Below are 288,358 nucleotides of genomic sequence, written 5' to 3'. Positions count from 1 at the left end.
TCTGCCTTGCTGACTCCTTCTTCCATGATGCTGTTGTTGTTGACATGCCTCCATCTCTGCTGTCTTGTCACCATTTTCACTGCTTGCATCGTGGCATCCCTCCCCGTTTCTTGCTCAAGTTCTGCTATCATTATTGACGCCGGAGTATTTTGTTTATCCACAATATTTAGATATTCCTCCGCTATTAATGTTCCCTGAGATATCTGCGGTAAGAGATGTTGTGACATGTAATCTGCTGGTGTTAGATTTGGGGGTCTCAAATTGGCACAGGTAGGTAGTTGTAACAAATAGGGACCCTCTCCTCTAGTCAGAATAAGGGGATTACACTCCTAAAATAACCCTTGCTCAACCTCTAGGTAGCGTGGTGCGAGCAGTCAAGGCTTATTTCAGAGGCGTTGTAAGTTAAGCAGTTGTGACCACATACAGTAACCCAGTGACAACACTACAAATGGACACCACATAGGTTTTATATCAAAAATACGAAGACTTTATATAGAGTTACCACAAGACCATAAACAACACAAATGCACACTATGATTACTTGAAGATGGTAGATTTAAGCATAGTTCAGTTCAGTTCTTAGATGCGACACTGCGTCAATGTACCTTAGGTTGCGTTGCGCTTCCACAACAAGCAATGTCGCAGCGATGGGAAATGCAGCAAAGTTCAGGTACAAAGATATAAAGGTGTGAAGATCTTTCAGATGCGGCACGCTTCTCGGGGATGTGAGAAGTTCTTGGTTTGATGCGTGGGCTACAGCGTCGACATCCAAGATGCGACGGCACCAGCTCCAGCGGCGACGCTATTCTTCCACGATGCGTGAAGCTTCCGCTCGATGCGAAAACTACAGCGGCAGAATGTAGAGGGAGATACCCTTTTACTTGGAAAAGGAATGGGTAACAAGCATTAAAAATAACAAATTTCCTTTTCCAAACTTTTTAGGCCGGAATCCTTAGAAGTCACTATATAATGTAGAGACAGGTGGACTAGTGTGTAATGAGTATTTGCGCAGGTTACCAAATTTACAAAACTACTTGGATGAATTTTTATATACAAAGGTTAAGTTACACACAACCCAATGTCAAAATTCAAAATATATTATTTATTATTCACTGTAGAATTGCTGATACATTTCTAGAGTCAATTAATGTGGTTAAAACACATTGTCACATTATTTATAAAAACATTTTTGCTAAAAATTCAAGAATCACAAAACTTATGTGCACAAATTATTACACTTAAAACACAAAATGTATTAATGAACAAATTGTCGACGCAGCGTATTGGTGATCTACAATATCTGCACCTTCTTCAGGACATTGATGTTCAATTTAAAAACACATCTATTGGGTCTTGAAAAGACCTCCAATAATCTGTGTGGATAAAAATCTTAGAGGCTTGCTGGTATGTCAAGCCCTAGGGAATATTTACTTCCACATGGAGTTATAATGTTCCTATGGCATATTGTTATCTTTTCTTTTTTTCTATTGCTTTCATTCAACTCTTTATGTATCTTCTTGGTTCTTTTGCCCAAACAAGCTGTATTTTTCGCTGATGGCCTTCAAGGGAATGTGGGGAGGAGGTGTTTTTCTTGTAGAAACCATAGACTTCCTCTTTTAAGTCTTACATTTATTCCACAATTTTATTAATTCTTCTCTGTGGTTCCCTTCAATTAATTGGGGAATTCCATTAGTTTGGAGTTTTATTTATTCCAAGTTGGTGGAAGAAGAATCCTGAACCGTGTCCTCCCTTCTGCCTTCCCCCTCTCCTCTAGTCAGAATAAGTCAAGTCAAGTCAAGTCAATGAATTTATATAGCGCGCTACATACCCAGAGGGTCTCAAGGCGCTTGAAGAAGGAAGGGGAGTTACTTGTCAAATAACCAAGTTTTAAGTTGCTTTCTGAATGCTAGGTGGTTCTGAGTCAGGCGAAGGTGAGTGGGAAGTGCGTTCCAGGCTTTAGCGGCAAGGTAGGAGAAGGATCTACCTCCCATGGTGGTTTTGTTGATGCGAGGTACAGTGGCAAGGGCTTGGTTGGAGAATCTTAGCTGGCGAGGGGGGGAGTAGAAGGACAGTCGTGTGTTGAGGCATTCAGGTCCGATTTCGTAGAGTGCTTTGTGTGCGTGGGTAAGGAGCCGGAAAGTAATTCTCTTATTGACGGGGAGCCAGTGGAGGTTTCTTAGGTGACCAGAGATGTGTTCTCTACGCGGGATGTCTAATACGAGCCTGGCTGAGGCGTTCTGGATGCGTTGGAGTTTTTTCTGGAGTTTTGCAGTGGTACCGGCGTAGAGGGTGTTTCCGTAGTCCAGCCGGCTCGTGACCAGTGCGTGGGTGACCGTTTTTCTAGTTTCGGTGGGGATCCAGCAAAATGTTTTTTTGAGCATGCGAAGAATGTTGAAGCAAGATGAAGAGACGGCGTTGACTTGTCTGTTCATCGAGAGTGAGGAATCCAGGATGACGCCCAGGTTCCGTGCGTGGTCCGTCGGGATGGGTGCTTTTCCCAGGGCCTCTGGCCACCAAGAGTCATCCCAGGCGGAGGGGGAGGTGCCTAGGATGAGAACTTCTGTTTTGTCCGAGTTCAGTTTCAGACGGCTGTGCTTCATCCATTCTGCTACTTCTTTCATTCCTTCATGTAAGTTGGTTTTGGCAGTGTTAGGGTCTCTGGTGAGTGATAGGATCAGTTGGGTGTCGTCGGCGTAGGAGATGATGTTGAGGTTGTGTTGGCGTGCGATGGCCGCGAGGGGGCTCATGTATACACCTAAAATAACCCTTGCTCAACCTCTAGGTAGCGTGGCGCGAGCAGTCAAGGCTTATTTCAGAGGCGTTGTAAGTTAAGCAGTTAACCGTGTCCTCCCTTCTGCCTTCTCGCTCTGCAAGAGCGAGATGGCAGAAGGAAGGACACGGTTCAGGATTCTTCTTCTACCAACTTGGAATAAATAAAACTCCAAACTAATGAAATTCCCCAATTAAATGAAGGGAACCACAGAGAAGAATTCATACAGATTATTGGAGGTCTTTTCAAGACCCAATAGATGTGTTTTTAAATTGAACATCAATGTCCTAAAGAAAGTGCAGATATTGTAGATCACCGAAACGCCTTCAGAGTTGCGACGGCAGTAGCAGCGACACGCTTCCTCTTCGGTGTGGCACGCTTCTCTCCGATGCGGTGCAGTGCGACAGTTCCAGTGGCGACACCCTCCTTCGGAGTTGCGAAGGCAGGCCCAGCGACGGTGACACGCTTCTTCTCGTTCAGTCGTGCTTCCAGCTCCTTGCGACACGCAGTTCCTCAGAAGGCCCAAAACAGCAGCAGGCACTTCCAAAAGAACTCTGGGGAGTTGGGGGTTGAAATCTGTTGACCTTGAGACTTCAGCAGGAGGCAAGCTCTTTTCCAAAACCTTGGAGATCCTTCACAAGTTGAAAGCAAAGTACACAAAGTTCCTTTCTCCTTCCTTTGGCATTAAGGCAACCACTGCAGGCCAATCCTACAAGCAGCACTTCAGCTTGGGAATAGTCTCTCCTCAGTTTCTTCCGGTTCCTCTACTCAGTAAAGGTTACCTCTTGTAGTCCAAAGTGATCTAATTTCATGGGATCAGGCTCCCAATATTTATACCCAAAAATTATTTGTTCTCTGAGGGGAGAGGGACCTTTGCCCAGTCCAAACCAGTTCTGAAGCACTCTGTTTACCAGACTTCTCCTTTCCTTTCACAGTGCAGGGCAGAGACATCAGACACCACACGGGAGGTGGAGCCATCATTGTGAAAGGCAGGCACAGCCCTATTCAGAGTTCAGATGCAACTCCTCCCACCCATCTAGATGCAGATCTCTCTATTCACCACTGGGAGACTCAGCCTGTCTCTTGGAATCCCCCAGCCCTATCACTCACAAAACCAGACAAAAGAATACACAACCTAACAGAGGCAGAGGCAGGTTTGAATGGTTAGAAAAGCAAATACCTACTTTCTAAAGTAGGTATTTGTGCAGGCCTGGTTAACTTCTTTTCTGCAAGATCGATCACAGAGAGTACAACTGGCAGACCTGGTCTCAGCATCAGCCGGTATTTCGTGTGGAGTGCCGCAGGGATTTGCACTCTCACCTCTCCTTTTTAATGTGTATCTGCAGCCATTGATCTCGGCATTAAACCAGATGGAATGCCAAATTTATAATTATGCAGATGACACTCAGATTGTCATTCAAATTGAGGACTCCCCCTGTGCACCTGCGAGACTGCAAAACATCTTGAAATACACGGTCAACTGGATGTCCGCTAATTCTTTAAAGATAAACCCTAATAAAACAGAGGTACTGCCAATTTCCATCTCTGGTAGCCCTTGGAATGATTTATTCTGGCCGAAGGAATTGGGGCCTTTTCCGGAACCGGCAGTAGCTGTGAAAAGATTGGGTATCCACATAGATGGCAAACTGACTATGATGAAACCAGTATCTTCAGTCGTCGGAACGTGTGTAAGCCTTTTGAGACAACTCCGGAAAATTTCTCAACTTCTATCTCCAGCAACTCTGAAACGCGCTGTATCAGCCATGATTTTGTCGCGCCTAGAATATGGCAACTCGCTGTATTCTGGTCTTCCCCAGCACCAGTTCACTAGGCTAAAAACAGTCATGAATGACGCAGCCACATGTGACACTTTTGTTGCGCAAGCTACACTGGCTGCCAATCAGACAAAGAGTATTTTTTAAGGGACTTTGTATCACTCATAAAGCCCTATATGGAAACGCGCCAAACTATATCAAAGCACGTTTGGTCCCATATGTCCCCAGTAGGGATCTCTGTTCAACAGCTGCCACTCTTCTGGTTCGCCCACGCTTTAGATGAGCTACCATGGACGGGCGTGCTTTCTCAAATGCAATCCCAGTGGCCTGGAACAACTTGCCAATACATCTACGCAAAGAACCAAGCCTCCTGCCTTTCAGGAAGATACTTAAAACCATGCTCTTCCGGGAGGCATGGGGCTCGTCCTAAGGTTGCTTTGGCCCGGTGGATATTCTGTGTGTACCTCTGGACAAGCGCTTAGAGACCCCTGGGTGATAAGGCGCTATATAAATCTAAATGAATACAAATAAATAAGTGGTATTTGCAAACACAGAATATTAAAATAAACTTTACTAAAAGATGTATTTTATTATTCTGAGTTCAGGCATACTAAACTCGAATTTCTACCATGTTCTCTGAGTCAGTTAGGATTATAAAAAGTAATAATCTAACAGCCCATTCTGGCCTATGGAGAACAGGTAGCCTTGCAATAGTGAAAAAACAAAATGTCTGTAATTCACTATTAGTACATGCCACACACATCAGGGCTTGTCCTACCTTATACTTACAATGCACCCTGCCCTTGGGTCTACCATTGGGGTGTCTGATATGAAGAAAAGGGAAGGTTTAGGGCCTGCAAGTGGGTGCACTTGCCCAGTCAGCATGGCAGTACCAGACTGCACACAGGCTCTGCAATGGCAGGCCTTAGACACATTTTACAAGGCTGCTTCTGTGGGTGGCACAACCAGTGCTGCAAGCCCACCAGCAGCAGTTGGATTACACGCCATGGCACACTTAGTCACTAGACTAGGGTCTGACAAGTAAACCAAAATAGCCAAACATGGAATGACTAATCCATACATCCGTTTACAATAGGGAGCACTTGCACTGTGGCACTGGACAGCAGTGGCACAGTGCCCAAAGCATCCAACACCAGCAAAAATACATGAGGCAACAGCAAAAAATGGAAGGGAGGCCCACGCCAATGGTGCCAGGTCTAACACGTGTCCCCTTCAGCTGAAAAGTGGGGAGAACTACCCTAACTCCTGGGAGTTCTCTTCACTAAGGTGGAAAAATCTGGAGAGACCATCAGCGTTGGCGTGTTCTGTACCAGGGCGGTGTTCCACCGTAAAGTCCATACCCTGTAGGGAAATAGACCACCTCAACAGCTTTGGATTCTCACCCCTCATCTGCATCAACCATCTGAGGGGTCTGTGGTCTGTCTGAACCCGGAAGTGAGTCCCAAACAGGTATGGTCTCAGCTTCTTCAGTGCCCAGACCACAGCAAATGCTTCACGTTCAATAGCACTCTACCTCTTTTCCTGTGGAAGTAACCTTCTACTGATAAAGGCTACAGGTTGATCTAGGCCCTCCTCATTCATCTGTGACAGAACAACCCCCACACCATGCTCTGAAGCATCTGTTTGGATGATAAACTCTTTGAGAAGTTGGAGGTCAGGAGCACAGGCACATGGCAGCTTTCAGGGCATCAAAAACTTTCTGACAGGTGTCAGTTCAGATCACCTTCTTGGGCTGCTTCCTGGAAGTCAGCTCTGTCAAGGGTGCAACAATGTTGTCATACACCTTGACAAGCCTCCTGTAGTACCCTGCGAGACCAAAGAAGGCTCTCACCTCTGTCTGGGTTTTGGGCGGTTCCCAAGTCAGGATGGTTTCAATCTTGGGTTGTAGGGACACCAACTGGCCGCTCCCAACTTGGTTTCTCAAGTACGACACGGAACCCTGCCCGATCTGGCACTTACTCGCCTTGATCGTGAGGCCTGCTTTCCGCAGCACCATAAACTCTTCCCAGAGGTGGCACAGATTTTCTTCCCAACTGGCACTGAACACTGCGATGTCATCCAGGTAGGAGGCACTGAACTCATCCAGTCCAACCAACACCTGGTTGACCAACCTCTGAAAGGTGGCAGGGGCATTCTTCATCCCACAGGGCATAACACGGAACTGGAAATGCCCATCTGGTGTGGAGAATGCTGACCTCTACTTTTCCCCATCGGTCAAGGCGATCTGCCAGTACCCAGACGTTAAGTCACACGTGCTGAGGTACCGTGCAGTCCCTAGCTGATCTATGAGCTCATCAGCTCTGGGGATTGGGTGCGCGTCAGTCTTTGTGACTGAATTGAGCCCTCTGTAGTCCACACAGAATCAGAGTTTGGGTGTGGCCCCCGGCGCTGCAGCCTTCGGGACCAAGACAACTGGGCTGGCCCAAGGGCTGCTAGATGACTCAATCACCCCAAGTGCAAGCATCTTTGAGACCTCCTCTTTAATACTAGCCCTTACCCTGTCAGTTACCCTGTAAGACTTGTGCTTCACAGGTAAACTGTCTCCTGTGTCCACATCATGGACGCACCAATCTATGACACCAGGAACCAGGGAGAACAGATCAGAAAACTGTCCCAGCAACTGGCGGCAGTCATTCTGTTGCTCATGGGTCAGGGTGGAAGAGAGGTTAACACCATCCACTGACCCATCGTGCTCTGAGGCTGAGAGGAGGTCAGGAAGAGGCTCAGTCTCCTCCTCCATCCCAGCATATGTTGCCAAGAGCATGCCCACTTCAGACCTCTCTACGTGGGGCTTAAGGCGGTTGACATGTAGGACCCTCAAGGGGTTCCTAGGAGACCGCAAGTCCACCAAGTAGGTAACTGGACTCTTGCGCTCCACAACCTCAAAAGGTCCGGTCCACTTATCTTGGAGTGCACAGGGCTCCACTGGGGCCATGACCCACACTTTCTGGCCAGGTTGAAGCTCTACCAGAGTGGCATTCTGGTCATACCAGCGCATCATCTCCTCCTGGCCGGCTCCCAGATTTGCCTCAGCGAGTTTCCTGAAACGCCTAGTCTGGTTCCTAAAGGCCAGCATGTAGCTATATACATCATGGGGAGGTTTCCTGGGAGATTGCTCCTAGCCTTCTTTTACCAGACTAAGAGGTCCTCTGACTGGGTGTCCATAGAGAAGCTCAAAAGGACTGAACCCTAGAGATTTCTGTGGCACCTCACAGTATGCAAGGTAAGAGGACATCCCACTTATGCCTCATGGGTTCCTCAAGACCCATAATCATGCCCTTCAGGGTCCGGTTGAACCTTTCAACCAGCCCATTTCCTTGGGGGTGGTAAAGAGTGGTGAACTTGTAAGTTACCCCATACTCCTGCCACAGGGACTTCATATACTTGGAAATTAAGTTGGTGCCCCGGTCAGACAAAACCTCTCGAGGAAATCCTTCTCGTGAGAAAATTCCCATCAGTGCTCGTCCCACCTCGGGGGCCGTCACTGTCCTCAGAGGTATGGCTTCTGGTTACATGGCTGTCTTGGGGTCCAGTAGCCCCACTATGTCAATCCCCACCCGCTCAGAGGGGGTACTGACCACAGGGAATGGCTAGAGAGGAGCCATGTGCTTCCTCCCACTCTTTCCATTTGCCAGGCAAGTCTGACAAGTCCTGCAATGCGTATCAGAACTCTTGCGCATTAGGGGCCAATGAAAATGGGTTACAAGCCTTTCAAAGGTCTTGTCCTGCCCCAAATGTCCTACTAACAGCACATCATGAGCCAGCCCCAGTAGGAAGGCTCTTAACTTTTGGGGTACCACCAGTACACAGGCTGACCCAGGTTCAGCAACCTTAGGCTCACTATACAGGAGACCATTCTCCCAGTAAGTCAAGACTGACCCTGACTGATCACCTGCTGCCTGGCTTGCAGCCTGTTGCCGCAAGCCCACAAGAGAAGGGCACTCTCTTTGCTCCTTGCAAAATTCTTCCCTGGAGGGGCCTCCTTCTTGCTGCCAATAGGTCAGCTCAGGCAGGTCCCCCAGTTCAGCTACTTGCTCCCCGGTAGGTTCCAGGGCATCCACCGCAGGGTCTGCCTCCTCCTGGGCCGTGGGAATTTCGGGGGCCGTTTTCCCGTGCACCTCACCACTTCTCTCCAAGGCAGGTTCCTGGGCCTCCCTCTCAGGCTTCAGGTCCTCTTGAGAACCCCTACTGGCTGACATTGACACTGGGTGGTCACGCACGCCCAGTCAGGCAGTCCAACCATCTTCAAGTGAGTTGTTTTTTCCACCTTGTCCCAAGGGTAGCTCTCCAAATCATTTCCCAACAAACAGTCAACTGGCATGGCGGGCCTCACAGCTACCTGAAGAGTACCAGAGACCCCCCCCCCACTCAAAGGGTAACTAAGCCATTGGACAATGACTCTCTGTGTTGTCGGCGTTAACAACTCAGCAAAATGCATGAGGGACAATCTGCTCTTGAGTCACCAGGTGACAACTGACAGCTGTCACACTGGCTCCTGTGTCTCTAAGAGCCTCTACCTTTTGGCCATTGGCGGTCACTCGCTGCCCATATTTCTTAGTGTTCCTGGGTAGCTGAGCTTCTGAGACCGTCTCACAGTCTCCTAAAGAGACAAGGATCATCTGTGGGGACCCCAACCACCTTGGACATCAATCTCCTCTCCCAAGGCTACACTAGCCATCTGCCGGGGCGGAGCACCAGTGGGTGCTTGTTTACCAAACAGGCGGCACCTGGTATCATTCGCCTTATGACCCAGGTCGCCACACTTGTGACACTTCAGGGGCCCCTGAGGAACAGGACTACCTGTCAGTCCCCTTCCTTTCTCTCAGAGGGAGGCTGGGAACCTTTCACGGAGTTCCCATGAGGACTACTTTGGGGCCCTTTGTGGAACTCTTTCTGTTTACCCTTGTCCCCCCCCACTCTTCTGCTAGGGACCCTGCCCACCTTTGGCTGAGTCTCCCATGTGACCCTTGTGCACCCAGGTGCTCACCCAGAGGTCCGCCTCCTCAGCAAGCTTCCTAGGGTTAGTTAGCCTGCTATCTATCAGATGCTGGCCAGCTCTGGAAAACAATTATCAGACAAGTGCTCCCATGCAATTAAATCAAAGAGACCTTGAAAATCATTAACCTTGCTGCCCTTTCCCCTACCATCCAGTGCTCTGCAAAAGAAAGTGACATATTCAACCGAAGTACTGTTTTCTATCTTTTTGCATTTCCTGACCCTCTGCCATTAGAGCTCAGGTGTCAAACCAGATCTAGACATCAATGCATCTTTCATGTGGCTGTATGAATTGTGGACTTCATAAGGCAATTATAACAATGTATCCCGCCCTTCACTAAGGAACCTTCCCCACAACCCCGCTCCCCAGTCTCTCTCAGGGACCCGGTGGAAAGACATGGCTACCTCATAGACTCTGAACCACAGACCAATATCATCATTTTTGTAAAACTCTTTCACAGCATCCTTGGGAATATACATTCAACTTTCTGTATGCACTGACGGTATGCTGCTTCCAGAGGGAGTAACTTCTAAACTTTTGGTTTTAAACTCCAACTCTCTCAAAACTTTTTCATGCTTAAACTGTATTTTCTTTTCCTCAAGATTTTTCCTTCTATTTTCTAATTTCAGTTGCCTAGCCACCTTGAACTTGGTCATCTCCATGTCATGCCTTCTTGATCTCTCTCTGTCCTCCAACTCCTCTAGAGACAATGCCAGTGGGCCCAGGAGGAAGGAAGGTACCTTCCCCTGCAGGTAGCATTGGTTCTAACAAGAGTCTGTCTCTAGTGTTGGTGCAGGAGATGATGTGATCCATTTTCACTGAACCCAAAGGTATGAGAACACTGCATTAGAAATAAACATTTCAAACTCGCACTTGTCCTCATTGACTCCTGGTTCTGGATTGATATGTTAGTATAACGAAAGAGTGTTCATGTGTTCCACATTACCTGAGGTGTTCTAAGTCCATGTTCTGGGTTGTCTAAAGCATTGGGGTTTTGTAAGCACCAATGAGACACTGATAGCTCGTCTGGTAGGGGATTTTGGATGCTGGGGTGAGTTTTGGCACACCCTAATTCACTGAGGTTCCAAGTCTGTATGCACAGTTCTGTATAGAGCAGAAATCCCTGCTACATGGCGTCCAATCGTTGGTGGTCTTATTACATGACACTTGAGTAGTGCTTATATCAGTCCTTAACACCCTTCGCTATTGTTTCCGGAAAACAGTGGTGTCGGACAAACCTGCCTATAATATTATAGGTCTATTCAAGCTTGATTGTTTCAAAAATGTTTCCTTGAATTACTACCCAGTTGTGTTACGTACTTTTCATTGTACCTTTTTCTTTCTGTATCACTATGGTCGCGGTGGTCATTCCGCAGCATAGTCGCATTGCGTTGCGAAATCACTTGCAGACTTATCATGTCCCCGTGGATGTCATGGCCGTGATTATGGTGGTGAGTATAGAGGTGGCTTACCCTTACGTGATTTTTTACTCGTGGGTGACCTTCCTGGCTGTGAACGCTAATACCAATGTGTTCGAAAAATACACTCCCACTGCTGTGCCGCAGGAATATGTTCCATATAGGACAGAGGAAGTTCCGATTGATGCTTGTCAGGACCAAGTTTGGTTTAATGGCGCCCTACCCCACTGCTTGACGGCGGTTAGGTCCTTTGTCCATTCCAGGCGCTACATGGCCTGTTTTGGCTGGCTTTACGCTGCATCCTCAACATGGAGCGGTTGCTGTTGCTGATTTAAGACGACTACATGTAGTCGCGATTAATGTAATTAGGTCGTTAGTACAATACTTTACCCGCATTCTCCCGGGTGGGGCCCCAGGAGGTGCGGCGCTTCCTGCTGGGCAGGGCGGATTGAAACTTAGTCCTGTAATGGTCAACGCTGTGATGGGCAAGCGCCCCCAGGATAAGGATGAATTTCCTTTCTGGCTTGCCAAGAAGTTTGACCAGCTGGAAGCAGTATTTCCTAACACGACTCCTGGTGAAAAACACAGGATTCTGACAATTAGCATGCCTAAGGACTTGACCCCAGAAATTGGTGATTGTGAGTCATGGGGGAAAATCTTTGCGGCAGTTTATGCGAGGTGCTTCGGCACTCCGTCCATGACTGTCCTTCCAACGGTCAATAAACGTGTTCAAGATGAGCACGGACCTGAGGCAGCGGTTGAATTCAGTATGCGCCTATGCGGCTCCTTTGATGTAGTTTCCGATCTCATACTTGCGAATGTCAAGGGAGATGCGGTGAGCTTTCAGGTGTCCAATGCATTGCAGGTGGTTCCCGACGCCGACAAACCCCGACAGTTACCGAGGATAATTGTGGCGGCTTATAAGACCGTGGGCCACAATAGCGTGGGAGTCAAGCCATTTTCGACTAAGGAGTAAAAGCAACCCCATGGGCCGAAGCCAGAGAATGACGAACAGCCCAAGACCAAAAAACAAAATTGGCCGAAAAAACAAAAACAGGGTAAGCAACAACAAAAGAAACCGGAGTCTCGTCCTGCATCACCTGTGCTTGCGCCTACAGAACGTATTTATGACTTGCGAGATGGCGCGACGATAAAATCACCTGATCATTTTCAGGTTTCTGAACAACGCTCTCCTCGTTCTTTTCAGGACTCATCGGCTTCATCGACCGGTGGTGGAGGAGGCGGCAGAGGTCGGGGTGGCCAGCAGGGACGCGACCAGCCCCGCACGAAAGGCGGCAAAGGCAAGCAGGACGATTCTACACCGAAGAGACCCCAGTTTCCGAAAAAGAAAGTTGTCACCTTAACAGCAAGATATGCCACAGATAGTGAGAACGCAGCTTCGGAATCAGACATGGGCTCTGACCTTGCTGGACAGCGCGGAGGAGATTACCATAGTGCGAGAGGCCCTGCGTCCGTTACTGAAGGTGACAGCGACTGATCGATATGTTGTTGTGGAGACAGCTGATACTAGAGTAGCCCCCCCTGATACACTTTATGAAATAGTCCTTTTAATTGAGGGTGACATACAACGTACAATCAAGGGGGTATTTTGGGAAAATCTTACGACTACATATGACATTTTGTTAGCGGAGGCTGACTGGCCCCCACCTATTGTGCTCGCAGCTCCGACAGGGGAGGAGGTAATCCTCCCTAGTTTCGCGCACACGGTCTCGAAAGAGCATGCGCTGAATTTTGCAGAAGAGTGGGCTAAGGCTCTTGCGCCAGCTTTGTACAGTACACAGTGTGGTTGGGATAAATTTTCTCCGCACCACGAGATTCCTTTACGGTCTATGCCACAGCCTCAACCTCAATATCCTATCGGACGTGAAGCTAAGGCTTCCGTCGCGGAAATCCTTGATCAATTGGAATATCAAGGTGTGATTAAAACGTGTGTGTCACCGATAAATAACCCTCTTTTTACTGTGACCAAGCCTGATGGTTCGTACAGTTTGGTATTGGATAACCGGCATTTGAACTCGCATTGCCAAACCTGTGCAGTACAGAATACTCACGGCTCTGCTCTGGTGGATGGTCTGGTGCGTAAACGTTTTAAAACTACACTTGACATTTCCAACAGTTTTTTTGCCTACAATTTGGACGGACTGAGTTCCCAGTGGACCAGTTTTACCTGTGGCGGCAAACAACGCCACTAAATTTGTTTACCTATGGGATATAAGAATAGTCCTGGCGTGTTTGCTGCCCGTATAGTCTCTCTTTTAGAGAGGATAGACACTGATGCATGTTCGTATGTGGATGACATATATCTCACAGACGACGAGCTATGGGCGCATCTGTGTCGAGTTGACCGCATAATTTGTAACTTTGCGGACTTCGGTTACAAATTCAACTTTGCGAAGTCACACATTGGAGAGTATACAGTGTTGTTCCTGGGCTTCGAGCCAAACAATGAAGGTAGAGGATTGGCTCCTCACTTCTTGGAGAAATGCGCACAACTGCGCGCTCCTACAACTCTGAAAAAATTACAGTCCTTGCTGGGATTTTTGAATTTCGGGCGTACTTACATTGCCGAATATGCCAAGCGTATCAAGCCTTTGTATGCTTTGATACAACCAACTTTTACCAAATCTTGCTGGCTGCCGGAACATTCAGCTATTTTGCAATCTTTGCTGGCTGATCTTCTAGAATCTAAATTCTTACTGACCCGTGATAACCACACCAACCTGGTGATAAGAATCATCCCTGGGGCGGTGGGTTTCACGTACCTTACTTTTAACGAAGGAGACACAGTACCTATTGCTTACAAGTCACACTTGTACACTTCAGCTGAAATACGGTTTTCCTCTGTGGAAAAAGTTTTGACAGCAGTGCAAATAGCGATTCTCAAGGAACGTCCACTGTCGCAGAGAAATCGCATGTTGGTTGTAACCCCGTTTCCTGCATTAGATGCAGTGACGAAAGCCAGTGTGCCTAATTCTAAAGCTTTGCACCTACGGTGGATACAATGGGCAGTATCAATGACGTCTCCGGATGTCACGTTTATTTTTGATGCCTCTTTACAGTCGCAGGAGTTTTTGCAGTATGAATTTGTTCATCCTGCCCCTTTGGCTATGCGCCCTTTGGAGGACTTCCATTACATCATATACACTGATGGTTCAGCGCAGGTTGCGCATGGGTCTAAGCACGCATACGTTTCCGCTTGCGCTATTGTGATAGGTGCCATGGTGAATGATGAGTTCAAGTCCAGAGTCGTGCACAGGCAGACTCTTGGGGACTGCACCGCACAATTGACAGAGCTTCGTGCTCTGATGCTTGCATTGGAGTACGCTGATCCTGGTGTGACAACTCTTATTGTGAGTGATTCTTACTACTGTGTCCAGTCTTACAATGAAATCCTGTTCTTTTGGATTCAGAATGATTTTCGTGATTCCAAAGGTAGCACAATAAAACATAAAATTATCTGGGTCCGAGTGGCTGGGCTTAAAGAGCAATTGCCACTTGTGTTTGTAATTCATACTCTCGGTCATCAGCACGTGGGAGTCCACGCTGTTGGCAATTTGCTTGCCGATGAGGCAGCAAAATCAGCGGTATCGACATATTTGGTTGCACCAGTTACACGTTCCAAAAGTAAGATTGATGATGATATCTTGGCAGCTGTTGCTGCAACTGAGAAGGGAGGTAAATATCCAAAAGTATTCCCTTCGAAGTATTCATACCAATTAAGTCCTGAAAAAGTTCCTTATGTGAAAATTCCTTACGTTGGAGAGAGGTTACTTCCCAACGCGGACCACAGGCCTACACTGATTACCGCAGCCCATGAAGGTGATGCGTCTGCACATGCCGGCGTTTCGGCTACTGTCGCTCAGTTACAACAATGTTTCTGGTGGCGGGGACTGTACAAACAGATGCGTGATTATGTCCTTCAATGTGACATTTGCCAGCAGATTAAGCCTTCAACTGTCGCGCGTCCGCCCCAGACACAGTTGTACATTTCTAATAAACCAATTGGTTGTGTTTACTTAGATCACTGCGGTCCTTCCTCTTCTGATACTGCATACTAAGTACATCTTAGTTGCAGTTGACTATTCTTCTTAGTATGACACGGGCAGTCTCATGTCCTTCGATTTTGAGAAATTCTGTTTTGGCCCCGGTTTCCAATCCTGTGCCTGATGTTGCTCTCGAGTTGCCTGCAATTTCCAGTCCTTTATTGAGTATATTGCCTGGGACTCAACATGATGAAACTGACTATACCTACCCAACTGACGTATCGATGCCTGATTTGAAAACTCGCTTGGCTACAGAATCCAGATTTTCATTGGACAATGTTTCCCACACATCTAAAAAGCCCTTGAAGATTTCTGTTTTGGCAAGACTGTTTAAAAAACATTTTTTGGTTCCCCCTTGGACTTATATTTGGATGGTGCTTTTTTCGATTCACCTTTTTATGACAATTGGTTTTGTGTTTTATTTTTTCTGTCTCATCAATGGACACTATGTCGAGGAGAGAACTAGCATTCGACATATCAATGGAACTTTGGCTCCCCATTCCTCATCGCCCAGAGGGTAGAGAGACTTTTGTTAACATCACAGCTTGGCCTATCTTAGATGGGATTGTATGGGATGCAGTTCGATTTCAAATTCTTGGGCCCACTGAGGTTATAAATGTCCCTAATGTCCTTATACATTCTGATGATTGGGATGTTCAGGCCGTTGAATCGTTGTTTTCTGATTTGAAATATTATGCTGCCTTTGATGCTGAAGATTTATACTAATTACGGTGATTTGTATTGTTATCAACATTTTGGCAATCACTACCTGCATAAAGCTAATACCAGGAGACTCACTGTAAATTACACCCAGTGGGAACACTGTCCCGCTCCTATACAAGGCAGTTCTGCTACCTTTTTGAAAAGGTTCACTTACTTTACAGATATTAATCAATCTAATCCAAATGCCTTTTATTTTAAAATGGCTGAAAAGTCGATTTCCAAAAGTTAGACTTACCGATACTAAATTATTGTATTCGAAGTCCTTTCTAGACCAGTTGGCCGTTGGGGGCTACAAGTTGTGGAAGGATACCATTGACCTTAAATCAGTTTGGGGTACAAAAAGCTTGCAAGTGTAAGGCACTGAGGCTTTGCACTGTGCATGCCTCATCCCAAAACATATGTTGTTTTTGAATTCTACAATTTCACAGACAACATGCTTTGGATGGGCTACTCCTAAAAGATTAAATATTCCTTCTTTTCCTGATTTAGAGGAATATTCCGGTTGGGGTAATTTTACTACAATTTCCATGAGAGCGTTACAAACTCTACTATTGAATTCCTCCTTTAACATATCCAGTTTGGATCCCGAAGGCTGGTTGCTCTGGCACAGAAGTGCTGATTCATGCCAGCATCGTTTTCTGGGTTTGGCTAAAGGCTTTACACAGGTCAGGGTAGATCCCCGTTTTGAAAGTGGCCATTCTGTGACTACCTATTCTGTAGGCAAATGGTGTCAGAACTGGCTCAAACATTCTACCTTGGCATCAGTTAAACTGCATTTGTCTAAACTGACTGATGATGTTGATTTGAATGATTTTATTAAAGGCCTGGCTAAAGGTAGATCCAAAAGATGGATATATGCTGATTATAACAAAATCTGGATAGCTTCCCAGGTTGAGGCGGCTACTCGCCTTAGGGCTATAGATCAAGCCAATTTAGAAAAAGTGCTAGCATTTGTAATAATAATAATAATAATAATAATAATAATAAAGGGGTTTATAAAGCGCATGGTGATGCCCTCCCGGCGTGTCCCCGCGCTGTGGAGAGAAAGTCAGAGCAAAATGAAAGGAGATTATAGAGAAAGCAGGTGAGTTTTCAGACGTTTTCTAAAGTTAGTCTCCGTGTCCGCTAGTCTGATGCTCACAGGGAGAGAGTTCCATTCATTGGCAGCCAACACACGAAAGGAGCGTCCTCCCATTCTGGCTTTTTTGATGCGGGGAATTTTGAGCAATCCTGTTCCTCTAGAGCGAAGACTTCTGTTAGGCTCATAGGGGATAGCCAGATCTGTCATATAAGGGGGGGCTTTATGCGAGACGATCCTATAGCACATGAGAAGTGCTTTAAATAGGACTCTCTTTTTAATAGGTAGCCAATGAAGAGTGGCCAGGGCCGGTTTAGAGGCTGCTCTTTTAGGAAGTCTAAGGACTAGGCGTGCTGCCGTGTTTTGGAGTACTTGTAGTCTCCTGATGTTCTTTTGCGTTGTTCCGAGGAGTAGCACATTGCCATAGTCTATTCGAGAGGTCACTAGGGCTTGGGTCATGGTTCGTCTGGCTTCAAGAGGGAGGAGGTCTAGAGTGCGGTTTAGGGTCTTCATAATCCCGAAGCATTTCCCTACAACTTTGTGGACATGGCTGTCATAGGAAAGTCTGGGATCAACCCAGATCCCCAGGTTCTTAGCTTCTTTACAGGGAGTGGGTAGAGGCCCCAGACAGGATGGCTACCATTCCTTGGTCCAGCTAGCATCCTTGCCTCCTATTACCAAAACCTCAGTTTTTGATCCATTTAGCTTCAGGCAGTGTTGGGTCATCCAACCTGCAAGAGCCTGCATACAGGTTTTAAAGTTGTCAGCAGCTATGGAGGGGGCTTGGGACAGGGAGATAAGCAGTTGGGTATCGTCGGCATATGAAACTAATTCAATGCCGAACGATTGAACCACTTCTGCCAGCGGGGCCATATAGAGGTTGAACAGGGTGGGACTCAGGGCAGAGCCCTGAGGTACCCCCTGTTCTAAGGCTATGCTGTCAGAGAGGTACATGCCTCTCTGAACCTGGAAGCAGCGGTCGGTAAGAAAAGCTTTCAACCAGCCCAATGCCGCCTTGGTGACCCCGGCTTTGTTCAGACACTGCAGCAAGATGGAATGTGCTACAGTGTCGAACGCGGCACTGAGGTCAAGCATAATCAGTGCCATGGTATGGCCCTCGTCAGCACCTGCCCGTAAGGTTTCGGTCGCTCTCAGAAGGGCGGTCTCAGTGGAGTAGCCCGACCTAAACCCTGATTGCGAGCTGTGAAAGGCATTGTTGGACTCCAGATGAGCCACGAGTTGACTATTGGCTATTTTTTCGGCCACCTTCGCCAGATAGGGCAGCAACGAGATGGGACGCAAGTTTTCTAAGATGTCCTGACTCACGTTGGGTTTCTTTTTTATAGGAAGTACAATGGCTTTCTTCCACTCTGCAGGGAGGGTAGCCGTGGCAAAGGAAAATTGGAGTACATTTCTAAAATGAGGTTCTAAGACTTTTAGACTAGCTGCTAATATCTTGGGGGGAGCAGGATCCCGAGGGGAGCCTGATTTGATGCCTTTACAGATGCTTGTTAGTATTATAGGTGGGGGGACTAAAAAGCATCTTAGGCATGACTGTAGATAACAGCATTAACATACTGTCAGAACCCCTAGAACTCACAGAGCGCAAGTGGCGTCAGTCACCGACGGTAGATCAAGTGAAAGATCGGGAAGGCGCTCATGGTCTGAACTAATGTGAATTCGGCATTCTAAGATGGCCGCCGGGTTCACGCTCGGGTCAGCAGTCTAGTCATGAAGTGAGGTCATCGTCGGAATCCAGGTGACGCTGCGCACTTCACCGAGGATCCTGATCTGAGAAGAAGCGTCGTTGGAGTTCAGAGTAAATTCAGTCATAGTTTAGTCAAGAGAACATTTACAGAGAAAGTGACAGTATTAATAACGTTAGTTGAGTAGCTGATATCAGTGTGCAGAATTAGTCTACAGAGTTCGTTTCTCGTCAGCAGACGTCATTCAGCAAGTAGCCGGTTCGTGTATCTGTGAAGAGATAACGACAACGGACATGAGCTAAGTCATAATCTGGGAATTAAATACTTGCTAGAGAATATTCCTTTACAGAAGAAATACATTTAAAAACTTACCTTGTATTAGGAGTTGAACTTGTAAGTAGCGCATGATAGAAGTCGATGCAATATCGTTGGTGAAGATATCCTAGAAAAGAAGTGATAAATCCACTGTAAAAGACAAGCACTGATAGCGATAAATAGCAATAGGATAATTCATCGGGAAATAAAAACAAGAAAGAAGAAGAAGTTAACATCCAGTCAGATAAAACAAAATAGTGAGTTAAACAATAATAAGAAAATAGTTTAATTGTCAAAGGGGGTATCGAAGGAGTGTAAAATAATGTTACTTGCATGTGCAGAGTTATCCGACTAGAAGGAAGAGAGAGCCATTAGAGAACGACGTTGGCCACACAATATCTCCACTGTGAACATACTACAGCGGGTTACGAGTGGTTAGAACAGATTCTAATGCGACAGTAGAAGAGAAGTAAGTCCTTGAAAGTAATAGGTGGGTTACTAGAGAATCAAATAAAAAATATAGAAGAGAAAGAGAGAGTTAAGGAGGAACAGAGTAGGAGGTCTGAGATGAATGTGCTTGTTCCTTTCAGGGTTCCCGTTCAGAAGGTCTACAGGACAGACTAGAAGAAAAGAACCAAACAAGACTGCCTCTTCTCTTCTCTCTCTGTTTGTTGTTTTATCCAATATCCCTCTTCCCCCCAAAAAACAATAATTTGGAGACTCGTTGCTATCGAGTTCTGGGTTGTTGTTCTGGGTGGATTCGGGACTGAGCATCTCTGTTCCTGTGCTGCTAGAGATAATCGAAGTTTCTTCAGTTCTGACAGAGTGAAGTGCCCACGTTGCATTTCACACCCGAACAGAGATGGCTGAGGAAATCGATGTCCAGAGTTTAGGAGTGATCTTAGATTCCATTCAAAAAGAGTTAAGTGCAGTTAGGGAAGAAAACCAGAACGTTAAGGCGGAGATAGTAAGTTCTAGGAAAGAAACCACAGAATTGGCACAGAGGCTTAGACAAACTCCTAGTTCTGGACCAGACGTTTCAGGCTCTGTAGCTGAGGGTTCAAATAGGTTGACCACTCAAGTAATCCACTCACTGTGCCCAGTTATTCCTCTAGCCGCCCCAGAACGATTTAGCAGAGACCCCAGAGGGTGCAAATATTTATCACTCAGTGTTCACTACATTTCTTGTGCCGCCCTTCAATTTTTCCTGATGCGCAGTCGAGAGTCGCCTTTGCGTTGTCGTATCTAAGTGGAGACGCGGCGTCTTGGTCCTTACCTTTAATCACTAAGAATGATCCTACCTTACGGAATTACGAGGGATTCAAACAAGAGTTTCTTCGAATGTTTGACAGAAGAAAGATATCCCAAGCGGTGGACAATGAATTACTAGACCTAAAACAAGGGAATCGAGATTTGGTATCTTATCTGGCTCAGTTCAATAAACTAGTGGTAGAGACTAATTGGCCAGCAAGTAAGAGAGCGGCAGTCTTCTACCGTGGCTTGAAGGATGAGTTGAAGGATGTATTAGCAGGAATACCAAATACACCAACAGAGATCTCAGCATTAGTGGATCTAGTGCTTGAAATTGATTTCCGACAAGGAGAAAGGAAAGGCAAGAAAAGAAAAGACTTCAGATCAACCGTTCCTAGGTTCGACAGAGCTCGGTCAGAGAGTAATTGAAGTCATGATGGAAAATCGGGTCCTGAACCCATGCAAATTGGAACCATACGTGGCCCTTTGACCGAGGAGGAAAAAGTGAAAAGAAGATTGGGCAACCTGTGCATGTATTGTGGATCTGGAGGCCATTTTGTTAGAAATTGTCCAAAGAAGCCAAAGTCGATCTTCAAGCCGAAGGAAAACTAGTTGCACCACCTGTTGGAGGAGTTGAACAGGTGGGTGCGATTCAAGATAAAACTCCCGAAGAGCATAGAGTAGCAAACACTTTGCAATCGGCAGCACCTCATCTAATTTTGTCAATGGAAATTAGATTTAGAGATCAGACCTTGACAGACGTTTCAGTAATGATTGATTCAGGTGCTACAGGAAACTTCTGTGACTTGAAATTTGCCAGGAAGACAGGAATTCAATCAATCAAGAAGTCCAAGAGTGAACCAGTCAGAGCTGTAGATGGAACCAATTTATCTTCAGGCCCAATTGTGAGCCATACAGAAGTAATTCACCTTATTTCCAGTGATGGTCATGAAGAAAGAATTCAACTTGATTGATGCCCCTCAGTTTGAGTTGATACTTGGACTTCCCTGGCTTACTGAACATAACCCTAAGATAGTCTGGTGTGCAAGAACCATACAGATGAATTCAAATTATTGTTTGGAAAATTGCTTTAGATATCACGCAAGAACTCAGGAGATAAATCCGGCACATTCGCTGTGTCAAAACGGAGAGACAATATGTGTCATTGACGTAAAAGAGATACCGGAGGAGTATAAGGAATTCGAAGAAGTATTTAATGAGGTAGAGGCAGAACAACTCCCTCCTCATCGAATTTACGATTGCAAAATTTAAATTGAGCCGGGTTCAAATCTGCCTTATTGTCGGGTGTACGCTCTGACGGAGAAGGAACACCAGCACCTGAAGGAGTATTTGGATAAGTATCTAGCCAACGGTTTTATCCGGCCGTCACAATCTCCAGTCTCTTCCCCTTATTTTTCGTGCCGAAGAAGGAAGGGAATTTGAGAACATGCATTGATTACAGAGTTATAAATAAAATCACCAAAAGGAATCGATATCCCCTGCCTCTTATTTTGGTGTTGTTGGATCAGGTTAAGGGAGCTCAGATATTTACTAAGCTCGATCTGAGGGGCGCCTACCCTCTGGTTAGAATGCGTGAAGGCGACGAATGGAAGACAGCCTTCAGGACAAAATTCAGACTGTTCGAATACCAGGTCATGCCTTATGGACTCTGCAACGCACCGGCTGCCTTCCAACATTTCATCAATGATGTCTTAAAGGAATACCTGGATCAATGTGTGATTGTATACATTGATGACATCTTAATATATTCCACGGATACGGAGAAGCACCGAGATCAGGTCAAGGGGGTTCTTCAAATATTAAAGGACAATCGGTTATTTGTGAAGCTGGAAAAATGCGCGTTCAATGTCTCTAAAGTAGAGTTTCTGGGGTTCGTCATCTCTCCAAATGGAATCTTAATGGACAAACAAAAGATAGAGGCAGTGGTAGGTTGGAAATCTCTAGCAAGTGTCAAGGAAGTTCAGAGCTTTATCGGGTTCGCGAATTTCTATCGAAGATTCATTCATGAATTTTCACAAAAGATACTACCGCTCACCAAGCTGTTGAAGAAAGGAATTCGGTTTGAATGGTCGGAGGAAGCTGAAGAAGCTTTTGAAGCCTTGAAGCAGGATTTTACTTCTGCGCCAATTTTACAGCATCCAGATCCTTCTGAACCTTTCTATGTAGAGACTGATGCCTCGGAGCAAGCGGTGGGAGGTGTCCTATCTCAGCGGAACAAGACAACAGGACAACTGCATCCGGTCGCCTATAGATCCAGGAAATTGACTCCTGCAGAAATTAACTATACCATCACAGAAAAAGAATTATTGGCAATAAAGGATGCATTTAAGGATTGGCGACACTATCTCATGGGGGCTCAGCATCAGGTAACAGTGTTTACGGATCACCGCAATCTGACATTTTTTAAAACAGCAAGAACACTTACTCCTAGACAATTAAGATGGTCATTGTATTTTGCGGATTACGATTTTGTAATCACCTACAGACCTGGGGTCCAAAGTGGAAAAGCGGATGCACTATCCCGGATAGGTACGGAAAATTCAAATGCACCCGTGGACAACCTATCTATTATCCCGAGAGACAAGATTGTTGGAGCCACTACCTCAGTGAATCTGGAGAAGAGTATCTCTGAGGAGATGGATACAGAAGCCATGGTTCGTTGGGTCACAGAAGGGGAAGGTAGAAGTATCGTTCATCAACTGCCTTATGTTCGGGACGCCTTGTTCATACCCACTAGAGAGCTGCAGCAACAAGTTATTCAAGAGTGTCATGATGACAAACTGGCAGGACATAAAGGAGAGGCAAAGACAAAGGGACTAATTAAAAGACATTATTGGTGGCCAGAGATGTCTAAGGACAGAGAGAACTATGTGAAGACTTGTGAGATATGTGCTCAGGGAAAATCTGAACGGCAGGCTCCGAAAGGGCTTCTTCAACCATTGCCCATTCCACCTTACCCCTGGCACACAGTAACCTTAGACCTTACCACAGACATACCAATTAGTCAGGGTCATGACACAATTTTAGTGGTAGTTGATTCTCTCACCAAAATGGCTCATTTCACCGCCTTAAAGGGGGTCCCAAACGCCAGACAGTTAGCCAATCACTTTAGTACCGAAATAGTGGAGATACATGGCACCCCCAAGATCATAATTTCAGATAGGGGTACCCAATTCCTTTCCCATTTTTGGAAGTCATTCATGGAGGGTTAGGGAACAGAGGTGAAATATGTCACTTTGACCATCCAACAGGGCCCAATACTGCAGAGGCGATGCTGATCCCTATCCCCTACCCTCGCCCTAGCAGAGTGCACTGATGTAATACACAGAGCACTAACTACCAGAACGCTGGAAGAGGGAGGGGGGAAGAAAAAACAAGGGAGCCTTTGGACTCTCGGAGAGCCTGATCCCGTCAGACTAATGCACGCACCTGTAGCAGGGAACAAAAAAGAAAGCAGCTTAATAGGGACACATCAAGGGGTATATAACCCAACGAGTAATCATTCTATGGCCAAGTACAGTGATAGATACCCCTAGGCAAAAAGCCCCTCTTACCGAAGATCCCTCTCCGGATGCAGTATAGGAATGGGTGTGGTTAGCTTCCCTACACGCCTCGAATCCAAGGAAACAACAACGTAGGATTTGAAAGAAGGGGAAAAAGTCAACAGACATAAAAAAAAACTTAAAATGTTCAGCAAATGTTCATGAAATAAGCACGAAGTCCAGAGTTGTAGACCTCCCCCTCACCTAGACTAACTAACTAAGGAAAAACGCTATTTCCATGACCAGATTTCCAAAATGTTCGTGAAAGGAACCAAAAAAGGACAAAACGAAAGAAACAGGCTGCAACAAACCCCGGAAGACTCCGCACAATGGTCCGTACACAGCCGCGTACAGCAATGAAGTCCGGGCAAAATGCTGAAGGAGTCCCAAGGGCTAGCGAAGTCACCGAGGTCGGGGAAAAGTCACAGGTAACCTTCGCTAAAAGAGCAAAAATAGGACACAAGTTCCTGAAAGGGCGGGGACTAACAAACACAAACCGGCAGCCGCCGGCCGGCGTGGCAAGGCTTCTCAATATCCCCACGGAAGGCAGAGCTTGATCCGAAGAGCCGATCCAATCCAAGCAGAGCGGGTCCAAAACGACAAGAACACAAAACCAAGCAATGAGACATGAGTAGGAAGTCCTTATATACAGAAGCCCCTCCCGCTCGGTAGCAGGTGATCTACCTGTACATGGCCAAAGAAAGAGGACTGGATCCTAACAGTACCCCCCCCCCCCAAGGATATTCCTACAAGTCGGGGTTTTGTAGGGTGTCGCACATGGAATTGGCGCACCAATCGGGGGCATGAACATTACCTGCCGATACCCAAGTCCTGTCCTCAGCTTTATATCCCTTCCAATCTACTAGATAATACAGCCTACCCCTTCTGCGATGTGCATCCAGAATAGACTGTACCTCAAACTCTTCATGGCCATCAATAACCACAGGTGGAGGAGGAGGAAGGGTTTGTGTAGTTGGAATATAGGGCTTCATAAGGGATGTGTGGAAAACAGGATGAACCCCAAACTCATCCAGTAATTCTAGCTTCATAGCCACCGGATTGATCAGATGGAAAAAGGGCCCACATAACGGGGTAACAATTTCCGTGGTCCCCTAATGCGCAGGTTTTTTGCAGCCAACCACACCTTATCCCCCACTGCATACAAGGGGGCTGGATTCCTATGTTTGTCAGCCTGCTCTTTCATTGTCTCCTTAGCTCTGTGTAAATGGATTTGTGCTTCCCCCCCATATATGCCGCAAGTTTCGGCCCAGTTCGGTTACAGCAGGCACAGAACCAGAAGGCTGCATCGGCAATGTCCTGGGGTGATATCCCATAGAACAATAAAAAGAGGACATACCTGAGGCAGAATGCACACTATTGTTATAAGCGAATTCCGCCAAGGGAACGGCCTCCACCCAATCACAAGACAAAGAAGACATCAAACATCGAAGGTATTGTTCCATAGTTTGATTAGTGCGTTCCGTCTGTTCATCCGTCTGCGGATGATATGCAGAGGACAGACGGATCTCCATGCGCAAAAGTGAACACACCTCTGTCCAAAAATGCGACACAAACTGAGCCCCTCTGTCTGAGACTATGGCCGTTGGCAACCCATGAAGCCTCACTACTGCAGTCATAAAAGACTTGGCCATTTCCTTGCTGTTGGTATCTTGGGCAGAGGGACAAAGTGTGCCATTTTAGTAAACAAGTCTACTACCACCATAATGGCAGTACACCCTGATATTAAAGGGAGGTCAGTCACAAAGTCCATGCTGATGGTATGCCAAGGTGTAGGGGGTACTGGCAAAGGCATTAACTTTCCTGAGGGACTTAAATGCGAGGACTTGCTAATGGCACAAACTGGACAAGAAGCCACAAACACCTGCACATCTTGAGCCAATGTATCCCACCAAAACCACCGTGAACACAACTCCTTCGTTTTAGGAACACCTGGATGGGCAACCAAGGCAGTAGAGTGACACCAATGTAACACGGAGTCTCGCAGCACAGGAGGGATAAACAAACGCTTCTCATGATACAATAGCCCATCACACACCTTATACGATGATTGCGACAACCATGGAACAAGATCTACATTTTTTATCTTTTCCCTTACAGAATACATAAAGTCCTCCACTGAGACACTCCCTATGATTCTATCTACAGCCATCATGGGTCTCTCTTCTCTTTCTGGATCAACATTCCTCTGACCCACATGAATGCTGAATAATTTTTGTCCACCATAAGCGTGGAAGGGTATACTCAGATGTGAGTCCCTAGCTCATTGCACCATCAGGATTCAAGCAAGCCGGGCCGAAGACGGCTGAAATGCCAGAAACCGGTCCCCGGTAGCTTGTTTCCTTCCCAGTATAAGAATTGGCTTGGTAGTATGGTCTGCCCTGTTCCCATGATGCACTGGGCCAGGGTCAGACTAATTTGCATATAGCCAATTTCTGAGCTGGGATGGTGCAGTGAGCTGAAAAACGGTGATGGATCAAGCCCTGATCTTTGGACTGGGTAAGAGTGGTCTGCTTAATTCAGACACTCTGTTCATCACCACCCCCCTTTTCTGAATAATTTTTGTCCACCATAAGCGTGGAAGGGTATACTCAGATGTGAGTCCCTAGCTCATTGCACCATCAGGATTCAAGCAAGCCGGGCCGAAGACGGCTGAAATGCCAGAAACCGGTCCCCGGTAGCTTGTTTCCTTCCCAGTATAAGAATTGGCTTGGTAGTTTGGTCTGCCCTGTTCCCATGATACACTGGGCCAGGGTCAGACTAATTTGCATATAGCCAATTTCTGAGCTGGGATGGTGCAGTGAGCTGAAAAACGGTGATGGATCAAGCCCTGATCTTTGGACTGGGTAAGAGTGGTCTGCTTAATTCAGACACTCTGTTCATCACCACCCCCCTTTTCTGAATAATTTTTGTCCACCATAAGCGTGGAAGGGTATACTCAGATGTGAGTCCCTAGCTCATTGCACCATCAGGATTCAAGCAAGCCGGGCCGAAGACGGCTGAAATGCCAGAAACCGGTCCCCGGTAGCTTGTTTCCTTCCCAGTATAAGAATTGGCTTGGTAGTTTGGTCTGCCCTGTTCCCATGATGCACTGGGCCAGGGTCAGACTAATTTGCATATAGCCAATTTCTGAGCTGGGATGGTGCAGTGAGCTGAAAAACGGTGATGGATCAAGCCCTGATCTTTGGACTGGGTAAGAGTGGTCTGCTTAATTCAGACACTCTGTTCATCACCACCCCCCTTTTCTGAATAATTTTTGTCCACCATAAGCGTGGAAGGGTATACTCAGATGTGAGTCCCTAGCTCATTGCACCATCAGGATTCAAGCAAGCCGGGCCGAAGACGGCTGAAATGCCAGAAACCGGTCCCCGGTAGCTTGTTTCCTTCCCAGTATAAGAATTGGCTTGGTAGTTTGGTCTGCCCTGTTCCCATGATGCACTGGGCCAGGGTCAGACTAATTTGCATATAGCCAATTTCTGAGCTGGGATGGTGCAGTGAGCTGAAAAACGGTGATGGATCAAGCCCTGATCTTTGGACTGGGTAAGAGTGGTCTGCTTAATTCAGACACTCTGTTCATCACCACCCCCCTTTTCTGAATAATTTTTGTCCACCATAAGCGTGGAAGGGTATACTCAGATGTGAGTCCCTAGCTCATTGCACCATCAGGATTCAAGCAAGCCGGGCCGAAGACGGCTGAAATGCCAGAAACCGGTCCCCGGTAGCTTGTTTCCTTCCCAGTATAAGAATTGGCTTGGTAGTTTGGTCTGCCCTGTTCCCATGATGCACTGGGCCAGGGTCAGACTAATTTGCATATAGCCAATTTCTGAGCTGGGATGGTGCAGTGAGCTGAAAAACGGTGATGGATCAAGCCCTGATCTTTGGACTGGGTAAGAATGGTCTGCTTAATTCAGACACTCTGTTCATCACCACCCCCCTTTTCTGAATAATTTTTGTCCACCATAAGCGTGGAAGGGTATACTCAGATGTGAGTCCCTAGCTCATTGCACCATCAGGATTCAAGCAAGCCGGGCCGAAGACGGCTGAAATGCCAGAAACCGGTCCCCGGTAGCTTGTTTCCTTCCCAGTATAAGAATTGGCTTGGTAGTTTGGTCTGCCCTGTTCCCATGATGCACTGGGCCAGGGTCAGACTAATTTGCATATAGCCAATTTCTGAGCTGGGATGGTGCAGTGAGCTGAAAAACGGTGATGGATCAAGCCCTGATCTTTGGACTGGGTAAGAGTGGTCTGCTTAATTCAGACACTCTGTTCATCACCACCCCCCTTTTCTGAATAATTTTTGTCCACCATAAGCGTGGAAGGGTATACTCAGATGTGAGTCCCTAGCTCATTGCACCATCAGGATTCAAGCAAGCCGGGCCGAAGACGGCTGAAATGCCAGAAACCGGTCCCCGGTAGCTTGTTTCCTTCCCAGTATAAGAATTGGCTTGGTAGTTTGGTCTGCCCTGTTCCCATGATGCACTGGGCCAGGGTCAGACTAATTTGCATATAGCCAATTTCTGAGCTGGGATGGTGCAGTGAGCTGAAAAACGGTGATGGATCAAGCCCTGATCTTTGGACTGGGTAAGAGTGGTCTGCTTAATTCAGACACTCTGTTCATCACCACCCCCCTTTTCTGAATAATTTTTGTCCACCATAAGCGTGGAAGGGTATACTCAGATGTGAGTCCCTAGCTCATTGCACCATCAGGATTCAAGCAAGCCGGGCCGAAGACGGCTGAAATGCCAGAAACCGGTCCCCGGTAGCTTGTTTCCTTCCCAGTATAAGAATTGGTTTGGTAGTTTGGTCTGCCCTGTTCCCATGATGCACTGGGCCAGGGTCAGACTAATTTGCATATAGCCAATTTCTGAGCTGGGATGGTGCAGTGAGCTGAAAAACGGTGATGGATCAAGCCCTGATCTTTGGACTGGGTAAGAGTGGTCTGCTTAATTCAGACACTCTGTTCATCACCACCCCCCTTTTCTGAATAATTTTTGTCCACCATAAGCGTGGAAGGGTATACTCAGATGTGAGTCCCTAGCTCATTGCACCATCAGGATTCAAGCAAGCCGGGCCGAAGACGGCTGAAATGCCAGAAACCGGTCCCCGGTAGCTTGTTTCCTTCCCAGTATAAGAATTGGCTTGGTAGTTTGGTCTGCCCTGTTCCCATGATGCACTGGGCCAGGGTCAGACTAATTTGCATATAGCCAATTTCTGAGCTGGGATGGTGCAGTGAGCTGAAAAACGGTGATGGATCAAGCCCTGATCTTTGGACTGGGTAAGAGTGGTCTGCTTAATTCAGACACTCTGTTCATCACCACCCCCCTTTTCTGAATAACAATGCATCAGATTTTATTTGTTGGGCTGCAGGACGATATGTGATAACAAAGTCATATTCGTTGAAAAACAACACCCAACGCATCTGTCGGGGTGTCAATGCTCTAGCGGATCTGTAGAATTCCAAATTCTTATGACCTGTATATATAGTGAATGGATGACGTGCACCCCATTAGTAATGCCTTCATTCCTCGAATGACAATTTTATGGCGAGTAATTCTCTCTCAGCCACTGTATAATTACGTTCTGCTGGTAACAGAGTTTTAGAAAAGAAGGCAATTGGATGCATACCTCCTGTATCAGGATCTCTTTGCGACAGCACACCACCAACCGCACATAAAGAGGCATCAGTCTCTACATAAAAGGGCAAGGAGGGATCAGGATGCACAAGCACCAGAGCAGATGTAAACCTGTCAATCAATTTACTGAAAGCAGCCTGTGTCTCCGAAGACCATGCAAACAACACCCCTTTCTTTAGTAAAGCTGTCAAGGGCGCTACCAAATCAGAAAAATGGGATGTAAAACGCTGATAGAAATTGGCGTACCCCAACAGTATTTGAACTTCTTTTACACAGGTTGGCCTAGGCCAGGTGACAATGGCCTTGATCATACGTGGATCCATCCGAATACTATCCCCTGAGATGATAAACCCAGAAATTCCACACTACACACATGAAACTGACACTTCTCCAGTTTTACGCACAACTGATGCTCCATCAACTTCTGTAACACCTTGCTCACATGCGCCTCGTGCTCAGTCATAGACGCAGAAAAAATCAAAATGTCATCGAGATACACGATGACACTCAAATCCAAAAACTCCCTCAAACACTTAATTAATGAAAAACTGAAAAGGTGCCGGAGCATTACATAAACCAAAAGGCATAACTAAATACTCAAACAAACCAAACTTAGTCCTAAAAGCAGTTTTCCATTCGTCACCCGGCCGGACGCGAATGAGGTGATAGGCTCCACTTAAATCCAATTTAGTGAACACCACAGCATGTTTCAACTGGTCCAACAATACCGGAATCAAGAGGAGAAGATATTTATTCTTCACAGTAACCTTGTTCAGGGCTCTATAATCTACACAAGCGCGCAGACTGCCTTCCTTCTTCGGAATGAAAAAGATGGCCGATGACGCCGGAGACGTGGCTGCCGTATAAAACCTTTTGCCAACATGTCATCTATATATTCCTTGAGATGTCGTTCCTCAGGTTCAGACAGAGCATATATGCAGCTACACGGCAACACAGCCCCAGGCACCAGATCTATACAACAGTCAAAAAACCGGTGAGGAGGGAGACTGTGTGCCTGACCTTTACCGAACGATTCCCGAAACCGATGATAAGGTGATGGTATAGATACAGTCTCTAGTACCTGACCCACAGTTGAACATACCAATGGTGATACCTTTTCAGTGGCCACTTGATAACAACTCCGCAAACAGTGATCCGAATCCAAGGTTACTGTGCGTCTTACCCAGTCTATCCGAGGGTTATGCAGTTGCAACCATGGCACTCCAAGAACTAAAGCAAACGAAGGGGCGTCTATCAGATCAAAACAAACATACTCGGAGTGCCCATTGTCGCAAATCAAACACAAAGGCTCAGTTTGTCGTGTGATAGATCCAGACGAAAATGCAGTTCCGTCAATAGCCCTTACGGGTTCGGGTTGTTCCTTGTATACACATGGAACTCTTAACTTTTCTTTCAATCTTATATCGATGAAATTTCCAGTTGCTTATGAATCAATTAAAACGGAAACTACTGCAAGGTTGTCTTCTGCAACCACCAAACAAGCCGAAACGGTAAGTGCCGTGGTGCCCTCTGTACTGCCCCTGCCACCTCGTATGACCTATTATACTCTTCCGGCACTGCCACACATGCCACGGTCTTTTTAGGTGTTACGGCAGAAGGTTTAGTTGGGCATTCGCGTGCATAATGACCAGCACGGCCACAGTAAAGGCACAAATTCAAATCTCGCCTTCTCTTTTTCTCATCAAAGGTGAGCGGGCCTCTGATACCACCTATTTCCACAGGTTCAACCTCCGGTTTCGGGTCAAGTGGCGATTTACTCTCACTCTTTACCCATACTGCACGGGATGACTGAAAACGACTCCGCTCCCCACGTCGTTCCAGCATTCTATGGTTCAGTTTCACAACCAGATCGATAAAAGCTGCACATTCTAATGGAGGATCTACCACCTGGGACACAATGTCTTTCACTTCTTCCGCCAGTCCCTGATAAAACAAAGAGGTTCTCTTCTCAGCTGGCCAATGGGTTTCAGACACCAACCGGTTGAATGTAGCAATATAAGTTATGAAATCCTGTTTGCCTTGGCGTAGCTTTATCAACTCCACATCGCTCGCCTGCATAAAGGCATGTTTAGCGAACAAGCTTCTCATTAGCTCCTTAAAGGCCTGATAATCATACAACACCTTATCATCACTGTCTACCAAAGGTACAGCCCATTGCGCCGCCGTTCCAACCAAATATGAAACGATAAATGCCACCTTAGCAGAATCGTCCAGAAAGGCGTTAGGCCGACACATAAAATGCAGATGGCATTGGTTCATAAACTTGCTGTATTTGCTGGAGTCCCCTGAGAATCGTTCGGGACATGCTAACGGAACTGGTACGGGAGTAGTAACTGAAACAGCCAAAGGGGCCCCTCCCGCACCTCCTAGCCCCGCACCCCTATCAAAATGGAAGGTTATTATTATTTGTTGGTCTTATAAAGCGCACTATCACCTAGCAGGCATCCTGGTGCTGATAACTCAAGAGAGGGAAGAAGAGTGTTGGAAAAAGGTCGGTCAGTCTAAGTTACTTAGGATACAGCCAGGTTTTAACTTTTCTCTGAAAAGGAAGAAGCTCCCGCGGTGTGCCTGATCTCGTGTGGGAGCAGATTCCATAATTTGGCCGCTGCTACCTCACAGGATCTGCCTCCCGACCGGACCTTCTTAAACTGAGGCACGTTCACCAGTCTAGCCGATGAAGAACGAAGCAGTCTGTTTGGGGCATGCCAGGCAAACTTGGATTGCAGGGACAAAGGGCCCAGTCCATGAAGAGCTGTAAACACCAGACATAACGCCTTGAACTGTACCCTTTGTCTCAAAGGGAGCCAATGAAGTTCTGCCAAGGCTGCCAGCGCATAAGCTCTTCTGGGAAGCCCCAACGCCAACCTCGCAGCTGCTGATTGTATTCTCTGGAGCCTGTCCAACAAGAAGCCAGGAGATTCCAATAGTAAGGCATTACAAAAGTCAAGCCTACTAAGGATCGTACACCTGACCATTTGAGCGCGCGCTTGGAATGGAAGTGGGGCAATATCTTCCGCAGAGACCGCAAAATAGCAAAGACACAAGAGGTCGTCTTCGCTACATGAGTCTCCATGCTGAGTTTATGATCAAACATAACTCCTAAGTTGCGGACTGCCTCCACGGGTCGCACTTTGGTCATGGTATCAGGAGGCCAAAAATTCTCAGGAAAAGGACAGGAGATCTTATTCCCAGCGCAAAAAAGCACCTCCGTCTTTCCAGCGTTAAACTGAAGGGAATTACTCCTCAGCCAACGCGACGTGTCCAGTAGGCAGTTATGGAAAACCTCCACCGAAATCGATTCTTCTCCCTCAAAGGAGAGAATCAGCTGCGTGTCATCCGCATAATTTATAACCTTAATGTTATAAGATTTGATGAGCGTAATCAGTGGTCTTAAATGATTGAAGAGGATCGGGCTGAAATCCGAGCCCTGAGGCACCCCATGTGGAACAGGAGAGAACCAAGACTGGAAAGGAGGCAACAAAACCGCCTGCTGCCTCTCCAGCAGAAATGACCAAAACCACGACAGAGCGATGTCTCTTACCCCAGCTTCACTTAAACGGCCCAGCAAGATCTCATGCTTAATGTTAATATCTGAAAGAAACACGTTAGTATTAGATTCCTTACCTTAGAATATCCCCAGGCGTCAGTCTGGATCCGGAAACTTTTGCGTAGCAGTACCCCTGCGCGTCGGTAAGCGTCGTCTGCAGGCGTCCCCTGCGGCTCCGCGCCCGTCGTCGGCGTCGTGCGCCGTGATGACGTCGCTGGAGTATATAGACGCCGCCTCTGCGCGCTGACGTCAGTTCTTCTTTTTTCCGTGCCAGTTAGCGCAGATCCGAAGAGCAGTACTCCGGTCTTTGACCAAGTTTGTTAACTTTCTATATCTCTTTTGGTGCCTGGTAGGATGCCCGGTTTCAAGAATTGTGACGGTTGTGACCGCACGATGTCGGTCACGGACCATCACCGACTCTGCCTCCGGTGCCTGGGCCCCGACCACGACGTGGACGCCTGCGTCGATTGCCGGGCTCTGACTAATAAGGCTAGGCGGGAGCGGTCCCGCAAGCTACTCGAGCTCCGGGTGTCGGGCCCGCGTCGAGAGCGGTCCCGGTCCGGCCGGAGGTCCAGGGAGCGTTCGAGGGAGTGGTCACGGAGCCGCGCCGGGCGCTCCGGAAGTCGTCACCATTCGTCGGGCTCTTCAGGTAAGAAACACAAGAAGTCGGGGCGTCGTCATCGTACCCCCGACTCCCCCCGACGCTCGCACGACGCGGCCGGGGGTTCGGGTGACCCCAACCCCGCGGCTCCGCGAGAGTCGCCGGCGCGGCCTGCCCCATACCCTCCGGTCCCTGGGCAAGGTGCGACGCCTGAGGAGATTGAGGCGTTCCTCATGGCCATGAGGGCGCTCACTTCTCCGACGGGGCCTACGGCGCCTTCGGGCCCAGTGCTACCGTCTGAGGGCCCTAGCGGATCGGGTGTCCCTGGCTCGACGCCATCGGGTGCTCCGGCCCCGGTGCCGCCAACGGCTCTGACCCCGGCGCCGCAAGGGCCTTCGGGGTCGACGCCGGCTGGTCTGCCGACCGCTCCGGCGCCGATTCCATCGGGGTTACCCCCGACGCCATCCCCGCGCGGCGCCGGTTCTCCTGTGCTGGCTTCGGCCGGCGCCGGCTCCGGGCGGCGCCGTCCCCATACCCTCCCCGAATCCGGACGCAGAGTCGGACCGACGTCGCTCGGCGCCGGGCTCGACGCCAATGGGGCCTGTGAACCCCGAGGAGCCGGTCTACATTGTTGACTCCGAATATGGAGATGATGTAGAGCACGGAGAGGGTTGGGAGGGGTCTGAGGACCCTCTGTCACGCGAGTGTCAGTACGACGTGGACTGGACAGGTGATTTGGGGGATGCCAGTGGTCTGGACGACTCTCCTAACCCTGGCTTTGTCTCTCCTCCTTCTGTGGCATCGGAGGAGGGAGCTGCTTATTCAGTGGTGTTGATGAGGGCTGCCAAGGCCTTACACCTTAAGCTCCCTGTCGCGGCCGTGAGGCCTAACATCCTCACTGAGGTCTTCAAACCGCAGTCATGCCCACAGGAGCCACTGCTGCCGTTTAACGAAGCCTTGTCAGACGTTCTGTTGGGCACGTGGTCCAGGCCCTCTTCAGGTTCGCCTGTTGATCGGAACGTGGCCAGACGCCACCGTCCTTGTCCGGACGACCCCAAGTTCCTGCCCACCCATCCCACCCCTGAGAGTCTGGTGATCCAGGCCTCGACCTCCCAGACCGCATTCCCGTCGGCCCCGCCGACCGGGAATCTAAGAGGTATGACCAGTATGGCAAGAAGGTCTTCTCGTCCCTGAGTTTGGGACTGCGGTCTTGCAACACCGCTTGCCTCTTGGGCCGCTACACCCACTCTGTGTGGGATACGGTCGCGGAACTGCTGCCAGAATGCCCCATGGAGGTGCGGGCGAAACTCGGCAAGGCTGTGGCTGAGGGCCGAGATGCAGCAAAATATTCCATACGGTGTGGTCTTGATACGACCGACTCGCTAGGCAGAGAGATGTCCACGACGGTGGCGATTTGTCGCCACGCCTGGCTGAGATCCGCCAACTTTTCGGCAGATGTCCAGAATGCCTTGATGGACATGCCGTTCGATGGCTGTCGCCTGTTTGGTGACAAGGCGGACAACGCGCTGGAACGCTTCAAGGACTCCAGGGTCACGGCCAAGTCCTTGGGTCTCTCGACCCAGCGCCAGCAAACGGGTTCGTTTCGCTCCTTTCGTGGCCAAGGAAGGGGCGTCCCCACACGTGCTGCCAGCCACGCGCCGCAACAATCTTTTCAACGCGGTGGCGGCCGTGGAAACCGCCGTGGAGGCGGTCGGGGTCAACGGCGGGGTCAGGCCACACCTCCTCCCGCAGCATCTGCCTCCAAATCCTCCTAGTCCGTGCTTTCAGGCCCATGTGACGCCAGTGGGTGGCAGTGTTCGCCATCACCACCACCGCTGGCGCACAATCACATCGGACAGGTGGGTGCTGCAACTCGTCCGAAGGGGCTACTCCCTCCCCTTCGAGACCACTCCTCCAGCCATGCCACCGCAGAACCACCGTGTGTCGGGGGACCACTTGACACTTCTGCAGGAGGAAGTTACGGCCCTCTTGGCCAAGGGGGCCATCGAGCGCGTTCCTGGGCCAGAAGTAGGGCGTGGTTGCTATTCCCACTACTTTCTGGTGCCCAAGAAGGACAAAGGGGGCCTACGTCCTATCTTGGATCTACGGAACGTCAACGGCTTCCTCCGGAAGGAGAAGTTCAAGATGTTGACATTAGCTCAGGTCTTGGCTGCTCTAGACCCGCAAGACTGGATGGTAGCGTTGGACTTGCAGGATGCGTATTTTCACATCCCCGTCCTGTCGGCCCACCGGCGTTACCTGCGGTTCACGGTAGGCCAGGAGCTTTGATTCCCATCTTTCAGCCGCTATCCCGGGTTTCGGTCAGGTTGACGCTGCGGCTGCTGGGGCTGATGGCTTCCTGCATCCTTCTGGTGCATCACGCCCGGTGGCGGATGCGGGCTCTGCAGTGGGACCTGAAGTTTCAGTGGGCCCAGCATCAGGGCAACTTGTCCGACCACGTCTTGATCTCGGAGAGCACTGCGAGACAACTGCAGTGGTGGCTTACGGACCGCGATTGGGTCAGAGGCAGATCCCTCTCCCTTCCCCAACCGGAGCACGTTGTCGTGACGGACGTGTCCCTCCAGGGCTGGGGTGGCCACTTGGGAGAGGCAGAGATCAGAGGCATCTGGTCTCCGGCGGAGTCCCGGCTCCATATCAACCTGTTGGAGCTACGGGCGATTCGTCTAGCACTGAAGGCATTCCTCCCCTTTGTCAACGGGAGTGTAGTGCAGGTGTTCACAGACAACACCACCGCCATGTGGTACTGCAACAAACAGGGCGGGGTGGGGTTGTGGACCCTTTGCCAGGAGGCTCTGCGCCTCTGGCAGTGGCTGGAACGTCAGGGCGTGACTTTGACGGTTCAACACCTGGCAGGTTCTCTGAACGCCAGGGCGGACGAACTCAGCCGTCGGTGCTCGATGGATCACGAATGGCGTCTGAACTCGGACGTGGCGCAAGGCCTCTTTCTGCAATGGGGAGAGCCTTGGTTAGATCTATTCGCCACAGAAGAGAACGCGCAATGTCATCAGTTCTGCGCGTTGGAGTTTCCAAGACGGCATTCGCACGGCGACGCCTTTCGGCGCGAGTGGAGTTGCGGTCTGTTATACGCCTTTCCGCCTATACCACTTCTGCCCAGAGTGCTGAAGAAGATCAGGCGCGACCGGGCCCAAGTTATCCTTGTGGCTCCGGACTGGGCTCGAAGGTACTGGTATCCCGAGCTACTCAGCATGTCAGTCGGTCCCCCGATCCGCCTGCCCCTTCAGGAGGACCTTCTGTCGCAGCAGCAGGGGACGGTCCTCCACCCGAACCTGTCCAGTCTCCACCTCCATGCTTGGAGATTGAGCGGCGGCAGTTGAGGCCATTTGACTTGCCTCCTGAAGTCTGTGATGTAATTCTGGCAGCCAGGCGTCCCTCCACAAAGTCGATATACGCCTGTCGGTGGAACAGATTTGTGGCATGGTGCACAGCAAAGGCTGTGGATCCTCTTTCTGCCCCTCTTTCCGAGGTTCTTCTGTTTCTTCTCTCTCTTGCCCAGCAGGGCTCTGCTCTGGGCACTATCAAGGGCTACCTTTCGGCCCTTTCAGCCTTTCTAAGGCTTCCTGATCAGCCTTCTTTGTTCAAGTCCCCAATTGTAACAAGATTCTTGAAGGGCATCACACACATGTATCCACCTGTTCCGTTTGTGATGCCTCAGTGGGACTTGAACCTGGTTCTAACCTTTTTGATGTGTGCTCCCTTTGAGCCCCTTCATTCTTGTCCTCTCCGTCTCCTGACTTTAAAGACGGCTTTCCTGGTTGCCATCACCTCTGCCAGGAGAGTGAGTGAGCTCCAGGCTCTTTCTGTCCAACCTCCTTTCTTGTCCATTCATCCTGACAAGGTGGTTCTCAGGACTAGACCTTCTTTCCTGCCCAAAGTAGTTTCTGCTTTTCACATCGGGCAGTCCATCACCCTCCCCTCCTTCTTCCCGCCTCCGCATCCTTCAAAGGATGAAGAGCGGCTCCATCGTCTGGACCCAAAACGTGCGCTTTCATTTTATGTGGATCGCACACGCCAGTTCCGGGTGGATGACCAACTGTTTGTTGGCTACGTGGGTGCGAAGAAGGGACGGGCGGTACATAAACGGACCATCTCTCGGTGGGTCGTTCTGTGCATCAAAGCGTGCTACTCTTTGGCTCGGAAGGAGCCTCCTGTTGGGCTGAGGGCCCATTCCACTCGGGCCACGGCGGCTACTACTGCCCTGGGCCGGGGAGTCCCCTTGCAGGACATTTGCCAGGCGGCTACGTGGGCCTCGCTGCACACCTTTGCGAGGCACTACTGCCTGGACAGTCAAGTCCGGAGGGATGGGTTCTTTGGCCGTTCTGTCCTCCAGGACTTTCTGGTGTAGGATGTATTGGTTCGCAGACCCACCACCGGGGTTGGTATTGCTGGGGTATCTATTCTAAGGTAAGGAATCTAATACTAACGTGTTTCTTTCAGATGAACAAGTTACTTACCTTCGGTAACGATATATCTGTAAGAAACATTAGTTAGTATTAGATTCCTTACCGAACCCACCCATCCTCCCCGTTCTGCGAACTGATACCTAGGGTTAAGGACATCCCTTTCAGGGCCCTAGTTTCAAATGGCACCAGTGTTGGTTCTCACATGGCTCTGCGTGTTCTGGCGCGGAAAAGCTGTGTGCAAAGAACTGACGTCAGCGCGCGGAGGCGGCGTCTATATACTCCAGCGACGTCATCACGGCGCACGACGCCGACGACGGACGCGGAGCTGCAGACGACGCCTACCGAAGCGCAGGGGTACTGCTACGCAAAAGTTTCCGGATCCAGACTGACGCCTGGGGATATTCTAAGGTAAGGATTCTAATACTAACTAATGTTTCTTCAGATATATCGTTACCGAAGGTAAGTAACTTGTTCGTTAATGTTAATATTAATTTATTAAGCGCTCGTACGCCCTGGGGCTTCATGGCGCTATAGGAAGGAACACAGTGCACCTGTTAAAGATAGAGATGAAGCAGCTCAGCAGTAAGCCTGGGAGAATAGCCAGGTTTTGAGGGAGTGTCTGAAACTCAGAATGTTATCGCTCAGTTTCAATTGAAGAGGAAGGGAGTTCCAGAAGGAGGCTGCAAGATGGTCAAAGCAGCAACCTCCGAGACGCTTCCTCTTATAAGAGGGGACGATCAGAAGGGATTTGTGAGTGGACCGGAGATTGCGGGAAGGGTCATATCTGATGAATAGATCTCTGATAGACTGAGGGCCAGTCATGTAGGGACTTAAATAAAATGCACCCCGTTTTAAAAGCTCCTCGCTGCTCGACAGGCAGCCAGTGTAGCTGTTTCAACCCTGATCTGACAGACTGCCTTTTAGAGAAGTTCAGAATAAGTCTAGCAGCCTGGTTTTGAACCAGCTGGAGGTGTTTTAACTCTCCAATTTGGAGCCCGAGGTAAAGGCTGTTGGAGAAGTCTAGTCTAGACAGGACCAAGGCAATGACGATCTGAGTAAGGGCAGCCGGAGAAAAAAAACAGGCAATTTTCTTAATTTTCTTCAGTTGAAAGAAGCTGGATGACACCACTGCGCCAACCTGTCTTTTCAGGGACAGATCCTCGCTGATAAAAACTCCCAAGCTCTTAACTGAAGATGACTTGGAGGGAGGGGCCCCCATGCTAGATGGCCAGAAGCTAGGGTTCCAACTATGTGCACTCTGCCCAGGCAAGACCAATTCAGTCTTGCCTGGGTTGAGTTTCAAATGATTGCAGCTCATCCAACTCTGGATATGAGACATGGTATTTTGAAATTCCTCCACTGAGTCCTTGGTGTTTAAAGGAAAGATGAGCTGCAAATCATCTGCATAGTTGAAGATGGTAACTTTCGCTTTCCTAAGAGAGTACAGTAGGGGGCGTAGGTATAATTTAAAAAGTAAAGGTGACAATGATGAGCCCTGAGGTACTCCACAGGTGGTAGGTATAGTGGGAGCTGTGAGAGAGCCCAATCTAACAGATTGAGTGCGGCCGGTAATGAATGAGCGGATCCAGCTCAGCGCAGGGCCCCTGAGACCTGCTTGTTCGACACGATTGACCAAGATGGTATAGTCAACCGTGTCGAACGCAGCCGAAAGGTCCAGTAGCACCAGGGCCTGGTGGATCCCCTCATCCGCATTCCGCCTCAAGGTATTTTGTACCGAAAGGATAACTGCCTCAGTTGAATGACTGAGGCGGCAGACATATCAAGCAGAATAAGCACCGCTGCCTGTCCCTTGTCTGCACGCCTCTGAAGCTTGTCCACGGCAGTAACCAAGGCCGATTAAGTCCCGTGAGCCGGGCGGAAGCCAAATTGCTCATCCTTAAGTAGGTGGTGTTGTTCCAGATGATTAGAAAGAGCCAAGCTGCTGAGCGCTCAACAACTTTTGCAGGAAAAGGCAGCAAGGAAATCAGCCTGTAGCTCTTGGAACATTCCGGGTCCAAGGAAGGCTTCTTCAGTAATGGAGATATCAAAGGTTGCAGGTTGTATAACTGGATGTTGGCCCTTGGTTTGATCCCTGCTTCTTATTGCACAGAGTTCCTGTCAGAACCCCAAGTTGTCTTGCCTTAAATCGTGCACCTGAGATTGCAGGGTAGTAATCGCCCCCATAAGGTCCTGAAGAGTTATACCACCCTCCTCAGCCATCTCCCGACTAGTCCCATGCAACATCGCCCGGGCAGTATATCAATTCTTTGGGCTTGGTTTTCTGTCACTTTGACCATCCAGCAGGGCCCAATACTGCAGAGGCGATGCTGATCCCTATCCCCTACTCTCGCCCTAGCAGAGTGCACTGATGTAATACACAGAGCACAAACTACCAGAACGCTGGAAGAGGAAGGGGGGAAGAAAAAACAAGGGAGCCTTTGGACTCTCAGAGAGGCTGATCCCGTCAGACTAATACACGCACCTGTAGCAGGGAACAAAAAAGAAAACAGCTTAATAGGGACACATCAAGGGGTATATAACCCAACGAGTAATCATTCTATGGCCAAGTACAGTAATAGATACCCTTTGGCAAAAAGCCCCTCTTACCGAAGATCCCTCTCCGGATGCAGTATAGGAATGGGTGTGGTTAGCTTCCCTACACGCCTCGAATCCAAGGAAACAACAACGTAGGATTTGAAAGAAGGGGAAAAAGTCAACGGACATAAAAAAACCCTTAAAATGTTCAGCAAATGTTCATGAAATAAGCACGAAGTCCAGAGTTGCAGACCTCCCCCTCACCTAGACTAACTAACTAAGGAGAAACGCTTCTTCCATGACCAGATTACCAAAATGTTCGTGAAAGGAACCAAAAAAGGACAAAACGAAAGAGACAGGCTGCAACAAACCTCCGGAAGACTCCGCACAATGGTCTGTACGCAGCCGCGTACAGCAATGAAGTCCGGGCACAATGCTGAAGGAGTCCCAATGGCTAGCGAAGTCACCGAGGTCGGGGAAAAGTCACAGGTAACCTTTGCTAAAAGAGCAAAAATAGGACACAAGTTCCTGAAAGGGCAGGGACTAACAAACACAAACCGGCAGCCGCCGGCCAGCGTGGCAAGGCTTCTCAATTTCCCCACGGAAGGCAGAGCTTGATCCGAAGAGCCGATCCAATCCAAGCAGAGCGGGTCCAAAACTACAGGAACACAAAACCAAGCAATGAGACATGAGTAGGAAGTCCTTATATACAGAAGCCCCTCCCGCTCGGTAGCAGGTGATCTACCTGTACATGGCCAAAGAAAGAGGACTGGATCCTAACAAGATACTCCACTAGTTATCATCCCGAGACAGATGGCCAAACAGAGAGAGTAAACCAGGAACTAGAACAGTATCTAAGATTGTTTCTTTTGAAGCAAGAAGGGAACTGGTCCGATTACTTGTGGGCTGCGGAGTTTGCCCACAATAATGCCAAAAATGTATCTACAGGGTTTTCACCGTTTGATATGAATTATGGCCGACACCCAAACTCAACTATCAAACAAACTGATATAACAGTTCCAGCTGTTGAAGAAATGGTGTCCCATTTAAATCAGGTTCATCAGAGTGCTAAAGAAAACCTAGAGCAGGCAAAGAAAAAATATAAAGCCTATGCAGGCAGGAAGAGAAGAGTTGGTCCTTTAATTGAAAAAGGGAATCAGGTCTGGTTAAGTACTAAGAATCTGAGATTAAAAGGGAATCGGAAATTCAAGCCCAGGTTTATAGGCCCTTATCCAGTGGAAGAAAAGATAAATCAGGTGACTTACCGAATTACCTTGCCATCTAAACTAAAAAATTCATCCAGTCTTCCATGTTTCCTTGTTGAAGAAAACCCCAGAAAATTTACAAAAAAAGTTGCCCCCAAAAACAGAAGTCCTTATCCTAGGTACCTCTCCCTCCGCCTGGGACGACTCTTGGTGGCCAGAGGCCCTTGGAAAAGCACCCATCCCAACGGACCACACACGGAACCTAGGCGTCATCCTGGACTCCTCTCTCTCGATGAACAGACAAGTCAACGCCGTTTCATCATCTTGCTTCAACATTGTTCGCATGCTCAAAAAAACATTTCGCTGGATCCCCACCGAAACCAGAAAAACGGTCACCCACGCACTGGTCACGAGTCGCCTAGACTACGGAAACACCCTATACGCCGGCACCACCGCAAAACTTCAGAAAAAACTCCAACGCATCCAGAACGCATCAGCCAGACTCATACTAGACATCCCACGTAACAACCACATATCTGGTCACCTGAAAGACCTCCACTGGCTCCCCGTCAATAAGAGGATAACATTCCGCCTCCTAACCCACGCACACAAAGCACTTTACGAACTTGGACCCGAATGCCTCAACAATCCTTCTACACCCCCCCCCGCCAGCTACGCTCCTCCAACCAAGCTCTTGCCACTGTACCTCGCATCAACAAGACTAATATGGGAGGAAGATCCTTCTCCTACCTGGCAGCTAAAACCTGGAACTCACTTCCCACTCACCTTCGCCTCACTCAGAACCATCTAGCATTCAGAAAGCAACTTAAAACCTGGATATTCGACAAGTAATTCCCCACCCCATCAAGCGCCTTGAGACCCTCTGGGTATGTAGTGCGCTATATAAATTATTTGACTTGACTTGACTTGACTTGAATTAGAAACCGGGGTAGAGTTTGAGGTGAAAGAAATTTTGGACTCAAAGTGGTTTAAGGGACAATTATATTATCTGGTGGACTGGAAGGGATACGGGCTAGAGGAGCGATCTTGGGAAAAAGACGAAAATGTTCATGCCTCCAGGCTTCTACGGCAATTTCAGCAAAGATTTCCCACAAAGCTGAGACGGAAGGGGTCTACCTTGTTGGGGGGTACTGTCAGAACCCCTAGAACTCACAGAGCGCAAGTGGCGTCAGTCACTCACGGTAGATCAAGTGAAAGATCGGCAAGGAGCTCATGGTCTGAGCTAATGCGAATTCGGCATTCTAAGATGGCTGCCGGGTTCACGCTCGGGTCAGCAGTCTAGTCATGAAGTGAGGTCATCGTCGGAATCCAGGTGAGGCACGCGCTAGATTGAAGCTGCGCACTTCACCGAGGATCCTGATCTGAGAAGAAGCGTCGTTGGAGTTCGGAGTAAATTCAGTCATAGTTTACTCAAGAGAAGATTTACAGAGAAAGTGACAGTATTAATAACGTTAGTTGAGTAGCTGATATCAGTGTGCAGAATTAGTCCACAGAGTTCGTTTCTCGTCAGCAGACGTAATTCAGCAAGTAGCCGGTTTGTGTATCTGTGAAGAGATAACGACAACGGTCATGAGCTAAGTCATAATCTGGTAATTAAATACTTGCTAGAGAATATTCCTTTACAGAAGAAATACATTTAAAAACTTACCTTGTATTAGGAGTTGAACTTGTAAGTAGCGCATGATAGAAGTCGATGCAATATCGTTGGTGAAGATATCCTAGAAAAGAAGTGATAAACCCACTGTAAAAGACAAGCACTGATAGCGATAAATAGCAATAGGATAATTCATCAGGAAATAAAAACAAGAAAGAAGAAGTTAACACCCAGTCAGATAAAACAAAATAGTGAGTAAAACAATAATAAGAAAATAGTTTATTTGTCAAAGGGGGTATCAAAGGAGTGTAAAATAATGTTACTTGCATGTGCAGAGTTATCCGACTAGAAGGAAGAGAGAGCCATTAGAGAACGACGTTGGCCACACAATATCTCCACTGTGAACATACTACAGCGGGTTACGAGTGGTTAGAACAGATTCTAATGCGACAGTAGAAGACAAGCAAGTCCTTGGACGTAATAGGTGGGTTACTAGAGAATTAAATAAAAAATATAGGAGAGAAAGAGAGAGTTAAGGAGTAACAGAGTAGGAGGTCTCAGATGAATGTGCTTGTTCCTTTCAGGGTTCCCGTTCAGAAGGTCTGCAGGACAGACTAGAAGAAAAGAACCAACCAAGACTGCCTCTTCTCTTCTCTCTCTGTTTGTTATTTTATCCAATATCACCCTTCCCCCCCCCCCAAAAAAAATGTGGAGACTCGTTGCTATCGAGCTCTGGGTTGTTGTTCTGGGTGGATTCGGGACTGAGCATCTCTGTTCCTGTGCTGCTAGAGATAATCGAAGTTTCTTCAGTTCTGACACATGCTCTCTTCTCGCATTTACACATTAGATAATATTGTGTCATCTGTTGTAGATATTGTGCAGATATGAGCCTCTAGGAAGTTCTTATCTCCATGAAGCCTGGTCGCTTCCTATTACATATAGATGTCTTAGGGAGGGAAGAGAAGTTTATTTGAATGGTGAAGAATGCACTGAAACACCAGATCATTCCTTAATGTGTCGACATATCCAATTACATGGCTCTTGCAACCAAGACGAGCCTAATTTAGCCTGTGTTTTGAAAGGTACACCCCTGCCTGCAATAGTTCCCACATTCACGGTGCTGGTTAACGGGAGTTATTTACTTTTGAACAATGAGGATTGTTGTAGGTTAATAAAAGGGATTGCTTATGTCGTTACAGTCAGTGAACATGTAGTTTGTTGCAAGAATGTAATGTATCCACCCCCGCATGGGAAACTTAATGTTTCCATCTGGCCTAAGATTCCGACCTTGAAAGCAGAGTTCAAAAGGTTGAGTCGCATAAGAGCTCTATTGTCCCAGAAAGAAGTTGCCCTCACATCTGCTCGTGAAACATTTGTCCTTCACGTGGCAAACACCCGCACAGAAGTGCATGCCTTGTTAAATACTGATTTGCCCTTGCACTTTGGTGAATTAATTCATACTATCTTCAATGCGACCTCCACATTGGGTTTGGCTCACTTTTTTAAAGTTGTAAGCAGTGGCTTAGTGACTTCCTTCCAAAATATTTTCAGAGTCATTCCAGCTTTCTTCCATTCTATTTTCTCCAGCCTGTTTGGTAGATTTCCCTTGCTACTGGCTCTTGCTGCTGGCGTCCTATTGCTCTTCTGTCTATTTTAAAATGGATGCACATCCTGTGTTGCAAGACGGGCTGTCTCGGCTAGGGCTCCTTCGCAGCTGGATGCTTGAGTACTATGGTGCGCTGCCTCTTGCTACACTGAGTGCGGCTCATGGATTATCATTTCGATTTTCCTTCTTTACATGCGTTCAGTCTGTTTTCCATTGCCTGAGTTGCGACTTCGAATGGGCCCTGGATTTGTGTCTCTGCAATATGGTGTCTCCCAATGCGGATTATAATCAACTTATGAGTCCCTTAGTTACTCATGAATTGCTTTGTTCTGATGGAGGGATTATGGCCTTTGCAGCGATGCATGGTATATTGGTTGTTGGAATGTGTTCGCAGCGGCGCAAGATTTCTTGGGTTGCAGTTTCCTCGAGATCCCACCGAGTTGTCCTCTGATGGTGCAAGAGGATCCGGTCATCGAAGAGCATTTATGTTCTTTCCCTTTGTTAAATTGGATGGCTGATCTATTTTCGGATCATAATAGTGACTTCCTGTTGGAGGCTGTTGCTGTATATTTTGCAAATTAATTGTTGGGATGAATTATGTTTGCAGTCTAGGTTTCTTAACCTAAAACACCTCGTTGGATTGCATATTTTTTTGGGGGGGACTCTCAGACTGTTTTTGAAAGGCTTGCCTATTGACTTTGTCAAAGTCCAATGCTGTGTTTTTTCACGACTATTACATTTTTTTCTCCTCTTATATTTTTTGAGTGCCAAATTAGAGACTTGTGTTTGAACTATCAAACTTGAACTCTGCGTTCCTAAATGTGTCCCTTCATTCTTGTCCTATCAGTGCTCGGATCAAAGGGAGGGTGTCTTGTGTATTGGTTTCACCTTGCACTGTCTTAAGTTAGCATGGGCTGGTTAGAAGTTAAACGCCATTTTTCCTTTCCTGCTGCCTCTGCACACGACACATTTTGTTATTAATGATTTTCGCCTAGTTAGGTATTTTGCTTTACACGAGAATAACATGTTTGCTTATAATATCAGTCTTGCTTGGTAAACTATGTCTGTACGGTGAGTGCCGAGGCCTTCAAGGTTATTTCAACACAGCGCTTATTTTTTTGGATTGATCAGCGCACAGAGTAGACATAATATGGATGCAGCTGTGGCCAAATTTGGTTTTAGGAACAAATAATAATGCACTGCACAGAGCAGGGCAGGCACTTGCTGAATATCCGTATGCGGAGTGTTGGTGCAGGAGATGATGTGATCCATTTCCACTGAACTCAAAGGTATGGGCCTGTCCTTCTAAACCCAAAGAGACCTTCTGTAGATATAATATAATATACTAGCTAGGGAGGGTAAACCGAGGTTCTATTTAGACCTGTTTCCTTTAGCATTTGAACATGCTTTCACCCTTTGTTTTTTATGGAATAGTAACTATGCTGTTAACCCTGATCTTTATAATATTTTTGCTTGTATTAGCTAAGATACTGCGTTTGAGAACACTGCATTAGAAATAAACATTTCAAACTCGAACGTGTCCTCATTGACTCCTGGTTCTGGATTGATATGTTAGTATAACGAAAGAGTGTTCATGTGTTCCACATTACCTGAGGTGGTCTAAGTCCATGTTCTGGGTTGTCTAAATCATTGGGGTTTTGTAAGCACCAATGAGACACTGATAGCGAGTCTGGTAGGGGATTTTGGATGCTGAGGTGAGTTTTGGCACACCCTAATTCACTGAGGTTCCAAGTCTCTATGCACAGTTCTGTATATGAGCAGAAATCCCTGCTACATGTTGTTTATGGTGAAAGAGGAGAATACTTTGAAGTCAGGATTTGTAGGTGGGTTTATGTTTTTCACCAGTACTGTGGTGGTCGGATTCATCAGGCATGCCTGCAATGCCACCCTTGATTTCGACATCATCAGGGTCAGGGGAGTGTCAAGGACAAGGACAGAGCACTTCCTAGTGATGGCCATTTCATTTTGTTGCCTTTCAGTATTGTTAATGCATATATCGGTATTTTATTTATGTAGCAGGAACCAAGCAGTGAAGCAAAAGCATGCTGTAAATTAATTAGTGAGGTAACTGACGATACAAGATTGTGTATATCAAAAAGCGTTGTACAAATGTAAATTACACATGCGTTACGTAATTTAAGCCAAAGGCCTCATCCATGAGTTGCCATTTCTGGATTGATGAGGCTGGAACAGTTGAAAGTCCAGATATTTGTTGGAGCTGCATGGGGGACTTTATGTTAACATCATTTCTAGTTGTGATGCCCAGGGCTGAATGTGGATTACTTCCAAGTATGGGTGATTCATGGATTGAATACTCAGCAAATATCTTGCTGTAAGCCAGGTGTTGTCCAGGCTGGAATTATCATGTGGGAGACAGCGAACCCCCTACCCCCAAGTAAGCTGAGGACAAGGGGATTGCCTGCTATCCTGCGTGACAAATAGCCATAAGAGAATGCACACAGTTTCCTTGTAGACTCGTATACAACTTCTTTCCTCAAATCCTCTTTTAGACTGTCAGACTCCTCATTTACTATACTCAGTACACCAGTGGCTCGTATGAACACATTTTTCAGTGACCACTGAGTGTGGTCCCTCGTTGCCCACCTAGAGTGACTGAAGCTCCCAGCCTTTGATTCATGTGGCGTTCAGCTTGCAATGATGGTGCGTGCTACCTGGCCACTGTTCCTGGGATATTTTGGGATGGCTCTTAAGGACCGCCTGGAGGTGTAGTCATTTATGCGCCTGCTTCTTTAGTGTGCTTGGGATCCTCGTGAATGAGGTTTTGTTTACCTATGCCAGAGATGTTCATCTCTGCTCTTTAGTGCCGTTAGTGTATCTGGCTGCCTGATAGTATTGCATTCCTTGGGCACCACTGGGTCTGTGGTTTTAATACACTTGTGGACCTAGGCTTCGAGGCGCATTCAGGGCTAATGAAGTCTGCAGCATCAAGGGGGTGTAGAGCTTTTGTGTGTAGACATCAATGACAGGTGATTTCAGAAGCAAATGAGTATTGGGTTGACGCTGCAGTATATTATTCACCGCTGCTGCAATGAGCCAGCGGAAGAATAGCAGGATGATTAGGCCGTGTCTCGTCCTCATTGCGCGACACACCCACACATGGCAGCCGACACAGTAACGTGTCGCGACACAGAGTTTGGAAAGCTCTGATCTAGGGGGTCAATAACACTGTAAACATTATTTACCATCTTGCAAATGAGCAATAAAGTGACTACACCACTCCACTCCACTCTATGCCAATTCATTCTATGACACTCCACTCTACTCCGACACTCTACTTCACTCTGCTACGCTGTACTCCACGCCGCTCCATTATACGACACTCCACGCCACTCCTCTCAACACTGTGCCACCCCACTCAATCCCACACCACTCATCTCCGCACTCTATGCCAGTCCACACCACTTTCCCCCACTCTATGGCACCCCACTCGACTCTAACACTTTACTGTCTCCAACAACTTGGTCATTGTTTTTATTTTTTTTATTACATTTTTAAGTGCCTTTTTTTAACTGAGCCATGTGAGCTTGGCAAATACCCAGAAAAAAAACACGCCTATGTCATGTTATAAGCAAATGTGTACGTTTGAATGCATGTGCAGACCTATGCAGCAGTCATGTCATTACCTTTTTTTAAAAAAATGTTCATAACAGCCACACTGCGTTCAGCCGAGAGGCTTCACAGCATGGCTAAAAAAGATTGGCAAAGTCAATAGGTCTAATCAGTGCTTGAAATGGAAAAATCGAAGTGCAGGTGCTGTGTAGCAGAGTACCTGATTGTTTCTGAGAAGTGCCAGTGCTCTCCAATTGATAGTATAGCATTTCTCTTTTTCGCTTGAGAAGTGCCGGTACTCTCCCTCCCAAAATAAAAAAGTGCCGGTATTCCGTACCGGACAGTACCGGCCCATTTGAAGCACTAGGTCTAAAGGGCGACACATAGTGGCTTAGCCAGTGCTTGTTGTTTATTGGTGCATTTTGATAACCTGTTGGGTTTCATGTGCTTCTCAAGGCAGTGGCCTAGCTTGGATGCTATGGGCCCCAAGGGAAGCAAGAAAAATGTCCCCTGGCCCCCACCCCTGCTGAATCGGTAATACAAAATACAGCGCTATATGGGGTGCAGAGGGTTCCTCGCTCCATTGACTCCAGAGGCACTGCACCTGCTGCACTAATGATAGCTCCGACCCTGCTAACATGTCTCAAAGTTCTTTAATCAGCATGTCTGTCTTCTCTTCTCCCTCTCTCCACTCATCTCCTTCCAATCTTTTACTCCCTCCTCCGTCCTCCCCATCCCCTTCATCGCTTGCTGCTTTCTCACTGATCCATGTCTCCTTTCTCCCTCACATCCTTTTTCTGGCCCCTTTCACTGCCTCTTTGCTCATCCTTATCATCTTTTCTCTGCCATCATAATTCACTTCTCTCATTCTGACCACTTTCTCTAGCCTCCCCATTCTATCTTTCACCCTCTCATTTCATCCCTTTTATCCTTTAGACCTTCTCCCCCATGCTCCACCCAAACTCCACAAAACCTAAACACAGAGCCAGGCTCAAGGCAGGCTTTGTGTTTAAAAACACGTGAGCGAGCGGACTCCTAAGTCACTGCAAACAGGGCAGAACTGAGTCCCTTCAAACCCCTGGGCCACGGTGCAACTGCACCGGCTGCACCTCCGACAGCTACGTCACTGCCTCGAGGCGAAATCAGGAAGCAGCAATCGGGAGATAAATATGCAAATCCAACCACATAACTCCAATCTTATTCCATTTACACGAATAGTTACATAGTGAAAGCAGACAGCCCTTTTGAACCGTGTTGCCAAATTTTGCAGTTTAAAACCTCGAAACTGCAGACCTGACAGGCACTGGACTCTGTTGAGGACAAACGGCTAACAGAGCGGCTCTCACCGTAACAGAGCATTAATTGTTCGGTGACACCATTTGATGCCGAATTTAGTACATCTGGTCTTGAAATGTGTCTTATGTTATTTTGTGTTGCACAGAATGTTGCTGCAGAAGTGAAAAGTCTGTCCTACTGCTCTTAAGACACATGTCATAGGTAGATGCGTATTACCTTTTTTTCCTTCTATGAAATGGCCGCATGCATTAACCTTGAAGAATTGCTGTCCGTGAGTTTGGATTAGGATAAAAGCCACCGGGAGTGGTGATTGTAGGTTTGAATGTTCCCCTGTAGTCCACCGCGGGTCCTGCCTCTCTCTCTCTCCCCTCTGCGCCCCGTTTCAATAACAATGTGTTTTACACATCAATGACAGGTGATTTCAGAAGCGAATGAGTATTGGGTTGACGCCGCAGTATATTATTCACCGCTGCTGCAATGAGCCAGCGGAAGAATGGCAGGATGATTAGGCCGCGTCTCGTCCTCATTGCGCGACACACCCACACATGGCAGCCGACACATTAACGTGTCGCGACACAGAGGTTGGAAAGATCTGCTCTAGGTAGCGTGGTGCGAGCAGTCAAGGCTTATTTCAGAGGCGTTGTAAGTTAAGCAGTTGTGACTTCATACAGTAACCTAGTGACAACACTACAAATGGACACCACACAGGTTTTATATAAAAAATAAGTAGACTTTATATAGAGTTACCACAGACCATAAACAACGAAAATACACACTATGATTACTTGAAGATGGTAGATTTAAGCTTAGTTCAGTTCAGTTCTAGGATGCGACACTCTGCGTCAATGTACCTTAGGTTGCGTTGCGCTTCCAAGACAAGCAATGTCGCAGCGATGGGAAATGCGGCAAAGTTCAGGTACATAGAAATAAAGACGTGAAGATCTTCCAGATGCGGCACGCTTCTCGGGGATGCGAGAAGTTCTCGGTTCGATGAGTGGGCTACAGAGGCTACATTCAAGATGCGACGGCAGCAGCTTCAGCGGAGTCGCGCTTCTCCTACGATGCGTGAAGCTTCCGCTAAATGCGACAACTACAGCGGCGACATACAAGATGCGACGGCAGCAGTTCCAAAGGCGGCGTGCTTCTCAGGGATGCGAGGTGCTATTGATCGATGCAGTGCAGTGTAACTGTTCGAGTGGCGACACCCTCTTTCGGAGTTGCGACGGCAGGCACAGCAACGGCGACACGCTCCGACCTCGTTGCGAGATTTTTCTCCTGATGCGGTGCAGTGCAACAGCTCCAGCGGCGACACCCTACTTCGGAGTTGCGGGGGCGGCACGCTTCCTCTTCGTTGCGGCACGCTTCTCTCCGATGCAGTGCAGTGTGACAGTTCCACCGGCGACACCCTCCTTCAGAGTTGCGACGGCAGGCCCAGCGACGGCGACACGCTTCTTCTCGTAGAGTCGCCCTTCCAGCTCCTTGCGACACGCAGTTAAACAGCAGCAGGCACTTCCAAAAGAACTCTAGGGGTTGACGTCTTTTGCCCCTGAGACTTCAGCAGGAGGCAAGCTCTTTTCCAAGCCCTTGGAGATCCTTCACAAGTTGAAAGCAAAGTACACAAAGTTCCTCTCTCCTGCCTTTGGCAGTAAGGCAACCACTGCAAGCCAATCCCCCAAGCAGCACTTCAGCTTGGGAATAGTCTCTTCTCGGTTTCTTCAGGTTCCTCTCCTCAGTAAAGGTTTCTTCTTGTAGTCCAAAGTAATATTCTTTCGGCCCTTTGTGAGTTGCTGTGTTGTGTACTCTTTTCCAGTTCTCTTTGCCAAAGCGCCGGGACACTCCTCGGAGTAGCCGTGCGCTATAAAAGCGACCATATAACATAAAATAACATAACAATTTAATGGGATCAGGCTCCCAATATTTATACCCCCAAATCCTTTGTTCTCTGAGGGGAGAGGGGCCTTTGCCCACTCCAAACCAGTTCTGAAGCACTCTGTTTACCAGACTTCTCCTTTCCTTTCACAGTGCAGGGCAGAAACATCAGACGCCCCACAGGAGGTGGAACCAGCATTGTGGAAGGCAATTACAGTCCTGGAGCACTTTGTTTACAGGACTTCTTCTCTTCTTTCAGAGTGCAGGGCAGAGACATCAGACGCCCCACCGGAGGTGGAGCCAGCATTGTGGAAGGCAGGCACAGCCCTATTCAGAGTTCAGGTGCAACTCCTCCCTCCCATCTAGATGCAGATCTCTCTATTCACCACTGGGTGACTCAGCCTGTCTTTTGGAATCCCCCAGCCCTGTCACTCACAAAACCAGACAAAGGCATACACAACCTAGCAGAGGCAGGTTTGAATGGTTAGACGAGCAAATGCCTACTTTCTAAAAGTAGTATTTGCAAACACAGAATATTCAAATAAAATTTACTAAAAGATGTATTTTATTATTCTGAGTTCAGGCATACTAAACTTGAATTCCTACCATGTTCTCTGAGTCAGTTAGGATTATAAAAGGTAATAATCTAACAGCCCATTCTGACCTATGGAGAACAGGGATCCTTGCAATAGTGCAAAACGAAAATGGGTGTAATTCACTATTAGGACATGCCACACACATCAGGGCTTGTCCTACCTTATACTTACAATGCACCCAGATCTTGGGCCTATCATAGGGGTGTCTGATATGAAGAAAATGGAAGGTTTAGGGACTGGCAAGTGGGTACACTTTCCCAGTCAGCATGACAGTACCAGACTGCACACAGGCTCTGGAATGGCAGGCCTTAGACACATTTTACTAGGCTACTTCTGTGGGTGGCACAACCAGTGCTGCAGGCCCACCAGCAGCAGTTGGAGTACACGCTCTGGCACACTTAGTGCACTAGACTAAGGTCTGACAAGTAAACCAAAATAGCCAAACATGGAATCACTAATCCATACATCAGTTTACAATAGGGAACACTTGCACTGTGGCACTGGACAGCAGTGGCACAGTGCCCAAAGCATCTAACACCAGCAAAAATACATGAGGCAACAGCAAAAAATGGAAGGGAGACCCACGCCAATAGTGCCAGGTCTAACAGCCGGGTTATGTTCCTTTCCCGGTTTGTGCACGATCTTGAAATCATACTCCATCAGTCGTATGCCCCCTCCCTCAATGCGGGGCAGTCTTTTGGCATATGGATGGTATGTGACAATGGTGAATGGTTTTCCATAGATGAACATGTGATTGTGTTCACACGCCCACTCTACTGCTAGGCTTTATTTTTCTGGCTACGAGTATGCCCTCTCAATGTCAGACAGGCTTTTGCTTGTGTAGGAAGGTGGATACCTGACTATGTTTGCCCCCAACTTTTTGCCTGGTGTTTGGCTGGTTTTACGACTTGGTTGACCTGGGACCCTGCTATTCAGGGCCCCAGGCCCACCGCTCTCTCTCTAAAATGGATTCCATGTACCTTAGGTGCATTTACCAATTGGTACTGGGCCACCTTATCAGACCCTGTAACTCAGGCCGTAGGTGTACCCAGGGCCTACCAGGGGCTGCAGCATGTATTATGCCACCCCTGGCTGGCCATCTAAATCTGACACAACTGGCTGCACGAAAGCTGGGGCAAGGTGGTGTAATCACCCTTTGCTTTAGATATAGTATACCTATATCTAACCCTAAAATGGACACACAGATTCCTATCAGTCACTCCTATGGCAGGCCTTGACAATCCTGAAGGCAGAGTGCTTGGAATCGTGTGAGATGGTGCTCTGGCATGAGCTGAGCCCGTTTGCAGCTTGCGGACCCAAGTCCTAATAGCTGTTCCATGATAACGCGTACCATATACTCTTAAGTGCATTATAATCCTCGCGGTTAAATGCTATCTTTGGTATCGCTTTATCAAAACATGTTGAGTAAGGTGTCATACGAATTGGAATACTAACCCCTCGCCAATTCTGGCGACGGGGTTAGCATTCCACCCTTCTAGAGGGACACGACATGTATGTAACTGTGAACCCCGGTTAAAGTTAACTCAAGCCTCAGCATCACAAAATGGATGCTGCCACCACAGACACAAGTCTGACCCCCTGCAGCTGGGAGTCCTTCCAGCGAGGGGAGCTTGGACAAAGGGTTTCCTGTCAGGGGCGGTGCTAGCACCATCCCAGACAGGGTTTTGTGTATCCTGGGTAGGCAGGGCTTTACAGGAAGGTGACTGCAAGTGGCACCCCGGTGCTCACTACGCATCTACCGGCTAGAACCAGTTCCAGGGGCACACCAGCCCCTGAGCTGGGGAAAGTCCGGCATGGGAGAGGGGTGTAACCACCCCCCTTCCTGGTCCCACCCCTAGGGCAGGACCTAGTCGCGTACCCACCCCTGAGGTAATATAAATTTTATGGTCAAGTTGTGTTCCCTAGCGAGTACCCCACCGACTCCATGTACGAGTTAAAGTGCATGTAACTTCCCTCCTGTACCAGCTATGAAGACGCAAATACATTTGCGTCCAACGTTAACTTGTCCTCTTTCAGACCCACCATGAATGGGTTGGATGGTCCGTTCCTAAGTATGCTATGCCAACGTCTTTTTGTAGTGTACTCCTACGTTTTTCTGCCCTGGCTGAAGTAGGCCCTGAATCTCTGCCACCGAGCCTCTTTTCTGGCTTCTGACTCCGAGAAATCTCTGCCCAGGCAGCCCCCGTATCCGTGAACTCTGACTTACTTCTAGCGCGGCCCTCCGTGCTCAGCTCAGCCTGCTGCCTGCCAAGATTGACTATAACCTTCGAGTTATCTGTTTCCCTCCCCGAAAATACATTCCAGCCTGCTAGCTTCAGTAAACATCCTTCCTCAGCTACAGGGCTAAAGGGCCGACCTGTCTCTATGCAAGTAATTCATAGCCTCTGTTGCCATGCTTCCATGGAAGGCCCCATGCCCCCACGCTTCTCATACAGACACTCAGGCGCTTATACACGCACTCACAGCAAGTATAGAATAGCTTCTGCTCTAGAGACCTTTCTGCCCAGATAGCTTAGTTCCTAAACATCAGATATCAGATATGATAGAAGCACAAGTTGATCTGACATGCCAGACTTCTGTCTCTTTCCGTCAGTGTAAATGTCAAGTCCCCTGCACCCCTCCAGTTACACGTCATGCAGCTGCGCGCGCATTCAAGCTTCCGATTTCTGCTGACATTGCCACATTTTCTGTTAGTGCCACTCCTCTGTGACACCTATCAGTGACATTTCCAGAACACACCTCTAGTTCACGCCTCTTGATTACGCACATGTACCACGTGTAATATTGTTATCTTGTCTTCTCTCAGCTGTTACGCCTCTTGCACTATCACTTATGGAATGAAATAAGTATATAAGCTATGTACTGTTAATAAAATGTAGCGCGCTCATCTATCCCTTCTGACACCCTGTGTGGTGGTCAGAACATGATATCCTGATTCCTTTATGAGGAATAAAACCCTTAGAAACTCTTACACCACGGACTCTGTTTTCCTTCATTCTGATTGAGTTATTATTGATTAAGTACTTACCTGCATAGAAATTAAGAGAGTAAATTAATTATTTACGTCATTTTGGCGCCCGAACAGGGACCCCTCCCCCACCTCACGCGCCGGTTGGCGCGTTGCATACTGTGTCCCCTGCCATCAGTTAGATGGAACACACGTGTACTGGCAGGATTTCCTGCATCTCCCTCTGACCCACGGAGGTGACAAAGACTGCAATCAGTGCCCAGACGAGGCGGTGAGGAGTGCGGAGGATCCCGACCAGAGCCCAGCCGAAAGAAGCAAGGTCCGAGGTGTGAAGAGGCCCACCAGTTTTCCGAAGTTTCTCCGAAGTTTTCCGAAGTTCCGAGTCGAGTCCAGTCGAGTTTTCCGAGGCCTTCTGTTTTCCGTGCTTCCCGGTGAGTACCATTGCTGGGTCGTATCTAGACGGGTTTGGGTACGCAAGTCCGGTCTGCACTGTTTTTAGGCAGTGTATCTGTACTGTTTAGCAGTTTATCTAGTATTCCGAATTTCTGAAATTCTGCACTGTTACAACAGTGTATCTGTACTGTTGAGCAGTACATCTAGTATAGAGGGGTAGCCATCTATGTTTTAAATGTTTTTGTAATTAATGTCGTGGTATGAATGTGATTGTTTTTGTGCATTATTGTGTTTTCTTGTTTAAATAGTTACAGTCGAAATTAAGTATCAAGGATCGAGCATTTCAGTATCAAGTAGGCACAATGCCGTTTTTTAACAAGTTAAAGCAGATAGGAACTAGGAAAGGGATGTTAGAGGAAGAGATTCCAATCCCCCCTAGGGACACTCCAGGTAATTTCATGTATAATAAGCATGGCATAGACGCCATCCTGTATCTAGAATTATGGACCGATTATACCAAGCACTTAGAGGAAAGATACCGATGGCCAGTTAACGGAACATGGGATGCCGAGTGCATCATAAAGGTAGAAGAGGTATTACGGAAAAAGAAAGCCAGACAATCTCAGAAAGACGCCATAGAATTTTGGCGTAAGGAATCACGTAAGCGTGCTGAAAGAGCACTCCGTAGAGAAGACAGACTTAAAGAATCAGAAAAGGCCCAAGAAAACGAACTAGTTACTGAAGGAATTCGAGTAAAATCAGAACAAATAGATCGCATCCGAAATAGCCAAGTGAACAACATGTATCTTTTGGCCGAAGGTACCCCTAACGCCATTTCAGAAATACCGAAAAATTTGCCGTCACCATTAGTTCCAACTAAAGTAATGCATAAGACTACTAAGGACATATTCCTAAATTCATATCTAGACGATGTAGCACCAGCTTACACCAATCTGCCTGTTCGTGCCCTGCCTACAGACAGGGACGGGGGTGGTATTCCACCCCCAGGTCACGTTCCGCCGGTACCGCAACAGACTTCCCCTGTTCCGCCAGCCCCGCCACTTCCCGTACTCAAAACTGACCTACCGAAACCACGTTTGCCTGATCCACCTAAACGACAAGTTCATGTTCAGATACAGACTCCGCAGGGAGATAACGCACAAGCTTCTGTTTTAGGAGGTGCGACTGCGGGTCCTCAGACCCCGCCACCAACTCACAGATTCAATACCAGAGGTATGCAGAGTCCTCTTACGTACAGATCCCCCCACTCCTCTAATTCATCCCGCCTTGACGCATTAAAAGAAAACATGTCAGTTTGCAGATATGATCCAGTACCCGGAAAGGACGATTTAATGATATTGGCATCGTTACGGTTAAGATCTGCTACTGATAACTTGTTGTGCTATGTAGGAATGAAGGAGCGTCTAGATAGAATATATGAGTTTGTTCAGACAGGGAAAGACCCTGACAGTATTAAGGATGCCATGGAGAAACAGAAAGTTGACATGCAAGCGCTGATACTACGATTTTTCATAAATTGTCTAATAAGAGAACGAGACAGGCCCGGAACAGATCAGAGTGAATTAGATGCATTGAACAAATGGGGTCAAAATATAGCTGAAGGAAAACATGACAGACAGAATTGCATAGCCTCTATGTACAAGAAGATCAGGAAAGCAGTGATAGCAGCACACCAGAAAGAGAAAGAAAAGGTTTCCTCTGAGGAGGAAGAAGAACAGGAAGAATCCGAAAGAGATATAGGCACCATAGCATATGTAGGTAAGGGAACTTACCTTAGGAAGGGTATCCGTCCAGAGAGCAAGAGAGTTTTCTTCTCTGCCTTGACAAATCCGAATTCTGCTGAGCATCAGTTCCAGGAAACTGATAAACGGCTTCGAGATCGAGTTGGGTACCATGTACTCAATTCTATGGATGAACAAGAACTAGCCCGATCAGCTGTATCATAGGCCTCACCTCGTACTGCAGACAATGGATTCCCCAGTATGCATTTCTAGTCAAGCCACTCATCCAGTTAACGACACAGGAGGCAGCGACTTCGACTGCCCTCCCTTGGACTCAGGAACACACACAAGCTTTTGAAGACTTAAAGAAAGCCTTATGTCAAGCACCAGTTTTAGCGACACCATGTTACAACAAACCGTTTACACTTTTTGTTACAGAACGTGATGGTACAGCGTTGTCTGTCCTCACTCAAGATCAAGCAGGTTCACATAAGCCTTGTGCTTATTTTTCTAGTACATTGGATTCAGTAGCCCAAGCACTCCCTGCGTGCTTAAAGTCAGTAGCAGCAACAGCGTTAGCAATCAGACAGAGTGATTCAATTGTTCTAGGTCATCAGTTAACAGTACAAGTTCCACATTCTGTAGAGGTTTTGCTAAACAGAACCCAGACTCAACACTTGACTATAGCACGATTGACAGGTTATGAATTAACACTATTCCAGCCACACATAGAAATCAGACGCTGCAGTATCTTAAACCCAGCAACACTGTTACCCACAAGTATGACAGATCCAGCCTCACATGATTGTATAGAAATAATTAATGCAGTAACAAAGCCTAGACGAGACTTAACAGATGTTCCGTTGACAAATCCAGACCTGACACTTTATGTGGACGGTTCATGCATGAGAACAAGTACAGGAGAATTAGTGGCCGCGTATGCCGTGACCACTGAAACTGAAGTTAAAGAAACACATCGTATTGACACACTGTCTGCTCAAGCAGCAGAGCTCATCGCTCTGACCCGAGCTTGTATTCTAGCCAAGAACAGAAATGTTAACATATATACTGATTCCCGTTATGCCTTCGGAGTTGTACACGACTTCGGAGTCCTCTGGCAAGAACGAGGTTTTCTGACTTCCCATGGGGCCAAGATCCAACATGGTCCCCTCATTCAAGCACTGTTAGAAGCAATACATTTGCCCTCGGGCATATCAGTCATGAAGTGTAAGGCACATACTAAAGTCACAGATTCTGTTTCCCAGGGTAACGACCTGGCAGACCAGACAGCAAAACATACAGCACTGACTCACATCCAGATTACTGATGTGACAAAGACAATAGTACCAACGAAGAGTATGGCAGTTAGAGATCCCGCCCTAGACGTAATTGATATCCAGACACATGCTACTCCAGAGGAGATAAAGAAATGGACTGAACTAGGAGGGATTCAGACAGATCAAGGTTGGGTGACGAAGGGAAAATCTATATGGTTTCTCCCTGACTCAATGGTTCAGGTCATGATAAATACAGCACATAGCCCGGCACATCTAGGAGAGAAGGCGATGTTAGACAGTTTACAGAATCTCTGGTACAACAAACACTTACGAGCAGCAGCAAAACAGAAAGTGCGTACTTGCATGATCTGTTGTCAGTTCAATCCAGGTAAAAGCGTCCCTGTAGAGCAAGGAGGATTTCATCCTCCCGATCACCCTTTTGAAGTCCTCCAGATGGATTATATCCAGATGAATAGCTGTCGAGGCTTTAAATATGTCCTCGTAATTGTTTGTGCTCTGTCCCGTTGGACCGAAGCATACCCAGTCCCAGACTACACTGCTCCGACCACTGCCAGACAGTTGGTTCGTGAATTCTTCCCACGGTACGGTTTGCCCCGTGTCGTGTATTCAGATAACGGACAGCCGTTCTCGTCCGAGTTGATGAGACAAGTTTCCCTTTTGTTAGGATATCAGTGGAGGTTCCACTGTGTCCGACATCCCGAAGCAGCAGGCCTTGTAGAAAGGCATAATCAGACACTAAAAATCCGCCTTGCCAAGATCTGTCAGGAAAAAGGGGTCGACTGGATAGTCGCCCTGCCCGTGGCACTATTCTACATGAGAATGGTCGCCCATTCTAGATCAGGGCTATCCCCGTACGAAGTAGTCTTTGGCAGACCACCGAATATGTGGGGGACGCCCATTCCGAAAAAGATCACTGATATTGATTGTAACATGTTGACAGATTACCTTGCCTCCTTGATGTCTGCACTCCAATCATGTCGTTCACAGGTTGCCGCAGCCTTCCCTGACAACACCGACGTGAAGGCGCATGAGGTCCGTCCTGGGGACCTGGTTCTCGTCGGAATTTCGACCGGAAAAGTCCGCTGGAGCCCCGTTGGAAATCCCGGAAGACCGTTCTGCTTACCACCAGGACCGCTGTGAAAATCGAGGGGAGAAAGGGGTGGGTCCATACGAGTCACATCAAACTTTGCAATGAACTAAAGAACGGACTGAAACAGGACTCTGACTCGTCCACCCCCACCAAAGACTGTGTTGAGACGAAGGATTTTACCGTTGCCGAACGAGAAAAGACTCCCCAAGAACTATATTGAATGAAGCTCCGATCTAGCAAGTCAGACAGTTTAATTGTTTAAGTCCTCCCCTAGGTGAATCGGTTAAATAGTTTCTGACATGTATCCCCTAGATCGAGATAGAGAGAGAGAGAGAGAAGCAAAGAAACGTACATACTGCAAATCACCGCGTAGTCACTGTATAGTGACGTTGTTAATAATGTTTTTTCTAAGTATTTTAATTATTATTGCCAGCATTCTGCTACCTATATATTGGCCTATTTTCAGGCGTGAACAATCTGCTTACAATGTCTCTGCTGAACACACTTTTAGTGAACTTCCTGCACATGAACTCTCTTACAGACTTGCGCTGCGCAACAATACATTCATTAGTATGTTACACCATTCCCATCAGACAAATAATGCTACAGACTGTTGGATATGTGGCCGACTCCCTCCCTACCAGAATTACAAGGGAGCTCTGCCCCTCTTTCCGTACCCGTTCACTCACAATGGCTCCTGTGGAGCCTGGTTTAAAATAATTAATTCCTTAGATCCCGATATTGCTGTTTTTGATGGGGGCTGGGTTTGGGGAAACTTGAACGTAGTCCTGCTCAACGTCTGTTACCCTGATAAAGAGGGGCTTCCCACTCGAATAGGAACTGATCTAGAAAACGAAGTATATGGATTAGGTAATTACACAATTAGCCTTATGATCCTTACTGTTGAATCCGAAGCTGCTCCAGTTCTGCCCCATATGTTAGTATTACCAGTCACAGGTGAATTATGTGTTAGCAAGAAAGGTTCAGTACACGTAGGTCATAGTAAATGCACTACTGTGGTCGAGTTCAGTGACCATGGTAAATCGTCCTTTAAAGCTACCAGTCATTCCTACTTTGTTTGTGGTCATACCGCATACATACGTTTGCCTCCAGATTGGGATGGTACCTGTTACATTGCATTCCTTCTGCCACCTGTTTTTCTAGCTCCCCCTGATTACCATAGAAATACGAATTTAGCACCGAATAGACCCAAAAGAGATATTCCCCTTGTCGACTACACAGAAACGGCATGGGAACAGTACACTGATTTCAATAAAGGATTCTTTTTCTTCCTAGGACCTGTCCAAAACAGTAAATTGATACGCAGATTAACCAGAACACTTGAAGCAGTAGTACATGAAACTGCCTCCGCCTTAGGTAACTTAACAGAGGAGCAATCTGCTATGCGGGTTGTTGTCCTTCAAAATCGTCTTGTAATTGACGTCATCTTGGCAGATAGAGGTGGAGCCTGTAAGGTCATCGGGTCAAGTTGCTGTGTTTTCATTCCACAAAATGCACCATCTGTCTATCAAGCTATTACCCGTCTACATAAAATTGCAAATCAGATACATCAGAATCCAGGCACCTGGACTTGGTCCGGTTGGTTCTGGACTACGTTAACAGCTTGGGGATGGAAGATCTTATCCTTCCTAGGCATTGGCCTTGTTATAGTATTCAGCTGCTGCCTGTGCTTGCAGTGTGGGCCAGCGATTTGTGGACTGTGTGCCACATCCTGCATTGAGCATTCCAGTTGTCTCTCAAACAGTCAAAGAAAGAAAGACGAACATATAATGTTACAAGAACAAACCGATCGATTTATGAGGATCGATATATCATGAAGGGTCCGTAGGGAACAAGGAGGGAATGAGGTAATATAAATTTTATGGTCAAGTTGTGTTCCCTAGCGAGTACCCCACCGACTCCATGTACGAGTTAAAGTGCATGTAACTTCCCTCCTGTACCAGCTATGAAGACGCAAATACATTTGCGTCCAACGTTAACTTGTCCTCTTTCAGACCCACCATGAATGGGTTGGATGGTCCGTTCCTAAGTATGCTATGCCAACGTCTTTTTGTAGTGTACTCCTACGTTTTTCTGCCCTGGCTGAAGTAGGCCCTGAATCTCTGCCACCGAGCCTCTTTTCTGGCTTCTGACTCCGAGAAATCTCTGCCCAGGCAGCCCCCGTATCCGTGAACTCTGACTTACTTCTAGCGCGGCCCTCCGTGCTCAGCTCAGCCTGCTGCCTGCCAAGATTGACTATAACCTTCGAGTTATCTGTTTCCCTCCCCGAAAATACATTCCAGCCTGCTAGCTTCAGTAAACATCCTTCCTCAGCTACAGGGCTAAAGGGCCGACCTGTCTCTATGCAAGTAATTCATAGCCTCTGTTGCCATGCTTCCATGGAAGGCCCCATGCCCCCACGCTTCTCATACAGACACTCAGGCGCTTATACACGCACTCACAGCAAGTATAGAATAGCTTCTGCTCTAGAGACCTTTCTGCCCAGATAGCTTAGTTCCTAAACATCAGATATCAGATATGATAGAAGCACAAGTTGATCTGACATGCCAGACTTCTGTCTCTTTCCGTCAGTGTAAATGTCAAGTCCCCTGCACCCCTCCAGTTACACGTCATGCAGCTGCGCGCGCATTCAAGCTTCCGATTTCTGCTGACATTGCCACATTTTCTGTTAGTGCCACTCCTCTGTGACACCTATCAGTGACATTTCCAGAACACACCTCTAGTTCACGCCTCTTGATTACGCACATGTACCACGTGTAATATTGTTATCTTGTCTTCTCTCAGCTGTTACGCCTCTTGCACTATCACTTATGGAATGAAATAAGTATATAAGCTATGTACTGTTAATAAAATGTAGCGCGCTCATCTATCCCTTCTGACACCCTGTGTGGTGGTCAGAACATGATATCCTGATTCCTTTATGAGGAATAAAACCCTTAGAAACTCTTACACCACGGACTCTGTTTTCCTTCATTCTGATTGAGTTATTATTGATTAAGTACTTACCTGCATAGAAATTAAGAGAGTAAATTAATTATTTACGTCAGGGACACGACATGTATGTAACTGTGAACCCCGGTTAAAGTTAACTCAAGCCTCAGCATCACAAAATGGATGCTGCCACCACAGACACAAGTCTGACCCCCTGCAGCTGGGAGTCCTTCCAGCGAGGGGAGCTTGGACAAAGGGTTTCCTGTCAGGGGCGGTGCTAGCACCATCCCAGACAGGGTTTTGTGTATCCTGGGTAGGCAGGGCTTTACAGGAAGGTGACTGCAAGTGGCACCCCGGTGCTCACTACGCATCTACCGGCTAGAACCAGTTCCAGGGGCACACCAGCCCCTGAGCTGGGGAAAGTCCGGCATGGGAGAGGGGTGTAACCACCCCCCTTCCTGGTCCCACCCCTAGGGCAGGACCTAGTCGCGTACCCACCCCTTTCTTTAGGATAAAGGCAGGAGCGGGGACCCTTCCAAATTAGATCATCTTTGAATCAAGAAACTACTTTCCACGAAAGGAACTCTCGACTCTTCTCAAGATTTCTCCCTTGTGACTAAGGAGTAGTCACCCTGCATCCGCAGGCACCATCTAAAGAACACTGCGGTTTGCTGCACGTCCTTCCTCCGGAATCCGACTGACCAGCTCGACGAGACCCGGCTTCCCTGGCACCTTTGACCTCTACCTACCTCTACAGCTAAGCTGAGAACCATAGGTGCGACGAGACCTCGAGGGACCGGCCATCATCAGAACTGCACGACTTCTATCCAGCACGACCGCCGAGGGATCCTCTGGTGAGTCCTTTGGGGTCCGAGAGGCCCCGACCCTGAGCAGCTCCAGCACCGAAGACCAGCCCCCCCAGCATCCACGAGATCTGCGTGGGGCCCTTCTGCTTTTTGGCTGCTCACCTCGTTGTCTGGCTACTAGCCCGCTGGCTTGTGGCCTTCCCGACGACGACCGACGACATCACCACTGCTAGTCTGGTTGCTCCAGACTCGCCCTTGCTCCCTTCCAAAAGAGGAGCACACCGGACCTTCCTGGTCCACTCCTGACGCCATGTTAGGTCCACCGCGTGGGCTTGAATTTGCCAACCATCGTGGGACAGCTCGCACCTCCATCCTGGTCGCCGACAACGCCTCCTGGTCCGTGAGACTGCAGAGCCCAGCGTCGCCCACTCACCTGGTCGAGGTGACTCCATCTGGTGCCATCCTGGTGCCCATCTGATCACTGGCTAGTGATTCAGGACTTGGTCCCTTCTGCTTACAGGTGTCTTCCATCTTCGATCCAGGCTTGGATCCATCGAAGAATCTTCACTGGTCGCCTGCCAGCAACTCCTTCTTTCAGGCTCCTGGTTCGTCAACGAGGGTTCCCGACGACACTTGAACCCTATGCAGCCGCAGCCCCTGGGCTAGGTAACTTCGGCATTTCGGTGCCCCAGCATAGCCTCACTATCCAAGGGTCCAGAACCACTTTCGTTTTCAGCCTACCTTATCGGGTTCGCCCGAGAACACTAACTTTGCTTTTACTATCCTCCATAGACTTTGTCCCGCATCCCGCGTGAGAGTGCACACTCTGCACCCGAGTCCCTTAGGCCTCCTACTAGTAATCTGAAGGTTCAGTAACTTAGTCCTAGCGATTCCAAAGCCTATTAGTCCACTACTTACCTGCTAGTAATTTCGCATTCCACTTCCATAGTATATGGTTTTTCGTGCCCCTCGGGCATTTGTGTAAATTGTGCAACTTAAAGTATTTTCGTAAGAGTTTTGTTGTGTGCTTAGTACCCTGTCCTCATAAAGAGTACAGGGCTGTTGTGATCTAAATAAATACACTGTTTATTTTCATAACACTTGTGTGGTGTCCTTTCACTTGGTGTTCAAGGGGTATATGTGATGGTATAACAGCTGGCTTAACACGCCCTCTAGAGTTTAGCCCGAAGACTGCTCTTGTCCATGCTACTAGGATAGCTGGTCTATCGGTTGACTTACAACCAATCACCATAAGGGTCGTTTGGAATGATACACAGTGATCACTAGAATAGTGAGCACTACATATCAGGCCAACTTCTCACAGCTTGCATATGCTATGATTTTCCTTGGAGAATCTTTGCCTGGCTAAGATTGCTCCTAGTCCTACCGATCTGGCGTCCACCGTCAGTTCAGTGCATAGCAGTGGATCAAAATAGGCAAGATGGTCCAACGCTATCACAGCCTGTCAGATGGCCTCAAACGCCTTGTTACATTCTTGCGTCCAGCTGAATTTTTGACCCTGGTTCGTTAGTTCCCTGAGCGGTGTGCTCACTGTGGCAAAGTCTTATGTGTATCGTGCACAGTAGCTGGCAAGCCCAAGAAAGGACCTCACCCCTGCAACGTCTGTCGGAGGACTCGCTTTTTCCATTGTCTCCACCTTGCTGTGGTCCGGGCTCATTCCTTTTCTGGGGAAGATGGGCCCGAAAAATACCAGTTAATTTCTCCCTATTTCGCACTTGTCTTCATTTAGTGTTAGGCCTGCTTATCCCAGATGCAAAGCTGTCATGCTCTTTATCTGTTCGACCAAGCACCAGAATGTCGCCATTGTAATTTAGGCTGTTCTTTACTGGCCTTATGACCTGCCACATTGTTTCCTGAAATATCTCGGCTGCTGATGAAATGCCAAAACTCAGTCGTTTGTAGCGAAACAGACCCATGTGTGTGGAAAATGTGGTAATGTACCATGATTGCGGGTCAAGCTCCAGGTGAGGGTACCCTTTACACAGGTCCAGCTTTGAAAACCGGCAGGCACCAGTGAGGCAGCTGATCATATCATTTAGGTGCGGTCCAGGGTGTCTTTCCCTTTCAATTGCTGTGTTCGGTATCCTCATGTCTACACATATGCAAATCTTTGATCTGGTCTTCTTTGGAACCGCCACTATTAGTGACACCCATGGGGTCGGCCCATCCGCAGGCTCTACAATGTCCTGGTTCAACAGGCTTTGTATTTCCTCTTCTACCTGTGGCTGCAGGTGTATCAGCACTCGTCGGTGATGCTGAGCTACGGGTTTTACTGCTTCACTGATGTGCAGTGTTATTTGTCGTCCTTTTAGTTTTCCTAGTCCTTTTAGTATTGCTGGATATTCTTACAAGATGTGCTATTTTTCTGACAAGTGGTATGTCACTGCGAGTAGATCCATCACCTGCGCCGTGACGTTGCTCAGCATACATGGTGCTGGAATGTCGCCCTGCAGTACATGTATTTCATCTTTGCTTGATCGATCTTTGTATATCATTGTCTCTGTAAACTTTCCCAAGTTGATCACTGGTTTCTTCGAGCCCCAAGTGAATATATCAACAGTTGATGGTGATAACGTTTGCTTGATTTTCATCTTCTCGTATTCTGATACACACATTATGTTGCATGTGGCACCGCTGCCCAGCACAAATCGTGTGCTGTGTCATCCCACATCAATGTCCATGGTCGCCGTTTTCTTTACTTGGTGCTTTTCCATTAGATGGATGCGCTCTCTGTCTTTTGCAGGGGCATCGGACATCAGGTACAGTCGCTCCACGTCTTCCTGTACTGCCACTGAGACTCAGCGGAAGAGCTGCGATTTGCCATCTCCATGTGTCTGGCATATCTGTTTGTTGCTGTTCATGGTCGTCCGAGTCGTCTTCTCTCATTTTTGAATTGCGCGCCCATGCAGGCACTGGTGAAATGGTTGTTCCTGTTACATATTCTGCACCTCTGACCCATTGCTGAGCAGGTACCAACGTGTGGAAACTCGAGTCCGCACTTGTAGCATGTTCTTTCATGCAGTTTTCTTTATGGGTGCTCAGTGTTTTCTTTCTTCTGGTTGCTTCCAGTCATGCGGCTACTTCCGGCCATGCGATTAGCTTGTTCTGTTCTTCTTTCTTTTCCTAGTTCCATCTGCTTTACGTGTTTGTTTGCTCTTGCTTCTGCCTGGGCCATGGTCAGAATTTTCTCCAACGAGGTCGGTTCTTTCAGAATTCGTGTGCGGAATTCCACGGACTGACAGCCTTCAATGATGCGTAGTCTAATTGCTTGTTCGTTGTTAAACTTATCAAATTCGCAGTGGGTGACTAGCTTCCGCAGTCAAGTTGCAAAGTCATCGAGAGACTCCTCTGGTTGTTGGCATGCGATGGTGAAGGTGTATCTTTTGAAATCAATATTCTTTGCGGGTCAAACTTGTCTGTAAGGCACTTGATCTGCCCCTGTATGTATGTTGCCAATAAGTCTTCCACTTCATCCCCAACAAGGTTTAAAAATAGATCTATGTGCTTGGACTCTGCGACTTGTGTGGCACGCATGTATCTTTCCAACTTGTGAATCCATCGTTCCCATCTGATACCTATCTGTGGCTCAGATAAATTGAATCTTGTCATTTGTATCGTCAGCCATTATTTGGCGTGCAGCACTGGTCCAATTCTCTCGTTATGACGTGCTTCTTATCTTGGTACCACCGTGCTGGTGTATATTCGTACACTCTTGATCTATTTGTCACTTTCCTTTTCTTTATCTTCTTTCTTTACTCATATTTACTTTTATTTTGCTTTATTTGCTATCTTTGGTGTGGTTTTACACCTTTTTGTTAATTCATTCTGTTTTAGTCCCTTCATTTGATGCTCTTTTGAGGTTTTCTTCGATATGCCTGACCTAAAAATGGCCGCCGGGCCTCCCTCAATGCTTATTGGCTGTATCTGCCTGATTCTAAGATGCCCGCCAAGTCTCACGAGATCTCGGGTCTTCTGGTGATTTCGCTTGACCCAAAGATGGCCGCCGGATCTTTCGGGATGCTGAATGGTTGTTCCCGCCTGGCCCCAAAATGGCCACCGTCTTCTCGCAATACTTCTTTCATTTCGCGCTCTGTGGCAGGCGGCTTGAATTAGATGCCCCACGCTTGCATTGATGCATCAGATGCAGCGCGCTGACTTTTGATGTGGCAGGCTGCTTTAATTGAAAACTGGATGCACCTCTTTGCTTCCCTCACGCGCAAACGCCTATGCACTTAGATGGGTGTACCTCTCAGAGGTCGGGCCTCTTACTGCTTGTCTGCTGTCGCTGGGGTGGGCTCACGCGTCGTTTCTTCTTGCAATCGCCTGCGGACCAGGGAGGGCTCCTGGCTCCATTTCCTTCTTCCAACGTATGGCGGCGATTTTCTTCCTGCAATCGCCAGCGGATCAGGGTGGGCTCCTGGCTCGGTTTCTTTAACATGAGGGACTGGGGGCACACGAGTTTTCTTCGTAATCCCATACTCGTCGCCAGTTGTCATGTTGTTGACAAGAGATACACCGGAGTCAGGTATGCATATATATATTTGCTTTATTTGTTGTTTGCTGATCACTGCTTCAGTGGCCCACATCTGGTCTCATCCCTTGACCCTCGCAGTATGAGTCCCTCCCCACTCCCCTGACCGGAAGTGGTGTCCGGTTCTCATCCCCTCCCCACCAGTCGGGTAAAGGGTCCCAGTGCCCTTGTACCCAGGTCACTACACTAGGGAAGTGAGGAGCTTGTTGAGTTCCTGGAAGACCGACCGCATGATTGGAGAGAGCATGTTTTCGAGCACGTATAGGCATCTAAGGAGCAGGGCCATCTTTGTGAGCGGTACCAGCCCCATTATGGAGAGGGAGTGTGTTCCAGAAGGCTATGGAAGATCTAAGTTCCTGAAATATCTACTCCTTGTTGAGCTAGTGGTATTGTGCCTCTACGTCTGTCAACCATATATCGAGGTACTGGAATGTGCCTTCCTCCCCTTGGATCTCAATGTCAGGCAACCCTTCACTAGGGATGTCTGTCAGCACCGAGCATGTGTATAGCACCGTCTTCTGTCTGTTTACTCAGAGTCCAGAGGTCTTCTCGAAGTCCTCATTCCATCCCTGTTCAATGGCAGATGAGCTCATATAGAGGTTCACCAGGTATGTCGATAGGCCGGCTACTTCTGGGATCAAATCTATCTGTGAGGGGACTCCCATTTGAGTACCCTGGCGACTTGCCCCCCTCTGTGTGTAGTCTATGCCTATAATCAAATAGAGTGTGCTTATTGAGAGTATCCCATAATCAGCAATCTTGCGGCTCAGCACCAGGAGAGGTGCTGACATGGCTTTGTCAGGCCCACTGTGGTACTGCAGTTCTACCTGTCTTGCCTCCTTCTGCTTTAGTTCACGCTTCATATGTGCTTGTTGATGGCATAGGTTTTGGACATACACTCTCACCTCACCAATGTCTTTAATGCCTCCCACTTGTTTGCCCACATCTGCGTCAGTCCTCAGTTTTGCCTCAGGTAGTCCTCTAAGGCCATTCGGAAGGGCTGATCCATCAGCGCCTCAGAGGCCTGTCTCCAGGAGGGGGGCCCCAATTCCCTACCACGGCCCATATATGTTACCTGTAACGGTCCATGGTGTTAACGGAACCTATTTAAGTAATGTACCATTTGCACCCAGGGGCGTAGTGTGTGGGTCGGCAATGTACGGTTCAGCCTTCTGTGTGTGTTGTAGGTGCAGAGTAAAAGGAGTAGTGCATTTGGGTGGGATATAATGTGCGCCATATGACTTACAGCCCAGTCTGGCCATTACTTCAGTCAGTGCCATCTTCATCCCTGGTTTGGTGTCTTGTTTAAGGGGGGCTTCTGTCCAGAGTGCCGTTGAGTATGCAGTTATAGTCCCCCCCGCAGATGAGTGGGCCGTCTATTTACGGGAGCATCTCCAACAGGTCCCAGTAGAACATCGAGTTCAGGAAGCATCCTTCCTCCCCATCCAACAGGCTGTAAAGTAGCACATATCAGCCCTCCACGTCTGTGTGTACATACCGCCGATGAAAGGTACACTTGGGGCCAGCTATTTTAGAATTCCTCTGGCATTGGAGGAGTACATCTGACCCCTCTATTTTTTCTTCAGTTTACACTCCTCCTCCTCAGTCAGGTGCATCTCCTGTAGCAGGGCAATGCGTATGCCATGCCTGTGGAGATACATCTGTGCCCTATAGCATTTTGTATAAGCATTGAGGCCCCTGACATTCCAAGTCGCTATTTGTAGCGCATTCGTTCTGTGATTATCCAGTGCTTGGTGGTACCTGGTGCTTCTTCTGTCCTCCTCCGCCCTGTCTGGCATCATATGGAAATCCAATCAAACCTGTGTATTTCAGTGGTACCCCGGTGCCCATAGGCGAGTTCCCTGTAGTGTGCTGTCATCTCCTTCCCTCCCCATCCCCACCCAAACTTGGAGATATTGTAACATGTTAAGTGGCAAAGATTGTGCCACCCAACGGGGTCCGCTAAATTAACTAACTCTAGAATAGCAGGTTGCTTTGTGACCTCAGAGTCGGTCAGAAGAGGACAACCAACCGCAGAGGCCTGGAACCCCCTACTTCCCTAACATCTAAGACCCAGCAAGGCATGGCCACCCACCTCCCAGGCTCAGCAGTATCCCGCTGCATATGGCCCCAGCTGGTCGCCCCAGCTCAATCCGTTTTGAGTGTTTGCTGCCCCCCATGATCAGCTGACATATGCCAGGTGTTCAACCTCACCTACCACTGCAGTGGTGCACATTGAGTCATGCAGCATAGGTCATGTTCAGACGCCCACCCCTATGTCCAGTGGGTATCTGCGTCATGTGACTTGTATTAACTCATCTGTTCAGCCAGGACCGCCCCCAGTTCAGCAAGAACATGCTGGCTCTCCAGTTGTGTGACCTCTGTTCAGATCTCCAGGATGTCCTCCTCAGTCAGGCCCATTCTTGCCGCGGTGTCCTCACCGTGGTCGGTGCGCCTGTATGCCACCCGGTTGCACCTCCATGTACTGCACCGGTCGCTCGGCCGTCATGCCTCATCTGCGCCTCTCCTCCAGCCCGCACGAGCATCACTTGCTTCCCGGATCTCTCTCATGACTTGCTCCCCTCTCCGTTCCATCACAGCAAGCACTGCATTCAAGCCCGTCCATCACCTCTTCTGCCATTCGAAGTGCGCTCTGCCTTTGTGTACTACTCGCAACTTCTCGGAGAAGAGCAGCATATAGCTGATATTTAGCTGCCTCATTTTCTGTTTGACTGGCAAGCTTTATGGCTCTTAGGTTGGGTGACTGGCAATTTTTAAAGGATTTACCTTCCTGGCGTCGAACGTCAGAGGATCTATTGTGCAGAGGATGTGGTAAGATGGTTGAAACCTTGGAGCAGGTAGTATGTCTTTGCCCTGCTCTACTGCCACAGCGCAGACTTAAGCTGAAAACTGAGTGGAATAGGCTGAGAATCCCCCCATGCAATCAAACTATATACACAATTAAGGCACGGTTGCCTGCCAATTGGGACATTGACCTGCAAATGGACAGGCCAAGAGGAGGGAATCTGCCCTGTCTGCAACAATAGTAAAGAAGACATTGCCCATGTTCTGTTCTTTTGCCCTGCTTATAGCTCAATTCGGAGAGCTTGGCTGATACCACTCTGTAGAAATCTGGGATTAAAACATTGTGCTCAAGCCGTTAGAATTTTAAAACATGATACATCCCCCCTCATTGTATTTTCAGTTTCCCGTTTTTTGTACGGCATGTGGCGCAGAAGGTCCACTTTGATTAATTGTGACTAATTATAATGATGGCCATTCCTCGTTTGATAACTGATTGTTTAATTATGTTTTAACTGCTTGTTCTTAATTATTTATGTATTTTATTGTATGTACATATTTTATCTGTGCTTTTATGGTCGTTGACCGAAATAAAGTTATCAAAGTGAATTATTGATATCCTGTCAAGTTTGAACTTGAAAAGAAATATAATCTATTTGTTTCAGCGCAGCAAAATTGATCATGCAACTTTTATGTGTGTTTCCTATAAGTAATGTGCACTGTGACCTATTTATTTCTGCAAAACCCACAGTTAACTTTATCAGCACCTCCATGTATTGGCCTAGGCTGGTTCACTACTGACATAGGTTTGAAACTATTCTTCACCTGAAATGTGTGCATTGGAGTTTGGGATCTTATACTTGTGTGCATGTGTCTATAAAATATATTCCTAATATTTCCCTACCTCAGAGGGGACAATGTTCTCCATAGTCACATATTCGTCAAGAGGATCATCGTGTGGATATGCCTACACAAGACCTAGTCCCTCGCAGACCAAGAAGCTGCTATCCCTTAAAATTAGAGTTACTATATCTAAGGTAGGATTCTCCTGGGTATCCTGGTTTTATTGGCCTGTGCATTTGGTGATTAGGCAATACAAATTAGGGATCCCTTAGCCTTGAAGAATGCCCCAGATCTGCATAGGCTAAACATTAGGGCAATAACATGTTGGCTTAGGGATACGGTTTGAATCATTGTCCTCAAATACCATCTCATTCTTATTTTTAGATATACCTGAGGTACCCATTATTAAAGTTGCTATATGTGGAACCACATGGTATTGTTAGGTTATCTAGATCCCACCATTTATCCAATAGATCATTATCTAAAACTCCTTTCTTTGCTCAAGTCCACCAGGAGGTTGAGTTCACCCTGATGGCAGTGTCCTACCAGGGTAGGGAGAGGTTGTTGATGATGAAGCATGACACAAACTGTGTGTGAGCCTTTCTCTTCCAAAAGAATGGGCACTCTGACAGTATTTTTGTGATGTCCAAAACTTGGGCCCAGATTTGAATTCCCAAATATGGAAACAATCAGTGTATCTATTGTTGGAGCTACGGTATCGTTTGGGATGAAGTATTTACCACGCTGACCTTTAGCATTGTTCGTCTTCTGTGTTCACGCCATCTCCAATCCTCCAACTCAGAGTCGCTGTGTCTAATAGCCTACAGTGATTCGGTTGTATTTTGTTATTTCACCTGATGTAAATTACTTTACGTCATTTATTATAAAGTGTTTGCTTACAGCACTTTTGTATGAATTTGCATGAGCAGCTTACATTCCTTGCTGCCCCCTTGTTCTGCCAGCCTTGTGCAGATCTTTAAATCCGTTCTAGAATTGTTATGTTTCTGTTCCTCCGGCAGTTGGATACTGGTTAGTTTGTTGAGTGGACATTTACCTCCACTGCTGGGGACTTTATCCTACCCTTAAAGTCTATTTTCCTTCAATCTGCTGTCTGCCTATATTACTTCATTTTAGTGATGAGTATCTTGTCCCCAGCTGTGCCTGTTACCACGGAGCATGGCCTGTAATATTTTCCTGAATCTGTTCTTCATTGTTGTTCTGCTGTTCTGTTGACTGAATCTCTGCCAAAGTTGACCTACTGTGCTGTAGTGCGTTTATACTGCTGCACTATGCTTCGGTTATCTCTGAGGTTCTTTACATCAAAAGGGGCAACCCAGTAATCCAGGGACCTAGGCTGGCCAGTAAATATCAAAAGGATGGCCCCACGGGGGAAGTGTAGCACTCGACTTCCACTGCAATAGTGTCAAAACAGAGATAGAAGAAAAACCTCTCACAAGAGTAGGTTACAGTCATACATTTAGTGCATTTATTTTGATGGATCTCTCAATCATGAATATATAAATCCATTCTTAGCAGTTATTAGGCATTACTTAGATCTAGAAAGCTAAGGTGCCAAAAGCTGATGGCGCAGTGATAGTGGTCAATAGTGAGAGAAGTGCATATGTGCTATGTACAGAAATATATCCATGTGGCTGATAGGGATATTAGAATATTTGAAGTCAACACTCGTCAGTTTAACCCACCATCAAATTCTTAAAAACACAGTCCAAATTTGTTGTTTTGTTGGTGTTTCGACCCCTGGGCACAAGTTGTTTAGAGCAGGGTCATCATCAGGACGTAAAATATATAGGAAGCACAAAAAGCAGTGGCAGGAAAACACACTGCCAAATGGAAATTCCAACTCTTATAAGTGAAAGAACTTCAAGATGGGTATTTTACCACAAAAACCAGTAGAAAAACGGGTGCAATACTGGCTGCCTACAACAACCAAAATTAAGCTCCTTCTTTAGATTAATTTAGCACATTATGCTTAAATAGGCAGCTTCCATTATACTCCTGAACAGCAAAGCCACTGTTTGACTTTCCGAATATCCAGAAGAATGGCTTCCAGCATTGCACCAGGGTTTGCTTCAAGAACTCTTGCTCTAAAGCTAGATATTCCACTATTGAAAGGGAGGGTTTGGCCTGTGCACGGGCTGCAAAACATTTCAACCGCTCAAAAGAAGGGGGGCCCTGAATTAGATAAAGGTAGAGACAAGCAGGGGAAGTACACAATTTACTCAAAAAATAAATATCCAAACACATTCCACAGAAAATTCACTCAAACCTCAGACATACCTTCCCATATAGTTGCATTCTCACACGCCTAACAATGTCAGACATTCACTCAAATATACTTAAAATGTACATAATTAGAAACCCCCCAAAGAGATCCAAGAGAACTGACAGAGAAATACACACGTGCCTCATGAAAAAATGAACAAACAAATCAAAATAAATTAATCAAAAACAATGAATGACGCAATGAAGTAACACATTTTCAAAAATTATGAAACATTCATAAGAAACCTCAGTGGGGCGGGGGGGGGGGGGGGTTATTTCAGTTACAGTATATTACAACAGGTGGAAATCCAGTGCCGACACACGTTTCATGTTGACCCCAATGTGGGCATCACCTTCCTCAGGGCGAAAGAATCAACAAACAAAGGCAGTGGAATGTGCCTAGAACAAAAACTGATTTTACTAGACATATATGGATACAAAGGCACATATTCGCTAGGTTCATTTAAAGAATATCGACAAAATGAATAAATGTGGTTCACAAAGCACTGGAAAAATCAATTGGATAAAGTTAATAGTAAGAAGAACTTGTGCACAGACAACAAAACGCACCAATGAAAAAACATATTTAAACATAGACTGCAATAGTGATCCCACAATCAAAGTGACAGATGAAGACTGACATGAGGAATAAAAATTAACACAAGGAAAGAAATGACAAAAAAGACAAATACTGACTACGAATGTTTAGTGGATATTAAACAGCAATAAACTGAGCATTAATGGGAAAGGGAAAAAGACAAATTAAGGTCCAGCAAGCAAGACTTAATTCTGCTCTTACGTATTACCTTGACCGGAAGAACAAGTGCTAGGTGGATGGAGGTTAAGTGCAGGTCGAAATGTAGAGACATTAAGTCTGTAGAAGTGCAAAAAATGAAAAGAACATGGAAACCAAATAAGGCCAAGAACCATCATCAAAGGTGGTGGGTGTAGAGTCACAAAATCCTGGCTATTTACCTTCGCCGCGGAAGCGCACTATATGCGTGGTGGAGAAATGCTGGTCAGGATTATCAAACGTTGGGCCTGTGGGGGTGCAACAGATAAAAAGACCATGCATAGATCAAAGCAAAAGACCGTCCAGGGGGAGCGATTAGTTAGAGAGTCAAGCTGCCCACCTTCAACCGTGAGCCACCCTGGATCTCTGGTTCATCCAGATAGAAAGCTCCAGAGATCAGACTTCCACAACTTTGACTGGGAGCTTGTTGCAAGGCAAGCCGGCACACCCTCACCGAATCCGTATAGGCTGACAGCTTTGAGGGACCCTGGGAAGAAACGCTCCTGAAAAGATTCTAAGTAGGAAGGTAAAAACTTTGACTGAGACCTACCGCAAAGGGCTCCATTGCAGACGGCCTAAAACATTGACTTTCTTCCGGGCTAGCGCAACCAGATGTCCTAATGGGAGGTATAGGTTTCTATATGCTATTTAGTGCTAAATCTTTAACATTTCATTTCTCCGGTTCCCTACATTGGATATTTTTCTTTTTGGTGTCATTTTTAAAGACACAAATATTTCCTTTTTCAATATATTGGTGTTGGATTTTTATTATGTATGGTGTCTTAATTATTTACTGATTTGATGTTTATAAATGCTTTACATACCTGTCATTGAAGTTAAGCCTGTCTGCTCGCAGCGAAGCTACCAAGAGTTGTATATGGGAATAATTTTCTGAGACCTATTCTGAGCTCTATATTGTGTTAGTGGCCTTATTGCCAGTGGTACATGCATACCACTACTAATAATCCACTTTACAAAAATGTGGGGTTCAGCAGTGTGGATGAGGAATTGTTTTTAAAAAGTACACCTTTCAGTAAAGTGAATTAAGATTTTAAAAATCCTCCAAATTGCCTTACAACAAAACATTTGAGTCTGAGTTTTGTAATTTGGACTAAACTGTTTTAAATCCATTGTTTTTATTTTTCCAAAGAAGTTCTAAGTAGGTGTGATAGTTGTTGTGACCCAAAACTAGGGAACCATGGAGCTAGACCTGGCTAAACTGTCTAAATTCAGGTTGGCTGATCTTAGGGTACAGTGTAGGTTTAGGGGTCTGCCTGCTTCCAACAAGATTAGGAAGGCAGGGTTGCTTAAGTCCCTTAGGGCCTGGGCTGTGGTAGGAGAGGCGATTCAAGGGGGGATGGGGGTGTTCCCCCCAACCTCACCCACAAGGAGGAGGAGAATGGTGCCTCTTCCACTTTCTCAGTGTTAGCCATATGATTCCAGATGGTGGGGGGGGGGGGGGGTCCCCTACTCAGGAACCACTACTGTCTCATGCAGAGAGACAGCTTGAGGCCCAATTTGCTTTGATCGCTGTGGAGCTGAGGAAACTGGAATTGGCTGAGAAGAAGTGGGAGAGGGAGGAGGGATAAAAATAAATGATGGCAGTGAAAATGCTGAAGAGTTTAAGATGTCCATGAGTGGTGGATTTGAGCACAAACTTCACAAGGGTATAGAACCCAAGTACACAGATGGGGATGATATTGATAAATGGCAAGCAGCCTTTGAGAAGGCCCTTAGGAAGAGTGGGGTCCACTCATAGTACTGGGTTGCACTACTGTGGGAGTTGAATCCAGTAGATGGGAAGGATAGGCTCCTGGCCCTGTGGGGGGAGGATGTTGAATCATATCAGCAGATAAAAACATGCTTAGTTGAGAAATATGGTTTAAACCCAGGGCAGTACAGTTCACAGGCCCCCAGAAAGTGAATACAAATTCCTGGGTAGACTTTTTGGACATCTCACAGAAGGCACTGGTAGGCTGGATTGTTGGTACCAATGTTGACATATATTAGGGATTGTATCATTTGTTTTTGAGAGAACACATTTTGACTCATTGTGCTGAAGAGAGGTTACACGAGTATCTAGTGGACTCAAAGCAGTCTAGTCCAAGAGACCTAGTCACTGCAGCTGATGAGTGGGTGAGAAACTTTGTTTCCACACAGCACCATGGGAGTTATCAGAAGAAAGGAGGGAAGGTCCCTCTCCAGGGGAAAGTCCAGGGAAAAGAAGGTCAATAATAAAAGGAGTCCTCCAAAGACCCACACAAAGCTGAACAAGGAGGGGGGTTCCGAGCCAACCCAAATTCAAAGGGCGGGGGTATCAGGGAAATAATAGTAGGTTCTTTGATCCCTCAAAGGTTGGTAAGTGCTATGACTGTAACCAGCCAGGGCACAAAAAGGGAGATACTGTTTGCACCAAGAAGCTCCCCCATAAGGCTAAGGGGACATCCCCAGGGACTGCCAGTGTTAGTATGGGGGTGCCAGTGTTAGTATGGGGGTAGAGAGTGGTGCCCCAGAGAGGGGCAGTCAAGTGGTAGAAACAACGTTAATGTCCCTGGGTGGGGTGAATATTACAACGTTTCCTGGCTTACCTTCAAACATGGGTAAGTACAGGCAGTGGCCTCAAGTTAATAGGGCTGAGATAGAGGCTATCAGAGACACAGGGGCTAGTGTAACTATGGTTCTGGACAAGCTGGTGCCTCAAGAGAGGTTGCTACCTGGTGAGTTTTACCAGGTTACCTATGTTAGCAGCACTTCCAAACTCCATCCTATAACGGATTTGGAGTAGGGAGGTGTGACAGGCTCTATGAAGGTAGCTGCATCTCCTTTGCTCCCAGTCCAGTGTTCACTGGGCAATGACCTTGAAGCATCTAGGTGGTCAGATGTGGAGGGGGGTATCAAAATGAAAATATTGGAGAGAACTAAGTCACAGATTATCCAGAAGGGAAAGGCTGAACTCTTAGACTCTGGACTAAAGAGGCTAGCCTCCAAGTACAAATGCACTGGGCCTGGTGGACCAGCACAATGAACTGCAGAGGTGCAGGAAGAATCTAACCCTGATGGGGACGATCTGGCCTCTGAGGGAGGGACTCCAACCCCGACAGAGGTGTTAGATTTGGCAGAACTGACAGGAGCAGGTGGACCCTCCAGAAAAGAGTTCAGTAAGGACTGTCCCACCCTTGAGAGCTTGAGGCAGATTGCCACTAAGCAAGAGGAAGGGGATGACAGTCGGTTTCACAGAATATACTAGGAAGATGAACAGCTTTATACAGAGGCCAGAAACCTCAAAAGGGGGGCCAATAGGAAGTTGGTGGTGCCCCAGAAGTACAGATAGTTCATCCTGACCTTGGGTCATGACATCCCCTTGGCAGGACATTTGGGACAGACCAAGACATGGAACCGGTTGGTGAACCATTTCTACTGGCCCCACATATCTGAAAAGGTAAAGGAGTTTTGCAGCTCCTGTGTCACCTATAAAGACAAAGGCTCCCCTAATACCACTGCCAGTGGTTGGGGGTACCTTTTGAAAGGGTGGGGGTAGATATTGTTGGTCCCCTGGACCCACCTTCTGCCTCAGGGAATAGGTACATCTTGGTGGTAGTGGACCATGCCACTAGGTACCCTGAAGCAATAGATGCTTAAAGCCATAGATGCTCCTGCAGTGGCTAGAGCACTGCTTGGTGTGTTCACCAGAGTGGCTTTTCTGAAAGAGGTGGTGTCAGATACGGGCACAAACTTTCTGTCCAACTATTTGACTGCTAAGTGGTATGGGTGTGGTGTCAACTACAAGTTCACCACCCCCTATCACCCACAAACAAATATTCTTGTGGAGAGGTTTAACAAGACCCTGAAGGGCATGATCAATAGATTGTCTGAGAAACTCAGAGATGGGATGTTCTCTTCCCTTGCCTACTGTTTGCCTACAGGGAGGTTCCACAGAAAGGGGTTGTTTTCAGTCCCTTTGAATTGTTGTTTGGACAGGCGGTGAGGGGCCATTGTGCCTGCTGAGAGAGTCTTTGGAGAAGCCTTTCAAAGAAGCAAATGACAATGTGCTTCATTATGTGCTAGGCCTGAGATCAGGAATGGCAGAGTACATGTATAAGGCAGGCAGAAGACTGGAGATTAGCCAGGAGCTCATGAAGCACAGGTGTGATCAAAAGGCTACTATGCTTGAGTATACTCCAGGACAGTTGGTGTGGGTGGTGGAGCCTCTGGCTCTCAGGGCCCTCCATGACAAATGGAGTGAGTCCTATCCAATCTAAGAAAAGAAGGGTGAGGTTACCTATCTGGTGAACTAGGTACCCCCAGGAACCCTCATAGGGTCCTTCATGTGAACAGAGTGAAACCCCACCATGACAGGGCAGATATGCCCATGTTCTGGTCACTGGTGAGGGATTGGAGGAGAAAACTGAATCAGTGCCTGACCATCTCTCCAATAATGTGCAAGATGCGTCAGTGGAGGGAGTGGTACTCTCTCCCAAATTGACAGACCAGCAGCACAGAGGATTGCAGGCAGGTGCTGGAGCAGTTTGCTGACCTGTTCTCTTGACCCCAATCATTACTGAGTCGTGTGTGCACCACATTGGCACTGGTGACAGCCTATCGGTCAAACAAAAACTGTAAAGGTTGTCTTACCAGGTTGAAGCCAGCGTTACGGCTGAGGTAGCTAAGATACTACTGTTGAGGTTAATTGAACAGTCTGAAAGTCCATGAGCTAGTCCAGTGTTGCTGTTGCCCAACCCTCATGGGGGAATAAAAAAGTTAAGGTTCTGTGTGCACCACAAAGGACTGAATGCAGTCACAAACACTGATGCTCACCTGTCGCGGGGCAAAGAAAAAGGATAAGGCAGGGGCCGGCACTAAACACTTTTATTTCTGTTTATTTGTAACAGTTTATACAATAACTGAAAGTCTCCGTTCTTTGGGTCTCAGGACGAAAGGGGGAATAGCTGTCTTCTTTAGCAGCCGGTATGCTCCACCATGGAATCCGGAGTGATGTAGGATCCAGTTATGCCTCATAAGAAAAATAGAAAGAAAACATAGGCATCAGACCTCTGGTCGCGTTACCTCGCAGTCGTAGGGGAGGGAGTGAGGGGGAGACATACACCCGTCATGCGTGTTGGTGTAGAAATAACCGTAAGTAAGCGGATAGTTCAAGGAGACCTAGGTAGGTCTCGTGGGGTAGTAGTTAGAGGACTACCCCGTTGCAAGGACCTCGTCCTTTCTCCTACTCCCCTCCCGCCTATGAAACAGAGAACGCACCTGGATGAGCCACGCTCCTCCGGGAACGCGGCTGGACAGCTCGTGGGGTCGTTGTCCTCCAGGTACTCTCGTCTGGTCCTCTGGGTGGGTCTTCTCCTCTGGTACCCCGTCTCAGTTGTCGTTTTCAGCACCGGTGGATTCCGTGGCTTTTCTGGTCCTCCGACTGCCTTCTATGGTTCTCCACGACAATGCCGAACCAGTCTCTGCTTCATCCGTGGTGCTTTTAATTCCCGGCTTCTGAGTCTCCCCCCACCAGAGGGTTGGCCTGGTTCCCTCAGGTTCGCTTAGCCTCCATATCATAAATGGCCCGTAGGGATTTTCCTGCGGGTCTTCAACAGCATACATGATGGGGGTAGCAGGGTTCGAGGGCTATAAGGCAAGCAAAGGTATGGGCCAATAAGGTATTCCTGCTTCGCCACCTGTATTGTCAGGGTTAAGGAACCCTGGAACCTGATATCACCCTATACCTAGAGCTAATGATATCATTGACAGGTATGGAGCTGCTAAGTATCTGAGTACTTTTGATTTGACTTCAGGCGACTGGCAGATTGCCCTCACAGGTGGAGCATAGGAGAGGTCAGCATTCGCCACACCTGAGGGACATTATCAGTTCAAGGTAATGCCCTTTGGCTTAAAGAATGCACCTACCGCCTTCTAAAGGTTGGTGAACAGGGTCTCGTTTGGTTTAGAACAGTTCAGTGCAGCTCATCTGGATGATATAGCTGTAGATATTTCTACCTAGGGGGGGTCACCTAAGCCTGTTTTAGGTCGTGAAGCAGGCAGGCCTGACTATTAAGGTAAGTATGTGCCAGATAGGACAGAGTTCTGTGGTGTACCTGAGCCACCTGGTAGGTGGAGACCATGTACAGCCACTCTGGCCAGGTTTCAAACTGTTGTAGATTGGACAGCTCCTGTCACCCAGATTCAGGTCAGGGCATTCCTTGGACGGACTGAGGACTATAGAAGGTTTGTTCCCTATCATGAGAACATTATGGGGCCCCTAACAGAACTGACTTCTGTGAGGAGGCCCAAAGGTGGATTGGACAACAGAGTGCCTGAATGTTTTTGACACTCTGAAAGTTGCTATGGGTTCAGCACCAATGCTGCTGGCCCCTGACAACACAAAATACGTTTTGGTTCAGACAGATGCTTCAGAGCAAGGGATTGGGGCAGAAATGTTACAGTATTGTTAAATAACGAAGTGCTTGAACAGCCAGTTGCCTTTATTAGCAGGCACCTTCTTCCCAGAGAGCAGAGTTAGATTTCCATTAAGAGAGAGGCTTTTGTTGTGGTGTGGTCCCTGAAAAAGCTGATTTGTTTGGCACTCACTTTCGTGTTCAAACTGACCACAGGCTTCACAGATGGCTCATGCAGATGAGTGGGGAGAATTCCAAGCTGTAAAGGCGGTGCATTTTGCTACAGGGAATGGACTTTACAGCCGAACACAGACCAGTGGTTGCCCATGCAAATGCTGATAGACTTTCCAGGTTTCTCCACTTAGCTGATGAGGACTACCAGGGTGTAGGTAAGTAACCCATCACCTTTCGTTGTAGGGGGGCTATGTTGCAAAGTCTGTCAGGATTAGGCTCCACAGGATCCGGTTGTTGCTCATAGGGGTCCACCTCCAAATGTTACCAACTCCCTGACCTTAAAATACAGGGAGTTCGAACCATTAGGCGAGGGATAAAAGGGAAGGGGAAGGAACTGCTGGGACAATAGGCTCTGAAATGACATAAACATAAAAGACACTGTTATGTAATGCATACAATTTAACTGCTACTCTCATATATTCTCGCTATGAGGAGATATACCTGAAGGATTATAAACACACATCCAACAGAAGAACCAGCACCAAGACAGCAGTTCAGGAACTATAACAAAATAGACAAGCCCAGTTCTCAACTCCTGAAATAAAGAAAAACTCTGTTTTCAATATTGGTTGAGGCTTTTCCAGCAATCCATTGAATGATAGAGATTGGCATGAACACAGATCATCTCTATAAACACTCTGATTAAAAGTTTTGGTTCCAGGAATATTGTACCATCATAATCCTGCAAGTTCAATGTACGTAGTATTCAACACATGTAGTCCTGTTACACACGGTAGAACGTAGTGGCCACCACAGTCCTCCGCTGTACAAGCACTAAATAAATCTTCAAGAAAACACGGCAGCAAGTGGTCACCAAACACACCTTGCTCCTCAAAAATCGTAGAAAGAAAATATCCATAAAAGGCAACGCGTGGCAAACGTACACACAGCGCTCCGCTAATCATTTAAGAAAACAATCCGATGTCACGGCAGCATGTAGCCCTCACCACAATGCTCCGCAACCTAATCAAAAAGGCCAAATGTATTCTGAACGGTAACGCTTGGTCAGCTGACTCACAGCGTTCCGTTCTAAGCCACAAGCGCAGCAGCGCAGGAAAGACTCACTGATCCAGGGTACTGCAGGACACCGGCGTTCTGAACGGTAACGCGTGGTCAGCCGACTCACAGAGTTCCGTTCTATGCAGAAGGCACAGCCGCGCAGGATTAACTCACCAACCTCGGAGTCCAATCCGGAACAAGGAAAAGGATTGCTTCATCAGACCCGAGAGCTCAAAGGGAAACGAGAGGCCAGCTCTCCGATACGCGAGAACAGGAAACAGGAAACAACAGAATAACGCGTATCCGCTTTAGCGCGTGTCGTCAATATGTACTTCCCACTACAAGAGGCTCATGGGAGTTGTAGTCTTAGACATTGGGTAGGCGCCAAGGAAACGCGATCCTGACAAAGTCATCCTTGTGTCCTTGGCACACCACATTTTCTGCCGACAGGTACTGGTGGTAAAGGACTCCGACTGTCCCTGGGCTCTGCTTAACGAGGCCCAGTGCTATGCTAAAAAGACACTTAGAATACAGTGAAAACACCTACATACACTCAGGTACACTATGGGTTAAGGCGCCCTTATGATTGGCATGACCACCTGTATAAGGCCATAGTACAAGATAGGGCAGAGGGATCAAAACTACCTTTAAGTCCCTAGTATATAATAGGGCATGGCAGTTGAAAGGACAGTAGCCCTTTCAACACTTGTATGTGTCCACTGCTGGACAGTAGCCCTCTGTTGCAGGACTAAATTAATATACTATGTTGTGGCCTATTAGGTACCCCCAGGGTCTCAATAGGTGTGCCAGTGGTGGTGGGGTTCAGGTATTTGTAAGGTGGGCCATTATAAAATACGTTTTATATACCTTGGACTTGAAATTGAACATTTCGCTCCCCACCTTGTAGTAAAGTGCTTCCCAAAATGGACTTTTTTGCTAGAAGCCCTGTTAAGTGAGGATCTGCAATATTTAGACATAGTAAGAACCCCTAAAATCTCCTCTAATTGTTTCAGGGGTGTGGGGTCCTGTAGATATAGGCAGGGTCCTTATAAATAGGTTTTATAAGCCCTGATGTTGGACAAATTGCCCAAGTCATTTTCCCCATTGTAAATCCCCAGCCACCAAGGTTAACATGGCAACAAGTTATTAAATAATAACTAACGTGAAGAATGTCGTAAATATATCATTCTAGGGCATCCTAAAATGGTACTGATAAATCCAACAATATGCTATTGTTGAACTTATCCTAAAGTATACGGACAAAAAGTTATAAAACTTTATTGTCTGTAAGCCACAATTCAGCCTCCAATGGTCTGTCCTGATTGGTCAGAGTTGGGTGGATTAGCCAGGCTGCTTTGATGAGGTGATAAGTAGCCTCTGGTGTTAGAGAGCCATTCTGGGAAGGCACAGTTCTGCTACATAGGAATGCTAGAGCAGGGGGAGGGGGTATAAACAATAATCTTCAATAGAAGGAGGAGACAGGCAGGAGAAGACAGTTTAATTTACACCCCTACTCTTTGAACCCAGCCAGATGGCAGGATTAAGGAATGAATGAGCAGGAGCAAGGGGGAGGGACAATATGGAGATGAACCATCCTGAAGGTTGGTTTAGCCAGCTCTTGTCTCGCTGCTGAAAAATCAGCCATGTTAAATTTTGGGGAAAAGGTGCTCTCTGGGAGACTAAAGTGCCACACTATGGAGGATATGGTCATACCCTGGAGTGCTGTCCAGCACCTCAACCAGGCCCTGCACTCTGACTGACTGCGCCTGCTGCACAATCTGGAACTACAGCCCTATGGATCAAACCTGCTTCAAAAAGACTAAAGAGTGGACTCCCTGCAAGCTATAGATTAACATAGCACACTTGGACTATCACCATCAAGAATGCCCAGCCTGGATTACTACCAGAGGATTTGTAAGGGTTTTGTCCAAGTGGATTGTGGGAATTGAAGTCCCAAACTTTCAAGGACCAGCTTGGAGCCCCCAGATCCATGAACTAAGTTGTGGACACTTTGGAACCTTGAGCAGAATGAAGTTCCAGAAGTTTGAAAACTTTCGAAAGAAGCTCCATAAGTGGACCGACTCAACTTGGCTAGCCAAGCCAGCGACCCTAAACTGCAAGCTGGCCTGCCTTCCAGGTTCATTCCTCTGAAAAGCTCGGGAGGTCCGACTTCCAGAGTTTGACCGGGAGTTGGTGGAAACCCACACCAGCAAACCCTCACCGAATCCAGCCTGTTGAAGAGCATTGAGGGACACCGCAAGAAAAAGCTCTGTAAATGTTTATAAGTCTAAACGTATAAAAGGTGACCGGGACCAACCGTGAGAGTCAAGCCGCCCACTTTTAACCGCAAGCCAGCCTGGACCTCTGGCTCGGCCCGCTGGAAATCTCAGGAGGTCGGACCTCCACAAGTTTTTTTTTTTTTGAAAGATTTTTATTTAGGCACAAAACGGAATCCACATATACAAATTAGTATTCATCCTTGTCTGCAATCACATACAGATCAGGGAACAGCAATTTAATATAACGTGTCAAGACATCCCTAACTCTGACCCGCACCCACCACCCATCCCTCCCGTCGTTTGCTATATAAGGGGTTTATTGCAAGGCAAAAATATCTGAATTAAGTTCTGGTGGTTCGCAAATGTCTCCTCTGAACTTGTTCCTGGCCCCCCAAACTTTTTCCCACTTTTGCGGGCAGCCACAGTGTATAAAGACCGCCTTCTCTGCCACCATTGCCTCGTCCATATCCTTGCACCACTTGCGGAGCGTAGATAACGTTCCCGATCCCCACAACATAGCAATATTCTATTTCACCATCATCATGCCAAGCATAGCCCAATCCTGTTACTGATGGTTAAGGTCATTCACTTCCCACACATTCAAAAGGCAGCGTCTCGGCTCCGGGAGGACCGAGATTTCCAGTGCTTGGGATATGGTGCGCATTACTTTAACCCAGTAGGCCGCAATGCGGGGGCAGTCTCAAATAGTGTGGTAAAATGTACCCTCATCTCCACAGCAGCGTAGACAGTATTTATGTTCCGCTGCCCCCATGACGTGAAGAGTTGTCCTGGTGTAGTATGTGCGGTGTAGCACCTTGAGTTGGACCAATCGGAGCCTGGACGGGATCGCCATCTCACAGGGCGAGGATATGGCTTCCTGCCACTCTGAATCATTAAAGTCACCCACCTCCCGGGACCAGGTCTGTCTCAATCTGGATGTAGGGTCCGGCAAATTATTGACCAGTTTGCGGTACGTTAAGGAGGTCGCTTTTTCTGTCATATGCTCCGTTAGGAGCCTATCCTCTAATGGATTAAACTCCTGTAGTGTAGTGCCCGGTGGTATGGCTGTCTGTAGCGCGTGACGGATTTGCAAATACCGGAATTTTTCAGTGTGCGCCGAACCTCCACAAGTTTGACCGGAAGCTTTTTGCAAGGCAAGCTGCCTACCGCTCACTGAATCCGGACTGACTGAGAGCTTCGGTAGACCCCGAGAAGAGAGGATCCCGAAAAATCAGAAGGTAATAACTTTGACTCAGACTTACCGTGAGGGGTAGCCGTGCACTGCTCCATCACGGTCAGCATGAAACTTTGACTTTGTCCCGGTCAAGCACGACCAGATGTCCCAATAGGCGCTATGTGCTATATAAAGCTGAATCTTTAAAAACTGATATCTCAGGTTCCCTACGTTGGATTTTTTTCATTTTGGTGTCATTTTAAAGATGACAAATATATTTCATATTTTTATAAAATGATGATGGATTTTAATTATGTGCGGTGTCTTAATGATTTACTGAATTGGTGTTTATAAATGCTTTACATACCTGTCTTTGAAGTTAAGCCTATCTCCTCGAAGGCACACTATCAAGGATAGAGCATGGGAATGATTTTCTAAGACCTATTCTGAGCCCTATATTGTGTTAGCAGACTTATTGCCAGTGTAGATGCATAGTTGCCAATACTAATATTTCACTTTCCAACAGCGGGATTTACCCATCTTAGAGCTTAAGGAAATATATTGTATAGCTGAAGATAATGTTGGTGTTAGTATGAGATCTAAGACAGTGATAAGCAAAAATGACAGTTCGAGGGAAACTAAATCCAGATTAAATGTAGGGGATTGTATCAAAATTAAACTACCTTATCATTTCAAAAAAGACGAGTCTAGTATTTCGAGAACTTTCAGAAATTTTAGGGTGAGGAAATCCTCTGTCAAAGTTAACAATAGCTTTTGGTGTAGCATGAACAGACTTGCCAAAGTTGACAAATGCTTACTGGATAAAGAGTTTAATAACAATGTTGATATAAAAGTAGGTGAGAGATTTTTTGATTCCTATTCCGGGATATGTTTAATCCTTCCCTTTAAAATTCCAATTTCAAATTGTTCCTTGAAAGCTTGCCTTCTAATGCATGTGAGTTATTTCAAGCTTAGAGTGATGAAGGAAATATATTGGAGGTGTAATTCTAACAATAAAATAGAGGAAGGTAAAGCTTTTTAATAAAGTAAAGGTTAAATATAAAGTAGAGGTTGAATCTACTACTTTGTCAGTTCCAAGAAATAATACACCAAAAATTAAGGAGTCAACAAATGGACTGCTGTCCCAAAAGATAAATAGTTATACCCAAAAAATGATCAGATTTTATTATAGACTACATTTTCTTATTTAGTATTGTCTTTTTGCATTGTTTTATGTTATGTCTATTTCCTAACTTAGATTAACGTTGTGAAGAGAGGAGATGTGTTGTATTTTGTTATTTCAATAATTGTAAATAACTTTGTTATATCAATTATTATTAAGTGTTTGCTTACAGTGCTTCTGTACGTATTCGCATGAGTGGCTTGCATTCCTAGCTGCCGCCTGGTGCAAATCTTTATACTCTGTTCTAGAATTGTTATTTTTCTATCCCCCTGGAAGTTGGATGCTGGTCGGTTTGCTGAGTGGTCACTTGCCGCTACTGCAGGTGATGATTTTATGCTACAAATAAAGTCCATTTTCCTTTGATCAGCTCTCCGACTATTTTATATCAGATTCCCTCTCGTGCTCTAGTACCCCGTGTCTCCATTTGTATTGAGAGCGCCACCTTCTTCTCTTCACTAAAGTTCCAAGTTTCAGATCTGATTCACATCTGGCCCCAGTGTCTCTGTCAAGCGATCGAAAATCTAGATTCTGGTCTGCCAAAATACTGGTTAATTTGTTCATCTTTCCTAGAATTTCCAGGATCTTACACCACCTCTTCCAGGCTAATATTGGGGTTGTTGGGGCAGCAAAGCCTCAGCTCACAGGGATGCGTCTACCATCCTGGCAGGTAAATCACGACCCCTTCAATGATTTTAACGGTAGCTATTCTCTCCTCTGCCTCTTGACATAGTTGTACTCACTCACAATTATTATGCTTGCCAACCACACTTTCTTGCAATTGCTAGGATCATCCACCATACTGGCAGTTTTTAGGCTGCTTGTTCTCAGGCAGAGCCTTTGGTCTCACTTGAGAATTGTCTTTCTATGCTGATATGCTTTTTTTTTAGCTTTAACTTGCATGCTAAAAACGTTATATATTACACAACGTGTATAGGTCAGTGATGAAGAAATTATGGTAACCAATCAGTACACAATCAATTCTACCTGCAATATCTACAAGAACCACCAATTATATATGTGGTATAGGGTGACTGCCTTTTACTCAAGCAAGCATCAAGAAAATATTAAATGTTTCACCTTACTATTATTTTACCCTATGCCATATTTCTTAACAAAAAAACCCTCTTTACAACTAGCTTGTTTTTTTATTATTTCTAACATTTTTCTTAATTAGCTTATCACCCATTTAGTGAACAAATATATGAACACCCAGCACTTTAAGAACAAGTAATTGCAATGCAATAGGTCATTTGCACGAGTTTAAGCAATTGGCATTGTAAATGACAATGCCTTTTATTTCTCTGTTTTGCTAAGCAACACATAATATAAGGCATTGTCATTGACAATGCCAAAAGCTCAAACGCTTGTAAATGAGAGACATATTCAATGAAGCTGCCGCCATTGTCTCTGGCTGCTCGGAAAATGAAGGTGCGCATGACGCGCTGAATGTTGCAGGAAAGCATGTCACGCCTGCAGTTGGAGAAAGTCATTAAAGAAAGTAGTGCTTACAGATTCAAAAAGCCATGTCGTGTAACAACTCTTGAAAAAAGTGCCAGTCCTCATGAGAGGTTACAAATGAAGGCAATGCAGTACTAAGGAGGGACTAACAAGTCTATGAACCAATCAGAAGCCAGCATTTACGAAGGACAAGGACACAAACCAATGACAAATATGGGTAGAGAGTGGAAGGGGCTTATATTCCATACTCTAATTCAGCATGCCACAGCGCATGCGTTGCCTGGGCTCGTACTAAAAATCAAGAGACATGTTACTACCTAAAATGATATGGCTTATAGTTAAATTATAAATTACCAGAGATCCAAGATACAAATGTCCACAGTGATGATGCTTACGAGTGTAGATCAAAAGATAATGTGGAAAGATGATGTAATCCGTGGACTAGAGATGGTTAAACCACGGATTACATCATCTTTCCTCATTTTTTAAAAACTGCTATTGCAGTAAATATAACTAAAAATGATAAGAGTACATTAGTTATCATCAACCATCATCAAATAACTGTTATCCTCGAATATATAATATAGGTATAAAAGAAGTCTATTGGTTATGAATATGACTAGCGAACCGATTAAGACCTGTTGCCTTTTATGTCTAATTCACTTGACCCCATCCCATAAGAACATAGGTGAACAAGAATGAGCAATGAAATTAGGCCCTTTTGAACGCAATGAAATATTAGTTTTTGAGTATTATTGAGTGACAACAGGGGAGACATGTTGTAATGTGCAGAATCAGAATCAGTGCTTCTAGAGACCTTTCTAGGGACTTGTCTTATCTAATGGTTGTTTTTAACGAATAAAATGTCAAAAACTGTTGCTTATGTTATTTTTAAAATTCTTTTGTTATCAGATTATTCGTGGCTACTCCAGAAGAAGGCGCTGGTCGCCAAAACGCGCGTCAAGAAGCATTTTATGCCACTTTTCTGCTCTCTCCTGATAAAATTCTTTTTTTATATAAAGAAACTGTAATTTTTAATGTTATTGCGATGTTATGTAATGTTGATTTTCTTATGTGATTATTTATATTTGAGAACCAATTTTTAATCATTGTTTTTTATCTTTTCATGAGAATAAACCGAAAGTCATTTAATTTTCTGTCTAGTTATGCTTTCTTCCTATTAAGCATTAAGTATTGAATTGCCTAGGTTGTTACATATTTTGTGTTGTTTATCCCTGACCTTGGAATTATCATATCCAATTACTCAGGGGGTCCTTGTTACCTACGAATAATCTTAGGAAGAACACTTCCAGTTTAGGTAGAGGGTTCCCAATTTCGTTCCCTAGAAAGTATATTATTTTTGCTTTCTCGCCTTAAAACTTCCTAAATATAGCAAATATGGTGTCCCATTTTTCCCTCTGATCTCACTTATAGCCAATTTTGACATGAATGCTGGTTCTAGATCGCATTCTTCTATCGCCGTCCTTAAAGGGGTAATTGTCTAATGAAAGGCTCTGCTGAATAATCAGTTTAGAGTTCAGAAACGTCAACAGACCAGATTTCAAAGACGTCCTTGAAAGTGTTCATCTGTTATTTTGTAACTCTCAATACACATCACGTTGTTAAATAAATTGCATGAAATAAGATGAATAATTGCCTCTTTCTACATAAAACGAGTAACAACTCTCGAAAAGTTCTCACCTAACCTAGTTTACTTCGTCACCTCCTTTGAACAGAGAGCCCACCCTGCTATTTGTTTTGTAAGTTCGCTCTCGTAAACATGTTTTCTGCTCAGGGTAGCTGGCAGGTGGTTACCCCCACCGCGTACACAGCCCTAAGCTTGAACAATACTTTACTGGCCCGTGTTTTGGGGATTCACCTTTGATTGGATGAGATGTTACTAGGCTGTGTACCAGCCTAAGGTGCCCGGCCATTCAGAGCACAGAAACAAAAAAAGGACGAGCGTGGGAGCAAGCGCTCTTACATCACCTGTAAGCAAACAAAGAGGACATCTTCAAATGTTTTAGATATAATTAAAGCAGCCCAGAAAAGTTTCAGCTTCTCAGCAATAAAAGGACTCAGCAGCTCAAAACCACGTTTGGCACGAAGAATAGAGCTCGGAAGAGTACGTCCTGGCCTAATTAAGAAACAAAAAGAAGAAAACACTATTCAGGCAAAAACAAGTATTTATAGTGCAAAATACTGCTTACTATAATGTGTTGAAAAATATACAAGTGATAATGGAAATCTTTGCTTTAATTTAGACATTATAATCATTAAAAGAGCACAGTGTTAGATTTACACAATTCCAAGGTGGCGGGAAACGGATTGCGTAATGAAAGGCCCGTTCAAAAAAATATGTTGCTCTTAAATATACGGTGGCTCGTAAGGGGAGGACTCGACAAGAAAACGAGCTCCCCCTACTGGATCTCCATCATTCCACGGGCGCCTCGGATGGCTCCTGTGCGCGGCACGGGCTCCCCCTGGTGGCTGGCTGAGGCTATGCAGTCAGGCTGGACCCGGCCCCCTGTACACAGAGAGATGCTCCCGCAGCCGCAGCTCCCGCGGCCCCCCGAGCCTGGGCCGCCCCCCGGGGGCAGCCTGGGAACCCTGAGCAACACCCAGCTCCGGGAACTGCTGGGAGACGAGCGGAGGTTGCAGAGAATCGTGCGGCTTAGCGGGCAGGTGAGGGGGAGGGGCGCAGGGGAGGCGGGCAGCTAAGAGGGGGCAGCAGGGGTAAGCTAGGATGGGGCATAGAAGAAGGGCAAGAGAGGGGCCTGGAGAGAGCTTGTGGGGCCAAAGGGAGAAGATAGTTCATGGCAGTAGGGGGCAGATGCAAGAAGAGAAGAGGGCCATATCATATGAGATGGGCAAAAGAGGGAACCAGGGGCAGGGGGGACGGGAATGTGATGCAGGCAGGTGGAGCTTGGGGCACAGGTGGGGTAGGAGAAGGGCAACCAGGGGGAGAGGTGGACAGAACGCCGTGAGTGGGTCAACGGGAGAGGTTGCTAAGAGAGGGCAAGAGATGATCCTTAGTGGGAAGCATAGGATGATCAACAGAAGGGCCTACTTGCTGAGGACCGTGAGTGGGGCAAGAGAATGCACATGAGCAACAGGCTTCATGGGCGCAGTAGGGGGCAGGGGATGAGCCTTAGCCAGAGGAAGTAGTAGGGGCAACATGGGGGCCTAGAATGGGGAAAGATACGATGTTGAACAAGTGGATTTAGAGAAAAGGAAAGACATGGAAGGGGTCAGCCTGGCCATACGAGAGAGAAATAAATGGGGTTTTGAGAGGACACGTGGAGAGCATATGAGGGAAGCCCAGGACTAGGGCAAGCTAGGGCAACAGGTGGTAGGTAGCATGTAAGGAGAGGGCACAGGACAGGGGAGATAATGAGTTGGGATTTTATAAACGGGAGGGAATTTGTGATATGACGTTGTATGGGGGCAATGACACAATTTTTGTTCGGATGTAAATGTATACATATTTCTTACAGGCAACATCTGTCCTAACGTTTGAATGCAAACCTATTTCAGCACAGCTATAGAGCTTATATCATGTTGTGTGAATATGGCTTCATTAAAACACAGCCTGGGTTCTTGAATCGGGGTGTGTTTGAATATACATACTGTACAACTCCGAGGGGACCTCGTGTATTATAGGAAGGTGAATGTTACCAGCTGCACCCATTCCGATGGGTGTATATAACCATCTTTCAGCACAGGCAGAATGCATCTGGCTGAGAATGCAACTGTTTTACAACACAACCAGGCAGCTTGCATCCAGTTGTTTTTGCATATTGCTCGTTCAATTGTGCAAGCAGGTAACATTAATCAATGTGTGTGTATAACTATATTACAGTATAATACTGTAAAATTAATCATCGTGTGTGTAACTGTATTACAGTACATACTGTAAAAATCAGTATGTGAATGTAAGTATTACAGCATTGGTAGCATTCAACATAATGTGTGGAAATATAATTGCATTACAGGGCAGGCTTTCTGGTGTGTATCTGTTAATGTATTACAGTACAAGCAGGCAACTTGCATCCTGGATATATTAATTCTGAAACGTTGCAGGCTGGCCATACTATTCTGGTATATGAACATGACAAAAGTATCGAAAAGTCATGTAGCATCTGTAGTAGCATGAGAATTTATGCCTTTTATTACAGCACTGGCATGCAAACTTCCATTCAGTTTTCATGAACATGTTTATGTAGCAGAACAGTTGATAGCATCTGTCTTAGCGGGTATCACTGTAACTTTGTTGTAACACAGGAAGCAACTATCCTGCTATGGGAATAAAACTGTATTCTGGGCCATCAGCATTTCTCAAGGTGTATTTAAAAGTCTGGCTGCCCTATTGGTGGAGTATGGATATTGCTAAACAGAACATGTATTTCCCAGTGAGCAGAAATATAACTACAATACAGCAGAGATGCATTGTATTAATCTAAGGTATATGTTCGAATATAAGGACACTACAGCATTGACGTGTCAATTTAGATGTGCGTTTATGTATTAATATATAATTATTCACAGTTTTTGTAATACTGAATGGTACTTTTTGAATGCCTCGGAACACTCCAGGTGGATCATAGCGAGAGTAATATTGACAAAAAGTAGCCAAGACTGCATAAGTTCAGTCAGGGATTATGATGTTTGGGAGGCCTGACTGCTATGACTACTGGAAGTCCTCTTTTTATATCACAGATGTATTTTGGGAGATTTGGTCAACAAACAAAGTTCATTGATGGCCTTGCCCTTTCTTCTTTTAGTGTGCAAGTTGCTAGGGAAGGTCTTAAGTGACTCATTGCCATATGAGTCGGGTTGTTAATTAAGTACGATGTAGAGGTGTGTGCCTTAGATTAATTTCAGATGGGCCCATAGACAAGATGTACTAAGGGAATCTTCAACACTGTGTACTAAGGGAATCTTCATCACTGTGAAATCTGAGGATTTCCATTTGACCTTTTAGGTATTGTGGGAAAATAACCTAGAGTCTCAAGTGACTGTCCCACAAAACTCTTGTATTTGGTTGTGCAGATGTAAAGGACGAGCACAGCAAGTGACGTTAGACGACCTGCAAGACTGAAAGCCCTTGGTTAGGTAACTCAGGAGTAGAAAAAGTGATGAACTATCTGCACCTTTTAACTGTGCTCTTTTTCAGTTTGGAAGTAAGTGGAAGTTCTTCTGTATGTAATACTGTCCGGTTGACAAAGAGAAAAGCCTCTTTTTTTAGAGTGCCTTAACTGGGGGCCCCATGTAGATGCATTAGTGCAAGTGGGACATTGAGTTAATGAGGTTGAAGTAAGTTTACAGAGTTGTTTATAGAAGCCTGAAGACCCTTTCCATCAGTCTAAGAAGCTAAAACACATTTTATGTTTAGTTTTTGACTTGTAATGTGAACAGATGTCACTGTTGAACAACATCAGTTTGCAAAGGTTTTATACAGCCACTTGAAGGGGTCCCATTACGACCAGTCAGTTAAGGGAACTCTGTGTTGGGTCAACTGGGCCAACAAACAGATTTCTGTCTTTGCACCACTGCTGCGTTTTAATGCATGTAGGGTTGGTAGTGCTTTAGGGTCCCAGTGTGCAGTGTGGCTCCCAGATCGCTATTCTAGGCAGAAACTGAACTGGGTCTCACTATCACTCACATAATAGGCAATGATGTAGGCTTTAATGTTGTGAACCAGTGTGGACATTTATCAGTTAAAGAGGGTTGATGAGAGGAGCCCTGAGGCCTGGCATAATTGGTACTGCTAATTTTGTGGAGGATTCCATTTAAGGATGGCGGGTGTGTTTCACAAAAAAAGTTCTTAGTTGGGCCTGTCTCTTTAAGTGCGATGGCTTTTACTAAACATCCTTCAGAATGCACTATTGAATATTTCAAAGGTCACTTGGAGATCAAGTAATGGGCAACCAAGTGTGGCCCTATCATAGTCCGTCATGAGATCTTCTCTATAATACAGGAAGGCGGCATTCATTCTAGTGTATTACTAGGTCTGTTTTACCCCACTGACAGGCAGCATCCTTCCAGATTTGTGAGAGTAGTACTACATTAAAGGAAAGACTGACAGCAACAATTTTTGGTTTGTTGTTATATATTACAAAACCGAAAAGCATTACTTTTCTGTGAACACCTCTTTAACATCACAGATGGGAAGCATCTATCCTGTTGTGCAAATAGAGTGATATTACATCAAACACAAAAATTGATGGGAGAAATGCTTGCAATGAGTCTAACCTCTGGCAATCACTCGTGGTACCGTTCCAATCCATCATTTTTGGAATGTTAGGAGTTTTGTAAAGTGGCTGGGTACTCCATTCAGTGTCCCTTCGCAGGATTCCAAATAAAGAGGCCTCAAGAAACCTACCCAATACTATCAGATTTGCCAGAAAAAACAGGTCTTACGTGTTTTCTGAAACAGGAGTTCAGATGGCTCCATTCTCAGGTCGAGAGGAAGTTAATTCATAGCTTAGCGGCCAGGAAGCTAACTTCCCATTCGTGCTCTGTTTAATTATTAGGCTCACAGTCGTTGCAGTCCCTGAGGATCTAAGACACCTATTAGAGTGATAGGGTTTAGTCAAAGAGAGTAGGGAACTGGGACCTCTCTGATTCAGGATTTTATGGCAGAAACAGAGTGCTTTGAAAGATCCTCTTTCCTTAATCAGAAGCCAATTGAGCTTTAAAAGAGCTGTGCCAGTGGAAGAGTATCTAGGAACGAATTTGTTGACATGACTGGAGAGTGAGAGATCACTTTTCATATAGACTCATAGATTCCGAACGGAAGTTGTGGTAAGCGGAACTGAATTATACTCAGGCAGTCCGAAGTTAAGACAACAGGCAAAGGTGTCTCTGATAAACCGCTCATGACCTCAGTTTTTTTCTCCATTGAATTTGAGAGTTGGCCCTCAGCCAGTGGGAGATGCCACACGTCCATTCATGAAATGAAGATATTGGAGATTGTGAAGTGTAACTCAGTTTGAGAATTAGTTGTGTATTATCTGCATAATTTACAAACTTTATTCCATCCGATCTATTTAACTTGGCCAAAGGTTTTAAATACATGTTTACTAAGCTAGGGCTAAGGGAAGAACTCTAAGAGACTCTCTGCTCTATTACTCTCAAGTAGGAGCAAAATGGAGGAAGGTGAATTGCTTGCAACCTTCTTTCTCTCCAAGAAGGATGCCAGCCATCACAGAACTCTTCCTCGAAGTCCTATCTCTGGCAGTCTTGAGACTGAGAGGTCATTATTGACTCTGTTGGAGGCAGTTGACAGGTCTAGTAGTACTAAGGCTACCTGATGACTCTTGTCCAGCTGCCATTCGCAGATCAACCAGTGTGTGTGCTAGGCTGCTTCAATGACATAAAAAGAACAGTACCCAAATTGGGCCTCATCATTTAGGGAGTGCTCCTCCAGAATTCTGGAGAGTCTCTTATCTACATAGCTTGGCAAGATTTTACTGGGGAAGGGCAAAAGGGGGATGAGTTTATAATAACCGAGCACAGACGGATCAGCAGTAGTCTTCTTTAAGAAGGGGAGTTTTATAGTTTCCAATCTGGGGGCACCTTGACCGCCTCCAGAGAATAACTGCAAGTAGCTGCTAGAGATGAAACCAGGTAATCAGATAGCAATTTCCATAATCTAGGAGGTAACGGTTTCAGCGGAGAGCCAGATGAGATGGATTTTGCAATATTAAGAAGATTTCTTACTGATAGCTGACCTATATCATCCAGAAGTGCCTGGGAGGAGTATGCCGTTAAGGGGATCAAACCAGCTTCTGATGCTAGTGAAGGAGTAATCATTGAATGTTGCGAGCTTGGTTGGAAGTGAGACCTGAGAATATCTTTAATCTTATTCTCAAAGAAAGAGAAGAGAAGTTAGCAACTAAGAATATGCACCATCATGCTCAGTTTTTGAACTTCATATTTGTTTTCAACTATGGCAATGGAGACTTTGCCACTGACCGGTTCTTCCAAATGACATTTTCAGAGGTCTGGGGGCATCGTGAGCGTTAGACTACTAAAATGACAGACCACTGAAATGGGTGGTCAGTTGAGTGAAAGAGCACACTTTTTTGTTTATATTAGACATTGTTGTGATTGGCAGCTTTGATATTTTGCTTGAATGTACGTTGTTACAACACATGCCTTTACAACGCAGGTTTTTCAACGCAAGTCGTTACAACGACTTGCGTTGGGGGGTGCTGGATAGTGAATAGTTTAATTTACTATTCCAACTCCAGTCCCCGTGGATAGTAGGGAAGGTGTTGGATAGTAAATTAAACTATTACCTATCTTAGAACGGCCCCCCCGCGCAAGTCGTTGTAATGACTTGCGTTGAAAAACCTGCGTTGTAAAGGTACTGCGTGGTAAAAGTTGCGTCGTAAAGGATGTTTCCCATTTTGCTTACTTGCCTGAAATCTAATTAGTTGGGTGGATGATTGGGCTCTTCATATGTGTATGGGAAATGTTATGGTGAGCTACGTGCTCCTAAGGTCTATCCCTGTTTCTTTGGACGTACCGAATGTCATTCTCTTAACAAGAGGGAACTGAAGCTCTTCTGTAAAGTGTAAAGAATTATTTAAAATTTTAAAGCTGAACTGAAAGGTTACCAAGACACTGGCATTGTCTCTCTGTTTTTAGTGTGAACATGCAACACACAGTTGGAGTAATGACACACTTGTAACGATCTTCCCAGGTTCCATAGTATCCCTCTTGATTGTCTTTAAATGTGTGTTTGATATCATAGATATCCCGGGGTAGGGGAGTTAACAGGTTTGTGGCTTGAATGGGGACACCATTTTTGTATATATGGACTTTCTTGAAAGAGCCCTAAAAAGTAGTGCAACTGATCTGTTTCCCTGTAAGGAATTTGATGGAGGGGTTTTTAATGGGAAGGGAGACCCTTCTTCTGGTTTATAATACAAAAGGCCTTAAAATCTACAATTTAAACAAAGCCACACGTGGAGCATTCTTTCTCTTCTCCTGTTCATTACACAGCCACATTTATCTTTTTGATATTTATTTACTTATTTAGCAGATTTCTATAGCACACACCCAAGGTACTGATGCGCTTTACAGGTTAACAATGAACACAACTGAATATCTTGTATAGAACTCATTTGTTGATTTAACTCATTACTAGTAAGAATATCAACAAGAATAGGTTGTGGAAAGAAGAGTGAAGTCAGGGGAAGACTTAATGGGGAGAGGTGTTAACGGAAAGCAGGGGTTAGTTGAAGCATAGTAGGTAAGGAGAGAAAGGTGGTGATGAGAACAGGGTAGAGGATGGTGGATGGTCTACACAGATTTCAACTGTTCAGATAGTTAGGAGAGGTTGTAGTTAATACAGCAAGAAATGTGGGAATTACTGTGTCAGATATAGCTTGAACAGTTTTTAGCAGGCTTCAGAATGTGAGTAGGGTTGTCCCAGTTCTGATATCCATAGGTAGGAAATGTCAGAAGGAAAAGGCTCCATCTGAGAAGGAATGCTGTTGAGCATTAGGTTCAGAAGAGGGGTGTTTTCAGGAAAATTTTTCTCCGCTTCTCAAGATCGTCAAACCACCAGATGTCTTGAAGAAAATATATAAAATAGGATGGTTTATTTTTCAAGGATTGCTTTAAATGCTAGGCATCCCAGTTTAAATTTAATTCTTGCCCCTCTAGGGGGCCTGTGCAGATCCACAAGTATTGGAGAGATGTTGTTGAATTTCTTAACTGAAATGTGTAATCTGGCAGCATATAAGACCGCTTTTAGTGGAGCACAAGACAGATTGTGATGCTCCTTCTACAACAACATTGCCAAAGTCAAATCTGGATAGTAAAAGAGCATGGCCGACTGTTTTTAGGCGGTCCGGTTGTAGAATTTGTTTTAGTTTCTTTATCTTATGAAGTTAGAAATTTGCTGTTTTCAGCACTTTTTCTAATAATGAGTTGGACCATGGTACATGAGGAGTCTAGTGTTATTTCCAGTGAGTAGACCAATGATGCCAGAGTAGGGGTTAAGTCAGACAGATCGATTTGCTGTAGAAGTCCCAAGTTGACACTTTTCATTTGCTTTGAGAGAGAATAGATTGATTTCTTATTTTATTTTTTATTTTTGGGTTGAGAGTACGAAAAATAATTACCATCCGAGTTTGGATAATGAGTAAGATTTTTCTTAAGGTGAGGATCTTGTTTTTAAATAAATGTGGGTGTCGTCTGGATATTGGTGAATAGCGATGTTTGCAGATTTTGGTAAGTGGTTCTACATAGAGATTGAAGAGCGTTGGGGTGATGGATCTTTGAGGCATTCCATATATGGTAGGGGCTCAATCAGTTACTTTTGTTGGTATTTACAATATGAGAGTGCTTGGAGAGGAAGGAAGCAATTAATTTGCAGATTATTTCTCTGAATCTGAAGCAATATTAGAGTAGGTTTAGTAGCCTAGAGTGATCGATTGTGTCGAAAGCTGCTGTTAGGTCCAGTAAAAAAAAGAGGCAAGATTTACTTTCCTCGAGTACATGGTTGATGTCGTCCAGTATTTTCAAAGAAGCCATTTCAATTCTGTGACTAACTCAGAATCCAGATTGGTGGACTACTACTAGTCTTTCATTGCTGATGAATTTGACGAGTTGAAGGGAGACTTATTTCTCAGTTATTCCCTAAGTCATGGAAGGTGTAACCCTATTGTTGTAATTGTTGTTTAGTGATTCATTCCAACTGTTGCCTCAGAGCAGGGGTGTGGAATTTAATAAAATATCTACTTGTCCATGGGGTAGGTTGCTTCATAAATCTACTTGTCCTGTAACAAAATCCACTTGCCCACTTGGTGCCATGTACTGCAGCGACAAATTATGGCCGCAATCTCATTATATGAGAGTTCTGATCTAGCCTCCTTGATTATGCCAGGGCTCATACCATAGTAGTGTTTCAATACTTGTAATCCCCTTATGTTGCCACATTTCCGCAGATCTACATACTGGGGCTGAAGGTAGTGGTAAGCAATAGTTCCAGGGTCATATTGCCCTTTTGAGTCGGTGCAAACCTACTAACTCACATGTTTTAAGGGTATCAAAAACTCTTTTCTAATATATTTCCATACATAGAAATGTGGAAATTTACTCCTGATAATGTTAGACGTAAACCTTCTTCCAGGGTTAGGAAAAAAGTGGTTGGAGGGAAAGTGAACTTGCAAACACTCAGATTTTCGCATGAGCAAATCTACACATGCATATTTGCCCATAGAAAAATGCAGTTCACAAATATTTTCTAGGAGTACTTTTTATTGTCCTACTTCTGTAAATTCTTGGGAATTCACAAAAGCTGCATAACTACCCTTAATGCAAGGACATGTACTTGGGTGCACTTTTAAGATTTTATTTAATAATTGGGCCCCTAATATGGTCTGGCGTTGACGTGACCGTTTGTGTTTCTTAAAGTTCTGTTTCGGCTGGCTTCACTGTGAGTTGACAGCATTCTGTTCTTTCACAAGGAGCATATCGGCACACAAAGTATTTTTGTTCATTGCCAGTAACTACTGTGGCAGTGTGTGCTTTTTGAGACCAAAAAACAATTTTTCCTTTTGTCAATGTTTGTTATAATGGTGAGGGCCTAGCAGCTCGCACCCCAATAAGGTTTTACAAAAAACATGCATAAACAAGTCACCACATTGACATAACTAAAAAGCTGGCCACTAATTTCAGACCCACTGGCTTTGCCAATGCTTGTTTATTTTTGTTTCCCCTAATCATATTGAAACTGGTTACACGGATTTTCCATTATGAATATTTTTGGGAAACACTAGCATGCATCAACATATGTTACAAAATGATAATGCAAAGAAAGGGCACCTGAAACTTTACAGTAGTTTAGCAAAAACATTTTTTTTTCCTGCTTTCATTTTTTTTATGAACATTTTATTTTGAAAGCAAAGAATCATCAATCTTGATTTTAGGCTTTTGCAAATATTTGCATCAAATCGGAGAGCATTCCGGGAGCATTATACATAGCTTCGTTTTGCTAAACTTTGAAAACGTATACAAACATTTTTATACTGGCACCAATGTCAGCAGTGTAGTCGCCGCTTACAAAATGTAATTAGAGTGGTCACCCTAATAATAAAGGCTTTCAATTAATGTACCATAAATACAAGTTTGAACAGCAGTAACATATGGGCAAAATATTACCTTAACTGCAGATAGTCTCCTTTCCTGATCCAAAATGTCGTACTGCAAACTGGTAGCCAAAGGGCTTGTGCTGCAGGGGGTTGGGCCTACTTGTCCCAAGGACAAAATAAACTTAAAAACTTGTTGCCCTTGACCCCAAGTAACATGTCCTGGGCGTCTGGCCATAGGAATTTCACATCCCTGTGGATCTTTTGTTTTTTCAGCAGGTTCTGTGTGAACTTTTGTTTTAGATGCCTATGAGGTAACCTCCGGCACTGAGGACGACTCCTGCATTGTTTCATATGGATCCAAACTTTGAAATAATCAAAGTGGATTGTTTCAGAATTAGACAATATAGATATTTTGTAGACATCCTGCATACATAAGAAAAATTCTTAACACTTGTAATGTCAAACTAGCCTGATGACTTTTTGACGTTTTATTGAGCTGACCGTTTTACTGCCCAAATAGAGACCCATGCATAATACCGAAACTGCTCTCATAGCGGTCACGGACTATGTCTGATGCTCTCAGGATGATAATCGGCCCTCACTGTTAGTGCTGCCTGATGTTTTTGGCAGCTTTCAACATGGTATCTCATCTTAGATTGCTCCTGAGACCAGAGGAGATAGATATTTGTGGCACAGCTCTGCAACGGTTCATGGGCTTCCTATCACAGAGAACCTTGACCATCAAACTAGGTCCGTTTAGATTTCGCACCTTAGAGCTCAACAAAGGAGTGCCTCAAGACTCATTTCTTAGCATCACATTATTTAACATCCTTATAGCCTCCTTTGCTAAAATCATCAGAGCTTATGGATTCACACCTCTCTCGTATGCAGACAACACTCAATTTTTAATCTATTTTGATAAAGACTCCCACAATATGAAAAAAGACCCGTTTTGTAAATGAGATGACCGTTGTCTCGGCTTCGATGACAGAGAACTTTCTTCAACAAAATTCTAGCAAAGCATCGGTCATGCTCTTTGGCAGAGCCCTAAAGCTCTGGTTTCCGGATAGGTGGCCAAATGATTTAGGCGTAGTTACTGCCCCCAAATCTCCAGTAAAAAATCTGGTTGTACGCTTGCACCAGACCCTGACTATGAAAGATCAGATACTGGCACCTGCTTTTATATGATGAGTCTATTGCACAGAGGTTTTCCTCTACTTCCACTCTCGGTGTGCAAAACATTAGTGCAGGCACTAGTGATCACTCGCTTGGACTATTGCAACACCCTCCTAGCCACCACAAATGAGTCTCTACTTGCCAGACTTCAAGTAGTGCAAAATACAGCTGTCCGCCTTATTCAAAATATGCTGGACAGATCAGTCTCTTCCGCCCTCCACCCCACCACCTTTTACATTTGCCTCATTGGCTATCTATGCGCATTAGAATAATTTGCAAAATTTGCTGTATAGTTCAGAAAAACTGAATGGCAAAGGTCCCAGTTACCTGGCTGAGAAGCTTATTCCTTACCAGCCGGCCAGACCTTTAAGATCTATGGTCAAAGCTTTTCTTACTATTCTCTGAATTAGGAAAACACACTCCAGTGATAGAGCTTTCTCTTACTTGGTCGCCTACTACTGGAATAAACAACTCATTCACTTACGGAAATGCACGTGCCACCTGCATTTCAGAAAGCTTCTCAAGACCGAGCTATTCAAAATAAGCGAGTAGGAACCTGAATGGTAGCAACAAGCACATGGTCATTAGCTTTCTTAATGGAAAGGTGCTGTTGAAACAGAAGGGCTCTTCAGCTTCTTGCTAAAGGTTGGATAATCTATGTGTTCAGTGGAGGTAGACAGGCAGACTATACAAAAGAACAGCCATTCTTCTGCCACCGTTCTTGGATTTTGTGATGGTTTCCTGAGTAAATTTAGGGAAGCAGGCTAAGCAATACTCCTGAAAATGTCAGCTGAGATAGATTGTAGCTTATGTATCCCATTATTAACCAGTGGGTGAGGCAGAGAGTCTTAAATTTAGTGTGTGCTGATATCAAAAGCTACTGAAGACTTGCAATTGCTGACAGAATGTTCTCATAAGTTTTTAAGAATCTGTGTATGTATGTTTGATCTTAGAGGCCTAATTTCTGCTGGGCAGAAAATTGGGGATGTGTAGGTCTTAAGAACGTGGCTGATGTAGCATAGATAAATACAGAAATCTTCAGCAGAGTAGAAAGCAGACAGCCTGGAGATTGCAAAACAATGATTTTCTTTTTCCTGGTTCCACTTTGAAGGTAAACCATCTGAACTTCATATGGGCAGATGTGAATAGAATCTCTAGACTGAAATTTAATAAACTGTTGATATCTATCTTCTAGACTGTCAGGGTGTCAACTGCATAATCTGGAAGTAAAGTGATAATGTTGGCTATTTCCGGCAAGCATGCCTTTTTCAACCGCATCGCTGCGGCGGCTTTTCCCGCTGTGTGCGGCATGTTTGAAATTACCGCGTTACGTGACTAGCTCAGCTCGTCATCCGCACACGGCAGGTAAGCCTGATGACGAGATGAGCTCGTCATCAGCATCGAAGTAGTTCACAGGGGTCTCTTCACAGTGTGCATCATGCTGCAGTATGTATAAAACCATGTCTCCAGGCAAGCAATCCAGTAAATTACCTCTGGCTTTAACTGGAAAGTTAACATCTTCATTAAAATCAACATAGATGTTTTCAATCTTCTCTTGCGAAATAGACTTTCTCATAACTCTGCAGAAGGGGCTTATATGGCGTGTACATGCTTTGGTTGCAAGAAAAGACCGAACTATTTTTGAGATCTCTTTAGGAGTTTTAGAAACTGAAGGGGTCTGGTCAGCAAAATTATTAACTTGTACTTAATGTATAGTACCATGATGGACCTTCAGAGCCAATTTATATACCTCTTTATCTGTTGATTAAAAAAATTTCATCCGATGCTTGGGTTTTTTTACTTCTGTTTTTTCCAGCCACTAAGCTGATCATAAATCAATAAGCAGAAAGGCGAGATCTAACCGAGGCTTTACATGTAATTGGAGCAATAGAGTTCACCGCTGCAGAAAGCCAGTTATTTATTAAAATTGCTACTTGTTCATGACCCCCTTTGAATGGTGGGGTATTCTTCAAGAGCATATTGGCCAGATTGGCCTCATCCACTTTGTGTCACAGCCACAAGTTGTAAGAGCATAACGTGCAGGGCGGAGTCCTAGAAGGGAAGGAGAAAGGTAGCTGGATCAGGTAATGGTCCGTCCATCGTATTGGAACTCCAGTCTGTAAATCTGGAAGATCGGTAAAGCCCATATGCAAAGTGTAGCAGGCTACATGTGTAGGCTAAGGCATCAATGATCTGAAAGGCATCAGGCACAGCTGCTAATTCGGCATTAATATTAAAACCTACCAAGATGGAAAAATAAGCAAACAGTGTATCTAGGAGGCCTGTACATTGAGGCACCAAAGAAGGCAAAAAGAGCTGAATGTTTGAGAAGATAATAAAAACTCTCTATCACGGTAGAATTGTTCGCCCTAAACTTTTCAGGCATATTCAGAGTGGCAAATCATCGCCAACCCGCCCCCTTTTCTGTTCTAATGATCAGTGTAATCGAAATTTGGAGGTGGTGGGGAGGTGACTGTGTGCTCTGTATGTAATTATCAGATAGTTTAAAGTGTACAGCCTGGACGTGGAATGTCTGAAACACAATGCTAATGCAATCTATAGGATTACACAATGTATGACACCTACTGTACATGTTATGGAGTACACTGATCAAAAACATGTTAAGTGTCCACCCAAGGCTTGATCCTGGTGGCGGTTAGTAGGCTTTGCAAATACCAGCCATTAAAACTATTTCCAAGGCAATGGTAGCGTTTAAAAGGATTTGCATTGTAGTTGAGTACACCAAACAATTAATTGGTAGACAGTGAAGATCCTTTCTCTCTGATAAACTAGTAAAGTTCAATACAGTGCTGAATAACACCATATTTTTCATGGCCCTCGCTCAACATTGCACCCGAACAATTCATTCCTGAATTCGACTGATCTAATATAAAAGTTGATGTGAAGAGGTTAAGAGGAGTAATCGTTCTAGTCCATGAAAAATGGCCTCGGAGATTAGTTTAAAAGGAAGTTGATAATGTGAACACCTCAGTAGTTGATCAGCAAAATGCATACATATATAATAGATGCAACGATCCTGGTGTGTGCATACCAGCAATGATTGATATAGGCTCTGGTAGCTGTCTACATATGCATTGTGTATTACAGCACAAGCTGTGGAGAGTATTCCTAGAGCTGTGTGTGTATCCTTCCTATAATGTGAAACTACCTGACCGACATCTCATGATGGCCGTTTCCTACTGCCATGTGGGCCTTAGTGGTTACTGACATTTTCTAGTGAATGAATGTTAAAACTGGTATCCAGTTCCTTGAGTACTTTTTGCACTGCTCACTGGATCCCAGGTATTGCAATTTGTTTGTCTCCCCTCAAAATACTAGAGTGATCGAGCAGCCAGTGCTCACTTTTGAAGGGGATATGGGTTTGAGAGTCAACTACTGTAATACCTATACATCTAATGACAGTTTGTCACAGTTTTTTCAGAGCTCTGGCTTTAAAATATATGAAGGCTCTGTAGCAGCAAAATGTTGAACAGAACAAAAGAAAGTATAATACAAATAAAAACGAAGTTTTTAGCTTAGTCTGTAATTGGGTTACTACCTCAAAGAGGTGTATTGTACTTTGACATGGTTCCATTCACCCAGTGGCACAGTGGTATCCTTTGTGTGAGGATGATTGTAAGCTCTTGACTCTCCTTGGAGAGCGTTGGTCTCAGTACTTCGGATTCTGCTTTGTTTACAGTCCTGTGCCAACCCTCCCAACATAAAGGTGCCAGACAGATTGCTAAAATCTGTGATCTATCTCACCTTTGCTTTAGTTTCTCAACCGCCTTGGATCTACAGCAGGGAAGGCTTAAAGGGTTTGAGCTAAGACGGCTAGGAGTTTGTTACAAATATCAACGGGCATTGACAAATCAAATAGGTCTCGTGTTTTGGGTTTGCCAGTATAGATGTATTGGCTCTGCCAGTGCTTTTTGCTGATTCTGTTCAGCATCAGTATAAATGTAAAACCATGGTTATTTCCAGTGCTAAGCACTATAGCAGTGGTGCCCAAACGTTTTAGAGCTATGACACACTTTTTAGAAAGAGAAGTTTGCGACCTACCTTTTTAATGGACATGAAGGGTGATATTTGAATGTAACCAAAGCATCCCGTGGTAGCCCACTGTCATTTACTGATGGCAAGCTTGAAGAATGGGGGTAATCCAGAAACTTTTAGTAATGTGAAAGGGCAAACATTTGGGAGCGAGCAAGAAAACACATACACTCCTATTGAGTGCTGAAAGAAAAAGGAAGAAGTAGTTCCTACTATGGAAGGATAAAAATCATCCAGCCAAAAAGATAGTGAAGAAGCTGCTCTCCAGGGCTGTGGCACACACAAGAAGAAAAAGTGCCAGGGGACCGATGACGATGAACTAACTACAGTGCCATACTCTCCTAAGGAGACACCAGTTGACGTACTGTCCCTTCGCATACAGGCATGGAATTGGCCCTTTAAACAACACCTCGATTGCCAGCAGGAGGAGCCACGAGGGGAGTGGCCTGTAACGCTTCCTTCAACGGGCCTATCGCAAGCTGAGCCGGCCCAAAGAAGAGCCCTGGTTGCTGTGATGATCGCGTAAGTCAGTGGGAGGAGAGCCGGAGAGACGAGGGAGATGGGAGAAACGCCGAACCTCACCTATTCCTGGGTGGAGAAGAGGAACGCCTGCGGAGATGCCAACCTTGACGAAAAGGCGACGCCAAGAGGCCAACAGGACCACGCGCCGCCTAACCACTCTCCAGGAGGCGGGTGGCTAAGCAAGGGACGGACCAGGATCAGCGGGTTTGCTGGGCAGGGGACGGGGACTTTTTAACAGGAGGTCACTCTGTAAAACACGTGGTGTAGGTATCCGGGTGAATCTCCCCTCGCACTCCCTTCCCTAAAACCAGGAATCGTTGTCTTTCCCACGTCTTACATTGTTTTTCTTTTGTTTTTGTTTCCGAGCCAATCAAGAGGAATACGAGGCTCAGGACGAACCCTGAGGAACCAGGAGACCCCACAAGAGTGGAAGACTTGTGTTAGTTACTTTATTTGTTTTCTCAAACAGATATGAGGTCAATAACTTATCTACCTAGCGTTATTCCCCCTTCTTGTGTATTATCACGTTGAGCAGTCCGACAGAAAGCCATTGAATAAAATACGAGCAATGAAACTGACCAGAAAGCTGGCCAGTGGTAAGCAGTGGATTGGCCCAAAGCTCCACTGCAACTATTGGTATGGTTCACTATGTCTTTGACAACAGACCACTAAAAGCTGTATGTAGGTGAGACCCAAAAGTGAACTGTGATTCACACCCACTGGAAAAAAGTAACTTTTTAGGCCCAAAAACGTGGCTGCATAAAAAGGTAAATTTTCCAGGTAACTGGAGTACTGTGGATCCTGTGGTTGATGACAGTGACAATGGGCACTAGTCACGAGGAGACTGGTAGCTACTCAAACGGATCTCTAAAGGAAAAGTCCAAACAGGAAATCTTCTGTGGCGTCCGGCTTAAAGACCTTTTTCTCCAGAACAGTTGAGGACAGTTGTCATATTCAATTGGCAGGGGCACCCTCTGGACGTGTGGCACCCTTTTGATTCCTCTGGTTTCCATCATACTTTTTTATTTTACAGTCTTGAACTTCTTGCTCGCAGCACCTATCATAATAGGTATTTCTGTAATGCCAGTTGACCAAGAGGCCTTTAATAGCTGCGAAGGATACTGTCTGTGACTAGTTTTAACAGATACGTTTTTAACATCTTTTGGAAAAGATGTAAATTGGGGCAGAGGTGGGTTATTTCTGGCAGATCATTCAACAGGTCAGCTGTTCTATGCAGGTACGTTCTGTTTCCCAGGCCTAGAGTTATGAATGCATTTTTGCTTTAATGGGTTTTTGCATTAAGATCTTGATTTACTTTCCAGCTGGAAAATTTAAATTATGTTAAAATTGCATAGGCAAGTGCAGATCTCGCATGACCAGAGAGAATGCTTCGTAGAGACTTAATTAACAACAGTTTGGATGCTGATGGGGATCCAGCAGGGGATGTGGGTCTCCCCTGCAGCCCCCAGCATAAAAAAATAGTCTGGGTGCTCAGGGTGGGCACCTAAAGTAAGAATATTACCCTACCAACTGGGCTAATTTTAGACCGATTTGAATGGGGCCCATCCTTTCCACAGTATTAGAGAAGCATGTGAACTTGCAGCTCGCCGCCTTTGTGGAAGCTCAAAACATTCTCCACTCTGAGCATTCGGGCTTTAAGGCTCGACACAGCGCCAAATCCACCCTCCTAGGAGTCACAGAACACCTGAGACGACTCCTAAACGAGGGCAGCACAGCTGCGCTGATCTTCAGTGCGGTCTTCGACACTGTGTCCCATTCCATCCTTCTAGAAATGCGGATGACACTGGGTTTCCAGGGAACAGCTTAAGCCTAGATGACCTAGTTCCTGGAAGACCGCTTATTCCAGGTTTTCTCAGCCGGTGACAGATCAGAGCCGCGTGCCCTCATGTCTGGTGTTCCCAGGGCCAAGCCCAATGCTTTTCAACATATATCTACGCCCGCCAACCCCCAAAGATGTGGTAGAAAGCTGCAAACTAACCCTGTTCTTGTATGCAGATAACAAGCAAATTATCTTCTCCCTGTCGTCGGCACAGGGATACAGCACCGTAGCTATGCACTTGTGCTTGAGCAGGATCTCTACCTGGATGAGTAACCATGCTCTCAAGCTCAACGGCCAGAGAACCAAGTTTATGTTCCTGGGCAAGCACCCTCCTTTATGGGGCCCCCAGCACGGGCCGTAAGCTCTCGGGACCCTTCCGGAACGGACTCCCAAGGAAAAGAACTTTGGCCTCTGATTGGACAAGAGTCTTATCAATGAAGCCGTAGGTAGACAAGGTAGCTTCCGCATACTTTGCAGTGCTAAAGTATGTAAAAAAAATCATATCCGTGATTCCACTGTCAGCCCAAAAACCAGTGATCCAAGCCTTGGTTCTTTCAAGAACTGACTACAGGAACAGCTTGTATCTGGGAGCAGAAAAGGCAGCTTTCTGTGCCGAATCTTCTCTGCGAGCTCCACTGACTAGCTATGGATAAGCGTAAACAGTTTACAGCCTTATCATACATGCACAAGGCCAGATTCGGCACAGGCCCACATTACATTCGAGATCTGGTGGTGCCTTACCAGCCTGCTCTCACGTTTGGATCACTCAACTAGTCTCTGCAAAGTGCCTAGAATTCACCTGGCGCTCATGGGAGGTCTGTCCTTTGCGTGCTTGGGCCAGAAGCTGTGGAATTCCCTCCCAAAATATCTGCAAAGCTGCATTGTTCCGTAAGAACTTGAAGACCTGGTTGTTCTAATATGTGGGCTCGATCCACCCTACCTTTGTCCAGCGCCAAGAAAACCTTTGGGGTAGCTGAGCAATCTACAAGACGCAATAAAAATATTTAAAAAAGGAATAATAAATGAGCGTCAGTAGCCGCTAATCATTTACTACTCCAGAGAAGGAGCGTCCCTAATCCCCTGCAAATTCTTTTTACTTATATTTTTTTGGGAACCTGGTGGGGCCCCCAGAAGGAGCAGGGGCACCACCAAACATTTGTTTAACCACATGGCTGCTGCGGGGATTTTTGCGCTGTGCTGGAAATTGCTCTTTTGCTGCAGATATGACGAGCTCAGCTCGTCATCAGCACACGACACCCGTGGGTGATGACGAGCTGAGCTCGTCATCAGCATCGAAAGGGTTAATGATGTGGTGTGCGGCAGACAGTGCAGCAGAGCTCTAGCAACATTATAAAGATTTAAAAAAAGCTGTAAATCTCCTGTGTCATTTAACCCATGATGCCGGGAGAGTTTACCATATATTTTTAAAGCACTCTGAGCTTGAGCTGCTTACTCTTCTGCTGGATTTCTGGGACACCTTGTGGTTGGTTCTATGAACGCACTCTGTGGCCGAACATCTGTTAAGGGAAAGACCCAAAGATGTGTGTGTGTTTTTTTTTTTTAAACCGCTTTATTAAAAATAATTAAGACCATCACTTTTGATAAACATTTCAGTGCGTGATCTATGAAATATTTAACTGATTACACTTCTTGGTGACTGTGATAAATAATAGGTCTACTTTATATATTTATTCATGTACTGACTCCTTGATAAAACCAATATCTCCAATTTGTTTTTTTTTGTTCTGACCCTTTAACAATATCAGTAGGTCTGCCTCACAAAAAATTGCACCCTTTTATATTGTTTTTTTTCCCCTCCTCGTGCAATGTTAACGAACGGGGTGTGTCTGAGGCGCCCTGACCTGTCCTATTGGGTCCGGTTTATGTTTCTCCTTTGTATTCATAATTTGGGTCTGGGGTTGAAAAGAGGAGTTTCGGCCCTTCCCCTTGGGGGTGGGGGGGGGGGGGAGGGAGGTAGGGGTGAGGGGCTTGTTTCCCAACCATAACTTGGCACCGACTGGGGGGGAGCTAGTCCTTATGACTACCCGCCATTGCTTTAATCATTGGACTTGTACATCAAAAAGCCTTATTCAGGTAGGGTTATAAAAATTTTCCCGAAAAACCCAAAGTTATTTTATGTCTCTTGCTTACTTTCCCGCTCTTGTCTAAGTTATATACTCTTAGTATTGAGGATCACCATTCTCTAAGATTTCAATCCTGGCTAATAGTATTAGTAAAAAAAAAAGTAAATGTACCCACTCTTTGTCAAAATTCGGATAGCTTGTGCTGTTATGGCCTATCCCAAAAATAACAAGTTCTGTGCTTACCACTACTGGTTGTTCCAGAAGACTAGAGAGAAGCTTACCCACATCTTTCTAAAACTGCTCGAGTTGGGGGCACTACTGAAACACATGGAGGTCGTCCGCTTTTTCCTCCCCAGACTTAGGACAGTATCTCACCATTTGCTTGTTGATCTTCGATGGCTTTCTCGGTGACCAGTATGCTCTGGGTAGTAAACAGTTTTTTTCTTTCTTAAAGGAGCAGATTTAACTATGTGCCAGCATGTAGCCATAGATACTTGCCATATGTGTGGTATATCCAGCTTCGGCAGTTCTTTCCCCCATATCTAGTTTAGAATTAAAAATTATGTTTCCCCAGCTTGAATGAGAGCCTAGTACCAGCAAGAAACTTCTTTTTCAGGAGTCTTATTTTCCTGAAATAGCTTTTCGATTTCCCTGGTGCCAGTTTCCTCTTCCCTTTGACACAATTCTGTAACTGATAGTTTTTAAATCTAGCGATGGAACCTTTGTTTTTGATTACAAGGGCTTCCCAGCTCATGATTGAATTCTGCTCAATATTTTCGCACCATTTGTTTATTCCTCCCTCTTTTAGGGGAATCGCTAGTCTGTCTTTAAGACACTCTGGGTACCAGGTGAATCCCAAATTGGAGCGAAGTCACTTTAATAGGGGATTTTCAGTGTACTCCTTATCCGGAACCATACTTTTGCGGCTGACTATAGAGTCTTCAGTCTTATCTTTTTGAAGAATTTGGGGTGCCCATATTTATACAAAAAGTGATCATCATGTTTCTTGATTAGCACTTGCATGTATGCAGGTTAGGCCTCGTAGCTGTACAGTAATGTTCTTAAATATTTAAATTGAAATGCATTGCAGTATTCCCACAGATCGGGACTTGCTATTCCTCCTTGTTCGTTTTTTTTTTTCCTTCTCAATTTTCTTCAGGCTATTCTCGCCCCCTTCACGGCCCATATTTAACTCCCATTGTAGCTTTTTCAGCTATTCTTTTTTGTACTCAAGTGGTATAGCACTAAAGATGTAAGTAAACTTTGGCACGACTGACATCTTGATTATGTTGGATTTCCCCATAAAGGTTAGCGGAAGCCCACCCCAAACTTTGAGGAGTATCCATCAGGGATGTGGAATTTCTACAGCCCGACGCCCAGGAGATATTGTTTGGGGTCAAGGGCAATAACATTTCATGTGTGTTTTGTCTTAGGGACAAGTAGGCCCAACCGCCTACAGCACAAACCCTTTGGCTCTTACAGTACACACCCTTTGGCCATTACAGCACCAAATCATCGTTCAGGGAAGGGTAATGTCTGCAATTAAGGTAATATTTCTGTCCATGTGTTACTGCTGTTCAAACTTGTATTTATGGCTCATTAATGCAAAGCCTGTATTATTAGGGTGCACACTCTTACTTTAAGTAAATGTAAGCTCGGACTGCACTACTGGCAGTTGTTCCAGTATAAAAATGTGTACAGACATTTTCAAAATTTAGCTTTATGAAGCTTTGTATAATGTTCCCAGAATGCTTTCTGATTAGTTGTAAATATTTCTAGAAGCTTGAAAGCAAGATTGAGGATTCTTTGCTTTCAAAATAAATCTTCACCAAAAAATGCAAGTAGGATAAAGAATTTGCTAAACGAGTGTAAAATTTTAAATACCATTTCTTTGCAGCATCATTTTGTAAAATGTGTTGATGTATGCTAGTATTTTCCAAAAATATTCGTAATGGAAAATCATTGTAACCAGTTTCAATAAGGTTATGAGAAACAAATAAACCAGCATTGGCAAAGCCAGTAGGTCAGAAATTGGTGGTCAGCCTTTTTGGTTTTGTCAATGTGTGACTTGTTTTGGCATGTTTTTTGTAAAATCTTATTGGTGTGGGAACTGCCAGGCCCTCACCGTTATAACAAACATTGGCAAATGCAAAAATATTGTTTGGTCTCAAAAGCACACATTGCCACAGTAGTTCTTGGCACTGTATAAAACTACTTTGTGCACCAATATACTCCATGTGAAAGAGCAGAATGCTGTCACTCACAGTGAAGCCAGCCGATGGACAGAGAGAGAAATAATGTTAATTAACACAAAAGGTCTTGGTTAACGCCAGACCTAATTCGGGGGCCAATTAAAAAAGAAAGTCTCAAAAATGCACCATGGTATATGTCCTTGCACTAAGTGTAGATATATATGGCTTTTATGAATTCACAAGAACCCTGGAACTATTGCTTACCACTAACTACAGTCCCAGTATGTAGATATGCAGAAACGTGACAGCATAAGGGAATTTTCAGTATTCAACCCTAACTATGGTTTGACCCCTGTCATAATCAGAGAGGCTATATCAGAGCTCTTATATAATGAGATTGCTGCCATAATTAGTCGCCGCATTACATGTCACACAAGAGACAAGTGGATTTTGTTAAAGGACGTGTAGATTTATGTAACAACTTGCCCCATGGACAAGTAGATATTTGATTAAATTCCTGACTTCCCTAAAAATTCAGTGAAAATTCACATTGGTTAGGGTTTGTAAGTCTTTTACCAGCTCTGTACCGAGATGCTTTATTTTTTCCTTTGCCAGTGGGTTATTTGAGATGTAATTCCATTCCATGATCTCGGATTTTGAATGATTTATCATATATCTAGAGACTTTTCCGAACTGAGCCATAACCTCCTCGATTGTTGGGAAAGATGTTACTAAGTTACTGGTGAATAGAATCAGGTCGTCGGCTTACAGTGCCACTTTTTTCTCCCAACCTTGGTGAGTAAACGGAATAATCTCCTGGTTTCCTCTCAGCAGGCAGGCTAACAACTCTATGTAAAGGTTAAACAAATGGGGAGACGGGTGACAACCCAGCCTTGTGCCTCTCTTAATTGTTATTTTATCAGTGAGGCTACCATTGACCAAAATTCTTGCTGAGGGGTTGTTATATATTAGTTTGATGGCTTTTTGGAAGGTTTTCCCAGATTACATTTCTCCAACGCTTCGTTCAGAAATGCCCAGCTGACCCTATCAAATGCTTTGGCTGTGTCAAAGGGGATGATTCACAGTGGAGTCTTATATTAAGTGGCTATGTCTATTGCACCAATTAGTTCTTGGGTTAGTTCCTGTATTTGTCTTACCTTAATAAAACCTTTCTGATTTGGATGAATTAGCAAACCAGCAACCTTGCCAAGCCTTTTAGCCAGTATCTGTGTATAGATTTTATAGTCTGTGTTTAAAAAAGAGATCGGCCTATATGACTCGCACTTGGTCGGATCTTTCCCTGGTTTTAATAAGATGGTTATAATAGCCTCATTCCATGAGTCAGGGATGTCTCCTTGATTTAAGAAGATTTTATTCAGGAGCTCTATCATGGGGTAACTAAGGCTTCTAATATATTAACATACAGATCATTGGGCATTGCGTCTGGATCTGCCGCTTTCCCCTTTTTCAGGCCTCGGATCACCGCTGCCACTTCTTCTTATGTAATTTCCTGGTTAAGCTTTTCCTTCTGTTCTTGATTCAGGTTTGGGAGTGTTATGTTTTCCAGGGTGGCAGAAGACTTGCAGTACAAATTTTCAAAAAGAGCTAGAGCTACAGAAACCATAATCTAGGGCTCCTCTTTTGTCTAAAACCACCTTGTTAATTGAACCCTATCTGATAACTGTGACTAAACCTCTTCATTGTTGGCACTTGACTAGGTTCCGTTTTAACTTGATCCACTTCTCGCTGGGTGATTTCCCGGGGTGGTGTAAGCCAGAGGATGCGGAACCCTGACATTGTGATGATTTATCCGTCCAGAGCACTTTACATTTTATGTTGTTTTGTGATTATTACAACTATATTAGGAGGAAGTTTATAATTCCTTTATTGAGTGGCAAGGGTTTTGTACATGTTAGACCGGCTTTAATTTATCTGCATGACGGATGGGGGCCGTCTTCAGCATGCAAGGGGTTAAAAAAAATCGAATAAAATGGATTGATGATGATGACTTGCAGTACAAATGTTCGAAAAAATGTACGAAGGCCTCTTTGATCTTTGAATCCTCCGAGCTATATGATGGTTGATTATCAGTTTGAATGCTTGTTACCCAATTTCGTGTTCGATCTGTTTTAGCTTCCATGCTAAGATTTTGCTACAACCTTCCCTATATTCATACTGTGAGAGTTTGCTTACTTTCATTTTATTCCTTAATATTGTTTCCAGAATATCAGAGAGAGCCTCCTTCTTTGATTTTTTTTTTTTTCTTCTATTTTTGCTACTTCATTAGGGTTTTGCTCTAGAACTTTTATTTCATTTTCTGCTTGGCTTATAAGAGACTTGATACTCCTGTATTTGTGTGTTGCAAGATTTTCGATTTTACCCCTAATGATTGCTTTGTACGTGTCCCACGCGATTTGTTTAGAGGTTCTGCCCTCATTCATTTGGAAAAACAGGGCTGTTTCATTAGCTAGAGTTTCAGTAATCAAGGGATCTACAAAAATACTACGATCTACCGTCCACCTTGAAGGGGGCTGGGGGAAGGTAATAGGCGATAGCTGCAGTAGAACTGCTGAGTGGTCCGAGAGATGAGCCGGTAGATGGTCCACTTTCTGTGTGATACTAGTCAGACTACTATCAATAAGAAAAAAGATTATTCTTTAGGCATGTTTAGGTTTTTTATTCTGAAAAGTAAAACGTCTTTTTATATCCCCCCCCCTTCTCTTTCCCGATGTCTGTAATCCCCAGGTCTTTAATGCATACTCCCACCCATTCTCTCATTTTTGGTAGGTTTATTCTACTTGTAGCTGGGAGACAGTCCACCTCTGGGTTTAAAATTATGTTCAAGTCGCCTCCCATTATGGTGGGGTACTGAGTATTCAGTAACTGAGAGTACAATTTCTGCAATGGAGTTGGGTCATCTATATTTGGCCCGTAATAGCCCACTATTGTTTATGTGCTTTTCTAGGCAATTTGCTACCCTTTCGGAGCTCCTGAACCTCCTACAGCTTAATTAACTTTAAGTATTCATTTTTTTTTTTTTTTTTTTTTTCCCACGTGTTAATTTTTCTAGTGTGAACTTTTGGTGTGTTTTTATCTGGTCTATCAGGCACTTCTTTGGGATCCACTTCTTTGGGATCTCTAAAATTGTGCATTTTGTTTCCCCACATGATCCGCAGTGACGCCCGGAATCGCATCTGGACTGAAGCCCCTAAGGTTCTTAGTTGTTGCATTAACTGGCCAAACTCCCACTGCCTGTCCTGCGTCACTTTGGCGATATCAGATCCAATTCGGAATGACCCACCATTTTTGTTCAAAGAGCCTGCTTTTAGAGCTTCACTAAGGATTCTGTCATTTAGGACATATGTCTTAAACTGTATTAGTATCTTTCTTGGGTTCTTTCTCAATTTTCCTCTGCCGAAGGGGTCCCGATGCACTCTTTGGAAATCCTCTGCTAGGTTGCATGCCTTTGCCCAAGGGAATGTCTTTTCAAGCAGCGTGACTGTGGATTTTCTGATATCTTCCCCTTCCGAGCCCTCCGGTATATTAAGCACCCTTAGATTATTCCTTCTAGCTTGGTTTTCTGGGGGTCCCATTTTGTCTCTGATATCAGAATCTGATGCCTTTAGGTCTTTTAATTCTTTCTGGTTTACTTCCACTTCTTTACTTAAGACGTCTACAGACGCTTCTACCAGAGACACTCTCTAGGTCATTGATCTTGTGGTCCAATGCCTCACATGTTTCCTGTATTTTGATTTGTTCTGATATTGCAAAATTGGACCTCATTTCCCCCAACATGGCTTCCATCACTCTCACGGTAGTGTTTTGTGGAGGTTGACTAACGCTTCCCTTGCTGTGGATCCGCGGAGGCTAGGGGTTGTGGTTATGTGGCTATCTCCGTATGATCAGGCATTTCCAGCACTTTGAACCTGTTGCTCTCCATATCTCCTATTGTTATTTTTGGACCTGTCACTCCTACTGTCCCTGCCTCTGCGCCTCCCTGTTTTTACTGAACTTTAAAGTAAGCTCTCAGGGATGGAGTGATTTTCAAGGAGGCTCCTGCTCCTGGACCTGAGCCCCTAGTTTTTTTCCTGCTTGCCCTGGATAGGGGGGCACGTGGTTGACCTGAGGCGTGTGCCATGTCTTTCTTTTTGGTACTTTTGAGTTCTATGGCGGTGCATTCTTTTGCGGTATCCTGGGAGGCCAGACTAACCCTCCTATCCTTCTAAGGCTTTAAGTCTTTACCAGTACTACATCTTTATCTGAGGTCTTAGTTTTGTTCTCTGGACTAGGAGGGACAGGTTTGACTTTCTCTCCTTCTCAACATTAATGCCCCCGTACATTCAGAATGTTGCAATTTCCTTTGTCCATCTTTCACCCTGCCCACACCGCAGCTGACTCTGCTAAATCCGCTCAACCGCTCAACACTCTTCTTCCTCTTTTCCCCTTGCTTGAGGTGCAGGTATGGGTGCCGGTTCTGGTGAAACCTCACTCCTTTCGGCGCTCCTGCTGCCTCTGGAAGTTGCTGCCTGACTCACAGTTCTCCCTCTAAGAGGGACTCTTGCGGCAGCTGTCCTGGTGCTGCGGCACGCCGCAACTGCTTCCACTCACACACCTCCCGGCCAGAGCGTGCGGCTCGTCGCCACCTCTTTCCTTCCTGGCTCCTCTGCGTCCGTGTATGTAATCGGAGCTGTGAATGCTGCCCTTGCCGCCTACAGTATCTAATTTTTCCTGACGTTTGTGTTTTTTTCTTTTTTTTTTATCAATTGGATTGCGATAGTGATAATGCCCTTCTCGTGCTAGTTCACACACGCCAGTATGCAAACATATTGAGCTCGGAGATTGAGGAGCTCCCAACTGGATTGTTCAGCCGGCTGCCATCTTCTCCAAACGCCCACCCTTTATATTGTTACATCACACAGCCAGCTGTGCATGCCTGCGTGGTGTACACTAGCAGGTACAGGAGTAAACCCTATTCACACCTGCTCGCATTCAGAATAAGGCCACCTACAATTATGAGGAATATCAAATAACCCATACTGCCAACTGCAAACAGCAACCTATGCAAGCCACATAGGCAGTAAGCCATAGAAATGTCAGCATGCTAATGCAATAATGGCAATTGATGCATAATCTCCTAACCTAATTAACCCTTTGACTGTGCACCACACAGGTTCACAATCATAGTCTCCTCATCCCGTTTTGCTAATCCAATGTCCCCACCTAAGAGGCCCCGGCCAAAACTTCCAACTGATCGTCAAGACAACGTTGGGTAATCATCTCTGTCTTGCTTTCTCCTCTTCACTCAATTTCTTTTCCACTACCTTGGCCTATCATTTCCTACTCACTTATTTACTTTTATTTTTTTAATTCCTTTCCCACCTCACAGTTGTGCAACAAAGGTTTTCTCTCTAAACTGAGATCCCGACAATTGCTCACTGTTGTTTGTTCTCGCCAAGATTACTTCTGTGTGACATCGTTTTCTGTAAAGACTATATGCACCTCATGATTGCATGCCAACCGTTTGTTTCTCTGCCTTTTATTTACATTTTTCAATAAAAACTTTTGAAATCAAAAACTCACCAAAATCACTGAAATTTGCCAGTTATACTTATGTTAAGTAAGTATCATTCATGCCGCTAAATAACTACAGCTTAGACCCTGGTCATACACTGCTAATTACCTCCAGTATTACATCACTCATGACCTATTCATTGACCCCATTGATAACCTCCATACAAGATCTGAAATTACTTTATTGAATGCAACACTGCATGACTCGTGCCCCTACCTTGAAACAAAATTTTATATATACATATATGTGTGTGTGTGTGTGTGTGTGTGTGTGTGTATATGTGTGTATATGTAAAACATATATATATATATATATATATATATTTTACATACACACACATACACACACATATATGTATGTATGTGTATATATATATATATATATATATATATATATATATATAGTAAAGCTACTGCTCACCAGGGAAGTCTGCTGCTGGTATTCAAAGTGCATGTTTCAGTCTGCATGTCAGAATTTGTTTAATGAAATAGAACAGGATTTGAGAAGTCAAAATGTTCCCTAATTTTCTTTCTTCAGCACTAATCATCATTTCTATGGCAAAATGAACCCCCTCATTTTGTTCCTTCGCAAATTCAATGTTTTAAGTGTTACCACTTTATTCCAATCAAGATGACTTCAGGTGTGCCATACTTTTGTCATAAGTAAGACGGTTAACGCTCTAGTTGTTCTTTAGAACACTCTGGGACATTCTGTCATCGGGCTATACTTGGGCTACATCTGGGGGATATTTGGGCTCTTTTGTCTCTGGTGGCCATCTTGGAAGACTTATTTGTTATGAAGTTTCCTAATTTCCTCATTTACTACAGTCTCCTCAGTAGGAAATACTTTCAGTTTTCTACTTTGATTCCATCAAGAAGGCATTCAGATGTGACACACATTTGCCATAAATTCAGAATGTTAGCACGCTAGTTGCTTATTAGATCACTGTAGTAAAGCTACTGCTCACCAGGGAAGTCTGCTGCTAGTATTGAAATGCATGTTTCAGTCTGCATGTCAGAATTTTTTTATGAAATAGAAGAGGATTTGAGAAGTCACTCAAAATGTGCCCCAATTTTTCTTTCTGAAGCACTAATCATACTTTCTATGGCAAAATGAACCCCCTCATTTTGTTCCTTTTTAAATTAAATGTTTTCAGACTTACCACTTCATTCCAATCAAGATGGCTTCTGGTGTGCCATACTTTTTGTCATAAGTAAGACTGTTAGCGCTCTAGTTGTTCTTTAGAACACTCTGGTACATTCTGTCATTGGGCTATTCTTGGGCTACATCTGGGAGATATTTGGGCTACATTTGGGCTCTTTTGTCTCTGGTGGCCATCTTGGGAGACTGCATGTCAGAATTTTTTAATGAAATAAAAGAGGATTTGAGAAGTCACTCAAAATGTGCCTTAATTTTTCTTTCTGCAGCACTAATCCTACTTTCTATGGCAAAATATACCGCCTCATTTTGTTCCTTTTTAAATTAAATATTTTAAGATTTACCACTTTATTCCAATCAAGATGGCTTCAGGTGTGCCATACCTTTGTAATAAGTAGGACTGTTGGCGCTCTAGTTGTTCTTTAGAACACTCTGGCAAGCTGCAGTAGAACACAAAGGAATCAACTGACCGTCTCTGTCCTTGTTGGATGTACATGTTTTACTGAGAATGTCAGACTTCATTCTCACATGACTGAGAAAGATAATGTGAATTTACAGAAAATATGCTTTCAGTTTAGCTTATAGATCCCCTTCCAAACTACTGTGGGAAAAGCATGAGATGATAGTTTTCTTTAAACATGATTCATGATATCCCAGCAGAAGGCTTTTTCACATGGTAAAATCACCTTAGAACACACCACAATTCCTAAATGAGTATGGTACCAACAACAACTGATTTATAATGTAAATAAAGTCTTAAAACCTTCTATTAACTGCAATGCTTCTTAATGAGGTGCCATCATGTATATTGGTCCCAAGATGGCTGCCAACACTTCTTGGATGAAGTGCTGACAGCCAATCAGATCTCACGATGAGATGTGTGGTTAGGCTCCGCCCAGATATATATTTTTTTTCTTTTGAATTTCCCAAGATCTACTGGAGGGATTTACACCATTTAACCAAAAGCGTGGTCTGCGTACCAGACCCTACCATTTTCCCAAATTTGGTGTAATTCCGTTCAGCGGTTCGGGCTGTAGCCGTGTCTAATCATCCTATCGAAATTAACATGGGGAAAACACGTTTTGGGACCCCCCTTTTTAATTGGGCCCCGCTTGACTAATCTTCCTGAGACTTTCAGGGAAGGAGCGGAGCGGGCCATCTTCTTTGAGAAATTTGTGAAGATTCAACAACCGGCACCAAAGTTATTCCCAATAGAATGTTGCGGATTTCCTATGGTAACTAGGTCCTAACTATAACTACCTACTGGCGACCGCCAGTAGGATATATATAAATAAATATATGTATATTATATATATATATATATTTCAGTCATTGTTTGCACAATCGTGATGTTTACATTAGCAAATTTATTGCACATTTTTTTAATGTGTTATTCAATTTTGATACTTTTATACTATTTATTGATTTTTTTAATCTATAGAGTATTATCAATTGCGTATATTTGCACAGTCGAAATGTTTACATCTGCGATATATTGCACGCTTCTTAATGTTTACATCTGCATTATTTTGCACAAATACAGTTCGGACTACCTTATGAATAACCTGCATTTAAGCAGGGATAATTTCTATTTGTAATTTTCAGTAGGGATTATTCTCTTTTGTTAATTTCTGAATTTATTCAGTTTATGATTTATTTCATGGGTTGGCAATATAATTTTTATGACCTTCTATTAGGAATCTGTTACCATAGATCTGAAAAGTAGTATGTTTTCTATGTTAATTGTCACATGGTGTTCACTACTGCATTTAAAACGAGCATTTGCAATGCAATAGGTCTCGCAGCATTTAAGTTTGAGTTACTGGCATTGTAAATGACAATGCTTTGCATAATTTTTGTTTTTTGGTGTCCGTGTGTGCATGGCAGTGGTGGTGTCTGTGTGTGCATGGCAGTGGTGGTGTCCGTGTGTGTATGGGAGGGGTGGTGTCCGTGTGTGTATGGGAGGGGTGGTGTCTGTGTGTACATGGCAAAGGTGGTGTCCGTGTGTGTGTATGGCAATGGTGGTGTCCGTGCATGCATGGCAGTGGTGGTTTCCCTGTGTGTATGGCAGTGGTGGTGTTCGTGTGTGCATGTTAGTGGTGGTGTCTGTGTGTGTATGGCAGTGGTGGTGTCTGTGTGTGTATGGCAGTGGTGGTGTCTGTGTGTGTATGGCAGTGGTGGTGTCTGTGTGTGTATGGCAGTGGTGGTTTCCCTGTGTGTATGGCAGTGGTGGTGTCCCTGTGTGCATGGCAGTGATGGTGTCCCTGTGTGCATGGCAGTGATGGTGTCCGTGTGTGTATGGCAGTGGTGCTACGTATATAAGTGTGCTTGGCCTGTGGCCATAGATTAGAGTAAGGGTGTGATCAGAGTGTGTGAGTGTTTTGTTTGAGGGGGCAAGTGTGCGTTTCTGTGAGTAGAAAGTGAAGTACGCAGTGTTGTGAATAGGCATGAACATTCGTTCATTTGAAAATACATTTTAAGCCTTGCAGGCATGATTCATCAGCCATGAGCTAAATAAGGCAATCAGTAATGAAGTGCCTTTTCAGCCATTTTATCAAATTGGCAAAATCGGATATTTGAGATCAATAACTTTAATTGAACTCTGATGGCCCATTTTTTATGGATTTGGTGGTTTCTCTGTGAAAGTGAGCACCACTACCATGAAACTGTGTGTGTGTGTGCGCGTGCATGTGTGTGCACACGCATGTGTGTGTGCCCATGTGTGTGTGTGTGTGTGGGGGTCTGTGTGTACATGTGCGTGAGAATGGGTGCACACAAAAGTACTGGTAAAAAGATCACTTTATTGTTAATGGGCTATGAAGGGGGGGCAGCGTGGTGCCGTGGGGTATTGTGGCTTGATGAATAAGCTTGTGCCGCACAGACGTTTGCGGGTTTTTTATGTGTGCAGCAGTACCACCCACGCCTCACCTTTGAGGCCAATCCATACAAAGCTTATGGGTGATGTGCATGCTGCTGGTGGGAGGTGGGGGAATTCTGGTGCCCCTGAGTTAAGGAATGGTGCAGGAAGATTGAATGGCGAGACTGGGGGAGAAACGAGTGGTAGCATCTTCCGGCAGAAAGAAGGGACTATTCATCCAAACTTTTCATTGGTCTTAATGCGGTTGTTATTTCAACTCTGATTACCACTCTGAAAGACTTGTCCTCAAATGCAAAAACCGAAGTACATTGCCGGTCGCTTTAAAGCTATGTCGGCACACGGAAACGACAGGACACGTAAACAAGAAAAACAGAAGACGGAAAGAATCCACGGACGGAATACACGGAGGACAGAGAAATCAGCAGCAGCATCCTAAATGCCCCCGGAAGTCCGCCGCGGCCACCCCGGAAGTCAGGCACGGTCGCCTGTGACGGGGGCGGGGCCACGTCCAGACCGGAAGAGGAGGCAGGCGGAGTCGATGCGTCTCGCGGCCCGGGGCTCCTGTGAGCGGTGTGGAGACCCGGGGCCGCGCTAGCAGGAGGTTGGGCGCCGCGTGCTGAGAGAAGAGTCCCCGACATTGCCCAGGTAAGTTTCAAAAGGCTGGGGGGGGCTTGGTGCACTTGTGTGTGTGTGTGTGCGTGTATGCTCGTGTGTGTATGCGACGGTGACGGCAGGGGAGGGGGGGCCTCGGTGCACGTGTGTGTGTGTGTGTGTGTGCGCGCGTGTGTGTGTATGTGTCAGGGGGTGTCTCTGTATGTATGTATGTATGTGCGTGCATGGGCGCTTGTGTGTGTGTATGCGCATGCGTGTGTGGTGCTTGCGCTTCCCAGGAGACCGCGCCTGGCCACAGCGCGCGTTCCCGTTTCAAATCCACTCCAAGGATGCGCGTGGCCGAAACTGTCTCCTGGGAAGCACACTCGCTAACAAAAGATCTCTAGCGGAGACACAGCGCTGACGCGCTGTGTTCGCTACGAGACCTAAAAATGGCACACACAAGCTAGACTATCTGTGATCAAGGGCATCCGCCATAAACACGTCAGACCGTTGTGCTGTGTAATTTGGTGAAATAAACATCACTTTGCCTGAAAACTTGGGATTCGCCGTGGTTTCTGTTCGCCAGACATCAGCTGGAGGTGCAGGGTTATTATTTCTCTCTCTCTCTATATATATATATATATATATTCCACACAGTCCAGGACCCAACATTGGACATGCCACACGGAAGCTGTTTACCAAACACCATCTTTATTGCATCTTGCTCGTGTAGCTGGAACAGGGAGACACTTTCAGTCTAATTAACTGCCAAACGCGTTTCGAGAGTTCTCTGACTCTCTTCTTCAGTGGCTGTGTAAGTAAAAATGAAGTAGCAGCATGTTGCGTGATTTAATAATTTGCACCTGCCCTCCTGTGGGCGTGGCCACAACAGCGCCTTCTGGGCGCTGTAGTTTTCAAAGTTACATAGTCCCAGTGTATGCGCCCTTCATACCATGTCCAATGTTGGGTCCTGGACTGTGTGGAATTTTAGCGGCCTCCCAGGTCGCGGACAGTGCCCTTTGAGAAATAATTTCAACCTTGCTGTTCCCTGTGATGGCTACAGCAACCAAAAGGCGGAAGGGGTAACGCACGCTATCCAGGCATGCAGGCGAGCCCGCACCTTGTTGTATCAAGAAAGCAGCGTGAAGCAAGGTCAGGATTTTCACCTTCACCCACTTGGGAGATTATAATGTACAATGGTATGAAGGGCGCATACACTGGGACTATGTAACTTTGAAAACTACAGCGCCCAGAAGGCGCTGTTGTGGCCACGCCCACAGGAGGGCAGGTGCAAATTATTAAATCACGCAACATGCTGCTACTTCATTTTTACTTACACAGCCACTGAAGAAGAGAGTCAGAGAACTCTCGAAACGCGTTTGGCAGTTAATTAGACTGAAAGTGTCTCCCTGTTCCAGCTACACGAGCAAGATGCAATAAAGATGGTGTTTGGTAAACAGCTTCCGTGTGGCATGTCCAATGTTGGGTCCTGGACTGTGTGGAATTTTAGCGGCCTCCCAGGTCGCGGACAGTGCCCTTTGAGAAATAATTTCAACCTTGCTGTTCCCTGTGATGGCTACAGCAACCAAAAGGCGGAAGGGGTAACGCACGCTATCCAGGCATGCAGGCGAGCCCGCACCTTGTTGTATCAAGAAAGCAGCGTGAAGCAAGGTCAGGATTTTCACCTTCACCCACTTGGGAGATTATAATGTACAATGGTATGAAGGGCGCATACACTGGGACTATGTAACTTTGAAAACTACAGCGCCCAGAAGGCGCTGTTGTGGCCACGCCCACAGGAGGGCAGGTGCAAATTATTAAATCACGCAACATGCTGCTACTTCATTTTTACTTACACAGCCACTGAAGAAGAGAGTCAGAGAACTCTCGAAACGCGTTTGGCAGTTAATTAGACTGAAAGTGTCTCCCTGTTCCAGCTACACGAGCAAGATGCAATAAAGATGGTGTTTGGTAAACAGCTTCCGTGTGGCATGTCCAATGTTGGGTCCTGGACTGTGTGGAATTTTAGCGGCCTCCCAGGTCGCGGACAGTGCCCTTTGAGAAATAATTTCAACCTTGCTGTTCCCTGTGATGGCTACAGCAACCAAAAGGCGGAAGGGGTAACGCACGCTATCCAGGCATGCAGGCGAGCCCGCACCTTGTTGTATCAAGAAAGCAGCGTGAAGCAAGGTCAGGATTTTCACCTTCACCCACTTGGGAGATTATAATGTACAATGGTATGAAGGGCGCATACACTGGGACTATGTAACTTTGAAAACTACAGCGCCCAGAAGGCGCTGTTGTGGCCACGCCCACAGGAGGGCAGGTGCAAATTATTAAATCACGCAACATGCTGCTACTTCATTTTTACTTACACAGCCACTGAAGAAGAGAGTCAGAGAACTCTCGAAACGCGTTTGGCAGTTAATTAGACTGAAAGTGTCTCCCTGTTCCAGCTACACGAGCAAGATGCAATAAAGATGGTGTTTGGTAAACAGCTTCCGTGTGGCATGTCCAATGTTGGGTCCTGGACTGTGTGGAATTTTAGCGGCCTCCCAGGTCGCGGACAGTGCCCTTTGAGAAATAATTTCAACCTTGCTGTTCCCTGTGATGGCTACAGCAACCAAAAGGCGGAAGGGGTAACGCACGCTATCCAGGCATGCAGGCGAGCCCGCACCTTGTTGTATCAAGAAAGCAGCGTGAAGCAAGGTCAGGATTTTCACCTTCACCCACTTGGGAGATTATAATGTACAATGGTATGAAGGGCGCATACACTGGGACTATGTAACTTTGAAAACTACAGCGCCCAGAAGGCGCTGTTGTGGCCACGCCCACAGGAGGGCAGGTGCAAATTATTAAATCACGCAACATGCTGCTACTTCATTTTTACTTACACAGCCACTGAAGAAGAGAGTCAGAGAACTCTCGAAACGCGTTTGGCAGTTAATTAGACTGAAAGTGTCTCCCTGTTCCAGCTACACGAGCAAGATGCAATAAAGATGGTGTTTGGTAAACAGCTTCCGTGTGGCATGTCCAATGTTGGGTCCTGGACTGTGTGGAATATATATATATATATATATATATATATATATGTCATTAGTTAGCTAACTTCGCTGCATACAAAAGTATTCCCTTTAGTTCAAATGACAACGCGTTACTTTTGGTACTGAATACCATTTTTGCATTTTCCGGTCCAACCAGCTCCTCCAACAGGAACTTTTTACATGAGCATTGATGAACCAATACAAGCATTGACAAAGCCAAAAAGCTTACTGTCAATACTAGACCTACTGGCTTTGCTGATGCCTGATATAAGGTTGATCCACTTCTTCTATAATATCACTAACCGTTCACAATTGTGGTACTCTCTACCCAAGGAATGAATTTGGTTAATACATTTTGCTTTATACATTTCAGTAACATCTTCTATTTCTGGGATATCACAATGAAATTCAACAAACCAAATAGCCCATGGTACTTTGTGTCACTCAGCAAATGTCTAAGACTAATTATGAAACCAGAACCCAGACTAAATAATGCCAAAGTCTTCAACAAGCCTTTCTTAGCACCAGGTGAACTCGGGAAGTGATCATAGCCATATATGACTCCATATTTTTAATGCTGTCCTATCCGACCACCATCCTCAGTACCTGATATGGAAGGTATGCCCTACATAAAAAAAAAATTTAAATCCTTGACCAAACACTGAAACATTTCTAAGTCGTGAACAGCTCTTTGTGGGCAGTAAGTAAAAAAACAAGCATTTGCAATGCAATGGTCTCGGCATCATTAAAGGTAGAGCTATTGGCATTGCTCATGACATTTTTTTTTTCTTTAAATCAAAAATAAATGGCATTGTCATTAACATTGCCAATACACAGCACTCTGCACTCAACAGCACACAATGCTCTGCACACTCACTCTGCACTCACTGCTCTGCACACTCACTCTGCACTCACTGCTCTGCACACTCACTCTGCACTCACTGCTCTGCACACTCACTCTGCACTCACTGCTCTGCACACTCACTCTGCACTCACTACTCTGCACACTCACTACTCACTACTCTGCACTCACTACTCACTACTCTGCACTCACTACTCACTACTCTGCACTCACTACTCTGCACTCACTACTCACTACTCTGCTCACTACTCACTACTCTGCACTCACTACTCACTACTCTGCACTCACTACTCACTACTCTGCACTCACTACTCACTACTCTGCACTCACTACTCTGCACACTCTCTCTGCACTCACTACTCTGCACACTCACTACTCTGCACACTCACTACTCACTACTCTGCATTACCACTCTGCACTCACTACTCTGCATTACCACTCTGCACTCACTATGCACTCACTACTCTGCACTCACTACTCTGCACACTCTCTCTGCACTCACTACTCTGCACACTCACTACTCACTACTCTGCACTCACTACTCTGCACTCACTACTCACTACTCTGCACTCACTACTCACTACTCTGCACTCACTACTCTGCACTCACTACTCACTACTCTGCACTCACTACTCTGCACACTCTCTCTGCACTCACTACTCTGCACACTCACTACTCACTACTCTGCACTCACTACTCACTACTCTGCACTCACTACTCGGCACTCACTACTCACTACTCTGCACTCACTACTCACTACTCTGCACTCACTACTCACTACTCTGCACTCACTACTCACTACTCTGCACTCACTACTCTGCACACTCTCTCTGCACTCACTACTCTGCACACTCTCTCTGCACTCACTACTCTGCACACTCACTACTCTGCACACTCAATACTCTGCACTCACTACTCTGCACTCACTACTCACTACTTTGCACTCAGCACTCACTACTCACTACTCACTACTCGGCACTCACTACTCGGCACTCACTACTCGGCACTCACTACTCACTACTTTGCACTCACTACTTTGCACTCACTACTTTGCACTCACTACTCTGCACTCACTACTCTGCACTCACTACTCTGCACTCACTACTCTGCACTCACTACTCTGCACTCACTACTCTGCACTCACTACTCTGCACTCACTACTCTGCACTCACTACTCACTACTCTGCACTCACTACTCTGCACTCACTACTCTGCACTCACTACTCTGCACTCACTACTCACTACTCTGCACTCACTCACTACTCTGCACTCACTACTCTGCACTCACTACTCTGCACTCACTACTCTGCACTCACTACTCTGCACTCACTACTCTGCACTCACTACTCTGCACTCAATACTCTGCACTCACTACTCACTACTCTGCATTACCACTCTGCACTCACTACTCTACACTCACTACTCTGCACTCACTACTCTGCACTCACTACTCTGCACTCACTACTCTGCACTCACTACAATCAATCAATTAATCAGTGACACTTATAGAGCGCGCTACATACCCGTAGGGTCTCAAGGCGCTGGGGGGGGGGGGGGGGGGCGGCGAGGGCGTGGTTGGCTGATCGGAGGTGGCGTTTGGGAGCGTAGAAGTTGACTCGGCTGTTGAGGTAGCTCGGGCCTTGGTCGTGTAGGGCTTTGTGTGCGTGGGTGAGGAGGCGGAAGGTGATTCTCTTGTTGACGGGGAGCCAGTGAAGGTCTCTCAGATGTCCGGAGATGTGGCTGGTTCGTGGGATGTCGAGGATGAGTCTGGCTGAGGCGTTTTGGATCCGCTGGAGTCTCTTCTGGAGCTTGGCGGTGGTACCGGCGTAGAGGGCGTTGCCGTAGTCCAGTCGGCTGGTGACGAGGGCCTGGGTGACGGTCTTCCTGGTCTCTGTGGGGATCCACCGGAAGATCTTCCGTAGCATGCGTAGGATGTTGAAGCACGCCGAGGAGACGTTGTTGACTTGCCTGGTCATGGAGAGGGAGGAGTCCAGGATGAAGCCCAGGTTTCGTGCATGGTCTGTCGGTTTGGGTGCGGTGCCCAGGGCGGGAGGCCACCAGGAGTCGTCCCAGGCGGAGGGTGAGGAGCCCAGGATGAGGGCCTCCGTCTTGTCCGAGTTCAGTTTCAGGCGGCTGGTCGTCATCCACTCGGCTACCTCTTTCATCCCTTCGTGCAGGTTGGCTCTGGCGGCGGCGGGGTTGTTGGTCAGGGAGAGGATCAGCTGGGTGTCGTCGGCGTAGGAGATTATGCTGAGGTTGTGTTTGCGTACGATGGCCGCGAGGGGGCTCATGTAGACGTTGAAGAGGGTGGGGCTCAGAGATGATCCTTGGGGGACGCCGCAGATGACTTCGGAGGCCTCTGACTTGTACGGTGGTAGGCGGACTCTCTGTGTTCTTCCGTCGAGGAAGGAGATGATCCATTCCAGCGCCTTGTCCTGGATTCCGATGTTGCTGAGGCGCCGTACTAGGGTGCGGTGGCAGACCGTGTCGAATGCCGCGGAGAGGTCTAGGAGGATGAGGGCCGCTGTTTCTCCATTGTCCATCAGGGCTCGGATGTCATCGGTGGCGGCGATGAGGGCGGTCTCGGTGCTGTGTTTGGCTCGGAAGCCGGACTGTGAGGGGTCGAGGGATCCGTTCGTCTCGAGGAAGGCGGCCATCTGCTTGTTGACGGTCTTCTCGATGACTTTGGCTGGAAACGGGAGAAGCGAGATGGGGCGGTAATTCTTGAGGTCGGTGGGGTCCGCTGTTGGTTTCTTGAGTAGAGCGCTGAGTTCGGCGTGTTTCCAGCTCTCAGGGAAGATGGTGGTGTCGAAGGATGTGTTGATGATGTCTCGCAGGTGGGGTGCGATGACAGCGTCGGCCTTGTTGAAGACGTGGTGAGGGCAGGGGTCGGTCGGTGATCCGGAGTGGATGGAGTTCATCGTGCGGATGGTGTCTTCGGTGCTGATCGGGGTCCAGGCGTGGAGGGTGGTGGTGGGGGGTGGTTGTTCGGTCGTGGTGTGCGTTTGTTGGTTGTTGAAGCTGCTGTGTATGTCCGTGATCTTGTTGTGGAAGTATGAAGCGAGGGAGTTGCAGAGGTCTTGCGATGGGGTGACGTCGTTGTTTCCTGCGCTGGGGTTGGAAAGCTCTTTCACGATGTTGAAGAGTTCCTTGCAGTTGTGTGCGTTGTTGTCCAACCGGTCCTTGAATGCTGTTTTCTTGGCGGCGCGGATCAGCTGGTGGTGTTTCCGGGTGGCAAGTTTGAAGGAGGTCCTGTTGTCCGGTGTCGGTTCCCTTTTCCAGACTTTCTCGAGGGCTCGGCAGTTCTTCTTGGAGCTCTTGAGTTCGTCGGTTAACCATGGGGCCTTCTTGCTGCCGGGTCTGCTAGGCGGGGTCCTCAGCGGGGCGAGTTCGTTAGCGCAGTTGCTGATCCACTTCGTGAGGTTGTCGGCGGCCTGGGTGGGGTTCGCTGAGCTGGCAGGAGGGTGCTGGCTCAGGGAGGTGGCGAGCTGGTCTGCTGTGATCTTGTTCCAGCTTCTGCGGGCGGCCTGTTGCTGGTGATGGTGGGTCGTCGTTCTCTTGAAGGTGAAGTGGACGCAGCTGTGGTCCGTCCATTGAAGCTCTGTGGCGTGGCTCAAGTGGATGTCTGTGCTGGATGAGAAGACGGCGTCGAGTGTGTGTCCGGCGAGGTGGGTGGGGGTGGACACCAGTTGCTTGAGTCCCAGGTTGGCGAGGTTGTCGAGCAGGGTGCTGGTGTTGCGGTCGTTGTTGTTCTCCAGATGGAAGTTGAGGTCTCCCAGGAGGATGTAGTCAGCGGAGGGGAGGGCATGCGGGCTGACGAAGTCGGCGATGTCCTCGCTGAATTGCGTGCGTGGTCCAGGGGGTCGGTAGATCAGGGTGCCTCTGAGGGTGGTGTTCGGGTTGGTGTGGATCTGGAAATGCAGGTGTTCGGCGCTGGTCAGGGTGTTGTCGGTGCTGGTCGTGAGACGGATGGTGTTCCTGTGGATGATGGCGATGCCTCCTCCCATCTGGTTGGCGTTTCGGTCCCTCTGGACGATCTTGTAGCCCTCTGGGATAGCGATGGCGATGTCGGGAGCCGAAGAGGCGTTCATCCAGGTCTCCGTGAGGAAGGCAACGTCAGGGGCTGTGGCGTCTAGGAGGTTCCAGAGTTCGATGGCGTGTCTGTGGACGGAGCGGAGCGGAGCTACTCAGCACTCACTACTCTGCACTCACTACACTGCACTCTGCACTCACTACACTGCACTCTGCACTCACTACTCTGCACTCACTACTCTGCACTCACTACACTGCACTCACTACACTGCACTCACTACACTGCACTCACTACACTGCACTCACTACACTGCACTCACTACACTGCACTCTGCACTCACTACTCTGCACTCACTACTCTGCACTCACTACTCTGCAGTCACTACTCTGCACTCACTACTCTGCACTCACTACTCTGCACTCACTTCTCTGCACTCACTACTCTGCACTCACTTCTCTGCACTCACTACACTGCACTCACTACACTGCACTCACTACACTGCACTCACTACACTGCACTCACTACACTGCACTCTGCACTCACTACTCTGCACTCACTACTCTGCACTCACTACTCTGCACTCACTACTCTGCACTCACTACTCTGCACTCACTACTCTGCACTCACTTCTCTGCACTCACTACTCTGCATTACCACTCTGCACTCACTACTCTGCATTACCACTCTGCACTCACTACTCTGCATTACCACTCTGCACTCACTACTCTGCACTCACTCTGCACTCACTACTCTGCATTACCACTCTGCACTCACTACTCTGCATTACCACTCTGCACTCACTACTCTGCATTACCACTCTGCACTCACTACTCTGCATTACCACTCTGCACTCACTACTCTGCACTCACTACTCTGCACTCACTACTCTGCACTCACTACTCTGCACTCACTACTCTGCACTCACTACTCTGCACTCACTACACTGCACTCACTACTCTGCACTCACTACTCTGCACTCACTACTCTGCACTCACTACTCTGCACTCACTACTCTGCACTCACTACTCTGCACTCACTACTCTGCACTCACTACTCTGCACTCACTACTCTGCACTCACTACTCTGCACTCACTACACTGCACTCACTACACTGCACTCACTACACTGCACTGACTACACTGCACTGACTACTCTGCACTCACTACTCTGCACTCACTACTCTGCATTACCACTCTGCACTCAGCACTCTGCACTCACTACACTGCACTCACTACACTGCACTCACTACACTGCACTGACTACTCTGCACTCACTACTCTGCATTACCACTCTGCACTCACTACTCTGCACTCACTACTCTGCACTCACTACTCTGCACTCACTACTCTGCACTCACTACTCTGCACTCACTACTCTGCACTCACTACTCTGCATTACAACTCTGCACTCACTATGCACTCATTTAATAGGTCTCACCGTTTTCTGCATACTTTTGTGAGAGACTGTTCTATTTCCTTGTCACTATTTCGTTCCATACTTGTAAAATTCGGGTACATTTCCTGTTTGTCTCCAATGCCGTCGTTTTGTTTAGTCTGCAAATTCTTCTTTTAAAGAGATCTTTTAAAAGTTTACATCATAAAAACGTCTCGCAAAACATAATTTCAGGCCGCCTGTCACATTACACAGTAGGAGGCACTTTAAATATAGAATTGAGTATGCCCCCGGAATGCCGCCGCGGCCGCCCCGGAAGTTAGGCACGGTCGCCTGTGACGGGGGCGGGGCCACGTTCAGACCGGAAGAGGAGGCAGGCGGAGTCGTTGCGTCTCGCGGCCCGGGGCTCCTGTGAGCGGTGTGGAGCCCCGGGGCCGCGCCAGCAGGAGGTTGGGCGCCGCGTGCTGAGCAGAGTCCCCGACATTGGCCAGGTAAGTTCAAAAAAAGGCTGGGGGGGGCTTGGTGCACTTGTGTGTGTGTGTGCGTGTATGCTCGTGTGTGTATGTATGCGTGCGACGGTGACGGGGAGGGAGGGAGGGGGGGGCCTCGGTGCACGTGTGTGTGTGTGTGTGTGTGTGCGTGCGTGCGCGCGCGTGTGTGTATGTGTCGGGGGGGTGTCTCTGTATGTATGTATGTATGTGCGTGCGTGCATGGGCGCTTGTGTGTGTGTATGCGCATGCGTGTGGGGTGCTTGCGCTTCCCAGGAGACAGCGCCTGGCCACAGCGCGCGTTCCAGTTACAAATCGCCTGGAAGGATGCGCGTGGCCAGGACTGTCTCCTGGGAATGATAGTCGCTGACAAAAGATCTCGGCGGAGACGCGCTTCCGCGCGTTGACGCCGAGACCTAAAAAGGCTCTTTACGCACAAAATGAAATAAACACATCCAACCAGCTTCATGGATACCATTGCCTTTCTCCATCTCTATCACTTTAGATGCTTCAGAAGCATTACAAATACCATCACTGCTATGCTAGGTAACTTATTTTTTTAATTAAATGTTTTTATTAAATGTTTCCATATAACAATAAACCAATATCCAGCATTACTTATAGTCATTACTCATCCTGGAAACCATCACCCCATTCAAGAGTCACACTGTTCTCCGTCGTCGTGATCTCCAGGTTACGAAACCTACACTCTAAAGGCCGTCCCCCGCTAATCCTACCTCGGTACTTTGCGACTAATATACAGGAGCCCATCCCTTGTTGACTATCAGGAGTTCCAGTTCCATGTTAACTGTCTTACATAACACAATATGCTGTCAACGCACCCTCCTACCAACCATCCCACCCTCTGCCACTGGTGTGTTCCCACTACTGACCGTCTATACGGTCTAGTCTATTAAGTCCCCCAGCAGAGTGTATCATAGTGTCAATATTATAGGACACCTAATTCTCTAATCCAGCCTGTATCATGGCTGCGCCACATGGCTGCACGAGGGGAACACCTGCCACACTAACATTTCAGGGTGATCCTGTCCGTGCAGTCAGGGCTGACTCAATATCCGAATCCACCTCTGGCGCTTGCAATAATACAACCAATGCCTCCCATGCCCTTGCAGTCTCTAGCGCCTTCTCATTCTTGGTTCGCTGTGCATGTTGAAGCTGAACTGTACTCTCACTCACCGCCTATTTAATTAGTTCTGCTTTCCACCTTTCAAAGCTAGGCCCTCGCCTGGACTTCCAATGCTCCGTGATATCACTCTTGGCCAACAGCAATCTCCGGTCCAGAAACTTACTCGTCACTTTCGTTTTAGAGGTGTGCGGGAACCAATGTAACCGACAAGTACCCATGTCGGTATCAATTCTCCATTCCGTGACTTCACAGAGCAGGTCCACCACCTCCTCCCAATATGTACCCAGTTGCGGACAGCTCCACATTATGTGGCAGAACTCTGCCCCTTCTGATGTACAGCTGGGACATTGAGCGGTATCTATTTTAAAATACTTAATAATCTTAGCAGGAGTGAGATATGCCCTATGTAAGAAAAAAAAAGTAAACCAGCAGAAATCTGGTGTTCCTGGTACTCTTCCACGCTCCCTTGACTATTTGGGCCCATGTTTTCCTGGGAATCTCCTTGCCCAAGTCTGCTTCCCATTTCCGTTGCAATTCCCTCATAGGTTCCATTCCCTTTCCTACCATGCGCCTGTATAAACAAGTAACTGCTTTGAAGGTCCCCGCTGCCATCACTATATACTGACAAGCCATGGACGTCCGTGGCTCAGAAAGTCCTTCCCTCCAATGTCGCTGTACCGCAGAACCAGGGCAGAGTGTAATAATCCCAGCGTGGAAGATCATACCTATCCTGCAAGGTCTGATAGGGCAATAGAGCTCCGTCCTTGTACAAATCCCCCAATAGTGGCACGCCCAGTGCCTCCCATTCAGCTAACGCGCCAAGTACTTCTTGTGGTCAAAGCATGCAACCTCTCTAGCTGTGCAGCCACTGCCTCCCTAGCATCTGAAACTTTCCCTGCGCCTCCTGGTTCTCAGGGCGGGCCCTCTCAGCCGTTCGTAAGCGTTGCTCTGCCAACTCTATATCCCACAATAGCGTCTTCCTAACTCCCACCATTTTAGTGATGCATATCCCCCGCACTATTGCCTTAAAAGCGTCCCATTCCATTGCCGTCGTCGACGCTGTGCCCACGTTCTTGAGGAAATATTGCGTGATTCCAGTCCCGACCTCTTCGCGGAAGACCGGGTCTTCCAACGCCTCAGGTCGTAACCTCCAAACTGGTATCGCTGGCCTCTCCTGGGCACATGTAATCCTCAGCAATAGCGGATTATGATCTGAGAGTGTTCTCATCAGATATTCACTGTGGCCCACAGTAGAGCGTATATCCGGGGAGCATAATATCTCATCCAGCCGCAAATGTAATTTGTGCAGTGAAGAAAAGAAAGAATAGTCCCGCTCCCCTGGATGCTGCGCACGCCACGTATCGATTCCCCCCCACCTATCCTGCCAGTCTAGTCTAATTTTGGAAAGTCTATGGATGGGAGCTTCCGGCCATGGTGGGTTAGATCTGTGCAAGTTGGTGTCCGTTATAGAGTTAAAATCGCCCGCCAGTATTATTGACCCAGTCAAGAATGTAATCTAATGTAATCTATGTGTCTTGTAAAGAGCACTGCTGCCCTGAGGCGTCGTGGCGCTGTAGACCGCTGGGGAACCCGTCCTGGCTATCCCTGGCTATCCCTGTGAGATGGTCCCTGCTGGGTATCTCCAAGGTGAAACCAGGCATCCCCGGCGAATGTGGGGGGCCGTTGTAGAGATGAGGCAAGCTAATGCCCAGAGTTGCCGAGTGTGATCCCTGGTTAGAGTAGGCTCCGAGGCGAGAATTGTCAAGTCCGCTGACCCTGCGCGTCGGGAATTGAACCCTGGTCCAGGGCCGTTCTCTGCTTCCGGGTCTGCCGCCTCTAACCAGTGAGCCACACCAGCCATCCTCCCCGACAGGTGGGTAAAAAAGGCCGCCTGATCCACATTGGGGGCATACAAACTACACAACGTCGCATCCTTCCCATTAAGGCGCCCGCCACTGCCACAAACCTTCCCTCTGGGTCCACCAGGTGTTGCGTCGACTGAAAGGGGAGCCATGCCCTAACCCATATCATCGCCCCCCTGGCAAAAGCTGAATATTTTTTATAAAGAAGTTGCCACCTCCATCTGCGCTGCAGCGCCAATCCTTCAGAGCGATTAATATGTGTTTCCTGGAGAACACCTATCTGGGCTCCCCTGCACACCAAATAAGAGTGCACCTTATGACGTCTCAACATTGTATGTAACCCTCGTACATTCCATGTAATACTTTTCACTTCAGGTAACCTCCCCATATTGCATTTTGAAATCTCATGCAGGACTGCTGACTCTCATCAAACACACCGGTGGCCCAGTTTCCCAACAAACCCCCCCTCCCCCCCCCCCCCCCCCCCCCCCCCCCCAACATCCTCGCCCTATAACTCCCCAGACCCCCTCACCCAGAACAGGTGCGAATACTCTAGTTCTCCAGTATTAGGGTGTCTTTCATAGATTCACATGCTTGAATATTCCCCGTCGTCGAAGTGGGAGTCCCACGGTAAATAAAATAGCAATAATGCTAAATATATATAAAATATATATAATAAATATATGTATAATACATGGAAAAATAGTAATAATAATAATAATCTCAAAAAACCATTCTTACATAGGAATGCATGATAAAGAGAAAAGAAAAACTACTGTAACACATTGGCTGTAATTTGGACTAACATAATGACACTAATCAGGCGTCAGCACCCTCTAGACCCTTCTCCTCAGAAGCTCAAGCCCTCATATTTTCTACCGCACGCCGTGTGAAGGGAGTCTCCCTGAGCTCTGCTCAGTTTTTCAACTCTACTCATCTATTTCCAGTGTTTTTCACAACATGTCAAGTAAGAAGTCTTTATTTAGACCTTGTTCCTCTTGTGGGAAGCTGCGCCTTTTTGAAAAGGACCCCCATCAGAAGTGTATATATTGTTTGTACCCTGATCATGAGGCCAGCAGCTGCAAGTTCTGTAGAACTTTTTCTACTAAGACTCTGAAGGACAGGAAAGGCTTCAGCCCTGACAGACGCAGAAAGTTTTCATTCTGGACTTTCTTCAGCAGCTTCTAAACGTGGTAGTTTACAGGATGTTCCATCTCCTTTCCTTAAAAAGATGAAGTTAGCCTTGCCTCTAGCTTCTGTGGCGTCGTCAACCACTCCTACCACTGTTACGCCCACGAGATCTGGCTCTCAGGTGTCTTCTGCTGCCTCTCGAGGTGTTTTCACGCCACTGAAAGTTCCGCCGTCGACGGGAGCGTCGACGAGCGCTCAGACGACGAGAACAGCTTTGGCTACATCCTCGACGACGACGCTGACTACCACATCAGCTTTTTCTTCATCGACTACGATCTCGTCGACAGCTTCCACGTCGACGAGGGTTGCCTTGCCTTCCATACCAGTTCCGTCGACGAATCCCATTACCTCGTCGACGAAGAAGAAAGAATCCACGTCTACCAAAGTTTTCAAGAAGTCCTCGTCGACGACGACGACTCCGACTAAGAACTCGTCGATGAAGATACCGTCGACCAAGGACTCGTCGACTAAGACCACGTCGAGCAAAGCCTCGTCGACAAAGACGCCGTCTACTGAAGCTACACGGGCGTCGACGACCGTTCCGTCTACGATTGCTTTGTCGACGGCCTCGTCTACAGCTGCTCGACCGTCGACAGTGGCCCCGACGACGACTCCGTCGACAACCGTACCGTCGCCGATGATTTCCTCAAAACCGTCTTCGGCGATGGCCAAGCCAGTATCGTCGGCATTATCGATGACGGCACCGTCAACGGCGGCACCGACTACTTTTGCCTCGTTGCCGTTAGTACCATTGAAGGCTTCAGAATCTTCTCATCCTCGCGACAAGATTCCGTGTCACCAGCTCTCTGATCCTGAGACGCAACCTCCTTCTCCAATGTTTGCCACCACATCTGAGCCTGACTCTGACTCAGAACAAGAAGGGGATACTTTTGGAGCAGGCTCAAACTCCATCTGATTTCATTATTAAGTGCCAAGACACGGATTCAGATGAGGCTGATGGTGATCAGCAATCTCAGTCTGAGGAACAGCTGGTTCAAGTTCCTATGGCCACCATTCCTTTAACTTTGATCTCTAATCTCCAACACATGCTGGATGATTATAACCGCCGTTTCCCAGCTACGCCGCAGTCTACACCGGCTACAGTGGCACTGCCTCCACCTTCTCGACCACCTGTGTTTCCTCCTGCAACTTCGTCACAGGTCCAAACTTCTGTTAGGATCCATACCACAGTCTATCCACAGGAAGTGGATGATGAGGCGATCCCGGAACGTGAGGACGGAGAAGTCCCCAACAATTCGGATGAGGCAGGTGACCCGGATATGGCGGACTGGGATGATTATCGGGCACAGACGCCCTCCCCACAGCCAGGGAATTCTGAGGATTCACCTCCTGTGGATATCGCTAGTTTCCATATTTTAATGGACAAAGCAGCTCTACGCTTTAAGCTACCAAGATAACAACGTGAGGAGGATAGTTTTCTTTATGATTTTAAAGACAAACCTTATAAACAGACCCACACGATTCTCATCATCGATTTTGTCTGGAAGGAGGGAATTAAGCTCATGACTGCTCCAAACTTCTTGCCTGCACAAATTCCGCGCCTTGAGAAAAAGTACAAGGCCCTGATTGGGTCTCCGGCTTGCCTGCTTTCTCACCCCAAACCAGACTCGGTAGTGACTCAGGCTGCACAGCGTCAGGCCCGAAACTCAGCGGCCCCTATCACAGCCCCTCCAGATGGAGAGGGTCGACGTCTGGATGCTATTGGCCGCAAGTTCTCGACGATGGCTTCTAAGTCTGTCTGAGCAGCCAATGCCTTAGCCATCTTGGGACGCTATGACAGACAAATGTGGTCAGACATTTCAAATCTCATAGAACTCATACCTGATGCTTCCAAGGCTGACGCTTTACAGATCCTTCGAGATGGACAGAGGACGTCAGAAGAGATGATCGACTATGCCGTCGATGTAGCTAGTACAGGATTCCGTCTGCTTGCAAGTGCGGCTGCACTACGAAGACAAGGCTGGCTGAAATCCACGTCCTTCAGGCAGGAGGTCCAATCTAGAATACTGGACATGCCCTATGATGGGGAGTCACTATTTGGTTCTCATATTGATGAGGCCCTGGAGTCCATTAAAAAGGACACTGACACGGCAAAGTCTTTGGGTGCTTTGCAATTTCGGAAGCAGTCCTTTCGAGGGGCCCGCGGACGCAGCACTCCTTCCAACGTTCGAGGTGAGCAGCACTACCGCTCTTACAATCAAAGTGGCAAACGCTACACGCCCACTCAGCAGTCTCGCCAGCAATCCTCCAGACCTTACAGAGAAAAATCCTCTTACCAAGGATCCAACTCTAAACGCCAATGACTCTTCCCATCAGAATGTTGGAGGTCGAATCTCTCTGTTTTACTCTCAGTGGTCCTCGATCACCTCGGACCGCTGGGTGTTGGACATTTTACGACAAGGTCATTACACTAGAGTTCGTAGAGATTCCTCCATGCACATCCCCTCATGGCCCGCCTCCTCCGCACCTCGAGGAGCTTTACTATCAGGTCCGTCTTCTTGTGTTAAAAGGTGCAGTCGAAGTGGTTCCCAAACATCAGAAAGGAGAGGGGTTTTACCCTCATTTCTTCTTCATACTCAAGAAGACCGGAGATTGGCGACCCATTCTGGATCTGACCTGTTCCTAAAGTCCCAATCGTTCCGCATGCTGACGTTGCAGGAAGTCCTTCGTCTACTATCCAACGAAGATTACATGACCACCATAGACCTTCGGGACGCATACTTTCATGTCCCTATTATTCAACAACATCGCCAATACCTGCGTTTCAAGGTGGGACCAATGCACTTTCAATTCAAGGTACTACCCTTCGGGCTCCGTTCAGCTCCTCGGGTGTTCACGAAGGTACTTGCTCCTGTGGTGGCTCACCTGCGTCTCCAAGGCATGCAAATCTTTCCATATCTGGACGATTGGCTCCTGATGTCTCAATCCCACCATCAGCTTCATCAGGACTCTCGCCTTTGCCAGCAGGTGTTTCAGTCCCTGGGGTTAACCATCAACGTCAAAGTCGCAGTTTACACCTCTGCAAACCAGATCCTTCCTGGGAGCGATCCTCGATACGAAGCTCTCCAAAGCGTTCGTCTCCCACGAACAACGTCTCAAAATCCTTCGTCTGGTCACCCTCATTCGAAGAAAATAGTCCATTTCTGTTCGGACGTTAAAATCATTTTTGGGAATGGCTTCATTGTGCATCGCACTGATCCCAAATTGCAGGTTGTGCACCCGTCCCATTCAGGAAGAACTGGACTTACAATGGCGTCAGGTCTCCGGCTCCTTCAACGACCTTGTCGCAGTGACACCCCGCATGCGAAAGAGCTTGCTTTGGTGGGCGCAACTTTCAAATCTGGAAATGGGAACGTCCTTTCTCGTTCACGCACCAGATCTCATGCTGATGACATACGCCTCCCTGGAGGGGTGGGGCGCTCATCTCCAGGGCCTATCCATCAAGGGCAAGTGGACTCCGCCCCAGCACAAGTGGCATATCAACAGACTGGAGTTACTGGCAATCTTCCTTGCGCTCAAATCATTCCTTCCGATAGTTTGCGGGGAGTCAGTGCTAATCCAAACGGACAATACCACCAGTATGCACTACGTGAACAAACAAGGGGGAACCAAGTCACCTCATCTGTCTCACTTGGCTCAGTCAATCTGGGATTGGGCTCTCCGCCACCAGATCACCCTGACAGCCGTCCACCTTCCAGGTGTCTCCAACATTTTGGGGGACTCTCTGAGCAGGTCCACCTCCTCCGCACGAATGGGAACTACACCAGCCGACTCTGGATCATGTTTTTCTCCAGTGGGGTCACCCAGATCTAGACCTCTTTGCAACACCGGAGAATCGGAAATGCCCGTCTTATGCAAGTTGGCACCCCCATCCCGGGTCGTGCAGGAATGCCCTTTTGATCGACTGGTGCGATCTATTTGCATACGCTTTTCCGCCGATTCAGCTAATACCGCAAGTGCTGTGGAAAATGCGGAGACAACCTTGCCACATCCTGCTGATTGCACCTCGTTGGCCGAGACAGGCATGGTTCTCAGAACTGCTTCTGTTGTCCCAATGCGAGGCCATTCCTCTGGGTCCTCGTCCAGACCCTCTATCGATGGACAGGGGTCTAGTGTGCCATCCGGACCCCTCCACACTGCAATTGTGGGCATGGAACCTGAGTACCTTGAATTCGCAGATTTGAACTTATCTCAGGAATGCAGAGACATTCTGGCTCAAGCTAGGGCTCCGTCTACCATCAAGACTTATAAACTCAAGTGGAAGAGATTCTGCCATTGGTGTGTCTCAGCAAATGTCCATCCCATTCATTCCACTCCAGAGCAGCTTCTTCCTTTCTTCTTAAGCCTTGCTCAGTCAGGACTCTCTCATTCTACCCTGAGAGTCTTCTTAGCTGCTATATCTCGCTTCAGGCATGATGGATCTTCTTCCCTCTGCTCGTCCAGAATCATCTGACAATTCTTCAAAGGACTTTTCCGCAAGCTCCCACCTGTTCGGCGCCCTCCTCCATCGTGGCACCTCAATGTTGTGCTATCCCAACTTATGAAGTCACCATTTGAGCCTATCCATAAATCGGATATCAAATTCCTCACTTGGAAGGTTGCGCTTCTTTTGGCCTTGACCTCATCTCGCCGCGTGAGCGACCCGCACGCTTTCACTATCAAGCCGCCCTACCTTCAGTTCAGGCCTAACGGAGTGGCGCTCCGCACCAACCCCTCTTTCCTACCTAAAGTACCAACAGACTTTCATTTGAATGAGCCCGTGTTCCTTAAAACTTTCTTTCCGGACCCAAAGTCTCCGGCGGAACAGCGCTTGCATTCTTTGGACATCAAATGATGCCTTAAATTTTATATTGCCAGAACTGCCTCTTTCTGCAAGTCTGACCAGCTGTTCATCGCCTACGGACGTTTCCGTAAGGGACATCCTGTTTCTAAACCTACTATTGCTCGATGGCTATCCTCAGCCATTGCCTTCTGCCATCAACGAGCTGGTAAACCACTGCAGTCTTCAGTGAGGGCTCATTCTACGAGGGCGATGTCTTCATCCATCGCCTTGTTTGCTGGTGTGCCTCTTCATCAGATTTGCCGGGCAGCGACATGGTCCATCAGGCACACTTTCACCAAGTATTATTGTTTGGCCGCCATCAATGATGCGGATACCGCTGTGGGACAGGCATCTGTTTCAATAAGGTGAGCCTCTGTTCCCCCCTCCTTTATGTGTTACTGTGATTGCTATGATATTACGTGACTGTATTATTCTGATACTGTCTTGGTTCTTCCTTTTATTTGCCTTGCAATCTCAGTTCTCGGAGGTTACTGCTTTCTATTCTATTCAAGCATGTGAATCTATGAAAGACACCCCTAATACTGGAGAAGAACAATTGTTACTTACCTGTAAACAGGTGGTTCTCCAGTATTGGTGTCTTTCATAGATTCACATGCGACCCACCCTCCTCCCCTCAGAGGCTCTTTTCTCCTCATGCGATCTTTATTACTTGTGCTACGAAAATCTGAGGGCTTGAGCTTCTGAGGAGAAGGTTCTAGAGGGTGCTGACGCCTGATTGGCTGTAATTTGGACTAACATAATGACACTAATGTGTTACAGTAGTTTTCTCTTTATCATGCATTCCTATGTAAGAATGTTTTTTTGAGATTCCCATTATGTTTTACTATTTTTCCATGTATTATACATATAATTATTATATATATTTTATATATATTTAGCATTATTGCTATTTTATTTACCGTGGGACTCCCACTTCGACGACGGGGAATATTCAAGCATGTGAATCTATGAAAGACACCAATACTGGAGAACCACCTGTTTACAGGTAAGTAACAATTGTTCTTCCCTTCCAAACCCAGAAACCCAACCTAAGTCCTCCAGTATCTAACGAGGAAAACAATTCAAACAACAGGGGAAGCGACCAGGGGCCTAGCAGACCTGACTTACTAGAACACCCCCGCCCAATGCCCTACTCCTCATACTTATGCAGTCCAGAGTCCACTGAGGACCTGCTTTCCTGTGAGAGCCGCCACATTACCCAACTAGCATCCTCAGGGTCTGCCAGCCTCCAATGTCCCCAGGGGAGGGTCAGGGCGCAGGGGAGTGATGCTTTTTCTTTTTTTGGGGAAAGGAGGTGTGCATGGCCCCCCTCCGTTGACCATTTTCAGCCCCCACGGACCCCATCCCTTGGGGACCAACTTATCTTTTTAAGTGGGTGGGGTCCATGCTGCACCCTCACTGAACTTCTAAAGACACTTGGGCTGCTAAACTTTGTAAAACGGATGGGGGCATGTGGCCCCCCCCCTTCCTACGCCTTCTATGGACCCGGGGACCACATCCCCCAGGGCCGGCTCACATGCTGTGTCCTGGAGAGCCCACCCCTAGCAGTTTCACTTACCACACCGGTGCAGGCAGGGTAACCTGTGTTTGCTTCCCCCTGGCGGGAGCATTTTTAATACTACACCATGCAGGAGTAAGCACAAAGTCGGCTCCAAGCCGGCGGGAGCTTTGAAAATGCTCCTGCCAGCTGGGAGCAGACTTTTGAACTGCTTAGTTGTCCACACTGAAACTGGTAGGAAAATATCAAAGTATTTCTCCCGCCCGGAGGGAGCTGCATAAATAGCTGCTGCCTGTGTGGAGCCAGATGGGCCCGCAGAGGCTATCAGATCCCTCCGAAACCCCCAATGACTATATGGTGAGTGCCCTGGGTGGGCCACGTGGACCCCCTCGCCTTTAATTAAAGTAAACTGAAACTGCCCTGGAGATGGAGCCCCCAGGGCTCAATAATGCTTTGGGAGGAGGCCACGTGGCTTCCTCCCTTTAAAAATAAATAAGGCTCGGGATGGGGTTTCCAGTGCCATATTAGGCTCGAGGTAGGGGCCAATGTGGTCCCCAGGGCGACAGCTAATTACTCACATATTGTATCCCTCATTTACATCTTCTAATGACATAATTGATAATATCACTGCAACATTTGCAGTCAAATAATTAATGATGAGAAGCTGTACATGGCAGGTGCGCAAGTTGTAGTTAGCTTAGGGCAAGTTGTAGTTAGCTTAGGGCAGTTATGGTTGCTGGAGATAATTATAACTGGTGAATTTCAGTGGTTAATAGAGTCAAAAAGATTATGTTACTAAACATTTCACATAACTGTTACTTTTAAATATCTTCACAAAAAATAAAAATTACAAAGGTTACACGGACGTTATAGTTAGGTTCAGAATTTACATATAAAAGCATAGAAATTCAGCAGTTATATTTAGAGTTACCTCAAGAAACTATAACTCATGCTCTAAGCTAACTACAACTCGTGCCCCAGCCTGCACAGTTTTCTTATCAATAATGTTACTGCAAATGTTGAGGTAATATTCTATGAATGGCTGGAGCACAAACCACATGTCAGTAAATCCCAAACAAAACCTAATTTTATGGCAAGAAAGACTGATTTAATAACATTATCTTGATTGTAAGACATAACAGATATGTTTCTTTAGCAAACATGTAATACAAAGGCATCCAATAGGACAAACTAATGTCTGGTAGTATGGAAGTTTTATAGACTGGCTTGCCTCCACATTCATCATCTACATCATTTCACTGGACACTCCTACCTTTTGTCTAACTCTAGAGAATATCATTCTATGCATCTGTTTGCCTTGAGGAAGTCTTATCCGAAGATGAAACACATGTTTGCTGTATTGGTCATATCTGGACAATTGTATTTGTGACTACATGCTGATGCCATTACCATGTATTCGGGAAAGATCCAATGTACGTTGTCTGCTGGATCATTATACATATTCTATACATGTGTTTGTCCTGTTGGCTACCTTTCTACTACATGTTTGCTATTAAAACCTTATCTGTTATTTCTTACAATCATAATAATGATGTTAATAAATCAGCATTTCTTGCTATCAAATTAGGTTTTGATTGGATTTGCTGTAATTTAGTTTATACGCCAGACATTCATTGAATATTGTATAGGTCCTTGCTTTAGCAGTGTACCTCTTTGCAGTTGGGGTGCTGTCTGTGGTAGCACACTCTACTTATAGTTATTATTACATACCGCACTTGTGGGAAGGTTATTGTGCTGCCCATTTTGTCCCACTGCTGCTTCGTTTGCAGTAAATGTTGCAGTAATATTATCTTCCTCTTTTGTTGGAGGCTGTAAGGAGAGCCCCACAGCCCCAGTCAGCTCCCTGCCTCAAGTGGGATACAACATTGCAGGGTGCAACTAAAAATACTGCTCCCGCCTGTAGGGATCAGCTAAAAAGCTGCTCCCGTTATGCAGGAACACTTTTTTCATCTATTTCTTTGTCTGGTTAACAGCGGCAGGGAAACCAATAAAGTCTGCTTCCAGTATGTGGGAGCAGTTTTCATGCTTCTGCCCACTGGGAGTGTACTTAGTGTTTGGTTTCACTTGGCGGAAGCTTTGAAATAGCTCCCGCCCAGTGAGAGAGAAGAGGTTTCGTTGCCCATGCCAGACCCTCCAGGATTTCGCGATTTCGCGGTTTGCCACGAAATCGGCACTTTTTGTAAAAATGCAGCTATTTTTACATAAGTGCTGCGAAATCGGCACATTTGTAAAAATTCCCCAATTTTTTTCAAATATGCCCGCAAAATAGGTATGTCCTGGGGGGTCTGATTAATAAGGTCAGACACAAATTGAGACTAGTTCGGACTGGAAGCCATAACCTAGATAGTGGCCTCCAAGGACAAACCGAGCACTTGGTCTGTGATCCTTGTTTCAATATAATTTAACATATTTTTAAAAGGCAGAATGTTTGTATTAAAGGCAACTGATTTGTGTTTAAAAAAAAGTTTTCTTTATTTTTGAAGTTTGAAAGATGGCTTCTCTCCTCACCCCTTTTTTACATTCACAATAAATGTGAATGGGCTACTACTCCAGGTTGGCAACTTTTGAGTGCTTTGCTATGGAATTCTATTGCAAAGCATTCATTACCTTGCATGAAGGCTCGATATTTGGAAGGGAAGCCTATAATAACATGCCCCTTACACATACCACATCGGTATGGGGTCAAGTCTACTGATTTGTAAAATGGAATTAGTTCATTAAAAAAAAAAAAACATTTTATGGTCGCATTTCCAAATTAGATTTTTTTTTTTTAAGCTTAATTTTTCAGTTGTATAGAACAATACAGCAAGGTAGAAGACAAAGTGCACATAGTTCAATTATAGCATTACAGCATACATTTCCCAGTACATTGAGCACACAGTACCCCACAGGACACAGTCACGCTCACACTGCATGAATGCTACTTACTACCTATGAAGGAATTCGTAGTATACCAGCTTAAAGCAGGCATTACACAAGAATGAGTACGTTAGTCTGCTTACCTGTGCCCAGTACCCTTCATCCAACAGGGTTAAGTCCCATGCTATGCAGGCCCTGGACTGTGTCCGAGCCGAATCCGCATGTATGGCCTAGCATAGCAATGCTATTAGGTGGCATCCTGAACCGCAGATTAGTAGGACCCCTAGCGTTTGTGAGGAGGTGGGTGCTGCAGGGTAAGTTGTCCAGGTAACCTTGGCTATTTCAGTCAGGCCAGCATGGTGCAAGAAATGACATGGGTTGAGTGTGAATTCTTGGTGAACCTCCTCAAAGGAGATTAATATCTCTCCAGAGTGTAAGTACCCAAGGTGAGCTCACCCACCCTCCTGCCACACCTGGGAGGACATGCTGTTCATTAACTGCCTAATCCATTTCAACATCATACCCCAAATTTTCTGTGAAATAGGGGCCGTTGCAGAAGAGTTTAAGAAAATTGGGTTAGGGCGGTTTGCCGGACTATATAAAGAAGTTTCTTTGAGGTCCCTGCACACTCCACCAATGAGTCTGGTAGCTGTTCTGCTGCAACTCTACCTGTTAATAGCAGTTTCTCCCAGTTCGCTCCAGGGTCCAGCCATCTGGCAGCATGTTGAAGGTGTATGGTGTGATTATACAGGTCAAGGAGTGCAACTTCAAGTACCCATCTTCAAATCTTTTAGTCAGCATCATCATGGTAACTCTAATGCATCGGCCCGCCCATAGGAGTGAGATAAGAATGAAATCAAACTGCTTAAACATCGAGGTTGGGAGAGGGTAAGGCTGGTTCTGCAGCATATACAAACATCTTGGTAGCAGTACCATTTTGGCTATTAAAGAGAGCAGCAGCGTGTTTCAAAAGGCGACTGGGGACCTCAATACCTCTAAGACCCTGCCCACGTTGAGACGATTTTGTAGTGATCTTACTTGTGCTACTTGATTCCTTAAATGCCTAAATTGCATCACTTCCCAGCGCATGCCCATAACAGATAGCTGATCCACCCTCGTGCCCACCAGTGAGGTGAGAGAGAATACCAAGGGCTTATGGCAATTCAGGTGAAGACCCAAGATTTTGACAAACTCATCTAGCAGTTGCAATAGCCATGGCAAAGGTTCCCTGGGTGAGGAGAGCTAAAACAAAGCATCTTTTGGCATATAGCAAAATGACATTCTGGACTTCTCCAATTTGCATGCCTCAGTCTCGAATTTCTCCACATGCCCATATGGCCAATGGCTTTATTGCAAGTGCAAACAAAAGCAGAGATAATGAGCCTCCCTGCCCTGTTCCCCGACCCAGCGCCCCTGCCCCTGAGCGGCATTCCTCCACCCACACTCTTGCTCTCAGTTCCTTTTACCTCACTTCTTCCAATACAACTTTCCACCTCTCTCTATCCACTTCTCTCTCATAACATCACCTAATGGACTAGACCGTAACAAAAACCAGCCCTACAGTGCAACAGGCTGTGACTAAACTAGACCAATGGGGGCATGGATGTGTCATGCTAGTCAGTCCTGCTCTGAAAGAAGTCTTCTGGCCTGCAGACCACTGCGAAAATGCCACAGCAGCAGAATGCTCATTCATGCTCAGTTCACCTCTCTCTACCTGCGAGTATTTGGGTGTACTATATCATAGGGCTGTGGGGCCTTATCGTGCAGTACACTCACAAATACCATCTTGAGTCCACTCAGGGTCGTTTACCTCAAGCTCACCCCTGGGTAACTATGCCTGTGAGCCATAAGGCTTAGCAAAAGAAATATGTATAAAGTATTTAACAGCACCAAACAATGAAATAAGAAAGTCACAAAACAAAAGGAAGAGGACACCAATTTATAAACATAGATTATATTTTAATGAATTTTGTTTATACCAAGATGAGCAAAATCTACCAAAGGGTTCGGGAGATACAGATTTTAGACAATAATATTACTTTTAAATACAACCGCAAACAAACATTGGTCAATAAAAACTTTTGAAAAGTTTGAAACAGTTTGGCAACTCCGGCTTGGGTTGGGAGACCAATTCCGACAGGACAGAGGTCTAGGGGACCAGAAAGGATACTTTGGACAGTTACCTCGCAGCAAGGTAGCAGAAGGATCTTCCTCCAGCTGTGGTCTCGTGGACCTGTGGGGTGGGGGCCAGGGCCAGTTGGGCAGAGCGGAAATGCCTGGTGGGTGTGTGGAAGGGGAGGCGGTTGTTAAGGAGCCTTCACCTGTGGACTGCTTCCTCTGTTCCTTATCCCGGTTGCCTATTCAAAGTGGAATACTCTGCTAAAACTGCTTCCATTGATTAAAGGCTGAAAATGAATGACTATGAGTAAAATAAAGGGCTGCAAAAATGCTGCTAAATTTCCATGTTTGTGCCGCTAAATTTCCATATTTGTGCTGCTAAATTTGCTAATCCATGCCGCTATTTCCTGGGGGTTCTGCCATGCCAGTATGGCCAGGAAAACCGCTAAATCCCGGTTGTGGGCACCATGGGACATAATTAAAGCTGTTCCACGGGTCCCCAAGGTCATTAATGGCTCTAGTAGGAGAGTGCCATGTGGCCCCCTCCGCCTTAATTGTTATAGCCGGACTGTGGAAGTTGGCAGTCCCTGGGACCGAAATCGACCCTGGCGGGGGGCTGTTTAAGAGACGCCCAGGCCCTGTGGGGTGGCAGTCCCCCGAGCTGAAAGGGTCCTCAGAGGGGGGGGCCTTGTACTCCTCCAGCCCCAAATTTATAGTAAAAATGCCCCCTCTGAGACTTGGTCCACACAGAGGGCTGATTTAAAAAAGAAAAAAACAGCGCAGGAGACAGCAATTACGAACGAAAATGTTTTTAAAAAATGCTGAGGATTTGGATCTTCTGCAAATTTGAAGCAAAAACGGGGGGAAAAAAGGTTTTTGGACCCCAGCAGGGTATATATGTGTATGTAACACTTTTCTGGGTGGTAGGACTCTTGCCCGGCGCTTAGTATTTCAGTTACTGGTCCCCACCAGTTCAGTATTTTTTTATCATAACAACAACAAACACTGAGATTCCAACTCACAATGATATCTTCTCTCTTTGTTGCTTTTACAATTCTTTTTATTCCTTCTTAATTGAAGCTTCATATAGTGCAGCACACAGATTTCAGTACTGCAAACAGCCAACACGTGTTTCGCGCCTCGTTGTGCTTCTTTAGGGCTTTCGCATATGTATCCTATTGTCTTCCAGCTCATTTAAGTACCTATACAGGGGTCGAAAAATCCACTCGCCCGCTCGCATTTGCAAGCCTCATTCAATTAGGGCGAGCTATTTTTGGGTCCTACTCGCCCTTTCTGGCGAGTAGGAAAAACTGACTTTTGACTTCTTGCTCCGAAAGCAGAGGAAATGTGACAAGATAGCAAGATTTAAAGGCATCTTTATTGCTCACAAAGTGAAAGCGCAATAAAAATGTCTTTAGATCTTGTTAACTTGTCACATTTGCTCCTTCCAGAAACTGAGGTCAAGTGCATTTCAGTTAGGTCGAATACATTTTTTAGGTTACTAGACCTGCAGGTCTAGTAAAAATTAAATGATTTTTCGAGTCCTGCTACAATAGGACTATTCTTGGTTCATGAGTATTGATCACTCTTATTGAATCATTGGTTTTGGCCTGTCAAAAGGGTTTAGGAGGTGTTGGCCTGTCAAAAGAGTTTATTTGACAGACCTATTTGCAGTTCTTATGCTACTACAGCCAGGCTAAAATGGTAATTTTGAAGCCATGTTTGTACGGCCAGCACACTGGTCGCTGCCGTCCACTAGTGACATTTAACTTCCAGGCCCTGAGTGCACTTTGTACTGTACACTAGGGGCTAATAGGCAAGTTAATTATGCCAATTAGGAGTATGCCAGTTCAACCATGTGTAAAGGGGTAGCATATACAATTTACTACTAGTTAGCAGGGGTAAAGTCCTAAAGCCAGCAACAAAAATAGGGTCCAGCAAAAGCCAACAAATCCAGCGTGACCATGCAGAAAAGGCAGATTTCCTATAGTGTTTCACCCAACATGATACTTGACTTATTATGAGGCTGAAGAAGGCACAAAGAATCATATTCATTAATCAACCTTTTCTTACTGAGGATTATACTACCTCTTGTGCCAAGGCTATGGCTCTGGAGCTGACAGTTCTTCATCTTTGTTTCAGGTATATTATTCAGGAATGTTTCCTGATCTCTGGGGTCGTTCAACATGACCCTGTATATTGATGTACCCACAAATACAGGGACTCCATGCAGGCAGGTCGCCCCCACACTACCACTCGTCACTGGCTCTGCTGCCGCCTCCTGGTCCCTGGGCTTCCCTCGCCCTGCGCACCAGTTTCTTTTTCCCCACTGCCCCCTTCACAGCCTTCCCGCCGCGGCCTCCCTGCGGCCCTTCCCCCCAGCACACCCGCCCCCCAGCACACCCATTGGCCTCCCAGCTGCTCCTCCCTCCCAGGCCTCCTCATATGCAGGCTGAGAAGCGGCCGGCAGCGGGCGCACCGCTGGCGCGCCAGAGGCAAGTCTGTTTTCGCCTGGACCGCGCCCAGCGACAGAACCCCTGGACCCCGCCACGACGCCAGACTCCGGTTAGACGCTAACACCCTCCACGCTCTTGACACCTGCCGAGACCACCGCTGCTTCCGGGCCGCCCCAAAACGCACCCATGGACCCTTCTTTTGCCACACATGCAACTTCACCTGCGACAGAACCACCAAGCCTCCAAGGACCGGTCCCAACCACCTCCGTTGCATACTCCTCAAAACCCGCTCCGCATGCAAACACGCCGTCGAGCTCTGGGACCTACTAGACACCTCCGCCCCAGACGTGGCCTTCCTGACCGAGACCTGGTGGAACGACTCCTCAGCACCTGACATGCCATAGCCATCCCAGACAGCTACAAGATCTCCCGCAGAGACCGCGCCAATGGAATTGGAGCAGGAATAGTCATCGTCCACCCTCCAGGTCCACACCCTCGCAGAAGACTCCCTCAACTCCGCCGAACACCTTCACTTCCGGATCCAAACGGACCCCAACACCACCCTCAGAGAAACACTCATCTACAGACCTCCCGATCCCCTGGCCCTCTACAGCGACTCCATCGCCGACCTCGCCAGCACCCATGCACTCGCCTCCACAGACTTACATCCTCCTCGGGGACCTGAACTTCCATCTCGAGAACAACAACGACGCCAACTCCGCCACCCTGATCGCCAATCTCGGCCTCCGACAACTCGTCACCGAACCCACCCACGCCGCCGGCCACATGCTCGACCCAGTCTTCTCCTCAAGCACTCGCATTGCCTTCTACCACACCACCGAACTCCACTGGACTGACCACCGCTGCATCCACTTCACCTTCAAGAAACCAACCACGCACCACCGCAACCTACTGCTGCCTCGCTGCTGCTGCAGCAAAGTCACCGAAGACCAGCTGACCCCCACCGACACGAACGCCGCCGCCCGTAACTTCGGACAGTGGATCGACGACTGCACCAACACTCTGGCCAGTGGATCGACGACTGCACCAACACTCTGGCCGTGTTCAAGAAACCCTCCAACCACCCCAGCAAGAACGCCGCCTGGTTCACCAAAGAACTCCAGACCTCCAAACGTGCATGCCGAAAGCTGGAGAAGAAATGGCTCTACGACCACATACCAGACAGCCACGCAGCCCATAAGGACGCCATCTGCAGACATCACCACCTCATCAGAACAGCCAAGAGATCTTCCTTCAAAGCCCGCCTGGACAACAACGCACATGACAATAAAGAGCTTTTCAACATTGTGAAAGAACTCTCGAACCCCAGTGCCAACACCAACGACATCCCGCCTTTGCAAGATCTGTGCGACTCACTGGCCACCTTTTTCCATCGCAAGATCGCTGACATCCACGACCGCTTCAACACCTCGTCCACGCCGACCGCAACAGACCCCACCACGAACAACACATTGACCTTCCAGCTTGCCTCCTGGTCCTACGTCAACGATGACGAAACCCTCAAGGTCATGAACTCCATCGACTCAGGATCCCCGACAGACCCCTGCCCACACCACGTCTTCAACAAAGCTGACGCAACCATCACACCCCAACTACGGAAGGTCATCAACGTCTCCTTCAACACATCGACTTTCCCGGAAAGCTGGAAGCACGCCAAAATCCACACCCTCCTCAAGAAGCCCAAGGCGGACCCCAATGACCTCAAGAACTTCCGGCCCATCTTTCTGCTCCCTTTACCGGGTGAAGGGCATCGAGAAAATTGCCAACATGCAGCTGACCCGCCACCTCGAGGACAACCACATCCTAGACCCATCCCAGTCAGGAAACAGACGAAGCCACAGCACCGAGACAGCCCTCATCGCGGCCACAGACTACATTAGGCTACAACTAGACAACGGCGAAACGTCAGACCTCATCCTCCTGGACCGGTCAGCCGCCTTCGACATGGTATGCCACTGCACACTAAGAACACGCCTCCAAGAAGCCAGAATCCAGAAGGCAGCCCTGGACTGGACTTATGTCCTCCCTCTCCGGCAGAACCCAGAGAGTCCGCCTCCCACCCTTCCGATCCAAAGCCACTGACATCATCTGCGGCGTACCTCAGGGCTCATCCCTCAGCCCGACCCTGTTCAACGTCTACATGGCCCACTCGCACAAGTGGCCCTCCAGCACAACTTGAACATCATCTCCTACGCCGACGACTCCCAGCTCATCCTCTCCCTCACCAAGGACCCACACTCCGCCAAAACCAACCTCCACGAGGGAATGAAGGCCGTCGCCGAGTGGATGAGGAGCAGCCACCTGAAGCTGAACTCGGACAAAACGGAAGTCCTCATCCTCAGCCCCACCCCCTCCGCCTGGGACGACTCCTGGTGGCCGACCACACTGGGGACAGCTCCAACACCTACGGACCACGTACACAACCCAGGATTCATACTCGACTCCTCACTCTCCATGTCGAAGCAGGTCAACACCATCTCCTCCTCCTGCTACAACACCCTCCGCATGCTTTGCAGGATCTACAAGTGGATCCTGACCGAAACCAGAAGAACGGTGACCCAAGCCCTGGTCAGCAGCAGGCTGGACTACAGCAATGCACTCTACGCAGGAATCCCGGCCAAACACCTGCGACGATTACAACCCATCCAGAACGCCTCCGCCCGACTGATCCTCAACGTCCCCCGCCGCAGCCACATCCCCTCCCACCTAAGAGACCTGCACTGGCTCCCCGTCAACAAGAGGATCACCTTCAAACTCCTCACCCATGCACACAAAGCACTCCACAACACCGGACCAGACTACCTGAACAACAGACTCAACTTCTCACCCCCGCCCGCCAGCTCTGCTCCGCCAGTCTCTCCCTCGCCCTGCACATCCAACGAACAACCTCCGGCAGCAGATCCTTCTCCTTCCTCGCCGCCAAGACTTGGAACACCCTCCTCACCCATCTGCGGCAGATCCAAGACCTGCTCACCTTTAGAAAGCTCCTCAAGACCTGGCTCTACGAGCAGTAGCAGCACCCCCTCACCTCAGCGCCTTGAGACCCTCACGGGTAAGTAGTGCACTTTACAAGTTGATTGATTGAACATCCTACTAGACATTCTAAGGGAAATGTGGTACATATATTGCCTTCATGACATCCGTCCATATGTTTAAATCCTATCCACAGAACCGTAAGATCTTCAGCCATTTATACATATTTGATTGCTTTAAACCAATTGAGGAGGCATAGGTAGTCTTATCTCCCTGGCGATGCCGAGATGACTTGCCTAGTTTGGCCAGAGTGTCTGCCATTACGCGGGCAGCGCGTACACGTGGACGAGCCCCTGTTATTTAACGGCGGGTGTTTTAGTGCTCTCGTTCCCTTGACCGAGACGGACACACTTTGAAGTTTGCAGGTGAGCAAGAGCATAGATCGCTCTTGGTTTGCTGACCGAGTTTCCCTTTTTCAGCCACACCTCACGGACGTGATGGTTAATTTTACTAAGAGCCGCTTTCTCCCTCTGTTTTTAGATTTGTAAGCACCCGGTGGGCTTCATGGAAGTTGGGCTGTGCTCTGCATATTTAGGTAAACATTCCATTTCAGCACAGTGGGCATTCAGTTCAGTGGAGTAAGTTTAGGGTTTAGGTGGTTGACAAGTGGTCCTTTCTCTTTTTATTTCCTTTTGATACACATACAGAGGGAATGAGATCTTGAAGTTCATTTGGGCCCACGTAAAATTATTTACTATTTTTATGGATGATCGTCAGGGACAGATGCCCTATTAACCCTACTTAAGTAAGTCTTGTTGATCACGTCTTTCAGCTGATTTGTCACCACTCACCCCTACGGGATATTTTCTGATGGCCCTCACCTTGTCTTCCCGGTGTCAGCAATCCACTCTCCGCTATATGGAGCCTACAGGCCCAACTAAAACGCTCCCACCATCCAGTTGAGGGTAGGGTCATAGTTAAATTACATCTTAGATTTATTTCATCCGTTTCTTTAAGCGGTTAATACACTAGATACTAAGGACATCCTTTTTTAGGTCTCGCCTAGCGCAGCGCGCATGCACTGCTCTAGGACATGACCTTTTGGAATGACTCCAGCTTTAGAACAAACTTGTGCGTGTGGCTTTTTTTTGTTGTTGCACACATTGTATTGGCCGTTGTGTGTGTATTTTCAAAAATGAAAGCACCCAATCGGCCAAAGGCGGGTGCATGTCCCAAATTTCCCAGTAAATGTTTCTTCCCACGGCCTACAGCTGTTCTGGGTCATATTACAAAGGTCGCTTGTTCTGTTTCTATTACTACCTGTCCTCGACGCAGTGGCCTTTGCACGCGCTGCTTCTCTGTGCGCGCAGCAGTCTGGCGCTTACCACTTGGGCTGTTTTCCCTGCTCACTGTTGCCCACGCTCACTAGGGCGCACAAGGGTTTGGCTGTGCCTGTAATGGCGGTATTCAACGTGTGTCAAATCTCAATGCTTTCACAGACGCGCCGGCCTGTATCCTCGCTTACCTTAACCCGGACCTGAAATGCAGCGGTCAGTTTATAGGAGGCATGCAGCCACTCAGCATCAGAGAAAGCTGAAATTGGTTAGAAAGAGAAAGCTGTGTCCAGGAAGTGCAACACAGTCGCTGAGGAATTGCCCTTAGTTTAACCGGCCGCTGCTAATTCTTCCCTGTGCAAATTTTAATGCGCAGTCTCAGAGTAACAAAGTTAAATTTGCGTGCGGCAGGTACATCGCTTCTGGGTTTGCTTGGGGTGTTATTTCTAAAACTGCTGGTGGTGGCTGAACTTTGCAGCTTCAGTTTACAGGAAGAGACCAGTCTCATCGCCGCCTTGCTGCTGTTTGCGAAGGGAGTGATCTGACAGACCAGCCCCGGGGAGATCCAGTTTTCTTCGGGACCATTCGGTGCGGGTAATTAGCCTGAAGCTATGTTGCGTTAGACAGCACACAGTAGGGGCTTCTGGCGTAAGATGACACAATAACAGGGTGAGGTCAGTGTGAACTGCTTGTGAAGGGAGCGGACATGCACGGAGTGTGGAAGAAGCCATCACCAGGCTAGTTTGAACATGCCTATGGTGTGGCAGCAAGGAAAGAGGAGCCTCGCGTGAGCTGATGCATTTGTTTCTGTATTTACATTGGAGTCAGATCCAGGAAGTGACTGGTAAAATCTGGGAGTTGTTTTGATTTGGGTGGCGTGTGTGTAGCGCCCCTATGTGGAGCGAGGGGTTGGCCTGTTGATAAGTCATATAATTAAGCTGTTTGCATCATATATCGTGCAGAAGCATGTTATGTACAGCAAAGTGCTGTCCTGTTAACAAAAATAATAAAACACAGAAGAATAGGAAGAATACCATAGGATATAAATCTAATGTCATTCATAGGTTGTTTATTTAAATTCGATATTACCATGTTTTCCCAAGAGTCACAAGTCTTAGCGGTAACAGGACGTGCTCGTCTCTCGTTGGTTCAAAAAAAACTTGACGTGCGGCAAACCATAGCTTGATACGATGTAATGTTTTTTTTGTTTTGGCAGGAAATGGTATCGGTTCCACCAGAATCGTTTCAATACATGAGGAAATTAAGCGCTTACTTTGTCGGCAAGGCAGATATTTTACTATTGGTGGTAACATTACAATGCAAGTGGTTTACAGTTAGCTGTATAAAGCTGTGGGAATGGCAAGACACGGATCTAGAAACAAAATAACAATAAATATAACTTTATTTTTTCCCTAAATGTGATCTTTGCACTGTCCCAAAATGCTTTGAAACTATTGTTTGCGAAGCATATAGTGTAAACCGTTTGATACTGGTAAAAATAAAAAGGTTCCTCTCCCTCCACTCCCACCCTCCACCTCTACCCCCTCCACCTCCACCTCCACTCCCCTTTCCCTTCCCTCCACTCCACCTCTCCACCTCTACTCCCACCACCACCTCCACTTCCCCGTCCCTCCCTTCACCTCTACTCCGACCTCCACTGCTTCTTCCCTCCCTGCACTGCTTCTTCCCTCCCTGCACTGCCTCTCTCCCTACCTCCACTCCCCTTTCCCTTCCCTCTACCTCCACTCCCACTCCACCTCCACTCACACCACAACCTCCCTGCACCTTTACTCCCAACTCCACTCCCTCCTCCCTCCCTGCACCTCCTCTACCCCTCCCTCCACTTCCGCTCCCACCTCCACTCCCCCCTTCCCCCCCCCACACTAAATGTATCTGCATTCCTGCAGGATGTTTTCTAGGTTATATACAAGGTAACTGTTAGACCTGGCACCTTGGCGTGAGTTTCCCTTCCACTTTTTGCTGATGTGCCTCCGATGTTTTGCTGGTTTTCCGATACTCAGGGCACTGCGCCACGGCTGACACGTGCCGCAGTGCAAGTGCTCCCTACTGTAAATTGTACATGCGATTGGTATCCATGATTGGTTCATTGGATTTACTGTTAGTCCCTAGTAAAGTGCACTAGGAGTGCCGGGGCTTGTAGATGCCAATACTGCTGGTGGGCCTGCAGCGCTGGTTGCGCCACCCACCGAAGCAGCCGTAAAGATGTGTCTGGGAACTGCGACCGCAGAACCCGCGTGCGGTCTCGTACTGTCACGCTAGCTGGACAAGTGCACCCACTTGCCAGCCCCCGAACCTTCCCTTGACTACATATTAGTCACCCCTATGGTAGGCCTGCGGGCAGGGTGCGTTGTAGGTGTAAGGTAGGACAAGCCCTGATGTGTGTGGCATGTCCTAGTAGTGACTTACAACCAAAACCGTATTTCACTATTGAAGGCTACCTGCTCCATTAGGCCAGACTGAGCTGCTGGAATTATTACACCCTATAATCCCAGCAGGCTTAAGGAGCATGGTAGCGAGTCGTGTTTAGTATGCCTGAACTCAGGATGATAAAATATTTCTTGTAGTCAAGTTTATTTTAGTGTCCTGGGTTTGCAAATGCTACTTTTAGAAAGTTAGCATTTGCTTGCCTAACCATTTCAGCCCGCCTCTGCTGGTATGTGTATCTGACTGTCTGGGATGTGTGAGTGACAGGGCTGGGGGGATGACAGGTGGTGAATGATCAGATTACGCCTTAGTGGGAGGTAGGAGTGGCTCTTGACTCTGGATCTTGCTGTGCTCTGCCACCACAATGCTGGCTCCACCCTCCTGGGGAGCGACTGATGACTCAGCCGACACCTGGCCCAGGAAGGGCGAAGCCCCCATCAACAAGGTACTCTGGCTATCCGTGTCCGCACAATGCTGGCTCCACCTCCTGTGGGGTGTCTGATGCGCCTGCCCCTCACACTGAAAGCAGAAGCCGGATTACACCCGCCGGAGTACTCGAGGACTGAAAGTGGCTATGCAAAGGCCCCCCTGGCCTGCGAGAACAAAAGAAATGCCATATAAAACGAGGAGCCCTGCTCCTTGAAAGTTAGATCCAGTTTGGGCTACAGAAGGAACTCTGCCCGACGAGAAGGACCGTGAAGGACAAGGAAGGGTGCTGTCTCTTGCCTGTGTCTGGTGCCTTGCTGCCGAAGGAGAGGAAAAAGGAAAGACTACGAGAAGACTTTTGCTTTACAAGACTTTGTGCCAAACTCTGCTGAAACGATCTCCAAGGGCTTGCTGTGAACTTGCCCCCTGACCAGCGCCCCAGGACCAGTGGGCGCTACATCCTGAAGAAAGCGACTGTGTGTGCTGCTTATCGCTGCAGTACCGACGGAGGAATCTCCTCCAAGGCAACGACATCCACCTGACCACCGTGACCGGGGCCCAAAGCAACAGCGAAAGCAAAGTGAGGTCCAGCCGCTGCTGGCCCGAACACCGTGACCGCAACTGCATCGGGAGCCCGAGAGCAAAGCGAAGGAGGACCCGTCCGGTCCGAGCTCTCGAGTTGACTGCGCCACGAGCAGCCAATCCACTTGGAAAGACGGACAGTTGCCCTGTGAGAATCCACTGGGTCGGTATCTTGCCCGACAGCTCAGCTGTGAGCGCACAGCTGCACCGGCACTTGGCTGGGTACGTCCTGCACTTGGGGACCGTACTGCCACTTGCCGCCACCACACGGCCGCCGCCTCCAGGGTCGGAGCGAACGACGAGGAAAGGACCCTGCCGCCACAGAACACCGCTGCCCCGGAGGACCCGTGACCTGCTCGGCTGAGAGCCGCAACGAACAGCGATCCCGGGAAGGCAACGCGACGTGGGACAGCTCCCCTGGAAGCCGCCCGCTCTACAAGAACTTTGTCGAACTGGCCAGAAGGCCCTAAAGAACGCTTATTGCTAGAAAGAACTGTGGCAACCTGAACTAAGTAACTTGGAACCGCTATTTGAAAGTTCGTTAACTGTATTCACAAGCCTGCTTAAAATCTATATAAAGATATATATTTTTACAGAATACAGTCTGGTCTCATTGTGTGGTGGGTTGGTTGTGACGGTGTAATATTGCAAGTGTTTAACCCTATGTGCCCCAAAGATTAGCCTACGACTGCTTAAGCCACACTACCTAGAGGGTAAGCAGAGGTTGTCTGGAAGGTAACCCTCAGCCCTGACGAGGAAGAGAGAGTCCCTGCTTGTCGCTAGTGTTGCACTGCGCCAACTAGAGCCTCCCCCTTCCTACAGTAACAAATGGTGTTAACACTTTTTTATTATAACTTGTAACTTTTACATATGCTGCACAACATTCACAATGCTCTGCAACACATATTAAAAACTTTAACAAAGCCAATAGCTCTCTCTAAACACTTATAAAGCCCCAAAGGCAAGACCTATTGGCTCTGCCAATGCTTGTTTTAAATTACCAGGTGCCCCATTTCTCAGTCCTGGGGAAGACCCCTTTGTAAGGGTTCAAGCAACCCACCCAGTTCTTTGGGGGTCAAAACTTCGACTGTATTATTGTCTATGCCAGTTTTGATCAACAGTGCTTTCTCACTGTGATAATGTACTCTTAAAAAAGGGGGCACTGTTCCAGTTTGAGGGGTGCAAATCGTCGCCCACTCAATGCAACAAGGGGAGCAGAGAAAAAAGAGAGAAGGGAGAAGTAAGTAGTCCTAGGTTTTATTGAGACCCACTAGTTAGAGGGAAGAGCACGTCTTGTCTCTTGATGCCCTCGCACACCCCGAAGGATGTTGTGCTTAATCATCGGGCATTTTGCTCCTAGTCGGGCCGGCGCTGCAATGCCCCACGGGTCCCCAGAAGGGTTGCTTTAGCGGAGATCTTTTGAGACAAAACTCCATAAGGTGCATGCAGGTGTGTGGAGTGGGTCCTCTTAGAGGGTGGTGTGGTGCGTGCAGCGTAAGTTAAGACTATCTAAGGGTTACCAAATTTTGGTTTTTAATGAAAGGGTACCCTTGACAGAGTAAAAAAACCCGAAGGTTGGGGGTTACCTTGTCAGCTTAATGAGCCCTTGGTAACTACAATGTAGAGGAGGTCGACATGTTTCGTGCCTATCTGGTCTCAAACATCTGTGGCGCTTCTTCAGGACCGAAAACAAAAACTGGTAAAGTGCTGTGCATGTGAAGTGTATCAAGGTTAATACCCTGAGAAGGTATCAGGGTATTAACTTATTCAGTTACGGCCGCTCCTGTACGTCACCTCTAAATATCGGGAGAGTTGCTCCATAGGCTAGGAAAGTAGGACGCCCGCACCTTACCGGGCAGGAGTACGGATGGGGTAGGTGCGAGAGAGCCAGCACCCGAGCAAAACTCCAGGTAAGTTGCAGGCGTCCTACTTTTCACCTTACTCTTCTAGATAGGATTCGTAAGGCCAGCGCTAGGACACTGGCCTTACGAATCCTATCTAGAAGAGTAAGGTGATCAACGGTGTCAAAGGCTGAGCAAAGGTCAAGATGTATAACAGCAACTGTGGCCCCTTGATCCAATCTTTTTCCCATCCTCCACCACTGTTAAAAAAGCAGTTTCGGTATTGTGCTTCGGCGGAAAACCTGTTTGCGTGTGGTGCAGGAGGAAGTTGGCCCCAAGGAAATTTGAAAGATGTTCGTTGACATATTTTCTAGGTTCCGCCTGGCGTCCACTGCGCAGCAGTGTTCGCGCAGGCAAAATCTTTTGAGTTTCAGTATGGGGCTTTAACCCGCCGCTCTGTTCCATTGGCTAGCTCCATAAATGGAGGCTAGCCATTGGAACAGAGATGCGTCAGTCATTGTCTGAGCAGATTCGTGGGCATTCCGGCGATTTTTTTCGCTCTCCTCCCCTTTGTGAACGTCATTGCGGCGGTGGGCGGTGGTTTATTTTTACATTTTTTTTTTTAAGGTTTGTTTTGGTCAATTCTCCGAAGATGGCGGTTGGGCAGTAGCTTACTTGAGAAGCTCCACAGTGCCGTCTTGAACCAGCGGACGTGGCCGCTCCGGGATGCCGGTTTAAAAATTTTGAGTTCCTACGCCGTGGGCTTCTGTCAGGTTTGATAGAACATGCCCAGGTGGTATTCTGGACTGACCCAGCTGTTTCAGGCGTGTGGTATTGCTAACATCGAGCATAGCTTCAGTCTGCGATGCCCGCTGTCCGTGTGCCCATTCCCAGCTCATTACATGCCTCTTGTGTTTAAAATAGGTTCTGCTGCGCTTTCCTCATTTGCTCCGAGAAATGTCCTTAAATACACCTCGGAATTCATCTCCGGAACCCGGAGTGCTCGTGTTTGCTAATCATAAGTCACAGTGTCTCACGTGGATGCCTCTCAGAGAGCGGCTCTTGTGGGGCGGCCCGACATCGCCACTTTAAGGAAATTGAGCTCTCATTCAATGCTGCACGTGAGCAACATGCCCTGGATTGAGGAGAGCCCGCCCCAATTTTTGCAGACACATAAAATGGGAGTGGGTGTGTTTGGTGGGGAGAGGGCTGTGCCAGAATAAATCAAAACATTGCCTGATAATGTGGACTCTTATGAGCACGCTGCTTCTGTGGTCATGTGCCCAGGCATCACAGTGAACATATGTGGACTGCAATCGGATTACTTCACCCATCCGACGTTGTGTAACAGGACCTATTGGCGTTTCATTTGTTATGTGATTAAACAAATAACATGATCAATGTCGAAGCCATTTCAAAAGCCACCATATGTCTTTATAAGGGAATGGCAATACAAAGTATATGGATTTCACCGGTATTCGATACATCTCGTTTCGACTGACGAGACGTATTCAGAGCGCTGCAGCAAGCTAAACTGCCTCTATGCGCTTGCTGCAGTGCCCAGTGGCACGTAATCCTGGCGTTCACCCTCTTTGCAAGTACTCCCAAATGATGGTACCAATTGGAAAATAAATGAAGAGAGACAACGTAATTTGCCCAAGATCACACAATTTGATCTGGTGGTTAAACTGGGAATAGAATTCACATTTCCTGGTTCCTATAGCTACTGGACAGCATTTCTTCTTGTGTGAGGAAGTGATGTAATGCATTTGCAGTATCTGGGTCTGGGCAATGCCCTGGTTAATTGCTGTGGAAAAAAGAATTAGGCGTGAGGCCCAGGGGCCTCTTCCCTGGGTAAAGGACAAGTGGGGTTAGTGAGTTTGTTTTTCACACCTTACGTAGTGTATGCACAAAATAGAAGACACGTTCCCAACCCCGACCCCCCCCCCACCCCCGTCCTTGTGTAATAGGCACATAGAAATGTAATTAAACCTCACCAAACTTCTACTCCTTAATGCATGCCATCCCATTAAACATTTTGAAAGCATACTTCCCTGCCCCACTCCTGCTGTCCGTGTGCTCGTTCCCGCCCCCCTCCCGCTGTCCATGTGCCAGTTCTCGCCCCCCCTCCCGCTGTCCGTTTGCCCGTTCCCGCCCCCATCCCGCTGTCCGTGTGCCCGTTCCCTCCCCCCTCCCGCTGTCCGCCCCCCCTCCCATATTCGATACATCGCATTTCGAGTGAGGAGACTTATTCAGAGCGCTGCAGCAAGCTAAACTGCCTCTATGCGCTTGAAGCAGTGCCCAGTGTTACGTAATCCTGGCGTTCACCCTCTTTGCAAGTACTCCCAAATGTTGGTACCAATTGGAAACTAAATGAAGAGAGAAAACGTAATTTGCCCAAGATCACACAATTTGGTCTGGTGGTTAAACTGGGAATAGAATTCATATTTCCTGGTTCCTATAGCTACTGGACAGCATTTCTTCTTGTGCGAGGAAGTGATGTAATGCATTTGCAGTATCTGGGTCTGGGCAATGCCCTGGTTAATTGCTGTGGAAAAAAGAATTAGGCGTGAGGTCCAGGGGCCTCTTCCCTGAGTAAAGGACAAGTGGGGTTAGTCCGTTAGTTTTTCACACCTTACGTAGTGTATGGACAAAATAGAAGACACGTTCCCAAACCTGACCCCCTGTCCTTGTGTAATAGGCACATAGAAATGTAATTAAACCTCACCAAACTTCTACTCCTTAATGCATGCCATCCCATTAAACGTTTTGAAAGCATACTTTCCCGCCCCCCTCCCGCTGTCCGTGTGCCAGTTCCCGCCCCCCCCTCACGCTGTCCGTGTGCCCGTTCCCGCCCCCCCTCCCGCTGTCCGTGTGCCTGTTCCCGCCCCCCTCCCGCTGTCCGTGTGCCCGTTCCCGCCCCCCCTCCCGCTGTCCGTGCCTCCTGGATGTGCAGTGGATTGCTGTTTACAGCACTTGCCTGGCCCAGTGTACTGTAGTGATGACTGTGTATGGTGGGTGACAGCTGGCTGTGTAATTGGACTATAGGTGACAGCTGTACTGTGGACGGCGGGTAAGTGTAATGTAATGTAAAAAGAATTTCTATAGCGCAACTAATACCGAACGGTTTCTTGGCGCTCGAGCACAAAGGGGGGACTAGTCCGCAGAGCACAGGTGTTAGTGATAAACATTACAGAAAAAATAAGTTTTAAGAAGGGACCTAAAATAATTATAGGAGGAAGCAAGTCTAATACCTAAGGGAAGTGAGTTCCAAAGGGAGGGGGCAAGAAAAGAAAATCTCAAACTGTGCTGCTTATGACGATTGATTGTGCACTGTAGGAAGCTGGTTGGGAACAGTTACTGTAGGCAACTCCTAGTCGTACATTTTACAGTTGACAGCTGGCTGTGCGGTGTACTAGGAGTGACAGCTGATTGTGCACCATTAGTGACATCTGTCTGCACAGTGGTTGTCATCCAGCTGTGCATACTATGATATGGGTGACAAATGGATGTACATAAAGTAAAGTAACAACTGCTTGCATTGTACAGTGCATAGCAGGTTCCTGGGCAAAAATAGTAACCACTGGTTGTGCACCGCGTAGAAAAGTTAGCAAGAGCCGGCTGTAGTTTTCTGTAAGTCACACCTTGATTTGCGTGTATCATGTACGACAATTGGATTTGGTCAGTTTGCGACAGATAGCGAGCAGTTTACTGTATGTGATTGCATTCTGTTTTGTACTCTAGGTTGATGTGCGTAATGCCCCGTGGCTGTAAGCTGAGTGCTCAGTATGACACAGATGTCAGCGTGCTCAGAAAAGTATTGTGGTTGGCAGCTAGGTTTTTGTTTTCCAGCTGGTGGAGCTGATTTTGCACTGTGTATCATGGGTGACGGGCCTGGGCGTGCAGTATGTTTTGGTATAAAGCTTCATGTGTAGGGTATGGTCGTTGAACTGCACATCATAGGCTACATAGGTGGGTGCTTGCAGTGTATTTTGGTGACGTAGGTCTGCTCAGTATAGGTGACATAGCAGAGGGCTTACAATATGTGAACGAGCTAGGTTGAATATATATGTACAAAATAAGCATGCATTCTTTACAGTGTGCAGCTGCCTGCAAATGTGTACTCATTACAGAGCGTTGGTGCACAGTCCTCAACGTATTTTATGTACAGTGTGTGTTGGGGCTCTGTGTGTGTTGGGGCTCTGTCTGTGTTGGGGCTCTGTCTGTGTTGGGGCTCTGTCTGTGTGGCTAGCTTTTTTTGTAGGTGGCTCTGTGTGGGTGGCTCTGTGTGTGGGTGGCTGTGTGTGTGTGTGGGTGGCTCTCTGTGTGTGTGTGTGTGTGCGCGCGTGTGGGTGCAAATGCAATAGGTCTCGCATTTGCGAGAGATTGAGCTATTGGCATTGTAAATGACAATGCCATTTATTTATCTGTTTTCAAAACCAACACATAAATAAAAAATGTGTCATTTACAATGCCAATAGCTCTAACTTTTACAAAGGCGAAACTGTTGCATTGTAAATGCTTGTTCTACTACGTTACTTCTGCATGGAAGCAGGGAAATTGTACGAAAAAAATTCCCAGGGCTTTTTGGATCGAAGTTCGGCTTTTTTAGGATGGCTTTAACCATGGCGTGTTTCCATGGCTAAGGCACCAGACCCTTCTCTAGGGAAAGGTTGACCATCTTCAGCAGTGTGCGGAAGATTATGTCTGCTCCAAAAGCAAGGATTCTTGGTGGTGTGGGGTCCGGTGGGGATCCATATTTAATTTTCCTGAAAAGGGCAGCAAATGTATCAAGGTTGAGTGGGGGAAAATCCGACAGAAGGGCTGTGGTAGTCTCTTTAGAGTCGCTAGGGAGGTTGGGGTTATAACTTCCCTCCAGCTCTTTGAAAGGAGAGGTTGATCTGATTTATTTTTTTTGGAGCCCGTTGGAATTAAGTTCCAGCAAAACTTGAAATTCTTTCCCTGCAAGTGTCTGCCTAGCTCCTATCCTCCTTACTGTTAGGAAAAAGTTTAACACATTCCTGTTGCCTTCTTACTATAAGAACTAAAATTCTCTCATCATTCAGTATTCCCATTTAAGGACTCAGTTTTAAGCTGCAAGCAGAAATGTTCAGTTTCTCTCTATGGAAAAATCCTTTTTTCATAGCATTGGAACCCCCCCCCCCCCCCCCCCCCCCCCCCCCCCCCCTAGCTGGTCTTTCTCTGACGCCCTGTATTCCAGTAATGGAATAATTTGGAAGAAAAAAGGCTGCAGTGTATTTGTAGCTTTCTCTTACAAAGCGAGCCATCATAATTTCATTCTGTGCTCTATATTCAAAGTGCCCAATGAACGGTCACCACTATCTGCTTCAGTTAATCAGGCATACTGGTTGGTCATCCACTTCCAGAAGCCATGCCTCAGTCAGTCAGGCACACTGCATTCCGATGTCCGTTCTCCCAACAGTTGCAATCATAAAGCAGCCATGTTTAATTCACTTTTAATCAATCAAGCATGGCTGGCGCTGCCCATCTCCATTAGCCTTGATTCAGAAAGTCAGGCGCTCTGGGTGGACCTCCAATTTCAGAGGCTATTCTTCACACACCTTCACTTTGACCCGCCCTACCATATGGCTATCCCACTCCTTATCCATACACGTCCTTCCAACTGAACATTAACTGCTGTAATTGATTCCTCCATCCATCATTTTCAGGTTTTCCCCATGGCTGTTGTTCTGACCTATTGCATGGTCGTGTTTCCCTGGGAGACTCTACCACCTGAGCTGTCGGTGTAGCAGCCTTAAAACACCTGGGGAAGAATCGGTGTATCATGCTGGTACTTTTGTGGAAGTTAGTCTCCCTTCATGGATGCATAGCTAAAATCCTGGCCCTTTGATGTCTCCTTCGGGGACGAGCCAGGAGCATTGCACTGGTTCACTCTGTAATAGGTTCCCATCACATGTGATAACCTATTTTAATGTTATTAAATCTATGGTCAGGGATGAGTGCTGAGTGATGATTCCTTTCAAAGGAACACCTGCAGGTAGCTCTATTGGTGTTGATATACATGTGCTAATAATATTGAGGTTGATGCTAGAGTTGTTTTGATAGCTACATTTTAATCACAGGAGGTCGCTTTTTGTTTGCTTTGTGTTTTAAGTAAGATTGGCTTACATTCCAGTTAGATTTTGTGTGAACTCTCTCTTTAGTTTCACAAAGATTGTTTATATTCTGGTGAGTAATGTTATTAAAAAGTCTGACTGTTAAGTTGTAATAGCACTGTGGTGCTCTCGTTTGTCGAGGGATGACTTTCCAAATTGTTGTGAGGTTTCTATTGCAGGCCAGAGTCGGATTCAGCTTTTCCACCTCTGCTGTAGGTGAGGAGTAGAAATGTACGTCTGTTAGGTGAATATGTCAACTTTCAGGATTTGTGGGTGGAAGTACTTGGTCTGCATGGCTTAGACCAAGTGACTGTATCAAATGGTTGACAGCATCATCTCTGTTAGTGCGCATGTAATTCCATATTTGAGCCTTGTTGCATGTTTATTGAATTGTTTCTCTTACTGTGTTGTGTTGCAGGGTAAGTGTGGTGTGTCTTTGTGCAAAGTGATGTAAGAGCAGTGGTACCTAAATATCGGACACTTTCTGACTCCCACAGGAATCCCAAAATGGGCACCAAGACAAGTTTGCATTTGAATTGAGTTGCAAGATTTGCAAACCTACCGCACTTAAGACAAGCTTTTGCGATGCACATTTTAAAAGGAAGAATCATTTTACATTTGTTAGGAAAAAAAGGTTAGCAAAAGTTAAAACACCATTCAGGTGTGCAAAGCCTGATACCACGTGTTAGACCTCATTCCAACTACCCCAACTTGTAATGAATTGGTAATGGCGGGCCCTTTAATGTTGGTAGTTCATTATGCCGCACTGAGGTATCACTTTTACTGTGGAACTCGTAATGAAAGACTGAATTGCAGTTTCAAAAGCCTCCTTTGTGCACGTTACATGTACTGGACACAGATTTGGTGGTTATGGTGGACTCTGGCTCACTATATACCTTAATCGCAATGGAAATATTCACAATGAAATATGTACATAACGTTGGGACATTGGCTTGGCCGGACATAGAGCTGTAGCCTTTGATCGGAAGTTAATTGAATTCAATGGCTACTTTTATGCCAGTGCCCAATTTAAGGGCAGGTATGCTCAAATAAAAATCTATTCAACTCTCAAGGGTGTTTGTGGTCTTGGAGGGAAGGACCAAAGATTGTTCCAAATTGTATTGACCCAAAATTCATCAGGTCCCGCCTTAGCTATCCAGGAGTATGATTAGAGCTGTATCTTTACTCCGGAAGTTCCCAAAAACATTCAGTGAAAAGTTCAGAAAATTGAATGGTTTCAGACACCGCATTAAGTTAAAGGAGGGACATGTTCCCATTAGGCATAAGTTAGGAGGAGTGCCTTTGTGCAGAAGAAAGGAATTGCAAGATTTTTGTGTGGTCATCTTGCACAAGAAATAACGGAGACAACTAAATCAATTGAGTGGGTGTCCCTGGTCGTCCTGACACAAAAAAAATGTGAGCCTACGATTGTGTGCTGACTTAAGAGCACTCCATGCTAACATCATCATTGACAGACATCTCTTGCCACAGGTGAGCAAGCTCATTTGAATTATTAATGGAGCCACAATATTTTTATCATTGGACTTGCGACAAGCATGCCATCAGGTTGAATTGACAGAGGATTCGAAAACACAAACTGTATTCATCACTCAGTTTGAGCTATTTCAGTGCAGGCGTATGCCTTTTGGTCTAGCCTCTGCCTCATCTATCTTCCAGGAAGTCATGTATCACATTTTTAAAGTCTTGGAAGGCGAGGTGAGGTGCTTCCAGAATGACATTCAAGTTTTCTTGAAGGCTACACAGGAACATCTGGAGATTTTACATTTTGTTTGCTGAAGATTAGAAGCACATGGCTTGACACCTTCACCTGACAAATGCAAGTTATTTAAAAAGAAAATTGAGTATCTGGGACACAAGTTAACAGCAGATGATGCAGTGCCCAAGGAGTCCCTAGTGTCTGCCATCAATGACCTCCACACTATATGACTAAGGCTCAATTGTTTTCCTTTAGTGGGCTGTGCGAATACTATTCAAGGTTGATTACGAAATTCGCTATGGTCATGGACCCTCTGAGACTATTACTACGGAAAGATCAGGAATACGTGCAGGGAAAAACCCCAAGTACAGGCTTTCAACATGATAAAACAGTATATAACCAATGCACCCACATTATGACTGTTCACCATAGGGAAGGAATATGCAATATTTGTAGTCTCCAATGCTTATGGTTTAACAGCTGTTCTAGCTCAACAACAAGATCATGATGAATGGGTGGTTGGGTGTGCTTCTAGAACTCTAAGTACAACAGAGAGACGCTATGCTGGTATTGAGCGGGAACTGTTGACCTGTGTTTGGGCTGTAAACCATTTCAGGCATTTTATTTGCGGTACAAAATTTAAATTGCAAACTGACCACAAACCTCTTGTACACACATTCTTTCTGCAGGGAGGTCTGAATTCCATCACACATGTTGCGAGACTTAAGTTTGAAGTTGCAATAGTATTGTGTTACATGTTCCGGCCAGAAGTAACAAATTTACTGATTTTTTTGTCCCGATCACCTAGCCCAGATTCTGATTGTGGTGCGAGTGAGGAAGATTAACTTGATGTGGTGGCAAGTTTTAATGAAATTTGTACAGTGCAAAATCTACCATTGACTGAAGAGATGTGGTTTTGTGAAGATGTTAAGGATGAGACTTTGCACAGGGTGAAGGAACACACACCGTCAGGTTGGCCATCTATTAAACATCTGTGAGAAGAGCTACAATATTTTGCTCAAATTGCTGATAAATTAAGTATAATCAATAACATGCTATTTAGGTATGACAAACATGTTCAACCAGAAAGTGTGAGAGGAACTATATTGAAAGCCTGCCACCAAGGACACAGGGGTATCTCAGCCTTGAAGAAAACATTGAAAGCACTATTCTGGAGGCCTGCTATGGACAAGAAGCTGGCCGTTATCTAAGGATTTGTGTAGAACGTTTCATTTGTGACAAGAATATGAAGTGTGTGACTCCCTCCCATGCACATTGCACCCTGGGCAAAATACCTGTGCCAAAGATTAGCTTTTGACAGTGCAGGTTTGTATGCTTAATTACCAAACCGTATGCAGTATGCCTTTGTAATGGTGGACTATTTTTCCAAATAGCCTGAGATCATGTTTGTAGAAAAGCTGTCTATTGAATTAGTTGTGAATTTCATGAAAGAAATTTTCAGTACGAAAGGTTTCCCAGAAATCATTGTTACCGGCAATGACATACAGTTTACTTCCTGGGATATGACAAATTTCCTTATTTTGCACAATATCAAACGCACCTTTACTTCAGTATATGACCTGCAATCGAATGAATTGGTTGAAAGGTGTAACTGTTATCTTAAGGATAGCATACAAACAGCCTTGCAAAACAAGGCACCCATCCAGAGTCTCATCAAAGAGAAATTGTAGGCTTATCGCATCAACCTGCATTTCAGTATTAAAATTAGTCCTTTCCGGTTGTTAAGAGAGACTTCCTTCATCTGATGTATGTCCGTGGTTGTTTGCTTAAGAATTGTTCCACCAAGCAAGGCTTGAGTAGTAGTCTGAATTACGAAAATTACAGAGAAAATGTAGGGAGAAGACCATCTTCAGCGAAACAATGTTGCTGATAGGGTCAAACCAGATAACTTTTCTTTGTGTTTTGTGGTGCTCTTCAAGCTGCCTGTGAGAGTGGAGAAAGGTAAATCAATCTTTTCTAAACCTATGAAAGTAGTGAAGTTCAACAAAGGAAGTGTAATTAAACTTGACTGAAGGTGTTGGAGTGTCAGGAGAATTGCCAAACATGTAAATGAATGTGATCTTCCCATTGGAGAGCATGATAATGAAAGTGATGATGGGGATTCCTAACATGATTTTGATTTACCTGTGCCACCCACGCATGTTACCAAGCTGTCTGATAACAGTGACCTAGTCATCCATTCACAGCCCTTTAGAACGGAGGATGACGTTGTTCTTCCTATTCCAACACAAACTGGAAAGGAACAAGGAACTATTGCTGATAGGGAAAACGTGTTAATAACTCCTTCTTGGAGGATTCTACAGGTATGATCTTTCGTTTTTTTTGGTGTTTTGAGAGGACGGATGTGTTGGTATTCTTTAACTTTGCCAGATGTTTTGTCGATCCTTTATTTTGTTTAACCGCAATGCTGTTGTTCTCCTATGGACATCATGTACCCTCCTGCTCATGTTGGGAGAATGGTAGGTTCCTTGGAACCCTGGGAGAGGCAGGTAGGCGGCTGGACTGATGGACTGGCATTTGCGGTATGGCGCAGAGGATATAGTGGGAATAAAGTTGTTGTGCTCCTACGTCAGTCTATCGCGTTATTACATTATGTCGTATGTACCGATGAGCATGCACCCCCGTTAGGCTAAAAGGACTTCAGCCCCCTGTTGTGTGTCTCAGCCCGGGCTGCCGCACCTTCCAGGACCGATACAGGTTTTCACCTTCAGTGTGCTGGACTGTGCTGGCAATGGAACCTCAATAAAAGCCTGATATAAAGTAATAATAATAATCTTTATTCGGTTTTTTAGCATTTGCAAAACCATAAAAGATGACATTCAAACATTCACAGTAAAAATGTACAGTTAAATATACATTTAAAAGAAGAGAAAGTGCCTAGAATTTACGTGACATATAGAATTATCTTTTTAGTTTAAAGATTGTTTCTGTGTCTCATAATGCACTTTAAAAAGTTCAACAAATGACACACAGTGGTTTCAGAGTCCAGAGATTGAAGTGCTAGCATAGCTGGACGACATTGTCTATACTCCCATTTTTTTAGTAAGGGGATAAGCCATATTTTTCGGTGGGTGTGGAAGAACTTGCAAAACAATATTGTATGCATGGTGGACTGTTGAGAAAGATCATCGCAAGGACACAGGTCCAGCTGAGTTTTCCAGTTATTTTTTTCCGGAAATGTCACAAGTCTGAAGAAGAGGTTCATTCTGAACCTTGTTAAAAGCATTTTTTCGTATGCGGTGATCTCTAAAGTCAAATAGAGCTGGATTTTTGGAAACTGCTGTGTTAAAATCGCATGCGTGGTAGATTTCTTTGAGATCAATGAAGACAGTCTCAAAGATTCCAAATGGCTCAATGCAGTCTGTTTCAGTTCTTTTTTGGATATGTCTTTTAGGTCTTCTGGTTTATGATAATATTGTTGTAGACCCATGTCGGAAAAGAAGTGTCTTACATAGGAGAGCCAAGCTATTTTGTGGGCGTGGTCCAACTCCATAATGTCCTGTACGATGTTTTTGGTCAGAGTATTCTTTTCCGACAGCCAGACTCGCCTCCAAAGTAAAAGAGGTTGGATTTTAATTAAATCCTCAATGTATGATATTCCCAGTTCTATGTGTGAGGCATAGGTGGAGGTGCCTCGTGGTGTTGATAGAAGGAATCTTATGAAAATGTTTTCCTCTTTTTGAATAGAGCCAGTAGGAGTATGACCCCAGATCCCTGCGCCATATAATGCGATGGATTGGCATTTCGCAGCATAGATCTGTAGTAGTTCTACCTGGGGTTTTTTCCCAAGTTTGTTTGAGAATTTCATTAATGCCATAATTGCACGTTTAAATAAATGTCTCCTAGCCTCAACCGCCGCTTTCCAATTTAGGGCGTCATCAATCATAACCCCTAGATAGGGATATTGTGAGGTCTTTTCTATTTTTTGTTTTTTCAAGTAAATGGATTTAGGAGCTTTTCTTGGTCCACCGACCACCATGACGAAAGTTTTTTTGATGTTGATGTGCAAGTCCAGAGCACCCATGAAATCTGCATATTTAGATAAGGACTTCTGCAGTTCAATGGGGGTACGCGCTAGTATGACAGCGTCGTCCGCGTATAATAGGGCGGGGATCAGGCGGTCTTTTGCTCTAGGGAGGTCCCTTCCTCCTCTCAACATGGTCTCTTCTAATCCGTTGGTGTACAAGGAGAAGAGGAAGGGGGCCAAAACACAGCCTTGCCTCACTCCCCGCTCTATTTTGAATGGCCTCGTTAGTTCGCCTTTTGTCCCAAACCTCACTTTCGCAGTGGCTTCACTGTACAGCTCTCTTAAAAAGTCCAGAAGAGGGGGATCTACCCCCATTTCGCTCAGCAGTGACCAAAGCTTAGCATGCGAGACACAGTCGAATGCGGAGGACAAATCTACATAAACCATATAGATGGCACCAGGTTTGGCGTGGGTGTACTTTGATGTTAACAAGCTTAGATTTAAGGCCTGTTCGATGGTTCCAAAACCCTCTCTGAACCCGAACTGCAGGTCCGAGAGGATCTTTTTATCTTCTGCCCAGTCTTGTAGTTTTTCAAGGAGGACTCGGCCCACAACTTTGCCCAAAGAGTCAAGAAGCGATATTGGTCGATAGCATTTAGGATCTTGTCGGTCCCCCTTCTTAAAAATTGGTACCATGGTAGAGGAGGACCATGAATCTAACAGACCAAGTTTGGTTGTTGCCATGCAAACTCTTGTAATAATTGGTACCCAGAGGTCAGGAAGATGTTTGAATAGATCGACTGGGACCCCATCAGGGCCGGGGGCTTTCTTGGTCTTGCTTAGGGATAGCGCCTGTTCAAAGTCCTGCAAATCCACTTCCAGTGGTATAGGATAGGTTACTACAGTGGTGGTATACTGGGATTCTTCAGTGCTAGATGTCAAGTTGAAGATTTTCGAGAAATAATTCACCCACGTGTCCTCATCAATAGCCACGTCGATTTTTGGGCCGTTGTAATCGGTTAGGAATGGGGTTTTAACTATTTTCCAGAATGCCTGGCTGTCTTTCGTGAGTGCACTCCGGTGCAAAGCATTCCACAAGGATTGTTTAAGCTCTTTTTTCCTTGTTTTTCTGACGGAGTTATACTCCCGTCGAAGTGATTGGATATTTAACTTGTCTCTGTTTGGTTTTCCGAGAGCTTTCCTCAGATTAGTATGCGCTTTGGTACAGTCTCGGTTAAACCATCCTGCGGAACTATTTCGGTTAGATGTTTTAGTTAAAAAGTTTTTAATTTGTTCTATTATAATGTTGAAGTTTTCCAATATTTGTTTTGGTTCCGCACAGGGATCGAGACAGATCATTATGTTATCATATGCAGATGTTATTAATTGCTTTGTCAAGATGTTAGGGTCCACTTTTTCCCATCTTATGGTAAATCCGTTCCTTTTGCCCAATTCAAGCCGATTCTGGGTTAGTGCGGATGCCATGGTTGTCATCAGTGTTATTGGTTGGTTTATTTCTAGGTTTAGGCTTATGGCGGAATGGTCGCTGAGGTTGTTTTCCAACATTTTGAAATTGTTAGTTTGGGCTTTCAAAGCTTCTGTGCCTATTACATAGTCCACGGTAGTCTTATGGCCCCTTCCTCTGTACGTTGGTTCCAGTGTGTTATTTGGTTGATGGATAGGATTTAAAATTTGCAAATCCAAATCAGACGGTATTTTATTCATGGCTGTCCCTGCTCCTGAGTGGATAAAGTGGACTAAGGGGTTGTCGTGCTCGTCCACCATACCACAGGTATCGTTGTTGGGGCAAGGATGTAGGTTAAAATCTCCTCCCCATAATATGTGGGCATTTTCATTTTCTGTTTAGAGTGACAGTGTTCGGTTATTTTTTCCTGAATTATAGAAAGAATACGCAAAAAAAATTCGTCCTCCAAATTATTGTATATGTTGATTATAGAAATAGAGAGTTTTTTCCCCAGCATGACAGTGAGGATCTGGAAGTTCGATAGTAAGTCTACCTTGAGAATCTTCATATCTGGGATTGTATTTGCCAGGTAGATTACCAGACCCCCTTTTGGTCTGCCTGAAATGCTGGGAAGGGCGGGGGATGTAAAAGTCCTGTACCCTACAAGGTGGAGGGACGCCGTTGCCCAGGTTTCTTGTAGGCAAATGATTTGAGTGTCCTTTAGGAAGCCAGCAGCCGTACCATCCTCGATCTTGTTTCGGAGGCCGGCCACGTTCCAGAAGATCACAGAAAGCCGGGTGGACATATTTTCTGAAGCTGTGTTTTCCATTTGTGGGGGGACTGTGATAAGGACGGGGGAGGTCACAGTTGTTTGTAGGGGCTCCGGGGGTATAATTGTTGGTCAATCGACCATTTCCAGGCCGCTAAACCTGTTCGAGGTTGGTATGCCCATCCAATTTTGTCCATAGATGTTATCTCTGTAACTGGGTCTATAAGGTTGGTGGGGTGGTCTCTCCCATTGTTCCCAGTTTCTGAATCTATTTTGTGGGCCAATAAGCTGCCATGGGGCATCTCTCTGCTGATGGTTCTGATTTACTGGCCACCAGGAGTTATTCGGGTCATTAAGTTGTGGTAGTTTGGGACCAGTAAAGTCTAGCTCCCATGGCTGTGGGATTGGTTTCCGCCAGATGTTATCATTATCACGTAGGTAGTTGTTATTGTTAAACCTTTTTGGATAGAAATACGACAGAGATCTTGTTGCAATCCCTCCTGAGGAGTTATTGTATTCCCAGGAGCAGATATAATCGGCTATGCTGGGGTCCTCAATCGTGATAACTATGCAATCCCCCCGGATGGTTTTTTTCCTGTGACCTACCCACGAGGTACGGGATACTGATGCTATTTTGCTTTTCCAGGGTGGCGGGACGGGGCGATTTGTATTCAACCAATACTGGACTTTGTTCTTTAACGACCAGTTAGGTTCTGTCCCCTCACCTGTAAGTTTGGGGACCCCCGTCATAACTACCACAAATGGGGATGCCTCAGGGGGCAAGTTTAAAATAGGTCTGTGGTCAGTAATCCCCCCCTGTTGACCTTTTGTTTTTGGAGCATTTGCATTTGTTGTAGCGGGAGTTTTAGGAACAGTTGTATTTATTGTTGGGGTATTTACTGTTGGTGTTGGGTGGGAATTGGTTTGTGAGGGAATGGTCAGAGGCTTTGGGATTGTTTTTTGTACAGTGGGAGGGTTTGTTACTGTGGGAACTTTTACTGCAATTTGTTTTTTGGTCTGTGGTGGAGGGAAAGTTGCGGGTTTCTTATGTACGGGAAGTGTGGTCGTGGGATTTGGAGCTGGTTTAGGCTGGGGTTGGGGGAGTATAGGTTTGAGGGAGCCAGAGATTTTTATTAATTGGCTCTCAATATTGCTGAGTCTGGTTTCTAAAGGGCAAATGTAGGAATTTAGGAGGGAGGCTATCTCCTTAATTAGCCTCGCTGATTCCCTATCTCTGCCTGATTGGTGTGGTATAAGAGGTTCTGGTATTAAGGAGTCATGAAAATCTTGTGGTACATGATGGATTGTTACAATATTATTGTTTGGGGGAACCGTGGGGTGGGATAAATTTGCCGGATTTGTGTCACCGACCAAAACTAGGTGTTCGGACGGTTTGAGATTTTCAGTGTGCTCTGGAGTTTTCCTAGTTTTCCTTTTCTTTATGGCGCCCTCCCGCTTCCCTCTCTTTTGCCTTATTTCTTCTGGGGTTGGGTCAGGGAAGATGTCAGGGGTTTTCTCTAGGTCGCTCTCTGTAAAAGTTATGGATAGTTGAGAAGCTGAAAGGTTTACATTATTTGGAAGGCTGAGTCTATTTGCAGTCGCCGAGGTTTGGTTTGGCGCTGACTGTAGTTCTGGGGTTCTTGCGGTTGCTAGTAGCCCCATTGAGGAGCAGCGTGCTATTGCAAGTTCGGATGAAACTCTTCCCTCCATTAGACTTATGCTTTGGTCTATGAAGGAATTTGCTTTAGCTAGAAAGTCATCCATTGGACCTAACAGTTTTTCTCCTATCCCGTTCTTTTTAGATTTTTTCTGCTTGCTAGATCTCGTATTCATTTTTCCGTGATGTGTTGCTAGGAGATCTTTCTAAGCTGTTTGACAGGGTTATTGCAGAGGTCAAAGAGATGATGGTTATCTGTGTCTGGGTGTCCAGTGTGTAGTGCTTAGGGATATGGGCCGGACCGGACTCTCACGATCTCGAACGGCCTCAAACGGCCCGCTCTTTGCCCGGTCTTCGCCCCGGCCTGCGTCCCGCGTGCGTCCCGCGTTGCGGGATGGGCCCCTCTTCCTTTACGCTAGAAGGCTGGGGGCGTGGCCGCCGGGGGAAGAGGCAGCAGCTGTGGTGAGCTAAGGCTGCTGGTACTCGCAGTCCCCCGGTAGGCTTGCCGCTCTCTTGACCTCCGCTGTACTCAACCTGGGAGCGAAGATGGCTTACCACCGACTGTGGGCGCTCACACCAGGGAGAACGGAGGCAGGCAGGTGATGAGCGGCACCCGCGAAGCGGTTGTCGCGAAAGGTAAGCGTTGTATGCAGGCAGCAGGTTGTCCTTGCAATGGGAGTCAGATTATGGCCAGGAACACACCACTCTGTGTGCGCAGCTCAGAGCTTCAAGAGGCCGAAGGCTGGGGGCGTGGCCGCCGGGGGAAGAGGCAGCAGCTGTGGTGAGCTAAGGCTGCTGGTACTCGCAGTCCCCCGGTAGGCTTGCCGCTCTCTTGACCTCCGCTGTACTCAACCTGGGAGCGAAGATGGCTTACCACCGACTGTGGGCGCTCACACCAGGGAGAACGGAGGCAGGCAGGTGATGAGCGGCACCCGCGAAGCGGGTGTCGCGAAAGGTCAGCGTTGTATGCAGGCAGCAGGTTGTCCTTGCAATGGGAGTCAGATTATGGCCAGGAACACACTTCACATGTCATCAAGAAGGTGAAGTGCATAAATAAAGTAAAGCAACTGCTATACTGAGTACAGTGGGTCCGGGAACCAAGAGGTGACTGAAAAAGAACTGCAACTCGAAGAGGTGGCCTACAATCGGAGCTGTTGGGTTTAGAATTATAATTGATGGTCTTTCGCTTAGATAAATACATATTAAATAGAATACATGTAAAGCAATCCGTTGAGAATGCATTATTTAATGTTAAGACATTTCAGTTGGTTAATAAGCTTACTGAGGATGCCTCTTTAGGTAAACGGACAGTCGCAGAACTCCATCCTAGTTCCTGCACTGGGAAATAGTGTCCGGTATTTATAGTGCTATAAGGTCTCAGCCTGTGACAGAAAGCACTGTGAACAAGCAAGTCATTATTTTATAATTGTATTGCACACAGAATAAGAAAGGCTGCTGCAACTTCTGCAGAGATTTAGAGGTAGATTTGATGGAAAACAGAAACCAAAGTTGCTGCGTTGCATGAAATGGAGAGCGCAAAACGGCACCATATCTACAAAGTTATGGCACTCTGGCTCTCTTCCTGAGCAGTCGTGCACAACCTGGCTGCATAGCACCACATGCACATCTCTGCACCGTAGTATAAACGTGGGTGTGTGCTATCTAGCAAAGGTTACCCTTCCAGCATGAAATACTATGTTGAGGTGTTCTTTAAAACTTTTCTCGTGTGTAGTGTTCAGTGCAGCACACATGCAATGTGGGAAAAGTTTGGAGATTTTTTTTTCTCCTTTTTAATGCCTGCCTCGAGATGGCGTAACTTTTTGGGCACGAGGCCCTGACTACCATTGTTCGTAGATGGGGAATTGCATCAAAAACCATGTGTATTTGCATGGCAAAGTCCATTTACCATTCATGGGATGCCACCTTGACGCAGAGCAGCACAAACACTACTCTGCATAACTCTAGGGCTACTTCCCAGTGGAGATAAAGCTTTGTGCTGGAAAGTAAATCCAGCGCAAAGCTTTATCTACAACTTTGCACTGCACAATGTTTTAGTAAATCTGCCCCATTTAGCGTTTGGATAAAACAAGTGTAATAAAAATGTAAATATATATTTTTTTGTAATCTGCAGTCAGACTCTACCTAGTTCAAACCTTTATTTAACGCTCCCAATAGAAGGGGAACTTACAAAACTCCGTTGAGAACACCCTTGGATTACTTTTCAAAAGGAATGAATCATTGTCACCATAAAGCCTCAAATTACCCCATCAATGAAAGACCTATACAGACTCTGAAGTAGCCTTCTAAAGTTGCTGTCTGACCAATTGAAAAGCATTATGCTTTGTGCACAAACCCTAATATGAAACGGACCCTATGCTGCTTATGTGCTTTCTTCCAACTCTAAGCCATCCCGTCATTTTGTCTCTTCCCTCCTATCAGTCCCCCGAGTGGAGTGGGGATGTTGACTGGGACTTTTTGTTCTATTGTTGCTTAATATATTTGGACCCGACTCCATTGTGGCCCCGAGCAAAATGGAGGACAACTGGAAAACCCTCTACTTTATTAATGATTTCGATCTTTTTTATGATATACTTAGTTCAGCACCAAGATACCCTTAGGAATGGTTTTTAACTTTATAAGTGACAACTCAATTTACATCCTAGATGTATAGGTTTTCAGTCTTTTTAATGGCTGCACCCAGACATGCAGAGCCTGGGTTAAGTTTAGAACAAATTGAGCAGATCTATTGGATTGTGGGTCTTTTCCTTTGGTAATGGAGCATTGTCACCTGAGGGAGAGGTCAGGTGCTCGTAGCCTTACCCCATTGGTAGACTGGCTCAGCTGTCTGAAGCCTGAACATATAATAAATAAAATAAAACCAGAGCCATACTTCTGCCGCCTAAAACAAATGCCTCAGTGATCAATTTCTCCACTGTAAGACAAATGCAGAATTTGCTTTAACGTATATGCCTTGTTTAGTTTTCCTCCAGGATGGCGTCTGTGCAAAGGCAGTACACCTGCACTTCCCTTAGGACGGCATTGCACCGCTGTGTTGCTAAATAATGTAGTTTGACAAAAAAAGGCTTGTGAAATCTTATTCTCCTGTCAAACTAAGCCTAGAGTGATAAAAGCAGCATAACTCTGATATTGTGTATTATAGGTTACCAATGCGAAATCAATGCACAACGAAAGCACTACTGTGTGCACTAGTTATTCCAGTGTTACTATGGCAAACCATGTTGTCGGCGTGGTGCCTCTCTTGTTCCCCATTCTGGGTTAACCCTTTCTCTATCCAAGCCAGACTAATTCCTATAGTTAAGGAACAACCATTATACAGAATATGATCAATCTTCTCACAAGAATTTTGGAGATATTCATAAGAAATGTTGGATTTTAGAATGCACATTGCGACTCCCGGGTTTAAAAATTCCTCTCGTATACAATGTCACTCGCACGGTTCTACGATCGAGCCGCGTTCATCACAGCAGCTCCCTCACTAAACACACTGTTACCACGTACTTTTTGCCGCATCAGCCTGTTAAGGGCACTACATACAGGAAGCCCCCCGGTCTAAAGAACTGGCAAATAAGGTAGTTGCCTTGAAATACCTTTGCGATGAACTGTGTTCTACCATGCAAAGGGTGCAGGTGTTCCTTCAAGATTCAGTACAGTAAGCACGTGATGGGTATTATCCTGCAAAGCGGTCAGTAAACACAAAGAAAAATAGAGCATCTCCATAGCATATCTGATTACAACAACAAGCGGGCACATAAAGTGTGAAATCTGCTAAAGTTATCTCGTTTTCCATTTCAAGCCCTGGGTGTTCTGCTTTACGCTTGTGCGTGCTCTTGTGAACAGGCTGATGCGACCAAAAGTACGTGACGACAGTGTGTTTAGGGAGTGAGCTGCCTCTGATGAACGCGGCTCGATAGTAGAACCGTGCGAGTGACATGTACGCAAGAGGAACTTTTACATTAAAAAAAAACGCCTTGCATAGCTCTTATAAGATAAAACTCAAACATCCAGAACTTGGGAGAAAAATATAATCCAACATATTGGACCAGGTTGGCCCAACACATGTTCCTAGGAGAAGTGTTAGTCTTTGGTGAAGACTCGGGGTGCCGGCTCTGCCTGTCGGATCACCCATCCATCACATGTTCTGAGGAGTAGTGTTTGTGTTGTAGCAGGGTGTCGGGTGTTTGTCGGACATGATATATCAGGCTCTGCTGTCTGCCTTATCAGTCAGTGTGATACTCCACACCCACTGAGGAGGCCGCATCTGATGGTTCAGCAAGACGTGAGGCATCGGACACCCTGCCACTCTGCCAAACGTGCGTAATATCAGACACCGAGCGAGGAGGCAGTGTCCGGCTGCTCTTTCCAGGATATGAGATAGAGGGCACGAAGTTGCTCAGCCTGCTTTGCCTCACTGGATAATGGACACGCACTCGGGAAGCCGTGTCCGCATGTATGTCCTTCGACGTGAGTGTCGCTCACATGCTGAGGACTCGGCCTTTTCTGGCCTCAGTAGGTCATGTCGTCCCATAGGCACTGTCTCGGGAGGCCTGGCCGCCTGGGGATATCACGCAGTGGCTTCAAGAGGGGCTACCTGCCCTCATCAGGCGGTGAGACACTGGATTCACACGGTGAGGATTCTGAGCCCGTCTGTCAGTCCGACTTCAGTACACCATAGGCTGACAAACCCTTCAATCTCTGCATTCCGGGCAGTGCTGACTATTGATGGTTTTGTTTACCCCAGGTGCCAGTGGCTCCACCCACCCTCCCCCCCCCCCCTTCCCCATACCCTAATGGTGCCAAGATGGACATTTTAGGTTCCAGTCTCCATACCAAGTGTTGCTCCGGAGGAGCTGGCGGTGAGGCTGCTGCCTAGCAACAAGGGAGGGGAGGGCGGGGGCATTGTCACCACGATAGGGACATTTCCCACAGCCCATCGCTTCGGCGTCCCCACATCTACGTTTAGCTGTATATAATATGAGGCCTGGGCGGGATCTGTCCGGCACGAGGGCCTGTGAGCGGGAGACCCTTCCGGTGAGGCACCGGGGCTGAGGAGCAGTGGAGCGTGGCTGCAGCCTGCGCCCCTCAGACTGAGGAGACCGTCTGAGCCGCGCTACGCGCTAGTACTGAAGGTGTATTTCACTACCCGGTTCCTTACAGGGAAGAAATAGGGTCGGGTAGGGGTTCTAACATCCCTCAAAGTAGGAGGCCAGTCGCTGCAGGAGGCGCACAGTAGGGATTACAGTCGCGGGTAGATGTCCAGGTCTGTGGTATTCTTGCAGCAGTGAACTCGGCCTACAAGCGAGCGCCGGGGTCACAAAGGTTAGGGGTTCAATATTGGAAGATGCTCAAACAAATGCTTCCGTAGTACAAAGAGAGGGGGCGTCCATTGTGGTGGGACGCCTGGCGTGCTGCTCTCCGTGCAGGGTCTCGAGTAGGGTGACCAACTGGCATTGGTGCAAATTCAGGACGGTGAGTGTAAAAATTCAGGACAAAGGGTCAAAATTCAGGACACAAATTCAGGACAGGAGGTCAAAATTCAGGACAAAACTTCAGGACAATTGGATAAGTTTTACAGACACATCAGAGGTCGCGCAATTGTATATAAGTAAGCCCAGCCATATCCAAACATATTCAACCATTTGCAAACCTATCCATCATGTATCCTTCCATCTTTCATTTCACTCATCCATCCCTTCATCCATCCTTTCACTCATCCATCCATTATCCATCCGTCCGCCCTTTCACCCTATCCATCTGTACACTCAGCCATTCACTCTTCTACCCATCCATCCATTCACTCATCCATCCAGCGATTTACCCTTTCACCTTTCCAGCCATCCTTTCACCTACTCATCCTCCCACCCAGTCACTGATCCTTCCACCCATCCACCCTTTCAGTCATCCATCATCCTCCCTTTCTCTCTCCATCGACTCTTTCACTTAGCAATGCTTCCTTCCATCCATCCATCCACCCACCCTTCCTTTCATCCATCCATCCATCCATCCTTCCTTCCATCCATCCATCCATCCACCCACCCACCCATCCATCCATCTACTTATCCGCTCATGAATCCATCCCATAACCCTATCACTCATTCATCCTTTCTCTCATCCATTTATCCTTTTACTCCTTCACTGGTCTATTCATCATTTTGTCCATCTACCTTCCCTTTCACTCACTCATCCATCCTTACATCCACCCTTTCACTCATCCGTCCATCCATTCGCCCTTGCACTTATCAATTCATCAATCCATCCATCATTTCACTCATCCATCCACCCACTCATCATCCACCTTTTCACTCATCCATCCTTTCACTCATCCATCCACCCTTTTACCCATCCAGCTACCCTTCCACCCATACATCCAGCTATTTCCGTTTTCTCTCTTCCATCCTTCCACTCACTCATCAATCCATCCATCCCCTCCCATTATCCATCTATTCAATCTTTCATTCATCCATTCCCCCTTTCACTAATTCATCCAGCCATCCCTTTACTTACTCACTCGCCCACCTTTTCATATTAATTTTGAGCTGAGCCTTTTTGAGAAGAGGCCCATCAAGAACTTCACCCTTGCTGCAGGAGACATTCCAGGACTGTGACAGAAGCCACCCAGGGCGGAGACAGATCCACCACAGGGGGGGACAAGAGCCATCACAGGCGGGGGAACAGGATCCACCAGGGTGGACGCAGGGGTGGGTATGCAGTATTCTAGTATCATCTTGGTGTCTTCCAGGGTGGGGGAGGGCTCCTTACCCCCTCCTGGATAAGACAACGAGAAGACAGGCTCTGTTTCCAAAATGTTAGTTTTGCCCCCCTACCCCCACACTGATGTACAGTACTGAAAGGATATACTCCAAGAGAACTGATTAAACTGATTGTCCTCCATACTTTGTTAATCAGTGTGAGTGCGATTGTGCCATTTCTCTATTTTATTACAATATAGACTGCATGTTTGAAGAATTGAGGTTTGTTTACAATTTAGTGACAGTAATTAAGCTCTGTGAAGTGAGCCACGTGCTGCCTCTGTGTAATCAGGGCCGGTTCTAGGATGTTTGGGGCCCTGGGCAGAAAGGGAATGTCTCACACCAATTGAGAAATACAAGATGCATTCAGTGCTGTTTGCATCTGAATAGATGCCCCTGCTCCGAAGCTGCCGCCCCTCCCTTTGTCACCTTCAAGCACCTCTTAGCAGCTCATCAATTGCTGAAGGTGTGAGGGTTGCCATCCCGCTGTGCCTCGCCAATGCTGATGGGTATCTGAGCCTTTGTACTGCCTCGGAGTCTGTTACACCCGACCCCAGCAGCATCGCAGTCAAGAAGGGAGGTGGGGGCCAGCTGTGTCGGTTGTGTGACCAGTTAAAATTACGGACAAATGGCGTCCGTTAAACAATCCTTCACGGACAACGGACAGACGGCCGAAATTACGGACTGTCCGTGAAATTTACGGACGGTTGGTCACCCTAGTCTCGAGAGGTAGATGCACAACCCCTGGAGCATTGTAGGGCCTCTCGATGTATGTGCCTCTCGATGTATGTGCCTCGCCCCGAGTAGGTTACAAGTGTCCCTCGGAGTTGTGGACGCCTTGAGTTGTAAACCATCGAGCCCGCCACACGCCCAGCGTCTCAGAGGCCTTGATCTTTTTCAGGTGTCAGCAGAGACACAGGGGTGTAGGTGAATGCCCCACGGGCCTTGTTTCACAGGGGTGTTTAAGTGGTGGGCATAACTGAGAGATGCATTAACTACAGCCCTAAAACCCATCACGACTAAGTTCATCGCGACACTTCATGGCCGACAAGCAGACTGTATAGGCTGATTGACACTCACAATGCCCTTTGCACATGGGGGCTTTATGATACCAGACTTTAATTTATATTACCTAATAGCACAAATCATGACACTTATTTTTGGTACCACCCGGATGCACGGCTACAGTATTTACAGTATTTAAAACCTGAATGGTCACACGCTCGCCCCTGCCTCCTCCCTACCATTCTCCCTTTTTCTTGGACCTACCAGGTCACATACTGAGATACAAACGTTGCATACTACGTATTGGGTATGGGAAAGGCTCTGTCGATATCTGTAGGCCGACCACCTTTACTCCCCACATTTACCTCTACTGAACAGTTTTGGAAAAGGGGGTGGTGATGGACAGTTTCTGAATGATGCAGAATACTCCTACCCAGTCAAGAGATCAGGGCTTGATCCATCACCGTTTTTTAGCTCACTGCACCATCACAGCTCAGAACCTGGCTACATGCAAATTAGTCTGTTCCTGTCCCAGTGCATGATGGGAACAGGGCAAACCAAACTACCAAGCCAATTCTTATACTGGGAAGGAAACAAGCTTCCGGGGACCGGTTTCTGGCATTTCAGCCGTCGTCGGCCCGGCTTGCTTGAATCCTGATGGTGCAATGAGCAAGGGACTCGCGTCTGAGTATACCCTCCCACACATAGTGTGGACAAAATCGATTTTGGAAAAGGGGGTGGTGATGGACAGAGTTTCTGAATGATGCAGAATACTCCTACCCAGTCAAGAGATCAGGGCTTGATCCATCACCGTTTTTAGCTCACTGCACCATCCCAGCTCAGAACCTGGCTACATGCAAATTAGTCTGTTCCTGTCCCAGTGCATGATGGGAACAGGGCAAACCGAACTACCAAGCCAATTCTTATACTGGGAAGGAAACAAGCTTCCGGGGACCGGTTTCTGGCATTTCAGCCATCGTCGGCCTGGCTTGCTTGAATCCTGATGGTGCAATGAGCAAGGGACTCACGTCTGAGTATACCCTCCCACACATAGTGTGGACAAAATCGATTTAGGACTCTACTGAACAATCCCTGGCTATCCCTGACTACTGAAATCTTGACAAAACAAGCTCTGTCCCGATGTGATCTCCACTCTGTAGGGGACGTATTTCAAGAGTCTCAGACAGTTGTGATCTGTATCTGACTTGACTGTGGGACAGGACGTGTCTCCCTTGGACAGATTTCTCCTGCATAGGGCTCAGGCTTCCGTAGTTGCTGTTCTGCAGTCCTCCACAATAAAACTGAAAGAATTCCTGCTGCTTTTCATAAGTCATTATCCCACCGGACAATACCCATCTTGTTTCCCGTTTATACCATTTGGCCCTAACGCTGCGACCAGAGATGGGGGTAAGACCAGAGTGGCGTGGGAAAGAGATTTGGGCCAACCCCTGTTGGACAAAACATGGGCTTTCTGCTGTGAATAGACTCATTACACATCAAACAACTACCTCCACAAACTCCTTCATTTTAAATACTTCAACAGAGCGTGTGTCACCCATAAACTTCTTGCTAGAATGGATCCCGCAGATCCCAGAATTGCCCCAAATGCGCAGCTGACCACGCTGAATTTCTCCATATAGCGTGGAACTGTCCCCCGATCTTGTCTTTCTGAAGGACAGTTTTCCGCCACCTAGAACTAACGATTGAATCTGAGCTGACTCTCACCATTATCACTGAATAACTTGCTGATTTTATAAGCACTTACTCACCTAGGCTTCACGGGACTCGGTCCTAAAAGCACACCGCACAGCTGCCCTGCGCTGTCAGCGGACTCACGAAAACTACCACGGCGCCATTGCCGGCGTGCTGACAGGCCACGCCCCCTTGGAGGCCACGCCCCCTTCCGAGCAGGTATATAACGCTGATCCATAGCGCTCACCTGCCAGAACCTTCGAACCTCCTGAGGCGAAAAGCCGGGAGTTAGACGCTAATTTGATTTTAAAAATTTTGTGTCACTGAATAACTTGCTGATTTTATAAGCACTTACTCACCTAGGCTTCACGGGACTCGGTCCTAAAAGCACACCGCACAGCTGCCCTGCGCTGTCAGCGGACTCACGAAAACTACCACGGCGCCATTGCCGGCGTGCTGACAGGCCACGCCCCCTTGGAGGCCACGCCCCCTTCCTCCCTTCCCATAAGGGATGTGTCAGTATCGTACGTGCAGCGGACGGGCGCAGCGGGCGCGCCTAAGGCAAGCCCGTCTTCGCCCGTCCTCGCCAAGTCATCTCCTCTCGCCAGTCCCCCTGGCCTTACTCCGTCACCACCCCTCCACTACGATAAAGAGCAATTACTTGCCTGGAACCCTGGACGGTCCTGCGCTAACATTACAGGTAGGCCTGGTCTCACTTGCCTACAATGTCAAACCTGCGATTTTACTACCGCTAACCCCCATTCCATTCGACAGCTACTAGAACCTGATAACACCACCTCCATCACGATCCTTCACCTCAACGTGAGGTCGCTAGCCAAACACCACCTTGAGGTTAATACCCTCATTCTGGACGAAAACCCTGACATCCTCTTCCTCTGTGAAACATGGTTACGGGATGACACCTTTACCAATCCCAACCTTACGCTACCAGACGACTACCTTATGTCGACCATTAATAGAGATGGAAGAGGAGGCGGTATCGCTATAATCTACAAGAAAATGTTTTCTTGCTCATTCGCCAAGGAAGAAATGCCAGACTGTGAAAGTGCCCACTTTAAAATCACCATAAATCCCAATTTCACGGTGTCGGGTCTCTACATCTATCGGCCGCCTGGCCCCGCTTCAAAATTTACTGAGGCTCTCCTTGAGACTACAACCTCTTTAATCACTAAAAATTCAAACTTTACGATTCTAGGAGATCTCAATCTTCACTTTGACCTGCTCAACGACGCTAAGATCAAAAATCTCCTCGCGGATCTCTCCGCACTGCAACTTAACTCTTTTATTTCCACTCCAACGCACCTAGCTGGCCACATCCTAGACCCAGTTTTCTCAAACTTAGAGAAACTTACTTCAGAGACACCCTTACCGATGGGATGGACTGATCATTTCCTTGGCCATACTGGTCAATAAAAGCAGGCACAATACCGCATCCACCCGTCGTCTAAAAAGACCATGGCACAAATTATCTCGCAATGACCTCCACACCACCCTAGGGGAATTCCACCATGACACTAATTCTGACATCAACGCCAACTATAGTGCGTTTCATGAGTGGATCACGGGAGGACTAGATATCCTCATTCCAGCAAAATGGGCAAAAGGACGTAACTCTCCATCCAACCCCTGGTACAACGATACCCTCAAAACCTTACGCAAAGAGCGCAAAAGGGCGGAGCGCCTTTGGCGAAGGGAATATAACAAGGAAGAAAAATCAAACTATTTACTTCTACAAAAAACGTACCACAAAGCCATCCGTGCTGCGCGGACTGCTTTTTATGCTGACAAAATCGAATCTAGTCCCACCCCTGCTAAAGAAGTCTTTAAACTCGTGCAAGAACTTCAGAGCAGCAAATCTCCCCTCCCTAGTATATCCTCCGCGCAACAATGCGAAGATCTTGCTAGGTTCTTTGTCGACAAGGTACAGAAAATCTATACTTCTTTTCCTCAGCACTCCCCTAGCCCTACCAGCAGCCCTTCTCCTCCCCCCAACTACTCTACCTTGACTTACATCCCGGAAATCTCTGGTGATAACCTCATCAAACTATGTAAAAAAGTCAAATCTGGTTCCCCGGCTGACCCCATGCGCCCGGCTCAATTCTTAGAGTCACTCAACTTCTTCTTACCGGCACTTACCTCTATTTTGAACCTCTCCTTCACTTCAGCGTGTGTACCATCTGCCTGGAAGCAAGCGTGGGTTTCACCCATCATCAAGAAACCCACCCTAGACCCATCAAAACCGGAGAATTTTCGACCAATCTCCCTGCTCCCATGGCTGTCCAAACTCGCTGAAGCGCATGTGAACAGTACTCTATCCAAGCACATGGTCAAAAACATCATTCTGGACCCATCTCAAAACGGGTTCAGACCAGGCCATAGTACTGAGTCTGCTCTCCTGGCCACCACAGAGCACCTCCGAACGATTTTAGACGCCGGTCAAAGTGCTGCGCTGATTCTTTTGGACCTCAGCGTGGCCTTTGACACGGTATCCCATGACATCCTTCTCAATCGTTTGGAGACATTTGGAGTATCTGGCCATGCTTTGGATTGGTTCTGATCATTCCTCGAAAACGGATCCTTTCGAGTCTCTGCCCCTCCCTTCTTATCCAAACCCCATCCCATTGCACAGGGAGTTCCGCAGGGCTCTGCGTTGAGCCCATCCCTTTTTAATCTCTACGTCCAGCCTCTGGCGGCAGTGGCGAAAGAGTGGGGCCTGACATTAGTATCGTACGCCGACGATACACAGCTGGCCATCGCTCTTTCAGAAGGTCCTTCCAACTCATCCTCTAGCTTCAAAAACGGCCTCTCCGCGGTTGCCCAATGGATGACAATGAATTGTCTGCAACTCAATGCTGGTAAAACAGAGGTGCTACTCCTTGGCAAAAACACCAGCCTCTGGAATGAGCACTGGTGGCCGTCCTCCCGAGGCACCATCCCCTCTCCCAAATCCCTAGTGAAAAACCTGGGCGTTTGGATGAATGCCTCACTCAACTTTCAGGCCCACACCAAAAAAGTTGCTGGCACCTGTATTGGCCTGCTGAGGAGCCTCAGCCACATACTAGGCTTTTTCGACGCCAAAACTCGCCAACTTATTATCCAAGCCACCATCCTCTCGCGTCTTGACTACGCCAATGTACTCCTTCTTGGCGCCAACAAAAGTGAGGTAGCACGACTCCAACGCGTGCAGAACTCTGCGGCCAGAACTCTGGTCGGCCTCCCCCGCAGATGCTCTGCCTGAGCGACCATCAAAAAACTACACTGGCTGCCCGTTGATTCCAGAATCAAATTCAAAACCCTCATCATGACCTTCAAAATCCTCAAACTCGATTACCCCCCCTCTGCTTCGACCACTTCTCACTCCCTATGCGCCGTCACGGAACCTAAGATCTTCTAACCAAAACCTTCTATGCGTCCCGCGCATAAAACTTTGCCGCATGGGCGGCCGCTCCTTCAGGTTCCTTGGAGCCAAGCTTTGGAATGATCTGCCGCAACACATTCGCTCCATAGAAAGCCTACCGGCATTCCGGAAAGCAGTAAAATCGTATCTATTACCTCTCCCGTAATTCCCTTTCATCCTTTTTTCCGCTCAGGCCAGGGTCTGGGTTCTTAGCGCCGGGACGCCTCATTGCTGGGACAGCTGTTTGCGCTCTACCAAAACTATAGAATAGAATAGAATTATTAGCGCTGCTAGGCTATGTTGAGTCGCCGAGCCCTGGGATTCGGCATGTCACTGCCATCACTCTGTTGCTGGCTAAGAGACCTATCTTTATACATTGGGGTGGCACTAATGCACCAAAAATTAAGGCATGGATGAGAGATCTTGTATATACTGTGATACCACCAACGATGTATATGCAACACTGCTGCCCCCCTCGTCCAGGTGTAAAAATATCTGGCAACCTCTTCGCTCTTACCTACTGCTCCACCCTGAGGTGACAGATTGAAGATACAATACCACTCTAATCCAGGCTGCACTGGTGTCAAAATACCTCACCTCTGTCCAGAACCTAGTTCATTAACCTCACCCGTGCTACCCACCCACGTGACATTGTATCCTCCGACGTGCAAATGCTTCACATGCACCAATACAATTGCGATCAATGATGTACTTGCCGCTGACCATGATGTATATTTCACTATCTTCTTGCTTTGTTTAATGTGATTACTGTCATATCGTCTGTTATTATTTCTTGCGCCACGAGATGCAGACTGTGGATATGATGGCGGTTGTTTATGAAAAATATAATAAAAACCATAAAAAATAGAACCCCCCCCCCCCCAAAAAAACAGCTTTGAGAAAAATGACATCACTCCACCCCCCGGAAATTTGCAAATTGCACTCATTGGTAAGCAGAACTTATTGGGTTGCTGTGCTTCGCTCCAGGTAGCTATAGTATATTAGACTGGACAACTACTACACACTTTTGCAATTATACGTTTGACTTACCATAAATATTATGTCATGCACATTAACCTGCTCTTTCCTGTGAATTGGTTCCACCTCGCCCTCCCGTCCCCCACAAACAAGTGTTTTGTTCACGAGAGAGTTTTACGTACTATTGAAGCGCTACAAGAGTGAACCATTTGCTTTATTACTGTTTTTTGCAGTTGAAACACATGCAATATAGAACTGTCGGCTCAGTCGTGGAGTACATTATATGTATGGGGAGCTGCGATTCCATGTATTTACACATTTAAACTGTATTGTTCTTGGCACTAACTGTTTAAAGTAATAATAAAATCAGAGGCACTGAGCACATATTCTGTGAATCAGTGATGAAGTTAAATCCTTGTGTTTCAAGTGCTCACGTGCAGCAATTACTCACCATTGGATGGTCTTACAGTCACTCTTACTCATAGCACAATTCCTAAGAAAAGTGTAGGAGGACTAATTAGAACATGTAAATTACAATGTCACAGAAAGTTATATCAAAATAAGTAATGTCATGCCCTTCAAATATTCCTCAGTGATAATGTGGAATGGGCCTATGTTACAAAAATCAAAAAATACAATCCTGCAACAATTTGAAAATAATACTTTTCGGTTTGCTTTATTTCTTATAAATAAACCGTTTGTTTTCCACACTTCAGTGTATAATTTATCTCAGAAAGGGCTAAAAGGGACACTTTTAAAACAACCTGTGGAACTCGAGGATTACATTATAAACTGTTTGGAGAGATGAACCAAACGTTCTTGTTGTATGTTTTTTAAACCGATAAATGGATGATCCCTGTGGAAAGAAGGGCTTAAAATCACCCCACGGCCAGGGTTCACACATACAGTGTTTGGAAATCCCAACAGGTTTTAGTACTGGGGTACAAGTTGACACCTCTCAGCCTCCTTCAGCCTCAGTAAGTGGAACGGAGTCCCCTCACCCCAAAAAGTAAGGGGACTCCATCCACCCCAGCCTGCGCCCTGCCTGCTTCTATTTGCTTGCTTTTTAGGTCTCGCCTGTCGATGCGCATGCGCATCGAGCAAGCGAGACTATGGGGGCTTATCCACTCTTTATCCAACTTGCAAGGAATCGTGGCGATTCCTTGCAGTGCCCGTGACTTTTAAGCTCAATGCGCATGCGCATTGAGCTTAAAAGCGCGTGCACATCAGTTCCCTCAGCCGCACTCCAGGCCCCTGCTGCTTTCACACCTCCCCGCTCCGCCCCCTCCCCTGCCCGCCGTGTCGCATTTCCCCTCCCCCCTCCCCTTATCTGCCTTCCCTCCGTCTGTTCCCTCTCCCCGCTCCGCCCCCTCCCCTGACCCCTCCCCTTCTCTCTCTTCCCTCCGTCTTGCTTCTCCAGCACACCCGGCCTCACTTCTCCTCCCCCTAATTACACTTCTTTCACTGCCGCCAGGCTGCTGTCACTTTAATCTCCCCACTGCCCCACCCCCATTAGTGTCCTAACTACACTTCCAAGTCTCGCTACCTCGCCGCCTCCTCTCTATCCCTCTCTCTCCGTTCTTTTCCCATCTCTCCGTCCTCCCCTCTCCTTTTCTCAATATCCTTCTTTTCATACTTGTTTTTGCAGTAATCTGGTACATCTTTTGATTTTCGGCACTATCTCGACTCGTGTAGCTCGTGTTCCTCTGCCCATTTGTGCTTCCAGTATATTCCGTCATAGCCTACTCTCCTGTTCGAGCTTGCTTTAGGAAATTCCTGTCGCTTCCACACGGATCACAAGATGTTTTATCCAGGTTAGAGCTGTGCTGGAGACCTTCGCTCACAGCAGATTGCGGTTACCAGACCCTCGCCTCGACTGCAAGATGTCTATGCAGAAGAGAAATGCAACTGAGAACACGAGTCTGTCTGTTGCAGACAGTCCTGCAAGATACCGCCAGGCTGGATTACTTGCCATCATAGTCCATTCCTAGGGACACAGTTACTCTGTTTACTAACTTCTCCATTTTATTCCGCGATGTAAAGCTTTGAAACTCTCCATAGTTTTCTTCAATAGATAACTGTACACACAACTGTGGAAGCTATGGGTGTCGTCAGCTCTCAGTGCTCGCCAGAGTATCTCATTCCGGTATTTTTAGATAACAGAGCTTCCCCGTCGCTGGGCAGTCTGAGCAAGAAGCTCTCTGCGGTTCAGCCATGCAGATGTATATTGCCACATACATTGAGGTCCGATGCTGCCATGTTCCTTCTAGGTGTCTCTGGTACAGGATCCGCTCCTGACTGCGGGGATGCTTTTCAGTGCCTCGAAGTATACTTTGAACAGTGGCCTTCATGCAGGTTATTGTGCTCCGACTCCCCCTGGCTCCTATCCAGGCAGAGAAGCAGACAGGCCCACCTTCAGCCAATTCTACTACTTGGTGATAGCACGCACAGTGGCCTGCTGGCTGTTGTTGCCCCTTATCTTGAAGTGTCCCTGTTGTCTTTGTACTGTTGCAGCAAAGAGTACACGCAACCAGAAGATGCAGTCTAACCCGCCCCCATAATCTCTGTCTCCTACTGCGAAAACTCTCTAAGTAAGAGTTTTTTTTCATTACCTTTTGCTTACATAAAAGCCTGTTTGGCTCAGACACTTCGTGCAGTTAATTACATCATCAGCACCGATGTCAATGTGTTCTGTCGGGATTCCTAAATTAAAAAAAGTTGAAATGACGCATCGTCTTTCCTCAAAATTAATTTGGAGCTAGCACTTGCAGGTGGGGGTAAAATGTTAGCACTCCGCAGCTTACAATAAACAGTGCGTCCTGCTTCTCCGCTAAACTCCCTCACCCTCACTCACCCTCAACCCCTCACCCTCACTCACCCTCAACCCCTCACCCTCACTCACCCTCAACCCCTCACCCTCACTCACACTCACCCTCACTCACCCTCACTCACCCTCACCCACCCTCAACCCCTCATCCTCACTCACCCTCACCCTCACTCACCCTCAACCCCACTCACCCTCAACCCCTCACCCTCACTCACCCTCAACCCCTCACCCTCACTCACCCTCAACCCCTCACCCTCAATCCCTCACCCTCACTCACCCTCACCCTCACTCACCCTCAACCCCTCACCCTCACTCACCCTCAACCCCTCACCCTCAATCCCTCACCCTCACTCACCCTCACCCTCACTCACCCTCTCACCCTCACTCACCCTCACTCACCCTCACCCTCACTCACCCTCACCCTCACTCACCCTCACCCACCCTCACCCACCCTCACCCACCCTCACCCGCCCTCACCCGCCCTCACTCGCCCTCACTCGCCCTCACTCGCCCTCACTCGCCCTCACTCGCCCTCACTCGCCCTCACTCGCCCTCACTCGCCCTCACTCGCCCTCACTCGCCCTCACTCGCCCTCACTCGCCCTCACTCGCCCTCACTCGCCCTCACTCGCCCTCACTCGCCCTCACTCGCCCTCACTCGCCCTCACTCGCCCTCACTCACCCTCACTCACCCTCACTCACCCTCAACCCCTCACCCTCACTCACCCTCAACCCCTCACCCTCACTCACCCTCAACCCCTCACCCTCCCTCAACCCCTCACCCTCACTCACCCTCAACCCCTCACCCTCACTCACCCTCAACCCCTCACCCTCAACCCCTCGCTCACCCTCAACCCCTCGCTCACCCTCACCCTCAACCCCTCGCTCACCCTCACTCACCCTCACTCACCCTCACTCACCCTCACTCACCCTCACTCACCCTCACTCACCCTCACCCTCACTCACCCTCACCCTCACTCACCCTCACTCACCCTCACCCTCACCCTCACTCACCCTCACTCACCTCACCCTCACTCACCCTCACTCACCCTCACCCTCACTCACCCTCACCCACTCACCCTCACTCACCCTCACTCACCCTCAACCCCTCACCCTCACCCTCACTCACCCTCAACCCCTCACCCTCACCCTCACTCCCCCTCACCCTCAATCACTCACCCTCACCCTCACTCCCCCTCACCCTCACTCCCCCTCACCCTCAATCACTCACCCTCACTCACCCTCACTCACCCTCACTCACCCTCACTCACCCTCACTCACCCTCACTCACCCTCACTCACCCTCACTCACCCTCACTCACCCTCACTCACCCTCACTCACCCTCACTCACCCTCACTCACCCTCACTCACCCTCACTCACCCTCACTCACCCTCACTCACCCTCACTCACCCTCACTCACCCTCACTCACCCTCACTCACCCTCACTCACCCTCACTCACCCTCACTCACCCTCACTCACCCTCACTCACCCTCACTCACCCTCACTCACCCTCACTCACCCTCACTCACCCTCACTCACCCTCACTCACCCTCACTCACCCTCACTCACCCTCACTCACCCTCACTCACCCTCACTCACCCTCACCCTCACTCACCCTCACCCTCACTCACCCTCACTCACCCTCACCCTCACCCTCACTCACCCTCACTCACCCTCACCCTCACTCACCCTCACTCACCCTCACCCTCACTCACCCTCACTCACCCTCACCCTCACTCACCCTCACCCACTCACCCTCACTCACCCTCACTCACCCTCAACCCCTCACCCTCACCCTCACTCACCCTCAACCCCTCACCCTCACCCTCACTCCCCCTCACCCTCAATCACTCACCCTCACCCTCACTCCCCCTCACCCTCACTCCCCCTCACCCTCAATCACTCACCCTCACTCACCCTCACTCACCCTCACTCACCCTCACTCACCCTCACTCACCCTCACTCACCCTCACTCACCCTCACTCACCCTCACTCACCCTCACTCACCCTCACTCACCCTCACTCACCCTCACTCACCCTCACTCACCCTCACTCACCCTCACTCACCCTCACTCACCCTCACTCACCCTCACTCACCCTCACTCAGCGCAACCACAGCATCTTCACTAAATATATTTAATAAACTTTAAGCTATTGGCAATATAAAATAAAATCCATTTTATTTACGTATTAATTATTAATTGTTTTTTAAAGCCATTGATTTATTTTTTATATCAATACATATAAGTCACATATAAGTCCCGTTAATACAAAACATGTTGCTTTACAAATGCTAGAGGTGTCACATTTACAAAAATTATAACTATTGGCTTTGTAAAGAAGAAAGCTATTAATTTAGCTATTTAGAAAAAACAACACATAAATAAAAAACAAAAAAATAAATAACACCTATAGCTCAAACTTTACTACTGCGAGACCTATTGCATTTCCAATGCTTGTTATTATATGACTTTCCTTGTTTAAGCCTGTCCATTTTATGTTTCTCCCTTGCATGGAGCGTAGCCTGTTTACCATCACTTTAATTGTCTGGCTTCTATGCTTCCACTGCTTGCTTTTAGGAAACAACTTTCCATATTTTTGTTTAAGGACTCCAAGAGGGTGCTTATATTTGCTAAGCAAAAACAAGGAGATTATGGACTGAGCACTGAAACTTTTCAGACACTCACCCCCAGTTTCAAATCTGGGTTGAATCTATCATAGTTCTTTAGCTCACTTCACCACCCCAGTTCATAACCAGCTATATGCAAATCAGTCTGACCCTGTGCCTCATGGTAACAGTCCAACCTGAACTGCCAAGCCGGGTCTTCCCTGGACCATAAACAAGCATCCTGGGACTGGTTTTGGTGTAACACCCCTCATCAGCCAGGCTAGCTTGAATCCAGTGGCAAAGTGAGCAAGAGACCCATATCTGGTCAGACCCTGCCTATCTGAAAAGTTTCAGCGCTCCGTCCATCTCCTTGTGTTTGCTTTATTTGCCCTAAGTTTGCAGGGTATGCCCAGACGTGGCTCCCTTGCTCACTTTGCCAATGGATTCAAGCTAGCCTGGCTGCTGAGAGGTTTTACCCCGAAACCGGTCTCTGGATGCTAGTTTCTGGTCCAGGGAAGATCTGGCTTGGCAGTTTGAGCTGGACTGTTCCCATGAGGAACAGGGTCAAGACTGAATTGCATATAGCTGGGTCTGAACTGGAGTGGCGAAGTGAGCTAGAGAAAGATGATGGATTCAACCCTGATTTGTGACTGGGGGTGAGTGTCTGAAAAGTTTCAGCTCTCCGTCCATCACCTCCTTGTGTTTGTTTTACATATGTTTGCTTACAGTCTCCATCGTGTGTTTTTCCCTCCTCCACTCTCTCAAATTGCTCTCTCTCGCCCATATGCTTCTCTCCCCCACACTGCACATTGCTTTTACCTGTGTGTTTCTCCCTTTGTCCAATGTTCTCTCCCTCGTGTTGTTTCTCCCCCCTCCGTTGTGCTGTTCCCACTGCCTTCCCAGCCCTCTCATCCGTTTAAAATAAAAAGTTCAAAGCACTTTTGTGCTAGATAAAAAAAAAAAGGGGATTTTAGAGCTACTTTTGTATTTTTTTTTTTTTATTTATGTTAAATTACAGATTCTTGTGTGATAAATACATAAAAAGTAAAAAGCCTGTTTCTTCTGTAGGAGTTTGCATGTGTGTTGAATACATGTGTGCGTCTACAGAATGACATGACCGTGACATCATTGTGCTTTTAATACAGAGCAGCAGTGAATGCTGTACACCGTGATTAAAACATTGGTAATGTCAGTAGGTCTCAAGGGCTAGACTTATTGCCTATACCATGTACTGTTAAGCACTGCTGTACATGGTTGAAATATTCCGTTTCAATATGTTAGAACTGTCATGTGGTTCTTGTAGAGATTCACCAAACTATACTAAAGTTTCAGAATGATGTCTTTGGAACACTTGGGAATATTCTGGGATTCTTTTTGAGTTCTTCTAGGAGTGTTGTACTGTTCTTGGTCCATGTAGATGTTCTCTGGACTTTCCCTAGGTATTCACAAATATACGTACTTGAACTCATTTGCTGACTTCATTAGACCAAAGAATTGAATTATTTGTTTGTGGGGTTCTCCAAGCGCTGCCCCGAAAAACCTTTAGCAGTGTTTTAAAGTTATTAAACCGAGGCCTTGCCTCACTTGAATTGAATCTTCACACCCTCTTCTAAGGCATTGATTTTGTTTGTCACTCTTAATTTAGAGCACTATCTTCAATCTTGAGCACCGAGAATTTAAGCTACACATGAGATAGTCATGATGGCCAAAGTAGCAATGATGTCAGTGGTCTTGAATTAAATGGGCATGCCTGGACGGAATTTTAGTTAGCATTGCAAAACCCCCAAGTTTAACTCCTCATGCTGCCCATCCTGCCAAAGTAAAAGCTATACCAACATCTGGGTAAAGGATTTGGTGTTTCACCGATGACTGGGGTAATTTAAGTTGTGTGTCCCAGTACTGAGTTTGTGCAGTGGTCCAGTGGTGCTTGGGATTGGGGATGAATGCCTGCTAGTGCAGGTGAGAGAAATTAAGTGGTATAGGAGATCCATTTCTATGCCCGATTCTGTGCTGGTGAATGTCAATATGTGTAGAGAAGAGAATATTGAGGAGAGATTGCAGGCAGTGTCTGGCGATTTGATGTAGACGGATGCTTTAATACAGTGTGGCAGCATACTTTGTGTGAATTTGGCTAGTGGAGGAATGTTGGTGGAATATATGTTGCAGACTGGTAGTCCTGAATGGAAGTAAGTGGGCTAGTATATGGTGGAAGTCTGGCAGTATGTCTGATGTGTTTTACATAGGTGGCAAGTCTGTGGGTGGCTGTTTGCTGGTAGATTGTCATAGTTGGTCAATATCTCCTCTGAAAGGAAATGCCCGACTACACTGTGCTTGTCCGTGATGAGAGATGGACGTCCATGTATAGTACAATGGTGGTGGTTAGAGGTCTACAAAACAACAAAGTAAGCACAACTGACCAGAGGTGATATGAAATACAGAAGGAGTTGCAAATTACTAACAGAACCAACCTTATGTACTAAACCTTACACAACAGAACTTTGAGTTAAAGGACACTGAGCTCTAGTCCTACAAGACAACAAGCTTCATAATCCTGCCTGATCCTCACCCCAAACTCCTTGCTTTTAGTGGTGCTGTGATAGTTGTTGAGCTCTTTTCTGAATGGTGGTGTGGAGGAGAGAATAACTCTTTTGATAAGCCACCTGGTTTGTGTCTTGTACACTAAATGTGCCATTTCATTTAAAATGTTATGCTGCAATGTGCCCCGAATGTTAAAATTGCCTATGGTAGACTGTAGGTGGTTTTCATATTGCAAAAAACGGGGGAAGAGAAGAGGAAGAACTACAAAGGGGCCAATCCTCCTACAAGTTGATTTGCAAAAATGAAAATGAAAGACCCGTCTGTTCTGAGTGAAATAACCATTCACAGACTAGTGTGAAAAAAACCTTTGATTTTCTTATAAAACCCTCACTCACCAGGGTTGCAAAGTTTATGCTGTTCTTTGTGTGTAAAGCGGTACAAAAGGGGGTGGTGATGGACCGAGCATCTGAACCAATCAAACACTCACACACAGTCAACAGATCTGGGTTTAATCCATCACCGTTCTTTAACCCACTCTGCCACCCCAGTTCAGACATGGCCATATGCAAATCAGTCTGACCATGTGCCTCATGGGAACAGTCTAGCCCGAACTGCCAAGCCATGTCTTCCCTGGACCGGAAACAAGCTTCCGAGGACCGGTTTCTGGTATTTCAGCCGTCTTCAGCCCGGCTTGCTTGAATCCAGTGGCAAAGTGAGCAAGGGACTCGCGTTTGAGCATACCCTGCCGATTTATGGCGAACAAAGCGGTACAAAAGGGGGTTGTGATGGACCGAGCATCTGAACCAATCAAACACTCACACACAATCAACAGATCTGGGTTTAATCCATCACCGTTCTTTAGCCCACTCTAGTAGTGTGTAAGCACTACTTTTGCACTGGAATTGGGGCGTTAGATCCTTGGTCCTGACGAAAAGCCATTGGGATTGGCTTGACATATGTAGACCATTCGAAAGGCAGGTAAGTTATCACCTAATTCTACTTTCTTTCTGTTTTTAATCACACTGCCGGGAGTACAGATTAATTTACTTACCTACCAGGCATGTATTTTTGACCTTTTACATAATGCCCCCCTCTTCTATTTAGTTCCATCATTACTGTACACCACTCAGTATTCCAACATATCTCGCAGTTTGAAGCATGGCCCGTTCCGCAGTTGAATGGGAAACACCCAATGATGAAGCATGCCACCAAGTGGCAACCCTGGTGGGGAGGGTTTTATTAAAAAACAAAGGTTTTCTCCCTAGTCAGTGTAGGGTTATTTCACTGAGAACGAACAGGCTTCCTATGTGTTTTTTGGGAAATAAAGGTGTTTATTGTTTCACGAGTTGGCACTAGGAGACAATAACACCTTTCCTTTGTAAATTTGTAGATATCATTTAGGGTGGCAGCTTGCAGACTGTGTGAAACTAGTAAACTTCCTCTCACTCATACTTGTGAATATATGGTGGTTAAAGGTCTCCTGGCAGAAACAGATGCTTAACTGCTGTTTGGCAATATATTGTCAAGTATGTGTGGGAAGAGGTCCGTAGTTTTATTGGGTGGATACTTTGTGAAAGAATACGAAGCTTAACTATGGTGAGAGTGGAAGTGGATGATGGTGGGTGTCTGTTTTTTGAGTGAAGGACTTAGCTTGACAGTTCAAAGGAGGGGAGTTCAGTTTTTGTGAGATTTGTAAATTAATGTAGGTTAGTGGTAATGATTGGTAGGTTTTTGATATATCAATCAATCAATCAATCATAGCATTTATATAGCGCACTACTCACCCGGAGGGTCTCAAGGCGCTAGGGGAGGGGGGGTCCGCTACTGCTCGAACAGCCAGGTCTTGAGCTGCTTCCTGAAGGCGAGGTGGTCCTGGGTCAGGCGGAGGTGGGTCTGGAGGGAGTTCCAAGTCTTGGCGGCCAGGTAGGAGAAGGACCTTCCCCCTCTGGTGGCTCTTCGGAAGCGGGGGACGGCGGCGAGGGCGTGGCCGGTCGATCGAAGCTGGCGTGTGGGAGCGTAGAAGTTGAGGCGGCTGTTGAGATATCCTGGGCCTTGGTTGTGTAGGGCTTTGTGTGCGTGGGTGAGGATATAGGAGTGCGGTCACCTGCAATGTTTGTCTGTTTGGAGTTACATGATTGAAATCTGTGATTGTGGAGGTCAGGTTTTTGTAGATGCTTCTATACAGTGAGATTATTATTTTTTTAAAGACAGGCCAGTATGTGGGTGAAATGTGAGGCCGTGGATGAAGATCTCCACATAGTAGAGTATGTTTAGCAGCAGCTGTGTTCTTTGTATGAGTTTAGGTTGAGGGAGTAATTCTGGTTGTCATCGATTCTGGTGGGTGGAGGTTTTGTAATAGGAGACGCATCTTGGCTACAAGCAAGCATATGAATTTGATTGGGTCATGCAATTGAATATCAAATGGAAGCAAAAATGTGGTTGCAAAATATGGGTGTTCTGAGGTGTTCAGTAGAAAAATGAATCCAATCCAGAATCTGTGTTTAAACCTGCAGTCTGAGTTTTGAATTCTGATGGGTCCTCTCAGTCTTAATTCCTGCCAAAGTTAGTAAAATGAGTACCTTTGAGATTAGTGACAAACATTTTGTATCTTTCAACAGTGCTAAGAGACCTCCATGAGGCCGCATGCTCCCGGTACACACACATCTATTATGTTCTGTTACTTGTATAAATTCGGTGGGTATTTGGTGATGGGTAAGGATAGATTCTGGATGTATTACGTTGTCATTAAAGATGGATCCTTTTGTGGAATGACATTCTGGACAGCTGCTACTAGATGTGCTGATAAGTTTGTGGGTGCGTGTTCGACCCGGAGTGGTGGCTATTGGGCTTCAGTGCTTGTGTTACTTTTTAAAACAAGGACATTCCTCCCAATAAAAAGAGTAATGTTTCCTCCAGTAAACCTCCATAAAACCGTCCCAGAGTATAGGTATACAGATTGACACCCCATGGTTGGTTTGTCCTACATAGCTTTGCTGCTTAACTCCATTGTTACCACAAGGAGTAGATCAGCATCCTAGAGTACATACCAAAAATGTGTTGTTTAGTTTATGTGACGGGTACATGCCTAAACTGAATCAACTCGAGCTTGTGAAGGAAGCGTTTTCTAAAAGTCACCCACGGACGTTTGAAAAAGCCCCTTTGAAAAAGACGTCAGTCCCTCACTTCCAGAGAGTCTGCACAGGACTCTACAAAGGAGTGGCCCACATAGAATGTAGTTACTCAGAGCATCTTTCACAGGGTTAAATAAGCCCTCTGCTTGGTGACTACAATTCAGCTTTCAGGTGGCTTTACAGGATAGTCTGCAAGGGGCTTAGCTCCATTAAACACGTATTTGCAATGCAATAGGTCTCACATTTACGAGAGTTTTAGCTATTGGCATTGCAAATAACTGCCTTTTATTTAGGTCTTGTTTTTAAAACCGATAAATTAAAGGCATTGTGATTTACAATGCTAATAGGTTAAACTCTCGCAAATGCGAGACCTATTGCTTTGCAAATGCGTTCGGTGCCCGTACTATACATGTTTTAAAAAAGAGTTTGGACAGAGTGTGTCCTGCCAGCAACAGGCAGCAGTACAAAGCAATTTGAGAAAATAATGCTGGAAGGCTGTAATTAAAGCCTACCGAGTAACCACACACATAACAGGGGGTGTCCCCATGGTAGGTTACCAAATGAGACCAGGCGGTCCACACACATAACAGGGGGTGTCCCCATGGTAGGTTACCAAATGAGACCAGGCGGTCCACACACATAACAGGGGGTGTCACCATGGGAGGTTATAAATGATACAAGGCGGTCCTGAGAATGGACTACTAAGCCTTTTGACCAATGAACAGCCACAGTTTACAGTGTACAATGAAACAAGCCAATGAAAAATATGGGTGGAGAGTGGGCGGAGCTTCGATTCCCTACCTGAATACAGCCTACCTCGCAACGCATGCGCTGCCCAGGTTCGACCTAAAAACATGTTTCCCTCCATTCGCTGGACTATATAATCTAGAGTTATTCCTGATGGGCAAAAAAAAACTGTTCCATTATTGATCCAGTATTGCCTACAATTTTTGTATTTTCACGTAGATTTCATGCGTATTTTTGCAACTGTTCATAGTGATGTAATGTGAGAATTTTTAAGGTTAAAATGTGCATGGTCGCTATACTATATAACTGCTATATAATACGAACAATACTAGCTACATGAACAGTATGGACTTCAGGAAAAATATCTGCTTTGAAATTAATGTATGGCTTTACTCCCCTAATAACCTCGCCAGGAGTAAGAATATTTTTTTATCATCTAAAAAAAGATTTTTACACCGAAAATTCAGAAATATAGGTCGTAAAATATTTTCAATTCAAAATATAATTTAGATTCCTAATATAGTGCTATTTGGGTGTCTAAAGTTAAGAGTGGTGGTTCAACCGTCCTCCGGTGTAATGAGACCCACGTCTACAGTGAGGCCGTGTCTGTATATGGAAGATGTGGCTGATGATGGCATCCTTGTGGTCCTACCATAACAAAATCTGGTGGTCAAATAAAAGTAGAGAGCAAAGAGACGCCACTATTACCACGACTAGAGTATAAAGAACATGAAGAGGCGACCTCAATAAGGAAAAGTCGGATTTCCATCAACTGCCAAGAGAGGCCAGTGTCATCGTTTGGATATCCTACCACGACCTCTTTTGATGATCGCAAAAGGAAAGAGGTGTAGAAATAGTTACAACAAAAATTACCCATGTAGTCATTAGATATAACAGATAGGATATGTGTATGGTTCGATGATGGAAAATATTTGTGCATTGCAAAGTGAGTGAACATTACAAAGAATTTGGAGGAAAAAACTATTTTATCCTGACATCTCTTCCAATCCTATTAAAAACGTGCCAGAGAGCAGCTTTTAACAAATAGGCCGCTTATCGGGTGATGGTCAACTAGTTTCAGCCTCTCGGGTCACTCGCCCAGGCTTTCTTCAGGACCTAATTGTAAATTAGCTACTGCATAATTTTTATTTGTGCAAGTGTGTATACACTTATTCATATACAAAAATACCTCCATACCAGCAGGGTGATCTTCACACCTATAGGAGAGAATAACATAAATACAAGTTGGGAGATATTCGTCTCCTTGCTGTCTAATATACGCCATCTCTGTCTCAAGTTGGCTATATTAAAACAAAACAGTTGCACTCACCTGCTTTGTATGAGGTCTAGGCCTCACTTCACCTGGTAACTACTCAGGAGTTAGAGACCCCGCCCTGTAATAAAAACGAAGTCACTAGTCACAGGGGGATCTACTATATTTCAAATATAAATATTCAGAATACAAATCTGTATGTTCTATCTTCTTCCAAACAACGCATATATAGACCAATAATACTACTTATTGCTATTAACTATTCAGTCACTGAGGTTGTATAGTTTATCTTTTATTTTTTTTTAAATCTTTATTTTTCAGTTTTATACATTCATGGTCAAAATGTAAAACACAGCGGTACACAGTGCAGGCGCATACGTAAACAAATGCAATGTAGTATACATTATATGTTACAACCCATGGCAACAATAGACAATGGAATAGGGGGATAAGTTAAGTCACAACACCAATTAACCCGCAGGGCCCTCATAGCATCCAGAATGGTCCACCCTCCCCAACAGACCTCGGCTCAAACAGAATTGATAAACTAGTATTGCACAGAAGGACAATCGGAACATGGGGGCTCACTGCTACCCCATGCTCCTAGCCGGCCCTTTCAGGAACAATACCATTAGCAATCAGAGTGTCTGCCTCATTACGTTTGTTAGTGTGGTATGCTTTGTACGATCCCCAAATGTCCACAGGGCGTGAGGAGCTGGGATCTAATGTTGTGTATTCCTCGCAATTTACATTGCAAAAAGCTAAACTGCGAAGCCATGACTGCAGGGAAGGGACCCTTCTGCTACCCCACAATAATGCCACCTTCCATTTGGCCAACAGAAAAAACCAAGTGCAGGCAATTTTCTGACCTTCTTGTGGAAATTAACCATATATCCCAACAGTGCAATCTCAGGAGTGGGGATCAATGTCATGGAAATTATGTCCCCCAGCGTGGCGTGCACCTGAACCCTGTAATGCTGTATCTTTGTACAGGTCCAGGAGAAATGTGCAGAGTCAGCAAATGGAGCTGAACATTTCTGGCTTTGGTGGGGTCTAGCGGGGTCTATCTTGTGGGACCATGCTGGGGTGTGGTACATTCTGCGGAGAAACTTGAAGTGGAGTAGCTTATGCCTACTATTTAGGGACACCTCCCTCGTTACCCTGCAGCACTGTTCCCATTGGTCATCTGTGATAGACCTACCCAAATCAATCTTCCATGCTGTGCGAGTTTTAGCGTCAGAACAGCCGGGACATCACACATTGTTTGTACAATTTGGAGATCAAATGTGCACCTGTTGGACACTCTATAATTAATGTCAATGGTGGGGCTGGTTCAGGAGCAACCGGAAAAGAAGGGAAGGTGGCACGCAACATGGAATACATATGTTTCATTACAAAAGCATCCATAAAGGAGCATTCACTAAACCGAGCTTCCTCTGAAATCGAGAAAACCTGATCGCCCGGGAACAGGCCACCAATCGTGTGGATCTGAAATTTCTCCAATGTGCGCTGAACCAAAGCCTTGCCCGTTATGGGGAGCAGTGAAGGGTTTGATAGAGGCAACGCCAACTGGACTAGGCCCAACAGCCTCCGCAGTTTGTCCCATGCCCAGCAAGTGGTAGATACAGTCTGAATGTCCCGAGGGTCTCTTGGGATACCTTTGGGTAAAATGGCGGACAATTTCTGCGGGAGTACTAAATCAGCTTTCTGCTTCAAATAGGGGACACGTGCATCTGGGTGATACCAGGCATTCGAATAACAACATTGTGCAGCCAAGTAATATAAATACTTGTCCGGAACCCCAAAGTCTCCTCGCTTATACAGTAGGTTCAAGGTCTGCCAGTTCACACGCGACCTCTTGTCTCTCCAAACTAGTCGTAAAAGGAGTTGTCGCAGCTGTGGAAAAAAGCCCTGGGTAAGAGGAATGGGAATATTGTTAAAGAAGTACAGAAACCGTGGAAGGATTACTATTTTAATAATGGCCACTCTACCAGCCATCGACTTAGTCAGCCGCAACCATCTCTCAACCTGCGATTTCAGTGAACTAATTGCCCGGCCATAGTTTAGCCTGATAATAGTGGCAGTGTCTAGATGTATGTAATCTCTGAGATACTTGATTGCATCTTGGCACCACTCAAGCGGGAATTCGCATTCCCATGAAGTTGTGCTGGCAGTCAACGGGAAAATAACAGATTTGTGCCAATTAACACTGAGACCGGAGAACCTGCCAAATTGAATAATTTCCCGGATAAGGGGCTCGAGGTTAAGCTGGGGTAATCTGACATATAAGATTGTATCATCGGCATACAGGGACACCAAAAGAGTGCCCGTACAAAACTGTAAGCCTCGATGTAAGTGTTTCTTTTGAATATGCCGGAATAGTGGGTCCATTGCAAAAATGAACAGTAACAGGGGGCAGCCCTGCCGCGTGCTACGGGATAGACGAAAAGGCTTGGAGATAGTACCATTCAGGCGTAATCGAGCTGTGGGTTCGGTGTACAATAGAGCAACCGCAGAGACAAAACACTGGGGCATACCCATACGACGCATTACAGACAGAAAAAAAAGGGACACTCAAGAGAACCGAACGCCTTCTCAGCGTCAAGAAGCACCGCAGCGGCCGGTGTGTTAGGATCAATTCTATGCAACACAGTAAACCAGGTCCGCAAGTTGAGTGAGGTGGACCTGCGAGGGACGAAACCAGACTGGGCTGGAGAAATGATGGATTCCATTAATAAAGACAACCAGATTGCGATCACCTTCGCCAGTATCTGATAATCGAGATTTAGCAGGGACAAAGGCCGGTATGAGCCACAGATCTTGGGGTCTTTACCCGCAATGCATCTATTGCCTCAATAACGCTCTCCTGGGATATGGAGATGGCTAGGAAATCTTGCATATGCTGCTCGAGGAATACCAGCGTGATTTCCGCAAGGTACTCCCCTTGTTCGCGAAGGTCCCCGGTGACTCTGGAGGTGTATAAAGTTTTTAAATAGGAAAGGAACGTGTTGCATATGTCCGGGGTGATGTGTAACATCTTGTCATCCGGGCCTATGAGTTCAGTGACGTAGGCTTTGTCATGTGGGGGGTGGAGTGTGTGTGCCAGAATCTTACCGGGCCATTCCCGCCCTCCCCTCTTCGTATCGCCTTGCAACATGCTGTTTGTTAAGATATAACAATTCTCGCTCAGCGTCCTCCCTAAACTCCAGCATCGAAGCTAAGCTACAAGCCTCCCCAGTCTCTAACTCATTCTCCAACAGTTCCCGATCTAGAGCAGCGATTTCTGTCTCAATGTGGCTCAGAGTGGAACGTAGTGCTTTCAAGACCTCTGCATTTTTGGCTGTACAAACACCTCTGATATAGACCTTAAATCCTTCCAAAAGCACAGCCCAGGTGTCCACCGACCCGGTGTTAATCTCAAAGTACTCCTCAATAACCTCCCTTACTTATTCAAGAAACACCTGATCGTGAAGAGCCCTCCCAGGTGTAGAAGAGTAGGGTCTTCTTCCTATGGTCACCCACACTTTTTGCTGTGATTCTCTGGTTTTTCGACTTTAATGTGGCTGTGGGCCTACTAATTAGACGCACAGCCCAGATGTTCTCTCTCTAAATTGATACCATGCACTTTAGGTGCATACCAGATTGGTTACTGGGTCACTCTTGTGAGCCCCTGTATATTGTACCATAGGTACCCAGGGCATAGGTGCACCGTAGGCCTACCAGGGGCTGCAGTATGTATTGTGCCACCCCTGGTTTGCCATCCAAACTGACACCACAGGTCTGTTCACACAGCCTGGGTATGGTGGTGTAATCACCCCTTACTTAGATATAGTATACCTATATCTACCTTTACATATAGACACATATACACTTATAAGGCTCTCCTATGGTAGGCCTCAACAATCCTGGAGGCAGAGTGCTTGGTTTTATGTGAGGGGGTTCTCTGCCATGAGCTAAGCCCCTCTGCAGCTTTCGAAACTATCTCCTTATAGCTGTTCTATGATACCATATACTCTTAAGTGCATTATAATCCTCGCGGTTAATGTAACTTTGGTTTGGCTTTATCAAAACATGTTGTGTGTAAGGTGTCAAACACTTTGGAATACTACCCCCCCACGCCCCGCCAATTCTGGTGGCGGGAGTAGCATTCCAGAAGTTAATTCCCTTTGGGCGAATTAGCATCAATGCAAGAGTACTTAAAGACAAACAAAAAACTCACTAATACATAAATGTAACAAGGAAGCAATGATAAAAATGAGAAATTCAAAACACGTGACAACACTATATTAAAATTAAATCTCAGTACAATTTATTAACATACATTATGTTGATTAAAAATTGGGAAACCTACACAGGACGGAACAATAATGAATAAAAAACATTCAAAATAAAAAAGGAGCTACAGGAAAAAGGACTAAACTCAAATATGACAGTTATTTTGAATTTTCCTCAATTTCTTAATCCAAATTCACTCCTTGAGCATCGACGCGTTTTGGCGGTTTGAACAAAATATGACCACCGTCTTCAGGATATATGTATCACTGTTTCCCAATATTTCTGTGAATTTAAATAAAATTGGTCTAAGTTATAATTGATAGACACAAATCTTATTCAAAGCATATTCATAAACATAATGCAGGTATCCTACTCTATCTTTGAACACACAAAATAACATTGCTTCCAAATTTACAAAATTACAAGACATTAATTTACAAAACATAAAACATCTACAAATGATGTGAATCTCAAACAGGTCTACATGATCAGCAGTACCTTTCAATTCATAACAATGGTCTATCATATACATACGTACTATTTCTTAAAAGATCTACCCACAAGTGCTAGGAACATATAGATGGGACCAAAAAAATGTCATTAAAAAATTTAAACAAGTGTCTGACCCTTAAGACTGAGGTGGTAACAATAATGAACACGCTACATCACCTACCTCGGGCATAAAATTAATTTTTCAGTGCGTCATAAGGAAATCGAGGACAGGGTCACTTCAGTCGAGGGAGACAACAACATCACAATCAGGGACATCCCCAGCAGAATTACAACCAGGGACCGCCTCAGCAGAATTACAATCAGGGACCTCTCCAGCAGGATTATCTGAGTACCCGGAGCAAGAGATACTGGAAACCAATAAATTACCAGTAATTAACCTATCCAGTAAAACCCTTAGTGATATAGAGATAGGGATCCTCAGCAGAGGCTTTAGCTTCGTTCCATCCACTCACTTAGATAAATTTCAGTTAGAAAAGGATCTGCGTTCCTTTTTTAGAAAGATAAGACTTAAAAGATTTTTTGAAAACAGGGAGAGCAGAGACCGAGTTAATATCTCTGGGTTTAAACCAAAATCAAAATTCACACCCACTCTAAGTATGGTTAATAAGAACATAGAGGCCTTTGAAACTGCTGTGGAGAGTGGTGTCTATAAGCTGCTTGATAAGGACAAGCGATACCACAATCATAACATCTCAGGTAGAGAAAGAGAGGCACTTAATGGACTCCGAGGTGATGGATCCCTTACCATTAAGCCAGCAGACAAGGGGGGGCGGGGTGGTGGTCTTCGACACAAGTGATTATGAGCAAAGGATGCTCAGACTACTTAATGTCGGTGAACACTACGCTCGCACCACTGAAGCAAGTCTGAAACAAGTGGCAAGAGATTGCTTATCAATGCTCACAGAGGCCAGAGAGTCTGGCTATATCTGTGAAGATGAATTTTGCTTTCTTAACAACTTAGAACCTAAAACACCAGCCATTTACGGCTTACCCAAAATGCATAAGGATAGATTGAACCCGCCTATGCGACCCATAGTGAGCAGCATAGACTCACTATTAGAACCTGTCAGCAAATATGTGGACCATTTTCTACGACCTCTTGTTTGCAACCTTAAATCATATGTGCGAGACTCAGCACACATTATTTCTTTGGTGGAGGGCATCCCTTTCTGTGAGGAGACTCAATGTCTGGTTACACTAGACATTGAGTCTCTATACACCAATATCCCCCAAATGGACACTGTAGAGGTGATAGATGAACTGCTTTCTGATCAGGACCTGGGCGGTGCCAATAAGGAGTTTATTGTAGACTGTGTCAGACTTATCCTCACTAACAATGTGTTCCTTTTTAAGAATGAATATTTTAGACCGCTTAAGGGGACCAGCATGGGGGCTACATGTGCCCCCAGTCTGGCCTGCCTGTATGTTGGTAAGTTTGAGGCCAGACACATTGATAATGAGCTAGCCCCTTTTTTCGAAAATGTAGCGGGCTGGTACCGCTACATTGACGATATTTTCTTTATTTGGGAGGGATCTATTGAACTCCTTGAAGAATTCCTTCTTTGGATCAACTTAGGGGATCCCAACCTTAGATTTACATCCACATACAGTACCTCCAAAGTTGAATTTCTTGATATATGTATTAAAAATTGTAATGGAGCATTGGCAGTTGAATTGTTTACGAAACCTATGGCAAAAAATACATTGTTACACTTTTCTAGCTTCCACCCGAAATCACAAAGGGAGAGTATCCCGTTTAGCCAGTTTCTCCGCCTCCGGAGGAACTGTTCTGATGTAAAAGATTATTACAAACATGCTGAAAATTTGAGTACAAAATTGAAGGATAGGGGATATCCGAAAAAGCTTCTCTCACATTCAATGAAAAGAGCACGGTTTTACGACCGTGATGCTCTGGTTCACAGTAAACCCAAAGTTAAGGAACCTCTAAACAAAGTGGTCTTTGTTAGCAAATTCTCTAATATAAGCAACCAGATAAAAAATGTTGTCAACAGGCATTGGCACATCTTAAATCACGAGGAAGAGATAGAATTAGAGAAACCCCTCTTTGCATTTAAAAAGAATAAAAATCTACGTGACTTGCTTGTTCATACTTATAAAGAAGAATCTGTTGACAGTCAAAGAACGATTGATGGCACTAGAGTCACCGGTACCACGAAATGTGGCATGTGCAACATTTGTTCTCAATGTATTGTGGGGTCAGAAATCATGTGTAACACCAAGACAGTAGTATGTAAGACGCATAACAACTGTAAAAGTAAAAATGTTGTATATTTACTTAGATGTCATTGCGGCCTTTGCTATGTAGGAGAGACTGGCAGAGAGGTACGCACGCGGCTACAGGAACATAGGTCAGCTGTAAGGACCAAAAAAATCACTGCCCCTATTGTTGCCCATTTCTTAGAAAGGGGACACAAAGAATCTGAATTTGGCTGGTTCATTTTGGAAAAGATCAGGATAGGCAAAAGAGGTGGCAATATGGTCTCCAGAAGGAAGGAGAGGGAACAGTGGTACATTTCCTACCTCGATACAGTTAAAAAGGGCCTTAATTCAAGAGAAGAATGGGAACGTATTATTGGAGCAGTATAATATTAGTAGTTCTTCCAGAATCTTGTTGGCCAGAATCTTTGTTGGCAATATTTTCTTGGTATAACCCTTTACTAACACAGTTCCCCCATCTGAAGATCTATTCTATATGGGATATGAATGTCATATTTCTTCAGATATCATTCTACATATACAAGCCCATCAGAAATCTAGGCTATTTTCTATATTTCTTGTATACATGAATACATTTAATATGAATATGCACCCTTTGCTGCACTAAGTACCTTTGCACAGAAAAATTCTTTTTATCAGTGTAGGTGCAGGAAGTTTTGTCATATCTATAAACATCCTTTATAAGAGGGCTTATATCCCGCTCCACATTTATATGGAAGAATTGTACTGACGAATAGAAGATCTTTATTATTATAAGAAAGCTATCGCATTCTAATTCTGTCTTCTAATATTTCGAATTATAACCAACTATATTCTTTGCTTGTTGGAATTAATATGATACATACCTGCTTTTGAACTGCAATATGTTAAGGCATCTTTTTCGCGATGGGAATATACTCACATTTATTTGCCATCCGGTTAGAACTAGTAGTGTTTCTATGGATACATTAGAATATTTACTTTCTAGAATCGATAAACATAGCAATGAAAGTCCGTCCTTTCTTTCATTGGATATTTTGGGCAACTAAGGTGAAAGTCCGTTATCTACTGCGTGTTTAGCCATACTGACTACCACAGATATCTAGGAGAGTCCGCTCTTTGTTTTTATACTTTCCACTTCCGCGTTCGTCATTTACATCATGGCGAACGCGTAGTCTTTTAAGCAGTATATAAGCGGCAACAAATATTTTAGATGTTGTTGGACGCCAGATAGATCAGACGGTGTACGCGGGACGTTTCGTATTCAACAGAGGAGGTAAGAACCGGTGCCCCCCCTCCCCCCCCGGTCGTTAGGACTGGAAAACTGTAGCCATAGTGTTTTACTTGCCTCCTGACAGGGCTCTGCTCTTGTCTGTTTACGTTACAGGACGGACAAGGAGAAAATAGACTTTAGGTTTATGGTTGTAACCCGTCAACCAGAACCAGACAAAGATTCATGGCTTGTACCTTCCCTGAAATATGTTTCTCAGCGCAATAGATTTTGTGCGCACTACCGCGTACTGGGTCCATTAAATTTAAAACTCTATGTAAGTATACCCATTAATTTAAACTTTGAAGTAGTTACTTACAATCGTGGTTTATGTAGCAACTCACACTTCTGCTTTGCTTACCTATAGCTTACAGCTATATGGCTGGTGGTACTATTGAATGTGGAATTGAGACCATGCTTCTACTATTCTTTTAATTAGTAAGTAGTACGCTGAATGTATTTATTGCTATTGATAGTCCTTGGCACAATATCATAGATGTGACCATGGTCCCGATAGTATTGATTAATATATAAATGTATATGTGAGCTGATTTAGTTCGATTAACATAGGCGATTACCCTTTGTTCCACGCAAATTTTTGTGGGATCTACTGTGCACATAACTAATACCTTTTCTTAGATCACTGTTCGCTCAACGATACACTAGGTGCAATATGAGCATTTTCCTTATCTGCTGCCAAGGGAAATTTGTTACATTTGTTATATTTGCAAAGCAAAGTATATATTTGATAAATTACACAGGCAGACGATCTTGTCAATTAGGTGCCCTAACAATTTTTATAAATAGGCGGGCCTTGCTTCCGGCTAGTGATAGTATCGTGTATAGCCATATTGTGGTCAACCGTAGCTACAATCTCTTCGTCATATAAGCTATCTGCCAGAAATTCTTATTGAATAGGATAACTGGTCTGTGTAACCATTTAATTAGACATTTATCCATGTTATATCCAGGAATACTATATACTCTAAGAGGATAATTCGCTGGACGAATATCTGATAGAAAGGATAAGGAGGAAGTATACCCCTTATGACGCACTGAAAAATTAATTTTATGCCCGAGGTAGGTGATGTACCGTGTTCATTATTGTTACCACCTCAGTCTTAAGGGTCAGACACTTGTTTAAAAAATTTTTAATGACATTTTTTTGGTCCCATCTGTATGTTCCTAGCCCTTGTGGGTAGATCTTTTAAGAAATAGTACGTATGTATATGATAGACCATTGTTATGAATTGAAAGGTACTGCTGATCATGTAGACCTGTTTGAGATTCACATCATTTGTAGATGTTTTATGTTTTGTAAATTAATGTCTTGTAATTTTGTAAATTTGGAAGCAATGTTATTTTGTGTGTTCAAAGATAGAGTAGGATACCTGCATTATGTTTATGAATATGCTTTGAATAAGATTTGTGTCTATCAATTATAACTTAGACCAATTTTATTTAAATTCACAGAAATATTGGGAAACAGTGATACATATATCCTGAAGAAGGTGGTCATATTTTGTTCAAACCGCCGAAACGCGTCGATGCTCAAGGAGTGAATTTGGATTAAGAAATTGAGGAAAATTCAAAATAACTGTCATATTTGAGTTTAGTCCTTTTTCCTGTAGCTCCTTTTTTATTTTGAATGTTTTTTATTCATTATTGTTCCGTCCTGTGTATGTTTCCCAATTTTTAATCAACATAATGTATGTTAATAAATTGTACTGAGATTTAATTTTAATATAGTGTTTTCACGTGTTTTGAATTTCTCATTTTTATCATTACTTCCTTGTTACATTTATGTATTAGTGAGTTTTTTGTTTGTCTTTAAGTACTCTTGTATTGATGCTAATTCGCCCAAAGGGAATTAACTTCTTGACTTGTGTCAATTGTGGAACCCTATCCCTTTGGTCTTGGGGTCCCTCTCTCTTTTATTAGGGAGTAGCATTCCACCCTTCTAGAGGGAAAATACATGTAAGTTACTGCTTTACCCGGTTAAAGTTAAACGGAGATCCAGCATCATAAAATGGATGCTGCAAACACGGGACACGAGTCTGGCCTCCTGTTGCTGGGGGAAACTCCGTCGGGAGGCCTGGACAAAAGGTTTCCTGTCCAGGGAGGTGCCGGCACCTCCCCAGACAGGGGTTGTGTGTATTGGGGCAGGGAGGGCTGCATTCAGTGAATGCTTCTAGACATTGCATGGAGCACACAAGGTGCTCCATGCATAGCCCGGTTCAACCCAGTTGCTGGGGCACTTCAGCCCCAGCTCTGGCGCAAAACTGGACAAAGGGAAAGGGGTGTAACCACCCCCTTGTCAGGTCCACCCATAGGAGGGACCTAGTCAGGTAATCCAGCCCCTTTTCTTAGTATAAGTATAGGAGCTGTGTCCCTGGGACTTTAGATTATACTGGACGAATCTTTGTAAGATATATCTTGGACCTTCGATATTACATTCTGACTGGAAGACGGAAGACATCTCCCTTGTGGTTAAGGAGTGACCATCATGTGCAAACGGGCACCTACAGCAACTTTGCCGGTCTGCAGTTTCAAGGCTCATGTCGGAACCCGAAGGCTCTGCGACTCAAGAACTGGACTTCCAGATTTCTCTGACACCGACCCACATCCACATCAAAGCGGAGACCAGTGTCGGACACGAGAGATGTGGGATCGGATATCTTGGACAGCCTGCATTTTGCTACCTGCACTCCTTTCCTGAAGCCTCATTAAGTTGTGCATTGGGGTACGAGAAGCCTCAGCCCAGAGCACCATTTGCACCGAAGCTCAGGCCCCCACATTCTGTGAGTGTCCCGTTTGCCCCGCCATTGCATTTGAGCTCAACGCGTCTTCCCGGTTCCTTACCCGTTGGCTAGTGCGCAACCTGAAGACGCCATCTTGAATCTAACTTTCTATCCTGGTTGCTCCAGGCTTGCTCCATCTTCCCTGAAAAGGAGAAGCGCCACAGACCTTGCTGGTCTGCAACAGAGCCAATCTCGACATCCTGCGTGGGTTGCGGTTGCCAAGGCTTGTTGGGTCCAATCCGGATACCGACACCTCAGTCAGCTAGGTCCATCGTGGGACAGCTCGAATCCAGCGCCTGGTCATCGTCGATGCCTCCTGGACCTCGTGGTTGAAGAGACAAACTCACCTTCTTCACCTTTTTAAAGCACCCAACATCGCCTGGTTCCTTCCTGGTTCTTTCCTGGTCACTGGCTAGTGACCCAGACTCTGTCCCCTCTGCTTTCAGGTTCTTCACATCTCCGATCTACCCGGACACTTTTCCTCTGGTTGCCTGCAGCACTTCTTTGCAACTCTCCATAGAAAACGACGACGAAACCCGACATGAAAAGACACATATGCACCCGGCTTCCCTGGGTGAATGTAACACCAGTACTCCGGTGCTCCCGTGGGTCTTGACTCTCGAAGTGTCCTAGTTTAAAAGGGTTCCATCCTAGTCCATCTGGAAGTGTCCTTAAATTGTAACTTTGTATCTTTTACGATCTCCATAGAAAGTCAATGGGAACCCGTGCCTGTGTTTAGACACTTCACGTGGCTCCCGTGGGTCTCCTACTTCCTAACCATTGGTTGTTTAGTGTAGCCCCGGCGATTCCACAGGCCCCAGGCCTGCTTTTGAACTCTCACGTCGTACTTATACCACTTTCTTAGTGTATGGTTTGTGAGGCCCCTAGGGAATAACGTATACTGTGCAACTTATCGTATATTAACTGTGTGACTTGTATTGTATTTTTACCTCTGACCTCATAAAGAGTGCAGAGGGATTGTGTTTAGATTAAATACATATAGATTTGATATATACCTTGTGTGGTGTCCTTTCATTTGGTATTCAAGGGATTATATATGGTAAAACAACTTGCTTAACTCGCCTACTGAAGTCTTGCTGGTTCATGCTACCACTAGGATAGCTTTCTATAAGGTTGACTTTACAAACACCATCAATAAGGGTCGATTAGACCGGTGCAAGGTGCCCACTAGAACTAGTGGATATCATATTCCAGGCTAACTTCTCACACCCGGAAAACGCCACTGCATCTTATAGCCCCCAGCCCTGGGAATGTTGAGCCTAAGCATGACCGGAGAGTGGTCTGAAAACGTGCATGGTAATGTATCCAACCCGCCAAACAATCCAGCGGCCCCAGGGGAAACCAACCAATAGTCTATTCTAGTCCAGGTGTTGTGAAATCCAGAATAATACGTGTAGACTGCGAGGTACGGATGATGTTTGTGTTCAATATCTATCAAGGAGAAGTGCCTACAGATGTCCTGAAGCGCTTGGCGTGAGCGGAGTTTAGAGTCGGGTGAGGAGGAGGTGCTATCCCTAGCAGGATCTAGCAATAAATTAAAATCTCCCCCGTTATCAATAAGCAAGGGTCCAAAGCCAGTGAGTGCACTTGTAACTCATGATAAGTCAGGCGAGTTTGTTAGGACCATAAACACAGACCAGCGAAACATTATGTCCCATCAACAAGCCAGCCACAATCAACGCACGGCCCTCCCCGTCCATCACCACCTTGTGCAGAGAGAAAGGAACTCTTTTATGTATAAATAATGCCGCCCCTCTTGCATAGCTACTGTAGTTGGAAAAATATCTATGGGAACCCCAGCTCGCCGCCATAGGAGGCACATCTGATTTGGACAAGTAGTCTACATGCAGGAGACCCATGTCAATATTATGCCTTGCAATGTAATTAAGGACCTGCCGTCGCTTTCGGGTATTGTTCAGCCCCCTGACATTCCAGAACATCAGAGAAAGCCCAGAAGGACCGGGCTGCCAGCCTAACTGTGCCATTGAAAAGCTATTACAACAATCATACAGCCACTCAAATCAACTGAGGTTGTATAGTTATCGCCATCATCCACAGGGACACCATCCGCATCACGACCAACACCGACGACACCCTGACCACCGCCAAACACCTGCACTTCCAGATCCACACCGACCCAAAGACCACCCTCAGAGGCACCCTGATCTACCGACCCCCGGGTCCACGCACACAATTCAGCGAGGACATCGCCGACTTCATCAGCCCGCACGCCCTCCCCTCCGCCGACTACATCCTCCTGGGGGACCTCAACTTCCACCTGGAGAACAACAGCGACCGCAACACCATCACCCTGCTCGACAACCTCGCCAACCTCGGACTCAAGCAGCTGGTGTCCACCCCCACACACCTCGCTGGACACACACTCGACCCAGTCTTCTCATCCAGCAAAGACATCACCTTCAGCCACGCCACAGGACTCCACTGGACGGACCACAGCTGCGTCCACTTCACCTTCAGAAGAACGACGATCCACCACCACCAGCAACAGGTTGCCCGAAGAAGCTGGAACAAGATCACAGCCGACCAGCTCGCCGCTTCCCTGAGCCAGCACCCTCCGGCCAGCTCAGCGAACCCCAGCCAGGCCGCTGACAACCTCACGAAGTGGATCAGCAACTGCGCGGACGAACTCTCCCCTCTGAGGACCCCGCCCAGCAGACCCGGCAGCAAGAAAGCCCCATGGTTCACCGACGAACTCAAGAGCTCCAAAAAGAACTGCCGAGCCCTCGAAAGTCTGGAGAAGGGAACCAACACCGGACAACATGACCACCCTCAAGCTTGCCACCCGGAAGCACCACCAACTGATCCGCGCCACCAAGAAAACTGCATTCAAGGACCGGCTGGACAACAACGCACACAACTGCAAGGAACTCTTCAACATCGTGAAAGAGCTCTCCAACCCCAACGCCGGAAACAACAACATCACCCCATCGCAAGACCTCTGCAACTCCCTCGCCTCCTACTTCCACAACAAGATCGCGGACATACACAACAGCTTCAGCATTCAACCGATGCACGCCACGACCGCAGCAACGCCGCCCACCACCAGCCTCCGCGCCTGGACTCCGATCAGCACCGAAGACACCGTCCGCATGATGAACTCCATCCACTCCGGATCTCCGACCGACCCCTGCCCTCACCACGTCTTCAACAAGGCCGACGCTGTCATCGCACCCCACCTGCGGGACATCATCAACACCTCCTTCAACACCGCCACCTTCCCGGAGAGCTGGAAACACGCCGAACTCAGCGCTCTACTCAAGAAACCTACAACGGACCCCACCGAACTCAAGAATTACCGCCCCATCTCGCTCCTCCCGTTTCCAGCCAAAGTCATCGAGAAGACCGTCAACAAACAGCTGGCCGCCTTCCTCGAGACGAATGGATCCCTCGACCCCTCAGTCTGGCTTCCGAGCCAACCACAGCACCGAGACCGCCCTCATCGCTGACACCGACGACATCCGAGCCCTGATGGACAACGGAGAAACAGCGGCCCTCATCCTCCTAGACCTCTCCGCGGCATTCGACACTGTCTGCCACCGCACCCTAGTGCAGCGCCTCAGCAACGTCGGAATCCAGGAGAAGGCACTGGAATGGATCACCTCCTTCCTCGACGGAAGAACACAGAGAGTCCGCCTACCACCGTACAAGTCAGAGGCCACCGAAGTCATCTGCGGCGTCCCTCAAGGATCCTCGCTGAGCCCCACCCTCTTCAACGTCTACATGAGCCCCCTCGCGGCCATCGCACGCCAACACAACCTCAACATCCTCTCCTACGCCGACGACACCCAGCTGATCCTCTCCCTGACCAACGACCCCGCCGCCGCCAGAGCCAATCTGCACGAAGGGATGAAAGATGTAGCCGAGTGGATGACGACCAGCCGCCTGAAACTGAACTCAGACAAGACGGAGGTCCTCATCCTGGGCTCCTCGCCCTCCGCCTGGGACGACTCCTGGTGGCCCCCCGCCCTGGGCACCGCACCCAAACCGACGGACCACGCACGCAACCTGGGCTTCATCCTGGACTCCTCCCTCTCCATGACCAGACAAGTCAACGCCGTCTCCTCGTCGTGCTTCAACATCCTGCGCATGCTACGGAAGATCTTCTGGTGGATCCCCACCGAGACCAGGAAGACTGTCACCCAGGCCCTCGTCACCAGCCGACTGGACTACGGCAACGCCCTCTACGCCGGAACCACCGCCAAGCTCCAGAAGAGACTCCAGCGGATCCAGAACGCCTCAGCCAGACTCATCCTCGACATCCCACGAAACAGCCACATCTCCGGACATCTGAGAGACCTGCATTGGCTCCCCGTCAACAAAAGAATCACCTTCCGTCTCCTCACCCACGCACACAAAGCCCTACACGATCAAGGCCCGAGCTACCTCAACAACCGAATCAACTTCTACGCTCCCAAACGCCACCTCCGATCAGCCAGCCACGCCCTCGCCGCCGTCCCCCGCATCCGAAGAGCGACGACAGGAGGAAGGTCCTTCTCCTACCTGGCCGCCAAGACCTGGAACTCCCTCCCTCCCGACCTGCGCCTGACCCAAGACCACCTCTCCTTCAGGAAGAAGCTCAAGACCTGGCTGTTCGAGCAGTAACGGCACCCCCCCCCAAGCGCCTTGAGACCCTACGGGCAAGTAGTGCGCTCTATAAATGTCTGTGATTGATTGATTGGTTGATGTAAGTGCAAATAAGTAAATCTCTCTCTATGGTACCATAAAACATCACTATTGAGGGAACCTAGAAGGATTATATCGACAGCACTGCCTGCTGTCTGCAGACGCTTATCTTCAATATTCGCCACTTGAAGCTGTTCAAATCCCTCATGATAAACCGGTACATATGTAGCCCATATGTACAGGGCTTTACCTATGTGTATGTTGCCTCGAGATTAAAAGTAGTTTTTTTTAATCAAAAACAGCCTCCTAGAAGTGGAGTGTTTATTGTGCCCAAAATCAGTTCTTATTCTTATTGTTTCTTTTTCCTAATCTAAGCCCATTGGCGCTTGTCAAAGAGACCACTTTTCTGCTTTTGAAACAGACCACTGTTTATGCTACATAAGCATGTCATCGTCCGCCTACAGCAGGAGTTTAAATAATATCAATTGTCACCCGAGTGTTTATCCAGGCTCTCCTTGGAGCATTTATATTAAGAAATACACACATTAACAAACACACCTTTTCGTTTGGAAAGCTAGCGTAAAATGCTGCAACTGTGCTGCGCATATTCCTGAGGGCTTCGAACGGCTTCAAAATTAAGCATAAATAAATAAATACATTATGTTGTCATGCCACGCGGCACCCGACCGGCCCCAGACATGCACCTCCTCAAACCATCCCATAAAGAGACAGGCAAAAGACGGCGCAAATCTGGAGACCATCGCTGTACCACATGTCTGCTGGTACCAATCAGATTTGAACAGAAAAACGTTGTGTTCCAATATGGCTATGTCCACCAACATGTTAGAATGATCAAGTAGCTCAACAGGTCTCTTGAACAGGAAATGATGTAGTGATTCAAGGCCCTGTTCATGGGATATATTAGTATAAAGGGAAAGGAACTTACAGGCAATTCAATGAGACTCATGAATTTACTTATTGAAAATTCGGACAGAAAGGCTACACAGGCTTCTGAGCAGGCAGATGTTGTTGAAAAGGAAATTGAGGACTTAAAACTTGCAGAAGCTACAAAAAAAATAATGCAATCCTCGAGGGGATCTTAATAAAATATGAAGATGAGATCAAAGACAAAAAAGCTCACAAATTGAAGCGAGACGAAAATGATTACCGTAATGGGAGAGACTTTACGTTTGCTAAAACATTTGATACTCTAGTTAGACAAGACCTACAACATAGCATTAGTAAGAGCTCTTAAATGAGTGGTGTGAGTACGGCCTCATCAAGTAATGTTTCTGTGGTGGTTGAGGACGGAAATGCTGAATCAGCAGCTAGTACCCCTTTGGGGAATAATTTTTTACGCGAGGTTCAGAGAATCCACATAGGAAACAAGGAAAGCAATTCGAAACCAAGAGAGGACCAGATAGGAAAACAAAGAGAGGATGTAGGGGGAGAGGCAAATCTCGCCGCCAGAGACTTGGTGAATATGCGCTCTTGGAGCAAAAACAAACAGTAAATAGTGTAATAATGAGATTCAAGTTGTCAATTTGTCTTGTTTTCCCTTATCTAAAGATATGATCTCTATGTTAAGTAAGGGAATAAGTTTCTGTCCGACAGCTTTGTGTGACTTAACTACTGTTAAAATTGATCTTTACAGATTTATCAGGAACCTTAAGCTCAAAATTCTTTTTGCTTTTGATAATACTGTGAATAAAGATTCAGCACCAGAAATTATTGTTGGTGATGTATGTATCCAAGCTATTCGTGATACTGCTTTGTTGTTATCCATTACGGAGAGTGAAGAAGATCCTGTTACTGTGCACAAAGTGCTTCATGATCTGGAGTATAGTATTGATCACAGTGTTGATAGTGGTCTTAAATCTAGATCCAAATGGACACCTCAACTCTCAAGTGGCAATAACATTGATGTATTCTATAAAATGATCAACAATGACTTGGATAGATGTGAAAGTCGGATAAATGATTATAGACTTATGTCACATGCAGATAACTTGACAACTTTGGAATGTGCTGCACTTAAGCAACTGACATCTAATAGGGATATCATTATAAAGCGGGCCGACAAGGGTGGGAACATTGTCATTCTTGAAAGGGAGTACTATGATAGCGAAATTTTGGGTCAGTTAACTAATGAGGTTTTTTATAAAAAAGTATCTTGCAATCCTATCTTTAAAATTACTAAATTAATTAATGACCGGCTCAAATTATGGTTCTCCTCTGGTCTGTTGAATTTAAATACTTGACAGTAGATAGACCACATTACCCTTGTTTGTACTGCCTACCTAAGATTCACAAGAATACCACTGGACCACCCGATAGACCAATAGTGTCTGGTATAGGTGGACCTACTGAAAAAATCTCGTAATTTGTGGACACCTTTCTGCAGCCTTATGTGGCTAACCTTCCGTCCACCATATGTGACACTAATCACATTCTTAATATTATCATGGATATCCCATGGGATGAATCAATGATCCTGGTGACTCTTGGCGTTGTTTCCCTTTATACTAAAATATCCCATGAACAGGGCCTTGAATCACTACGTCATTTGCTGTACAAGAGACCTGTTAAGCTATCATTCTGACATGTAGGTGGACATGGCCCGAATGATATTGGAACACGTTTTTCTGTTCATATCTGATTGGTACCAGCAGACATGTGGTACCGCTATTGGCTCCAGATTTGCGCCGTCTTTTGCCTGTCTCTTTATGGGATGGTTTGAGGCGGTGCATGTCTGGGGCCGGTCGGATGCCGCATGGCATGACTACATAATGTATTTTGGGAGATACATAGATGATTGTTTACTGATATGGACTGGTGGTGTCCTGGAATTGCACATTTTTTAAAAACATTTTTTAACAATAGCTTCAATATGAAATTTACTATGAATTATAGTACTGAATCTATTGTGTTCCTTGATGTTGAATTATTTGTGGAAAGAGAGAAGATCAATTGCAGTATGCATAGAAAAGAAACGTCATATAACTCACTGCTACATGTTGGCAGTGCTCACTCTAGGACTCAGATAAATTCTATTCCCTACGGAGAATTTTATAGGGCCCGTAGGAATTGTTCAGAGGATGAAGGCTTTAAAAACCTCACAGAAGATATGGAAAATAGATTTTTATCTAGAGGATAGGACATGAGATTTGTTGCTAAAGCTAAGAGACGCTCCTATGTATTTGCTAGGACTGATACTTTGAAGCAACGTACTCCAAACCAAGCAAAGTTAACTCCTTTCAGATTAGTGACTGATTTTCATCCATGGTCCTACAAAGTGTTTAATATTCTGAAACGTCATTGGCATTTGTTAACAGCAGTTTTGCTACTACAGAAATATGTATCAAAATACCCTAGTGTGACTTATCGAAAAGGTCACACAATAGCCAATATGATCAGCCCCAGCTATTCTAAATGTGATGGACCAAACCAGACATGGCTGCATAGATACAATCTGGGCTCTTTTAAATGTACAAACTGTAGCATGTGAAGATTTGCTTTTAAAGAAAAGAGGGAGTTTCAATATAACTGCTCGAAGATCTACTCCATTAGACAACACATAGACTGCACTTCCAAATATGTAGTCCATGTCATTGTATGTAATTGTTTTAAAATCTACGTGGGGAGTACAATTAGGAGTATGAAAGACAGCATCTCTGAGCACTTTAGGGCCTTTAAGAATATGGATTGTAGATACACAATTGGTGTACATGCTGCCCCCCAAAATTAAAACAACCTGCCTTTATGTTTCATGGACTTGAAAGTGTCCCCATTAATGCTAGGGGTGGAAACCGTGAGCTTACCCTTAGGCAGGCAGAGGTACGCTGGATAATTAGACTTCACGCGGTTGAGATGGGCATTAATATTGATAGTGAAATGCAATATGTTTTGGGTAAATAACTGGATAACTTTATATGATGCCAGCCAGATATTGGAGTCACATGTTGGGTGTAAGAACATTTTTATTTCCAGCTTGAGCTTTACACCTATCTATGTTATGAATTATTTCTGCTCAAAAGACTACTGATGTAATCCACTTTGTTATGGGCTGCCTTCTTGGTGCTAAATGTCTAACTGTATGTTGTAGACACTAATGTCATTTATGCCGTATTTAAGGAAATTCTTGTATGTAATTCGCCTGATACGCAATTTTTAAAGTGCAACAAAATACAGCTATTGTATCATTTGGAATTGTACCGTTGAACCCTCTTTTCTTAAAGTTTCTTAGACTGCCATATAAAATATACCAATGGTTGATATAGTGAGATATTGAGTGTGACTATGCTATCTTTTCTCCTTTACCTTTTGTCTTTTTCTTCGCACTGGCTCCCTGACCATTTTCACATTTTGTTGTTTTTTAAGATTTGATATGTGATACAGTATGGAAACTGGTTCCTCTACTTACCTGATTAGGGTGATTATTTTAGCGTTAGGATTGGCTTATATTAATACTTTTCGGGAGTGGCATTTTATTACTTCATTTATGCCAATTAATAATGGCTTTGTGGACATTTGTTCTTATTAATTAGTTACCGACTGGTGGTACATATTATGATATAGTTTCGTGATTTTAATAATTTATTTCGGCTTAGGGCTGCTGGGATATGTATTTCACTTAAAGCCTTAGCTTTACTTTTTATGCGGCTTAAAAATTAATTTATTTAATTTTGCGTCTTGATCTTTATGTATTTAGATATTGTGACCATTATAATTATATATGCTATTTCAGCTTTTTTATATGTGAATAATAATTTTTGGACTTATTGCTTTACATGCTGACTTTGTTATATTGATAAAATGTTTTTCGATGAGAGCTTGTTTATAATTTATGGCATTTATCCACGTCAAGATGGCGCTACCTGTTAGACGTAAGTCGTTCTTTGTCGCCATGTAAGGTGAACGTATAAATTCTCCCCTCAAGATGGCGCCTATGCTAGACGCCGTAAGAAAACATGCGCTTTAGATTGATACTGTGATTCTGCTTGCGGGTAAGATATCGTTGTCGTAGATGAGAACGAGGGGTTAGACCTAATATAGTTTACATGCTTTTAGTATGCACTCCAATTAAGCTTGTCATAAAGTGGGGAGCGCTCCGCCTAATATCTGCGCTAATTATTGCAAGATTATGGTGGTCAGGCTTGTTTGATAGATGATGAAGAGTCCCCATACTTTTGATTTACTGCTTTATGGTTTTACACCTTAGGTTCGAGCTCATGAGATTTATCGAGCTTCGAGACCCACTTATCTGCTCAACTTGACGACATACAACACTCTCCTATATCGAGGTATTCTTCCTATAGCTTTACATCTAGTAAGGTGGCTGGATTCTTTATTTCGAAAATGTAATAAGACTATAGTTTTATTGTTTCTGTAATAATATGCCCTAGGTTCGAGCTTATGATATCAATTGAGTTCATGGACATATTTACTTGCCCGTAGCTGAGGATAAACAACATTCATCACTATTGAGGTATTACCTATACTCGGATATATTCCTCTTAATAACTAATTTCGAAAGTATGAGCCAATGTGTTAAGTGCCAGCGGAAGGTTTTCTCTTGTGCCTTTTAACTATTAAAGTCCAATAGATATAATTATTATTTCAAGTGCCCAATTCTGATATACGCATTTTGCAATTATCGTAATTACAGAGTATGCACTTATGCTATGCTAATAGGGTGGCCCCCTTCCTCCCTTCTTCTTCTTTTTGCTTAAATATTGAACGCGTATCTTTTCTAGCTAATTAAACCTTTATGAGGAAATTACATTTGTCCCTTTTTTGTTAAAATTTGCAGCTCCTGGTCTGTGAGGCTCAATTATTTGTTAATAATATGCTTTGTGTCATTTCCTTTGACTGACACGTAGCTGAGTGAGTTTCTTTAATTCTGATACACCTTTCCCACTTGATTGAAAGGGAAAGGGCCCTGTTCAATTGCTGTGTAGCCGTTTTATTTTACTTTGTAGACGTTTAACTTGGAAATAAATTCAGATAGAGTTTTAAATATTTAGAAAAAAACCGAACTGTATGGCTGACAAGGGTCCATAGCACCACACCTCCGAGACGTCATCAACTGCTCCCTCAACTCCGCCACCTTCCCGGAAGACTGGAAACACGCTGAACTCACCGCCCTCCTGAAAAAACCAACAGCAGACCCCACCGAACTCAAAAATTACCGCCCCATCTCGCTTCTTCCATTCCCGGCCAAAGTCATCGAAAAGGCTGTCAACAACCAGCTCGCCGCCTTCCTCGAAGCCAACAAATCCCTCGACCCCTCACAATCTGGCTTCCGAGCAAAACACAGCACTGAGACCGCCCTCATCGCAGCAACAGACGACATTCGAACTCTACTGGACAATGGAGACACAGTCGCCCTCATCCTCCTTGACCTCTCTGCAGCATTCGACACAGTCTGCCACAGCACCCTTTTACAACGCCTCAATAACATCGGAATCCAAGGAAAAGCACTTGAATGGATCACCTCGTTCCTCACCGGAAGAACACAGAGAGTCCGCCTTCCTCCATTCAAGTCCGAGGCCTCTGAAGTCATCTGCGGCGTACCACAAGGATCCTCACTCAGTCCCACCCTCTTCAACGTATACATGAGCCCCCTCGCGGCCATCGCACGCCAACACAACCTCAACATCATCTCTTACGCGGACGACACTCAACTGATCCTCTCCCTCACCAATGACCCCAGCACCGCCAAAACTAACCTACACGAAGGAATGAAAGAAGTTGCCGAATGGATGAAACAAAGCCGTCTGAAACTGAACTCGGACAAAACAGAAGTCCTCATCTTAGGTACATCCCCCTCTGCTTGGGACGACTCCTGGTGGCCAGAAGCCCTCGGAAAAGCACCCATCCCGACAGACCACGCACGAAACCTAGGCGTCATCCTGGATTCTTCACTCTCAATGAACAGACAAGTCAGCGCCGTTTCCTCTTCTTGCTTCAACATTCTTCGCATGCTCAGGAAAACATTTTGCTGGATCCCCTCCGAAACGAGGAAAACAGTCACCCACGCTCTGGTCACGAGCCGACTAGACTACGGAAACACCCTCTACGCAGGTACTACCGCCAAACTACAGAAGAAGCTCCAACGAATCCAAAACGCCTCAGCCAGGCTCATATTAGACATCCCACGCAACGAACACATCTCCGGTCACCTTAAAGACCTCCACTGGCTACCCGTCAATAAGAGGATCACTTTCCGTCTGCTTACCCACGCACACAAATCACTCTACGACATCGGACCAGATTGCCTCAACTCACGACTGTCCTTCTACACCCCCCCCCCGCCAACTACGTTCTTCCAGCCAAGCCCTCGCCACTGTACCTCGCATCAACAAGACCACCATGGGAGGCAGATCCTTTTCTTACCTGGCTGCCAAAACGTGGAACTCACTCCCCGCGTACCTTCGCCTTACCCAGAACCACCTAGCATTCAGAAAGCAACTTAAAACATGGATATTTGACAAGTAACCCTCCTCTCCTTCCTAAGCGCCTTGAAACCCTCCGGGTATGTAGTGCGCTATACAAATTCCATGACTTGACTTGAGTGTAAATCAAATTGTCTTTTGTTTTAGTGCACAATCATGTCTCGAGCTTGCCACACCAAAGCTCCACTGTGAAGACAGATACAGAAACTTTTTCAAAAGGGAACCGGTGCACTATAAATCAGTCCAAAACGCTTCAATTGTCAAAAATAGTCCTTTTATTGTATTTCAGAGATCTTAAAAGGCCTCAGCCAACGCGTTTTGTTCCAGATTGGAACTTCTTCAGGGCTCAATCGGTGGTAGATAAGCAAGAAATTATGTAGATGTAGAAGGATCTTGAGAAAAGTGCGTGTCCACCCTTGGTATTACACAACACGGCGTTTGCTCTTCGTAGAGCAATCTTTGAGAGAGTATGTTTGATATGCGGAGTCTACATGTGAAGCTAAAGCAGCACAGGGTGAATCCGCTGTGAAAATTAAAACTACCACGGGCATGGGTGCCGGAGTTAAAGCCACAGCTAATACCGCGCTTACTAAACAAACAATTTGCCCGGCTATGCTTAACACAAGTGCTAGCAATGATATTGATTTACCGGGTAACAACGATATAACTTTAAATCATTCAAATTTGTTATCTCCAGATAAATCAGAGGAAACCGGAGTTAACGATTTAGCTGCTGTCGCTTTAAAAGAAGGAAACATAGCCTCTTCAATAGTAGCTGATAAAGCTAGAGGAATTGACAAAGACACAAACAAGGCTGACAAGGTTGATAACGCTGAACCCTGTGTCAAAGATAAATCAGTTCAAAAAGACTAACTTACAAGGGACAATGAAATGATCAATGGAAACGACATGATAGATTTAGAAGAAACCGAAGTGCATGCAGACATAAACGCTCATCTAAATACTGTATCGGCTGCATCAAGTGTTGTTACAAACATTAGCGCTGTACCGTCTGGTTATACTGAAACAACATAGATAACTCAGAAGGAAGTAGATGTAGTTGCTGTTCGATTTGTATTAGAGAAACAACTTGGTGAAAGCCTTTCAGGGGGAAAAAACACTGAGCTTACTCACCGATGCAACTGAGTCAGTCAAAGAGAATTATAATCCTGAATATGAAGAGATGTTTGATGAAGGAAAAACTGATAGACACCTCATGTAACAGATCTAATGCTAGCAAATTGACCGGTCTAAGAAAAGCAAAAGTTAAAACTAAATCAAAGACTACAGTTCGCAAACCACAGAGTAAAGACCCTATTGGAACTAAGAAAGGGCTATAGTTGATGATAGTCCGCTGAGAAAATGGATCGAGGCCAAAGGGGGAGTAAAGAACATGGCCTTAAGGCTCTCTGGAGCTAGTCCTGAGGAAGAATTGCGTTCAAGAGACAAAGATATACTTCCCAGAACGGAGACTACAAAAAAAACACTACCATCAACGAAGCCGGTTATAACAGCCTAGCCAACTTTACCGATCAATAACGAACTCAGAGACACTGATTCTCCTATGGCTAAACAGCTTAACACTTTAGGTCAAACTTTATCTGCAAACTCGATAAACAATTCAGCAGCTAATACCCTCACTAGCCCACAAATAGATCCAACAAACTCAAAGCTAAACTCAATTCCGTTCGAAATAAGATCTGATAACTGCTTATTGGAACCATCAAATACTGAAAAAGAAAAGATATATGCGGACCCTAGCTCTCCTCTTGCCAACAAGTTGCCACTAACTTCCGATCATAGTAATGCATTGAACCAATTGCGGGTACAACTAGAGACACGAGAAAACTGTAGATCACTTAAATTCTGCCTCCACTGATTTAATTATGCAGACTCTTTTGGCAAAAAGGCAGGAAAGCCAACAACACTTCTTACAGTTAAGGGAGGATAATACCAAACTGCAGACATTTATGAGTGAAGTCTGTCAAAAGCTGGGAGGGGTCACACAGGAGATAGAAGACTTAAAACAACGGGGTGGAGGTGGAAGAAGGCGCAACCCGATCGGAGTCATTAACAAGATCTCATTCAATACGTGTAACTAAGCTAGAAGCCAAAGTGGAGGACATGGAGAATAGGGCGCGCAGACACAACCTCAGACTTTTTGGAATTCCCGAGGGCACGGAAGGGGCCGACCCCAGATCATTTGTTGTGAAATTATTTCAAAAAGCCTTCAGTGATCTATCGGATTGGGACTGGGATTCTCAACTGCAACGGGTGCATAGGCTGCCTCTATTTCAAAGGAACAAAAGCAACAAATTTACTAGACCATTTTTGATATACTTTGTTGAGACAGGCAGTATCTCTTAAAGCTAAATCTACTAGCCCGGTCACTATTGATAACATTACCTTTTTGGTGCGCTCGGACCTGAGTAAAGGCACTATGGATCGACGCTGGGAGCTTCGCAAAATGATTGATTCCTTTAAGGCCATAGGCTGTACAGTATATTTACAAGAACCTGCTCGCCTCCAGGTGATCAGAAACGGCCAGCCATTCTTTTTTTCCGAACCTGAAGAAGCAGTCCAGGCCCTAGAAAAATTTACAACGGAAAGAGACAAGTGAAATAGCTTCAATAGGACATATTTCTGATTAGCTGATTTTTCGGGTAGTACTCAATTTCCAATGTTAAACGAAGCAGGCTTAAGATAGAAAGAGATAATTGAAATAATTTCATAGGATACATCCTCAGACGAGCTGATTATCCGAGAAATACTCGATTTTGTAGTGCTAAATGAAGCACATCTAGGGAAGAACTTCTTTCACATTTTTTCATCTTCTTCTATTTTCCTCTTTATTCCATTTCTTTCTTTCCTTTCTTTCCCTTTCTGGTTCTCTCTTTTGTCTGTCTCTTTCTTTTCTTTGCTTTTTTCTCTTTGATAAATTGAAGACTTTTATGTTGGAAGCAGGTGGGGTAGTCTCCATGCTTAACACTTCACTACGCTGCCCCTACAGCGGCAGCAAGGGATAGAGGGGTGCTCCCCCCTCAGAGACGTGAGGGTGAAGTGGTGGGGTTGGGCAGTGGGCAAGGGTGGGTCCAAAAAGGGGGGAAACATTTGTATTGCAAGAAAGAAATATGCATTAGACAAAAGCAAGTCATGTTTGTTCAATAAAGACTATGTACAGAGGAGAATTAAAGCTATCAATATAAGAAATGCTTAAGTTAAGACTATTAATTTGGAATGTTGCAGGCCTCAATCGCAAGCAAAAGAGAAGATTAGTACAAGAGGAGATTGATGTGTATAAACCCCATTTTGTGCTCTTGTCAGAAACACATATTCGTTACCAGGACAGAAAATGTTTATCTCAATTGGGTTACGAGTTGGTGGTATGCTCAACTTTGGGAGCCTCAATCCGGGGGGTGGCCATTCTTAAACAAAAACGAATGGTGGCTGAAATTCTTAAGACCGCTTCAGATGCACGGGGAAGGTGGGCGATTGCTCAAGTAAAATACAAATGCAAACAATTTGTTCTATGTTTGGAATATGGGCCTAATATAGATGACCCTAAACTGTACAAACAGCTAAGTATAGAGTTATTAGAATGGGAGGGGGAGGTCTTGGTCATGGGTGATTTTAACTGTTATTAACTACAAAATAGATTCTACTGGGCAGGGCTCCCTAGTTAGAATGCGCAAAGTTAGATCTGCGATTTTGGAACTGGGTAGATTGCATAACTTGAAGGATATATTGCGCTCTAAATACCCTCTTATAGTGGGACATACTTACTACTCGGCGCCCCATAGATCTTGCTCCCGAATAGATATGGTCTGGGCAACGGACCAAATAATCGGTCATTGCAACATTGAATTATGTCCAAGGATCACATCTGACCATAATCCGATATTATTTGAAATCGAAGTTAGAGATCAGAGGCGGGAGACACAACATTTTACTTTTCCAAGATACTTACTCGTAGAATCTCGCTTTGTTACATTATTAAAAGAGCACATTAAAGAATTTATAGAGCTGAATATTAATTCAGCTAATATAAACACAGTGTGGGACACTTGTAAATGCAGTATTAGGGGATTCGTTCAGCAATATATTTTGCGGTCAAATGCTGAGAAACGCCGAGCCACTAAGATAATTACTTCTAATATATTGCAAACAGAACTGCAACTTGCCGAAGCTACTACACAAGCAACATCCAAGATTGATGAATTAAGAATAGAGCTGTGTAAATTACAATCCTCTATTAAAACGACTCTTAGAGAGAGATACTGTACCAAGATCCATAAGTATAAAATGGCTCAATATGAAGGTGGAGATAAAATCGGCAAAATGCTGGCATATAAGGTAGCAGACAAAAAAGCAAAAACAAGAATTAAAACTATCAAAGGTCCCGATCAACTTGAGTATGAACAACCAGATCAGATCTTAGATCAGTTTGTTAGATACTATCGACAAATATACACCCCAGATAATACTCCCACCAAGGCTATAATATTGCAATATCTCAATGAACATTTATCAACACAAAGAGATATTGATATAGAAACTCTTCAACAACTTAGCTCAAAAATAACATTAGCTGAAATAAACTTAGCTATCTCTGCCCTACATCTGGGAAAAGCTACTGGAGAGGATTGTCTACCCCTGGAACTGTATAAAATCTGTGCACAAGAACTACTGCATCTTCTAGAATCCGTAATTAACTCGATAGCTACATCTGGAAAGCTCCTACATCTTGGAAAATAGCTAAAATAATATTTTTTCTCAAAAAGAATAAACCCCCTGAGGAATGTGGCTCTTAACGGCCAATATCTCTGCTCAATTCAGATGTAAAAATATTTTCTAAGATTTTGGCAAACCGCTTAGCTTCCATCATGCCGGATTTGGTCAATTTGCAGCAACATGGGTTCGTGATGGGAAGAGACACCACGGCCCATGTAAATACTGCAATTACAGCTTTTGACGTAGCCTCAACTACTCTCATCCCACTCGGAATGGTTATGCTAGATGCGGAAAAGGCATTTGACCGAGTGGGGTGGGAATACTTGTGGGAAGTGTTAAAGGAGATGGGCATTCAGGGCCAATATCTCGATTGGGTATCCTCACTCTACGACAACCCATTGGCCAAGATTAGTTATGGGGGAAAGGAGTCAGCTAACTTTCAGATAGGGAGGGGAACATGGCAAGGATGCCCTCTGTCCCCTCTGCTCTTCGCTCTATCTTTAGAACCATTTTTAAATGCACTGTTAGTACAAGCTAATATTATTCCAACTTACCATGGCGGGAAGAGTCTGAAAATAACTGCTTTCGCAGATGACATTGCAGTATATACCTCAGACTTAGTTAGAGCCATACCTGAAATATTCGAAGAAGCTGCACAGTTTGGTATTGTCAGGATACAAATTAAATGTAAGCAAGACACAAGTCATTGCTAATTGTAAACCGGCAGAGTCTATTCCTGGCATATGTCAAAGTGCGACTTACTTAGGAATCAAGCTAGCAGCGAATATAGATAAGATAATAACTATGAACTATGACTCCTTATTAAAAGAAATTGCCTTAATTTTTAAAAAATGGCATAAGATTCCGTTTAGTTTAGTGGGGCGCATCAATCTTGTAAAAATGAAAAATCTACTGAAATTACTATACTTATTTAGGGCCATACCCCTAAAACCTAGTAGACATTTTTTTTAAAAACTAGAAGGTATCTGTAGCAGCTTCCTATGGGGATACAAAAAAGCACTTAGGGCTATAAAAGTTTTAGAACTACCAATAGAAAAAGGGGGACTATCTTTCCCCGACTTTAAGATATATTTTCTTGCGACTTTTTTTCGTCGTAAAGAAGTTTGTTGAAAGATGATAGTTCATTATTTTACCATCAATACATGCTGGGACCCGATAGCAACCAGTTTCTATTTAGTTTACATGATCCTAATTACTTTAAACGAGTTAAGTTTAAGACCGCTAATCATATCAAAAAAATTTGGGACCAAATCATCATTGATAAGATATCTTTCTTCAATGCGGAACTCAGACTATGGGGCAACCCAGGCCTACCGGATATTTTCTCAGACGGGGCAGGAAATATTTGGGCTAGACATGGCGTTTATACATTGGGGGATTTATATGGCCCAAATGGTCTTATGGACTTCGACACATTAAAACTAGTATTTGATCTAAATGATGAAATGTATTTTTAAATATATCCAAATAAGAGACTACCTGCACCGAAAGATGAAAATATTCAAAGTGGCCCAATCAGACCTATTAGCATGTTTATACTCTGACAAAATAAAATCACTTATTAGTCTGGGCTATGGACACTTAATTAGGGGTAAAACGGTTGATCGCATTAACATTGCGTCTAAATGGACTTGTAGATTGGGTATGAAAATCAATCCCATACAGATTGTAGCTTCATTATGCCATATAAACTCAATAGTCCATTCATCTAATTTAGGATTACAATCGTATAGAACCATTATGCAATTATATTATACGCCGCAAAGAATATCAAGCTGGGCACAGGGGAATCAAGTAAATGACTGAACAAAATGTCAGAAATGCGACTTGGATGCAGCTGGCATAGAACATATGCTCTTCTCTTGTCCAGGGTTACTTACATTCTGGAAGGGGATAATAGATGTCATAAATAATAAACAAATTATTACCCCACCTCTCTTGGTGCTATTGGACATTCAAGGCGATAACTGTCAGCATAAAGACTTGATAACTATAATATTCGCCTGTGCCAGGTTAGTAATAGCAAGATCATGGATTTCAAAAGAACCTCCAAACACACTTGAATGGTTTACCTCGATAAATGAAATAAGAACAATGGAACTTTCATTAGCAGGACATAGAGGTCCACAGGCAATAAAAAAGAAGGAAAAAATCTGGAAAAATTTCTTTGAACTTTGAAATGTTAACTTTATGGCAATCAAGTCTGAAGAGGCTAAGTCTAAGGAGATCTTTACTTTTTTATGGTTGTTAAAACTACATTTGCTTTTGTTAAATTGTATTAGTTCACTCCTCTGTTCTTCTGATTGCTTTTGTGATGATAATTTAATGTTTATCTATTCTTTTATTGCTACTATCATGACATGTAATTATAAGCCGTTTTTTCTTGCAATAATAAAAACATTTAAAAATAAAAAAAAAGATATGTGTAGTCACAACCAATACAATGGAAACCCTCCTAAAGTCGATATGTGCCAAAAAAGCAAAACCCCTTCCACAAACACCAGTATAGATTTTTGTGTGAAATGTGGAGTGGAAAAAAGGGGGTATGGGTCACCCAGGGTAGAGGATCATCCAGTTAACTTGAACAATAATAAGGGCATGTATAACTCCAGAAAGATGTAAACAGCAACACCTCCTTTCCTTATACAATGGAAGAGGCTTCCAGGAGTTGTGCGGGTGAGTGAGTTCTTTGATTCTGATACACCTTTCCGACTTGACTGAAAGGGAAAGGGAAAGGGCTCTGTTCAATTGCTGTGTAGCCTTTTTATTTTACTTTGCAGACGTTTAACTTGGAAATAAATTCAGATAGAGTTTTAAATATTGACGCAATACATTTCATTTAATTTCATAAGGCTTTATTCGGAACAAAAGACATGTCCATAAAAGCACACATATAATAAATGCAAAACATACAACATTTACAATACAATTACTTTTTCAGTTCAACGCTCGAAATAAAAAAAAATAAAAAAAACATATTATACAGGCAGGGACTAAATAAATAGTTAAACTCATGCTTTTCCTAACACTAATTGCTTTAAGGAGGAAGGTAGCAGTATAAAAGCATACATCGGGATGGTGCAAATTAAAAAGCAATTTCATAGAATCTTGAACTGTTCTAAAACCAAACTTGATAAAAATATGTTTTAAAAAAGTTTTACGAAAATTCCCATACAATTGACACAGCAGGAGAAAGTGTGTGGTGCTTTGTGAAGAAGTATTGTCACATGGACAAGGGCCAACAGGATGCAGGTTCAGCGAAGGGAATACAACTAGATTATGCACAATCCCCATCCTCAACCTTGTTAAGACAAACTGATGGGAAACTCTTGTCACTAGGGTCAAAACGCAATACATTTAATTTTGCCTCAATTGAGAATATTTATGACGATGTTGAATGATGGTTAATATATTGTGAATTTTCTCCCTTCTTAGGTTTTTGAATTTATTTGGTCGTTTGACTATTGGACTCTTTTCATTTCATTTGCGTTGCCATTTCTGTAATATAATTTATTGGTAAGTTGATTAAGGCACAATGTAAGTGCAGAACACTTTGCAACCTTTTAGGGGCAATTCCTATCCTTTATATATCTTCACCTTCACGTATGGGTTGGCTAATGTGTCCCGGCACTTTTGGCACAAGAGGTGTTGGTTTTCTTTTTACGCTTCTTATTTTCTTTCTTTTTAATCTAGCTTTAACTTTGTGATAGTGTTTGCATTTTTTCACTTGGGAGGTGATCTCTATTTAGCACTCTTTCTGTAAGTTCTTCTTTCCTAGTTTTCTTATAACTATCCATGTGATTTTCTCATGGTCTATGAAAGTCTATATCAATATGAATCTAAGGTTAATTACTGTTTGTTTTCAGCCCTGACGAAGTCGTTGGCATATGTGCCAGATGAAACACGTGTTGGCAAGATCTGTTGGCTTTTTCAATTGCTGAAGAACTCCTTATGATTTGTACCCTGTGGTTGGACTGAACAATGAAATGATGCATTATGAAAAAAACATGAACTTGGAACAATAAAGAAGAAACATAAACTTTACAATTTGGAAAAGGGTGTTATTGATATGGACATTTACAATTGCTAGCGTTGCTCAGGTTGGAAATTGTGTTTGTAACATGTAATTTTATTTACTGATAGTGTAATCCATCATCATGAATCGATTATAATAACAAAAATGGTGCCTGCCTCATTCTGTTTTGCATATGTCATCGTGCATGCACACGCCTGTAGTTATTACTAAATAGTATTTTAAGGCAGTAGTCCTTAATATGGCATCTGCGCCCTTTTCTATAGTATGTATTTGCAGCAAGTGTTTGGTTTGTTCACGCTCAGTTAATTTTATAGTCTGGCTGAGTTGGGGGTATGTTTATAGTTGTAATTTAATGAGCACTTTTGTTACCTGTTGTGTATTATGTCTTGGTAGAATAGATAATGCTAACGAGAGCTCGTCGATACCCACTCACGTGGCATGTGTGCTGTTTTTCATGGTAAAGCCAGAATGGGTGGATTTTGAACTTTTGGTTTAGATAGGTGCTTGGCTGATGTGTCACACAAAGGGCAGCGCTACTTGGAGAGCAGAAGGGTGTGGTGGGTTTGTGATACTGACACCTGGTTTCTGCTGTAGTGTTACATTACATCCTTTGTATCTCAGCGCAGGGAATGGCATTCATTTCAGCTTGTTAATTAGTTCCTGGCAAACAATGTATTACCTTTTGTGTCTCGTTTACATTCCAGGATCACTCAAGTTGACTGCATTTTCTGAAAAGCTTGTCTTGTACTCCCTCAACTTCCAGCCTTACTTAGGCTAGAGACTATGCACGTAGCCTGCCCCTTATGTCCCTGCCACCCCCTGGCCATTTTCTGTTGTATATGGATCTTTGGATCTGACCTTTGCTGATTTCCTTGGAATCAATTCTCAAAAGCTGGAGGTTGGACATGTAATTGAAGTGCTTTTCTGCTTTAAATGGAATTAGTGACCATGTCTCTGTCCTCAAAGAGGACTCCTCCGCAATAAATATATCCACACCATATTTCATATCCTGGCTACCTCTATATCCTTACTTAACTCTCGTTTCTCCTCTTTCAGTTCCAGAGCTTGAAGACCGAGCGGAATATGCATTTGTCAGTAAACTACAGCTTGGCCAGGCAAAATCTGGCCCTGCGGCCACGTCTGGAGAATGGCAAAGCCAACCTAGCTATCAAGTACCAGCAGCTAGCCGAGGTGGTGAACACGTGCCGGGACAGACAACGACAGCTTGGTGAGTTCCTTGGAGAAGGACACTTATGATGATGCTTTGACGCCATACCATCCTGCAGCCATAGATTGACCATGGCTGTGTGCTTTATCTATAAAAAATCCTAAATTCATTTGCTTTGTGGAATTGCTTGGCACAGAGCTCTAACTTTGCCTTTTGGTGGGTGGGAACTTTCGTAGACGGTGCCTATGGTTATTTCTCCATCCAACTTTATTATTTTTACCTCATGCAGTAAAATCTTTAACAGGACAATAATATACTACCCTATCCATGTATCCATGGGTAATGAAGCATTGTATACATGAAAATATAATACAATGCAATCTCAGTTCTTCAGTTTAATAAAGATGTGGGACACTTGCTGTGCCATTACCCCTTTGCTGCACAATGTTGTTTTGGTCTTTCCATTATCCACTACCTTGAGGAGCCTCTAACAGACCACTTTAGGTCCATAGGTCATGCAACACGTAGATGCAATCATAGGTAAGAGTTTTAAAATATAATGGCTGTCAAGATCAACTGATCTCCAGATGCAGACATGTGTTTAGTATTTCTATTGGTGAGTCACCGTGAAATTAAAATCCAGCTTTTGATTCAATCCTTCCTGCGCTTGTCTAATTGTATTCCAGAAAAGAGCTACAAATCCTACTTCCTGTGCCAAAAGAGCATGATTAAAATTATCTAGAATAAGACATCTCTATATGTTACTGGAAAAACTACATATCTGCACATCAGCATGCCTTTGTAGAATCGCATCTAACCAGCATTTTAACTGCCCCCAGAAAGGCTTTTTTCAGTTCTCTGCTACCCCTTATTTTATGAATTGCCCAAAAATGAATGTACCTGTGGTTTGACAAGGTCCATGCGCAGTGAAACACATCTTTATTCAAACTTTCTATGCCCCATTTGATGAAAAATATCACGCACAAACGTTCAAAGCAAAATATTCCAACCAGTAGAATTCACAGAACAACAATTAAAAACAAACATTGGCATAGCCAATAGGTCTCGCTTTTGGGACCTTATAAGTATTGAGTTTTGCAGCACAATATCCTTGGTGCAACAATATCAGCTGTTGCATGGCTAAACCTTGTACCTAATAAGTATTTAGCTATGCAACAGTTGATGTTGTTGCACCAAGGATCTCGTGCTGCAGTTATCCAGCACAATATCCTTGGTGCAACAACATTGTGTTGCATGGCTAAACACTTATAAGGTCCCAAAGGCGAGACGTATTGGCTAAGCCAATGCTTATTAAAAATGTTATCTTTTAAACAGGTTTTGCTAATTTTCCACCTGCTTTCCACTCCTTTGTCTGCAAAACTATTTAAGTGAAGTGAAGTGAAGGAAGGAATGGGCGTGGCTACGAAGGATTTGGTGAGGTGGTAAAGGAGGAAACGAGGAATGAGGGAGGCAAAGTATCACAGTGAGGATGGGGTGGGTAGTAAAAGGAGGGCATGAATGCACAACGGAAGGAGCCTTTGAGTGGCGTGGAAGTGAGATGGGGACCCACTGAGGGCTGTGGAGGCAAGATAGGACTCAAATAATTTTGATGTCGGAGACAAATGACTACGGGAGGGCAGCGAAAGGGGGTGTGGGAGGGAAGATATGGAAGAGGGTTAGAATACATTTTCAGGGTGAGGGATAAACGGGTAGTAAGGAGCGGTTTTGGGGAAGTTATGGGTTGTGAAGTGGGCGAGTAAAGAATCTATGGCTGTGGGGGTGAGAGAGACATTAGGGGTTGTAGGGAAGCCGAGATGGGCCAAGAGAGGAAAGGCAGGGCTGGGGTAGGAATTTGTGGGCGAAAGTAAAGACTGAGTTAACATGAGTGGGCAGGAGGAGTGAGGGCGAGGGGAAGTGGAAGGGGTTATTAACTGAAGAAGTAAAGGGAAATCAAACCGAGAAAAGAGGTGGAAGTGAGAGCATACGGATGTGAAACTGCTGGAGAAGGTTTGCGAGAAAGGAGGAGAGAGAATGCAGGCAAAGGAGGGAGTGCGGCAAGAGGAAACCTGACCGGTGTAGGCTGTAAAAAAGGGTGAGCATGATGGGGCATAAAGGGTGTTGGTGTAAAGAGCAGAGCACACGGGCAGAGAAGGCTAGAGAGCGAGAAAGAAATAAAGTGGGAGAAACACAGAGGAGGTGATAACAGAATGGGTGGTGGAGGGAGAGCCACAGAGAGCTAAAGAAAAGAGGGGGGTATAGAGGAGGGTACAGAGATATAAAAAATTGCTGAGACGCTGAGTGAGGAGGCAAAAGAGTGTGGGTGGGAGGACTCGAGGATAGACGCAAATAAAGGCAAAGATTGAGGAGGGAATGGTACAAAATGTGGAGGAGTGAGAGGGGAAAGTACAACAGGAGATGAAGGAAGTGGGGATGGTAAGGGGTCGGGAGGAGTGAGTTAAGAGACAATGGAGACATTATTAAAGGGAGAGGAATGGTAAAAATCGAGGAGAGCAGAAAAGTGAGAGGAGCAAAGAGACAGAGATAACAGGAGACAGAGATAATAAAAGACAGGTGCATGTAAAGAAATCAGGAGGGAGCTAAATTGGTGAAGGGGACAGATGGGAGGGAGAGAAAAGGGGAAAAATGAAAATAAAATGGGACAGAAAATATTTGTCGGAATACACCCCTGAATGCGAGTGTCCAATAGAGGGGGCTGAAGAAATGGAGTGGAGGCGGGCACAACAGGTGTTAAAGAGGCTAGTGGTAAAGAGGGCCACAAGGGTCTGGTGGAGGAGACCAGGGGAGAGACTACTGGTAAAACGATGAAAATCAACACCTGGTTATAGAGTGAAGGGGCATGAAGGTGAGGGCTTGTTGAGGTGGGCGGAGTTAGTGACTAGATGGTTCTACCACGGGGAATGTGACGGAGGCAAGGGGGAGGGGAGCAGGTGGAAGGCAGGAGGTCCTAACGAAGTTAGTGAGGGAGAGCAGTTTGAGGCGAGAGATAAAGATGGGTACTGACAAGGTCTGGTCAGAAAGGTTGCTAGGAGGAGCCACAAAGGGGAGAGTGCACAAGAGGCGGGTGGAGGTTAAAGTAGATAGCTGTTGAGGGGGAGATACGGGGAGGTATGGGTTGGTGCAAAAGGAGGGATCCGGGAAAAGGCTACTGAAGAAAACCAATGGACGAGGTAAATGGAAAAGGAGCGGCTAGTGAGGGAGATTAGTGGGAGGAAAGAGTATGACATGGGAGAGGATGGTGAGAGCGGGGGGGGTTGCATAGGAGGAGGCTAGTGAGGCACAGGGGAAATGAGCACGGGGGAAAGGAGGAGGCTGGTAGAGAGAACACTGTGGGGGGGGGAGGCGCCCGCAAAGGCTTGTGACAGAGCATGGGGAAGGAGAGGAGGCATTTCAAGCAGCTCGCGCGAGAGGGTGGGGGGGGGGGGGGGGGGGTAGGAGGGTAGAGGGCATGGGAGGAGGCAGGTGAGGGAGAGCTCATGAGGGCAGAGGGGACTGGCGAGGAAGGGCACATGAGTGGGTGGTATGGAAGAGCAACGTGGGAGGGTGCAAACGAGGTGGCAATGAGGGACAGCAAGAAGACTAAGGTACAGAAGTGAGCTTGCGACGGAGGGCAGAGAGGAGAGCACGTGAGGTGGCTGGTGTGAAAGAGCAGCATGGGAGGGGGCAGAGAGGAGGCTCTTAGGGAGAGCGGGGCCTAAAGGCAGAGAGAAAAGCCAGAGTCATGACGAGAGTTAATGAGTCGTGACAAGGAAAGCCAGATGGCGTGTGACGCTTAATGAAGAAGAGATAGAAAAGGCAGATGGCGGCTGTGTGCGTGCCCGTGCGCATAACCGCAAGCTTTAGGCCACAAGCAAAAGCTTGTGGTCGGATTTCTAAAGCCCACTCACTAAGTGTCTCGCCAGACCTGCGCATGCGCTGGCTCAGGCAAGACCTAAACATGTCCCCTAACCATTTAGAATTGCTGTCCGATTATTAACCTCTTTCAGGATGTAGAAACCCCTTGAAAACTGATCTGGGCCCAAAACACGTAGAACATCATAAAAAAAAAACGTAGTGACATTCAATTAAGATTTCTGGCTTCACTTCTTCTCCGCTGAAAGAGACATAAAAGTTCATTATGTACAATATGAGAAAAGTAATCAAGCTACCACCCAAACTTGGTATCATAACGATAGGCCTAAAAGCTTTTTAATAATCAAAATATTATTACGCTGCCAATTTACCTTGACAGTCTTTCTCCACTTCCAAAGAGATCTTCCAGTTTTTTAAAGGTACAAGTTATGCGATTAGAATCAACTGAGCACACTACTTGTACTCAGTCTTCCTACCTGCTCCTCTGTGTCAAAGGAGCAGGGAGAAAGAACCGTATTTTGTTATGCACATTTGTAGAGTGCACTGTAATCTGGGAGGATATCTTGGTGCTGAACAGGAGCGAGTCTAGACAAACCTACGGCCTAGTGGGACTGTGCCAAAAGTCAGGTCTTGAGCTATGTTTGTAATTCAAGAAGCAAGACAGAGACTCTTATGTGTAGTGGTATGTCGTTCCATGCTTTAGGAGCAATATAGAAGACTCGACTGCCAGATATGGCTTTCCATATATGTGGGTTTTGCGAAAGTGGGAGTCTGGAGTAGCGGAGGTGTGTGCAAGAAGATGTAAATGTTAAGGTATGCTGCACAAGTATTGCGTAGTGCTTTGAAAGTGTGGGTGAGTAGTTGCCTGTGGTGCTACTTTAGGTGTGGTGTAATGTGAGCGCAACATGGGAGGGTAAGAGTGATACTGGCCGCTGAGTTAGGAACGGTCTGCACACTTATGGTAAGTTTTTTGTTGAACCCGGCATAGAGGGTGTTCCCACAGTCCAGCTTGCTTGTGACCAGGGCATTCGGGATGGTTTCCAAGTGCTTATTGGAAGCCATTTAAAAATCTTCCTCAAATCTTCAGGGTATGGAAGCACGAAGCAGTGACGGCATTGACTTGGGTGGTCATGTCAAGTTTGCTGTTAATGATGATCTTGAGGTTCTTGGCGTGGGTGCCAGTACTAGCTCTGTTGTCTGGTAAGTAGAGTCCCTCGTTGAAATGCTGTTCCCAGCTTTAGAAAGTTGGCCTTCATCCAGTGGGTGATTTTAGTCATGAAGGCATTGAACTTGATCTGAGTGTTTTGTCCATGAGGGCGAGAGGAGTTGTGCATCATCATCATAGGAGAGGACGTTGGTTTTGAGAGCAGATGGTGTTGGTTAGAGGTATCATGTATGCATTGAAGAACATTGGGCTCAGGGAGGATCCATGCAGAACGCTGCAGAGGAGGTCGGGGGTGTCTGAGGTGTGTGGTGCTTGGCTGACTGACTGGGTCTTTCAAGTCAGGAAGGAGAAGATTAATCGGAGTGCTTGTCCCAGGATTCTGATTTCATATAGGCGTAGGATGAGGATGGTGTGGAGACTGTATTAAATGCTGTGGAGAGGCCCAGGAGGTTAAGGGCTGCCGTGTCCCCTCTGTCTATAGTCAAGTGGATGTCATCTGTGAGCAGTTTCTGTGCTGTGGTTGAGTCTGAAACCAGACTGAGTGTTGTCAAGTAGTTGCGGTATTCGGTGAGGTGTATGTCGATTATTTTTTTTTTTTCTAAGACCTTTGCCGGGTATGGTAGAAAGGAGAGCGATCTGTAGTTGATGAACATTGAAGGGTCCGCAGAAGATTTCTTTAACAATGGGAGAACAGTTGCATGTTTCCAAGCATCTGGGAAGCAGGTGGAGGAATCCGAATGGGTGTGATCGTGGCGCTGATGGGTTGCAGTCCTCTGGAGTAGGCGTGGCGAGGGCAGGGGTCCAATGAAGCCCCTGAATGGATGCACTTCATGGTGGCAGTGGTTTCTTCTGGGGTGGTGATGGGCCAATTTGTTAGCATTGTTTTTTTTAATAAAATCAGGAGTTTGGCGAAATCTTTCTGGTTCAGTTGTGGGCTGAAGTTGATATAAATAATGGTGATTTTGTTGCTGAAGAATTAAGAGAGATTGTTGCAGAGGCCCTTTGAGGGGGTGATCGAGTTGAAGGTGGCTGATGGTGAGGTGAAGTCTTTCCCAATGCCAAAAAGATCTTCTCTGCTGTAGGTGCTGAAATACATGTGGTCGGCCTTAGTGACTCGTTTGGTGGTCCGGATCATTTGGTGGTAGCTTCTTAACACCTTGGCTGCTAGGTGTTTTCCCCCCCCTGTGCTGGCACTCGTATATTCCCATTGTTCATGACGAGCTCAGCTCGTCATCAGCACAGCTCAACCGTGCATCATGACGAGCTGAGCTCGTCATCAGCATCGAAAGGGTTAAGGTGGATAAGAACGTGCCCCTGTCTGCATAGTTCTGGCTCATTCTCCATTTGAGTTCTAGTTGTTTGCAGTGGCTTTTCATCATTCTAATTTCCAACTGGCTAGGGGTCTGGATCTTGTTGCATTCCTATGTTTCAGTGGGGCTTGGAGGTCGGCGCAGTAGGTGATCCAATAGCTAAAATTCTTGATTGGATTTTGGGAGGCTGTTGCTGTGTTTGGCTTGGCGAGAGCAGTGTATCAGTCTTTGTCAGTGATGCTGTTCCAGTTTCAGTTTCAGTGGAGGGGTTTGGCTGCGATGCGTGTGCCTTGGACCAGCACTTGGATGCTGAACTTGACGTGGGCATGGTCTGTTCAAAGAACTGCGGTTTGCTCATCAACTCATGTGGCTGAACTTGGCAAAAATAGGGTCCAGGAGGTGAATCTCAAAGCACTGGTATGGCTCCCTATCTAGAAGTGCTCCATTTGTAAAGCGCTTTATTACTCATCGTGCACTAACCAATTCAGGTCTCATCTTCTTTAGGCACTAATCACTGTTTATCACCCTGCTCGTTATCTTCATTTATCCACAAGCAATCTCATTACCTTCCCTCTCCTGGCTCCTCTGTACGCTTTCTAGCAGCTAAGCTCTGGAACTAGTCCTGTGAATGAGAACAACTTCTTGCCACCGTCAGTGTAGAAAGTCTTAACACTTGGCTTTCCTGAGTTCCTGATTTTTCCTCTTGATTGAGATCTTTCTCAGTGCCTCGGCGCACTCTATGGGGTTTTTGTTGCGCCTTACAAAGCTAATTAACATGACATATGTTTGCGGGGGCCATGGTGACATCATGATTCTCTTTTTAGCCAATAGCAACACCAGTGAAACAAATTAGCAGCAGATCTTTCCTTTTCCATGTTTGGGATTTAATCCTAACATACAGTATGCTAGTGAATGCACTATAGTGATTTCTGATTCTCTGTTCACAGCGGTCATCACCTGATACCAATGGATGCTCAGCCCAGAAAAGGGTGTAAACAGATGTTTAATTGTTAGGTGGAGGAGTGTTCCAAAAGAAAGCTTTTGGGGAAGATATGTAAGGAAAAAAAAGAAAGATAACTGTGCCAGATTGTCAACGTTATGCCAGTTCATTCGCTGTACGGGTTGTCGGTTCTCCCATCAGGAGTTCTTGGCTCTGTACTGAGTTGTCTTCTCTTCCTCTCCGGGTCCCATCAAACAGAAAAGGAGGTTTGTCCCTCAAGACAGAAAATAACAACCAGGTTTGTTTGTACCAAAAGAAAACTCAAACTGTCCCCTTTTCACCTAGGGTCAGGGTTGGTGCACTTTTTGTGAGGGGGAGTTATATAAGGTGATTTTGTGTCCCATTCGCCACCTCCCAAAGGTGAAGAACTTAAACAAAGGTGCTTGCCTGAAGCCACGGCCCTCCGGGGACGTGGCCGAGGGAGTCTTGCCGTCCTCTTCCTCTTGGACCGGTAGGCGTTGCCTCTAGAAGGGTCTCTCTCCTGCTTGACTTCCTGTCGCACAGGGTCTTCACGCTGACCTTCTGTGGCTCCTCCTGTCTCCTGCACGATGGACGTTCCTCCTCCCATCCTTACAGCTGTCAGATAGTCCACTTCGCTGCCCTCTGTCCGAGTCAGTGTTTCTGATTCTCCGCCCACCGCTGACACCTCTTGACGTAACTGCGTCACGTTTTGTGCAGCATCTGGGCCGTCACACTCATTCTCTCTGTCTGAGCATGGGGCCATGTTAGAAAACCTTACCCGTAGGAGGTGCAGGATTACACACACCATATGTAGATCTGCAGCCATCTTGGCGTCACCTCAGTTATTCCTGTTATCTAGCTGGGTACATTATGTTTATTACTTTTGGGGAAAGATAATGTAGTGATTTCATTAAACACAATCACGAAATAGATACTGTGATAATCAAGTATTTATTCTAAAAGAACAGAGCTTGCAGGGAGCAACAGGTGACTGCCAGAGTTAACGAAGGTCAACTGTCAGTGCGGGGCTAGAGCACTAACGTCACTTAAATATGTAAATAAATATTCCACAGCTGGCGCGTGCCATCTGACCAATAGTGTGAAGGAAACATGTAAAAGACTAGAACTACAACAGATAATCTTTTAAATTGTGTGAGCTGGTATTTTACATTATTAGTCACTGTTTTGGGGTACCCTAAAATCCAGCTCCACTCTGCACATGCAAAGTTCGTCCTGTTATCCTATTCCCATTTCTGCCAGATTGTCAGCGGAGTTTCTGCGCAATCTGAATGGGGTGGGGTGGGGTGGGGTGCAGGCCCGGACTGGCCGTTGCGGGCACCGGGCAATCCCCCGGTCGGCCGCATGAGTGGGGGGCGTTTTTGGGCCCCAGGGGGCCGTTTTTGCTACAGGGCCGTTTTTTGCAGCATGTGTGTGTGTGTGTGTCTGTGTGTCTGTGTGTGTGTGTATGTGTCACAATACCATGCTGCTGTGTAGTCAGGGCTCAATAGAAAACATATTGTTGTAGAAACCAACAGTGGTAAAAGCATCCTATGAATTTGTCAGATCTGGTAATCCAATGTCACTGGTGATATTTGTTTTATCAACCTGTGAGGGATGAAAAGCTGAACGGCCCATCAGATTTCAAACCTGTGACCATGGGGTAAAACAGAGTCTGGCAAGGCCAATAGGTCTTGCCAGACTCTGGCAAGGTCCCAAAGGCGAGACCTATTGGCCATGTTAATGCTTGTTTAAGAGCCAGTCCTCGCCTGAGTTATCACCCCACGTGTAGACAAAAAAATGCAAAGCGGCTCCTTCTGACCCACTCTTTATCTGGGGTCAAGTTCCACCTGACTCCAAAGGTGCCGCCACACACGGAGCAAAACCCACTGCAAAGGAGTGACTACCCAGAGTCCTTCCAATCCCCCCCCTGATCACTCCACACCTGTCAGGGTCAGACTACAATCTTTCCAACCAATCTAGTAATCCATCACCATAGACCAATGGGTACTACCCATTATCCAACATGGCTATTTTCTGGAGCTCATTACCACACCACCTTATCCCTCCTCGAACTCGCAGGTTAGCACAAGATCATCTGACACTTCTCAAACAAGAAGTCAAGGCCCTTCTTCTCAAGGGAGCTATAGAACATGTCCCGCTTCAACAACAGGAATCCGGTGTATATTCTCTATACTTTCTCATTGCCAAAGAGTATGGGTCACTCAGACCATCTTAGATCTCCGACCCCTCAACCCGTACATCCTATCGAAACATTTCCATATGATTACTATACAGTCTGTTATTCCACTTCTCCAACAGAGCGACTCTATGGCAACAGTTGACCTAAAGGAGACCTATTTCCATATACCAATACAACCTGCACGCTACAAAAACCTCAGATTTGTCACAGACAAAAATTACCAATTCAAATTTCCACCATTTGGAGTGACCACAGCATGTTGAATTTCCACAAAAAGTTTAGCAGTAGCTGCAGCACATCTGTGAAGTCAAAGCGTTCACACAATCCCATACCTGGATGATAGGTTCATCAAAGCCAGTACCCACCTACAGTGTTAACAGTACACTCAATTGACAGTGGATCTACTTCATAGACTAGGGTTTACAATAAATTTCCCCCAGTCTCAACTTCATCTTCTCCAAATTCAGCCTTACTTAGGAGCAATTCTAACACCCCTTTATGGCTAACTTATCCTAATCCCACTTGAGGTCCGAAATTTCAGGTCACTCTACCACAGTTCCAACCAAACAAAACTCTCACAGCTTAGACCTTGATGAGTCTGTTAGGAATGATGATCTCTTGCATTGCCAAAGTTCCCTATGCAAGGTTGGTCATGCATCCCATGCAGCAATGTCTAGCTCGCCAGTGGTCTCAATCAGAGGGTCACCTCCAAGATGTAGTGTTGATAGACAGCCGCACTCACCAGTCTCTACAATGTTGGAACCCCAACAACCTGCTACAGGGGTGTCCTTTTTTAGACCCTTTTTCTCTCCTAACACCTACTACAGACGCACCTGAGACGAGTTAGGGTGCCCATCTACAAGACCTCACAGTACAAGGGCTGTGAGATGCCAAACATCAGTCTCTACATACCCACTACTTGGAGCGTCAGGTGATCTTCCTGGTACTAAAGGCTTTCCTTCCTCACCTATCTCCCAAACTTATCCTAGTCGGGACGGACAATATGACAGCCCTGTATTATTTGCAAAAGCAGGGGACACTGTTTTCTCAACTGTCAAAAGTCTCTCAGAACGCGGGAAAACAATCTAACAAAGGAGTTGTTGCCCATGCACAGTATCGCCGAGAAGAGGAGTTACTCAGTCTTGTGACTCAAAGGAAAACAGCTTACACAACTCCAGACCCAACACTAGCTGGCAGGACTATGCACAGCATGTGAATCTACAGCACTACATGCCACGAAAAAAAAAATATATATATATATATATATTCTCTTGTGTAAGTTTAGTAATGGTAGTCATTGTGATGGATTTGGTGAGTGGAGCGTCCAGAGAACTGCTTAATATAACTTTCTTACTCTCCTTCACTCTAACCTAAACTGGAATAGTTGCCCCCAAAGATGCCGTCTTTTTTATAAAGGACCCCTCACTGCAAGGTCCCAGATTAACTCTTACATTTTCTGTCCTTTGCAAGACGGATGGAATAACTTCTCCTCCACTGCGTCATATTTACGCTTTTCTCTATTATGGTATAATACTCTTGTAGTCATTGGAGTAGTGACTTTCTCGGTTTGGATATATTTACTGATTGGGCCAAAATAATTGACAGCTGACCCTCAGTAGTCTCGTCTGCCTTGATTGGGGAACTTTCATCCAGTATGTTCTTGTCCTTCTGTGTGGGAATCCAGCTGAAGATGTTGAGGACAACCGTGGTCCAAGAGGAGACCATCAATTTAGTGTCAGGAAAGCTCATGTCATATCTAGGTAAGCGCGATTGGGGACTTGGCATAGTATCTATTTTGTCATTGCTTATTGGTACCGATGTGTAAACCACTGACTTAAAATGTTATCCCTCCAGGTGCACAAACCTGGTGGGAATGCACCCAGTTACAAGACCTGAAGTCCTTTGTACTGGTGAACAGCTATCTAGAAGGGAAGGGATTTACCTATTCTTTGACGGAGCCTGTCAATGTTAAATTCAAAAGCGTCCTTCTGCAATTGTGTGATATATTTCACTTGAGATTCTTGCTTATATACGACATGTTCATATGCCAAGCACTGGTATTGGGGCTAGATTTGAGCTCATTTTAGGTGCAAGTGTCCGTACCAATGCAGGACCTCTGCTTGGACTTAAAAGCTACATAGATGGTTGAGCAAGAATTATGATATTGGAGTTGGTTGAGATACTGCTACATGACCTGTGCTGGGGTCAGAGCGGATATGAAAACTGTACCTGGGTTCAGTGCTGATACACAAAGATAACTGAGGGGTGAGCTCACTTCTGGTATAGGCATAATTAATGTCATCACTTGTGGATGTGCTAAACTTGCATCCATAGCTGATAAAATCTGTATTCTGAAAAAAACATGTTTATTATTGATAAAGGAGTGGTGGATGATGTTACGGACACTAGAGCTGTGCTTTATGTCAAATCTGTAGGAGGAGTTGCGATTGAGGTCCGCACTAAAGCAGGAGCTGTGCTTCTAGAAAGGCTAAACAATAGTGGTACGAGAGCTGTGCTGGTTTTTAATGCCGATTTGGTTTTTTGTGTGTTTTTTTTGTTTTTTCAAATGCTAATTTTTGTTTTCTAAAGCTCTAGGAAACCACTCTCTGCACACTAAGGCACAACCTCTGAACAAAGCTTTCCTTACTTGTGTTTTCTTCTTTTAGAAATGCATCTACAGACGTGGAATCTGCCCACTGCCCTCTGCAGCCTGCAAGATGAGCTGGATGTCGCCGAGTTTGAATCCGAGGTGAGGGCAGATACCTGTGTATGTTCATACTGGTCGTGCTCAAGGCCCTCAATTTCTTTTTGAGATCTAGATTTGATAGACCTATAATAATACTGGAAAATGTTAAAGCTAATGTTTCTTATTTTTATTTTACATTTGTAGGTCTGGCCTAGAGATCACCTTAGCAGTTTTAAATATGCATAAGTAAAACATTTACATTTGTTCACAGAATGGCTTAGGGTCAGCCCTCTTCATCTGTTGGTCTTTTCAGCAAACATTCACGTTTTGCTTCTACCCAACACAGATACATTATCAGGTAATTGTTACCCCTTCCTCCATTGGCTCACCGCCTAAAAAGAAGTGGGATACAATGGCAGGGCTGTAGACCAATACTTTACTTTGCTAATGTTTTTTTCCCATTCTTTATTCCTTAATTTTTTTTTGATGTTGTAGCTACCCTCCTGTGTTGAAACTGTTTATAGGTTACAGGTTGTTTAAGGTTATTGGCTTTTCCAATGCTTGTTATATTAAGTCATACCAGTAGAATCAGTTAAAATAAGAAAGTTATAGGTAGAGTGCCTGAATTCATCTTGGCCACCGGTATTTACTGTGGTACACATTCCATTCTGTTGTTCTATTGCTCACTGTTCCACTACTGATTGTGACCAACTATATGCAAATCTGCCATTGGCCTACAACAGTACGAACAGCCCAGCTCTGTCTGTAAAGCCAATGAACCTAGCCCAGTTTCAGCCAGGTTGGTCCACGCCAGTTACATATTTATTATAACTCATCCGACATAGATATGATGTTGCACCTAAATACTGAGGCAATTGACAGTCTGTGATAAAACTGATAAACTATTTGAATGCATAAAAGATTTGGGCACATGTTGGTGTATACAATATTTATATCATACGGTATACAACCATTACAACGCAACTATTACAACGGACTACTTTTACAACGCAACTACTACAACGCAGGATCCTTTACAACGAATGCCTTTACAACGCATGACATTACATAGCAGATGCTATTACAACGCATGCCATTACAACGTAAGTATAGGTAAGTATATCATTTTATTTAAACATTTTATTTAATTCCAAAAAATTATTTAATTAGTTAAATTAATTAATTTAATTTATTTTTAATATTTATTAAAGTAATTTTAAAAAGTAAGTATGAGTATAGGAGTATATGTTTTGGGGTACTGAGGTATATGTTTTGAGGTGTTTGGGTATTTTAAGGGTTCAGCTATAGTTTTGGGTTATGGGGTACAGGGGTAGTTTTAGGGTTTAGGGATAGGTATGGGTTTTGGGGTACAGGGGTATTTTTAGGGTTCAGGGCTAGGTTTGGGTTATGAGGTACAGGGGTATTTTTAGTCAAGTCAAGTCAAGAGATTTATATAGCGCGCTACATACCCATAGGGTCTCAAGGCGCTGGAGGGAGGGTGGGGAATTACTTGTCGAATATCCAAGTTTTAAGTTGCTTTCTGAATGCTAGGTGGTTCTGAGTAAGGCGAAGGTGAGTGGGAAGTGAGTTCCAGGTTTTAGCTGCGAGGTAGGAGAAGGATCTACCTCCCATGGTGGTTTTGTTGATGCGAGGTACCGTGGCAAGGGCTTGGTTGGAGGATCGCAGCTGACGGGAGGGGGTGTAGAAGGACAATCGTGTGTTGAGGCATTCGGGCCCAAGTTCGTAAAGTGCTTTGTGTGCGTGGGTTAGGAGGCGGAAAGTAATCCTCTTATTTACGGGGAGCCAGTGGAGGTTTTTCAGGTGGCCAGAGATGTGTTCTTTACGCGGGATGTCTAGTATGAGCCTGGCTGAAGCGTTCTGGATGCGTTGGAGTTTTTTCTGGAGTTTTGCGGTGGTACCGGCGTATAGTGTGTTTCCGTAGTCCAGGCGGCTCGTGACCAGTGCGTGGGTGACCGTTTTTCTAGTTTCGGTGGGGATCCAGCGAAATGTTTTTTTGAGCATGCGAAGAATGTTGAAGCAAGATGATGAAACGGCGTTGACTTGTCTGGTCATCGAGAGTGAGGAGTCCAGGATGACGCCCAGGTTCCGTGCATGGTCCGTCGGGATGGGGGCTTTTCCAAGGGCTTCTGGCCACCAAGAGTCATCTCAGGCGGAGGGGGAGGTGCCTAAGATGAGGACTTCTGTTTTGTCTGAGTTCAGTTTCAGACGGCTGTGCTTCATTCACTCGGCTACTACTTTCATTCCTTCGTGTAAGTTGGTTTTGGCAGTGTTAGGGTCTTTGGTGAGTGATAGGATCAGTTGAGTGTCATCCGCGTAGGAGATGATGTTGAGATTGTGTTGGCGAGCGATGGCCGCAAGGGGGCTCATGTACACGTTGAAGAGGGTGGGGCTGAGTGACGATCCTTGTGGCACGCCGCAGATGACTTCAGAGGCCTTTGACTTGAATGGTGGGAGGCGGACTCTCTGTGTTCTTCCGGTGAGGAACGAGGTGATCCATTCCAGTGCTTTTCCTTGGATTCCTACGTCTCTGAGGCGCTGTAGAAGGGTGCTGTGACAGACTGTGTCGAAGGCAGCGGAGAGGTCGAGGAGGATGAGGGCGACTGTGTCTCCATTGTCCAGTAGAGTTCGAATGTCGTCTGTTGCTGCGATGAGGGCGGTTTCAGTGCTGTGTTTGGCTCGGAAGCCGGACTGTGAGGATTTGTTGGTTTCGAGGAAGGCGGCGAGCTGGTTGTTGACCGCTTTCTCAATGACTTTGGCCGGGAATGGAAGAAGCGAGATGGGGCGGTAGTTTTTGAGTTCGGTGGGGTCAGCTGTGGGTTTTTTCAGAAGGGCGCTGAGTTCTGCGTGTTTCCAGCTTTCCGGGAAGGTGGCGGAGTTGAGGGAGCAGTTGATGACATCTCGGAGGTGGGGTGCTATGATGGAGTCTGCTTTGTTGAAGATGTGGTGAGGGCAAGGGTCAGTTGGGGATCCTGAGTGGATGGAGTTCATCAGGCGGATGGTGTCCTCAGTGGAGATTGGGTTCCAGTCGTTAAAGATGTTCAAGGGGGGTGAAGGTCCTGCAGAAGATTGGGTAGGTTGGTCTTCGGGTCGGTTGTCGAAGCTGTTGTGGATGTCTGCGATTTTTGTTGTGGAAGAAGGAAGCTAGGGAGTGGCAGAGGGCTTGGGAGGGGGTGATGTCGTTGGAGTTGGCTGATGGGTTGGTAAATTCTTTGACGATCTTGAATAATTCCTTGCTATTGTGGGCGTTGTTATCTAGACGCTCTTTGAATGCGGCTTTCTTGGCAGATCGGATTAGTTGGTGGTGTATGCGGGTGGCGTTTTTGAAGGCGTCCCTGGTGATGGTGTTAGGATCTTTTTTCCAGGCCTTTTCGAGGGAGCGACAGTGTTTCTTCGATTTCTTAAGATCATCGTTGAACCAGGATGCGTTTTTGCTGCCTAGCTTGATTTGGCGTTTTTTCAGCGGTGCTAGGATGTCGGCGCTGTTGGATAGCCATTGGGTGAGGTTGATGGCTGCTTGGTCGGGGTTTGAGGTGTGGGCGGGGGGGTTTAGTAGAAGCGATGAGATCTGGTCGCTGGTGATTTTGTTCCAGTTTCTTCGCAGGGTGGGTTGAGGATGGTTGTGGATTGTGGTCTTATTGTAGGTAAAGTGAACGCAGCTGTGGTCCGTCCAGTGAAGAGCTGCGGTGTGACTGAATGAGATATGTTTGCTGGAGGTGAAGATAGGGTCCAGCGTGTGATCTGCGATGTGGGTGGGCGTAGAAACAAGTTGTTTGAGTCCGAGGTCGGCGATATTGTCCAGAAGGGTGGTGGTGCTGCTGTCGTTGCTCTTTTCCAGGTGAAAATTGAGGTCTCCCAATAGAATGTAGTCCTCGGAGGGGAGGGCGTGTGGGGTGATAAAGTCAGTGATGTCGTCACTGAATTGTGCACGGGGTCCTGGAGGCCGGTAGAGGAGGGTGCCTCTGAGTGTGGTCTTGGGGTCGATGTGGATCTGGAAGTGAAGGTGTTCGGCGCTAGTGAGGTTGACGTCTGAACTGGTTGAGATGCGGATGGAGTTCTTATGGACGATAGCGATGCCTCCTCCTGTATGCTTGATGCGGTCCTTTCGGATGATCTTGTATCCTTTCGGAATGGCAATGGTGATGTCTGGGGCTGAAGAGGCGTTCATCCATGTTTCTGTTAGGAAGGCGACGTCCGGTGAAGTGGTGTCTAGTAGATTCCAGAGGTTGATGGCGTGCCTGTGGACCGAGCGGGTGTTGAGCAGGATGCATTTAAGGTGGTTGGTGTCAGATATCTGGTTGGTGTTAGTGGATGAGGAGTTGTTCTTGGTGCCGTCGAACTTGCAGGAGTTGCAAGAGAAGGGTCCATGGGTGTGTCCAGGAGCGGCTTGGGCGCAGTTGGGGGAGCGGCCGGGGTTAAGGGCTAGGAGGGTGGTGGCTTCGTAAGTGATGCGAGTGGGCTGGGCATTACGGGGACCAGGGGGTCTGGCGCTGGGCGCGGTCCAGGCGCGGACGGGCGTAGACGGGCTTACCTTTGGCGCACCTTCGGCGCGGCCGTAGCGCGTGGACGCTGTACGTGGGACCATCTGACATATATGGACAGTGGAGGGGGCGGAGCGTGGGAGGGTCAGCAGGGAGGCGGGATCAGAGAGGCGGGTCAGGGGAGAGCAAAACACAAAATGGAGGAATGAAAGTGAAAACAAACAGCGAAGGCACAGTACAATGCTCGCCAGCAAGCTATCAAAGGCACCTAAATCCTGCACAATGTGTATACCTAAAGCGCTATCCACAAAGCAACCAACCTTGGAAGCGTTACACAACACAGAAGTCTAAGCGATAAATACACAGCGCTAATTAAATGAGAACAATTGGGTTTCCTAAGCGCTACACGATAATGATCTTCAAAGCGCAATTACAGTAGGAGACGCTACGGTGCACTACTTTAATATCCCAGTGAAAGAAGCACAGAGCGCGAGGCAGATGATATTATACAGTTTTCAAGGCGCTGCAAGAGCGGGAGCTTCAAAGCGCGACTATGCTGCCAGAGGCTACGATACCAGGTGCAGTCGGGAGGTCGAGGGTGCAAGAGGCTTCAGCTGCGGGCTGTAGGGGCTGCAGATAGATCGAGCAGGGAGCGTGGGGGAGCAACCGTACAGGGGTATTTTTAGGGTTCAGGGCTAGGTTTGGGTTATGGGGTACAGGTAACTCCCCCTGGAGTTAGAATATTATTTTAAAACACCTACACTATTTTTACACTAACTGGAGTTAGAATATTATTTTACAACACCTACACTATTTAAAAAAAAAATATATATATATATATATATTTACAAATATATTAATAAAAAATTAATTTAAGAAATAAAATTAAGTAAATATTTATTAATTAAATAAAAAAAATAATATACTTACCTAGACCTACGTTGTAATGGCATGCGTTGTAATAGCATCTGCTATGTAATGTCATGCGTTGTAAAGGCATTCGTTGTAAAGGATCCTGCGTTGTAAAAATTGCGTTGTAATGGTGTGCGTTGTTAAAGTATGCGTTGTAACGTCATACATCCATATCGTACACGTAGCCACTTTAGAGCTTATGGTATCATACACTGCTTAATGTAACTTTCTAGCTCTCCTTCACTCTCACCTAGACTGGAATAGTTGCCGCAAAAGATGCCGTCTTTTTATAAAGGAGCCCAGCTTGATCCACCCCTCGCTGCAAGGTCATCTTTACCCTTAATTATGCATCACTAACTATCCCAGACTAACTTATATTTTCTGCCCTTTGCAAGATGTATTGGAATAACTTCTCCTCCACTACGTCATATTTACGCTTTTCTCTATTATGGTAGAATACTCTTGTAGTCATTGGATTAGTGATTTTTTCGGTTTGGATCTATTTACTGATTGGGCCAAAATAATTGACAGCTGTCCCTCAGTAGTCTCGTCTGCCTTGATTGGGGAACTTTCATCCAGTATGTTCTTGTCCTTTCTGTGTGGGAATCCAGCTGAAGATGTTGAGGACAACCGTGGTCTAGGAGGAGACCATCAACTTAGTGTCGGAAAAACTCATGTCATATCTAGGTAAGAGCGATTTGGGACTTGGCACAGTATCTATTTTGTCATCGCTTATTGGTACCGATTTATGGGCCCCTGCTCCTGTTCCAGAAGTGTAAACCACTGACTTAAAATGTTATCCCTCCAGGTGCACAAACCTGGTGGGAATGCACCCAGTTACAAGACCTGAAGTCCTTTGTACTGGTGAACAGCTATCGAGAAGGGAAGGGATTTACCTATTCTTTGAAGGATCCTGTCAATCTTAAATTCAAAATCGTCCTTCTGCAATTGTGTGATATATTTCACTTGAGATTCTTGCTATTATATGACATGTTCATTGTTTGTCCTTTTCCCCTGCTAGTTAATGTTTTCCATGTGTTAAGTAGGGCACAGGCTTGTGTCCCACTTTTTGTATTGTTGTGGAAAAAACTTTTTTTATTTGCTAAAAAAGTTAATATTAGACCTCTGTCCGGCTGGACATGTCGATTCAATATAGCAACGACTGAGTCTATATTCATTGTCCTTATATTCTCCCTTCTCCAGGGGCCACTGTTGTTTAAAAGAATTAACTCCCAAGGTCCCTGGTCGACTTGTTTGGGTTCCCTTGTTGCCTTAAAATATGTTCATATGCCAAGCACTGGTATTTGGGTTAGGGACAAGAATTGGTACCAATGCAGGAGCTCTGCTTGGACTTAAAAGTTACTTAGATGGTTGAGCAAGAATTGGGAATGCACCCAGTGATCAGACCTGAAGTCCTTTGTACTGGTGAACAGTTAAAAACTTGGTAAGCTTATTACTATATCACAGGGGATTATTCAGCCCTCAGAGCACCACTGAACAGGATTAAAGTTTTATGGTGTTGGGCTTACTGAGACGTATCTCCCACAAAAACCTATTCACCTAGTGCCGTTTGGAGTTGGAGTCTCACTCCCGCTAGGGTCTTAGTCCACCCTGTCAAGGTGTTACTTAGGCCCACTGTGGCTGCATCAGATGGGCTGGAAACATTCATACCTTAAAACCAGTACCCAAGAATAGCACCTTTCAATGAGAAAGGAATGGGCTTCTACATCTTCCATGTTTTTCTGTACATAGCATGTTACCCTTGAATCCTCATTCTGTGAGGACAAGAGCAGCAGTGGATTCTAATGGGACTAGTAGCATTCTCCCATTTGCATGTCTGGTATACTGGTAGTTAGCCATGGTTAAAAGAGGGGGTGGGTGGATGTGTGTGTGTGTGTGTGTGTGTGTGTGTGTGTGTGTGTGTGTGTGTGTGTGTGTGGTGTCAGAGCTTTGTCGATTGTGTGAGAGGTTGGGTACAAGAGGTTTGCAAAGGGAATTCAGAATTGGTGTGTAAAGGGAGTAGATACAGTTGTATGTGTGGATGTTCATACGAAGTAAGTCTTTTTGTTTGTTCCTTACATCTCTTTTGGTTTATTTATATCCGAACAGTCCGCTTTCAGTGCAGTTGAACATATTTTTAAGTCAAGCATGGATCAGTGCAATGCCTTTTACAACACACAAATTGATAGTAGAGACAAGAAGCCATGATACAACTGTTGCTAAAAAGCAGATGTCAGTTGTAAAACCTTGCCACCATGGGCAGCAAGCATACCTCTGAAGTGTCTGTTTATCGAGTTCGAAGGCACCTGATGTTATCAGGGGGTTGAAGGAGGTTCACTGCTAAATAGTGGAGGAGTCCATGATTGTCTGGCTTCAGCCCACTGCAGTAGATAGCTGTGAAAGCCTCTCTGCACAAAGGTGTTGATATCAAGAATGGGGAACAGAGGATTGATGGTCTGCAAATGTCCATGTGATTTAGAACATCAAGTTTGTAGCATATGTAGCTGTAGATGCACATGCTGTGTATACTACCACCATCTAGTGTTGGGCTCGGACGTGTACAACTATTTTTTCTTCGAAGGAAGTCTTTTCGAGTCACGTGACCTAGTGACTTCACCTATTAGTGACAATAGGCATTGGCTCCATTGTCCTTTCTCTGTCATCAAGTTCAGACATGTGGATGTGAGCTCCGGTTCAATGCCACGTGCTCTCACCAGGCTTTCAGATCAGTCTTAGGCGATTGTGAAAACCATCTCACTTTCTCGTTGGTCTCCACCGTTATCTATGATTCCATTCCAGTAAATGACCTTTTGGGATACCATCACTGCAGTCGAGGATGTCCCAGTAATGGGAAGAACTCCATTTCGGTTCTGCTCAACTTGCCATGCCAATTAATCGAGGACAGACCTCCACAAAGTCTGCAATCTGTGTTTGTCCCCTGAACTACGTGAAGACTCTGTTCGGTATGTCTCACATTCTCGAATCAGGAGTCCCTTTGGAACCGAAGAACTCGCTGCATCTCTTAGACTTCCATGGTCGCACCAAAGCGAGGTGGAAGCCACCAGAGACCTCCTCATAGAGGGAGATTGAGAGGGGAATCGGATGTCGAACATTTGGACGCCCCAACCATTGAAATCGATGTGCCTTTTTTGCCGGAAAGTGTTGACTCCAAAACCGATGTCGAAGCAGAAGAGCCAAATATAATTATCTCCCCTACTCGCCAAAGAAAGGCACCAGCCTTGACCTCCCAGGCTACCTCTAAGACCTCCGGAGCACCACTGCCTTCCGGTAATATTTGACAATGACATTCCAAGCAGGACCAGACGTCTGAAGACGCATGCTCAGCCACCATCTGAACCTGCGTCTGAAGGCGCATGCTCGGCCGCCGTCTGAATTTAAGGAGGTGGGCCGGAAGCATTCAGAGCAAAGACATCCTGCCCCAAAGCATTCGGAGCCAAGGGACACCAACATGAAGATTTTGGAGCTGAGGGACACTGACCTGAAGCATTCAGAGCCAAAATCGACCTTGGCGCATCTCCATGTCATACCTCTTTGGCTCCATCCAGACCGCCATCTGCAACTGCATCCTCCACTGCTTCTGAGGATTTTGAACAACCAATCTTTCAGCTACTGTAAGACCATCAAGCAGCAATGAATCCAATTCCAGCCTGGATCCTAGAAAGACTGTCCCTCAGAAGAGGAAATTGACTTTTGAGAGAGTCCTCAATTCTCCTGTGGCACCCACTCCCAGAATGCCTGAGACACAACAGGGCTGCCTCTCCACTGCTTCCTGCTTGTCCTTCTCCTCCATTCCCACATCATCTTTCCACACCTTATCCTTCCTCCTCTTTGCTTCCTGTGGGTTCTCCTCAACACTCACCACAGGGTTCCACACACTCTGGATGGGGAGAGTCCATTGCGACCCTGTGAACCTCATGACCCTACTGATCGCCCATAGGGTCTAGACCCCTGGGATGACTGACACAGAGCCTCCAGCAGGCAGAGACCCAGACCTGTATCCCAAAAAGCCCTGTCCTCCAGATAATGTCATAAGGTCCTGCATAGAGCAGTCACCTTTCACAAGGTAGATTCGGATCGCAGCTTGAAGAGGAATTCCTTATGGAGACCCTCTCATCCACTCAACGCTCCTAACAGTACCTCCCTATGGTGGTCAAGGGAGTTGTTAGACCGACCACTGAAATATAAAAGAGACAGTTAAGTGAGGGTTGTTACATTGAGGGTTGATCAGAAATTCAAGGCTTCTCTCACTAACCCACCATACATCCTGTGTCCGTTACCCCCCGACTATTTGTGAATGCAGCTCAAATGAGCTAACACATAGGGGACGCACCCCTCCGGACTGGAAGAATACAAAAATCGATGCTGGTGGCGAAAGGGTAGAGGCACAGTCTGCTACGCATTGGTGCATCGCTAAGTCTGCAGGTCTACTCTCCGGTATGATCACGCCTACTGGAATCAGAGCGTGAAACTTGTCCAGCATCTCCAAGAACAGTATCTCAAAAAGGGCCAAGAGATGATGGCGAAGGCCAATATCTCCAACATCATAATCTGCTGCGCACTGGATGCCGCAAACACAGCTGCTCTTGGTATAAACAGCAGCAACCTCTTGCACCGCCACGTGTGGCTGCAAGTCTCTGAAGTTAGGCCAAAGGTCCCCCAACACATTCTAAATGTACCATTTGAAGACCAGAATCTCTTCGGCCCTCCGGTCAACAAGATGCTACAAAACCTAAAAAAAGGTACTGACACCGCTAAAGCTATGGGCGTCCTACAAACACCTGTTCCTCGTGGCTCATTTCCCAATATCATAGTGCATCCAAAACTCCCACCCCGGACACCTCTTCCACCTTTTCAAGGCTCACGCAGCAGTCACCTCCACAAGGCTACTGTAGGGGTGGATACTGGGGTAACCATGATAAGCCACAGGAAAGGGCTTCTACTTCAAAACTCTGACAGTCTTTTTCTCCTTCCGTCCACAAAAACTTGTCTGGGGAAGGCTGCATGGATTTTTGCCCCTTTGGACAGTAATCTCCTGTGACTGAGTCCTTGACTTCATACAGAACGGGTACTGTCTACAACTCATTAATACACCACCAATTATCCCCACCACAAACCCTGGAACATTAGTGTCCCCTTCAGGAGTGGATACAGGCCCTTCTTCCCAAGGGGGCCATAGAACTTTTTCTGCCACAACACTACGGAAAAGGGGTGTACTCCCTTTAGTTCCTAATCCCCAAAAAGGCCAGCTCCCTTAGAATCATTCACGATCTCAGACCTCTCAACAAATACATTCTGTCGGAGCACTTTTATATGGTGACTCTAGAAGACGATCTGGCACTACTGCAACAAGGTGACTTCATGACCGCCCTCGATCTGAAGGATGCCTATTTTCACATACCCATCCGCCCGCGCGTCAAAGATACCTGGGTTGGTGGTGAGTGGACAACACTACCAATTCAAAGGAGCTCTGCTCGAGGTTACCACAGCCCCATGGGTCTTTACAAAATGGCTGGCCATGGTGGCAGCTCATTTCAGAAGGATCAGCATCCACATGTTTCCTTACCTGGACGACTGGCTGACCACAAGCGCCACACAGCAAATGTGCCCATCGCACACCAAGACCAACATTCAGGCCTTACCCAGTCTAGACTTAATGATCAGATTGACCAAATCCCTTCAGCTCCTTTAAGTACAGCTCTTTCTCTGGGCCATCCTAGACCTGTAGGTGGGGAATAGTTACCCCAGTCCAGCAACAGTATAAGCTTTTCAAAACCTGCTATATCTGTTGTTTGTCAGATCGCCAAATAACAATCGGAACTATGATGCACTTGCTAGGAATGATTGCATCTTGTATAGCAATAGTTCCTCATGCCAAACGACACATTCACCTGTTGCGGGAGTGCCTAGTGGCACAAAGGTCTGAAGCGGAGGGTCATCTGGAGGATCCAGTGTTGGTTTTGGGCTGCACACACTGCTCTCTACAGTGGTTGAATACAAACAACTTGTTGCAGGGGCAGCCCTTCCTAGACCCCGTCCCACAAGAGACCATCACCACGGACGCCTTGCTCACAGGCTGGGGTGTGCATTTCAGTCATCTTACATTTCAAGGGAAGTGGACATCTGCCTAGCACTCCCCCCCCCCCCCCCCCCCCCCCACCCACCCACCCCCACCACATCAGTCACCCGGAGTTGCTGGCTATCCAGCTCGCTTTCCGGGCCTTCCATCCTCTCACAAAACAGTCTTAGTCCGAACACAACTGCCATGTTTTACTTACAAAAACCAAGGGGCACACACTCACTGCAGTTGTCTGTAGCCCAGAGCATTTGGTGGTGGGCGATACATCTTAGAGTACATCTCCTAATTCAACACATTTCTGGAATGACCAACGATATGACAGACGTGCTCAGCAGGATGCAGTAACAAGTTCATGAATGGAAACTCATCCCCAAAGCCCTACTCCTGTACTTTCAGCGTGCGGGGTTTCCGCAAATAGATCGCCTAAAATGCTAAATATCTCAACTTTGGCACCAGACTACCACACCCACAGTCCATGGGCCATGTACTATAGATGGACCGGTCTGGGATATTTGCTTACGCTTTTCCGCCGCTCCCACTCCTACCGTTTGTGGTCCAGAGGCAGGCGCAGACATCCCTCACGCTCATCTTTGTAGGACCAATCTTAGCTCATCAACCATGGTACACCACCTTGCGCGCGCTCCCTCTATTTCCAAACAAGAAGCTCCCCAGCAGACCAGACCTTCTCACTCCACACCACGGCACTCTCGGGTACCTCAACCATCCGCAACTCAGCCAAGTAGAAACAGTTTGTACATTACTGTCTCCCTAAACATATCAATCCTCTCTCAGCATCTGTACAGGGCATTATCTGTTACCTCCTTCACCTGCAAATGTCAGGCGTCACTCACACTTCCAATCAGTTACATGTGGCTGCTGTAGCTGCCTCCGTACAGAAGTGGACAACATACTTTATTGATCAGAATACCAGTCATTAAGGTTTTTATGGATGGACTCAAACAGATTATCCCACCCCAGACGCCTTCTTATCCTGTGTGGAATCTTAATTTTGTTCTCATGAGACTCATGGGCCCTCCTACATAACCACTACACTCTTGTTCAATGCAATTCCTTTCTTTGAAGGTGGCCTTCCTTATAGTCATTACTTCCCTCAGGCGAGTCAGTGTGTTACACACTCTTACATTGGAAGAGCTTTTCTTCCAAGTCCATCATGATAGGGTGGTTCTCAGAACCTATCCCAAATTCCTCCCGTTTTCACCTTAATCAGACAGTCGAGCTCCCAGTCATCTTTCTGTATCCAGAGACTGTAGCACAATGCGCTCTGCACACTTTAAAAGTCAAATAGAGCGCTAATGTACTATATTAACAAGACAAAACCCTTCTGTAAAACACAAAAGCTATTTGTGTCACATTCCAAGCCACACAAGGGTTTTTTGTGAGTTTTTTTAAAAACATTTATTTATTGATCTTTAATCAGATATGGCATACATTAGTTTTTTGCATATAATACCAGAGGTAAGAAAGGGATACATATTCACCATTCTTGTCTTAATAAAAGCAGAAGAAAAAAGTGAAAGGAATCGATCATGGATAGTACGTTGTAACAAATCGAGCCCTCATTTGTACAATCTAATTACACATGGCACATTATGATTGGTCTTTGGGGAAATGGACTGCAATACAGTAAACATGGCATCTATTTCAGAATTAACAGAAAAAATGACAGCAGTAGTTACAAGAGGTTCATTCGTTAACAGCACATTATTATCTCAGGGCACAATTCGACACTGCCACACAAGGGTAGTGCCATTTCCAAGGCAGGGGTTTATTGGCTGGTCAAGTGCATACAGACTTATTACACTAAAGCGAAAAGAACCCTACCTGTCACCCCAGACCTTATGCCTCTCGAAAGAAAGGGACATCTATGGCTCTCTTAAGTAAAATATTACTAGCTGACATCTGTAAAGCAGCTACTTGGCCCACCCCTCCTATTTTCCCCAAACACTACTGTGTGGGTATTCTGGCTAGACAGCAAACAAAGGTTGGCCAGACTGTCCTATGTACACCTTTCCAGTCTTCTACAACATGATCAGGCTAAGCCACCGCTTTTAGAAGGACTGCTTTTCAGTCTGTTCACAGCATGTATATCTACAGCTACACATGCCACACATAGAATATGTTACTGACCCTTTTAGGATGAGTTTGTGGCAAGTAGTTCTGTAGATTCACATGTGCCTGCCCTCCTTCCTGGTCATCTGTGGTTTTTACAGATATTCTTTCCTTTGTTATCTTTAATACTTTCCTTTGCATGGTCATCTTTACTGTGTGTCTATGCTCCATCTCCAGTCTCTCCCTTCATGCTTGAAAAGATAATCTAACAATGGAGCCAATGCGCATGTGCATTACCACTAACAAGTGGAGTCACTAGGTCCTGTGACTTGTAAAGATGTCCTTCGAAGAAAAACAAGTTGTACACGTCTGAGCCCAGCACTAGAATGGGGAAGTATGCACAGCATGTTAATTTACACCCCTGCATGCCACAAACAAATGCTTACAAGGTAAGTAACATTTTCATTTCCTCTCGTTAATTGTGTGATGTGAATCATGCTCAGCACTTGCTTTTCAGTTACCCTGTCTCATTGTCGTTTTTTGTCTCAATCTTCCTCTAGGAAAACTTGCAGAGTTTCATGGAAGGATCTCTTCCTCTTGACACTTTTCTGGAGGCATTTCAGAGCAGTAGGCAGCTATCTCACCTCCGCAGGACACAGCTAGAGAAGCTACAGGAGGTCCTAGAGAAAGAACCCGAGTCTCCAAGCCCAGAGCAAGCAGAACTGCAAGGACCGGAGACTCGGAACACAACTGAACATAAGCCTCCTCGGGACCAAGGCCCAACGGCACCAAGGATGTGCCAACTCCGCTACGGACTGACGCCTGCCTTCCTTATCCCTGCTGGCGCTGTGGCACCTTTTCCTGTGCCTTCTGCCCCCCCTAACAGCAACCTTCCGCCCCTGGTTTCGCTCCCGGGCCCACCCCAGGCTCCAGGGCATGGCCCTCCTTATTCAGGACACCACTTGCGTGTGATTGGACACATTCCACTTCTCAGCCCGCGGCCTTTCAGGATCCAGCAGCTTCATCACACTCAACAACAGCGACAGCAACCACCGAAGCGATAGCACGCAACACTAGGGCGAGGCTGAAGAGAGGATGAGGTCTGAGTGGGAGACAGACAACGCCGGAAACAGGAGGAGGTCTGGGAGTGAGAGGCAGTCTAGGCCAGAAAAAGGTCTGAGAAGCTGGCTAGGCCTGAGAGAGAAACTGAAGCTAGGCCTAAGATTGCTCCAAACAAGAGAGAAAGACTGGTGGTCTGGGTGAAAAAACTAGACTAGGAGGAGGTCAGAGAGCTAGAGCTAAACTGGAGCTAGAAGTAGGTCTCAGTGGCACACGGGAGCAAGGTAGACGTTTCAGAGGTAGACATGAACTATGCTGAAACAAGGCGAAGCCTAAGATGGAGAAACAGGAATGGAATGGAATAGAAACCAGAGATGGAGATGCAGACAACACCAAAGACGAGGAGATCAGAAAAGCAAATGGATCCTGTAAGGAAGCTTAATAAAATTGAGGGGTTAAGTGGGATGAACGTAGGTCTGCGAGAGAGAGCGAGAGAGAGAGAGAGAGAGAGAGAGAGAGAGAGAGAGAGAGAGAGAGAGAGACTACATACACCAGGGTTAGGTCACAGTGGGGGTGTTAAGTAAGAGCAGGCATCGCAGAACAGAAGATCAGGGATGGTAAAAAGAGACCGTGTCAGTGGTAGGCGATGGGCAAAAAAATATGGAACATAGTGAGGGCGTCGGTGAAATTCGGTGAGTGAGATTGCGGTAATAAGAGAAATGGGTGGCCAGTGCACGAAATTGTGCATAAGTGAGCGCAGAGAACTGACATGGTCACGGACAGTTTGTGCTTTTATATTTTTTTTACACTAAGTTAAGTTTTGTAACGTCATTGATCAGATTTATGTGTAGCATGTTTTACAAATAAAACCTGTTTTTTCCTTATGTTTACTTTCGCTAGCGTGACCCATTGTACAGTGGTAGGAACACTGACTCTGATCTGCAGGGACTTTGGACGTTGATCCCTGCCTTTCCTCTCTGGGTAGACCTTACATGGAGGTATTTGCACTACTATTTGACACTTGGATTGGCTCTTCTCAGCTGATTACAGCCTTGGCCCCAAGTTCTGACCTGTATTTGATCTCCGACACGTAGATCTGGTGCGCTAGTCTATAACATGCCGGTCACCTCCGGTATTGAATGATAACTTTATTGGCTAGCCCAAAGGCTCACCTGGAACTGTGGAGTGACACAATTGTATGTGACTGGTGGTTGTGTTTCTGTGCTGATCTGTTCCTTGTGCTGTGGTATTGGCATCTCTGACCCTCCAGGTAACTAGCAAAGTGGATTGGCACTAATCACTGACCCAACGTTGACCTCTAGCATTGTTTTATTATTCCCTATTTCAGCGTCCCGGGTCATCCCATCAGCAGCGTAATTAGCTGGTAACGTCAGGCACAAAGCACGCTTCTGGTGCTCTTATTTCCCCTAATTGCAGCTGCTGACAGCGGACCGCTAAGATGTGCTTGTGGTGGCCATGCACAGGGCAGGATTCATATATCCTTACTTTAGCAGATGGGCCTTTCATCCCCGTCACTCTGCAGCCTCTTATAGACCCAGATGCTCGTCACGCCCTACCTGCTGCAGTGAGAGAGAGAGAGGGCTCTCTGCATAATGAATGTAATGATCGGCCCAGCACCTGTATCCTTCCATCATCCATGGAATTTTGGAGATCGCTGGACTGATTCTTCATTAACAGCAGCTGATTAATAACCAACACCATTCTAAGTGAACTAGGGACAAAGGCTCCGTCCAAACAGGGCACAAAATCAGGGTATGTGAAGAAAGAATGTCAGTCATTTGTACCTCCTATTCATTCAAGTAGCCTTATGCATCAAGCCTCTGCAGGAGATCCCATCACCAAACTTGCCAATTCCTAAATCCGTAAGCAGACTTCATTTTATGTCGCAACCCGATGTGTCTGTTAATTCTCATAAAAACTCAATCACCAACTAGCTAATGCTGGTGTGTCCTGGAGAAGTGTGGCTCACTGGTTAGAGGAGGCAGACCTGGAAGCAGAGGTCAGCCCGGGACCAGGGTTCAATTCCCGGCTCGGCGGGGTCTTGAGTCCTAAAATGTCCATGGACTCGACAATTCTCGCTCCGGTGCCTACTCGATTCACGGGTTCACACTCTGCGACTCTAGGCAATAGCTTGCTTAATCTCCACAACGGCCCATCGCGGCGGGATGCCTGGCTTTCACCTTGCGGATACCCTGCCGGGGTTATCTCACAGGGGAATACCAGGACGGGTTCCCTAAGCAAGCGCTTAGAAACCGCTCGGTGATTTGCGCTATATATAAATTCCTGTACATTTACATTTACATTTACATTCCTGTCCTCCTTCCTCCAGACTCGTAAGCTACCGTGCTCTTAGTTGATTGGGGACTGGAGCATCTGTTGCTCAGTTTAGAGGGAAAAAAGGCAGGAAGTCAAAGGTTGGTGACCGCCCACGGTCCAACTCTTGCAGGGTCGCTGGCTGCTTATTCTTGAACCTTTTTGTCTGTGCTGCAGGTGAGGAGACCTCTTTGCAGTAGCCCATGGTTCTTCTGTGCTCACTTTTCTTGTTTTGTAACAAGGAATGATATCCAGTTCTTGGCAGGGGTGTAACGCAGGCCCTGCAGCCCTAGCAGCACCAGCATTGCGGGGGTCCCGCGCTCCAGGGGCCCCCTCGGCAGTCTGTGGCCACACAGCCAGCCAGGCCCACAGCCAGCACTTACGCAGATACCTAGTTGCAGTCTTTTTAACCCCTTAAATGCGGGTGTAATTCCCCTCCTATGCGGGGGGGGAGAAGGGCCGCGCGCAGCGCCGCAGTGCTCATGGTGAGGCACAGTGCAACTGTGCTCATGGCGAGCTCGGCTCGTCAAGACTCCGCCCACTCCCATAGAACGCCCGCAGAGGTGTCAAATTCACTGCGCGGGGGAGTGGCGCTGCCGTTATGACGAGCTGGGCTCGTCATCAGCGGGCAAGGGGTTAATAAGTTAAATGGTGCGCTCGTCTGCGTGGGGAGACTGGTAACCACTGTCATGCGCATCGTGCAAATAAAAGTGCGTATGTGAGGCATCCTCGAGAGGACAGAGGGACTGTGCGGCCGCCCGCCATAATTACATGTTTGCCAGCCCCTGAGTGGCCGATTGGGTGTACGCGGTCTCGCGCTCCTCTGTTTAAATGTGAAAGCCAGCGCAGCCAGGAGCCAGCCTTTGCTGCAGGTCTCATCGCATTGTGGTGTGCGGCTGCACGGGGCCCCCAGCCTGGTAATGAACACTTGGAACCAACACCTCGCAGACTCGTGGCCTGGTGCCTTAGCACTGCAGCCTGGCCCCCAGGTATGTAAAATTCAATGTAATAGTTCCATGCCAGTCGGAATGTATTTGCCTGTAAAATATAAACATGTGCATGGTATCAAAACACGGCCACTCAAGGTAAGAGCGTGCACGTGTCTGAATTGTGACCTTTTGCACGCTCATGAGGTGAGAGCGTTTGTGTGCCCAGACCACACAGTCACAACTATGTTTCGGCACTCTTCAGACTGACAAGTGGAAAAATAAACAAAACGGCAGTGCTGGGAAAGAGCTGTTGAAATACAGAGCTGGATTCACAGATGCAGGAGGAGTTGCCACTTAAAACGAGTGCAAGAGTAGAAAACCTTCGAAGGAAGTGAAACATTGAGCAGGAAAAGAGCGGAACGAGAGGAAAGTAGTAGGAACTGGAGCATGAGGTTCAGTTAGAGAGAGTGCAGGTGCATTTGCCTTGTGGCTTGGTCTGGTGAGGTATGTTTTACGGAATAAAAAGTGCCAGTGGACCCAGTTTGTACCCAAAGGCACCACCCCTTTGGGGGCCAGCAGCGTGGTCACGCATTTGACAAATTGGCCCCAGTTGGACAGAATGGCGGGCGGCAGCTTTGTTTTCCTTGCAGGGCCCGCCATCAGCAGACAAGTAAGTGGTACATTCTGTGCTGTCCGACCCCTCACAGTGTTTTGGGGAGGGTCAAAGTGCAGGGTGTTGGTTGGCAGCCTGCTGGGCCCACGCCTTCCTAGAGCCCCAACCAGACTGGCAACATCTTGCCACAAATTGTAGTAAAAAAAACATCAGCTACGCAGCTGTTTCCCTCCGATCACTTGGTTTCTGGAACAGGGGGCACAGTGCCCATTCTTTTTAATCCAAGCCATCACAAGTTTTTAGGCGCAACCTTGAGCAGCCCAGGCTGTCAACTACTCCAGGTGAGGCTTGTGGCACCCCATCCCAGAAACCAGGCTGGCTGCACTGTAGAGCCTGGGAGACCGTGCAGCCCAGCACGAGGATGTGGCCAGCCAGCAGCAACCAGTTGGGAACGAGTGGTGATAAATGTGCAGGGCACTGGCAGGTGGCAGCCTTAGAGGTTCTTCAGAGGTCTCAAAACTGCGGTCATTACTTTGGCTAATGCTATTAGTTGCAACACTTTGAAATCCCAAACTAGTGTAACATTTTCTTACTGCACAATTAATTTCTAAGTTGCAGATAAATGTTTATTTATGGGCCGACACGGAGATAAGACAGTTATTTGGTATAGATTACCAACTGCATTTTATGTAATGCTACTATCAAATAGTACAGGAAGGTATAGTATGGTAGGAAAGGGCACAGGGCAACTTCACAAAATACCCAATGTTCGGTGTGAGTGGTTTATTTAATCCAGGTACTACACTGCGTTTACTAAAATAAGATGTTCTTAATCCACTGCTAGTTATAAGGTGTTGCACATGAGATGTGAATATGTCATTCATAGGTGTCTTGAAACATAGAAATGTCACTTGTGCCTAATGAAAAGTTGGCAGCTATGTTTGGGCTGCACCCGTCACGATCGGATGACTCTGGTCAGTGGTGTTGGAGATAGTATCTCTCATAGTTGTTGAATGTCACTCATAATTACACTGAAATTATGAAAATGTCACACATGAGCAATCAGAAACCTTGGCCATCTCTGTTCAAGGTAATCCCCTCCTGGGCCCTGAGGCTTGATGCGGTCAGACTTGTTTCCAGGGGGCGGGGCACATCAATCTTTCAGTGAGTTAAGGGGGAGTTCTACTTGTAAATACACCAAATAAAACCAGGAGTCAGGTTGGTTTGTTAATTTTAAATGGGTTATTTGAAGAAGCAAAACACGTTTTCAGGATATGATTTTAGTATGACGCTAAAGCTCTGTTAAGTGCCAGATTTGGCTTTCAATTGCCTGCAGCCAATTGGCACACTATTGAACCGATCGCCTTCCAAGCGCTTTAACAATGGCAGGAGGAGATCAGCAATCTGACTCAGATCCCGGAGATTAAACGTTTTTTTTTCTTTGTGTGCTGCAATGTCCCTAGTAGATTTGTCCTCTTTGGCACACACTACAGAGGGGCACCTTTGCTTTCCCCTTCAGCCAATGGCAGGTCGGGATAAAATTAACATTCCTGATACATTAGTCATTGGTGGGGCTCGGCCCCCAGGGGATAGCATAACCTGGTGCCTGTGTTTTGTGAGAGATGACTGACTCCACGTCAGCCCTCCCAGCCTTTCGGAATTAGTTGTGTTTCTGGGAAATTAATCGATGTCGAGACAGACCAAACCCATTCTTGACATATTTCCGACAAACCTTGTTTTTGTGCATCAGTTGCTGTTTGGGAGGTCGCCACTAATGACTCTAAACATTTGCATAGTGCTTGCATCCCACATCTCTAGGTGCGTAGCGAGACCCGATTTGAAATGTGAACTGTGCACACCCCCGCCATACCCTAATTCAATGTAAAATAATCCTGTAATCATGGGAACAAAATGTTTTTAATTAAAAGAAAAAGAAAGTAAAAAATATTAAAATGTTTGTCATTACAGATTAGTACTGACAGCCAGGCTTACAAATACCCTTACATACTTAAACACTACTTGAGTGTGTGGATGGAGTGGGAGGTGGGGAAGTGATCACCCATTCTTTGCCCCCAGGGAACTGAGCGGAACATGTCCCACTCTTAGGGACACCGATCGCACACCCAGAAGGCTGGAAGTCTAAAGGCAGTGTTGTGGATGGGGCACCACTGTGAGTTTCTGAGTGCCTGCACTTTATCTGATAGGCAGAGAAACTGCACTCTCAAGAAGGACCCATTACTATAAATGGGAGAGCGCCAGTCAACTTCTCAGTGGGACAAGAGCACTCTAAGGTTGTTAACATCTGCACTTCTCTCACGCCATTTCAAGCACCGATCAAAGCCAGTGTGGATGGAAATATGCAATTCCGATGCCGAAGCACTTTCTGCTAAATGAACTTGTTCAGAATCTACGATACGTTGCATAATTTCAACAAAAAATATTTTTTTCTAGCTCAAAAGATTTAGAAGTGACCAAACCTTGTCACATAGGCTGCCTTGCAGTTGAAGACACATTGCTAAGGTACACTGGTCACCTTTCTTTTGCTGGTTTGTTTATTCATATTCCACAGTTGTATGTCAGACCATCTTGAACACAAATATCACCTGACATAAATATTGTGTTCTAAATATAATTTACAAAAATATTGTCCCATTGCAAAAATATCATCCCATTGGGTGTGCATTCTATTATACACTCCAGTGGGGTAATAGTTTTATAAATGCTATTTAGCACACAATATTTATGTTGTACGATATTCTGGTATCACACAGTTAAACTGCTACTACTGAAGTATTAGTATGTATTGAAATGGCAAAACAACACAGCCACAGAATGTTACTGCATAATGCATATTTTACATATTATGATCACTTTATTTAATGAACCTGGCGACCTAATTTAATCCCCTTGCATTATAATTCTAGTGGCCCTGGCCAAGGGCCAAGGAGACTTGCAGTTCTTTGTCCTGCGATATATCACACACACACACCGACCACATACATACATGTATATAAACACACAGTCATAACTGAGGAGAAAACTGTATTTTACATTTCCAAAATCACATCCAATCACACAAAGTTGTCATATCCAAGAGAAAATGATGTTTTAAATTTCCCAAAAAAGTATTCAATTAATTTTTCAATTACTTTTGAAAGCCTCATTATACTGGTCAGATTGCAAAAGAACTATGCACAGACTATATTAATTAGAAGAGAGAAACTGGTTCTAAAATATTGGCATGATGGTCTTGAACTGTTTATTTGCAATCTGGGTCAAACATTCATTTGTGTTTTATTATTCCATTTAATGCCTTTAGTAGGCAAGAGAAAGCCAACTTGATTATTTGATGCCAGGATCTGGCTTGCCTCGTCTTGGGCATGGGTGGCAACAGTCCACACCCCTGCTGAGTAAATACTGTGACACTAGATGAAAATGGCCAAAAATGGTGATCGGTTCAAGAAGCATAAGTTCCCACCCCATAGCTATAGGGGCTGTGTTGTCATTCAATTACTAAGAGAAAAGCGTAAGTGATCAAGTTGGCACATGCGACTACTGGGGAGGAAGAGCTGGTGGAACACAGAAAAGGAGTCACGTCTCAATAAGGAGAACCAGAGAGGGACAGATCAAAAGAGGTTTGGGAAGAAAGCCATGCAGAGTTTGTCTGTAATCCTGATCATTTAAATGCCCAAATCTCTTCACCAGATCTAGGGTGGGAGGTAGGATCTTTGTCCTCATAGTAAATAACAACTACCTTAACTTGAGACACTGGAGCCCAGTCCTTGGTATGAGGGTTGATCCACAACTTTGGCTGCATTTGGACACTAGTCCTTGGTGTGAGACTGAAGGCTAGTTGTCAGTTTGAGACCGGAGGCCAGTGCACAGAGCAAGATGGAGCTCATCCTTGGTTTACATATGGAGTTCAGTTATTGGTGTGAGCCTGCAGATTCGCTCTGGTGTAACAATGGCCCCTGCATCCCCTGCATTGCGGGGGCCCGAGCTCCAGGGCACTCCCGCCGCCACTGTACACGGGTGTGCTTGAGAGCCCCTGACTGGGTCCGGGAGCATAGGCCCCCCTCCATGCACTTTGCAAGGGGGCCCCGCAAGTTTCGTTACGCCACTGGTTCTTGGCTAGGTTCCTCTGCCCCCCTGGGATACTCGATGATCATGCCCAGCCTTGTTCAACCTTCTAATCCCCTTCCTGCTAGGTAGACCATAATGTAAGTGACTCTTCACCTTTGAGCCGAATACAATCTTTGTGCAGAGCTTCTAGCCGCATGGTACTAAAGGTTTACCAAAACATCTTTGACACATCCAGCCTGGATGAGCATGTCAGATGGTAAGGTTGGCAGTTAAAGAATGGTCGGCAGCCTCCTGGTTTGGCAAAGACCTGCCTGTCCTACTGAGAGAGCTGGGATTTTTTGGGGTGACGATGCTTCCTCTGCTAGTTACCTGTCTGTCTGGGCGCCACCACCTCATACATGTGCTCAGACTGTATTTTCATTCTTCCTGCTTGCAAAGACATGAAAAATACACTTGCTGAAATATATGATGACTGTAATTAGACTAGTCAGTTATACAGTCCTCAATAATGAATTCCACAAGGCATGGAGATATGGGAGCGCTTCAATGGTTAGAAAAGTGAACAGGCCATCATGTTGTGGCTCCCAGCTTTTTTTGTTTTGCAAAAATAGTCTTTAAATATGGGTTTTTTCCCTGTGGTTGTGGGCCATTGCATGGCAGACCCAGGTAAGGAAAATCTGCCTTGGGGAAGCTGCCGTAAACTGGTCGCATAGAATGCTTTGGTTCTTTGACATATGGGCAGCTGCCAATGATAATGGAGCAGCGGAGCTGGCCAAGACTGCATCGGCAATGTCATCCCTAAATAGAGTGAGGGAACCATGGGTTTGGTGGTGGAGAGTCCCAGTGCTTTACGGTGGGTCTCCTGCTACACCAATCCCCTACATACTCATACAGATCTGTTCTGGCAGATCCGTCCTACAACTGTACAGGAATGGTCTTCCGCACAAGAACCACTTTGGTGGACATATTGTGTATCCTGGCACTGGCAGCATTTATGTTTATTTTATAGTTTTTACAAAGCAGGCAAACCACCAGTGGCAGTCTCAGTACATAGGGGGTAGTGAGAGGGGAGAGAAAGATTAATAACTGCAAAAACTATCATCATCCAGAAAGTAGAAACGAGTGACCAGGAATCAAAAATGATCTTTCCACAAGAAAATCTAAATGTCGTCATATGGTGTAAAAGCCTTTCATTCTATAAATGTATATGCCAGTCTGAAACAGTTGACTAACATATAGTGCTCAGCTGCGTTTTGTCAAGGGCTTTATTCAATTCTGAGAATTTGGCATGGATTCCATTTGGAAGGAGAAGACCAAATATTTTTGACATTGTGAATGGCATAATTGTCTTCATGGGCCCAAAGTAAGGAAAATTCCGACATCAGTAGATCAGTCTAAGGGCAAGTTTTTTTGTATTTGTTTTGCAGAGCCTCTGTGATGTGTGTTTCCCTTACTAGCATACACGGTTCAAGCAGCTGATGGGATTTGGCAGAATCCATAATCGTAGTAAAGAAACGTATAGACCTAAAACAGACCTTGCAAACCCACCATCGAGAGTAATCATTTATTTTATTTATTTATTTCAAAAATGTGTATAGCGCGGCTGTCACCTTACAGGCATCCTGGCGCTGAGACAAACTCCTAAGGGGGGGGGGGGAGGAGCCCGGGGTGCAACAATGAAGGCCAGCGGATTAGTATTTAGGAAACAGCCAGGTTTTGACCCGTTTCCTGAAAGGGAGGAGTTCTTTCGTTTGACGGAAGGGGCAAGCTGTTCCAAAGTCATCAGTTGTGGTTGCAGGTTTGAACAGGCACAATCCAAATTCTGCCTCTTTAGCCACTGTCCCTATAAAGAAGCAATGTTCATCATTTTCAGTGGTAAGATATTCAATAACGTGCCACCTAATTTGTTGAATCAAATTACAAAGTTGAAAACTAAAATGTTTATGAATATTTCTTAACACAGTGACAGCTTCTGTAGAGCTGTTTCTTCCATTCAGTGACGCCTTGACGGATCAGTTATTAGCAATGAAAGAAACCAAACCCCACACCAGCACTCTGTAGACGATTGAGCACCACCATCCGAAGCTAAACGTTTTACATCTGCCTCCGAAAATGTAGTACTCCTGATTTCGTCTGAAATTCCAGGAGTACTACAAGCATAAGTCACACCTACTCACAGGGTCGGATTGGGATCAAAATGAGGCCTGAGCACCAAATGAAAAAGTGGTCCACACTTGTGTGCAATTAATTTCCATAAACATGTTGCTTAGTTCGTATTAGGGGAGTTATTGTCTTTCTTAGTTTACTTTTCTCTTCCCTTTTTTTGTCATTCTTCTTCACTCTGCAGGTCTCACTTTTCTTTTTGTCTCCACACTGCGCACATTCCATTTTGTCCCGCCCTTAGTCATTTTGTCTCAGGATGAAGGTTTCACATTAATGTCAAAAAATTGTTGTTTTGAGTTGTCCAAAAAGTTTTCTTTTTGCTCAATTTAATTGTTAGCCGTATTTTTAAATTTACTTTCACTGGAAAACGGGGCCCCTCTCGCAGTTTTGGAGATGACAAGGTGGCAGCAAACACACGAGGCTCATCTGTCACCGTTTGTAGTCTGGCTCCTTGCATGCACAATCCCCTTTCACTCCACCCCCACGTAGCATTTGTGCTAGCTGTGATGCTCAAAAAGAAATGTAACGTACCTGTAACTGCAGTTATCTAGTATTCATAGATTAACATGCTTGATTCATTCCCTGTCTTCGAAGTGGGAGTCCCACGGTAATATAGATAAAGCAGTTATAAAAAAAAACTTCCGTAGGCTATCATGGAGGCAACCATGCAGTTATTAGCCTATCTACATCCTTTTCTAAAAAAAAGGTCTGAACCTAACTACAACCAAATCTGTAATCAGCACCCTCTAGAAACTTTTCAAGAGAGGCTGAATCCCTTAGATTTTCCAGCACAAGTGTGGATAGTAATACTGGAGGGCAAGGGGAGCCTCTACGGGAAAGAGGGTGGGTTGCATGTGAATCTATGAAAGAAACCAATACTGGATAACTGCAGTTACAGGTAGGTAACTTTAATTTTTATCCAAGATTGGGCTATCTTTCATAGATTCACATGCTTGAATTAGAATAGCAAGCAGTAATGTAAAACAGATAAGCACCCTTAGTGGATGGTGGGTAGTGCCAATAGTATTTCAAAATGTATTCACAAAAGGAGTGTCTTGTGCAAGTATTGGTGCAAAAGTAAATGCATATAAAGGCACTGGCATGTGAAATAAACATCTCAAATATCAGCTTAGACAAGTATACCGACCTCTGTAACCAATAAAGACACATTTTCAAATGAAGATCAAGATTGACAACAGAAAAGATATACTCTACTTAAAGAGGCTCACCTTACTGAAATAAATGATGTAGTACTGCATGTCCAACGGCTGCATCAGCACGCTGTGTCGACTCCAGGCAATAGTGCTGCGTGAACGTATGCGTCATCTTCCATGTCCCAGCTCTTTTTTCAGTGTCATCCCAGCGTACATGGCAGCCGATATAGAGACTGCTCTTGCAGAGTGCGCTATCACTGTTTTTGACAAAGGTTTGCCTGCCTTATCGTGGCAGAACTGAATTGTGGGTGCTATCCATCTTGTGGTAGCTTTAGAAACCGCAGTGCCCTGACGACCTTGTCCATAAGCTATGAAAAACTGATCTGTCTAGCGGATAGACTTAGTCTTTCGCAGGTAGAATTTAAGACCCCTCTTGATGTCGAGAGTGTGTAGCATTCGTTCCGCAGCTGTAGGAGGATCAGGGAAGAAAGTCCTGAGAATGACTGGTGTGTTAAAGAAGAACTACGAAGTAACCTTAGGGATGAATTTGGGATTCTTCCTGAGGATAACCATTTCATCTGTAAAAACGAAGGGAAGGATGTTTTATGGTGAAAGCTTGTATTTCGCTAACTCTTCTAGAGAGCTACTTTCCACTTCAGATACTTGAACAGGTGGATAAGCACGAAATAGGCCTTTCATGAATTGCTGTACACCTCTGGTAGAGCAGAGAGATAGATAGACGTTTTGGGGAGCGTCTATATCGAGAGAGCTTGGAGATTAACCTTAATTGAAGAGTATACCAGCCCAGATTTAGCCAAAGATGGTAAGTACGGTAGGGTTTGCTTTGGAACAGAGATATACGGATGTACTTTGCTTTGCAGATGCTAGGGGCAGAACAGCTTTCATTTCAGTCTGTACATCCTGTTCGTGCTATCCGCATGAGATCTGGCGTTATTGTCTTTGCACTCTTTGCGCAGTAGTCAATTCCTTAAATTCAAAGAATTCAGGAGCAAGGCATGCAATCCAAGAGATACTGGATCCGGATGACACCTCTGACCTTGGTTCCAGTCAACAGAGTTGGTGTCTGTAGCAGACAGATGGGCTGAGCTTCTGAGAGGAGGAGAAACTCGACAGGCACAGGGGAAGTCAAAAACTCCTGCAAGTTCTCTGGTTCTTCTCCTTGGAAAAAGGTCTGTCTTGATGTTTAGAAGTGATCTAAAGTTCTGGGGTCTGGGTCCCCCTTTTTAATACACACAAATCCTTTGTCTCTGAAGGCAGAGAGTGTCTGTACCTAGTCCAAGCCAGTTCAGGGTGCCTTCTGCAAGTGCACAACTTCTTCCTTTCATTGTTTGCCAGGGTCATCAGACCCACCACAGGAGGTGGAGCAAACATTGTGGAAGGCAGACACAGCCCTATTCAGGCCCAGGTGATACTCCTCCCACCACTCCGAATGCAGATAGGTCTATTCAGCTTTGTACTGACTCGCCCTGCCTCCTGGTGCCCCCTCGACCCGTCACTCACAAACCAGACATGTAATACACAACCTAGCAGAGGCAGGCTTGGATGGTTAGGCAAGAAAATACCTACTTTCTAAAAGTGGTATTTTCAAACACAGAATGTTAAAACTAACTTCACTAAAAGATGTATTTTATCATTCTGAGTTCATGCCTACTAAATTTATTTTTCTACCATGTTCCCTGGGTCAGTCAGGATTATAAGATGTTATAATCAAACTGCCCATTCTGGGCCATGGGGACAGGTAGCCATGCAATAGTGAAAAACGAAATTGGCTGTAATTCACTATCAGGACATGCTACACACATCAGGGCATGTCCTGCCTTTCACATACAATGCACCCTGCCCTAGGGCCTACCTTAGGGGTGTCTTAACATGCAGAAAAGGAAAGGTTTAAGGACTGGTGAGTGGGTGAACTTACCAAGTCGACATGGCAGTACTAGACTGCACACAGGCTCTGCAATGGCAGGCTTGAGTCACACTTTACAAGCTGCTTCTGTGGATGGCACAGTCAGTGCTGTAAGCCCACTAGCAACATTTGATCTACAGGCCCTGGCCACACGTGGTGCACAGTACTAGGGTCTGACAAGTAAATCAAAAAAGCCAATCATGGAGTCACTAATCCATTACAATAGGGAGCACTTGCACTGTGGCGCTGAATAGCAGTGGCACAGTGCCCAAAGCATCTAACCAGCAAAAACATCAAAAACAGAGGAAACAACCGCAAATCAAAAATGGAAGGGAGATTCACTCCAATGGTACCAGGTCTAACACCCGCCCTGCCAATCTGACCCTGCTCACTCATAATAAAACCTTCATTAATTTGACCCAGGTACTAGCATTAGCCATCCACCTTCTGATAATGGGCACTGCTGTGAGAGTTGAAAGATGAATAACCTACAGTGAAGAAGTATGTCAGAAAATTTGGGGGGAGGGGGGATTCTTTTTTTTTTTTTACCTTGTATAAAGCCTTTTCTAGTGGGTTGAATCTTCATATATTCCTCATCTTCCTCCCATTTCACTCTTCTGGAGGAATAAGATACATTTTGTTTTGTGAATTTGTATAATTATATGTATACTTTTTGATCCGATTGCTCTACTCCATATCCGCTCTGTGGAGCATGGAAAAGTTAATGGGACAAACAGGAACAATGGTAACGCCTTTGTGCACACAGCATTGTTTCTGATGGTACTAAGCAAATCCACAGCTGCAGCGGCGCCAGCTAGGGCAGAGACAATTATACCATCAACCCACTTATAGATACAGACCCTGACCTCTACCCGGCAAAGCTACCACCTCCTATCACAAGATTATAAGCAGTACCGCAACCTTCAACAAGGTAGAACTTCATAATGATCAACAGTACAAAGACTTCCTCATGGAGACACACTCCTCTATCCAAAGGTCGGTGCAGTATCTCCCAATGTTTAAAGACCTGCTAAGAACTGTGCTTAAAACCTTTAAAGACCTTGTGAAAGCTAGAGTATTAACCCCAAGGGATGATTAAAAAAATTAAACCAGATATCCCCTGCCGACTCATCGTACATTAGGGGTCAACTAACACCCTGGCAGTACATGCAGTGGAAAAGCGCGCTAATGTGCAGGGCACTATCTATGCTCCACTGGCAGATAAAGTAGAAAGATCGATGTGGCAGACCCATCACATCACCACCCAATTGGCAAATTAATGGAGTATTGCAGGCTCCATTGGGATACTCAAGTTATGACTATGCTCACTGGGATGAGCTTCTCCAGGACCTCCCAGATGAGTTCAAAAACCAAGCACAAGCTTGTCTTGGAAGGGAAGCTCATTTCTAACACCACCCATATGCTGTGCCCTGGACGCAGATGCAACAGTAGTGCAGTACATTAACTCTAACATAACAAAACAGGTATTTGTGAAGCACACATTCACCCAAGGATATCTTGGCACTGAAAAACAGATATTTTATTGTTACCCAAACCAATGGTACTCATTTTACCAACCTCAGAAGGATGAAAGGCTGAGTGGACCTGCTGGGATTTGAACCTATGACCATGAGGTCGAACGCAGGCCCCTACAGTGGATGCATTAACCATTAAGCCACCAGGCCCAGTCATCATCGACGGATGATTCGATGACCCATCTGACTGCGTGTCTCTGGTTTCAAACCAGAGGTACAACAGCATCTCCTTAACCTGCCTTTTGACATGGAGCACCTCTTTGGACTGCAGGTTAATAAGCTGGAAAAAATTAAAATGGTCAAAGGAAAGGTGATCGAGCCCTGCCAACACCTTCTTCACTAGGGTCCTTTCAAAGGGCCAACTATAGAGTGGCTCTAAAACCATCCCCAGAAAGCTACCTCCAGTCAGAGGCAGCAGCACAAACAAACACCGTCACAGGTCTACTCCAGGGGAGGTTAAAAAGGTGATAATTCCAGAGGTAGAGGTGCTGCGGCTAAGTCAGCCGCCACCACTAAGCAGTTACTCCCTCTCCCCATCCTAATTGGGGGAAAACTGCAGGGGTTTATCGGCCGTTGGCAGGGTATAACCTCTGATCAGTTTATTCTTTCCATCAAGCAGAGATACTGCTTAGAGCACATCTCAACCCCACCAAACATCCTCCCGTCAGACACACCGTTACCCAGAAACACCAGTGCCTCCTTCAGGAGGAAGTAGAGGCACCCGTTTGCCAAGGATCCATAGATTCAGCCGCTCCACTACCATGGCAAGGGAGTGTACTCCTTGTTCTTTCTCATCTCCAAAAAGAATGGGTCACTCAGACTCGACCTCAGGCCCCTCTATGAATACATTCCGGAGGGCACTTCCACATGGTGACATTTGAGGATGTCATCCCTCTACTGCAGCAAGGTGACTTCATGACTGCCCTCGACCTGAAGAATGCCAATGTTCGAGGCATGTGGGCTGCTGAATTCATATCTGTGCATAGATCGCCGCCTAGTGTTGAGTCCGGATGATTGCACTTTGATGTCCTGGAAGAGTCTTAGAAGTATCACAAGATAGGTGACTCCTCCCCTGGACTACAGTGCGCATGGGCATCTTCTCCATCCTCAGATTGTTTTTTCCGCCATTGGGTTCGGATGTTATTCCCACACTCCAACTTTGGAATCGAAACAAAACTTTTATAAAGGCCTTTGACTTCGACGGTATTGTTCTCGCTTGGTACCTCTTGACTCGATAAAGCTTTCCATCTCGAATCGGTCGTCGACGCGGGCCGTTGGGCCTTTTTGACGCCACGTGGGCCTGCTTGCGATGGAAAGGAGCCCGTTCAAAAGATGCCCACAATGCCACTCCAAGTTCCCACATACTGACAAGCATCAAGTATGAAACCAGTGCCTTTCTCCAGACCATAAGGAAGAAACCTGCCCAGCCTAGGCCCAGTTTCGGTTGATGAAAACCATACGGAATCGACGGGCTGCTAGGCAAGAGATGCAGCGACAGGCACCGGAACCGGACAACATCTTCGATGATGACCAAGAACTTCCAGAAGCTCCAGATTCGGACCTAGAGATCATCACCTTCGAGGACTGCTCGGACTCCGATGACGAGATCCTACCGGGGCAAATCGAGAGTACACTGCCCCCGACACCGATTACCCCGTTTCCCGAAGGCTCTGGTCGAGGCATCGCCAAAAGGCCTTAGCCAAGATCCAAAGAAACATTCGCCAGCCCCGCCATCCGGCTCGGCTCCGAAACCGAAACCTTCAGAGACCCAGGGCCAAGTACCGCATTCCCAAAGAAGGTTCCAGAGCCTAAAAAGGTTGTCGACCCGAAGAAAAACATACAGCCTAAAGGCGTCGATCCAAATAACACAGTCGAGCCGAATAAGGCTGTGCAGCCTAAAGGTGTCGACCCCAAGAAAACAGTTGACCCGAAAAAAGCAGTCGAGTCGAAGGGCGCCGACCCGAAACAGGCCGTCGAGCCGAAAAAGCCGGCTGTGCCAAAAGTCGCTGAACCAAAGAAGGTCGCCGACGGGAAGGGTGCCGTATCAAAGCCTATAACTCGCCGGAGAAGGCCATCGACCCGAAGACCAGTGCTCCAAAAACACCAGTCGATCCTAAAAAGACCATCGACTCGGGAAAGGACAGTCAACCAAAAAAGCCTGTTTAGCACAAGAAACGTGTCGACCCAAACACACTCGCCGACCCGAAAAAAGGGCCCGAGCCGAAGAAAAGCACTAAGGCACCAAAAGTTGTTGAAGCAGTAGGTGTTGTCGACCCAATAAAGTCACAACCAAGAACAGTGGAGGAAGAACTCTTCCATCCTGATCCAGCAGACGACCAGGCACAAATATATATTAATCCAGAGACTGGTAAAGTGACACTCCTGCACAGGAAGAAGAGGCCACTGGACACTGACTCGCATTCCTTTATTCCACTAAAAAAGGACTTTGAGACTTCTCCATCTAGACCCTTCATTCCATTCTATCCCATTATGTCTACTACTCCTTTTGCTCCTTACTCTCCTTCTCACTATGGGGACAATGAGGGGAACACAGGGGAGGATCCTCAGCCTGATTATGATTATCCACAGGATCCTGAGCCACAAAAGGAACCATGGGAGGAGCCAACTGACCCTTATAACACCCATCCCATCCCTGATGTCTCCTCTTAGCCAACTAAGCCTTCACCTACTGATGACACCATTGTTTTCAACCAATTAATAGACATGGCAGCACACTACCACAATGTAGATATGCAAAATGACCCTGTAGATGAAGACTTCTTATTTGACACCTTCCCTACTTCAGAAAAAAGTGTCCGAGCACTTCCTATGCTAAAGGGAGTGTTAAAGCACGCACCTGACATATTTAAAGATATAGCCAGGGCACGGGTAATCAATCCCAGGATTGAGAAAAAGTATAGAGCAGCCCCTACAGACCCTACCTACATCAGAGGGCAGTTACCATTAGACTCACTCGTAGTGGCTAATACACCCAAAAGGTCTCACTCGCAGGCAACGGGGGAAGCCCCTCTCCCCGATAAGGAATCAAAGAAACTAGAAGCCTCAGGTAAAAGGGTAGCAGCACAGGCCTCCAATTCATGGAGGATTGCCAATACACAAGCTTTGCTAGCTCGTTACGACAGGGCACACTATGACCAGCTTGAAAGCTTAATGCAATACCTACCCGAGCCTTTTAAAGCCCAAGCTGATGACCTCATACAGGAGGGAAAGTTTATCACAAACTCCATCAAATGTGCGCTTGATGCAGCAGACACCGCAGCCAGGTCTATTAACACTAGTGTTTTACTAAGGTGACATGCATGGCTGCGTATTCAGGCTTTAAGAATAAGGTGCAGTCCACCATCCTTAATCAGCCAGTCAATCAAGACTTCCTTTTTGGCCCTGCTGTCGACACCATTTTAGATAAAATGAAGGACACACAAACCGCAAAGTCAATGGGAGCATTGCAGTTTCAACAACACAGAAGTTCCTTTCAACGCTCCTCATACAGGGCAGCTACACGAGGCAATACTTCCCAAACGTCATCATCATACAAAGGCAACACATAAAGTTCCTTTACCAAAAACTCCAACAGAGGAGGTTATAGGGGAAACAATAATAAGGGAAGAGGACGTGGAGTCCATAACACCAGAGCCTCCACTGCCACAAAACAGTGACTTCATCACGCTACCTCCAGACCACCTAACACCGATCGGAGGCAGACTCCAACTATTCCTACCTGTCTGGAACGCAATTACCATGGACAGGTGGGTGAGACAAATTATCCAGTATGGTTATTGCCTAGAACTCACTTCTACCCCCCAAACATACCACCCAGACACCGTCCTATGTCCAAAGAACACATCACCCTGCTACAACAAGAGGTGAAATGCATGCTGGAAAGGGGGGCCATAGAGCCAGTCCCTTTCCAACATCAAGGAACAGGAGTATATTCCCTATACTTCCTGCCCCGGAAAAAGAAGTGTAAAAACCATCCCAGGAGAAACTGTTTAAATCTTCCGGAAGCGATTGCCCAGCTGCCCGCGGACCGATTAATCTCCTGAGCACGGACGCACTTTGGCACTACTTACGGCGGCATTTCCCAGGCATTTCCAGGACTTCAACCACTACTTGCCGCACCCGCTTCGCGGGTGCCGCTGCGTGCCTCTGGACACCGGTACACGGGAGAAGGTCTGCAGCAGGCTACCGGGTGAGTGTGGTTAGCGGGGCTGCGAGCGTGCAGGGGACTCCATTGCCCAGGAGTCCCTGCAAGACCATTTGCCAACTTCCGGTCCGCTCTCCCCGCTGCCGCCCCCCGCCCCTCTGCAGCTGTGTTAAAATCCCTCATCACTTCTCCTCCTGTGGGACGCCCTCCTGAGCACGGACGCACTTTGGCACTACTTACGGCGGCATTTCCCAGGCATTTCCAGGACTTATATAAGTAAGATAGGCGATATTGTGCCCCAGAGCTGGTTTGGGCATTTGAGACTTTGTACTGACTAACAGTGTGAACTATTAAGTTATTATCCCATTTGTGTAAAGAGCGTGTCGAGGTCTGATTACTGAAGTTGGTACTAATTCTGAAATTATGGTTTTAAGATCTGGGAAAACACGCAATGTCCAAATTCAAACACCCACAGGAGTGGTATCAGGTCCATTAGACGCTTTTATTACACGAGCCACGGGTATCCTGGAAAAGGAAATAGCAATGGTGGAAAAGCGTCTTTCCATTGACTTAGTCAGCGGAAAACGCTCTTCACTAGGTAGGTTGGCCAAGATTCCTAGTCCCGTGCCACCTGCACAAGCACATGCAGCTTTTAATTGTATACATCTAGACACTACGGAAGCCATTGTTCACATGGATAGCGAGGGGACTGATCCTCCTGTTCACACTACACTTTTTCCTAAACATCCCCTGGACGACCATGAAGTAACAGGGGAAATTGAAACTCAGGATAGCCAAAACACCAAACACAGCTCGGAATCTGTTGACTCATACCTTGACTCACCCAAAGTAGATTCTAACGATCCAGTCCACACAGATTCTATAGGTATAGACAAGGGTACGAGGAAGAGAAAACAAGATACTAGTTACAAGGGAGGGAGAGAATCCAAGATGCCTAAACTAAAAGACACCGTTGGTAATCCTACATCGGGATCAGGCCATCCCAGCGAAAAACAATGTACAAACATACTGACTAATGCCTTATGCCCCTCCCTTATCTCCTTAGGTTCCTCGAACCCATGCCCAACATGCCTAAGCAGCGATGATTCCCTGTTGGCAAAGATTGAGGCTCTAATGAAAAACCTCCTATCACCTGTCTTGGAGCGGACTAGATTAATGACATTGAAAATAAATTCTCTGGAGGCTGTAGTTAATGCGAATTCTGCAATATTATTGTCTTTATCCGACATAGATTCCGGGGTGGTCAAACCCCCACTTTCGGCCCCAAAAACATCTAATATCCCAACTAGTCTCATTGATAACCCCAGCAATCACAAACCACCAGGGCCAGTAATAGATAGTTCAAACAAAGGTGGTGCTCACAAAAATATTCCAAGCAAGGTACCAGAGGCCCCGTCCCAACGCTCTCAGATGATGAAGCCCATGAATAAACTGGATAGATCAACCCCCGCTAGACGCCAATCAACCAAACCACCCCCCCAGGTAAAACCTAGTACAGTCACCCATAGCCTCCCCACCCCATAGGCCCTCAGCAAACCACCAAAGTACCCTAAATCCCTTGGTAAGGAAACAACCCAGGCATCCTACGCCTCGGGTTGACATCCCTATAGAGGCTACACCATATACCATGGTGTTGACTGGTGTAGCCCCATTGCTATCCGGGAAAAGGGAGACTCACGATGACCTGCGTAACAAGGTCATCTTCTGGTTGAATAAAAACAGACCCCTACCTCCATCCTCGCCAACAGAAATCTTATTTGTAAGAAGGGTTGACTGGGTGGGCCAGGGTACTAAGGATTTGGAGGGTGACTGCATTCTAATATCCTTCAGGGATTCCTGGGTGGTGGATACAATCTGTAGAGATGCTAGGTTTGCCAGGCAGGGGGACGTCCAAACACTAGACCTTTCTTATTTTTATCCTCAAAGACAGGCTTATACCCAGAAGGCCCCCAAACAGGGACGAACCACCATTAGGAGCTACCCCATGACACCGCAACTACCAATATTCCCACCTCTATTCAACCGCTTTGGCCCCTTGTCTGATCTGGAGGCCATTGATTGACTTCAACAATTTTCCCAAACACCTGAACCTGTAGAAAATGCTGACCCTGGGGTAGGGAGTAAGAGGCAGGGTCAGGCGTCCCCCCAGCCCCCAATCATGGCAGAGGAGTGTAAGAGGGTCCCAGCACCAACAGGGAGGGATACACCATCTTCGAGGGCAGGGGGAACCTCCTTGTCGCTGATTGAATATAGTTTCGTGGGGAGATCTGAAAATGGGCTGGATGTTGGGGCAGGACAGGACAAGTTTGTAGCTTCTGAGGTGGTGGCCCCCACCGTGGTACCTACATCGGAAACTCTTGCACTAGTGTCCTGGAACATTGCGGGGATTAAAAGTCGCATCCATTCTGGAGACTGGCTCGAGTTTATGGATAAATTTGATATCATCTTACTCCAGGAAACTTGGGCTGTCGATCCAATATTTAGGCAGGGCTATGTAAATTTTCACAAAGCTGCCACTCGAAGCGCTATTGGGAACGCCAAAGGGAGAGCCTCAGGGGGGCTACTGATCTGGGTAAAACAATCCCTGGGATATTGTATTACGGAGATATGTGTACTAAACCCGGACCTCCTCATTGTTAGGCTGAGAAAGACTGGCCATCGGGACTTGATCCTGTTAAACATATATGCACGAGGTCTGCCAGGTGGTCGTACGCCACCCCTGTTGGAGGTACTGGATTCTACTCTGGCAGCCCTTGATAACACCAACGTCATTCTGCTTGCTGGGGACCTAAATTGCTGCTTTGAACCTCTATTAGACCCAGGGGACTGTTGGGGCTCCGTGGAGGACGCAGTATGGGGCATACCCGACCTGTTGCCTGTCAAACCGGTACCCGCCACAGAGGCAGCGGTGAATTGGATGGCCTTTTGTCTAAACAGTGGCTTTCGGGCCAGCAACGGTCGAACAAAATCAGACCAGGAGCCAACTGCACGTTCGATAATGGGTTAAGAAGAAGCCGCATCGATTATATCCTGTTGAAAGTAGGAGACTGGTCCCTGATGGTGGACATGGAGGTAACTCCCCGTCCAGAAAGCGACCATAACCCCTTGACCTTGCAACTAAAGTTGCCAGGACTTGCGAGACTAGTGGAACCCGGTACCTCTCAGACAGGGGATACCTATCTAACAAACGATAGGAAGAGGGTAAAATGGTCTAAAATTGAGGGAGATGAAATATTGAGAAATAAGGTTATTAGCGTGGTTAATAATACTTATAATAAAATGCTGACCCACGCTGAGTTGGGGGACAACCCCGAAAAAGCTGACCTTATTATAATTCTTCACAATCGTTGTTTTGACGATTTAAAAACTCTGCTTTCGCAACCTCGCCGGCAGGGAAACAATACAGCATCTATTCGCCCTCATAAATGGTACAACAAAAAATGTAGGGAAGCACACACCGATCTGGTTAAAGCAGTTAAGTCTCGGAATATGGGTTTAGTGAAAGCGGCCAGATCATCCTATAGGAAAATACAAGGGGAAGCTAAACGGGAGTGGGAGGATAAGTATTGGTCAGACCTCTTGGAAGCCTCCATGTCCAATAACCCCATCAAATTTTGGGAAATAGTCAAGTGGGGGAAGGATCCGGACGGACGCATCCCCACAAACCATGTGCCCCCCAATGATTGGGTGATCTTCTACGCAACCCAGTTCTGTGCAGTGAATTCCATGCCACTTAGTACTTTGGAAATGACATTCCACCCCACCACCCAAAGCGAGACTATCATCTTCACAGAAGGAGAGGTCGAGCTGGCATTAAATCTTACCACGCGAGGGAAAGCGCCAGGTATGGATCTTATACCCGCCGATTTGTTTAAAGCTAATCCTGCCCTGTGGATACCATACATTATCACGGTGGCAAACTCCATAGCTGCAGGTGCAAGAATACCCAAATCTTGGAAGGGGGCGGAGATCCTACCGATTTATAAAAAGGGCAATAGGTCTAATCCGGGTAACTACCGCCCGATTAGTCTTATTGACTCTATGCAAAAACTCATCGCTCGCATGGTTCTGGGCAGGGTCCAAGGCTGGATCGAGATGGAGGACATTTTATCCCCAATGCAGGCGGGCTTCAGATCGGGAACTAGCACCATCGACCAGGTGTTCAGATTCTGTCTGATCTACTGGAAGGTGGTGCAGCTTGGCGGCGGTACCATCTTCGCAGCGTTCATCGATCTGAAGTCCGCCTTCGATCTAGTACCGAGGGGAAAACTGTGGGGAGTCCTGAAGAATCTAGGAATGCCAGCAGAACTGCTTGATTTGATAATCAAATTGCATGAGGAGAACTTTGCGAGGGTAAGATGGGGAGGACAGGGCCAAGTGACAGAACCCTTCCCAGTCACCCGTGGTGTTCGCCAGGGTTGCGTACTGGCACCCACTCTTTTCTTATTGTTCATTGACCAAGTGGTAAAATTCTTTGAATCGACCCCAACCGATGCCCCTATGCTGGCAGGACAGCGTTTCCCAATGCTCATCTTTGCTGATGACACCTTACTCCTCTCCAGAACACGCAGCGGATTACAGCGGGCCCTGGACCGCTTTGAGGAGTTCTGTGTCATCAGCGATCTTAAGGTGAACGTTGGGAAAACCAAATTTATGGTGCTAACTAAGAACTACCCTGTCCGGAGCACAGTTAGTATGGGTGGAGTCAAACTGGACCAAGTAGAGAATATGACATATTTGGGGGTTATGCTAGATAGTCGCCTGAAATGGAAAACACAAGTTGATGCCCAACATCTTAAGCTTGCCCGACTTACTGGCTGCCTCCTCAGTGAGCAAAGGAAATCCATCACCAAGCGGGTTACACCAGCTCTCAAAATTTATGATGCAAAAATCAATCCTGCGATTCTATATGGTGCAGATCTGTGGGGCCATAAGGATCTTACGGGCCTGTTTAAAATACAGTGCAAGTTCCTCCGCAATTTGGTAGGCTTGCCACAGTCGTCCCCCTCCATTCCCCTTTGCTTGGACTTAGGATGTCCTCCAATTAACGAGATGGCCAGATTTAGACTGGTTGCCTTTTGGAGGCGCCTATGGACCTCGCCCGACCTTATCCTATTTGCAAACGGGGTAGTAGAAGTTAGGTCAATTAGGGGATCGGAAAAAATTCCCTGGTTCCGAATGGTAAAATCCATCCTGATGGATATGGGTTTAGAGCAGCTTTGGAAATCCCCTGCCACTAGTACCTTTCCAACTAAATTGGCATTTAAAGAATTGTACTGGTCCACGCTCCGTTTGAACAGAATCAATGCCTCCTGTTCTACCAATCTCACTGGTAGGTTCCTTTGCTTTAAGTTGGACCCCACACGTGAACATTATTGGGATACGGTTTCCAAATCCCTAGACAGGAAACTTTTCCACCAGTTCCGCGTGGGCGCATTGCCGTTGAATACCTTTACGAAAAACTGGTCTTCAAGCACCACGGATCATTGTAAATGGTGCCCAGGCCAGAAGGAAACAGAGGGCCATTTTCTGTTTGCTTGTCCTAGATACCATGCACCAAGGGTCAAATGGCTAAAACCACTTTTCCAGTGCCTGCCCATAAGAAAATCAGAAGAGGCTATCCATGTATTAAAAACTAACACACTAGAAATTATTACAGTGTGTATAGCCAAATATCTGGGCTGGGCGTGGATACTCAGGGCAAAACAATAGTTTAACCTTGGATTGTATGAACTTACTTGTAATCCTATTCCCCCCAAGGAAAACTTGTTTCAGGACTGTCTTCAAACTGTTTAATTCTTTTTTATTGTTAATGTATGTGTATTTATTGTTAATCAATTAATGTTTGTTATTATTTGTCTTTTATGATTTTTTTAAAATCGAAATAAAGACTTTAAAAACCTGAACCCTATACTTCCTTATTCACAAGAAGGACGGTTCCCTCAGACCAATATTGGACCTCAGACCCCTAAATCAATACATACTGTCAGAGCACTACCATATGATCACACTACAGCAAGTGCTCCCATTACTACAGCAAGGAGACTTCCTAGCAACATTGGACCTCAAGGACGTGTATTTTCACATACCCATCCATCCAGCTCACAGAAAATATCTCAGGTTCACAATAGAAGGTCAACACTACCAATTCAAGGTCTTGCCCTTTGGGGTAACCACAGCTCCAAGAGTGTTTACAAAATGCTTAGCGACAGTAGCGGCACATCTCAGTAGACAACTCATTCATGTGTTCCCGTATCTGGACAATTGGCTAATACAAGCAAAATCGTACCAACAATGTGCAGAAAACACGTCCCAAACACTCCAGCTGCTACACAGCCTAGGCTTCTCGATAAACTAAATTACCCAAAATCGCATCTGCAACCGTCCCACATACAACAATATCTGGGTGCCACTATAGATACCTCAGTGGCAAAGGCATACCCAAATTCAGCAAGGATAGCCAGCATGCAGATGCTCATTCGCAAATTTCTGAAACCACACTCTCCGCCAGCTCGAGTCTTCATGCAGCTCATAGGCATGATGGCCTCCTGCATATTCATTGTCCCCATGCCAGACT

The 288,358-nt window shown here is 46.1% G+C and overlaps 1 protein-coding gene across 1 annotated transcript; it reads left to right on the top strand.

Moving 5' to 3' along the window:
• The first annotated feature begins 90,974 nt into the window (after positions 1 to 90,974).
• Positions 90,975 to 263,744, top strand: VPS37D (VPS37D subunit of ESCRT-I). The gene is made up of 4 exons (XM_086954695.1): positions 90,975 to 91,205; positions 235,920 to 236,091; positions 248,204 to 248,286; positions 262,362 to 263,744. Exons 1-4 carry the CDS (start codon positions 90,975 to 90,977, stop codon positions 262,863 to 262,865), a joined length of 990 nt encoding a protein of 329 aa, XP_086810821.1. The 3' UTR covers positions 262,866 to 263,744.
• The last annotated feature ends 24,614 nt before the right edge of the window (positions 263,745 to 288,358 follow it).

The sequence above is a fragment of the Lissotriton vulgaris genome, chromosome 2_1 (assembly GCF_964263255.1).
Source record: "Lissotriton vulgaris chromosome 2_1, aLisVul1.2, whole genome shotgun sequence".
In the NCBI taxonomy this organism is placed as follows: domain Eukaryota; kingdom Metazoa; phylum Chordata; class Amphibia; order Caudata; family Salamandridae; genus Lissotriton; species Lissotriton vulgaris.
Note: the sequence above shows the minus strand (reverse complement) of the source record. Positions and strands in the feature narration are given on the sequence as shown.

Excerpts from the sequence above, each read along its gene's own strand:
- VPS37D (XM_086954695.1), top strand. The coding sequence starts at position 90,975 with ATGGCTCCTGTGCGCGGCACGGGCTCCCCCTGGTGGCTGGCTGAGGCT. Across the intron at positions 91,206-235,919 it reads TCGTGCGGCTTAGCGGGCAG|TTCCAGAGCTTGAAGACCGA; the intron begins GTGAGGGGGAGG and ends CTCCTCTTTCAG. Across the intron at positions 236,092-248,203 it reads GGACAGACAACGACAGCTTG|AAATGCATCTACAGACGTGG; the intron begins GTGAGTTCCTTG and ends TTCTTCTTTTAG.